General features: G+C 41.5%; 1 protein-coding gene across 1 annotated transcript; it reads left to right on the top strand.

Moving 5' to 3' along the window:
- The first annotated feature begins 52,781 nt into the window (after window positions 1-52,781).
- On the top strand, window positions 52,782-166,367 carry LOC126292083 (disheveled-associated activator of morphogenesis 1-like). The gene is made up of 14 exons (XM_049985892.1): window positions 52,782-52,898; window positions 84,562-84,801; window positions 87,032-87,149; window positions 88,252-88,384; window positions 91,099-91,225; window positions 92,547-92,744; window positions 98,625-98,761; window positions 101,152-101,334; window positions 103,671-103,971; window positions 111,749-111,810; window positions 115,577-115,677; window positions 126,847-126,935; window positions 134,182-134,355; window positions 166,305-166,367. Exons 1-14 carry the CDS (start codon window positions 52,782-52,784, stop codon window positions 166,365-166,367), a joined length of 2,043 nt encoding a protein of 680 aa, XP_049841849.1.
- Window positions 166,368-205,100: the final 38,733 nt, after the last annotated feature.

Below are 205,100 nucleotides of genomic sequence, written 5' to 3'. Positions count from 1 at the left end.
CATTAGTTATGTAGATTTTATTTCAAAAATATGTAGTCACAGTCGGTGCTGTTGTGCTCTGATTGTGGCGCTGTTAACACGCAGTATGAAAATGGCTGAGGCTGCTTCCTGTTCCATAGTGGAACACGCGTGTGGAACGCGGTTAAAAAGTGCCAAGTGGGACCTACACTTGTTAACTCGCTTCTAACTTTCAAATCCGCTACAAAAGCTTAGAACAAGTTTGTCTCTCCAAGACACTAACTCTGCCCACGGGGAACGCCTCACCATTAGGCATGTGCTGCGCTGTTGCATATGCCTCAAAGGAATTGTCGGAGTCATTCAGCTAGTGTACATCTATGATACGGGAGCGGTTACGGTCACAGCATGGAACCTCTCCTGGGAATCCAGTAGCTTGTAACCAATGCACAGAAGCCCGTTTACTGTAACTAACTCTCTCAGCCTCACACTGACGATTGCTTCGCCGACGTCCATCCAAGGCACTAATGCTGCCCTCAGTAGCTGAATATCCATCAGACAGGTGCTGCGCTATTGCATATGCCTCGAGGACATTGTCGGAGCCATTTCACTAGTGTATATCTCCGATACTAGCGCGGCTACGGTCACCCGTGGAATCTCTCGTGAGTGTCCAATAATTTGTAACCGACGCATCATTGTTGGTTTATTGTAACCCTTGCTCCCTCACATAGACGATAGGACACAGAAATTTCCTCGCCATTGCATTCTATGGGATCCCTTCGGACCTCTCTCCAAGACACTAGCTCCACCGTCAGGAACTACCTCGTCATTAGGCGGTTTGCTGGGCTATTGCATAAGACTTGTGGACATTGTCAGACTCCTTCTGCTAATGTAGCTCTATAACGGGCGGCTACGAACACCACATGGAACCTCTCCAGTGACTCCAGTAGCTTGCAGTTTTCAGTAACCCTCACCCCAAAATTGACAAAGTTACACAGAAATTACTATATCATTGCACACTACAGGTTCACTGCCAACGTCTCTCCACGACACTACCGCCGCTCTCAGGAATTGCCTCGCCATTGGCCGGATGCCGTGCTGTTGCATAAGCCTTGAGGACATTGTCAGAGTCATTCTGCCCCGAACATCTATGATAGTGCCGCGGCTACAGTCACCACATGGAACCTCTGCTGAGTGTCCATTAACTTGTAAACTATGCACAGATACCGATTGGCTGTAACCCACACACCCCACATTCACGATGGGACACAGAAATTGCTTCGCTATTGAATACTACAATCTCTCTGCCAATGTCTCTCCAAGACACTATTGCAGCCGTTAGGAATTGCCTCGACATTAGGTAGGTGCTGTGCTGTGACATGAAACCTCTCCTCAATGTCCAGTAACTTGTAATCGAAGCACCATTGCCGATTTATTGTAAAACTCACACACTGACATTGACGATGGGACACAGAAATTACTTCACCGTTGCAAATGACATGCTCTCAGCTGATTTCTCTCCAAGAAACAAATGTCACTCGCAGGGACTGCTTGGAAATTAGACGGGTGCTGGGCTATTGCATATGCCTCGAGGACATTGTTGTAGACAATCTGCTAGTGTACATCTTGCATGATACTGTGGCGGAAGAGTCACTGCATGGAATCTCTCTTGCGATTCCAGTAGCTTGTAATCGATGCATCACTGTCAGTTTTCTCTAATCCCTGTATCCTCTCATTAACGATGGGACACAGAACTGGCTATGTCATTGCATACAACAAACTCTCTGCCGACCTCTGTCCGAGGGACTAAAGTCGCCCTCAGTTATAGCCTTACCATTAAGTAGTTGCTCTCCTAATGCATGTGCCTCAAGGACATTGACAGAATCAGTCTGGTAGTGTACATCTATGATACTGGTGCGGCAATGGTGACCACATGGAACTTCTTCTGAACACCCAGTAAATTGTAACCCATGCACCGTTGCCTGTTTATTGTAACCCTCGAAATCTCACTTTGACGATGGGACACAGAAATTGCTTCGTCATTGCATACTAGAGTACTCTGCCGATGTCCTCCATGGCACTAACGTTGCCCTGAGGATTTGCCTCAATTGGTCGGTTGCTGCGCTATTGCATATGCATTGAGGACATTGTCAGAGCCCTTCTGCTAGTGTATATATTGCATGGGGGCTTAATTAAAGAGACAGGACTAATATTAATGAGTAAATGCAATAATTTTGGGATTAGGAAAGGAAAACACACAAAACACACTCACTCATATTTCATCCACATACTAAGTACTATTGTGTAATTGAATAGTGTTAACTGTGTAAATGCAATTCTGTCAAAATTTGATGTTCATTATGTGTATAAAATAGTAGTGGCAGCAGTGTATAATAGTCAGTGTCATAGTCATCATGTCAGGACGAATGTTGGCCAAACCACTGAAGTTTGCCAAGATACGCAAATACTTCCTCCCCCCTCAAAAGAGGATAGACTGCTTATTGATTTAACAATGTGTGTGTGTAGACAATCTTCCTTCGACTGGAGTGTTCTGGTCTGCCATCTTCATCCTTCTTGTTCTGTATAAACCGACAAAAAAAAAATGCTCCTCACTTACCTTACCTCTTATCCACCAAACCTCCAATAATCATCAGCATCACATAATCTCAATACTTCAATAATACCTCTTCAATATGTCGATACATATAAACCTTATCACCAAAGTCATTTCACTTCCATAACACCTTGTTCATCATAAAATAAAAGAAATGCATATATGACCTCTAAAAGCCTTCAGTTTGAATAACTTTCAGTAAGTAGGTGCGAGTACACAGTGTTAATGATCACATAAGAGAATGAATAAATCGTAATATTTCACAGTGTGTACACCACATCAAGAATCATGGCAAAACAGAAGAAAACATGTGGAGTATTTCTTTGTGTCAAGTGTCACTTATTATTTCAATTGCTCACGAAGAATGCACTGTAATAACTGTCAATGGTCTAAAGCTAGTGCTAGTATTTCATGTCGTCAGCTTCCTTTTTATTATAATGAAATTATACAGCTTCCATAAAACCTCCAGTTCATGTGACTTCAATTAAGTTTCTTGTACCCATGTAGTTCGTAGAATTATAGTAGTTCTTTTCTTATCTGAAAATGTAAAGCACTGAGCGCAATCAAAACATGCAATAGCGAGTAAATATACCACTAGAGCACAGAATGTCAACAAGTGGATGCAGCACAATCCCTACAACAAGGCTCTGCCAAGCGAACAATCTATAATTAATACCATAGTGTAACCTAAACTCTTATGTTCGCACACAGTATATAAGTATTTCTCTATACTAAATTGAAGAGTAGTTATGACAACAAAACAGAAATGTGTAAATACGCAATCCATACCCAAAGCACCAAGTATATATCTTACATAATAAATAAGTCATTAACATCATATCAGCATAAGTAAATAAATGTTCATATGTAATGTTAATAAGTAAACATGAAGGCGCAAGCAGATAAATGACAAAGCATAACTTACATACATAGCCATATCAGCACAACTAATCAGGTGACAAATATAATTTAAATAAATAGGCACAGCAAGCACATAATAAGAAATATGACATCAGTGAAAAAGCATAGCAGCCAAGCGATACATGATATACACAAGTAACAAACCTGTTCATTAATAAAACATTGTCAAAATCAGCAAATATACGCAAGCATGTCGCTTCACAAGTAAATACATAGAGCATAAAATTTAACACAGAGTATAAATCACGTAATCGCGAGCAGCAAATTACGTATAAAGTACATACATAAGTAGAAATATGTTACCTGAAAAATAAACTCAATTAATAGTTATCTTTTAATTTATTACTTTCTTCCTCGAAATTACATTCATCCTGAAATTTTCTCGATAGCAAGTCTTCTTAATGTCGGACACGCACAGAATGTACCTGAAGTTCTTAAATATTTTATACAACTGTATCCTGGAAAAACTGAACGTTCATAACATAACTTATCAAGTCACTATAGCTTTATACTGAATTTAATAGGAGAAATCAGACTGTGTATTTGTCTATGGCTGTCAGTGCATTCGCACTGAGCGCTCGATCAGCTGTAGGTAAGCGTGACGTAGCAAGTAATTGTTTACGGTTAACGGCTACCTTGTGCGCCGCGCGGACTGACTGTCGCTTTGTGTATGTGCTGCCGCTGAACACGGCGCGGTATCCCTGCATTCTCTGCGTGTTTACGTGTAACTGTTAATTTCTCAAAAGTATGTCATTCCACAATAATTTTAACGTTCGATATATGATGTATTCCCCTAGAGCGCCGTGATTTAAGAGTCTCTACTTCGACAGTGTTATCATGAATAATTTTGCGAACCCTATACGGACCGTTATAAAGCAGAAAAAATTTGCGACACAAGCCTTTTCCTTTGTGAGACAAGCGATGAGACTTAACACCTTTTGACCAACTGACGAGGTTTTTAAACGACCAGGACGTTTAGCTGATTTCTCTCTTCTAACAGCCGCAGATGCAATATTTTGTAGGGCCAGGTTGACAACTTCAGAATGCCGCAGTTTCCGTGTAGGCGGAAAAGGAATGATTTCAGAAATACGATTTGACGGTGCTTTATTTTTTAATATCAATATAGGTGGTAAATATGCTGAATCATTAGGGAGTCCATTCAGAATGTTTTGGAAAATATGAAGGTACTGATCTCACGTTCTGTGATTATGACGACAATAAAGACGACACCATTTATTGATTTCCTTCATCCATCTCTCTGACGCGTTAGATTGAGGGAGAAAAATTGAAATGAAAATTGTTTTAATCTTTCGACGCCGTAGAGTACGAAGCCAACTTTTAGAGCGAAAATGTGACCCATTATCTGATATAACTTTAACAACATGACCCACTTCTTTAAGAAAATGTTTGATGAAAGCATTAGATACTGAACGAGCTGTTGCTTTGCGTAAAGGTGTAAAACACACATATTTTGATGTCAATTCCACTACTACCATAATGTACGCAAAACCATTAGTAGAACGAACCACTGGACCGAACAAATCGACTGCAGCCATCTCCTTTAATCTCGCTGGAATGATAGGAAACAACGGTGCTCTGTGAGAAATAGTTGGCGGCTTAGCCTTTTGACATAATTTGCATTTATCAAGAACAAATTGAATATGTTTTTCCATATTACTGAAGTAGCAATTTTCTCGTAATTTATGAAAGTATTTTCTGGAACCAAAGTGTGCATAGCTGAAATGTGTATACCAAATCAATTTATTAACCCACTCATCAGGAATGCAAACTAAGCTACTGGATTCGTAGGACAATCTGGATGTGTTGATTGTAGCGGCGCCATTATCACAGATATCAACAGGCAGAATGACTCAGACAATGGCCTGGAGTTGCATGCAATAGCCCACCACCCCTCTGATGGATATTAAGTTCCTTAGGCCGGATTAGTGTCCCGGAGAGACGTGAGTAAAGAGCCTGTACTACGCAATGGTGATGCGAGTTCTGTGTCCGATCGTCAATGTGAGGGTGCGAGGGGTACGATGTGAGGGTGCAGTAACGTCGCATCGGTTACTAGACACTCGGGACAGGTTCAGTGCGGTGACTGTAGCCGGCCAGTTTCACAGATGTACAGTAGCGGAATGATCCGACAAATTTCTCGAGGCTTAAGGAATAGCCCAGCATCCACCTACTGGCGAGGCAGTTCCGCAGGGCGGCGTTAGTGTCTCTCAGAGCCGACTGCAGAGAGCCTGTAGTAAGCAATGGCGAATCACTTTCTTCTCCCATCCTCAATGTGAGTGTGCTAGGGGTAACAGTGCATCAGGCAGCTGACGTCCATGTGCGTTTCGTAGTAAAGTGTGTTGAGCTTATGCATTAATGTGATTTATGTGCAATGATGTCCGTTGACTACGAAGAACGCACACTGAAAATTATAGATGATTACAGACCATGAGAGATCATACGGAATGCTTTTTTAATGATTATGAAATAGAAACTTGAGGTATGGTGCCATGAGCGTCAAATATTAGACTTAGTCTTCGATCATGTTACTGTAATAAATAAGAAAAGTCTGGAAGTAGAAAATCAGAGAAGAAACAGTCTATAAATCTATGGAAAGTGTGTATGAATACTTTAGACGAATATTAATGTTATGGCGAGACAGTAGCACAATATTTGAAGAATTTGACATCCGAACAAAAGCAAACATGGATTACGTGGAGACCCTCAGCAAGCTACAGTACCTGTACTAGAGATAGAAATCACGGGCATTGATGATGTAAAAAATACAAAACTGGGAAAGACAACCTCCGTTCTAGTGGATTTTGGTGTTTGCAGCGTTGCCGAATTTGTCGAGAGCGACGATATTAACATATATGCAGAGGGATCCAGAAATATATAGATTCTGTTTGACAGTCAACATTATCTGAGCAAAGTGACATACCGTAACAATTCTCTCACAAGGGGGAGGTTATGTTATGTGTTGGAAGCGCCCTCCATTGGCAGCCGAACGTCGTCGACGCCGCTCAACTTCTGACCGAACTGAGGCTGTCGACGGCGCCTGTGTGAGAGCCGCAGAGGACACCTCGATGCTTTCTCGTAGCTGCCGTCTCTCAAGGTCCCCCATAGATAGGTGTCAGGTCCGGAGACTGTGGTGAGTACTCAACAGTTCCTCGTCGACCAATCAATAGTCCGTGTAGATTTTCATCCAAGTAAGCTCTGTGGTACTGAGGTGGAGCGACATTTTTTTTGTAGGTAAAATCTTTCATTTCCGAACACGTCACAGATGGCAGGTAAAATCAATATTAACAGCATATGAACAGACACCTCACCAGTCACGGCACCTGCAGAGAAGAATAGTCCAATCACCCCGTGTAATGACAGACTACATAACACATTTACACCAGTCAGATTAACATGTTTGTCCACGTAAACGTGAGGATCTTCAGAAATCCAGCACACACAGCTGTGGCAACTTACAGTACCGTTCAGTCTGAATTGAGTCTTATCAGACCAGGTAACCATCCCAGTAAACCCTTCCTTCTCGCAGTACTCCATACTTCGATCCGGGTCGTCCTCGTTCATAGCGAGCAGCGAGCAGCCTTCAGAATATGCTCTATCGGCTTCCCCACTTTCACGTGAAACCCTACTTCACACATTTTTTAGGTGACCTAGCGCAATGTTGCAGCACAACAGCGTTGGAAGCTGCACTTGGTGATGTTTTTGGGCTACCAGACCTTTCCTTATGCACATCCTGAACAGCACCGTCGGCTTCGAATTTACCCAAATACCATAAATTGTTGTATGTGTCGGTGGAATCTATATACAGGGTGGTCCATTGATCGTGACTGTGCCAAATATCTCACGAAATAAGCATCAAACGAAAAAACTACAAAGAACGAAACTTCTCTAGCTTGAAGAGGAAACCAGATGGCGCTATAGTTGGCCCGCTAGATGGCGCTGCCATAGGTCGAACGCATATCAGCTGCGTTTTTTTGAAATAGGAACCGACATTTTTTATTACATATTCATGTAGTTTGTAAGGAAATACGAATGTTTTAGTTGGACCACTTTTTTCGCTTTGTGGTAGATGGCGCTGTAATAGTCACAAATATATGGCTCACAATTTTAGACGAACAGTTGGTAACAGGCGGGATTTTTAAATTAAAATACAGAACGTAGGTATGTTTGGACATTTTATTTCGGTTGTTCCAATGTGATACATGTATCTTTGTGAACTTATCATTCCTGAGAACGCATGCGGTTACAGCGTGATTACCTGTAAATACCACATTAATGCCATAAATGCTCACAATGATGCCCGTCAACCTCAATGCATTTGGCAATATGTGTAACGACATTCCTCTCAACAACGAGTAGTTCGCCTTCCGTAATATTCGCACATGCATTGACAATGCGCTGACACATGTAGTCAGGCGTTGTCGGTGGATCACGATAACAAATATCCTTTAACTTTCCCCACAGAAAGAAATGCAGGGACGTCAGCTCCGGTGAACGTGCGGGCCATGGTATGGATCTTCGACGACAAAACCACCCGTCATGAAATATGCTATTCGGTACTGCTTGAACCGCACGCGAGCTTATGCCGGACATCCATCATGTTGGAAGTACATCACCATTTTGTCATGCAGTGAAACATCTTGAAGTAACACCGGTAGAAAATAACATAGAAAATTAGCATACATTGCACCATTTAGATTGCCATCGATAAAATGGGGCAATTATCCTTCCTCCCATAATGCCGCAACATACATTAACCCGCCAAAGTCGCTGACGTTTCGCTTGTCGCAGCCATCGCGGAATTTCCGTTGCCCAATAGTGCATATTATGCCGGTTTACGTTACTGTTGTTGGTGAATGACGCTTCGTTGCTAAATGAAATACGTGCAAAAAAATCTGTCATCGTCCCGCAATTTCTCTCGTGTCCAGTGGCACAACTGTACACGACGTTCAAAGTCGTCGCCATGCAATTCCTGGTGCATAGAAATGTTATTTGGCCCGGTCACTGTCAATGGACCACCCTGTATAGTGTGTAAGACCTACATTACTTAACATACCAAATAAGCCACAACTGCAGGTGAAGCAAAAACCACAGAGACGTGATAATAAAGCGTCGAAAGCAATAAAATTGTTTCGCAGCACATAGGAAACAGTAGGTAGTGTGTAGCGGGCGTGAAATTAAAACGTTAAATAATCACCCGCACTCCCGTCACTTACTGTGAATACTTTTATTTTCGCAGCGTATACACAACGCGTGTAGCATAGAGCACGTACTACAGGGAACTGAACTGGAAAAGATACAGTTGTTCTTTCTGCGATAGTGCAACTAATTCCACAATTATTGTTAAATCTGACCCACGAACGGCAAGAATCTTCTACGTATTCGCTTTTGAAGAAACATAATTAAGTTTACAAAAACACTCGCGTGTAACGAAGTCGAGTCAAGTGCAAGAATGGGCGAATAATTAGACTCCATAAAAAATCTTAGGTGTCAAGGAAAGAGTCTATGATAATAACAACGGACAACAAGAGAAATATATGCCTCTCATGCGTGAAATATGTGTCTATAGACTCTTACTTCCAACGGAATAAGATGCAAAGCAATAGTGCATAGCAGACGGCTTGCACAATGAGGTAACGTCTGGACACGTAAGCCTACATACGTTCTTTCTGGTAATTTTCGCGCGTGCCCTTTTTTGACCGCGCATCAGCGATTGCACGACGAAGGACGCATCGTGTGAACAGACCTTTACGTTGTCAGGTACTTGCTGTTTCACGACGAGTTTTACGTCTGCACTCTAGTGGAGTGCGTAAGATGCGCAATGCGACTCGAAACCAGTGGCGTTAAAAAATAAAATATTCTACAAAAAGCAGCTGTTGCGTGCTTATTTACGTTACATCATACGACTTATAGGCTACCACAGATGTGCATGAACGGCTCTGTAACGAGGCTTTTATGAAACGTTGCTACTTATGTGCGTCATTTCAATCACAAGTGTTCTGTAAGAATCACGAACTGCTTATTTTTCTAGAAATGCGGAACATCTTCAGAATCGTGGCAGTGATACTGTTTCAGCACTTTTCCTGCACCTGTTTTGTTTTACCATTAAACAGAAAAAAGTCAGCTTTCACGTCAAATTTTGTATTTCTTCAAATCTGCATTTCGCAGTTTTGCAATATAACAAGCTGAAGACTGCGAATTAGTTAAGCCCCGAAACTAGTCATTTGCGAGTGGAAGCTAACTTTCTAATAATGCGGAACATCTATTTCTCGCCGCAATCTTTCCCACATCCCTCCACTTCCCACGTATCCAGTGGCTATCAGTCTTAGATAAAGGGACCAGCCAGTCTCTGTAGTTTTTTATTCAGCTGCAGTTGTGGTGGCTTATTTGGAACGTTAGGTAATGTAGGTCTTACACACTATACAGGGTGGTCTATTGAAAGTGACCGGGCCAAATATCTCACGAAATAAGCGTCAAACGAAAAAACTACAAAGAACGAAACTCGTCTAGCTAAAAGGGGGAAACCAGATGGCGCTATAGTTGGCCCGCTAGATGGCGCTGTCATAGGTTCAAATGGTTCAAATGGCTCTGAGCACTATGGGACTCAACTGCTGTGGTCATTAGTCCCCTAGAACTTAGAACTACTTAAACCTAACTAACCTAAGGACATCACACACATCCATGCCCGAAGCAGGATTCGAACCTGCGACCATAGCAGTCGCACGGTTCCGGACTGCGCGAGCGCTGTCATAGGTCAAACGGATATCACCTACGTTTTTTAAAATAGGAATCCCCATTTTTTATTACATATTCGTGTGGTTCGTAAAGAAATATGTACGTTTTAGTTGGACCACTTTTTTCGCTTTGTGATAGGTGGCGCTGTAATTATCACAAATGTATAAGTACGTGGTATGACGTAATATTCCGCCAGTGCGGACGGTATTTGCTTCATGATACATTACCAGTGTTAAAGTGGACCGTTTACCAATTGCGGAAAAAGTCGATATCATGTTAATGTATGGCTATTGATTTGATCTGATTTGATTTTAACAGGAGAGCTAAAACAGCTTAGGTCCAACCCGCCACTGCCCGCACCGAAACTAGATTTATTGTGCGGTATCGCTCCCTGTATATCTAGTAAAGCCAACCAGTGCCCTTAAATAGTGCAACGAGTCCCTCTAGGAGGAGTCCCACGCAGCTTGTACCGCAAATTATTCTGCTAAAGATTTTACATGTGTAATGTGCAGTGAAGGACTTGTCTAACTTGTTAAATCTATAGGCCCCTAACATCAAAGAAAACTTTGCATTTTATTTGAAAACCAATAGTCCTGAACTATGTTAAATTTTGTAAAATTTGATTACAACTTATGTTTAACCTAATTTAATAAGTGCCTTAGCAATATAATTTTTGGAACAAACCTCGTATTGTTTTTTGCCTCTCCAGGTATTACTGCGTAGCAATTCTTCTAACATGCGCATAATTACCCCACCCGATGCGCACGTTTCCCCCATGTTCGTGAAAGCGTGCGCTTAAGTAGTGTCTTGGAATTTTGTTTTTGGTGTGTTTATTTTGGAATATTTTGGGTTATCTTAATATTTTATAGACACTAGAATAGCTGCTCTAAGTTTTAACATAAAATAAACTTTATTTAACGAAGTCAATTTTTTTTAAAAAATAAAGTTCCGCTAAGGTGCTCACGTTTCCCCTACTTTCCCCTAGCAGACAAATTGCGCGAGAATCGGGAATCTCAAAAACGTCGGTGTTGAGAATGCTACATCATCATCGATTGCACCTGTACCATATTTCTATTCACCAGGAAATGCATAGGGACGACTTTGAACGTCTTGTAAAAAAATAAAAAGTAAAAATAAAAAAAATAAAAAAAATGGAAAATGGCTCTGAGCACTATGGGACTTAACTTCCGAGGTCATCACTCCCCTAGAACTTAGAACTACTTAAACCTAACTAACCTAAGGACATCGCACACATCCATGCCCAAGACAGGATTCGAATCTGCGACCGTAGCGGTCGCGTGGTTCCAGACTATAGCGCCTAGAACAGCTCGGCCACTAAGGTCGGCGAACGTCGTGTACAGTTCTGCCACTGGGCACAAGAAAAATTACTGGACGATGACAGATTTTTTGCACGTGTTGTATTTAGCGACGAAGCATCATTCACCAACATCGGTAACGTAAACCGGCATAATATGCACTATTGGGCAACGGAAAATCCACGATGTCTGCGACAAGTGGACTATCAGCGACCTTGGCAGGTTAATGTATGGTGTGGTATTATGGGAGGAAAGATAATTGGCCCCCATTTTATCGATGGCAATCTAAATGGTGCAATGTATGCTGATTTCCTATACTACAATACGTTTCACTGCATGACAGAATGGCGATGTACTTCCAACATGATGGATGTCCGGCACATAGCTCGCGTGCGGTTGAAGCGGTATAGAATAGCATATTTCTACCCTTCAGAACCATGGAACTTGCCGTTGGTGGGGAGGCTTGCGTGCCTCATCGATACAGATAGCCGTACCGTAGGAGCAGCCACAACGGAGGGGTATCTGTTGAGAGGCCAGACAAACGTGTGGTTCCTGAAGAGGGGCAGGAGCCTTTTCAGTAGTTGCAGGGGCAACGGTCTGGATGATTCACGGATCTGGCCTTGTAACACTAACAGAAACGGCCTTGGTGTGCTGGTACTGCGAACAGCTGAAAGCAAGGGGAAACTACAGCCGTAATTTTTCCCGAGGGCATGCAGCTTTACTGTATGGTGAAATGATGATGGCGTCCTCTCGGGTAAAATATTCCGGAGGTACAATAGTCCCCCATTCGGATCTCCGGGCGGGGACTACTCAAGAGGACGTCGTTATCAGGAGAAAGAAAACTGGCGTTTTACGGATCGGAGCGTGGAGTGTCAGATCCGTTAATCTGGCAGGTAGGTTAGAAAATTTAAAAAGGGAAATGGATAGGTTAAAGTTAGATATAGTGAAGTTCGGTGGCAAGAGCAACAAGACTTTTGGTCAGGTGAATACAGGGTTCTAAATGCAAAATCAAATAGGGGTAATGCGGGAGTAGGTTTAATAATGAATAAAAAAATAGGAGTGCGGGTAAGCTCCTATAAACAAGATAGTGGACGCCTTATTGTGGTCAAGACAGACACGAAGCCCACGCCAACTACAGTAGTGCAAGATTATATGCCAACTAGCTCTGCAGATAACGAAGAAATTGAAGAAATGTATGATGAAATAAAAGAAATTATTCAGATAGTGAAGGGAGACGAAAATTTAATAGTCATGGGTGATTCGAATTCGGTAGTAGGAAAAGGGAGAGACGGAAATGTAGTAGGTGAATATGGATTGGGGCTAAGAAATGAAAGAGGATGCCACCTGATAGAATCTTGCACAGAGCATAACTTAATCATAGCTAACACTTGGTTCAAGAATCATAGAAGAAGGTTGTGTACATGGAAGAAACCTGGAGATACTGACATGTTTCAGATATACTATATAATGGTAAGATAGAGATTTAGGAACCAGGTTTTAAATTGTATGACATTTCCAGGGGCAGATGTGGATTCTGACCACAATCTATTGGTTATGAACTGTAAATAAAAACTGAAGAAAGTGCAAAAAGGTGGTAATTTAAGGAGATGGGACCTCGACAACTGACTAAACCAGATGTTGTATAGAGTTTCAGGGAGAGCCTAAGGGAACAACTGACAGGGATGGGGGAAAGAAATACAGTAGATGAAGGATGGATAGCTTTGAGGGATGAAGTAGTGAGGCCAGCAGAAGATGAAGTAGGTAAAAAGACGAGTGCTAGTAGAAATCCTTGGCTAACAGAAGAACTATTGAAATTAATTGATGAAAGGAGAAAATATAATAATGCAGTAAATGAAGCAGGCAAAAAGAAATACAAACGTCTCGAAAATGAGATCAACAGGAAGTGCAAAATGGCTAAGCAGGGATAGATAGAGGTAAGATACCGCCTACAGGAAAATTAAAGGGAGAAAAGAGAACCACTTGTATGAATATAAAGAATTCAGATGGAAACACAGTTCTAAGCAAAGAAGGGAAAGCAGAAAGGTGGAAGGAGTATATAGAAATCTATACAAGGGCGATGTAGTTGATGACAATGTTATGGAAATGGAAGAGGATGTAGATGAAGATGAAATGGGAGATATGATACTGCGGGAAGAGTTTGACAGGGCACTGAAAGATCTGAGTCGAAACAAGGCCCCGGGATTAGACAACATTCCATTAGAACTACTGACGGCCTTGGGAGAGCCATTCCTGACAAAACTCTTCCATGTGGTGAGCAAAATGTATGAGACAGGCGAAATACCCTCAGACTTCAAGAAGAATATAATAATTCCAATGCCAAAGAAAGCAGGTGCTGACAGATTTGAAAATTACCGAACTATCACGGATGCAAAATGCTCAGTCGAATTCTTTACAGACAAATGGAAAAACTGGTAGAAACCAATATCGGGGAAGATCAGTTTGGATTCTGTAGAAATATTGGAATACGTGAGGCAATACTGACCTTACGACTTATCTTAGAAGAAAGATTAAGGAAAGGCAAACCTACGTTTCTAGCATTTGTAGACTTAGAAGAAGCTTTTGACAATGTTGACTTGAATACTCTCTTCCAAATTCTAAAGGTGGCAGGGGTAAAATACAGGGAGCGAAATGCTATTTACAAATTGTACAAAAACCAGATGGCAGTTACAAGAGTCGAGGGACATGAAAGGGAAGTAGTGGTTGGGAAGGGAGGGAGACCGGGTTGTAGCCTCTCCCTGATGTTATTCAATCTGTATATTGAGAAGCAGTAAAGGAAACAAAAGAAAAATTCGGAGTAGGTATTAAAATCTATGGAGAAGAAATTAAAACTTTGAGGTTCGCCGATGACATTGTAATTCTGGCAGAGACAGCAAAGGACTTAGAAGAGCAGTTGAACGGAGTGGATAGTTTCTTGAAAGGAGGATGTAAGATGAACATAAACAAAAGCAAAACGGGGATAATGGAATGTAGTCGAATTAAGTCGGGTGATGCTGAAGGAATTAGATTAGGCAATGAGACACTTAAAGTAGTAAAGGAGTTTTGCTATCTGTGGAACAAGATAAGTGATGATGGTTGAAGTAGAAAAATTGTTAACATCCAGTATAGATTTAAGTGTCAGGAAGTCATTTCTAAAAGTACTTGTATGGAGTGTAGCTATGTATGGAAGTAAAACAAGGGTGATAACTAGTTTGGGAAAGAAGAGAATAGAGGCTTTCGAAATGTGGTGTTACAGAAGAATGCTGAAGATTAGATGGGTGGATCATATAACTAATGAGGAGGTATTGAATAGGATTGGGGAGAAGAGAAGTTTGTGGCACAACTTGACTACAAGAAAGGATCGGTTGGTAGGACATGTTGTTATGCATCAAGGGATCACCAATTTAGTATTGGAGGGCAACGTGGAGGGTAAAAATCGTAGAGGGAGACCAAGAGATGAATACACTAAACAGATACAGAAGGATGTAGGTTGCAGTAGGTACTGGGAGATGAAGAAGCTTGCACAGGGTAGAGTAGCACCGAGAGCTGCATCAAACCAGTCTCAGGACTGAAGACCACGAAAACAACAACATTTCATGACAGGTGGACTGGTCCGCACGTTCGTCGGATCCGACGTCCCCGGACTTATTTCTGTGGGGAAAGTTGAAGGATATTTGCTATCGGGATCACCGACAACGCCTGACAACATGCGTCAGCGCATTGTCAATGCATGTGCGAACATTACGGAAGGCGAACGACTCGCTGTTGAGAGAATGTAGTTACAAGTATTGCCAAATGCATTGAGGTTGACGGACATCTTTTTGAGCATTTATGGCATTAATGTGATATTTACAGGTAATCACGCTGTAACAGCATGCGTTCTCAGAAGTGATACATTCACAAATGTAAATGTCTCACATTGGAACAACCGAAATAAAATGTTCAAACGTACCTACGTTCTGTATTTTAATTTAAAACTCCTACCTGTTAGCACCTGTTCGTCTAAAATTGTGAGCCATATGTTTGTGACTATTACAGCGCCATCTACCACAAAGCGAAAAAAGTGGTCCAACTAAAACAATCATATTTCCTTACATACTACACGAATATGTACTAAAAAATGGGGGTTCCTCTTTAAAAAACGCAGTTGATATCCGTTTGACCTATGGCGGCGCCATCTAGCAGGCCAACCATAGCGCCTTCTCGTTTCCCCCTTCAAGCTAGACAAGTTTCGTTCTTTGTAGTTTTTTCGTTTGACGCTTAATTCGTGAGGTATTTGGCCTGGTCACGATTAATAGCCCACCCTATATATATATATATATATATATATATATATATATATATATATATATATATATATAATTGAAAGTGATAAGTAAAAATTTGTAATTTCTTTTCAGAATTGAGAATAACTGGAAATAGTGTCTCATTTCCAAAAGAAAGACAATTTCGCTCCGTCGGCTGTCACCTTTAGTAGAAAGCACAAAATGGCGCGCATAGCGTAAAGACTGACAGCAATAAGCTTGCTAAATAGCACTGTGAATATTTTAACAACGAAAACAATCAATTTTTGACAAAATAATTTAATTCGATGGATTAACAAATCTTCTCACCAAGCGGTGGCAGAACACACACATAAAAGACTGTTATAATTGGCAAGCTCACGGAGCCAGTGGCTCCTTCGTCGTGCAGGATTGAAGGGGCAGGAAGAAGGGTGAAGGAGAAGGACTGGAGAAAAAGGAAAAGGGGTAGATTTCGGGAAAGTCGCCCAGAATCGCGGGTCAGGGGAGACTTACAGGATGAGGAGAAAAGACTGATTGTTGGGGACTGCATCGGACGAGATTTGAAAACTTGACAGCTGAAAAAGGTGGAAGACAGGGTAATATGCAGACAGAGGCAATTACTTAAACATCATGCAAAAGTTAATAAGGGTGAAAAGCTAATTGCATTGTACCTAACAGAGGTGGGAGGGGGCAATGAAAAATAGACAGGAAAGACAATGAAATACATGAAGCAAAGAGTAGTTACAGTGATGAAACGCTGAGACGGAAGAAATTAACGTACATTAAGGCCAGGAAAAGGGGTAGATTTCGGGAAAGTCGCCCAGAATCGCGGGTCAGGGGAGACTTACAGGATGAGGAGAAAAGACTGATTGTTGGGGACTGCATCGGACGAGATTTGAAAACTTGACAGCTGAAAAAGGTGGAAGACAGGGTAATATGCAGACAGAGGCAATTACTTAAACATCATGCAAAAGTTAATAAGGGTGAAAAGCTAATTGCATTGTACCTAACAGAGGTGGGAGGGGGCAATGAAAAATAGACAGGAAAGACAATGAAATACATGAAGCAAAGAGTAGTTACAGTGATGAAACGCTGAGACGGAAGAAATTAACGTACATTAAGGCCAGGTGGGAGGCGAGAACAAAGGATATGTTGTAACCCTAGTTCCCACCTTTTGAGTTCGGAGAAAGTGGTGTCTGGCGGGAGAATACAGACGGCGCACATGGTAAAACAGGCGCCGAGGTCGCGATTGTCATGTTGTAGAACATGCTCTGTAACAGGATATTGCGAGTTGCTAGTATACACCTTCAGCCTGTGCCCATTCATCGTAATTGATAATTTGGTCGTAGTCAAGACGATGTATATGGCTGAACAGTGTTTACATAGTACCTGGTATATGACATGTGTCCTTTTACAGGTGGTTCACCCTTTGGTAATATACGTTTTGACAGTTAGAGGCTATTACAGGTAGTGTGTAGGGCAAGACTTGCAGCGGGAACGATCACAGTGGTAGGAGCCATAGGGTAGGGAGATGGCTGCAGAAGGAGCATACAGAGATTGGGAGGGCGTCGGAAAGCTATTCTAGGGGTGGTGGGCAAACTTTCCGAAAGAATGGGTCTCACTTCAGGGCATGATTTTAGGAAAATTATGGCCCTGTTGAAGTAGCTGATTAACACATTGAAGATCAGGGTAATACTTAGTCATCAATGGCGTGCTCCTAAGCTGTTTTGTGGCAGGGGCAGCAGTACCAGGATTGGATGTGATGGCCCGGGAAATCTGCTTTTTAACTAAGCTGGTGGGGTAATGACGTGCAGTGAAGAGTGAGGTGAGAATGGTGGTGTATTGCTGTAAAGAGTCTGCATCCGAGCTCTCAAGTTTTCAAATATCGTCCGAAGCAGTTGTAGATTGTAGATTGTATTTTATTGGTCCTGTTGTCTACACAGCAGCTTATGCATAAGACATTGGACAAGTCAAGTTATAAATATACAGGCTGAAAGTAATTTCAAGGCATACATATTTAAGCTTACAATAATACACCAAACACGTAAGTAAGTATTTATATAACACATTTCATAAATTTAAATATTCTTCAATGGAGTAAAAGCAGTGATGCTGTAAATATGACTTTAGAGCTTTTCCAAATGTATTGTCCTCAGTGATAGCTTTTATGTTTTCAGGAAGTTTGTTACAAAGCTTAACTCCCATGTGAAAAGTACCTTTTTGGCACAGTGCTGTGCTGATTTGAGTCATATGTAAGTTTCTGTTTTGTCTGGTAAAGTGCTCATGTATATCACAGTTTTTTTGTAGTCTCTGGTCCTTGCCTATTGTATTTAATTTAAAGTACAAAAGGGTTTCCATAATGTATACACATGGTAATGGGGGAATACCAGATTTCTTAAACAGGGGTTTACAAGATTCTCTAGGCTTGCACCCAAACAAGATTCTAATGGCCCTTTTTTGTAGTTTAAAAGTGCTATTAGCTGTTTTAGAGTTTCCCCAGAAGGTGACCCCATATCTGAGACGAGAATGAAAGTACGCGTGATATGCATTCAATACTGTTTTCTCACTACAGGATAATTTTAATGAACAAAGAAGATAACATGTTTTGCTCAGTTCAGCATTGAGATATTCAATATGCTTATTCCATCTGATGTTACTCTGCAGCCAAAGTCCTAAGAATTGGGTTTCAGTACTGTTACCAACTGGCTTGTCATTGATAGAGACTGATGGGATAAACATGTCCTTGTTAGGAACATTGTGGAATTTTAGAGCAACGGGTTTCTTACTGTTTATTTCAAGCTGATTACTCTGTGCCCAGTTACTAAGTTGTTTCGTGACCGTGTTTACTGTCTGCTGTAACTGTTCATCGTTGCCTCCTTTTATTAGAATCGTGGTGCCATCTGCAAATATGATTGTTTTGTGTGCATCAATATTTAAGCTTAGATCATTTATGTACAGAAGAAACAGAAGGGCTCCCAATACGGATCCTTGGGGTACACCACATTTTATTTGTTTATATTTGTTTGGAGTGTAGCCATGTATGGAAGTGAAACATGGACGATAACTAGTTTGGACAAGAAGAGAATAGAAGCTTTCGAAATGTGGTGCTACAGAAGAATACTGAAGATAAGGTGGATAGATCACGTAACTAATGAGGAGGTATTGAATAAGATTGGGGAGAAGAGAAGTTTGTGGCACAACTTGACTAGAAGAAGGGATCGGTTGGTAGGACATGTTTTGAGGCATCAAGGGATCACAAATTTAGCATTGGAGGGCAGTGTGGAGGGCAAAAATCGTAGAGGGAGACCGAGAGATGGGTACACTAAGCAGATTCAGAAGGATGTAGGTTGCAGTAGGTACTGGGAGATGAAGAAGCTTGCACAGGATAGAGTAGCATGGAGAGCTGCATCAAACCAGTCTCAGGACTGAAGACCACAACAACAACAACAACAGTCAGATAAGTGATTAGATACAGTTTTTAGTTCAATATTTGTGTGCTTGACGCACACTGCCTCCATACGATTTGTCAGGAAGGAACTGATCCACTTGTTGGACAGACTTCGCATACCATATCTTGCTAGCTTTGATAGCAGAATTTTATGGTCCACCATGTCAAAAGCTTTTGACAAGTCAATAAAGACTCCTATGGTTTCCTGTTTTTTGTCCATCAGGTTTAGGATGGAACTGATGCACTCATAGATAGCAGTTGTTGTTGACCTCTTATTTCTGAATCCATGTTGTTCATTACATAGTATGCTGTTTTTATTAATCAATTTCATAAGTTTCTCATACATCACTTTTTCCAGTACTTTAGAGATGCAGGAGGAAATTGTGATGGGTCTGTAGTTATTTACATTGTCTTTATCCCCTTTTTTATATACAGGAATAACTTTTGATGTTTTCAACACATCAGGGAAAGTGCCTGCCTGAAGTGAGCAGTTGCATAAATGTGTGAGTACTTCAATCAAGTTTGATGCGTTCTTCTTTAACACTGTTGCAGGTATACCATCAATACCTGCCGATTTGGAATTTTTTAGTCCTTTTATTGCTTTAGCTACTTCATCTTGTGAAACAGAACTGATGTACATTGATCCTCTACATGCACTTATTTGATATTCATTTGCCTGGGTGTTCTTAAAGTTTGATTGTAACATATTTTGAGCAACACCTGTGAAAAAGTTGTTAAATGTGTTGGCTACTTCTAAGGGGTTTGTTACTTTTTTATTTTTATGTGATAGTGTTATATTTTTCCAAGGTTGTCTGTATTCTCCACATTCTTTTTTTATAACACTCCACATAGCCTTTGATTTATTAGCTGAATTATAAATGATTTCATCATTATGCATTATTTTTGATGCTTTTATTACATTTCTTAATATTTTGGAGTATTTTTTATAGTATGTGCGTACTACAGGTGAGGAATTTTTTGAGTTACATATTTCATGAAGTAGTCTTTTCTTCTGGCATGAAACTCTTATTCCCTTTGTGATCCAGCTGTTTGTTCTAGAGTTTCCCTGTATGGTTAATGTTTTCAGTGGGAACGCAGTTCCCAGCAATCAGTCTTTTCCTCCTCATCCCGTACAGTAAGTCTCCCCTGACCTTTCCCGAAATCTACCACTTTCCTTAGACCTCTCCAGTCCTTTTCCTTCACCCTTCTTCCTTCCCCTTCAACCCTTCTGCCTGAAGAAGGAGCCACTGGCTCCGAAAGCTTGCCAGTTACAACGTCTTTTATGTGTGTGTTAACCGCTGCTTGGTGAGTCGATATTTTATCTATCCAATTAAATAACTGTGATTATTTTGTTTGAAAACAGTTATTGTTCAGTGTACAAAATTGTTGACAAAGGTGAAATGGTACTACCCAATACGTGATTAGTTTTTTTGTCTTTTTTGTCAATAGTATAGAAGTTTTTGCGGCCTTCGGGACATGTAACACGGTCGAAAATGAGTTGGCAATACTGGACGGAACTTTGAGGCTGCTTATTGTTGTGGCAAGGAACGAATGGTATTGTTTGTATTCAGTTACTGAAATATTAACGACAAAAAGAAAATCATTATTATAAAGCATGTAAATTTTTCTCATGTCCACTCGAAAACAGGCTGAATGGCGAAAACCCTCTTTTCTGTTGGTGAATTCTATCGCGTATAAAATCCACCTGGAAAGAACATTTTGAGAATCTGTTAAACGCTGAGGCGCACGTACATGAGGTAACAACAAATAATGGAGAAATTGTGAGAAGCTGGGAAGCAGAATTAGGACAAATTACACGAGAAGAAATGGAAAAAGCTGTGAAGAAGATGAATGAGGGGAAAGCCTCAGGACCTAATAAAGTATCAATGGACGTGATAAGAACAGTAGGTCCAGTGGGAATGCAGTGGCTGTATAGAGAACAATCAAGCGTGTGGAGAAATAGTACAATATCTGACGATTGGAGACCAGGGGACATTGTTCCCATCTTCAAGAAAGGCAATAAAATACTTTGTAAAAACTACAATGGAATAACCCTTATGAGTCATACAGCCAAGATTTTTGAAAGAATTTTACTAAATCGAATAAGCGAAAAGATAGAAAAGGAGCTGAGCGAAGAACAGCATGGGTTTAGGAAAGGAAGAAGCACGATCGACCTGATATTTCTAGCTGTCAAGTCATGGAAAAAAGTTGGGAGTATGACAAAAGGGTGATAATGGTTTTTATAGACATAGAAAAGGCATATGACTCAGTTAACAGGGAAAGACTCTGGGAAGAAATGAAGAAAATAGATATAGAAGATGGATACATTAATGTAATAAAGACAATGTACAGAGGACACAATTGTATAATTAGAATACCATTGGGGAACTTTGAATACTTAGAAATAAGACAAGGACTTAAGCAAGGAAGTATTCTACATCCTGCACTTTTTTATGTTGTGATGGAGGGAATGAATAGGGCAGTTAAAGATATAGTAAAAGAAAAAGACAATAAGATAATTTTTGCAGATGATATGGTAATATGGGGCGATAAAGAGGTAGATGTACAATTACGGCTTGATGCGTGGAAGGAAATAATGGAAAGGTATGGATTGAAAACAAATAAAGGTAAGAGTGAAGTAATGGTCTTTGGACGAGAGAAAGGAATCAACGGAAATATTACCCTGAATGGAGAAACCCTCAAAGTGGTCGAATGTTTAAGTTGTTTAGGGAGTGAAATATCTGGGGATGGAAGAATAACTAACGAAATTAATAGGAGGTTACAGAAGGGAGGCAATTTCTATTAAACAATAAAACACTTGGTTTGCAATAAGGAAGTTTTAGAAAAAGCAAAACTCCTTATGTATAAGAATTATTAGTTATCAGCGCACACTCCGCTGCAGAGTGAAAATCTCATTCTGGAAACTTCCCTATTTGTCACCTATGGTGGAGAAACATGGTCAATGACAGAAAGGGACTGGAGTGGACTGCAAGCAGGGGAAATGAAATTTCTCAGAGCAGTTAAGGGAAAAACAAAAATGGACAGAGTAAGGAATGTAGAGACTAGAAAGGGCCTTAAACAAGAAAGTACAAGAGAAGAATTTGAAAAAAAAAAGAGATTAAGATGGTATGGGCATGTTAAGCGGATGCATGGGCAGAGAGTCGCCAAAATTATGGAAGAACTAAAGATGGATGGGAAAAGACCTAGAGGGCGCCCAAGAACACGGTGGAAAATGGAAGTGAGAATATCTGTAGAAAGGAGAGGTGTGACCTGGCAGCGAGTGGAAGAAGAAAAGTGGTGGGAGGACCGAGCCAAACGGAGAGGAGTCGTCAGCACCCAGACCCGACAGTAGCGGGATCGGGATTCGGATACAGACAGATAGATAAAATCTACCTCTGTAGCTAGGGGTCAGCGTGGCTGCTGCAACCGTTGGAGACCAGTCTCGATTCCCGGCCGGGTTGGAGATTTTCTCCGCTTGGGGACTGAGTATCGTGTTGTCCTCATCATCACTGATAGGCAAGTCGTGTAAACTGCATCACGTAAAAGACTTGCACCCGGCAGTGAGCCGCCACACGACCGAGACGCAACCGCACATAAAATTTAGCAGGGTTCAGTATAGAACGCAGTTCAGGGTGATCCATATAAACTTGATCTACTTCAGTGACTCATAATTTCTCTCCGAAAGCGCGTAGAAATGGGAAAGTTGTTTTAATAATCTCAGTAGTACTAGGAGAATCTGAAGTACCGCTCGCTTTTAGCAAGTGGCTTGTTGTATATGCGCATCAGTACTTTCATCCGGTATAATACCGCGTTTGCTAGGCTCGTCTTAGTTCGTAGCCTCGTAAGTCGCGGTTTGTGAAATCTGTGAGTGTGCTGATCGGGCCATGTGACAACAACGGGCAAATCAGTTTGTTCGTTCGCAGTCTGCAGGCAGAAACATGCAGTGTGCACTTCGAAGGCAGGTTTTGATTGTGAAAACAAATTGGAAGACTGGCAGAAACATACTTTGAGGGTGGGTTTTTGTTGTGAACACATATTGGAAGACAGCTTTATTAGTTAAAACATAACGGTCATTCCGGAGAGAATTTAGTGTGCGCGATGTTACAGCAAAGGCAACAATTTATCGATTGTAAGGAAGCTGGAGACAACTGGCGTACTGAACATAGAACATCACTGATTGCAGAGATTACTAATAATCTTCGAAGACACTACGGAAACTCTCCAAGGAAATTGTTGCGTCAGTTGAGCCAGTGGGTCTCACTTCACCAGTTTTGGGCAAACCTGTTTCATATGGTGTCAGCAGGAGGCAAACGCAACAGGGTAGGGGTCTATAAATCGTAAGCTGTGCAAACGTCGCTGAAAATAGTGGTACCCCTTAGAGAAATGACAGCAAGAAACAGGAAAGGACATCGGGTGCACTCAGTGTGTTGTCTGGGGGCCAGGTTCAGCATGTTGAAGAGGCTATCTCGGCAGCCATTGAGGGAACAGGGAGCAACAAAAACAGATTGTGGCGCACGTTGGATGTCTGTCGTCTACGTTCTGAGGCCATTCTTCGGTCATTCCAGCGACTGGCACAGAACGTTGAAAAGACCAGCCTTGCACGTCGAGTTTCAATGGAGCTCACAATTTGCAACTTCGTCCACAGAACCGATCGTGGCTCTTCGGCTCAGAGTCGAGTGGAAGGACTGAAACAGACTCCAAAGATTCTGTGACAAGCTAGGTTGGGACTAGCGCCATAGTGCTGAGAACTGTAGGGTTCCCCTAAATTGGTCAGGTGAGCATTACACGTCAGAGTCTGCTACTCAGATAGCTGACTATGTGTGGGGTGCACACAGAAATGTTTTAGATTAGGCAATTCTCCATCCTATCCAGATAACTTTAGGAAAGCCAGATGTATTCGTGTAAGATCGAAAGAATGCCTCCCATTTGTGAGAGTATTAAAATCCTAATGGCAAACTGGCGAAACATTCGCAGCAAAGTGCCAGCACTTGCAGCGCACATGAGGAGCATTGAAACTAATATAATACTAGGTACAGAAAGCTGGTTGAAACCTGAAATGAATAGCAGTGAGATTTTTGGGGAAAATTTTAGTGTACATCGAAGAAATAGACAAATGGAATATGGAGATCGTGTATTTGTCGCAGTAGGCAAGAAACTCATTTCCACAGTGGTAGAAACTGAAGCTTCACTTGAGATTCTTTGCGCAAGACTCAACGGTGGGCATAACATGATAACTGTATCCTCCTATCACCCACCAGACTCATCTCCTGATGTAACCGAAAACTTTAGAGAAATCTTGAGTTCACTTGATGGTAAGTTCCACAACTGTAAACATCAGTGGGGACTTTAATCATCCAACAATTAATTGGGACAATTACAGTTTTGTTAGTGGTGGGTGTGATAAGACAACCTGTGAAACTTTACCAAATGCCTTCTCTGAAAACTACCTATAACAGATAGTAAGGAACTCTGCTCATGAAGGAAATATGTTGGATCTAACGGCATCAAACAGACCTGACGTCTTTGAAGATGTCCACATGCAAAATGGTATCAGTGGCCATGACGTGGTTGTGGAAATAACGATCACCAAAATACAAAGGACAAACTAAACAAGCAGAAAGATACATATGTTCAGTAAACTAGATAAAATAATCACTGAGGAACTTGAAAATATCTCAATGGGGAACAAATCAGTAGCAAGTAGCGGAACTCTGGGTCGAGTTTAAAAGAATAGTTGACCAAGCACTGGATAGATACGTTCCCAGTAGAACAGTTCATAATCGGAGAGAAACTCCGTGGTACACAGTCACTGTAAGGAAAGAAACAGATTACTACATAGTGGGTGTAAGACAAATCATAGGTCTACAGATAGAGAGATGCTGAATAAAACGCATTTGGGTGTCAAGAGAGCAATGCGTGATGTCTTCAATGAATACCATAGCAGAATATAGTCAAACGACATTTCACAAAATGCAAATAAATTCTGGTCCTGTGTAAAGGCTGTTAGTGTACCAAAATTAACATCCAGTCCCTAGCGAAAGGGACAGGAACTGAAATTGAGGGTAGCAAAGCAAAAGCTGAAATGTTAACTCCGTTTTCAAGTGTTCCTTTACAAAAGAAAACCGAGAAGAATTGCCCCAGTTTAATACTTCTGCCACTGAAAAGGTAAATGAAAAACGTATTAGCGTCAGTGGTGCTGAGAAACAGCTGAAAACGTTAACATTGAACAAAGCGCCAGGCCCCGATGGAATCCCTGTCAGATTCTATACTGAATTTTCGGCTGAAGTAGCCAACTATAATGTATCGAATCCCTCGAACAAAAAACCTTGCCAAGTTCTTAGAAAAAAGATACAGATCTCTTCTGCCTATAAGAAGGGTAATAGAAGTGATCCACAAAATCATCGTAAAATATTCTTGACTTCGTTTTGTTGTAGAATCTTAGAACATATTCTGAGCTCAAACATAATGAGGTATCTCGAATAAAATGACCACCTCAATGCCAACCAGCACGGATTTCAAAAACACCGATCATGTGAAACCCAGCTCACACTTTTCTCACATGACATACTGCAAGTTTTGTATCAAAGCAAACAGGTAGAGGCAGTGTCTATTGATTTATGAGAAGCATTTGACTCAGCACCGTACCTACGCTGATTGTGAAGAGTACATTACATAGGGGGTATGAAGTGACATTTGTGATTGGATTGAGGACTTTTTGGTAGGGAGGACATAACATGTTATTAGGATGGAGGGTCATCACCAGATGTAGAATTAATTTCAGTTGTGCTTAGGGAAACATGTTGGGGCCATTGCTGTTCAGTTTGCATATTGATGACATTGCAGACAAATAAATAGTAAAATCAGGCTTTTTGCAGGTGATGCAGTAATCTGTAATGAAGTACCAACTGAGAGAAGCTCCATAAATATTCAGTCAGATCTTGAGGATATTTCAGCGAGGTGCAGAGATTGACAACTTGCCCCTAAATGTTCAGAAATGTAAAATTGTATTGAATAGGATTGGGGAGAAGATAAGTTTGTGGCACAACTTGACTAGAAGAAGGGATCGGTTGGTAGGACATGTTTTGAGGCATCAAGAGATCACAAATTTAGCATTGGAGGGCAGCGTGGAGGGTAAAAATCGTAGAGGGAGACCAAGAGATGAATACACTAAGCAGATTCAGGAGGATGTAGGTTGCAGTAGGTACTGGGAGATGAAGAAGCTTGCACAGGATAGAGTAGCATGGAGAGCTGCATCAAACCAGTCTCAGGACTGAAGACAACAACAACAACAACCCCAAATAACCTACTATCCTATGACTATATTACCAATGAGTCACTGTTGGAATCGGCCAACTGATACAAATAACGGTAGGGATGTGAAATGGAATGATCACGTAGGTTCAGTCATGTGTAAAGCAGTTGGTAGACTTAGGTTTATTGGTAGCATAGTGAGATCAGTCTACAAAAGAGACTGCCTCCAAATAGTAGTGGGGCAAGGTTCGTGTCAGGCCACTCTGCATTGTTGCCAAATTTATTCAACATGGAGGCTATGATGTCATCCAAGATGGCGGCATGTAGACTTGGCAACAGTGTATGACGTCATCTAAGATGGCGGCTTTTGGCAGGAAAATAGGCCAATTGTGCTACATCCACTAACCTAACCTCCAGAAGAAATGGTGGGAAGTTTGAATCTGGGTGGGAAAATAGATCAATTGGGCTACGTCCACTAACAACCCTCCAAAAAAATTGGCGCCAAATTCAAATTCGAACAAGATAATTCATGCAAAACCGTACTTGTCTTTATTATTATTCATTATTATTGATTATCATTGATTATCATTGATTATCATTCATTATCATTTATTATTATTGACCTACCTCCACGAGAAAATTCACGCCATATTCACATTCCAAAACAATAATAGCTGCATTATCATCCATCATTTATTATTATTTATTATCATTATTTATTATAATTTATTATTTTTATTGTCATTTATTATTATTGGCCTACCACCACTAACATAGAAAATCGCGCCATGTTCGGATTCATTCTCCATAATCTCTGGAAAACCGTACTTCTATTTATTATTATTATCATTTGCTATTAATTATTAGCATTTATTATGATTTATTATTATTGATTCAAGATGGTCGATTTTTATGGCAAGAAAGACAATTCCCTTATTTCCATAACAAAAAGTCTCTCACAAATTCAAATTCAAACACAATAATCTGTCACACCTACGAAAAAAAAGAGACCAATTGGGCCACCTCATCCTACGAAGTTTGAATTTTTCGCCCTTACTTATGGTTTCACTCCCAAGCTATGAAAATCGCGTCAAATAGTAATAAAGTGCACTTTTACTAACGTAAGTCACCTCCTGTGAATTCGTGGGAAGAGGACTGAAGTCTTTATTTCCGACAGTACCCCCATCACTTGTTCTCCAACAGAGGTATTACACATCTTAGGGATCGCAGTCCAGCCGCCACGAGCTCTCCAGTCCAACTGAATTAGTTCATACGGTCGCCATCGGAGCGCGCGCCACCGGCAAGCGAGCGGGCGGCTCACGTGACGGCCATCTGATTGGTCAGCGCCTGCTGCCGGTCCAGCGGCCGCCCATGTCACAGCCTGCTGCCGCCTCCTCGCGTCACTGGCCCGCGTTAGTCCGGCGATGTAAACATGTTTTCGTGGACAGTGGAGTCCGTCCTCACCGACCAGTTGGCGCCAAAGATGTTCGCTGGACAGGTTGGAACCTACCGACTTCATAACGGTAGGTCAGTTGCTCCAGCACCTGGTTGACAAATAATGCTCTGCGCACGTTTGCCGGCAAAGTTTGCTCGAGAGTAGAATCCTCCGTGACGTCACAATAGGATGTCCAGCACATGTGCTCACCACGACGTCCCTCGCTAAGTTAATTGATCACCCGACTCTCATTATTCAATCCACATTCTGCGCTTACCTAAACCAAGATCGCCGCGAAAATACACGTCCATACGCATGAGCCATCGCGCGCACCTAGCTTAGTACCTCAGCAACTGAATGTAACAAAGTTTGTATGACTACTTAATTAATTTGATCAATTAATTAGCCTCTTTGATGCAGAAAACTGCCACGTCCACCTAGACATTGAATCAATTTTCGCCACTTCCACGCCCACCTGGAATTGAAATGAAATAGTTAAAGTCCCTACCGGCCACCACGTCCCTTTACCGACCCATGTTCGTTGGCTAACATGTACTAATGTGTACTTCCGTTTACTAACGTCTACTAACCCACATTAACTTACATCACATTTTGTCTATACAAATAAGCCAAGGTTGAATTCTGATGGTCAGTTCATGTTTCTCTACTAACACAAGAAAATTGAGGCAAACGAAGCCACTAACCTAAGTCACTTGTGATTACAGAAAATCGTCTGCTTTGCCTATCTCACACAACACAAGGGCGAGACCGCCCCCGTCACAGCTTGGATTTTTAGACTCGCGTCGGACATACCCCTCTGTAAATATTTTAGCTAAACCATGATCCGAATACAGCTGTCCAATCCACATGGTCTAAGACATGGTCAGAGCACACCGCTAGCCCCACCTGTAGTTAACCACTGAGAGACAGAGACATGCTGCAATCACATCCCTCATGCTCTCATAGCTACTTGCCTCGTTGGCCTCGCGGCAGCAGGCTGTGACGTGGGCGGCCGCTGGACCTGCAGCAGGCTCTGACCAATCAGATGGCCGTCACGTGAGCCGCCCGCTCGCTTGCCGGTGGCGCGCGCTCCGCTGGCGACCGTATGAACTAATTCAGTTGGACTGGGGAGCTCGTGGCGGCTGGACTGCGATCCCTAAGACGTGTAATAACTCTGTTGGAGAACAAGTGATGACGGTACTGTCTGAAATAAAGACTTCAGTCCTTTTCCCAAATCCTAATCATGTCAAAATTTTAGAAGTTTCTGTTACTGATTTATGCAAATTCAAAAATATTAGAGTCACAAAATATATTCATACACACATATTATTAATAAAATATATTACTGCAACAGACAATGTGGTTTTTAAGAAATGTTGCATTGATAATTATGTTTTTGTTGTTGTGGTCTTCACTCCTGAGACTGGTTTGATGTAGCTCTCCTTGCTACTCTATCCTGTGCCTTCTTTATCTCCCGGTACTTACTGCAACCTACATCCTTCTAAATCTGCTTAGTGTATTCATTTCTTGGTCTCCCTCTACGATTTTTACCCTCCACACTGCCCCTGCCCTCCAATACTAAATTGGTGATCCCTTGATGCCTCAGAACATGTCCTACCAACCGATCCCTTCTCCTAGTCAAGTTGTGCCACAAGCTCCTCTTCTCCCCTATTCTATTCAATACTTCCTCATTAGTTATGTAATCTACCCATCTAATCTTCAGCATTCTTATGTAGCACCACATTTCGAAAGCTTCTACTCTCTTCTTGTCCCAACCATTTACTGTCCATATTTCACTTCCATACATGGCTACACTCCATAAAAATACTTTCAGAAACGACTTCCTCACACTTAAATCTATACTCGATGTTAACAAATTTCACTTCTTCAGAAAAGCTTTCCTTGCCATTGCCAGTCTACATTTTATATCCTCTCTACTTCAACTATGATCAGTTATTTTCCTCCCCAAATAGCAAAACTTCATTACTATTTTAAGAGTGTCATTTCCTAATCTAATTGTCTTAACATCACCCGACTTAATTCGACTACATTCCATTATCCTCGTGTTGCTTTTGTTGATGTTCATCTTATATCCTCCTTTCAACACACTGTCCATTCCGTTCAACTTCTCTTCCAAGTCCTTTGCTGTCTTTGACAGAATTACAATGTCATCAGCGAACCTCAAAGTTTTTCTTTCTTCCCCATGGATTTCAATACCTACTCCTAACTTTTTTTTTGTTTCCGTTACTGCTTGCTCAATATAGAGATCGAATAACATTGAGGAGAGGGTACAACCCTACCTCACTCCCTTCCCAACCACTGTTTCCCTTTCATGCCCCTCGACTCTTATAACTGCCATCTGGTTTCTGTACAAATTGTAAATAGCATTTCACTCCCTGTATTTTACCCCTGCCACCTTTAGAATTTGAGAGAGAGTATTCCAGTCAACATCGTCAAAAGCTTTCTCTAAGTCTACAAATGCTAGAAAAGTAGGTTTGCCTCTTCTTATCTTTCTTCTAAGGTAAGTCGTAAAGTCAGTATTGCCTCACGTGTTCCAAGATTCCTACGGAATCCAAACTGATCTTCCCCGAGATCGGCTTCTACCAGTTTTTCCATTCTTCTGCAAAGAATTCACGTTTGTATTTTGCAGCTGTGACTTATTAAACTGATAGTTTGATAAAAATACAAACAAATTAAATACCATTGGGCCAGAGATATCGATTACACTAAAATTCACAAAAAAAACCAAAATTGAATGGGGTTCAGTTAAGAGCAATCGAAAATAAGTACACAATTAAAACAATTCGTAGCTCTTCAGTGGCTGATCAATCGTTTTCGTTAGATCAGACATCCCTTGTTTCTGCTTCAATTAAGCCCGACAGTTGTGAATATGTTTTACTGCAGGATATGGTGGAATATACGAAAATAAGGAGAGACAGAGGCGACCGCAGTCCCGAGCGTTAATCGAATATCACTTGCTGGTGTGGCACGAGCTAGCACTAGCGGCGGCAGTGGCTGCTGTCGGCGAGAGCTGTGAACCTGAGAATCTACTGTAAATCTCTCTCAGCTGTTAAACACCAGTCGCATACATTTTCTACGTTTTTGGTGAAGCCAAGACTCTTAGTCATTCCATAGCTAAGTTAATTGGCACGGTACACGCTATTTGGCTAGAACAGCACGTACGACGTTGCTCTCAAATCGCTTGCAAGCATTAACTGTCAGTGCTCCATGCTATTCTCCATACTAGGAGACTGCAGTCTAACTCCTTACGACTTAAGACGAGCCTGTCAACAAGTGTTCACATAATGGCTCTCGCAATCATCTCAGTGCGGCACATGTCGCAAAATAAGAAGCCAGTTACGCTGTCAGCAATTTGCCTATATCAAAGCTGGTGGCCGCACGTTTTCTTTCTGGCCAATCAGGGCGTTCGTACTTATTATATCTCTACCTACTAGAGTTTTGTAGCCTGTCACAGACGTCGTTTCTTTCGTAGCGTAGAGATTAATTCTGCTATATAATACTGAGATAAAGAGCATTTTGTTTCGTGTGAGTTTCAACGGGGGCAACTGAAATGAGTCACCAGTGTTTCAAGTTAGGTTTCTCTAGACATTCGTCTTGCATGTCCCGCTGTGTTCCTGTAGAAAGACTTTTCGAAGGGTCATCGTTAAAAGCAGGAACAAGGGCTGCTTTTACCGCTAGCCTATGCAATGGCATCTCATTGTGTCTGCTAGGAGTCCCATGACGAGGATTTCAACAGCACGGGACCGACTGAATAGTTATCATTATGCCTTTCTGGTATGAGATCAAACGATATGTGCTGCCTATGCACTTTTTTCCGGCACACGTGTACAGTCCCCTAATATTCTTTCCTGAATGTCCTTGTGCATCCCATCACCACAGGATAACGTATTCTTGTCGTTGGATCTCCGGGCATTCAGGAAGTCACATACGTCGTTTGCAAACTGAAAAAAAAAAAAAAATCCGCTTCGTCTTCTTCGAGCATCAGGTATCTTACGGCTTTAGCCGTCGTACTCGAAAAAGTTGCATAGCTACACAAACCCTTGGACGTTCTCTATCCTTGACACTGAGCTGGATTTGCGATGGTTTAGGACACAACTTCATTTCATTCCTATTTAATGCAAGAAGATTTGTTAACAGTTCTTCCACTTGGTAATCTTATTCCATCGTCTTGAAAGTGGTTACTCGTTAATTTAAATAAATGTGGAACTCTGAAAACACCCAGATTCTTTTATTTTCACATTGCGGATTTGGAAAGGAGATATTTGTCTCTGTTACATTAAGAGCTTTCCGAACAGATCAGTTTCTTGTGCTGAGGTCACACATCATTGTAGCCAACAAGATGTATGGAGCAGATGAGTGTGTTCAGCTGATCACCTGTATCGATGTGTCAAAAATCATAGTAGACTGGTTGCTTCTATCCTGAAAATAAATTGCGTACCATTTCAAAAATGGTTCAAGTGGCTCTGAGCACTATGGCTGTCCCCTAGACTTAGAACTACTTAAACGTAACTAACCTAAGGACATCACACACATCCGTGGCCGAGGCAGGATTCGAATCTGCGACCACAGCAGCAGCGCGGTTCCGGACTGAGGCGCCTAGAACCACTACGCTAGTGTGCGGCGCAACAACACGATCTTCAACAGAATCTTATGTAAATTGCTGTTTACATTCATTTCGTCGAACAAGAGCACACGTACAATTGAAGAGTGTGTGCCTAACGCTGTAATGTGCAGTTCTGTTTCACGCCTACCAATATATTTTAGAATGTGACGACTCCCAAGGATTGTGCGTGTTTTAATTCTTTATTTCCTCCGTGGAGTTTGACGATGGTTTTATCCTATCAGGCACGGATCGTCGTGTGCTGCCCGCGCTCGTCTTTTGACAGTTTGAGAGATTTTTTACTGACCATGCACGGTTCGGATCGGATGCCCATCTGGTGGTTCATCCACGATTTTACCGCGGAGTGACATGTTCTCATGCGCACTAGCACCTTGGAAGTCGTCGCACTTCAAGTATTGGTTTAACATGACCTGAAGATGTACCTCCAGGGTATGAAACCGATCGTCATGCAGAGAAAGAAACAATGAACAGCTATTGTAGATTTGGACTTTCACTCAGTTTATAATAGATTATTTTACCATGTTTGATTTTAAACGAAGAGTAACTGCTTTACAGATGTCTTCTCTTTGCCATTTTGCTTGTTTCTTTCCACTCAGAAAGCAGTTTATGTGCGTTATTGAAAACAGTTTGTCTAATATTCCAGTCGCCTTCTTCTGCAGTCGGTTCTCTTGATACTTCGGGTGGTGTTTTCATATTCGCAACGTCAGGCTTCACTTTTAGTTTCAGGCACTTCTCATTATGCCTCAGTTTTGCACATATAGCTGTCTGTTTGTTGTTCCTGTATTGTAATTCTTCTATTCGTTTACGAAGTTCCCTAATTTATTTACTGTCAATATCACATTCATCTGTAGCTGTTGTCTGATCCATTTTTCTTTCTTTTGGGAGACACATCAACCAGATGCTCAAGTGCACTTTGTATTGTCTTCCTTGCCTGCAACCTGCCTGCCCAGGGTGACCAGACGTACTGTAAAACAGTACATGTACACTTTTTCATCTTTTTCTCTATGTGCTCTACACTTTCCCTTTATTTACACATGCTGTACTCATTTTGGAAATCTTGGTCTCGTATAATCTGTTGCGGCCACATGTAGTATTGCTTCATGCAGTGGAGAATGGCAAAACAGAAGCACGCCAGCGGCGCACGCACAGATAGCCTTGCTGACAGCAGCAGTTTACCAACAGACTGACGCAAGGACGCACACAGACCGAGTGCCGAGCGAAGCCTGGAGAGTGCTGAGTAAGGAGAAGTGAGGGCAAAACGCTAAGTTACACAGCAATATACTGCGGGAGTAATATCAAAAGCTACCACCGAGGGTAAAAACCGAGAGTAAGAAACGTCCTCCTGCCGGATATAAATAGTGGAGCGCAGCCAGCAACAGACAGAAGCCATCAGGAAGCAGCGCGGATCTGAGGACGGACGTGGTCCGTGTCCGAATGTTCAATCTTCGTATGTGACGATTCCGGATGTGTGTTCCAGCTCGCAGGCGTCATCCGTTCGCCGCAAGATCTCAACTCCAGCTGTGGAGGTCAGTCCGAGTTCGGTCGGCACCACGGCTGACTAACTAGAGCGGGAACTTCCAGCAGGACTCGCCGCAGCGCGGTCTCGGTCACAGGCGCCGCCGGCGACTGACGCCCGGACTCCACGGCAACCCGGCCCTAAGGCGCGTGGTCCGCCCGTGATGGGACCTCGCGGACATCGCGACTCACGGCTTCGCAGCCGCCGGTGCAGCAGGCGTCGGCAGCTGACCTCACGGCGACGCGGCTCCGTGTGTGTGTGTGTGTGTTTGAGGTTTACGGGCGCTAAACAGCGTGGTCTGCGGCTCCGTGAGCGGCGACGAGTTCATCTCGACCACAGGGCATCATGGCTTCAGGGAAGCACTGGTGGCCTGAGGCTCCCGAGTGTGCGCATTGTCGGAGAATATGCACAGCAGCAAAAAGGCGGAGGGATCCGCAGGGCTGGGCAGCGACGACGAGGGAGAAATTGTAAAGAAAGTTCAATAAACAATTGTAAAACTCCACGCCGTCTCAGTCTTTGGCGCAGCCACTGTTTCTGCTGCTAACAAGTGGTGCAGAAGATGTAACAAGTGCTGTCAGGTGCACCCACGCCACGACTTTGACTAGCACCGTGCACAGCAACCGAGAAACACCGAATAGGGTGGGTCCAGCAACTGCCTTCTCTCTATGTTTTCTGTGTAGCTAGACACGTAGAGGGTAACGATAAGAGATGTGAGTGTCATTTGATAGGCCTAGCTGCCCTGTAGACTTGTCGCAGTTTCGTGGGAATGATAGTCACGTTAACTTAGTACCACTTAAATTTGTACCAAGCACTTATGATCTGTGTGTCTCCTATGGTCCTGAAACGAGGCAACGTGGTAGGTCTAGATGGCTTGCCATTACATGTGCTAGGAATTAACTTGCTTCTGGGTAATACAGTTTTATTTTTGTGAGGTGAGGTATACCACACGGAAAATGCCAGAGACACGTGCAACCAGGACAAGTGGCACCGTAGTCGCATTGACAGAGCAAGTTAAGAGACTGAAGAAAATAAATTGCAAAAGCGTCACATGCAGAGGGTGGAGCAACAATTGTTGCAAAATATTCAATCAGGCTCGGGAAGCGATAGTGTAGAATGCAAGGGTACTGTCTTTTCCCGTGTGGCAGATTGTTCAGCGGCTAATTAAATACCTTCCTTCGTGGGTAAAACATCAGAGGATGTGAATGTTTTAATTGGTAATGTACGTAGTACTGCTAGACTGTGTGGCTAGTCGGATGAAATGTGTTTGTAAATGGCGAGGTTATGGGTAGTAGGTGACGCAAAGACTTATGTGGCACACCATGAAGAGTTAAAGGATGCTACTACGTTCACAGAGTTGGCTGGTTTCTTGCAAAGGTCTAGGAAACAAAACAGTGCCACGTTTTTTAGAGAAAAATTGGGGCTGATGATGAAAAACATGGGCGAAACTGTGGACGAATTTTTAGACAGAATTAGGAGAACGAATGCGGCACACGTATGAGTTAACGGAAGATGCGAATGCAAATGAAGTTCTATTGAAAGAAGCAGAGAAGCTTTAGACGCATTTTTGCTAGGGGTCTCGCCGGATTTTTCACGCCGGATACGGATGGAAAACCCAAGTGACTTAGCAGCAGCATTGCGCGTAGCTAGACATTTGCAGAAACTGGATAGCGCCACTAGAAGTCGCAATGACAAGAAATCTTTTTCGGCTTCCAAAGAGTGTTATCATTGTGGGAAGCAAGGTCATTTTAAGGGACAATGTCAAGAACCGCAGTGTTTCAGTTGTCAGAAAATAGGGCATAAGACACAGCAGTGTAAAGCCAAGAAACGGGTTAATGATACAGCAGGTAAACAACTGTTAAACGTAAAAGGGAGTGTTCCTGCCGTCGGGAGGCATTCCCAGAGAGTGCACGAAGAGGCGGATTGTAGTTTGATGGAGCGCAGGTATCAGTTGTCAGTGTGGACCTCGTGGGCAAGAAATGATTGGAAGCTCCGAGATACACATTGCGCGCAGTAGGTGATAAAAAATTAGATGCACTAGGGACAGCACAGCTCAAGTTTAAAGATAGGGCACGTGTGTTTCCGGGAGCAAATGGAGGTGTTGTCAACTGTGGGACAGGGATTTTCAGTGATACTTGAGTTGGACTTTCTGATTAAACATCACGCAAAAATTGATCTTTCGCAACATTTGCTGGAACTCGATGGGAACTTGTTCTCAATGGGTACAGCCGTCGCAAATGTTTCAGAGTCGCAAGGTGCACGATAGCTGTGGTGTCACCGCCAGACACCACACATGCTAGATGGTAGCCTTTAAATCGGCCGCGGTCCGGTTGTATACGTCGGACCCGCGTGTCGCCACTATCAGTGATTGTAGACCGAGCGCCGCCACACGGTAGGTCTAGAGAGATTTCCTAGTACTCGCCCCAGTTGTACAACCGACTTTGCTAGCGATGGTTCACTCACAAAATACGCTCTCATTTGCCGAGACGATAGTTTAGCATAGCCTTCAGCTACGTTATTTGCTACGACCTAGCAAGACGCCATAATCAGTTACTATTGCTATTGTGAATCATGTACCGTCAAGAGCGACGTTCACCATTAAGGGATTAAAGTTAAGTATTCCACCAGCTACGTCCGTTTTTCTCAGTTCTAATTTCCTTGTCACGTTCCAGACCTCACGCCAGCCTGCGTGAGCTAAAACGCGCGCCTTTCGGCCTCCTCTAGTAAAACGGTGTTGGCTCTCCTGCCAACCACAATAGCTAAGGGGATACCAGCTAAACTGCGTTCAAGTGCATTAAAGGTGATTTCGTGTGACAAAGTACGAACGTATACAGGGAAGTTGATCTGGGTATCGATGGATGTCCATGTGCCACAGCAGGGGTTATTCTTAGTAGAGCCACTACCGAGTAATGAGGTTTTAGACGAAAAGCATTGCTTTATTCGTACGAGTGTAACGGACATAAACGGGCAATTTATGGTGCTGGTGAGTTTAGATAACTTCGGGCGGGATGATGTCGATTTGCCGAAGGGTTTATTAATAGCCACAGTAGAGTTAATGGATGAAGAGGACATCGATAGTTCGAAGCTAGAGTATAATGTAAAGCAAACCGTCAGCATGTCTGCACTTCGTGACAAGTTAAATCATTTGAGAGGAAATGAGCGTTCGGGTATGGAAGCATTATTACTAAAGTATAAACAATTGTTTGAAGCACAGGGTACGTTACCTGCTACACCGATAACACAGCATCGTATTCCGACAGGGAATCACGCTCCGGTGTATCATAAGCCACACAGACTACCGAAACAATTACAACCAGTAGTAGAGCAATTAATAGAGCAACAACTGGAAGATGGGATAATCCAGCACAATAATAGTCCTTGGTCTAGTAGCGTGATCCTAGTTCCGAAAAAGACACAGGATGGGTCAAAAAAATTTCGCTTTTGTTGCGATTATAGACATTTGAATGAACAGACAGTGGCGGACGTATATCCGATTCCGAATATCACAGAAACGTTAGACAACCTAGGGCACTGTAAATTTTTCTCCACTATGGATTTGCGAAACGGTTTATCACCAGATTGAAGTATGTCCGGAGGACAGGCCAAAAACAGCATTTACGACGCACTGTGGTCACTTCGAGTATAAAAGAATGACGTTTGGACTAAAAAACGTTCCAGCAACAGCTCAGAGGTTGTTGGATGGAGTCCTTCGCGGGTTCGAAAAATTGCATGGTGTGTCTGGATGACTTTATAGTTTTTTTCAAGAGATATAGAGCAGCATGTAGAACAGTTAGAGGAGGTGTTTAGAGGCAGCACGGCTAAAATTAAGTTTGGACAAATGCTATTTTGCGCAAGCACAAGTAAATTATCTTGGGCATGCTATCAGTCAGGACGGAGTACGAACAGATCCTCGTCTCACTTCTGCAGTACGAGATTTTCCGGTTCCGCAAACGGTTAAACAACTGCAATCGTATATTCGTCTTGCGAGCTCTTGTAGAAAATTCGTACAGGGATTCGCAGAAATAGCGAGGCCACTTACTAAGTTGCTAAGAAAAGGTGTTACCTTCCAGTGGACGTCAGAGCGCGAGAAAGCATTTCAAGAGTTGAAACGGATACTGACATCAGATCCAGTTTGGAAGTTTCCAGACTTTTCGAAGGAGATTATACTACAATGTGACTCTTGGGGTCGTACTTGGGCAAGAAATTGACGGAAAACAACATCCGATTGCGTTCGCGTCTCGTCAACTTAACAAGGCGGAACAAAATTACTCCACGACGGAGAAGTAATTGTTAGCGGTAATATACGGGATTTCATACGTTCGATGTTATCTGTACGGTAGAAGGTTAAAGGTTGTGACGGATCATTCAGCTCTGAAATGGCTATTAGGTCTGAAAGACCCAGCGAGTAGGCTAGTGAGATCAGCGCTGAAACTCAGTGAGTTCGATTATGAGGTAATACACAAGCCAAGTGTGAAACATGCCAATGCTGACGCATTGAGCAGGAAACTGGCAGTATTACAAGTAACAGGGGTGACTGAAGAAGAGTGGAAAAGGACGCAAGCCGTGGATAGTGATTGTCAATTGTTCAGAAAGCAACCGCAGTTCCTCGTACAGGATGGATTACTTTGCAGGTCGACGAAATGCGGTCTACGCGTCGTCGTAGCAGCAGCATTAAGATCTGAAGTTTTGCAACAGGCGCATGACCATTTTCTTTCAGCACATGGCGAGACAGGTGGATAGCGGAGAAGTTTTGGTGGAGGACACGACGGTAGTAGAGTAACCTATGTGCCAGCGCAATCTGCGTTGGTGCCAAATTTATTCAAGATGGCGGCGATGACGTCATCTAAGATGGTTCCATGTAGACTTGGCAATGGAGCAGGATGTCATCCAAGATGGCGGCTTTTTGTGGCAAAGTAGGCCAATTGGGCTAAGTCCACTGACCTGACCCTCCAGAAGAAATTTGCGCGAGATTCAAATTCCAACAAGATAATGCATGCAAAACCGTACTTGTCTTTATTAATATTCATTATTATTGATTATCATTTATTAACATTCATTATAATTTATTATTATTATTATTATTATTATTATTATTTATTATTGGCCTACCTGCACTAGAAAATTCGCGCCAAATTCAAATTCCAGCTCGATAATGGCTGCAAAACTGTTCTTCTCTTTATTATTATTATTCTTTATCATTCATCATTTATTATTATTTGTTATTTTTATTGACCTATCTCCACTAGAAAATTGCGCCAAATTCAAACACGATAATGTCTCAAAACTGTACTTCTATTTTTTATTATTTATTATAATTTATTATTATTATTATTTAGCCAAGATGTCCGATTTTCCCGGCGAGAAAGCCATTTGCCTTACATCCATAACAAAAATCTATCACAAGTTCAAATACCAGCACCATAATCGATAAAACGTACGAACTTTCGCGGTTACTTATCTTCTTTCACTAGTAACCTATCAAAATCGCGACAAATAATAAAGTGCACTTATAGTAACCTAAGTCACGTCCTTTGATTTTGCAGGGGCAAAGGGACTGAAATCTTTATTTCAAGCAGCATGGTCATCACTTGTTCTCCAACACAACCAGTACACATATTCGAGATCGCAGCAGCGCCCAATGCAGTCGCCACGACGTCTGCGCTCCAACTGAATTAGTTCAAATCGTCGCCACCCCCAGGCGCTGCCAGCCAGCGCGCGGGCTGTGGCCTACAGCGGTGACGTGAGGTGGCGAGTTGGGGCCGGCCCGCGCTAGCCGCTGGACCGGCGATCGCTCCCACGTCGTAAACATGCTTTCGCTGGACACGCTGGAGCTTGCCGAGGTTGACGTCACAACGGTCCCTTGTCCGTTCACCATGTGTATTAGTCGCCTCCGCACGTTTCCCGCCAAAACTGTATGCCTCGGAGCTGAATCACACAACGGTCGGCCGTTCAGCTCAGCACGTGGTTCGACAAAGAACGCCCTGCCACACCTTTGGCGCGAAAGTTGTTTTCCTACGCACTTTCAAACCTGTCGATGTCGACCGTTCGCCACCCACCATGTGTCTTTGTGGGACCGAGAACGCCGTGATACACTTTTGGCGCCAAAATTTGCTCAACAGTTGAATCCGCCATGACTGTACAAGAGCGTACGTTTACTCACCACAAGACCCCTCGCTAAATTAATTCACTCTCTCTCGCGCCGCGCCACCGCCCGCTCACGTCTGATCGCTTACGTCACACACCCTCGATCGCCCCCTCCATACACGCAACGGATACAGTCTTCTGTAAATATGCTAACAACCACATCGCGCATCTAACCTATCAATTACCTAAGTACTTAATTCCATTTCAATTTTAATCATATCAAATAATTCAATTTACAGTTTCATATACGTTTGCAAAGGTGTTCAACTACCTACTTTCAAATACTTTAAGAGGAAGAGATCCCAACCTCTTCCTAGGAACTCTCGCCGAGTTTGAATTCTGTCAGTAAAGAAACGTCACTTGCGCTTTCGCTACCAACCTAAGAAAATTGCGCGTAAAGAAAGGGCACTCGTACTAACCTCAGCCACCCGACCACCACTTCCTCCTACGCCAAGTGCGAAATCAGCCAGTAAACAAAGCTCACTTGCGTCTTGGCTACCAACGTACGAAAATTGCTGAAAACGAAGCGTATCACTACCACCACTTCCTAGGGGCAGGTGGAAAAACAGCTCAGCCCGCACTAGGCTGATGGAAGGAGAAAGGACTGTACTTTATTCATTTGGGAGCAATTTGCTTAGAGATGGAGTATATGTATCACAGAACAGACGCTTTGACATGCCCACACCATCCAGACCCGCAAACCAATCCCACATAACTCATTTATAAGGCTCTAGACACACGCTTGCTAATTATAAGCAGCTAAAAATAACGCATAGCACAGCCTACAGACATGCGAACCGCTCGTAAATAATGCAAAACATTTACATCCAAATAGCCAAACAACTCCTAATTTTCGGAAATAATTTCAGCACAGAACTGCCAACTGCTCCTAAGTAATACAGCACAAAGATGTGTAATCACGCTAAAAATGTAAACTACTCAAATAGCGGATATGAAGGCCTACTGACCCAGTCCCGAAATAATGCAGTCAACGCACGCAAGCACAGTCCACCGAGTACACAGGAGGCAGCGATAAGTGACGCACACCTCAGATGTCAAATCTCGCACAGCCCCTGCTCGGCCTCCGCAAACATGAAGTGGCCGCACCTCCCTCATACGTAACACCTGTGAAATTCCTATCCATATACGTGCTCACCGACACACGCTTGCTGATGTGATCGGGCGGGAGTGCAAGCCCGAGCTTCAGCCGAACGCAGGCCAAAGTTGTGTGCAGACGCCCTTACTGACCGGGCGTTTATTTACACACACAACGCGCACTCCAAGCAGAGCCGCGCGCTTTCGGCCTTCCTCACTCTAACTGCGGTCCGGCGAAGACGCTTCAGAATTCCATTCAACAATAGCAGAACCTGCTATTCTAGCGATTCCAACGGACCATAAGTGACGATTGACTGACGCTTCACAACGAGCGCCACAACCTCCGCGAAGTGAGACAGCCACAGCTCCCACCCGCCAGCCGCCGCCCCCGAACACCGGTGAAAGTTGCATTCCAAGCAGCGCTCACACCAGTCTCGTATTGGAGGCATCTCCAGGTGCCGCTCGTCTCTGCTGTGGAATGCAAAGTGCGTTGACACAAACACACACACGCGCGCGCGCGGTTATCCTCTCTACTCATCCCATAACATAAGCAATACTAACTTTACAATCCAATATATACAAAGCCTACACAATGTAAGCCACAGTAACTTTGACAATACCGACTACATGCCCCAATGCTCTCCATCCCTAAGGAAGCACTGTGAACCTGCTCTTTCTTTCTACACACGCGACACTCAGCGGTAATCAGCCCTTCTACATCAACGGACGGACGTCCCTCTCAGAACTGTTCCTCAAATTCGGCGATCGCTTCCCCTCAACACAAATGCGTTACTGTCTCTTCTTTCTTGCCTGCTCGCTTTTTTCTACAAACATCTCCAGACTCATAGACTACAAGAACACACCAAAATTTGTCGAAGTACAGTATCCTGTAAACCACTGAGTAACTATAAACAAACACAACAAAAAATGATATTCGCACTCGCTAATACCGAAGTCGTTGATGTCATTATACTTACAGTTAAATCTTACGATCGCGGTCTCAATTGATTGGCATTCGACAGTGAGCTAAATATCGGAAATACACTCTCTTGACCCATGTTACTCTGGAAATATCTCTACCATCCTTACGACTTCCTTTCTAATCATCACATAACATAAACAATATTAACTTTACAATGCAATATATACAAACGTTACACAATGTAAACCACATAACTTTACAATACAGTATACACACATTTGACACAAAAAAGTGCACTGGTCTAGTATATCTCTACAGCACGCGAAAAAAATTGTATTCCTACAGTGTCTATATACCGGAATGCTCTCCAATCCTAGGAAAGCACCGTCAACCTGCTCTTTCTCTCTACAGATACGACACTCAGAGCTAATCTTTCCTCTTACATCAGCGAACCTATGTCACCCTCAGAACTCATTTTACAAATTCGTTATTGTCCCCCCTCAGCACAAACGCCTTACTGTCTCTCCTTCCTTGTCTGTTCGCTTTTCTACAAACATCCTCGGACTCATAGACTGCAAGAACACATGTACATTCTCCATAATATTACGCCATTTTAGCTGTACTTCTCAATATCATGCACTAGGCTACACCCTACCGAACACTAGTTCATCATAATTCCCCAGATATAGACTTCAAATTAATTCTCTACAAACGCCGAACTTTATCTATGTGCTGTAAACCACTGACTAACTGGAAACAAACATACACAAAATGATATTTCCACTCTCGAATACCAGTCTCAGTCATGTAACATATTCGAGATCTAGGCTATAATTTACACGTCGTCAACTAAGGTCTAGAGAACAGACAAACATGTATCCAACACACCACAGCTGATCTTCACTCAACTGAATAAAGAAAGCAAATGTGCAGAAGAAGTCAACCAAACAATCTACATCTCATCGAATAACACTCCAAGGCAGATCAATCATCTTCTCAAATTCTCACTTGATCACCAAAGCCGCCCCACACATACTATTAATTCGCTGTTCGGTCGTCTAGAGGACAGATCGACACACTCCAACATGTCTCTGCATTCGGACAGCTGCCGAAGTTATTTATTATTATTTATTATCACTTATGATCATTTATTATAATTTATTATTTATTAGTAGTTATATCATGTGCATGTGTCCGCCACGAGGTCCGGAGTCCAATTGGGTTAGTACACATCGCCACCAGCAGAGAGCCTCATTCAAGATGTCCGATATTGGTAGGGAGATTGAATTTTGGTGGAAGATCATACAATTCGTTTGCCTAACAAAAATGGTACCACGTTCAACTGTGTTTAGCACCTATCACAACCACCAGAGCGCACTTTCATCACATCAGTTGATTACGCAATTACCTTTATTCAAGATGGCTGCACCCAGTGCGAAACGTGTCACCTTTCCCGAACTTACATGCTGCAGTAAAATTCCAACGGCTTTAGTCACACCCTAGACATCGTTGAGCTGATCCCATTTCCACATCTTTGCGCATCTGATATCTGCAATTTAAGTCCGAGAAAGACATATCCATTACCTTCTGCAGCCTGTGTAGAAACAGGACGACCTCAGTTACTGCAACAGGACCTTGTCTTGACCATTCGCCGGAAATGCGAACGCCAGTGGGGGCATGTCAAAGACACATATCTGTCCATCTAGACAGCCGTCCAGTCAGCCCCGAAGTGGGCTCTCTCTATACCTTGTCGTGTCCCGACAGGGAGTGAGAACGACACGACTAAAAATCGTGGGTCTTACCTCGAAGAGCAGAAGTAGGCGTGGGCAGCTTCTGCAGCTCAGTCAGCTAGGAAAAGCAAGGTAGTACTACGGTGCAGGATACGGAACTCGCTTTTGAGTGGTTACTTCTGCAGGGCATAATTCATGAGATTCCTGTCCATTGATAACTGTGAATTCCTACTGGCCCTAATTCTTGTCAGTTGTTACTGGAATCTATCTCCCTGGTCGCTGTGGAGCCGAGGCTAACGGATCGTACTAAGTCCCTTAGCGGATACTGAAGTACTTTCTGCTGACTGACGTCTACCTGACGTCTCGCTGGTGGCCCGCTGATGACTGCCCTGACTCCCTAAAAGGTCCCCTATTTATACTGCATTTGTGCGTCATAAAATCTTCTAGAAGCTTCTACAAATTTGTGTATCTCCGTCTTGGAGGCTGGCCACACGTACTGGTACAATTCCGTCATCACGAGACGTATGTGCCATGCTATGTATCCGGGGTACGGCGGTCAAGTAATCACGATATATATTTGTCTATCGGCGCCGCTGCACCGGCTGGGTTCCTATCGTTGACAAATACTGCCACAACGCTTTTCTTCCCGGAGCATGCACTTCGTTGCTTTTAACTAGCTGAACTAGTCTTTCTACATTTTAATTCATACTCGCTATTAATTTATATTCGCAAAAACCTGCTCTCCAGCTATTATCTAACGACATACACTGCACAAATGGATTCCTGCATTGCACAGATCCTTCAACACACATTTTCACAGAACTTGTGCTACCTATATGCCACCCACCCTGTTATAATAATTTTGTACAAGCATTTACGCCCCCACATACAACCCAGCTCAATAGAACATAATCATTGGTTTTTCCACAGATAGTCATATTCAGTGAACAATTAAACGTACCAAATTACACATACATGTAGTCAAATAAGCTAATACTTTTACCGACATACACACACCTCTCACCGAGGATAGGGCATTTAATATTATATACTTAAACACAGACCAATGACGGCAATTTTCCGATGTGCACCTTGTCCTTGTAATAAAGATACAATTCATTTTCCAATACGGTACAAATTCACCATTTTACGTCAAAGCACCCTCAGACAACCCAAGTCGCTCTCAGAACAGTTCAGCTAATTCGAGAGCATTTTCCCGTTGGCAGAAATGCATCCGTCTTTCTGATCAGAGCCTGCTCCCTTTTCTACAGACATCTCCAGACTCACGTATTAGAAGACCAAAAATATTTTTAATGTAATATTATAAAATTCACCTCGTAAGCACAGTCCTAGTACTTTAGCGTGCCACAGGCCTCTGACTAACTGGAATTCCTGCCCTGCATAGACATTGCACCTTGTAAATCATATTCTTACAGTGGATAGCATAACATTCAATGATTTTAAATAAAGAACAGCCACAACACAAGGAAACTAGAAGAGCCTCGTGGTGTTGTGGCGACTTTCCAAACTACCCCCCAGAATGTGATTGACGGCCTCTACATTTAAACTCATATGTTGCGATGACCTAATAGTTGATAACTCTGCATTCCATATCTAGAGATTGTTCATTTTGCACATAAGTACGGGGTCTCCGTTTTCGGTGCTAGCAACCCTAGAAGTTGCATTCCATCGACCAAAATTTGTTCCCCAACATAAACAAGCATTGTCACTCAATCATTATGTGGTACCCAATGCACGGACGGGATGGGTAAGACACCACCAATCTACTGTAATATTATCCATCACAGCTGATATCGCGAAAAGTTTTACAGTAAGTCCAACACTGGCCAATCATGTGACAGCATGTTTTCCTAATTTCAGTATCATAGCTAAACCATACCTCCTCCACTTTGCAAGTATCATTGCGAGCATTGATAGATGACAGTTCAGTACGTCCATTCACGCTTAATTCTCGAACACATAAAATCAGTCAAAGTATACCAGACAACGATATACATATTTCTAAGACTTCGCGCATATCTCAAGGAATGGTCAAACGAAGATTAACTTTTTTCGACATCTCTACCAAATGGATGGAAATAGACTAACAAAAGAAATACTCCTATATTTCTGGAAGAAGAAATCGACAATAGCATTGATTACAGAAGTAAGAAAAGATCTTGGAAGAAATAACATCAAAGAATGAGAAATAGCAGAAAGAAACCCTTTTAAAAACAAAATACTAAATTTGGAAGGCTTTCAAAGCAGAAGAACTAAAAAATCGGGAACAACATGGACAGAAGAAAGGAAGAGACTTCATGGGGAGAAAATAAGGGAATACTGGAAAAATAGGAAACAACAACAAAGCGAAGAAGAGGAACTGAAGTTTTTAACGTGATCCTAGTTGGTGAATCCGATTGTAAAAAAAAAAAAATAAAAAAAAAAAAAAAAAAGGTAAAGACAATTTTTGAGACATTATCATGTTTCAATTTGGCGCAGTTTTCTAGTGGAGGTAGGCCAATATAACAATCAAATAATAATAAATGATGAATGATAAACAATAATAAAAACAAGTACGGTTTTGCAGCCATTGCCAGCCGCGGTGGTCATGCGGTTCTAGGCGATGCAGTCCGGAACCGCAGGACTGCTACGGTCGCTGGTTCAAATCCTGCCTCGGGCGTGGATGTGTGTGATGTCCTTAGGTTAGTTAGGTTTAAGTAGTTCTAAGTTCTAGGGGACTGATGACCTAAGATGTTAAGTCCCATAGTGCTCAGAGCCATTTGAATCATTTTTTGCAGCCATTATCGTGCTGGAATTTGATTTTGGCACGAATTTTCTAGTGGAGGTAGGCCAATAATAATAAATAATAATAATAATAATAATAATAATAATAACCCCATGGAGGTCCGGGAAAAGAATAGGCCTCCGGTATGTTCTGCCAGTCATAAAAGGCGGCGAAAAGAACAAAATACTACTAATAGGGCTAACCCCTTTTAGTGTGATTAGTTGGTTCAGGACAGAACTAATAAAACCTCGGACAAGTTCTGTCATGGTCGGGAACGACGCTTGAACCCTATGCCCATCCACAATGGTAATGACATTGCTAGCCACATGGAAAATGATTTAAATCCAAATAGAGGTGTTTTGTAGGATATGCTTCCTGCAATCACCCTAGAAGGAAAACAAAGACAGAGGATCAGATGGTCAGATGAAGTTAACTGACACCTCATGTTCTATTATTACCAAGCAACAAACTTAGGAACCAACACAACTGGATACAGATCACAAGTATACACAAAATTTATTACCAGATACCCAGAATTAAAATTTTTAACAGAACAACAACTAGCTGATCAGATCCGTGTAATAATAAAAAATAACAGGATACCGCAGTCAGAATTAGAAAACATCAAACAACAAGTACAACAAATACTAGAACAAAACAATGTGCAATCAGAAGAAGAAGAAAATACAGTAATGGACTCAAACATCCCAGAGCAAACAAACAAAGAACAACATTCATCAGTTAAACAATCAGAGGAAAACGAAATCTTAACACAGCCACCAGAACAAGCACAAATAGTACATGAAGTGATGCACATGTTAGATATAGAAGAAAAATTTTCAGCTGACATCTATAGAATACAAAGACACAAACACAGACATTAGACTATTCTTGCATAGACCACCAAATAACCCACAAGTCGAAACAACAATAACAACTATCAACACAATCATACACAACAAAATAAATGAAAATACAACTATGGAAGAGTTACAACTACTGATTTATATAGGAACACTCACTACACTAAATATACACACTAGGCAGAGATCAGAACAAACCAACACACAGAAGAAACCCACAAAACCAGCATAGCAACACAGGCTGCAGATAAAAATAGAAAAACTGAGAATAGACATCGGACAGCTAACACAATGTATAAGAAATGAAATATCAGACAAAAACAAAAAGGTTAGGTAAAACCTCACAACAAGAAGCGATAGAGCAAAAGAAGCAGGTATTACAAGCATTGGCCAAACGACTTAGAAGATACAAAAAAAAGTGAAAATAGAAGGAAACAAAACCAAACATTCAACACAAACCAAAAGAAATTTTATCAGACAATAGATAACACACATATTGAAATAGACAACCCACCAAACATAACCAACATGGAACACTTCTGGAGCAACATATGGTCAAACCCGGTACAACATAACAGACATGCACGGTGGATACAAGCACAAACAGACACATACAAGATGAGACCACAAATGCCCGAAGTGATAATTTTCCAACATGAAGTCACCCGAGTGATTACTTCTACACACAATTGGAAAGCCCCTGGAAAAGATAAAATAGCAAATTTCTGGCTAAAGAAGTTCACCTCAACACATTCACATCTAACTAAATTATTTAACAGTTACATTGCAGATCCATACACATTCCCTGATACATGGAATAACTTACCTGAAACCTAAAGATCAAGCAGACACAGCAAAACCAGCAAAATATCGCCCCATAACATGTCTACCAACAATGTACAAAATATTAACTTCAGTCGTTACACAGACATTAATGACACATACAACACAGAACAAAATAATGAATGAGGAACAAAAAGGCTGTTGCAAAGGAGCACGAGGATGTAAAGAGCAACTGATAATACATGCAGAGGTGACATATGAAGCTAAAACTAAACAAAGGTCGTTACACTATGCATACAATGATTACCAAAAAGCTTTTGATAGCGTACCCCACTCATAGTTACTACAAATATTGGAAATATACAAAGTAGATCCTAAATTGATACAGTTCCTAAACCTAGTAATGAAAAACTGGAAAACCACACTTAATATCCAAACAAATTCAAATAATATCACATCACAGCCAATACAGATTAAGTGTGGAATATACCAAGTAGACTCATTAAGTCTTTCTGGTTCTGCCTTGCTCTGAACCCACTATCCAACATGCTAAATAATACAAATTATGGATACAGTACTACTGGAACATACCCACACAAAATCACACATTTGCTATACATGGATGATCTAAAACTACTGGCAGCAACAACTCAACCAATTACTGAATATAACAGAAGTATTAAGCAATGATATAAATATGGCTTTTGGAAGAGACAAATGTAAGAAAAATAGCATAGTCAGGGGAAAACACACTAAACAAGAAGATTACATATTGGATAACCACAGCGACTGTGTAGAAGCGATGGAAAAAAAAACAGATGCCTATAAATATCTAGGATACGGACAAAAAATAGGAATAGATAATACAAATATTAAAGAAGAACTAAAAGAAAAATATAGACAAAGACTAACAAAAATACTGAAAACAGAATTGACAGCAAGAACAAGACAAAGCTATAAATACCTATGCTATACCAATATTGACCTACGCATTTGGAGTAGTGAAATGGAGTAACACAGACCTAGAAGCACTCAATAGACTTACAGTATCACAATGCAACAAATATAGAATACATCACATACATTCAGCAACAGAAAGATTCACATTAAGCAGAAAGGGAGGAGGAAGGTGATTTATCGGAATAAAACACCTACATTATGGACAGGTAGACAATTTAAGAAAATTTTTTCTAGAACGAGCAGAAACTTTCAAAAGACACAAATCAATCACTCATATAAATACATCAGCTACACCATTGCAATTTCATAACCACTCCCACAACCCTTTAGGTCACATAACATCAACAGATACGAAGATAGTAAATTGGAAAAAGAAAACACTACATGGCAAGCACCCGTATCATCTAACGCAGCCACACATTGATCAAGACGCATCCAACACATGGCTAAGAAAAGGCAATATATACAGACGGAAGGACTCATGATTGCAATACAGGATCAAACAAGAGACACCATATATTACAGCAAGCATATTATTAAAGATCCCAATACCACAACAGATAAATGCAGACTTTGCAAACAACAAATAGAAACAGTAGATCACCTCACAAGCGGATGTACAATACTAGCAAATACAGAATATCCCAGAAGACATGACAATGTAGCCAAAATAATACATCAACAACTTGCCATATAACATAAACTAATCAAACAACACATTCCCACATACAAGTATGCGCCACAAAATGTACTGGAGAATGATGGATACAAATTATACTGGAACAGAACCATTATAACAGATAAAACTACACCACATAACAAACCTGACATCATACTCAACAATAAAAAGAAGAAATTAACACAACTAATCGAAATATCCATACCCAAGACAACAAATATACAGAAGAAAACAGAAGAAACAGAAGAAAAAATTGAATAATACATCCAACTGGCTGAGGAAGTCAAAGACATAAAGTTGACAGGATAAAGTTGACATCATACCAATTATAGTATCAACTACATGAGTCATACCACACAATATCCACGCAATACAGCTACATCCAAACCTATATACATAACTACAGAAATCTGTAATTATTGATACATGTTCAATTACCTGAAGGTTCCTAAATGCAATGTATCATACACCATATAGTTAAAAGGAAGTCACGCTTGATTAAGGTCCACATGACTTTCCATTGTTAACCAGACATAATGTCTGAGACAGGAAAGAATAATAATAATAAATAATATTAAATGATAATAAATGATAATGAATGTTAATAAATGATAATCAATAATAATGAATAATAATGAAGACAAGTACAGTTTTGCATGCATTATCTTGTTGGAATTTGAATTTGGCACCAATTTCTTCTGGAGGGTCAGGTTAGTGGACTTAGCCTAATTGGCCTGTTTTCCCGCCGTAATTCAAACTTCCTACCATTTTTCTGGAGGGTTAGGTTAGTGGACATAGCACAATTGGTCTATTTCCCACCAAAAGCCGCCATCTCGGATGGCCTCATGCGCTGTTGCCAAGTCTACATGCAGTCATCTTGGATGGTGTCATCGACGCCATCTTGAATAAATTAGGCACCAATGCAGAGTGCGTTGACACATAGGTTTCTCTACTACTCACGACGTCAAGACGTGGATGAGTATGACAGGAATTGTGTGTCATGTGCACAGCTTGCGGGCTTGAGCCATCAAAAAATTCAGCTTGAAAGATTACCAGAGGCAGACAGACCTTTCCAACAAATCAGAATCGATGTATTAGGCCAACTTAATAGGAGTGCAGCATAGAATAAGTATGTGATAACAGTGATTGACCTCTTTTCTAGGTATTTATTCATGGTCCCATTACCAGATCAGAAAGCAAGTATGGTGGCACAAGCTTTAGTTAATAATTAGTTACTCAGGTATGGGATACCACAGTTTTTAATCTCGGATCAAGTTACTAATTTCACATTTGATGTGATGAAGCAACTGCGTAAGTTACTGAAAGTAAAGAAACTACGGACTAGTCCATTCCATCCACAAGCAAACGGACGAACAGAGAGAGTGCATCACACGATAGCTAAGACGTTGAGTCACTATGTAAATAGTCAACACACCGACGGGGATGTGTACTTGCAATTCGTAATCAGTGCATATAATTGTCGCTGTACGAAATGGTGTACGGGCGGAAGATGCCATCACCTTTCGACATGCTTCGTCCAAGGCTGGGAGCATGTAAGGCAATTTGCGAAAACAATTAAGGAAGTATGGCAGAGAGTTAGACGAGCTAACATGAAAGCATTGGAGCGACAAGAACGGTACAACGAGGAAGTTTCCAAAGTACAGAGTAGGCCAATGGGTGCTACTAGCTAATCCGTATGGTCGCAAGGGAGAACCAAGAAGTTCACAAACAAGTTCCAGGGACCATACCAGGTAGTAGAAATGACATCACCTGTCAATGTAAAATTAGAATTGCCTACCAAGACAACTGTGGTTCATGTTAGTTGAGTTAAGCCGTTTTAGGGGGTAGTACATCCGTGTATATGTACATCTCCTTCCGGCAGAAAACGAAAAGAAGCGCCAGAAGCAGACAGTAAACCGGGTATTAAGTTGCGTTCGAGGGATGTGTAGTTAGCAGTAATTCTCATGTGTGTATTATTTTTGTGCACAGACTAGGGTTATTTTATTGGTATTAAGGGGTAGTGATGGGAGTTTTTTTCTTCTCTCTCCATTCTGTAGGTGACACAGGATGGGGTACAAGTGGATAGTATGGGGCATAGTCCTCTGGCAGCTGACACAAGCTGGCCAGGTACAGGATATGCCGTTGCGAAGTGGGGTGTTGTTCGGGAAACAACCGGATGTGGTCCTCACGAGTCACGAGTGGACGCTTCAGCTGGCACTCAATATCCTGCAGGTAAGGAAAAAGATGCGGTAGCTACAGGAGGTGGTATCGAGTGTGGAACATCTAAGAACAGAATTTTACAGGACGTGCAAGAAGGGCACAAGTCTTTGGATAACTGATGTAAGGAAATAAGGGAACAACTGCGCCAAGTCATAAGCATGATTCCAGGGAGGAGAAAAAGAGTAAGGAGGGTTTGGTTGATTGCATGTGGGAAGTTGCTGAAAACAATTTTTGGAACAGCGGATAGAGACGATATTGAGGGTTTGAACAGTTCTTTAACAGTTATTCGCGACAGGGAGGAAAGCATAGGGAAGTTAGTAGATGTACACACAACAGAGATATGGGGATTAGGTACACAGCTGTAGAATGTGACAAGCGTGGTGCATGGGATGGCTACAGGGTTACGAGCATATATAAACAAACCCAGAAATTATTGAATATGGATCTGGAACAGGTACAAGTGCGATTGGGTATAATGGAGAGGAAGTTGGAAATGGCTCAATTGCTGCAGGAACTGGTTAACAGCATTGGTGATGCACGAGTGAGGATGGATGAATGGCAAGAGACAGTACATCACGCATTGCACGGGCAGGTGAGTGTGGCATTGATGTCACCAGAAAAATTCAGACGGTCTGTAGCAGGCAGAGGGAGAGTTTCCAGAGTGGGTAGAGCACGAAGTGCTGATAATTGAAGCGAGTATGTAACTTTTTTTTATCATGTGTCTAGGATTAAGGTAACAACAGATCTATTTAAGATGTACATAGAGATTAGATTTCCAGTAACTAGTGCGGGGAGACAGTATCACTGATACACAGTACATCCTTAGCCGGTCGGATGGGAGCGCATGGGGAAGGGCGTACAGTTCAGGACACAGGCGGTTTTATTAATTTCTAAGGAGGCTTATACTCATGCTGCTATGTCGAGTTTAGAGTTGAGGAGATGTCTAACGGAGCCGGTTTCCATTTGTCCATCACGGGTTAATTTCACGGGCAAGAGGTTGTGTGTGATCCAGTTATTTAGGGCAGAAGCAGAAGCTTCGGAGTGTCGGAGAATAACGGTGAAGCCTACGCCCCATTATCAGCAAGCTGTGAGGCATCGATTGGATTCAGTATTCACTACGGAGAGGATATGAGCCAAGTGTTATGGCAATGGGAATTAGACAGCAACCACGCAAATGGAATTACGGGATAGTGGTTTACTAATCAATGGGACAAATTGTGAAGTAGTAGGGGATCGTTTCAGCTTAGCAGCGACAGTCACAGGAGTCACCAAGGCTAGACATACACATCTGACGTTGTACTGGCCAGGCGCGTCATTCAGCATCGCTCCAGGAGAAAATTTGACGTATATTAACAACACCTTGGATGCTACACTATTGCAAACGGTAGATAAACTAGTAGATTCGGAGAAAGGTCAATTTTCAATGCAGCAATTATTAAGGCATGTGGAGGAGTACGATACCAGGCGGAAATGTAGCGTAGTGACCATTGGTATTTCAGCCAGTACTATTACCTAGTTGATTGTATTTATCGGTGTGGTATATGTCTTATAAAAACAGAGGATTCAGCATGTTAATGCAAGACCGCTCCATGAGATCCCTGTAGAATGGATTACCAGTAGGGCATCAGTCAAGGCAACCTGGATGTATATAGGGTAGAAGAAGAATATAGGATAGAACTAGAGCTAACGTACAGGGTAAATTCGGGGACGAATTTAATTTTTAGGAGGAGGCAGTGCTGCGGCCACATGTAGTAAGCTTTGCTTCACAGAGTGCAGAATGGCTAAACAGAGGCACGCCGGCGACCGAGGCGTTGCGACATAAGCAATCACAGATGGACTTGCTGACTACAGCAGTCTACCAGCAGATTGACGCAAGGATGCACACAGACCGAGCGCCGAGCGAAGTCTGGAGAGTGCTGAGTAAGGAGAAGTGAGGCCAGCACGCTGTTACACTGCAATATACTGCGGGAGTAATAACAAAATGCTCTAACCGAGGGTAAAAAACGTCCTCCTGCCGGATATAAATAGTGGACGGCAGGCAGCAACAGACAGAAGCCATCAGGAAGCAGTTCGGATTTGAGGACGGACGTGGTGCGTGTCCGAATGTTCTATCTTCGTAGGTGACGATTCCGGAAGTCTGTTCCAGCTCGTAGGAGTCATCCGTTCGCCGCCAGATGTCAGCTTCAGCTCTGGGAGTCGACTCGAGTTCGGTCGGCATCATGGCTGACTAACTACAGCGAGAACTTCCAGCAGGACCGGCCACAGCGCGGTCTCGGTCACAGGCGTCGCCGGGGAATGACGCCCGGACTCCACGGCAACCCGGCCCTAAGGCGCGTGGTCCGCCCGTGACGGGACCTCGCGGACATCGCGAGTGACGGCTTCGCAGCCGCCGGTGCAGCAGGCGTCGGCAGCTGACCTCACGGCGACGCGGCTCCGTGGGGGTGCCCGTACTGGGGGCGCCGAGCGGCGATAAGTTCATCTCGACCACAGGGAATCCTGGCTTCAGCGGAGCACTGGTGGCCTGAGGCTCCCGATGGCGATCAGCAGCGCGCGTTGCGCTCATTGTCGGAGAATATGCACAGCAGCAGCCAGGCGGAGGGATCTGCAGGGCTGGGCAGCGACGACGAGGGAGAAATTGCAAAGAAAGTTCAGTAAATAATTGCTTAACTCCACGCCGTCTCAGTCTTTGGGGCAGCCACTGTGTCTGCTGCTAACAAGTGGTGCAGAAGCCGTAACACATTCTACTTCAGAAGTTAGAAGACAGGCAAGTGAATACTTTTATTCCACTTACACTAATGACACTGCCGAACACATTAACGAGAATAGTGTTCTACATAAAACTCAGTTACAGGAAACTGTCAGGATATTTTACTACGAGTGCAACCTATACTTACAAAATTGATCTAATCGATTTATCAAAGATGTGCTTGAACTAAGGAACTTGCTATTAAATTCTATTGTAACAAACGAAGAATCACGCTTTGAACTGTACGAAAATGTAAGAGAATACCATGGTGACGAAAACATTATTTTTGATCCTGTGCCATAAAGCTAGTAACTGAAGAATACCTGTAATCCTGGAGAACCAATAACGTGTGTCTTCAGAAGAAATGGGAGATTGTCCTACAGTGCTATGTGAAGGCTGATTGTGATTGAAATGAAGAATTTCAAATGTTCGTGGAGTTCATTTTTGCTATTCCAGGAGCCGATGCAGACTGTGAAAGAGTTTTCAGTGTTAATCTGAAAAAAATAGGCTTTCAGTAGAGAAAATGGAAAGTGTGATCAAAATAAAAAACCAACTCTGATTACAACTGCTGCAGTTTTGGAATGCCACGAGAAAAGAGACCTCCCATCTCGAATATATTTGAATCTCAGAAAAATATAATAAGAAAGGACCAAGTTGAAGTGCACAATCTTAAGTGTTCATCAGAGAAGGCAAAGTTAAATGTATGTATTTTTAAATGAACAAATGAATATTACATGTTTGGACAATTCAATTGATATACTACGTGGTCAAATGTATCCGGATACCCCACAAAACATACGTTTTTCATATTAAGTGCATTGTGCTGCCACCTGCTGCCAGGTACTCCGTATCAGCGACGTCAGCAGTCATTAGACATCCTGAGAGAGCAGAATGGGGCGCTCCGCGGAACTCACAAACTTCGAATGTGGTCAGGTGGTCGGGTGCCACTTGTGTCATACGTCTGTACGCGAGATTTCCACACTCCTAAACATCCCAAGGTCCACTATCTACTATATGATAGTGAAGCAGAAACCTGAAGGGACACGTACAGCACAAAAGCTTACATGCCGACCTAGTCTGTTAACTCTCAGGGGCAGCCGACAGTTGAAGAGGACCGTAATGTGTAATAGGCAGATACCAGCACACAGGATTTCCAAACTGGATCAGGATCCACTGCAAGTACTATGACAGTTATGCGGGACGTGAGAAAACTTGGATTGGACGGTCGAGCAGCTGCTCATAAGCCACACATCACGCCAGTAAACGCCATTGACGCCTCGCTTGGTGTAAGGTGCGTAAACACTGGACGATTGAGCAGTGGAAAAACGTTGTGTGTAGTGACGAATCACGGTACACAATGTGTCGATCCGATGGCAGGGTGTGGGTATGGCGAATGCCAGCGTGTGTAGTGCCACCAGTAAAATTCGGAGGTCTGTGGTCTAATGGCGTAGTCGTGTTTTTCATGGAGGAGCCTTGCACCCCTTATTGTTTTGCGTGGCACTATTACAGCAAAGGCCTACATTGATGTTTTAAGCACCTTCTTGCTTCGCACTGTTGAAGAACAATTCGGGGATGGCGATTGCATCTAACAACACGATCGATCGCCTGTTCATAATTCACTGTCTGTGGCAGAGTGGCTACACGACAGTAACATCCCTGTAATGGACTGGCCTGCACAGTCCTGACCTGAATCCTATAGAACACCTTTGGGATGTTTTGGAACGCCGATTTCGTGACTGGCCTCACCGACCGACATCGATACTTCTTCTCAGTGCAGCACTCCGTGAAGACTGGGCTGCCATTCCCCGACAAATCTTCCAGCACCTGATTGAACGTATATCTGCGAGAGCGGACGCTGTCATCAAGGCTAAGGGTGGGCCAACACCATATTGAATTCCAGCATTACCGATGGAAGTCATTTACAGCCAAGTGTCCGGATAATTTTGATCACATTGCGTATGACTTCTTTTCCATATGGAAATATATGGTCTGTACTACCTGAAGAAACTGCATCAGCTGCACTTGCATTACCACTCACACTGGGAACGCTTCCTGTTACACTTGTCCTCAGCACTGTGCCTGATTTAAACACTTTCCTAGGTGATACATTACGAAGTCATACACGTGAGTCACAGAATTAACCATCAGGCACGAAATGTAAGTAACACACGTTATTGTAATATCGAAGTGATCTTTCTGGTGGCACTTCGTTATCCAGACTTTCTGCAACTGAATGTCTTTTGGGTACAAACGATAGATTACATCCGAACCTTTTGTTTTCCTGCTGTACGACAGGCAACCTGAAACAGCACAGCGAGGTACTTTAACATACAACGTTTGTCAGGCGTCGCAAAGCACGACAAGCAAAAGCACACGAACAAACTGCCGTGTTCGCCTCGATACACAATGGAGTTGCGCGCTCTCAAGTGCTGCGATGATGACGACACGCGCAAAACGACAAATTTTTCAGCGATCTGCGCATCCAATTTGAACTGCCCCCCGGTTTTCACAACAAAACCTTTGCGTTAATATGAACGTCACATAATTCCTAGCATTCAACGGTCGTTGCCGACATTGGCCCTCTAGGCCGCCGCAGGTGTAATTAGAATTTAGCCGTCCCCAACAACAAGTAAAATCATAGCCGAAGATTAATTAAAAGACAATCGTGTAAATGTTTATAAATCGCCACATTTTCGCTAAGAAAGTGTATTACATAGTGTTTCAACCATAAACTAATTGACGGCCAGCGTCTTTGCAAGAGATCCACGGAGAATGCAACCAACTGTCGTCTAAGCAACACTGCAAACAGCCTCGTGAAAGCGTTCTCATGCGCTGTGACAAGGGGTTTAGGAGCAGATAAATTGCTATTGAAAATCTCGTTATTTCCTTTGTACGAAATAGTGTCACGTAGAGGTACTGCGTGCAGTGAATCATGGAGAAAGAAGACGATAAAATGGACGATATTGGTATGGAAGAGGTTTACTTTTTTCATGTGTAACGCTCATGCTTTGTATAGATGGTTTGATCACTGTGCTCTTGTCTTTCAGTCGGCGATTTCAAGCACCGACCAAGTAGCCACGTCACTCGCTGACACGCCTTTTGGTGCGATATAAAGAGAATACGAAACAGTAAGTTTTCAGCACTATCGTGCACTTAATAATGATAGTTGCAGAAGTTGAACAATGAAAAATCCAGGATGGAGTGTAACAATAATGATGAAAAGGGTAGTTGCTACTCACCATTCAGCCGAAATGTTGGGTAGGAGACAGGCACAACTAAACGACTGCCAGAAAGTAAACTTTCGTCCAACAAGGCCTTCGTCGACAATAGACGACATACACACACACACACATACACACACCCTCACGCAAACGTAATCACACACACATCACACGTGATTTGCGTTTACGTGTGTGTGTGTTTTCGACAAAGGCCTTGTTGGACGAAAGCTGACTTGCTGACAGCCTTGCTGTTGTGCATATCTGCTACTCCACGCCTCTCCGCTTTATGGTGAAATGCAAAAGCTAATTTGATATATCGGCCAGGAAAATATGAATCTCTGCAGTTGTTGTTCATTACATAATGAACGGATTCTATTTATTGAATTCAACAATCAAAGACGAGTAAATAACCGTGGTCATGTCATACTTAATCAAAACTCGAAATTCAATAGTAAATAAAATCAAATACGACAGGAACCGAGAACTAGAGCAAAGATCGCTGAGCTGGACGACCAGCACTCCCCTATTCGATCGTTACCTTCCATCCCATCTTTTTTACCAATCCGATCTATATTTGCCCTTCGCTTAGTATGTGTGTCAGTTGTCTTTAATGTATGTAATGTATTTGACCATGGAAGTTTATTAAAGAAAGGGCAAAACTCTAAAATCGTTCCCTTTGATATAAATGATTCCGCGAATTTGAAAACTTGTAATGCCTCAAGCACTAATTTTGACCAGATATGTACAAAACGCATTGTATTTGAAACGACGGATAATTATCCACTTAAAACTCCTAAGATAGGTTACCTTGGTATCTGAAGAATATACCTATTTCAGTATAATATGCAACTTTTGATTTTATTAATTTACACCCAATAGGAATGCTACTTTTTTCATTTAAAGAACTGAAATTATATTATCGTATGACATCCAGGAGTAATAAAATTACGATTGCTTGGTAACAATCTCACAGTTCTGGAATAAATTCCGTTGTTACGTCCAAGCCGTACCGTACCCTATGAAATCGCAATACGGAAACCATAACATATTCGGAGTAAAACAGCCATATAATTCTCGAAAACAAGAATAGCCATGTCATTGCTTCATTAGTATCGATTTAAGATGTCCTCTTACTTCCCACCCTAATCAAATCTTTGACGAAAATAAAAGCAGCCAATATTTGTGACAACTAAAATTATGTGTGAAGTCATGGCTCTATTTATTTCAATACTGTATGTATATTAATTTTTGTGTGCACGCGACAAAATAGCCATGTTGTCGTTGACGAATAGATGACGCTAAATGTAATTGTCTAACAAGATCACGTGTCCTGCGCTCAGATTGTGTATCAAAAGCACATCGCACACAAAAGCACATCACACAGTGCAATCTCGATTTCATAGTTTCCGTAGATATTGTGCCGTATTTGGTGGATTTCGTATTTAAAATCTCATTATCACGCAAATATGCAGTTTGAATGCTACAACTAACTAAATATCTATCCAAGACACGTCCTTTTTTCTCGATTTGTTGTGCTACTGTGGCAGTAAATTCCATGCCGATGTGTAAAAGATTAACCTAGTCTGAATGCTACTTTTTTTTATCCAGAAAAGTGAAATTATCATACGACATCCAAGAAACAACGAGTTATCGAATATAAAAACATTGAAACATTAAAAAATATATTGTTTTCGAATAATGTTAAGTTCAAAATAGTCTTCACAGGTTTGCCCCCGGATCACGTTGTGCAAACTGCAGCTGTCCGCAGTCTTGAGGTGCGTAGCCACCAGCAAGGAGCGATATGTAGGGGGTTGTAGTATATTGCTAGAGTCATCATTTCAAGCAGGGTCTTGAAACTGTGTTAGTAGACCTTCTGGGGATATTTCACGTTTACCTCCAAGATTTTGCCAGTTGAGCTTCTTCAGTACCTCTTTGGCACACTCCTACGGATTAAAAAGATCCGTGGCCATTCATGCCGCCCTTCTCTGTATACGTTCAATATCCGCTGTTAGTCCTGTCTGGGATGGGTGCCACATACTTGAGCAATATTCTAGAATGGGTAAGTGATTTGTAAGTAAACTTTGTGGAGTGACTGCACTTCCTCGGTATTCTACCAATAAACTGGCCTACCACCTGCTTTGCCCTGCTGAGCCTATGTGATCATTCCACTTCGTGTCCGTACTACGTGTTATACCCAAGTATTTGCATAAGTTTACAAACTTCAGCTGTGACTCACTATCATTGTATTCAGAGGAAACAGTGTCCTTTTTGTGAAGTGCACAATTTTACATTTTGTACACACTTTGAAATCTTATCAAGGTCTGTCTCAATATTGTTACAGCTTCTTTCACATTGTACTTCGTGTGAGATAGCGGCATTATCTGAAAAAAGGCGGAATTTACTATTAATCTTGTCTGCAAGATTATTAACATACAAGTTGAACAGCAAGGGGCTCGTTAGTCATTACACTTCCCTGAACTTCGCCCGAAATTACTTCTACATGTTCCGATGACTCTACAGCCAAGATAACATGCTGTGTCCTCAGTGCCAGGAAATCCTTAATCGAGTCTCAAGTGTCTCTAGATACCCTATATGAACATACTTTTTGACAATAAGCGTAGGTGTGGTACTAATCCAAATGCTTTGCAGAAATCAAGAAATACTGCATCTACGTGACTGCCTTGTTCCTTGGCTTTCAGGATGTCACGTGAGAAAAGCGCGAATTGTGTGAACATGATCTATGTTTGCAAAACCGATGCCTGTTGGCTTTGAGGAGGTTGTTTATTCAAGGCACCTCATTATGTTTGAGCTCAAAATATGTTCTAAGACATTACCAGGAATTGATAAGTTTTGTGAATAACTTCGCCACCCTACTTGTAGGCAGGTGTGCTTTCTTGGAAGTACTGGACCCAATTTTTTGTTCGAGGGACCTTCTGTAGATTATAGTTAACACAGGGGCTACCTCAGTCGCGAATTGCGTATAGAATCTGATGTGGATTGACTTTGATGCTATTTCATTGGCATATGCGAAATACATCCTCTTATATTATTTGTATAAGTATGTATGACACCATTCTGATTCAACAATCGTAAAGTTATATTCTCAGATAATTAAATCCAGCTCTCACATCTACATGACTACTCTGCAATTCACATTTAAGGGCTTGGCAGAGGGTTCATCGAACCAGAATCATACTATCCCTCTACTATTCCACTCCCGAACAGCGCGCGGGAAAAACGAACACGTAAACCTTTCTGTTCGAGCTCTGATTTCTCTTATTTTATTTTGATGATCATTACTACCTGTGTAGGTTGGGGTCAACAAAATATTTTCTCATTCGGAAGAGAAAGTTGGTGACTGAAATTTCGTAAAAAGGTCTCACCGCGACGAAAAACGTCTTTGACTTCCATCCCAACTCGCGTATCATATCTGCCACACTCTCTCCCCTATTACGTGATAATACAAAACGAGCTGCCCTTTTTTGCACCCTTTAGATGTCCTCCGTCAATCCCACCTGGTAAGGATCCCACACCGCGCAGCAATATTCTAACAGAGGACGAACGAGTGTAGTGTAAGCTATCTCTTTAGTGGACTTGTTGCATCTTCTAAGTGTCCTGCCAATGAAACCTTTGGCTTTCCTTCCCCACAATATTATCTATGTGGTCCTTCCAACTGAAGTTGTTCGTAATTTTAACACCCAGGTACTTAGTTGAATTGACAGCCTTGAGAATTGTACTATTTATCGAGTAATCGAATTCCAACGGATTTCTTGTGGAACTCATGTGGATCATCTCACACTTTTCGTTATTTAGCGTCAACTGCCACCCGCCACACCATACAGCAATCTTTTCTAAATCGCTTTGCAACTGATACTGGTCTTCAGATGACCTTACTAGACGGTAAATTACAGCATCATCTGCGAACAACCTAAGATAACTGCTCAGATTGTCACCCAGGTCATTTATATAGATCAGGAACAGCAGAGGTCCCAGGACGCTTCCCTGGAGAACACCTGATATCACTTCAGTTTTACTCGATGATCTGCCGTCTATTACTACGAACTGCGACCTTTCTGACAGGAAATCACGAATCCAGTCGCACAACTGAGACGATACCCCATAGGTCCGCAGCTTGATTAGAAGTCGCTTGTGAGGAACGGTGTCAAAAGCTTTCCGGAAATTTAGAAATACGGAATCAACTTGAGATCGCCTGTCGATAGCGGCCATTACTTCGTGCGAATAAAGAGCTAGCTGCGTTGCACAAGAGCGATGTTTTCTGAAGCCATGCTGATTACGTGTCAATAGATCGTTCTCTTCGAGGTGATTCATAATGTTTGAATACAGTATATGCTCCAAAACCCTACTGCAAACCGACGTCAATGATATAGGTCTGTAGTTAGATGGATTACTCCTACTACCCTTCTTAAACACTGGTGCGACTTGCGCAATTTTTCAATCTGAAGGTACAGATCTATCGGTGAGCGAGCGGTTGTATATGAGTGCTAAGTAGGGAGCTATTGTATCAGCGTAATCTGAAAGGAACCTAATCGGTATACAATCTGGACCTGAAGACTTGCCCGTATCAAGCGATTTGAGTTGCTTCGCAACCCCTAAGGTATCTACTTCTAAGAAACTCATGCTAGCAGATGTTCGTGTTTCAAATTCTTGAATATTCCATTAGTCTTCCCTGGTGAAGGAATTTCGGAAAACTGCGTTCAATAACTCCGCTTTAGCAATACAGTCGTCGTCGGTAACAGTACCATCGGCACTGTGCAGCGAAGGTATTGACTGCATCTTGCCGCTTGTGTACTTCACATACGATCAGAATTTCTTCGGATTTTCTACCAAATTTCGAGACAATGTTTCGTTGTGGAACCTATCAAAGGCATCTCGCATCGAAGTCCGTGCCAAATTTCGCGCGTCTGTAAATTTTAGCTATCTTCGGGATTTCGCGTTCTTCTGAACTTCGCATGCTCTTTCCCTTGCCTCTGCAAAAGCGTTCGGACCTTTTTTGTGTACCACGGGGGATCCGTTCCATCTCTTATCAATTTATGAGGTATGAATCTCTCAATTGCTGTTGCTACTATATCTTTGAATTTGAGCCACATCTCGTCTACATTTGCATAGTCAGTTCAGAAGGAATGGAGATTGTCTTTTAGGAAGGCTTGTAGTGACACTTTATGCGCTTTTTTAAATAAAATTGTTTTGCGTTTGTTTCTGGTGGATTTGGAAGAAACTGTATTGAACCTAGCTACAACGACCTTGTGATCACTAATACCTGTATCAGTCATGATGCTCTCTATCAGCTCTGGATTGTTTGTGGCTAAGAGGTTAAGTGTGTTTTCGCAACCATTTACAATTCGCGTGGGTTCGTGGACTAACTGCCCGAAATAATTTTCGGAGAAAGCATTTAGGACAATCTCGGAAGATGTTTTCTGCCTACCACCGGTTTTGAACAAGTATTGTGCCAACATACCGAGGGAAGGTGGAAATCCCCACCAACTATAACCGTATGACTGGGGTATTTATCTCTTACGAGACTCAAACTTTCTCTGAACTGTTCCGCAACTGTATCATCGGAGTCTGGGGGTCGGTAGAAGGAGCCAATTTTAACTTAATTCGGCTGTTAAGTATAACCTCCACCCATACCAATTCGCACTGAGTATCTACTTCGACTTCACTACAAGATAAACCACTACTGACAGACACAAACACTCCATCAACAATTCTGCCTAATCTATGAAGTATAGCTGGTAAATGGTTCATATGGCTCTGAGCACTATGGGACTTAACATCTGTGGTCATCAGTCCCCTAGAACTTAGAACTACTTAAACCTAACTAACCTAAGGACATCACACACATCCATGCCCGAGGCAGGATTCGAACCTGCGACCGTAGCAATCCCGCGGTGCCGGACTGAGCGCCTGAACCGCTAGACCACCGCGGCCGGCAGCTGGTAAATATTCACAAAAAGTTTGTTGATATTGCAATAATGTTAGGTTAACATAGGTTCCAAATCTCAAATTTAAAAAAAAAAAAACCTGAACGAATGAGAAAATCCTGACCAACAAAAAATGCCACACTAAATAGAAGTGGACTTAAAAGGAATAAATTCTTTCAAATACCTATTCAACTCTGAAAACACTTTGTTTGCATGCAGAACTTCACAGCTGATAATGTTTTAAAATGGATTTATTGCATTAGTTCTGTGATTTTGTTTTAGATGTGTACTGGTGTAATTACATTTGAAACAAAATGCGTTATGTAAGGCTCATTTTCTGGGCCGATTGGAACTCAGGACCAGTATTTGACAGGATGAAAGTGAGAAATCTCCAAAAACCACCTTGAAAATTGGCCAGTAGAATAGACTTTTAACAGTATGGGACTGAACCAGCAACGTCCTTGTCTCTTCAGTTTTTTAAGTTATTGTGCAGCCCTGCTATACGAAGTGCTATGTTGCACCCTGTAGAGTTTGAAAAGCACCCAGTTCTTGGAATGGATATCTTTTCAAACTTTCCTCTTTGTGCAAACAACGGCGTTTTCCTTTTTTAACTGATGTACTTGGCTCCGTAGACTATGTTAACACGGGAGATGATGCCAGGTGGGCACCTGACTGAGGTCTCGGAAACAGAATGGCCGGGAGGGCGTCGGCCTACGGACGGCCTGTGGACCAGGTCGTGCTCTTCAACAGCCCCACTACAGCCACACTGCTGCCCAACACTCATCATATACGTCACAGGTGGGCAGCCCACAATTGGTTTCGATTGAGGGGGGGCGTTAATACACATACACCTGTCTCTCTCTTTCTGCTCCAGAAAATCAAACTAGTTTGCTGTTCTTGTAGTTTGAGATGCTGTGAAAGTGTACCTGCCGACCATGGCTCTCAGGTTTTTCAGTAAAAAGTGAAAACACACGTAAAAGGAATGGAATACAGGGGTACAGCGCCGGCCGTTGTGGCCGAGCGGTTCTAGGCGCTTCAGTCTGGAACCGCGCGACCGCTACGATCGCAGGTTCGATTCCTGCCTGGGGCATTGCTGTGTGTGATGTCCTTAGGTTAGTTAGGTTTAAGTAGTTCTAAGTTCTAGGGGACTGATGACCTCCAGTCCCATAGTGCTCAGAGCCATTTGAGCCAGGAGTACAGCAGCAATTACTCCACAATAACTGCAACAGAATGCTCGGGTTTTGAAATACTGTCTAGCCACGAGGGAGCAGTGCCGGAAGGAAAGTGGCCCAACAAAGTACATTCTAGTCGAATTTTAGTGAATGACAAAAGTTGCCTCTCTGAACTTACGCCACTGAAAACCGCAGCTAAATGGATTTGGGGGGGGGGGGGGGGGGGGGGGAATGAAATGCTCATGTCAACCTTTTCATTCAGAGAATATACATGCATTATTATAATGGATAGTATTTTGTTTTTGTTTTATGTAGTTAATGTGGAGCATAGCCTATGTTACACTTCCCACCTGTTTTCTCTGAACTGAACTGCACCGAATGACCTCCCGTAATTCCCCTATTTGAAAGAAGAGTTCGCTGCTGTCCCGCTATTCCCCTATTTCTATTTGAAACAAGAGTTCGCTGCTGTGCCGCCCAAAGTTGTCAGTGACTTATTTGCAGTTTTCTACAACACATATAAATCCAGTGTTATTGTGTTCAAGATTAATTTATGTCAAAACTTAACTAAAATATGTGGCATGCCAACAAGTCAAAACGCGTGTTGTGGAAAAAAGCTAAGCCGAAGTTCACCGACGAGATTTCTTTTAGTCATCATATGAATCAAGAGAGAGAAAAGCTTCGTAATCATGCTGTCTTTCATCTGAAAAGTAAATAAAGGTTTAGTGACATTTAATGTATATAATATGCCAATAAAACGTAATTTTTGCAGGAATCCGTTAAAATGGTTAAGATTATTTTGGTGTAGCCTTTTTGTCAATCTGCCCTTGTTTGTCTGTCTGAATACTTCTCAGGGTAGGAAAGTTTGAAATAAAGTGTTTTTAATATTGTGTTAAAAACACTGTTTAACACAAACAATGGAAACTCCAGGTTGAAATAACAGGGTATGTTTCTGTTTATGAAGAAGGCTGTGGGTGAAAGCTTATGTGTAAATATCTTACTTATGACTCTATGCTACTTAACTTGTCATCTGTCTTTCCCTACTTTGTTTAATACGCTTTATAAATAAAACATGGTTTTATTAGTGTTCTGCTAACTGTTGAAAAGAAATTAAACAGTTAATTTTTACGCATTGTTACCCAATTGCAGGTAAACCTCACGTGAGTAGAGATGGACAAATTGAAACACATAACTGTTTCGAAACAAATGAAACAGTGCAATGTAATGTTTCGAAACGCTGTATCAAAACAGTGAAACAGTTGGTGTTTTTTAATAGCATAGACCTTCAAATTACATCATCTTGAACTTGTACTCGTCATAAAAACACAAAAGAGGCGCATGAGAGCCAATCACATCGTAGAAAATATGAAACCTTCACTTAGCCGTCTTAACAGTTTCGTATTTCCTGTGACAAATGTGCTGCTTCCGTGTCATATGACTTTCCTATTGCCTGAGAACAGACTTAATGTGTTTGACATTAGAGATTTTCCAAACACGTTTTCCTTTATTCTAGTGCCCAATTTTGATAGATTTTATGAGTCATAATTTGTATGTGCTCTTGAAAAGTCATATCATGAGATATAATTTATTGAGATAGCACTCTGGAAAGCGAGGCCCCGAATTAACTTTTACGAATGTGCCACTCACATTTTTCTTCACAATTAAATTTTCCGTTGTTTGTCACACAGAGCAGCATGCAAAGTAACTGATGCAGATAGATAAAAAAATTACCATAACAGAGTTGGGAATATAGCAAAATGGTCAAGTATGGCAGTTTTTCATCAAACATTCACAAGTTAGCTGGATACAGCTTGATAGAACTACACTTGATAGGACTGGAAAACATGTTAAAATATTTCAAGGTAACTGAAATACAGAAATTTGTGTGTTTCCTTGAATTATAAAATCCAGACTAAAATTTAAAACAATTCATACAGTGTAACGCCTTTATGATACCTGTATCATGACAGATGTGGCTCTACATCACTTACAGTTATTGTTAAAAAAGTTTGTTTGAGGTCCATCGACATCTACATCTAAATTTATACTCCGCAAGCCACCCAACGGTGTGTGGAGGAGGGCAATTTACGTGCCACTGTCATTACCTCACTTTCCTGTTCCAGTCGCCCACCGGAGTGGCCGTGCGGTTCTGGGCGCTACAGTCTGGAACCGAGCGGCCGCTACGGTCGCAGGTTCGAATCCTGCCTTGGGCGTGGATGTGTGTGATGTCCTCAACCTGTTCCAGTCGCGTGTGGTTCGCGGTAAGAACGACTGCCGGAAAGCCTCCGTGCTCGCTCGAATCTCTCTAATTTTACATTTGTGATCTCCTCGGGAGGTATAAGTAGGAAGAAGCAATATATTCGATGCCTCATCCAGAAACGCACCCTCTCGAAACCTGGACAACAAGCTACACCGCGATGTAGAGCGCCTCTCCTACAGCGTTTGCCACTTGAGTTTGCTAAACATCTCCGTAACGCTATCACGGTTACCAAATAACCCTGTGACGAAACGCGCCGCTCTTCTTTGGATCTTCTCTATCTCCTCCGTCAACCCGATATGGTACGGATCCCACACTGATGAGCAATGCTCAAGTATAGGTCGAACGAGTGTTTTGTAAGCCACCTCCTTTGTTGATGGACTACATTTTCTAAGGACTCTCCCAATGAATCTCAGCCTGGCACCCACCTTACCAACAATTAATTTTATATAATCATTCCACTTCAGATCGTTCCGTACGCATACTCCTAGATATTTTACAGAAGTAACTGCTACCAGTGTTTGTTCCGCTACCATATAATCATACAATAAAGGATCCTTCTTTCTATGTATTCTCAATACATTACATTTGTCTATGTTAAGGGTCAGTTGCCACTCCCTGTACCAAGTGCCTAACCGCTGCAGATCTTCCTGCATTTCGCTGCAATTTTCTAATGCTGCAACTTCTCTGCATACTACAGTATCATCAGCGAAAAGCCGCATGGAAATTCCGACACTATCTACTAGGTCATTTATATATATTGTGAAAAGCAATGGTCCCATAACACTCCCCTGTGGCACGCCAGAGGTTACTGTAACGTCTGTAGACGTCTCTCCATTGAGAACAACATGCTGTGTTCTCTTTGCTAAAAACTCTTCAATCCAGCCACACAGCTGGTCTGATATTCCGTAGGCTCTTACTTTGTATATCAGGCGACAGTTCGGAACTGTATCGAACACCTTCCGGAAGCCAAGGAAAATGGCATCTACCTGGGAGACTGTAACTAATATTTTCTGGTTCTCATGAAAAAATAAATCGAGTTGGATCTCACACGATCGCTATTTCCGGAAGCCATGTTGATTACTACAGAGTAGATTCTGGGTTTTCAGAAATGACATGATACGCGGGCAAAAAACATGTTCTAAAATTCCACAACAGACCAATGTCAAAGATATAGGCCTATAGTTTTGCGCACCTGTTCGACCCTTCTTGAAAACTGGAACTATCTGTGCTCTTTTCCAATCATTTGGAACCTTCTGTTCCTCTAGAGACTTGCGGTACGCGGCTGTTAGAAGAGTAGCAAGTTCTTTCGCGTACTCTGTGTAGAATCGAATTGGTATCCCGTGAGGTCCAGTGGACTTTCCTCTGTTGAGTGATTTCAGTTGCTTTTCTATTCCTTGGACACTTATTTCGATGTCAGCCATTTTTTCGTTCGTGCGAGGATTTAGAGAAGGAACTGCAGTGCGGTTTTCCTCTGTGAAACAGCTTTGGAAAAAGGTGTTTAGTATTTCAGCTTTACGCGTGTCGTCCTCTGTTTCAACGCCATTATCATCCCACAGTGTCTGGATATGCTGTTTCAACCACTTATTGATTTAACGTAGGACCAGAACTTCTAGGATTTTCTGTCAAGTCGGTGCATAGAAATTTACTTTCGAATTCACTGAACGCTTCATGCACAGCCCTCCTTACGCTAACTTTGACATTGTTTAGCTTCTGTTTGTCTGAGAGGTTTTTGCTGCGTTAAAAATTTGCAGTGAAGCTCTCTTTGCTTTCGCCATAGTTTCCTAACTTTGTTGTTGAACCATGGTGGGTTTCTCCCGTCCCTCACAGTTTCACTCGGCGCGTACCTGACTAAAACGCATTTTACGATTGCCTCGAACTTTTTCCATAAACACTCAACATTGTCAGTGTCGGAACAGAAATTTTCGTTTTGATCTGTTAGGTAGTCTGAAATCTGCCTCCTATTACTCTTGCTAAACAGATAAACTTTCCTCCCTTTTTTACATTCCTATTTACTTCCATATTCAGGGATGCTGCAACGGCCTTATGGCCACTGATTCCCTGTTCTGCACTTACAGAGTCGAAATGTTCGGGTCTGTTTGTTATCAGTAGGTCCAAGATGTTATCTCCACGAGTCGGTTCTCGGTTTAATTGCTCGAGTGAACTCAGTATAATGTTACTCGATGCTTTGTCCCTACCACCTGTCCTAAACATCTGAGTGTCCCAGTCTATATCTGGTAAATTGAAATCTCCACCTAAGACTATAACATGCTGAGGAAATTTATGTGAAATGTATTCCAGATTTTCTCTCAGTTGTTCTGCCACTAATGCTGCCGAGTCGGCAGGTCGGTAAAAGGAGACAATTATTAACCTAGCTCGGTTGCTGAGTATGACCTCCACCCATAATAATTCACAGGAACTATTTCACTGCTGGATAAAGTACTACTAACAGCGACAAACACGCCACCACCGGTTGCATGCAATCTATCCTTTCTAAACACCGTCTGTGCCTTTGTAAAAATTTCGGCAGAATTTATCTCTGGCTTGAGCCAGCTTTCCGTATCTATAACGATTTCAGCTTCGGTGATTTCTATCAGCGCTTGAAGTTCCGGTACTTTACCAACGCAGCTTCGACAGTTTACAATTACAATACCGATTGTTGCTTGGTTCCTGTATGTCCTGACTTTGCCCCACAGCCTTTGAGGCTGTTGCCCTTTTTGTACTTGCCCGAGGTCATGTAACCTAAAAACCGCCCAGTTCACGCCACACAACCTCTACTACCCTTGTAGTCGCCTGCTGTGTATAGTGGACTCCTGACCTATCCAACGGAATCTGAAACCCCACTACCCTATGGCGCAAGTCGAGCAATCGCAGAACCGTCTCAGCCTCTGATTCAGACCCTCCACTCGGTTCTGCACCAAAGGTCCGCAGTCAGTCCTGTTGACGATGTTGCAGATTGTGAGCTCTGCTTTCATCCCGCTACCGAGACTGGTAGTCTTCACCAAATCGGATAGCCTCTGTAAGCCATAGAGGATTTCCTCCGATCCATAGTGATACATATCATTGGTGCTGAAATGAGCGACCACCTGCAGATGGGTGTACCCTGTCCCCTTCATGGCATCCTGAAAGACCCTTTCCACATCTGGAATGACTCCCCCCCGGTATGCACACGGAGTGACATTGGTTTTCTTCACCTCCCTTGCATCCCCATTTCGCGCCTGACGTTGGAGCTCCTAACTACGAATAAGCCCACCCTCTGCGACCGCCCGGATCTTGCAGACTGAGGGGCAACCTGTGGAACAGGACAAGCAGCCATGTCCGGCCAAAGATCAGTATCAGCCGGAGACAGAGCCTGTAACTGGTTCGTCAGACAAACTGAAGAGGCCTTCCGTTCAGCCCTCTAGAATGTCTTTCGCCCCCTGCCACACCTCGAGACGACCTCCCACTCTACCACAGTTGAGGGATCAGCCTCAATGTGGGCAGTATCCCGGGCAGCCACAGTCGTAGTCCGATCGGGGAATGCATGGGACGATCTGGTCGTCCCCGAAAAAACCCCGTCCAGACCCCCATAGTTATGCCCATTGGCAACAGCCTCAAGCTGTGTTACCGAAGCCAACACTGCCTGAAACTGGGAGCGAAGGGATGCCAACTCAGCCCGCATCCAAACACAGCAGTCGCAGTCCCTATCCATGTTAAATACTGTTGTGCAAAGACAGTCTAAACTAATCGACAGCCGGCCGCCGTGGTCGTGCGGTTGTAGGCGCCACAGTCCAGAACCGCACGACTGCTACGGCCACAGGTTCGAATCCTGCCTCGGGCATGGATGTGTGTGATGTCCTTAGGTTAGTTACGTTTAAGTCGTTCTAAGTTCTAGGGGACTGATGACCTCAGCAGTTAAGTCCCATAGCGCTCAGAACCATTTGAACTAATCTGCAGAGAGCACAAACAATTTGAGACAACATTTAAACAGTTATTAAAATACAAGACTGCCTAGTAAGTGCAATAATGCTGCTACTTGCGCACTTCTGACACATTGCTCGCGGGTAGAAGGCTAACTGTACTGTCAGTATCGTACAAAGACTATTTGAAAGAAATAAACAAATGACAGACGAGTACGTGAGTTTGCACGTCACAAATATTAAAATGCAAATGTGCCCCTGCTAATTACGAAACTACACAATGATTTGACGGATTTAACTAAACAAGTGCGCTAAGAAGAATCAAACAATTTTTCAACTTTATTACGACACTTCTATGAATGCTGAATAAGCCACTTGCTGCTACCTCCACACTGCTACGCGGCAGAAAGTACAGGTATATGGAGTTCCCTCAAGTACTCACAGGAAGCACATATATTGTCATCTTATTATAAACTTCCCCAGGAAATCAGAGATGAAGTTAAGCTGTTGTTGGAATGCAATTTTTGTCACAGTATCTGAACGGAAAAAACAAAAGCATCTAAGTACGATTGTTGATTTGCCTAAGAATTACTTATGTTACACAAGTATTAAGATACCTATAGTGTAATCACCAAACATAGCACATTTACAAAAGTAAACACACAAACATATACATACATAAATCAGATAATCATTCTGAAACACATAAATAAATAACAGACTCAAAAAAATTAAACTCACTGAATGGTGAGCAAAAACGTAAGTGTCTTCTGTGTGCGACAAATTTGAGAAAAATTTTCTTGTACAGTAGCTACATGTAAGACTTAGCGACTAAAAGAAATACAGTCAAATACAAATTCAGCGTACATTGTCCAGAAAAGAACAAACTCAATTCAGATTTTACTATTTCATTTCTGAATAGACCTGCTGTACCTATTTTGAGTTGTAGTTTAGAAATATCATTTTTGGTATTTTTCCGCTTGAAAGCCAGGATCGTCTGTCTGTTATTGTTTGTGCCTGCTTTGAAAATATCCGCTCATTTGGAACAGATGTGGCCAAAATACAAAGACGTTGTTTCATTATTTCAAACAGCGCAGGAAACAGTACAAGATTTTCTTTCCACCACAGCAATGGATCTTGTGATCTGTGTATCAGTGGCATCTTCATGTATTTATCAAGCTCGACTATACTTGCAGCACGTGGATCGTGTGCACTTTGGAGAAAGCCTACTACAGCTTGGTCAAAATCTTGCCAATTGTTGCCACTACTAGAGTTGCATGTGCTCACCGCAACTGTTTTGGCTGGTGGTGGATTGTCTGTAGAACACCGAGCGGGTTTCTGTCGTATTGCACAGCAGTTTTTTGATTATGGCAACTTTTGTTTAACTTAAGCGAGGCCAAGTTTTTGGAAATCCATATTCCCTGTAGCGAGGATCCAATAATGTTGCTTCACTAGCAGTTGCTTTATCTGCAAACTTTTAAACGAGGCAAGTACAGATTCCATCCTCAAGTTTAGCAGTAGCTGTATTAATGGCTTCATTGCTATAGTTTGAGTTTTTCAGTCAGTGACTTTTAAACCTTTGCTTAATAAGACAACTTTTGACAAAGTTACATTTCTTTCGTTGCTAATTTCTGTTGTGACTTGCACAAAAGAGATAGTATTTCACAGGATTTTTCAACAATTGACCAGTCTTCATTAGACAGTATTGTTTGTGAATCCACACTGAGGACGGCGAGGCTGATTAGATTTTCAGAAACCTCTCAGACATTTCATACAGGGAATTCCATCTCATGGTGTACCCTTGTTTCGATGCTAAAATAGGGAAACCCATTTGCTTCTGAATATTGTGTAATTTGTCAAGTGCTTGGGGACTTCTTTTGAAAAATTCCGCTATTGACTTCGCTTTACCCATTGTGTCTGTAATTGTTTCAAGACTTACTTGCATAATGTATGTAAAAAACAAGGTACATACCACCATTTGCACATAATCATTGCCTTCACCGTATTCTGTGCAATGTATATAGCGGAAGCTACAATTTTATTGGTAATACCCCAAGTTGAATCAGATTTTGTAATTCACTGGAAATGTTTTCAGCTGCAGTTTTTAATCAATGAAGTGAGCAGTCACTTCAAAATAATTCTCATTTTTCACAGATGTCCAATCCATCAGTCATATTGCAGATGGATCTGTCAGGTGTCTAGGAACCCGGCAGGAACACACCTTGGTGGAAGAGTGTGTCAGCTGTGCCAACAGAGGAGTCTGATTGTGCAGCGAGGTGCTTGACTGTCATCTGCCGATCACATCGGATGAGAGTGTCCGCACGTTCCACTGTTCCTGTGTGTGGCTGGCCTGCACGCAGAAGACCGGACATGTTTGTGCGACTTTGTTGCGACGGTGACAGAGCCCCGTGCAACGACTCACCGTGCTTCTATTGTTCACTGCTAGGTCTCCGTAGACATTCTACAATCGTCTGTGCGATGCTTTGGTTCTGTAAAAGAAATTCAATGACAGCTATCTAGTTGGTACACTCCTCCATGACAGACGTCATTTTGATGGTACGTAATAGCACCACCACCCAACGGAACTTCGTAAAACTATAGGGGCTGAAGCGAGAATATTCCACGATGTTTCGCAACACGTTCCGCATCTTTTTCTACCAAAAATGGTCAAGGAAAAAATATGTTGCCTTACTGATTGATTGCCCCTCGTACAGCACTGTCAGTGTCCAATACCACGTTTATTTCGAAACGTCACAAATGAGCCGTAAAGTGCAAAGTGCTAAGATGCACTGGTTTGACTTTTATCCTCATTGCAGACACCTAAGAACTGGTGAATAGCTTATTGGTTGTGTGGTTGTGGCTCGCTAAGACACTGTCCTCCTTTGTCCCCCAGTTCCAACCCACAGGATATATATATGTGTGTGTGTGTGTCTGTGTGTGGAGGGGTGGGGGGGGGGGGGGGGGTATTCAGAAATCGGTGCATTCCAGCCCTGTCGACAGTGTAGACGAAATCCGGGAACTCACTGTGGATGGTTGTCAGTGCGTTCAGAACACGGCTGGGATTTTTTTAGCGTGTAAGGGCATCAATGAAGGGAGGTGCTGAAGTCTGCCTCCACATGAACGATGGCTGTGTGAACCACTTGTTGTATTGCGTTTGTACCCGAGTGCATATCTGCAGTTTGGATCCTCGGGGACTCTGTTATGCAGTGTCCACGTACTCACAAAGCGAATGAGCCTATGCGTTGTCACCGATTTCGTGAATATCCCTGGTATATGCGGCGCGTCAGAAACTGACACATGTTGGAGTTCGAGATGGCCAAGCGTTTAGGAAAAAACGGTATTTTTGGTGCTGATCTGAGGAGGCGTTCAGTTTCTAAGCAACGGTTGGCGCATCGGAAAGAGGACAGACTGCTTTACCCGGAGATTGTTAGGCAGCGCCCCTAAGCGGCAACATTTTTTTGTATTATCAATTTTAGATTTACGTACACTACAAATAAACCAAAATAATGTGCAACATATTTTATTTATTGATATTTTCGTAAAAGTTATGAAGACGAAAATTTGGGACTGCAAATAAATTTTCAGAAAGGGGTTGTAGAGCGTATAGCAGAACTTCTTATATAAAATTAGGAAGTTTTATTATTTTACAGTTCATTACTTGCACGTGCTGTGGTGATATTCGTCGCAAAAACAGGAGGAGCAGTAATTGTTTCGGAATGTTGCATACGTTATAAACGTCTCATTTTTACAGTTATAAAATAGTTCTACTAAAAAACAAACGTGTATTACATTCATACATCATTCTCTGTCATTGGACAGTTTTGGAAAAAACCACGCGTTATGAATCCATTACGCGTGTATTATAATTCTTTCTTGGAAATGTATTTGCAGTCCAAAATTAGATGGTTCAAATGGCTCTAAGCACTATGGGACATGACATCTGAGGTCATCAGTCCCCTAAGCTTAGAACTAAGTAAACCTAACTAACCTAAGGACATCACACACATCCATGCCCGAGTCCAAAATCTTCCTTCGCCTTTCTCTTCCGATCATTTTATGAAATTTATTACGAGTTGTTGTTGTTGTGATCTTCAGTCCTTAGACTGGATTGATGCAACTCTCCATGCCACTCTATCCTGTGCAAGCATCTTCATCTCCCAGTACCTACTGCAACCTACATCGTTCTGAATCTGCTTAGTGTATTCATCTCTTGGTCTCCCTCTACGATTTTTACCCTCCACGCTGCCCTCCAGTACTGAATTGGTGATCCCTGGATGCCTCAGAACATGTCCTACCAACCGATCCCCTCTTCTTCTCAAGTTGTGCCACAAACTTCTCTTCTCCCCCCCCCCCCCCCCCATCCTATTCAATACCTCCTCGTTAGTTATGTGATCTACCCATCTAATCTTCAGCATTCTTCTGTAGCACCACATTTCGAAAGCTTCTATTCTCTTCTTGTCCAAACTAATTATTGTCCATGTTTCACTTCCATACATGGCTACACTCCATACGAATACTTTCAGAAATGACTTCCTGACACTTAAGGCTATACTCGATGTTAACAAATTTCTCTTCTTCATAAATGCTTTCCTTGCCATTGTCAGTCTACATTTTATATCCTCTCTACTTCGACCATCATCAGTTATTTTGCTCCCCAAATAGCAAAACTCCTTTACTACTTTAAGTGTCTCATTTCCTAATCTAATTCCCTCAGCATCACCCAACTTAATTTGACTACATTCCATTATCCTCGTTTTGATTTTCTTGATGTTAGCTTATATCCTCCTTTCAAGACACTGTCCATTCCGTTCAACTGCTCTTCCAAGTACTTAGCTGTCTCTGACAGAATTACAATGTCATCGGCGAACCTCAAAGTTTTTATTTCTTCTCCCTGGATTTTAATACCTACTCCGAATTTTTCTTTTCTTTCTTTTACTGCTTGCTCAATATACAGATTGAATAACATGGGGGAGCGACTACAACCCTGTCTCACTCCCTTCCCAACAACTGCTTCCCTTTCATGTCCCTCGACTTTTATGACTGCCATCTGGTTTCTGTACAAATTGTAAATAGCCTTTCGCTCCCTGTATTTTACCACTGCCACCTTTAGAATTTGAAAGAGATTATTCCAGTCAACATTGTCAAAAGCTTTCTTTAAGTCTACAAATGCTAGAAACATAGGTTTGCCTTTCCGTAATCTTTCTTCTAAGATACGTCATAAGGTCAGTATTGCCTCACGTGTTCCAGTATTTCTACGGAATCCAAACTGATCTTCCCCGAGGTCGGCTTCTACTAGTTTTTCCATTCATCTGTAAAGAATTCATGTCAGTAATTTGCTGCTGTGAGTTATTAAACTGATAGTTCAGTAATTTTCACATATGTTGACACCTGCTTTCTTTTGGTATTGGAGTTATTATACTCGTCTTGAAGTCTGAGGGTATTTTGCCTGTCTCATACATCTTGCCAGTTGGATGGTAGAGTTTTGTCAGGACTGGCTCTCCCAAGGCCATCAGTAGTTCCAATGGAATGTTGTCTACTCCGGGGGCCTTGTTTCGACTCAGTCTTTCAATGCTGTGTCAAACTCTTCACGCAGTATCGTATCTCCCATTTCGTCTTCATCTACATCCTCTTCCATTTCCATAATATTGTCCTCAAGTACATCGCCCTTGTATAGACCCTCTATATACTCCTTCCACCTTTCTGCTTTCCGTTCTTTGCTTAGAACTGGGTTTCCATCTGAGCTCTTGATGTTCATACAAGTGGTTCTCTTATCTCTAAAGGTCTCTTTAATTTTCCTGTAGGCAGTATCTATCTTACCCCTAGTGAGATAAGCCTCTATATCCTTACATTTGTCCTCTAGCCATCCCTGCTTAGCCATTTTGCACATCCTGTCGATCTCATTTTTGAGACATTTGTATTCCTTTTTGCCTGCTTCATTTACTACATTTTTATATTTTCTCCTTTCATCAATTAAATTCAATATTTCTTCTGTTACCCAAGGACTTCTACTACCCCTTTTTTTTACCTACTTGAACCTCTGCTGCCTTCACTACTTCATCTGTCAAAGCCACCCATTCTTCTTCTACTGTGTTTCTTTCCCCCATTCCTGTCAAAGGTTCCCCTATGCTCTCCCTGAAACTCTGTACAACCTCTGGTTTGGTCATTTTATCCAGGTCCCATCTCCTTAAATTCCCACCTATTTGCAGTTTCTTTAGTTTTAATCTATAGTTCATAACCAATAGATTGTGGCCAGAGTCCACATCTGCCCCTGGAAATGTCTTACAATTTAAAACCTGGTTCCTAAATCTCTGTCTTACCATTATATAATCTATCTGATACCTTTTAGTATCTCCAGGGTTCTTCCATGTATACAACCTTCTTTCATGATTCTTAAACCAAGTGTTGGCTACGATTAAGTTGTGCTCTGTGCAAAATTCTACCAGGCGGTTTCCTCTTTCATTTCTCTCCCCCAATCCATATTCACCTACTATGTTTCCTTCTCTCCCTTTTCCTACTGCCGAATTCCAGTCACCCATGACTATTAAATTTTCATCACCCTTTACTATCTGAATAATTTCTTTTATTTCATCATACATTTCTTCAATTTCTTCGTCATCTGCAGAGGTAGTTGGCATATAAACTTGTACTACTGTAGTAGGTGTGGGCTTCGTATCTATCTTGGCCACAATAATGCGTTCACTATGCTGTTTGTAGTAGCTTACCCGCATTCCTATTTTCCTGTTCATTATTAAACCTACTCCTGCATTACCCCTATTTGATTTTATGGTTATAACCCTGTAGTCACCTGACCAGAAGTCTTGTTTCTCCTTCCACCGAACATCACTAATTCCCACTATATCTAACTTTAACCTATCCATTTCCCTTTTTAATTTTTCTAACCTGCCTGCCGGATTGAGTGATCTGACATTCCACGCTCCTATCCGTAGAACGCCAGTTTTCTTTCTCCTGATAACGATATCCTCTTGAGTAGTCCCCGCTCGGAGATCCGAATGGGGGACTATCTTACCTCCGGAATATTTTACCCAAGAGGACGCCATCATCATTTAATCACACAGCAAAGCTGCATGCCCTCGGGAAAAATTACGGCCGTAGTTTCCCCTTGCTTTCAGCCGTTCGCAGTACCATCACAGCAAGGCTGTTTTGGTTAGTGTTACAAGGCCAGATCAGTCAGTCATCCAGACTGTTGCCCCTTCAACTACTGAAAAGGCTACTGCTCCTCTTCAGGAACCACACGTTTGTCTGGCCTCTCAACAGATACCCCTCCGTTGTGGTTGCACCTACGGCACGGCTATCTGTATCGCTGAGGCACGCAAGCCTTCCCACCAACGGCAAGATCCGTGGTTCACGGGGGGGTGGGGGTGGGGGGTCATTACGAGTAATAAGTACAATATACTTAGCATTGTTTCAGTTTAGATGCAGTGTAAGTGGCGTATAAACTGAAAATGAAAATAATAAAAGAATGTCGCTTCCTAGACACACTTTTCTTTGGCGATGGAGGATATATATACGTAGGTATATATACTTAAGCGCCAAAGACACAGTTATAGGCACGTTTATTCAAATGCACAGATATGTAAACTGGCAGATTAGGTGCTGCGGGCCGCCAACGCCTATACAAGACAACAAGTGTCTGCTGGCGCACTTGTTAGATCGGTTACTGCTGCTACAACGGCAGGTTATCAAGATTTAAGTGAGTCTGAACGTTGTGTTATAGTCGGCGCACGACCGTTGGGACACACCACCGAGGTAGCGATGAAGGCGGGATTTTCCCTTACGACCATTTGACGAATCTGCCGAGAATATCAAAAATCTGGTAAAACATCAAATCTCCGGCAATACTGCGGCCGGAAAAATATCCTTCAAAAATGGGACAACGATGACTGAAGAGAATCGTTCAACGTGACAGAAATGATACCCTTCCTCAGATTGTCCCAGATTTCAATGATGGGCCATCAGCAGATGTCAGCATGTGAACCATTCGACGAAACATCGATATGGGCTTTTGGAGTCTAAGGCCCATCATGTACCCTTGATGACTGCACGACACAAAGCTTCACGCCCGCCTGCGCCCATCAACACTGACATTGGACTGTTGATGACTGGAAATATGTTGCCTGCTCAGACGAGTCTCATTTCAAATTGTATCCAGCAAATGGACGTGTATGTGTATGGAGACAACCTCACGAATCCGTGGACCCTGCATGTCAGCAGGGGACTGTTCAAGCTGGTGGAGGCTCTGTAACGATGTGAGGCGTGTGCATTTGGAGTGATACGGGACCCCTGATACGCCTAAATACAACTCTGACAGTTGACACGTAGGTATGTATCCTATCCGACCACCTGCATCCATTCATATCCATTGTGCATTCCGACGGACGTGGGAAATTCCAGCAGGATAATGCGGCACCACACACGTCCAGAATGTATACAGAGTGACTCCAGGAAGACTCTTCTGAGTTTCAACATTTCCGCTGGCCACCACTCCCCAGACATGAACATTATTGAGCATATCTGGGATGCCTTGCAAAGTGCTGCTCAGAAGAGATCTCCATCCCCTCGTACTCTTACGGATTTATGGACAGCCATGCAGGGTTCACGGTGTCAGTTCTCTCCAGCACTACTTCAGGCATTAGTCGAGTCCATGGCCAGGTCGTGTTGCGACACTTCTGCGTGCTGACAGGGGCCCGACACGATGTTAGGCAGGTTACCGATTTCTTTGGCTCACGAGGCTGTTCAGGACCTTCGGTCCTTTGTCTTTACTGCGACTGTCATTAATGTACAGTTCCATATGTTCTGTGACTCTCACACTAGTCCGCCAGCAGCCTTAGAATTCACATATAGCCCACCTCACTTCATGTTCAAGCAGCTACTCTGTACATGTTGCACAGCTCTGCCTATTCCTTGGCACACTTCTGTATGCATCACTCATAGCTGTGTGGCCCAACTTTCGGACTCAGAGAACTGCAAACAACTGTACATTAATTACAACTATTGAGGCCTCAGTTCACTGACTTATTCTTAAACTCAGGTCAGAAAAGAGCTAGACGAGTGGTATACCTGCAGCAGGACTGCAGAATCCATTGTGGCCACAATAGTTGTAACTTTACTGACCTATATGATTTGTCAAAAATCTTCTTCTTGTGTCATTGTTTTTTTCAGGAGTGTTAGGTATTTTAAGCAGTTTTTAAATAATTCGATACAACACCATTAAAGCTGAATTTTAGTTTCTGTTTACTACTGTTTCTATTACTGCCGATGTTGATCAGATTGCATATTGGTTTTTTTTTTTTTTTTTTTTTTTTTTTTTTTTTTTTTTATCACAGAGTAAGATGGACTGTACAAACTTTATTGGATATAAGGTCTGCCTGTTATGCAAAAGTCTGGTTTTTCATGTAACCTAACATGTTTCATCACCTCTGTGCTATCATCGGTGGGTTTTCTTTATTCGACTCTTAATTTTAGCTTATATGATTATGTAGGACCATATGTACATTACCTTGTACAGGTAAGTTGTTTCTTTTTTTTTTGCATTCTTTTGAGTGACTGAGAAGCACATCCAGTGATATACATATCTCTCAAAGTTACGTTTATAACAAACACAGAGATGGGACACAATAATAATGATTACACTATATTTTGGTGAAGAGAAAAGGTCCATTACAAACAAAATTCTGCAAAATACATGTATTATTTGTGTGTGGTTCTCAATAACTCATAAAAGCATGAAAGAAAAAGGATCTGCCAAAACAGAACATGACAAGCTACCACTACATTGTAATGTAGAAATGGTCCTGCATAACCATATAATGTAAAATTAATAATTGAATAAAGAAAAGCCACTGACAATGGCACAGAGGTGCCAAAACGTGTTTTGGTTAATAAAAAAAAATGTTTTGCATAATAGGTGGAATTTACAACTAATAATTTTAACTACAATGTGGTAAATTCTACAGCAGTAAGTCCAAATGATGAATATATGAACTTTACTTGACTACTACAGAACATGCACCAACTGAATAGTGAGTGTACAGCAGAAGTTACTCTCAGAGAATTACTCTGACAGCGGATTGTGTGCTGTATTTATGCGAAGTCGGTGGTCACTGACTGTGCCATTATCTGTTCATCATCATCATCATCATCATCACGGGCAGTTTCCAGCTTCTGGCCGGGTCTGTATGGAACATAAGGCCTTTCCATGGTCTTCTGTCTTCCCACCATCTCTCCATCTTCACCTTGGTCCAGTCTTCTCCTTTCCTCCATCTGTCTCTTGGTCTTCCTCTTGGTCTCTTTCCTTCCAGTTTCATCTCATGTATCCTCCTGGGTATTCTCCTCGATTCTCTTAACATGTCCATACCATCTCAGCCTTGATTTCTTTATCTCCTCCTGTAATGGTTCCACCTTCATTAACTCTCTGATCTTTGTCACTCCAATACTGTTTTTCACGAATTATCTCATTAGCTAGTACTTTGCTTTCCTCTCTTCCTTTCATAAATCAGGTTTCTGATGCATATGTCACGATTGGGACACAGTATGACCGATATATAACCTTTTTACTGATTTGGGGTACATTCTTGCTCCATATCAGGCTTCTGACTCTCTTCTGAACTGCTCCTGCTTTTCTCCCCCGCTTGTTTATTTCTCTGTCATTTTTTCCATCATCCTGTATCAGGCTTCCACTCTCCTCACACTTTCCCCACCAATTGTTATTCCACTTGTTCCTCTCTCCTTCTTTCTTGTTGCTATAATCATCTCACTCTTACTTGTACCAAATTTCATCCCATATTCTTGTACTGTTCATTCCCATATGTCCAACTTTTCTTGTACTTTCCCCTCCTTATTTCCCTGAATCATCAGATCATCTTCAAACACCATAGCTTCCATCTTCCTTTCTCCAATTACTTGTGCTACTATACAAGTAATTGGAGAAAGGAAGATAGTTTGTTGTGCCTCTTTAAAGATGTGTGTATTGAGGTTTTTAAAAAAAGTTAAAATTACAAAAAAATTCCATTTTCATTTCCAGTATAAAAGACATAAAAATACATATATATTTGGCAATGAAGTTCTATTTTAACCATCAGCTGCATATTCTTCAAATGATGTAATTATATGATCTGTATTCTATGTTTTGTGAATGAAAATGTGGACATAAAATTTATGTCTAGGTTTTAGCAAGGCCAGCCATGAATTTTCTAGGAACTCAAATAAGTGGATTTTCAGCAGAATTACATTTTAAGATTAGAACATTCTGTTATTCTTAAAATGATAACAATTTTGAATATGGATGTTTTTTAAACTGTGCAGTTTTCAAAAAGATAATTTTTAGAAAGAAGAAAATCAGTGCTCCCAAGTAAGGTATGTCAGTCTTAAATGCCTACATGAATAATACGTGAAATAAAGAAAAGACAAGTGCTCTCCTACAGCTGACTGATGCGTGGTGCATAGAAACATGCAACAGAAACAGTATTTTGGTAGCTTTTGAGCTCGTGGTATTTCTCCGGCAGAAGTGCACACATTCATGCATGTGACCACACAGACACCCTTGGCCGTGAATGTGTGCTTTTAGGTGTGTCTGTATGGTTGCGCACATGAATGTGTACTTCTACTAGAGAAAGAGCTGGAAAAACTAGTGAAGTACTGTTTCTATTGTGTGTTTCTAGGTGCGACACATTAATCAGCAGTAGGTGAGTGGTTAACTTTCCATTATTTTACGTATTAAAACAACATTTTATTGGGGTAGAATTTTCAAGCGCTCGAGGATTTCATGACTCATAAATTTGGAAAACGTCCTTGGATATAATATTTGTATGCAAGTTACTTTCCTATCATCATTAGTATCAAGTAAGTAATATACTGAATAACTGTTGTGCTCTTCCATGCTAAGACTGGTTTGATGCAGCTCTCCACGCTATTCTCTATCGTGTGAGCCTTTGTGTACCTACTGCAATCTACATCCCTTGGAACCAACTTAATGTAGTCAAGCTTTGGTATCCCACACTCTTCCTTCCAGTAGCAAACTGCTGATTTCTTAAAATCTCAGGATCTACCCTATCAACCTATCCATTATTTTATTCACGTTACATAAGATATTATTTGTTCCCCAATTTGATTCAGTACCTGCTTTTCATCTAATCCTCAGCTTTGTCCTATAGCTGCACATTTCAAAAGCTTCTATTCTCTTTTTGTCTGAACCCTTTTGTTCTCCATGTTTTTCTTCTGTACGAGGCTATGATCCGGACAAATATCTTCAGAAAAGTTTTCATATCATTTAAATTTACATTTGACGTTAACAAATTCCACTTTCATTTAAATATATATTTCTTCTCTTGTTATTGGCAGTCTGCACTTTACATCCTGTCTACTTTAGCCACCATCAGTTATTTTGCTGCCCAAACAGCAAACCTCATCTACTTCTTTTATTGTCTCCTAATTTCTTCTGTTATTTAATTTGACTACACTACATTACAGTTGTTTTACTTATGTTGATATTCATCTTATAACGTCTTTTTAAAACAATATTCATCCTGTTCCACTGCTTGTCCGAGTCCTTTGCCATGTCTGAAAGAATTACAGTCGTCGGCAAACCTAAAAGTTTAATTTCTTCTCCCTGAACTTTAATGTCCTTTATACATTTCTTCTCAGTTTCCTGTATTGGTTACTGAGTTTAAACCTGGAAGACAGACTACAACCTTGTCTCTCTCCATTCTCAACTACAGCTTCCCTTACTAACTACTTACACTGTCATTCTTAGCATCATGTAAATAGTACACTGTACTGTAAGGTTCAGAAAGTTGCACATTAAAAAAAAAAAAAAAAAAAAAAAAAATAGGGATTCAGTGCATACTATGCATATGTATTAAGTATACAAAAGACAGAAAACAGGTAAGAAAGTTTTATTTGTATTAAGAGTGGTGTTGTAGCAAGTTGAGCTATTCCATGTTGCTATATTTTATAGTGACACAGCTTGAGCCAATCAGGTGATGAGAGTCTTTCTGGTCCACAGCTTCAATTTCCAACAGTGGACGCAGACGATGAGGTGCGGTCCCGCACGCGGCAGCTGGATGCACTGAAGACAGCGCTGCGCACCCTGCGCACCCAGCCGCACAGCTTTGTACTGCGCTTTGTGGAACTAGATGGTCTGCCCGCACTACTCTCCTTCCTGGGGGGCATGGACTACCAGACAGCACAGAGTTCTGTCCACACCTCACTCATCGGCTGTGTCAAGGCACTCATGAACAACTTGGTACATAGTGGATTTTCACTTAGGCTTGTTTGTTTTGAGGTTGAGTTCGTTGGCCTAATTTTTTTCTTTTTTGTAGACATTCTTGCTTACAACCATTAAGACAATTCTGCTTCATTTATTCCAGGTGACAATAATAATAATAATAATAATAATAATAAAGATTTTATTGTCTTGAGGCCATTACAGCAACTGACAATGTCAAATGAAGTTACAGTTTATAAGACAGTGTGATAAGGTATTGACTACTGAAATATTTTAGCTTATATTACAATAAATGTACAGTGGGTCATCTGTTGGATTACTGCATTTTACAGTTGAAGAATTCATTGATATCATAGAGGCCATTACAGCAACTGACAACGTCAAATGAAGTTACAGTTTATAAGACAGTGTGATAAGGTATTGACTACTACAATATTTTAGCTTATATTACAATAAATGTACAGTGGGTCATCTGTTGGATTACTGCATTTTACAGTTGAAGAATTCATTGATATCATAGAATGGGTGGGCAATAAACCATTAATGCAGTCTTTCTTTGAATGTATTTTGAGGAAGATCCTGTATGGCATGTGGCAGCTTATTAAATAGTTTGTGCCCTGTGACTTCATAGCTATTTATTCATTTAGATAGTCTGTGGTAAGGCGTGTATATGTGTTTGATGCTTCTTGTGTTGTAACAATGTACATCTTCTCTACATTTCACATCTTGTAGGTTCTTCTTCGTGAAGATTAAGACATTGTATATATAGAGGTTTACTACAGTCATAACTTTTTTTTGCTAAATAAGGGTTTGCAGTGAGCCTTATGTGAAGATTTTGTAATTATCCTAATGGCTTGCTTCTGTAGTACTAGGATGTCATGTATATGACTACAGTTACCCCACAAGATAATGCCATAGGATATTATACTTTGGAAAATGCAAAATAAGATGATCTGATGTATGTTTCAGGTACACAATTTCTGAGTTGTCTTAATAAATAAATTACTCTAGATAGCTTACTACTAATATAGTTTACATGTTGGCCCCAGGATAACTTTTCGTCTAAATAAACTCCCAGGAATTTAACAGAACTAGGGTCCTCAGATAGTGGCTTGTCTCAGAGTGAAGATTATCTGCTGAGTTTTATTTTCATATCAACACATTTATATCATCATTAAAGTTGTAGCAGCCATTAACAGTGAACAAACTGGATCTGATGACTTTCAAGTTGTGTAATGCCTATTACTACAAAATTTGTGACTGGTAGTATATTTTGATATTGAGTATAGAATGGACCTGCCTTTCCTCTACAGGAAAAGGCCACTAATTAACAGAGTAAGCTCACATATTAACAGTGATAACATATTCTTAAATAGCTTGAAAGTCAGTAAGAGTGTTTGTTGGTAGTGACTGAAGCAACTGTAGCAAAGAAATAAATATATAAATCTCTCTTTATAATTTAGAATAATAATTTTATTCATTGTAGAACCCAGAAGCATAATAGGAATGACCATGTTTGAATACAAAAAAAAAATAAAATAAAAAGTTGAGTTGCAAAAGACAAATAATTGTTAAAACATCTGCCCAAAGTGTAAGCAAGCATTTAAATTGCAGTTGAGGAGTGATGAGTGATACTAAAAGACATATTTTAGCTGTTAAAAGTAAAAGTAATGATAGTGTGGGAACAATTTTCTCTTCCTGCCTTTGCACCATGTTTTATACATACTTCAGCGATATTGCATATGTGAAAGATACACTATTTCATGGCTGTACATAAAAATTAATAGGAATAATTTAGCAACAAGATATCCTTGACATGAGTGCCCAGTTCTTCTAGAATGTTCCATCTGTGAATTTTTGTCCAAAGCCTTATTCAGAAAAGAAAACACACACAAACATTCACAACAAGCAGGGACACCTAACATGCAAGCAGGAGCTGTCTGTGGCTACAGCGGCCGGAGATTTTTGACAACAGGCTTGATGGCTGAAACCTTATTATGTGACACACTTTTTGCTGTGCCTATCTGCAAATCCTCATCTCTGTTATATAGTGAGTAGCAACTCTCCTTTTCATAATATTGTTGCACTCTATTCTAGATTTTCCATCGTTTTACTGGTAGGACAATGCAGTTTGCTCCTTTTACAGTGTACAATATGGATATTTCAGACTATTTCAGTGCCTGTATGGTAAGAGTACAAATAAGAGGAATCAGTAGTGATAATATTCTGAGTACTTCACTGTTTATAGGAGCACATAGTCACAAAGAGTGTGACAGCAATGTTTGACCTGTTACGTCGCAAGCTGAGCCACAAGGCAGCCTATCCCCATCTCCTGTCATTGCTCCATCTCTGCATTCTACTGTCATGTAAGTACATTTCTGTGATTGTGCATCTTACGTTTCAGTAATTACGGTGAGATACTGGTGGCTGTCAGACCTACAAATGGTAAAGCTTTTCAAATTGTAAGCTTATTATTACTTCATGAATGTATTTTCTCGTTGGTGTTTATGGAACCTCATTTAGATATACACCAGAATCTGTACAAATTTAAATTCAAATTTCTTATCACAATATTGTTGTTGGTGCACTGCTCACAAAACACTTGTGCGTCCAATCTTAAAATATTGCTCAGTTGTGTGGGATCCGTAGCAAGTAAAATTAACAGGAGATGCTCAATTTATACAAAGACGAGAAGCACAAATGGCCACAGGTTCATTTGATTCTCAGGAGAGTGTCACTGAAAACCTGAATTGGTAGATGTTTGAAGACAACCATTAGTTATCCCCAAAAACCTAATTACGTAGGTTTAAGAACCAGTATTAAGTGAAAAATATGGGGATACACTTCAACAGCCTATGAATTACACCCACAAGGCTATGAAGACAAGTTTAGCCTAATTACAGACTTGCATAGATGTAGTCCGTTTATACAAGAGTCTACTGGTATTTGACCGTGTTATGATATAATGAAAGTACTCACATTTTTGTTAATATTGCAAACAGCCTTCATCAGGGAAGGAAAAAATGCTGGGTATCTTGTAGTTGCTTCAGAATGCCAACTAAAATGTTTTTTGATGAGCGCGACTCATACATCTGTGGCTGCTAATTTGTAGTGGATGTGGAATGTGTTAAGTAAAAAACATCATTTAAAGAAATAAAACTAGAAATTACTGTATTTACAACAATCTTGTGTGAATGCGACAACTGCAAAGTAAAATTTTGAACACACATTTGTGTTATTCTTAAAATTGTAGATTTGTTTCATAACAGGGCTAAAGTGAGGTTATGTGGCACAAATGTAGAATACTGCAACAACAACAACAACAATAGCAGTAGTAGTAGAATAAGAAGCAGAAAAGTCAGTGTCTTGGTGAAATAAGCACTGTGTTTCATCTTGAGAGTATCATTACAAAAAAGAATTCTCTGCTAATCAGTGCTATAATTTGCTCATTTTTGCTGCACTTTCCAGTGGACTATGGTTCCCATCCACAACACTGGCTGCTGTTTGAACGGATAGTGCAGCAGCTGGTCCTCCAAGGGGAAAACAGCAACAACCCTGATGTGGCTCCTCTCCAGATCAACGTCAAAGAGCTGGTGCACTTGTAAGTTACATCTGTGTGTTCTCACTCAGTTGTCTGACCAAAAAGTGAAGTTGTTGAGCAACTTGCAGAAAAACAGTAAAAGGAGTAGGAAATAGAGGAAGACTTAATGTAGTTTTATTCATCTGTGGATCACTCCTAAAACAATACAGTAAAAAAAGAAGACATTTACATATTGCAGGTTATTTTGAGAAGTATGTGACAGGATGTTTATAAGTCATCCTAATAATTGCTTAAGTAATCTAGGCAACCCACAGAAAACCTAAATCTTGACAGCCAGACTGACTGGAGTCTGACCAGTCTTTTCAAAATAGAAGAAGCTTATTTGATTTATCCCTAGTGTAAAGAACTGTTTTGCAAGGAAGTTGTTTAATAACATAAGAACCTACTGCTACACTGTTCATTCGCTTCTCAACACCAATTGCTATGCTCACTATCAGCTTCCATCAGGACATTGACAGTAATGTTTTGTTTCCATTATCCTACTGGAACTTCCCATTTTCTTGCCCGAAAAATTGAGTTGGCTTCCCTCTATAAAGAGATAGATACTGGGCGCAGAGAGAGAATAAGGTGCTAGTATTATCAACTGCAGAGATTTGGAGTGATATTTTCCAGAAAGGGAGAAGAAGAAGAAGAAGAAGAAGAAGAAGAAGAAGAAGAAGAAGGAAAGGGGGGGGGGGGGAAATGGCAGAGGTGCGTGTCACATATTTTACCAAACCCCTCCTCTGTGTAATCTAAATGAACTCTGGCTATAATGTTGCAAACAAATTAAACCAACTTCATTTTTTCGTATACTTGCTCCACCTGTTCAACAGTGTATAAGTGGTAAGATGTGTCATTCCACGTTTGGTTTACACTATGACTATAAAACATTTTCTCAGGTTAGCCAAAACAGTATCATTCCTCCACAGTGGCTAAGGAATTCAGCAACAATCTGTGCATATGCAGATAATTTAAAATACTTAGGTTCCAGCTGTGGTAAGTACTGTTGTGTACTATCTTTTACAAAATGGTTGTGTTTTGACAGTGATATCAGAAAAAACAGCCACCTGTCACCTAGTGCGCATGTGCGTGTGCGCACACACACATGCTCTCTCTCTCTCTCTCTCATATCGCTCACTGAATCATTTCTCCCACAGTCAATTCAGGAGATACTGCTGTAAGTGATACTGCAGTGGTATTTCGTAACTGATGAAGGGCCAACACAAATCATGGTTACATGATGCAAAGTCAAATTATTTGCATACACAAGCATATACAACCAGAGATTAGATTGATGTCTCTACAGTAGTGTTGATAAATCTGTTTGAGAGTAAACATCTCAGTATTTTTCTCTGTAGCCTTTCAGCATTTAGTAAACCACCAAGGTCCCTGTCAAGGTATAATTTGGCCTTCGCAGCACCGTTAGCAGCAGAACCCCAGTAGATCAGTGTGTGCTATACTCTTAGTGGTGCATGTAAGTGGTTACAGAGAAATACATTAAATTGTTTACTTTCTGGAAGCATCTATCCATCACAGACAGTGAAACAATTGCTGGTAGCATGTGCTAATTTCTCGACCATCAAATGACATCTCCACAATGTACGTTGACCAAATACTGCATATAGAAGACCACCTTAGACCAGATAAACAGTCAGCTCCTAACACTGATGGCAGCGGAAGTCACCAGTCAGTCAGTACTAAGTTAAAAATTATATCAAACAATCTCATTCATTGTGTGCAGAAAGAATACAAATTTGAAATCTGGGGCCCAGTATTCAACTCTCTGTTGATGTGCCTACTCAGTACTCAACACTTCCTCCATATGCTAACTGGTTTTCTTTGCTTAGCAATTGTTTGCATTTGCCCCAGAACTTCTAATTTGTACTCAAATTGTATTCTACATTTCATTGTAGTTTTTGTATCTAGCATTCATATACAGACCTGCCACACCATTTGCTCTCAAAACAAATTTATGTAACACAGGAACAAAATAACTGTAAATGGTTTTGATGTATTAGACAAATCATATAGGAGTAACTTCTGACATTGCCTATTTCCTCTTGGCAGAGTTTAATTTCCACCAGCTGTCTGTCATGGGCTGCAAGCCCATTCCAAACCTGGACTTCAATTTTGATGCCTTCGTTTTACACCTAGCACTGTAGAGTTTGACTGAACTCACAGTTTTAACTTACTGAGGAGTCATCATGTACTCTACAATGGTGTGAAAGGAACTCCCCTGAAGGAATGGATACATTCTCAGTTTTAGGCAGTGCCTCATGATTGTAACTGAGATGGAACTGTTTTATTACTGCCAGAAAGGCATATTTCTGTGATAGTCTCATCAGGAACACAGTTTTATCTTCTTGGAAATAATTACTCATACCAAACATTGTCATTCATTGTCTGAAGCATATTTTTCTTGCATTTAAGAAATCCAGTTAGATCTTGGCAAAATAAACCGCCTAATACAAAGACTGAAATACAGAGAAATGTAAAGCCGCACTCTTTACAAAATGTAAAAATGTGGTGTCCTTTAACTACTCATTAACAGAGTGACAGATAACTTGACTACTAATTTCTGTCTCTACCATTCTAATTCATTACAAGCAGACATTTAAAACAAATCACATTACTCTCAAAATGTAAAATATCATGTAGTTCAAGCCATCATTGAAATACAAATAATTTTTTTTTACCATTTGATGAAAGTATAGCTTTTATTGCTTTTTATTTAGGCTCGCAAAGGAAGAAGAGTTGGTGGCTGCAAGAAACAGAGCAGATGAACTGGAGAAGGAAAATGCAAATCTCGCCTCATGGTTGGCGAAGAAGGAGCAGGAACTGGATCTCCGACTGCAAGAAAAGGTAAATTATTGACATACACTTGATGACAATTGTAATTGGAGTACTCTTTGTGGAATGGTAGATTCTATATACATCAGTGCTCGAACAAGTAGTGAAACAATGAAATGTCTCACTTCAGAGATAGAGTCAAAATTTATAACAGACATCCCAATTAGCAAAACTTCCTGGCAGATTAAAACTGTGTGCCGGATCGAGACTCGAACTCAGGACCTTTGCCTTTCATGGGCAAGTGCTCTACCAACCACAACTCACACCCCGTCCTCACAGCTTTACTTCTGCCAGTATCTCGTCTTCTACCTTGCACACTTTACAGAAGCTCTCCTGCGAACCATGCAGAACTAGCACTCCTGAAAGAAAGGATAATGCGGAGACATGGCTTAGCCCCAGCCTGGGGGACGTTTCCAGTTTTAATCTGCCAGGAAGTTTCATATCAGTGCACACTCCGCTGCAGAGTGAAAATCTCATTCTGGATCCCAATTAACCTTCATCAAATGTGTGCTAGTAAAGCACCTGATAGTAATCTGTTTCTGACAGCCTTGTAGTGACAAGCTCAGTCATTATATGAACCTTGCTTCATCATCATCTGTATCTGTGAGTGATTAAATGTAGAAGTGCAGTCTAGTGGCAAATGAATTGCAGAATATCTACAGGCAGCTGGTAGATTTTTGTACAGGTGACAGCATTTCTTGGATCATGTGAGTAAAATTCTTTATGGTGTTAGGTTGTGTAATTATGGGATACTTAAAAAATTACAAAACCAATGTTTTAGTGATATTTACAGCAGTCTGCTTCATTGTGAGTAAAATTTTGTTGCTCTGAAGATGACTGCTGCAGATATGGTCAAAGTGTTGATTTTATACCATTTTTTATTTATGCCGTCAAACATCCAAAGAAATTTGATTCAGATTGACACAATTTAAAATACATAATTTTTATTTGCTCACAGATACGGCTATTGTGAACGTGTCATTTTTACATTTTATCATCTTTCAGTTTGTGAGTGACTTAATAATGGTCGTAGGAAATGGAATTATCTGACAGTGTTAGTGGCAAGGATTTTGTCCTTTAACTGATAAGGAAAAAAACTGTGTTTCTCAATAGAACTATGCAACCTGTAATTGCCATCGTAATGAATTATTAAAAAGTAATCTGTATTTTTGATATTCAGTGAAGTAAGCCAACAGAAACTGTAGGTTTGTGATGGGTTGTAACACACTTTGTACCCTGCAGATAAAATGACAGTTACTAGCAGATGGTTTTGAGGATTTCATAATTACTATGAGTTACTTGTGTTTTTACATTGTACAAATTTGTCATACAGGAAGACATGGAGACAAACTTACAAAGAGTCAAGGAGAGGCTTGAGAAGGAGATGGCAGCCCACCTAGAGATGAAGCAGCGCTGCTTGGAGCTGGAAGACCGTGCCTGTGAGCTAGACCGACAGGTGGTCTCAAAGAGGGGGCAGAGGCATCGCCTGGAACAGCTTGTCAGCTTGAGGTCGCTGCCAGATGACGCCAAGGTGACTGAAATAAATTCTTCTTTCTTTTTGCTTATGGATATATTCAGTTGTACATAGCTACTTCTTTTCCACTCTCTGTAAGCTGCCATTATCCTCTCTCTGTATATTCTGCAGAAAGATGCGAGCACTGTAGTGATTCTTCATTTACATTGGGTCGAGCAGCTATTTCAGTGCTGATGGGTTTATTGTCATATCCGTCTTGAAAAGCTTATTTGTGTTAAATACATCTATTAGTTATAGATGAAAAAGCCTTTCAGCAAAGCATTTGCAATCAGTATCAAATAATGGGATAATATGCACCAGTTGCAGGAATTTAATAAAATCAAATTGTAGTTATAAAAGTGTTGAGGCTTTTGTGGTCTCTCCTTCAAGAGTTGCCGGGTAGTGCTTTTCTCAGGTACAGCTGACGGTAGTCCAATGGTTTTTCTGTCATTCTGCCAGGACAAGTGGCCAACATCCTCGAAAATTTGCTCACCAGCCATGGAATAGTGTGAATCTTTGAATATGCTATGCAGCTGTGCTTGTGCAACGTCAGAGAAACCACTAAATGACAGTTGGCAGAAGATCACAACATGAGTGCGAAAAGGCAACATTTTGTAAGGTAAATGATTTTATTTGAAAAATTTTTGTCTATTCTGAAACATGGGTAAATTGATTCCATTTACCATTTACAAAACTTGCTCTTTATGGCTGAAAATTTTTCGCACTGCACTACGATGAAACAGAGAACAAAAATTTGAACAGTGTGTTAATAATTCTCATGGGTGTTAGTCGTTATTTCGAGATATGAAAATTAATAGTTTGCTTCTGGGTATTCTACCTAGTTGTTGTTTACATTTTATGCACAATGTTTCAAAGACTGACTCATCCATCTTCTTCTGTTGCTGTGAGTTTTGCTGTTACATGTACTCGTTGCGTGGACTCCAACCAGACTGTGAACTATTGTTTGTCCACACCAACATTTATAGCAGAGTTCCATCCCCAATGTACACTATGTCCTTTGACACTCTTTTCAGAGCTTGCACCGATATTTTGTGAAACAAAAATTCTCTGTGTCTTCCAACTTTTGTGAATGTGCTGTCTGGCAAGATTTTAATAAATTGAGTGCTGTATCCCAGGTGTTATTTCTATTAAAACTGCTATCTGTTTTTTAGGTTTTCTGACATCTTTACTGTGATGGACTCCTCTATTATGCTGTCCCAGAAACTTTGCATTTGCACTGCCATACTGGTCTCATCGTATTTCATTTCACAGTGATATTCGAGGCAGGGTTTGGTGACGGCTGATTTGTTAGGTTGCTTAAATCGGATATGTACTGACATCCCTGACATTCCTTCTAAGCTGTACTTATAGTCTGCCTCACATAAGACATTGAACATTCACCTGGAATGCAATACACACCTGGCTTTCGGAGACCTAGACATCTTTAATAAGGCTAAGAATATTGTGTATAAAATGGAGGTCCTGGCGGAGGTTCGAGTCCTCCCACGGCATATGTGTGTGTGTGTGTGTGTGTGTGTGTGTGTGTGTGTGTGTGTGTGTGTGTGTGTGTGTTGTCCCTAGGATAATTTAGGTTAAGTAGTGTGTAAGCTTAGGGACTGATGACCTTAGCAGTTAAGTCCCATAAGATTTCACACACATTTTTATAAAATGGAAACAGCACATTGGCAGAACACAAGGAAGCATCCTATTAATCAGTTGTTCTGAGAAAACTTGAGAGATTAAGGTGAACATTGACGAGCAGATTTTTGCTCAGTATGTATTAGTGCATTTACTTTCAGTTGAACAATCCATCACTAGCTGATCCCAGAACACAATGATTTGAATGCATGACATCAGGGTGGATTGATATTTTCTGTTTCTGAATAAACTATCGCTAGTGTTAAAAATATTTGATGTAGGAGTTTATAAAAGTGCAAACAGTGTCGTTGTGGGATTTAAAAAATAAATAAATAATGGAAATCATTTAGTTTGTAGATCATTCGTATCAAGAACTGTTATAGTCTCGAACATCCAATTTAAAATACATATTAAACATGGATTTTAATTACAATAAAAGAAGAAAAGTTATGATTAGTGCTAAAACACATAGTAAGTCATGCTATAAAAAAATATGCACAAAATAAAGGCAGTGAAAGATAGTAAAGATTCGCCTCGGTTTAATGGTACTATTGGTTTAATGGTACCATTGCACTGACAGAGGTTCTCACATTCTGTCTACAAGAGAAAGGGTAGGAATACTGCTATTAATGAACGCAACAGTAATTTAATTACACAGATCTTTGTGAAAGATCTATCAGAAGAGCCTAGCAATTTCTGGGCCTACTGAAAGTCATTGAATGGATTCATACCTTCCATATAATCTCTCATGAGTCAGCCTGGTGTTGAGGCTGAAGACAATGTGTATAAAAACAAAACATTGAATTTTGCATTAAAAAATGCATTCACACTTGAGTGATTTTGAATAAACAGCTCCCAGTATTGAAAATCATTCCAGACTGCTCAAAGTGAAGCTTATGTTTAATGAGAATTTCTTGCAACATATGGTAGAAATTTTTTGTCACTTTATGATTCTAAGTAAATTTCAGAATGAATTGGAGATTTGGTGAAAAGTATAGCAGTTCTCTTTAAATGGGAGTAAATGCATTTAATATCCATAGCAAATATAAAGAAACTGATTGTATCCTATTATCAGATTAGTGATAAAGTTCCAGAGTATATCACATTATTTATTCATCTGTTTTTATATATCATCTGCCCATTTGATCATGTACAGTACAGAACACTTTACAATGTCAGACACCTCAAACCTAAGTGTATACAATATTTACTTGCATCAGCATCCTGTTACGTTGATAGGTTTAAAGAAATTCATGTATACAGTTGTACGATGGACATTCAAAAAGAATCCAACCTTATTTTTTATTGTTGAAACCAACAGTGGAATCAGGCTGCACATATTCTGTGTGTTTGTATGCATACATAGTGTGCATGCCTGATTTTTTTTCACGAGTGCACAAACAACCAGTCACTAGCCACAAGTAAACACACATAAGTGGTAGTCGTCGTTTTTATGTTGTGGGCAAAATGACAGGAGTCCGAACAACATTATTGCATGAAATTTTGTTTCAATCTCAGCAAGTCTCAATTCGAAACAATCTGTGAGATCTGACAAGTGTTTGGGGATGAAGGAATGGGTGCCACACAGGTAGGTGGGGTACAACCATATCTAAGATGGCCACTCACCCGTGAGGAGTGAAGCACATTTAGGTAGGCCCTCAACGTCTGTTAATGAGATCATTATCGGTTACGCGAGGACCCAAGTGGAGCAGAATAGATGAATCACAATCGGGGAAATTCCAAAAAAAAGTCAAAATTAGTATTGGATTCGTTTCTCCCATTTTAACAGAACATTTGGACCTCTGGAAGATCTCTGCAAAATTTGTGCCATAGTTGTTAGACGAAAAGCAACTTCATTTAGAAATCACACAGGACATGCTGTGTACTGTGAACAGTAATCCCAGCTTTGTTAACTTGTGATGAGTCCTGGGTTTGTGGGTACAACACAAAAAATGTTACAGTCACTGCAATAGTCTGTCATCCTCAAGGGGTGGGGAGGCAGGTCTGCAGCAATGTGATGTCATGTTGACAATCTTTTTTTTGACTCTAGTGTTGTGATCCATCACGGGAATACCCTAGAACTTACTAACATAAGTAAAGTGTACTACGAAGAGGTTGTATGTCAACTTTGTGAGGTATTGAGATGCAAATGGAAGGACTTATGAGCATCAGGCAGTTGGCACCTTCACCACAATAATGCACCCACTTGTCTTTCTCAATACAGAGTTGATTTGGGCAAACACAACAAGGCTGTGGTTTGACAGCCTGGCTTTTTCCTATACTGTAACAAGAGTCTGGAAGGGGCCAGGTTTCAGAACAGGGAAGACACTATGCAGAATTGCATGCAGCTGCAGGACACCTGCTCACACTGTAAAACTTCTGTTGTCAGCACTACCATTCCCATCACCCAAAGAAATTGGCATTGGTAGATATGGTATGCTTACAGCTCAAGTAACACATAAATGGAGGCTTCCGCCTAATCCAAATAAAATTGAGGTCACTGTGTTCCATCTAAATAAAAAAAAAGGAGCTACATGTCACTCGTGACGGAACTGAAGTGCCCTATAACTACAACACAATATATTTAGCAATCACTCTGCATTGATCCTTGACATTCATTCAAACTACAGTGCATGAAATTTGGCTGAAGAATGGATCTTCTTTGCAAGATTGCTGGAAGCAGTTGGGGTACAGACATCAAGTCTCTGCTGTCTGCTGCACTTGCTCTTGTGTACTCCGCTGGTGAATACCGTGCTCCTGTGTGGTAAAACAGCACCCACACAACAAATACTGATGCCCAGCTTAATGAAGCTGTGAGAATTGTCGTTGCTACTGTTAGATCCACTCCCATTTAGTCGTTACCTGTGCTAACAAATATTGCTCCAGAAGATCTAATGAAGAACGCAGCTAACGTAATCTTGCTCGAGAAGATGAAATCTCACGTGAACTGTCCCTTGTACGATGCCCTACGAGAACCACCGACAACTCGTCTGAAATCACGCAAACCACCGTGGGCCAATTCGGGATGTATCAGTTCCTGGGTCGATTCGGGATGTATCAGTTCCTGGGTCGATTCGGGAGGTATCAGTTCCTCTGACATGACACCTGTTTAGTGACAACACTTGAACAAACTTTCACCTGACAGCGCTGACACGGTTCAGTATCTGACAGAGAAAGTTGAGCGGTTCCAATGACTGTATCAAACCTATTCAGAAATGAACTGCATTAGGACGGTTCGAGGGAGGTGGGTTACACCTCGAAGAAGTGAGGTTGCCATTCCTTAGCTATCCGCAGCTGAGGAGAGGGGCAGCAAAAAGAATGCTCACTCGAAGCATTTGACCTAAGGGCTCTACGCCAAGTGACTCCGAGTGCTCTGGGCTGGTTGACAAATTTGGACATTTCCATTTGATTGTAGATACTTTTGTATACTCGTAAAACCACTACATGTATAACGCATAATGATCATTCCTTTCAACATAGTATTTAAAAAAGATGCTACTGTCTAGGATTATGATTGATAGCCAAAAGCAAACCCTGTACGGAAATATATGAACAACAATGTTACGGCATGCACAGCTGTCTAAATGAAGCATGAGGATGGTCACCACAAAAGTAATTATTTTATAGGTTCTGTTTTCTCATTAAGGTGACTGTAGTGGAATTGTCAATGCAGAAGAAAACATGTCTCTCGAATGGTTTTGTAGGATATGCAGTACACTAAGAGAGAGAAGGGAAAGATCACTGTCATTCAGACGAAACTAGGAAGTTAAGAAAAAAATCTGGAAAGAGTAAGGGATAAGAATGTAGAACAGATACGGGAAATGGCAGTAGGCATAGGTCTTCCTCAGTTTTGGTGTTTGTGTGGAAAATAGTTTGGTTTGTACTTCATAACTTAATATTGCAATCTTCCACATTTCATAGTACTGAATAATTTTTTTCTCAGCAAATTGTTGTTTAAGAACATGGTGTTACAAGCAATAACTGGACAAAAATAGTCAAGCTAAGTTAACTTTTGATGCTTAAATCAACAATTGCAACAGAAGAAAGTAATGTGGACATTTGAAAGTTTTTATCAGTGCAATCATTCATATGTTTTGTAAATTTGGTTTTACTTATTAATTTTTCTTCATGTTTTACAGTTCAAAGTGCGGTAAAGATGTAACCTGTGCATTCATTTCTGTACTAGTACTTCATCCCAATTCACTAACAGTTGATTTGGAGTTTTCAAGAAAATTTAATTCATCTTTTCCGATCTTCCAGAATGAAGGCTCTGTAGAAGATCTATCAAAGCTGGGCAAGAACTGCACAAAAGTCATCTCAGTAATAGATGGTAGACGTGCCCAGAATTGCACCATCTTACTGTCCAAGCTTAAAATGTCAGACGAAGAAATTTCTAGGTTAGTAGCTATTCTAATTTTCTTTGATCATTAAAGAAAAGAAAAGAAAGAGCTATATTTTGTAATGCCCCAACTGCTTGCTTATCAATTATTTGTGTAGCTGTAGTTTCACAGTAAGCTGCATACTAAATTTAAAGTAACTCAACAACAACTGCAGTTTCCTACTTGTATTTACGGAAACAAAGAAAGTGGCATTCTGTAAGTGGAAAAGTGATATGTGTAGAGGAATGATGAATGGTTAATTTCTGTTAGTTATTTATTCCAGTGATACTACATTATTTCATAATGAAAGTTAAGCATATCATTTAATAGAAGTCTATGCCACATTTAAGATGTGTGGATAAATGCAAAATTCAGTAAGGCAAAGGTCTGTTATTCTATTTACAATCTAGACTCAGAGGCATTTGCTGCTTAGTGGTGATGAGATATAGAGTTACATTGCCACAGTGAAAGGCTATGTGATATTTGCTGGGCTGTCAGTCTTTTTTCTTTCTTTTTTTTCCTCCAAATGCTTTTCACTTTATAGTGGCAGGGTACACTTGGAATACATCATCTGATAGTAAATTCTGTTCTGTATCTTAACAAAAACTCACTTGAGAAAATCAGGAGACGAAATTCTAATATTTGTGGTTACACTCTCATAAAATTAGGAAATGCTTTTGTCACAAGGTTTTTGTACTTGTATGTTCATTTTGTGGTAGTAATTGCAAAACTCTGTTTCACTGTTTGTGACCCACCCGCCAACCAGTCACCGACACCAAAGCAGGAATCGCAAAGCCTTTTTATCACAGTTATTTATCTCCAGTACACCAGTAAACACAGTATCATATTGGTTATGATGTAAAGAATGTTTTAAAGTGCATTCATAATGAGAAAAATGCATTGCAGACTTTTGGGAGAAAATGAGACAAACACTTGCCAAGTTGGAGCATTGAGACGGGCTACAAAGTGTGGAAAGGCAGATATCTGGGTTTGACTTGCGATGTGGCACACTATTTTGTCTTATCACAAATACCAACACAGCTTAAATGTACTCTGACTATGGCAGAAGACTTTCATTTCAGTGTAAACAGTATTAAAAAACTGAGCCATTCAATACTTTGGGTTACTCCTTACTGAGACTGATTTTGTCAGATGTTTAAAGTACTCAGCACAAAATTGCAGACAACCTGACAAAACTAAATATGCTTCTAAGCTCCTCAGCCATACAAATAATTGTGTTCTGTCTGCATTTGTTATCCACTTCCACATTGCTTCTGGCAGTTGAAAATGGAGTGAGCACACACCGATACTGGCATGAATTTCCTCTCTGGTCAATACCAAAAATGGGGGAAAGGGTGAGGAAGGGAAAGAGTGGGGGGGAGTGAGATAAACATTCACATGAACTGCTGAGACCTGTAATATTACAAGATCTGTGAGCTAAATCAATTGTGTTTTATTTCCAGTTCAGTGAGAATAATAGAGTACTTCAGATTTTTCTGTGAGGTATGAGCACTTTCAGTCAGAAGCATCTTTGTTTCAATAACTATTAGTTTTAGATGTAATTGCCCAAACAAATCTAAAGTCTTTAGGTACTTTTTCTTTCACCTGCCATGTTACTGGAGTCTCTTGTTACTGCTCATTCAGATAGTAGTGGGTCAGCTAAATTCTAATTTTGTACCTCATGAAGGGGCTGTTGTTATAAAGAATCACTAAGTGAAATATACATCTAGAATATGATGCGTCTGTTTCTGTCTTTTTAAGATTTAGACCATATCCATGGCCAGGGTTATGGACGTGTGCGGTTGGTTTGATCCTCAGGTGTTGCTAGGAAAAGTGGTGTGTAATTTTAATTTGTGGAATACACCAGTAGCCAGGGCAGCACTATTCCTAGTGTAACATCTGGTTCAGTGTCAGATTTAGCTGGAGAGTGGTTGTTAGTGTTGCTGTTCATAACAGGTGTATAGTGGTGTTTTGCGTTGATTTGTGTACAAATTGTCTCAGGTTGTCAGTTGCCAAAGAGAAATTTCAAAGAAAAAGTTTCTAAATATAATGCTATCATTTATTAATTTATAACTCATAATCTCACAATAACACATGTTTACTTCTCTTATTTTCTTTCTGTGAGTAAACTGCATCAGTCTCATTTCTTTTGTTGTTATTCTAAGGTAAAAATTGCTTTTATTTTCCCACCTACATATGCCCTTTCCATCCAAAATCTGCAAGTTAAGCTTGTTCCTTCCATTTCTCCATTATACCTTTGCTCGTCACCTGTAATCTCAACAATCTTGTTACCAAAGATGCACTCTGTACGTAAAGTTTTTATGCAGGAATATTGCTTTCCTGAAACCGACAAGAGATGTAAGTGACAATGTCAAAGTGACACTATTGCCTCCCACACTGTATTGCAGAGCCATACTAAGCATGGATAGCAGGGACCAGCTCCCAATCGATATGGTGGAGCAGCTGCTTAAGTTCACACCATCAGCAGAAGAGGCTGCTCTGCTGGAAGAGCATGCAGAGGAGATTGACAGCCTGGCACGAGCTGACCGCTTCCTGTACGAAATATCAAAAGTAAGTATAGAAACTAAACCGTTTCGCCCATTTCCCTGCATATGTAGGAGTCCAGACTAGATCACTATACTGATTTACCACCTTCTTTATTACAAGCTTTGTATCTCCAACACTGTTGTTATAGTTGGAAGTACAGCTGTATCAGGAGTCAAATGGCATAGAAATAGTTTCGCGTGAGACATATTATTGAGATCTACTGTATGGTACACTTTTAGTATGCGAAACATAAAACTGTTCCAAGAGCCCGATATCGGCCAGATACAAAAGCACAAGCACCGTTATGTGAAGGCCCAACAGTGCCGTAGAAATTGCATGTAGGTAGTATTAACTTCTGATGCTACTCGTAGGGTAAGATTGTAGTGGTACAGTTATGTTAGCAATGACTAATGAAGAATGCAGATGTCATTTTTATTTTGTAAAATAAATATATGGACATATCCATATGCAAATGTTAAGGAAAAAAGTAAATATACTTCACCATTTCCAAATTAACTCATATCAAAGTTAAGCAACTGGGCCATTCAAGTGATCGGCCAGAAACAGTAAGTGTCAGTTGTTCTCGGAGTGTAGACGGAGTGTAGACTCCAGTGTAGACGACAGTGCACAAGACTGCTCAGCCTTTGACACAGATTCGATCCTTACTACTGTCCCATGTCCAATTTTTGTATCACTCTCACATTCGGTTATTCTTAAATGAAGAACACACTCGGCGACAGCTCAATTGGCTAACTTTGACACTAATTAACACTAAAGTGGTGCAACATCTGAATTTTTTCCTAACAATTACTTTTCAGCACAACCCTTATGAGATTTTCAGACAGTTTTCGACCACCCTGTAAGGCAAGCTTAATAGTGGCCATTATGAAAATCAATTAAAATACACAGGTAAATGGTGGATTACACATCCCTGCGCAATACCAGCATGTAGATCAGCCTGTGCAACATTGTCTCATTGTATAAGGACACCCCTAGCTGCCACTCAGCTCACCCACGGGTAGGAACAGACAGTTAGGCTGACCGTTAGGCACTGCAAACCTCTGCATCAATAGAGAAATACAGTGCAGTGTTGTTGTGGTCGTGTAAATTCCACAAGAAACAGAAAAGAAACAAAACTGTATGGATACAGTTATGAACCAAAGCATTATTACCACAGCTCACCACAAGATGGATTGTTGCCTTGTGGCACTGAGCACACATGACACCCTAAGGAAGCTATTTGAGTAGGGCAAATCCGAATGTGGAATTTTCTGCTGAAAATACAGTTCACAAATGAGGAAATACACTGACACAAGTGACTTTGAAAAAGGGGAAATTGTTACAGACATGTATGGAAAGTGGTCAAAGGACTATGAAACCTCAAATAGGCGATAAGGTATCGGAGGTCCACACCTCAGAGGGTGGAGGCTTGCCCATTCTGTAAAGCAGAATAGGAGCCAGTCTGTTGCAAATCTGATGGCAGAGTGCAATGCCGGTGCAGGTACAAGTGTTTTAGAACCCACTATTCAGTGCACCAGATGACCATTATGTTCCTGTACTCGTGCAACAATATTGTCCATTAAGATTGCAGTGGGCACAGGACCTCACATCAGAGGAAATGTGTCACTAGGAAATGTGTCACTCGATCAGACGAATTATGTTCCCCTTTAGATCTGGCTCACGGTTCTCTGCGGATACACGTCATCCAGCCAAACAGCTGCTCAAAGCGTGCATCTCACTACAGACGTAGGCCAGTGGGGGCAGTACTGAGCTAAACGGACATTGACCGGGGCTCGCACGGGACCTGTGGTAGTAATGTAAAGCACTGAGACAGCTGTGCACTTTGTGAACATTATTGCAGACCACCTGCATCCCTTCATGCTCGGTGTCTTCCTGACAGTGATGGCACCTTCCAGCAGGATAAATGGCCACATCATGAGACCAGAGTTGTGTTACGATGTTTGAGAAGCACGATACTGAACTCGGCTCAACGTCTCAGCCACAAAATCCACCTATGTGAATCCAATAGAACATACCTGAGATGCTACTGGGTGCCATACTTACAGCTACAAATCACCACTCTCTAATTTATGGGAATCGAGCGTCCTGTGTGTACACATCTGGTGCCACATACTTCTAGAAACCTATAGAGGACTTGTCGAATCCTTGCCTTACTGGATCTCTCCTGTATTGAATTTCAAAGGTGAACCAATTTTTATTAGGCAGCTGGTCTTAATGTTTTGGTTCATCAGTGTATATTGAAATAAACTTAATGTAAATACAACAAAATAAATATTTATAAATGTTTACCTGACCTCGGTCACACGGGAAAGACGTCAGTGTTAGTATCAGTATTCGTAACTCTTCAACTTGCCCACAGGATTGGCCACTACGAGCAGCAGCTAAGGAGCCTGCACTACAAGAAGTGCTTCACAACATCAGTGTGCGAGCTGGAACCACGCGTGAGGGCAGTGCTGGAAGCCTCGCGGAAGGTAGTGTGGTCGCGGCGCCTGCGGCGTCTGCTGGATGTGGTGCTGGCATTGGGCAACTACATGAACCGCGGTGCACGTGGCAATGCCCGTGGCTTCCGCCTGGCCTCCCTGAATAGGCTGGACACACGGTCCAGTGCGGCTCGCGGCACTACCCTGCTGCACTACCTCGTGGAGGTGCTTGACAAGAAGGTCAGTTGACAATCAATAGTGGAGATAGTTCATCTGCGTCGGTTTAAAAGGGCGGAAACTTGTCTGGAAAATTGGAAATCCTCAGGAAAATGGAATTTAATGGAAAAGTCAGGGAACTCTGAAGAAGTTCTGTGACAGAGTTTAAGAGGAGTAGAATTGTTTGTTGACAAAGAAATTTTCAGGGTAATTTTGTTACAAATCACTCTGAGTGAGTATTTAAGAAATTGTTAGTTTTTGACTTGTATAAGCAAAGGCCTTGCTGTTCTGGTACTGCGAACGGCTGAAAGCAAGGGAAAACTACAGTCATAATTTTTTCCGAGGGCATGCAGCTTTACTGTATGATTAAATGATGATGGAGTCCTCTCAGATCCCTTAATTGGGCAGGTAGATTAGCAAATTTTAAAAAGGAAATAGATAGGTTAAAGTTAGACATAGTGGGAATTAGTGAAGTTCGGTGGCAGGAGGAACAAGACTTTTTGTCAGGTGAATACAGGGTTATAAATACAAAATCAAACAGGGGCAATGCAGGAGTAGGTTTAATAATAAATAAAAAAACAGGAGTGTGGGTAAGCTACTACAAACAGCACAGTGAACTCATTATTGTGGCCAAGATAGACACGAAGCCCACGCCTACTACAATAGTGCAAGTTTATATGCCAACTAGCTCTGCAGACGACAAAGAAATTGATGAAATGTATGATGAGATAAAAGAAATTATTGAGGTAGTGAAGGGAGATGAAAATTTAATAGTCATGGGTGACTGGAATTCAAGAGTAGGAAAAGGGAGAGAAGGAAACATAGTAGGTGAATAGGATTGGGGCTAAGAAATGAAAGAGGAAGCCGCCTGGTAGAATTTTGCGCAGAGCCTAACTTAATCATAGCTAACACTTGGTTTAAGAATCATGAAAGAAGGTTGTATACATGGAAGAACCGTGGAGATACTAACAGGTTTCAGATAGATAATATAATGGTAAGACAGAGGTTTAGGAACAAGGTTTTAAATTGTAAGACATTTCCAGAGGCACATGTGGACTCTGACCACAACCTATTGGTTATGAACTGTAGACTAAAACTGAAGAAACTGCAAAAAGGAGGGAATTTAAGGAGATGGGACCTGGATAAACTGACTATACCAGAGGTTGTACAGAGTCTCGGGGAGAGCATAAGGGAATAATTGACAGGAATAGGAGAAAAGAAATACAGTAGAAGAAGAATGGGTAGATTTGAGGGATGAAATAGTGAAGGCAGCAGAAGATCAAATAGGTACAAAGACGAGGGCTAGTAGAAACCCTTTGGTAACAGAAGAAATATTGAATTTAATTGATGAAAGGAGAAAATATAAAAATGCAGTAAATGCAGGCAAAAAGGAATACAAACATCTCAAAAATGAGATCGACAGGAAGTGCAAAATGGCTAAGCAGAGATGTCTAGAGGACAAATGTAAGGATGTAGAGACTTATCTCACTAGGGGTAAGATAGATACTGCCTACAGGAAAATTAAAGAGACCTTTGGAGAAAAGAGAACCACTTGTATGAATATCAAGAGCACATATGGAAACCTAGTTCTAAGCAAAGAAGGGAAAGCAGAAAGGTGGAAGGAGTATATAGGGGGACTATACAAGGGTGATGTACTTGAGGACAATATTATGGAAATGGAAGAGGATGTAGATGAAGATGAAATGGGAGATACGATACTGTGTGAAGAGTTTGACAGAGCACTGAAAGATCTGAGTTGAAACAAGGCCCCGGGAGTAGACAATATTCCATTAGAACAACTGATGGCCTTTGGAGAGCGAGTCCTGACAAAACTCTAGCATCTGGTTAGCAAGATGTACGAGACAGGCGAAATACCCAAAGAAAGCAGGTGTTGACAGATGTGAAAATTACCGAACTATCAGTTTAATAAGTCACAGTTGCAAAATACTAACACAAATTCTTTACAGATGAATGGAAAAACTTGTAGAAGCTGACCTCGGGGAAGATCACTTTGGACTCCGTGTGGGAACACATGAGGCAATACTGACCCTACGACTTATCTTAGAAGAAAGATTAAGGAAAGGCAAACCTACGTTTCTAGCATTTGTAGACTTAGAGAAAGCTTTTGACAATATTGACTGGAAAACTCTCTTTCAAATTCTAAAGGTGGCTGGGGAAAATACAGGGCGCAAAAGCTATTTACAATTTGTACAGAAGCCTGATGGCAGTTATAAGAGTCGAGGGGCATGAAAGGGAAGCAGTGGTTGGGAAGGGAGTAAGACAGCATTGTAGCCTCTCCCTGATGTTATTCAGTCTGTATATTGAGCAAGCAGTAAAGGAAATAAAAGAAAAAATTGGAGTAGGTATTAAAATCAATGGAGAAGAAATAAAAACTTGGAGGTTTGCCGATGACATTGTAATTCTATCAGAGACAGCAAAGGACTTGGAAGAGCAGTTGAACAGAGTGGACAGTGTCTTGAGAGGAGGGTATAAGATGAACATCAACAAAAGCAAAACGAGAATAATGGAATGTAGTCAAATTAAGTTGGGTGAAGCTGAGGGAATTAGATTAGGAAATGTGACACTTAAAGTAGTAAAGGAGTTTTGCTATTTGGGGAGCAAAATAACTGATGGTGGTCGAAGTAGAGAGGATATAAAATGTAGACTGGCAATGGCAAGTAAAGCGTTTCTGAAGAAGAGATATTTGTTAACATCGAGTATAGATTTAAGTGTCAAGATGTCATTTCTGAAAGTATTTGTATGGAGTGTAGCCATGTATGGAAGTGAAACATGGACAATAAATAGTTTGGACAAGAATAGAATAGAAGCTTTCGAAATGTGGTGCTACAAAAGAATGCTGAAGATTAGATGGGTAGATCACATCACTAATGAGGAAGTGTTGAACAGGATTGGGGAGAAGAGTAGTTTGCGGCACAACTTGACATGAAGAAGGGATCGGTTGGTAGGACATGTTCTGAGGCATCAAGAGATCACCAATTTAGTATTGGAGGGCAGCGTGGAGGGTAAAAATCGTAGAGGGAGACCAAGAAATGAATACACTAAGCAGATTCAGAAGGATGTAGGCTGCAGTAGGTACTGGGAGATGAAGAAGCTTGCACAGGATAGGGTAGCATGGAGAGCTGCATCAAACCAGTCTCAGGACTGAAGATAACAACAACAACAACAACAACAAACGTTGGGGAAGTGCACTGGGGTGTTGGGTAACAATTGTTGCTTAATAGCAACTACTTACATCGCACTTGTGTATCTTTATTATTGTTCCTGGGTTCTCGGGCTCCAGGTCTGTTTATAATTGCATGAATGTGTGTGCCGTGTGCACGTCATAAACTGTCAAGCGTATGAGAGTTCCAAATTTGTCATTTGGCCAAAATCAAAGGCAGCTTTTTAATTTTATAAAAAAGTATAAAACAAATCAATATATGAGCACTCATGCTTTGCAGATTGGTATTGAATATTCAGGATTTCATTGTTTTTTTTATTTATTTCAATACAAATTATTACCTAGCTGACATTCTTGCAGTGTCATGCTTAAAGGCAACAATGGCGACAGCATGGAGATTGTCTGGTTTGAAACATGATGTGTCATTACTATTATAGCCTGCAATTACATTCTAGTGACAACAGTTGGAAGTGAGTTCTGAGAGGATTTCTCAAAAAAGAGATGTGTAACAACAACAACAACAACAACAATAATAATAATAATAATAATAATAATAATAATAATAATACTGTATGGCTCAGTGGGGTGGTGGAAGTCTTTCAATTGGATGCCACTTCGGCAACTCTTCTGTTCCTAACTTACATCAGTAATCCTACCAGATGGGATAAAAGAAACAGAAACCGGGTGTATCTCGCCAAATAAATATTACTGTTGGATGTATAGCATCAAAATATCGTTTCATTATTTTGACATTGACTTCTGGACTATACTGTACAATAAATTTTGTGCCCGAGAGGTAAAGGTACGTAGGTCTACCTTCTGCAGTTTTAACTTAAGACTATATTTGTAAAAGCCACACACTGCTTTATTTGTGGAGAACAGTGGAGGTCTTTAGACAGCCATTGGCTGATTTTGTGTGTTAAATGGACATGGCCTTTTTAATGCTATCTAAATCACTATGGAATATCAACAATATTTGGAAAAGGATAGACTGCTATTAACTATAAAGATGACATGTTGAGTTTCCGACAGCCACATTCAGCTTCTGGCCTTCTTCAGAAAAGAAAACAAACAAACAAACACACACACACACACACACACACACACACACAGAATTTATCTTTGTCTGAAAGGTGTTATCTCAGGATTTCTGCTCCAACTTTGCTGTAATTACTTTACAATTCAAAATTGCTATCTCTGCTACATTACTTTTTCATAAATAATTTGCCACACTACTTTTGTGTTAACCATTCAAATACCCTCTTCATCGTCAAATATGTGAACTGCATTAAATGACCACCTTCATTGTTCAGTATACAGAGTCACAGTAATGTGTCACAAGTTCATTTTTCATCTCATACATATCCATTCTTTGGATCAGTTCATCTCCCGCACAGGATAGCAATCCACAAAATATTCTTTGCCGCATTTGAGCTGATATCTCCTCTTGCAAAGTTACTGTGATTACCGTCCTACTCCTGTCTCTTAATAGAGCTTGCTACACTCAAAAATAAAAATAAAACCAATGCTCAATATCTATACTTTTAACTTGGTATGTTATTTTATGTTTCTCTTTCCTCATCACATCAATAAGTTTTGGATGCGAGTGTTGTTCATCAGTAAGAAGATGTCAGAATAGGGCTCACTCCTCTTGAGTAATGTGTATCACCACACTGTAAATGTTCCAAAATATTTCTCTCTCCGGCCACCAGACTTTCAACTCAAATGTAATACTCGCAAAAGAAAACTGTAGATTCAGCAACAACAAGAACTGACACAGTCGCACAAGTAGCTATAGCCACGTTCTAGGTCAGAGTACAACACATTGCTACCTCACAGTGCAAGTACAGAAATTGATCAAAGAAAATAACTTTTGTGGTCAGCTGTGACAGCTTGCTGGTAACATAAGTAGCTTTTCTGACAATGAGAAGGAGAGTAAAGTAAGTAGTGCTGACACAAAAGATGATGTTAAACTCGAGAAAGCCAACAATATGTAAATTATAGCAAGAGGGAGATGATGCCGATAGGAATAGAATTTAGCTATCAACACAAAAAGAAAAGAAACACATGCAGTACATATCTCACTGATATACAGATAAATGTGCTATTAGGCAGCAATATATGTGATATTACTAACATTTCAAAGAAGGAACACCAGTGCAAGAGTTTGAGGGTAGCAATAAAACTGAGAAAAACTCTTCTGTTGATGGGATTTGATTTTGAAAGGTGGCAGAATAAACAAGTCTTCAGATGTGAATGACAAAAAAAGTGAAGCTCCCAGGACAGCAGGAAACGAAATAAAACTTTTCAAGTTATGAGGGTACGTGATGTTATTTCAGTAATTGCAGAAGTGAATCGAATTTACAAAGATGTCAGCTGTACGAGCCCTCTTTATCAGTATGACATTCATGCCCTCTGACCGGGACGTGTGCACCAACTTGCTCGCCAAGGGTGTCACAGAGCTGACGCACCGTCTCCCAAGCTGAGCCTACCCGCAACTGGCATCGGGACAGAGTCGACACCCGAGCAGACGCCACACATTCTATTGGGGACAGAGCTGAGGATATCATCGGTCACGGAAGTACCGCATCACACATACAGCCGACAGACACATGCTGTTTATGGACGAGCAGCGTTCTGTCGAAAAATGGCACCACGGCACTGTCGCACAAGAGGTAACGCGTGCACGAGGACGCAGAATGCTTGTGACCGTCGTGGAGTCAGAGTTCTCTCATTCGTCACCAGTCATTACTCAAAATTGTAGCCGATGGCTCCCCACGTCGTGATGCCAGGAGTAGCACAGCTGTGATACTCAGAAACCCTGGAAGGATGGAATTCGTCACCGAACACAATCATGCCATTCATCAGCAATCTGCAATTCCCAGGCATGGCAAAACTGCAAACGCAGCCATTTGTGTTGCTGTATTAATGGCAGCCTACGCATGGGACAGTAATTCTTTAGTCTGGCTGCTGTTAGCCTCTAACCAATGGTGGTGGCTGATACAAAATTTTGCTGGGAGTCCATTACTCGTTGTCAGATGGCAGACAGAGTCATGAAGAGGTTACGATATGCTTGGTGGCCAGTACTCCCTCGAGATGGCCAGACGTGGTCAACAGGATCTCGATGACGAGTATGCTCACCTTCGTGTTCCCGTGCTGTCCGATGGGCCACTGTCGCTGAAACACACAAATCTGTATATCGCACAATTAGACCAGCTGACCACATGGAGACTCACAATAAGGTGCTGATCACTATCTCTCACAAGTATGCAGCTTCTCCGTCTCCTTCACAATGATACTCAACATCTGACACTGTTCCCATCCTGTATATAGCCTACCGATCATGATAACATCACTAGTGCACTCTTGTGACCATTCTACCTGTCAAGGAGAATGGCAACTCTTTAATCATTCACGTATCCACCGAGGGCATGTGCGTGTACAAAGTTACAGTGACATCCGACCATTTCTTCTCGGTGCTTTACTTTTTTGGCGTGCAGTGTTGTTTCAAATACTGCAATCACATTTTATTCGGGAGAAACATTTGTTCGTACACATTACAATGTGAATAAATGTTTTCAGAAAGGGAGTGTGTGAGAAGTTTTGCAAAGAGAAGTGTAGAATGTGACAGCACTTCGATGTAGACTATTGGAGTGTGTGCCATTACTCCCTCCGATCTCTGTTTTCGGGCTCAAACGTGAAGGCGGTACCACCTCGGTCGGGCCTTCAGTTTCAGTTGATTATATAAGTAAAACAAGTTTTATAGTTTGTGTTTCTATTGATAATGGTCTTAATATTTCATTCTCTAGTTGCAGTGAGGTACTTTCTCTTCATAATGCATAATGAATGTAATCATTTAAATTTTACTCTTTAGAAACTCAAAAATCAATTTTCAGCTGTACTGTTTGATGAAAACCCTGCTTGCTCATTGCCAATGTGACACATATAGCAGTTATCCTCACAAGAAGGCAAGGAGTTCTGTGGATGTGGAACTCGGGAGACAACTATGTAGCCATTTAAAAGATTATGTGAGGAAGGTGTTCGGCATTCAGAGGCAACAGAAGTGTGGCTCAGTGAAAATCGTGTAAGTTACTGACAGGATCACGGCAGAAGGCATAGCAAAGATCAGGTTAGAGCATAGTTTGCCTACTTTGCCACTCTGTTGTAGAGATGAAGGAAATGCTAAGTTCGTACACAGATGAGTAGAAATGGTTATGCGTGGAACTTGGGTAAGGGACAAAAAATGAAAGAAGATTGGAGAGAAAAAAACTTAACAACGACAGGAGCTGGATACGAGCTTATGGAACGATGTGGGAAACGACTAGAAAACAATGAAAGAGACTGAGTTGAACTAGGTTCACTGTTTACAGGAAGCGAATATTTCTTTAAGGAGAAGGTTGTTATAAGATTATCAGCAAACATGTGGTTGAAGAAAGGCAAAGTCATATGATTTAGTAAGAGAACTAAACTTCAGTTGCCAGTGTTCTTTCATTTACATATTTATGAAAAACATGTGAATAGTTCATTTGTAAAAATATCTAGTAAACTGACTGTGATGCTCATGTAAGGCTCTATATTTCTTGTGAGTGACAGTAATTTTTCCTTCTAATTCTGTTTCAGTTCAATGAGATTCTGAAACTGGATGAAGACATCCCTCACGTAAGGGAAGCTGCAAAAGTCAGGTAACGTTTTACATGACATATATCTTAGTCCTTAGTTTAAATCATCATCATCATCATCATCATCATTTAAGACTGATTATGCCTTTCAGCGTTCAGTCTGGAGCATAGCCCCCTTATAAAATTCCTCCATGATCCCATAGTCAGTGCTAACATTGGTGCCTCTTCTGATGTTAAACCTATACTTCAAAATCATTCTTAACCGAATCCAGGTACCTTCTCCTTGGTCTGCCCCGACTCCTCCTACCCTCTACTGCTGAACCCATGAGTCTCTTGGGTAACCTTGCTTCTCCCATGCGTGTAACATGACCCAACCATCCAAGCCTGTTCATGCTGAGTGCTACATCTATAGAGTTAATTCCCAGTTTTTCTTTGATTTCCTCATTGTGGACACCCTCCTGATATTGTTCCCAGCTGCTAGTACCTGCAATCATCCTAGCTACTTTCATATCCGTAACCTCAGCCTTGTTGATAAGGTAACCTGAATTCACCAAGCTTACACTCCCATACAACAAAGTTGGTCAAAAGATGGAACGGTGCACAGATAACTTAGTCTTGGTACTGACTTTCTACTTGCAGAAGAGAGTAGATCGTAGCTGACCGCTCACTGCATTAGCTTTGCTACACCTCGCTTCCAGTTCTTTCACTATGTTGCCATCCTGTAAGAATATGCATTCTAAGTACTTGAAACTGTCCACCTGTCCTAACTTTGTTCCTCCTATTTGGCGCTCAATCTGTTTATATTTCTTTCCCACTGACATTACTTTCGTTTTGGAGATGCTAATCTTCAAACCATAGTCCTTACATTTCTGATCTAGCTCTGAAATATTATTTTGAAAACTTTCAATCAAAGCTGCCATCACAACTAAGTCATCCGCATATGCAAGGCTGCTTATTTTGTGTTCACATATCTTGATCTCACCCAGCCAGTCTATTGTTTTCAACATATGATCCATAAATAATACGAACAACAGTGGAGACAGGTTGCAGCCTTGTCTTACCCCTGAAACTTCTCTGAACCATGAACTCAATTTACCATCAACTCTAAAGGCTGCCTGACTATCCATGTAAAGACCTTTAATTGCTTGCAAAAGTTTGCCTCCTATTCCATAATCTCGTAGAACAGACAATAACTTACTCCTAGGGACGTGGTCATATGCCTTCTCTAGATCTATAAAGCATAGATACAGTTCCCTGTTCCACTCATAACACTTCTGCATTATTTGCCATAAACTAAAGATCTGGTCCTGACAAACTCTAAGAGGCCTAAACCCACATTGATTTTCATCCAATTGGTCCTCAACTAATACATGCACTTTCCTTTCAACAATACCTGACAAGATTTTACCCACAACGCTGATTAAAGAGATACCTCTGTAGTTGTTACAATCTTTTCTGTTTCCATGTTTAAAGATTGGTGTTATTACAGCTTTTGTCCAGTCTGATGGAAGCTGTCCTGACTCCCAGGCCATTTCAATTATCCTGTGTAGCCATTTAAGACCTGACGTTCCACTGTATTTGATGAGTTCTGACTTAATTTCATCCACCCCAGCTGCTTTATTGCACTGCAATCTATTGACCATTTTCTCCACTTCCTCAAATGTGATCCTATTTCCATCATCATTCCTATCCCATTCTACCTTGTAATCTGAAACATTGCTGATCGTATTTTAACCTACATTGAGCAACTCTTCAAAATATTCCCACCATCTGCCCAAGGCATCCACAGGATTCACCAGCAGTTTTCCTGACCTGTCCAAAATACTTGTCATTTCCTTCTTACCTCCCTTTCGAACATTGCTAATTACACTCCAGATTGGTTTTCCAGCAGCTTGACCCAGAGTCTCCAACCTGTTTCCAAAGTCTTCCCAAGATTTCTTCTTGGATGCTGCAATTATCTGTTTGGCTTTGTTTCTTTCTTCAACATAGCTTTCTCTGTCTACCTGAGTTCTAGTATGAAGCCATTTTTGATACGCCTTCTTTTTCCTTTTACAGGCTGCACAGACTGTGTCATTCGACCAAGCTGTTTGCTTCATTCTACTTTTACACACTACTGTTCCCAGACATTCTTTAGCCACTTCTAGTACTGTGTCCCTGTACCTTGCCCATTTCTTTTCCAATGACTGTAATTGACCATTCAACTAACTGGTACCTTTCTGAGATTGCTGTTATGTACTTGTGCCTGATTTCCTTATCCTGAAGTTTCTCCGCCCTTATCCTCCTACATATGGACCAGACCTCCTGCACTTTCGGCCTCACAATCCCAATTTCACTGCAGATTAAATAATGATCAGTGTCATCAAAGAATCCCCTGAATACACGTGTGTCCCTCACAGCCTTCCTTAATTCCTGATTTGTTATTATGTAGTCAATGACAGGTCTGGTTCCCCTGCCTTCCCAAGTATATCGGTGAATGTTCTTATGTTTAAAAAAGGAGTTTGTGATTACTAAGCCCATACTGGCACAGAAATCAAAGAGTTGTTTCCTGTTCCTGTTGACCTCCGTATCCTCTCCAAATTTGCCCATAACCTTTTCATACCCTTTTGTTCGATTTCCAATCCTGGCATTAAAATCACCCATGAGCAGAACACTGTCCTTGTCCTTTACTCTAACAACTACATCACTGAGTACCTCATAAAAACTATCCACCTTATCTTGATCTGTCCCTTCACAATGCGAATATACTGACACAATCCTAATTTTCTTGCTAGACACTGTCAAATCTATCCACATCAGTCGTTCGTTTACATACCTTACTGCAACTACGCTGGGTTCCATTTCTTTCCTGATGTAAAGCCCTACACCCCATTGTGCTATTCCTGCTTTGACTCCTGACAGGTAGACCTTGTATTCTCCCACTTCCTCTTCTTTCTCACTAACAGCTAAAACGTCCACCCCCATCTTACTTGCAGCCTCTGCCAGCTCTACCTTCTTCCCAGGGTAGCCCCCACTGATATTAATAGCTCCCCATCTCATTACCATTTGTTTGCCAAGTCGTATCTTAGGAGTCCCTGGTTCGTCAGTTAGAGGTGGGACTCCGTCACCTCCAAAGGTCCAAGGCATTTTGCTCTGATTGTTGCCAGCATCATATTTAAAGTATCGGGGAAGCAGGTTGCTAGCCTTATTTGCCCCGAGTCCCATTGAGTTTTAACCCTAACGGTTGAGAGACTAACCGGTGGATTTGGTAGTCTGTGCCGTATGAGCACAAAGGTGACCATGACTCAGAATATGTCCGAGATGCCCAGCCTTATTCAAAAGTAACTGCTATCCCAACTGTCGGGACCACTTACTTGGCCACTCATACACTGCCCGTGGTTCATGAACTAGGACATGACTACAGGAACCCACACCATGAACCACCTTAGTTTAAATGTGAAGAAAATTGTTGAATAACCACCAACTTTTGGAGATGTGAGTTACACGTTACAATTGACATCAGAGATATCACTTTGCTGATGACACAAAGTTTACAAGATAAACCCATCTGAACAGGAAGTGACTTGTCATAGAAAATCCTTCAACATCTGTTTGTGGTATAACTTGCAGTATGCTAAAAAATGAGCCTCACAATGCAAGAGAGTGATGATCGGTGTCTGCACATTCGAATCTCATCTCAGGCTATAAAAATTTCTACTGAAATGATACAAATGGCTAATGAAAAGTGGACAATGAGTTAATTCACAAACACTCAAATAGTTCTTGGGCTTTTTATGATGCCCAAACTATAATTAATCCATTAAAGGCTCTCAATCACTTGACATTTGCACAGAAATAATCAAGATATTGGAATGATAAATGAAGATGAGAAAAATACCGTGGAAGAAGCGATTGTGACACATTGGTTCTTCCAAACAACTATGACTGAAAAATGTTAGTAGGAGACCAGCCATTTCCCAGGAATAACAAGAACATATGATTAACTGTGATGATGCCTATACACAATTTATGTTTCACTTTGAGTGTAATATCTGCACCCCAGATATAAAGCAGCCACTTTTAGTGGAAATGTTACACTTTCCAGTGAAAAGGCAAAGATTAATTTCTCATGAAATACTCCAATTCACTGAAGCTCAGTGACATCTGACACTGGGTATACATGTTGTTAAGAGACACAACTTTGGCAAATGGGTTTCGGCAACAAAATATGGCCACATGCAGAGTTAGTGAGGAGGATTATACAGGGTTATTCAGAATTCGACTGTGTGAAAACGGCACGATGTAAAGAAAAATGGCACATGTCAGTGGGCAGAACATCTCTCAGAGCTTTAATTTGTAATACATGTTACTGTGTAGTTGCAGAGCACACAACTAGGGGCAAGCATGTCATTACATGGCATATAATAGAACAATGCATGCATTTTGTGTCTTAAATTCTCTAGATTTGATTTAGTTGTAGCAGTTCAGTGACCATTTCATCCAAAATATCAGGTAAACACTCCAACAAATTAAACTACCTACGAGTGGTGCAACACATGAGGCTGGCTGTTTAATTTTGTGAAGTATACAGGCCAGCTGGGATCATAAGCAGTGAAGGCGAAGCATATGCAGCAATCTTTCACCAGCGATATGAGGTAACTGTGAAAACTGCAGATACCGCAGTCAGCTGTCTGGTGCATTCTGGGCAGATTGTAACGTTCCCTCTTTCTGTTTATTTAGGTTTGATTTGTTTGATTGTTATTCTTTATTTCTATTATTCGGAATCTTTTTTTTTTATTAAATTGAGCCTGAAACTTACGTAATAAATACTTCGTGTGAAGTACGATTTGCAGCATAAACAAAAATTAATTTCGGAAATGTAATCCACTGAATATTAAAAGTAAAGCTTTTGAACAACGCGCGTGACTGACTAGATACATTCAGAGGGTACGTACATTCGCGTGCGAGTGGTTGCGGTCTGATGAGAAATTTTCATTGTGAAATAATTTCGTTGTAACACATTCGGAGATTGCGAATGTACATTCAGAGTAGAGGCACGTACGTTCTATCATTCCCCGTGGCCTGGGTAAAAGAATGGCAATTATTTAAATCTAAGAGTATTTCTTTTGCATCGGACTAGTATTTTTATAAGAAAAAGAAGATTGCAGGTTCTGAATGTCTCGGCAAAACGAATCGGAAGTAATTTTAGCGGCCACGAAAGGAAAGTAGAGAGCACAATCATGCACCTCTATTGTTGAGCAGCGCCGTTTTGAAGATCTTCGGTTCCATCTAAAACTCGCCTTCTCTGCTTAACATAAATACTCCATAGGCATGGGGATAAGGCTTGTTGTGCGATGAAAATAATATAAAACACATCTTGCGTCTTTTAACTCTTTCATTTACCACACACACACACTAGTAATTAGACAGTACGACATCCCACCAGCCCATCAGAACAAAAAGTAGTCGTTCATACAAGAAATAAAAAACGAAGGGCGAAATTGTTCCTATGTCTCTCAAAGATAAAAAGTTTACCAGATATTTCTCTGCTGTGTCACTGGAACAATTTTTCAGCACCTCTGCGATTAAATCACAATACTTTCAGTTCCTTTACAAAATGTCTGCAGTTGTCACACGTCCTGAGTACTCTGGATAATGAGCTTCATTATGACTTTTGCAATTACTTGCAGTGGGTACTGGAGAAAGACAGCTTTTCACAGAAGTTGATTTTCAGTGACAAAGCCATATTTCAAGTGTCTGGATAGGTGAATTGTAATGTAGATGTTTGGGGCACAGTACATTCACACAAGATTATGAAACACATTCTCGTTTCATCTAAAGTTAATGTCATTTGTAATGTGTCCTTCATAAGTTTTTGGACCATTTTCTTTGCAGAGAAAACGGTGATTGGTTCTGGTTACATGGTTGTGTTGCAGCAGTGGTGTATGCCACAGTTACAGTAAGAGAGTGGAGACTTCACTTCACAACAAGATGGTGCACCACCACACTTTTTTTTAGGATGTACGCGATTACCTCAATGCTATACTGCCTCAACTACAGGATCGGACATATGTTGCATCGTCACTCTTCTCTTCTTCCCTGTCCCCCATTTTCACCTGACTTCGCTCTGTGTGATATTATCTTATGGAGCTAAGTGAAAGATCATGTGTTCCTGCCTCCAGGGCCACTTGCTTTGGAAGAGCTGCAAGGATAATTAACAGATTCACCGAAATTGAGCATGGCACGTATGGCAAGAGTTTGACTGTTGTATGATATTTGTCATGTCACAAGTGGTGCCCACAATGAGGATCTATAGGTGGGTTAAGAACATGTTGATAGCCTTTATCCATTGAGATGTGTGAGTATTTTCTGTATATGACACATTTTTGCGCTGTCATTTTCTGAGACACCAGAGGAACTTATGCATAACCCTGTAATTGTAGACTATATTTAATTATCGTAGAGATGACACTTCTACAGTGTACAAGGATATTTCTCAATGATTGGTACAAAAGTGCTGTATCAATAGAGAATATCTGAAAGAATCTTTAAAGTACTGTGTAAGTTACTCATGTATTAATAAAGGGTTTTTGAGTAGGAAATGCAGATTGATATTAATTGCTAATAAAAAAGAAAGGGGCCACAATGAGAGTATTACAAATTCCACTACCTGTCAAAGCCAAGTATATCAACTGTTACAGTGTAAAAACTTCTAATACCGCAGCATGAGCCATTATCACATGCGAATACTGTGACGTGGATCGGTACGACTGCTCTTGAGGACGGCATACTGCTTTAGTGGAGAATAGCGCCTTTGAAAAATGGAAATATATTTTGTGGCTCTGCTAATTTGCATTCCCAGACCAGTTTGCCAAATAAAACTGAGGTTATGAAAGAATTCACACAAATCTAGATTAATGTGTAAAAATGCACCTTGTTTCACCATTTGATGGTTCTTTACTCTCACAAGTGCTCTCAAGGTGCTGATACACACTTCTCTTTTCCCCCATCTGTTCAATGTCAAGGAGTGAGGTCCATTACTGGGGACTGGTGCTCCAGGCTTTCTACACTAGGGAAAGGGTGAACATCGATTCCTAGAGTTTCCACAGGGACGCGAGTGCGTTTCTAGACCCCACTTCTGGGGTATCAACTGTATCTAGACCCCACTTCTGGGAGAGACTGATGAAGACTGTGCTGTATCATGGATCCTGTGCACTGATCTTCCAAGGGGACATTGTCTACGCATTGTCACCAGATTTATGGTACATGCAGGACTTGGCCAGAAATGAAAGTAACAGAAGTGGAAGATCCATATGGCAAATTGTTTAGGAAAACTAACATTTTTGGCTCTTGTTGGGAGAGGCACGAGCCATTTACGTTGTTTGTATTATAATTGTCAGACAGGTGGCACAGTGGAAAGGCTACAGATCTGTAATCTAAGGGTCATGGAATTGAGTTCCTACACTTACCTTTCCTTTTTTTAATTTGGTGAAATTGTGTGTTACATGTTGTTTGATATCAAACTGTGGGATAAGCGAGAACATTTATGAATCTGCATCAGGTTTGTTTATCTATAGTAACTTTAAAACAACCATGTAATTGTAGACATGCAGTGTTTGTAACATGTGCAAGACACCGATAAAATTACTACTTTCCCTGTTTTTAAGGTGAGTATCACCCCAGCAGTGTAAATTGTCAACTGTAAAATAATAAAAGTACCTCATTTTATATAGAAAATTCTCGTGAATGCCATAAATCCCTTCCTAGAAATTTATTTGCAAACTCAAATTTTCCTTTGCCTTTTTTCCTGCCTTTTATGGAATTATTAATAAATGAAATATATTGAGCATTAGTTTGGTTTATCTGCAGTGTAAGTTATGTAAAAATTGAAAATAATAATAATAATACGTTTCTGCATAGGAACATGACCCTGAACACTAGGATTACCATTCTGCACTCTTACTGCTGCACCAATTGCTGCCTGGAATTTACATTAACACAAATGGCTCATACCTCTTCCAACACACACCAGAAATGCTAGTTTTTCTAAACTCTTGGCCATAGGGAGCTCCCGCTTCTGTCAGTTTCATTTCTGACCGAGCCCTCCATCTACCATAAATTTAGAAGAAATCAATGATAATGAGTAGGCATGAATCTTTGCCCTGGTGTGGACAGTGTATGGTGTACAAGTGTTTAAAAATCAACTTTGCCATTGCAACAGACCAACAATTGTTGTTGTTGTTGTTGTTGTTGGTGGTGGTGGTTGGTTGGTTGGTTTAAAGGCAGGAGAAGGGACAAAACTATGAGGTCATCGTTCCCTTTTTTCTAATAAAACAATGCCACAAGTATGAGATTAAAACGGACGAAACATATAATACAAAACGAAAAGAAAGGAGAAGCCACAAGAACGAAGGGAAAGTAATGAACACTAAAAGGAACAAAAGAGTACAATAAAACAACAGAGAAGCTAGAAACAGAAAAGAGTGAAACATGAAAGCAGATTACAGTGGCTGGCCAACACATTAAAACTTCCACCCCAAAAGCACTAGGGTGGAAGACAGAGAGGGACAAAGGACATGCACTGAAATCTACATAAATCTACATAGAAGTATGAAACCCACTCTCAAGGATAAAATGTAAAACTGAAGCTGCTATGTTGGCACTGTCACCCAACACTGAAGACAGGGTGCTGGGAAAGTTAAAATTCTGCCACCACAGAGCTGCTAAAAGTGGGCAGTCCAGCAAAAGGTGGACAACTGTCATTTGGGAGCCACAGCGACACTGAGGTGGGTCCTCACGATGGAGTAGGTAACCATGCGTTAGCCACATATGGCCAATGGGGAGCCAGCAGAGGACAACTGATTCCCTATGAGAGGCCTGCGTGCAAGACTTCTACACACTCATAGTCTTCTTAATGACAGTTTGTTGTGTGTGCTGTTATGCCATTCTGCCCCCCAAAGCTGGAAAACCCTGTGGTGTAAGACAGAACACAGGTCAGCTTTGGAGATGCCTATCTCCAGAACCGGTTTCCGAGTCGCCTGTTTGGCCAGCCTCCGTTGCCAGCAATTCCGATGTGTTCTGGGGTCCACACAAACACCACAGAACGACAGGACTCTTCCAAGGCATAGATGGACTCCTGAATGGACACTACATTGGGTGACGAGGGTAGCACTGGCCAACAGCTTGTGGGCTGCTCATTGAGTCAGTACACAGGAGAAATGACTCACCAGGGCATGAGCGGATGTATTCAAGAGCACGAGATATGGCCGCCAGCTCTGCAGTGAAAACACTGCAGCCAACTGGGAAGGAGTACTGCTCAGTATGTCCTCCATGAACATATGTGAAGCCAACATGACCATCAGCCATTGAGCCGCTGGTGTAAACCACTTCAGAGCCCCACAACACGTCACAAATTGAGAGGAAGGAACAGCAGAGAGCGGGGTTAACAGAGTCCTTAGGGCCATGAGCAAGGTCCAGATGAAGCTGCAGCCGAGGCGTACATCATGGAGGTGTACATGAATGGACCACAAGTAGAGCTGGTAAAGGGAAGGACTCCAGTCTGGAGAGAACGGACCGCATGCAAACTGCAATTGCTAGCCCCAATCTGGGCCACCATTGCAGGAGATGGACTGCCGCAGGCAGGAAAAGTAGACGGTAATGGATGCTCAGGGGAACTATGAATGTGTGCTGCATAACTGGCGAGCAGTTGTGCACGTCTCATCTGCAGTTGTGCACGTCTCATCTGCAGAGGAGGGACCACCAGCCTCAACCAGTACGCTGGTCACCAGACTCATCCTAAAAGTTCCTGATGCCAATTGAACCCCATAGTGGTATACAGGAGTGAGTAAATGCAATGCTGAAGGGGCTGCCGAACCATAAATCCCACTTCCATAGTCTATTTGGGATTGGACAAGGGCCCTGTAGAGCTGCAGCAGTGTAGAACAATCTGCACCCCAATTGGTGTTGCTCAAGCAACAGAGGGAATTGAGGTGCTGCCAGCACTTCTGCTAAGATGATGAAGGTGAGGGAGCCAAATCAATCAAGCATCGAAAACTAGTCCTACGAATTGATATGTCTCCACTACAGTGAGTGGATTGTCATTAAAGTAAAGTGCGGTTTCCGGGTGAACGGTATAATGTTGACAGAACTGCACGACACACGACTTTGCAGCTGAAAACTGGAAGCCGAGGGCTAGAGCCCATGACTGTGCCTTGTGGATGGCTCCATGGAGGTGCCGCTCAGTAACAACAGCACTGGAGCAGCAGTACGAAATGCATAAGTCGTCTGCATACAGAGAAGGTGAGACGGAGGGTCCAACTGCTGCTGCTAGACCGTTAATGGCCTCTAAAAATAGACACACACTCAATACAGAGCCCTGCAATACTCCATTCTCCTGGATATGGATGGAATTATGGGGGTCACCAACTTGGACACATGAAGTACAGAGCGACAGGACGTTTTGGATAAAAAATCGGGAGTTGGCCCCAGAGACCCCACTATTACAATGTGGCGAGGATATGATGTCGCCAAGTCATGTCATATGCTTTATGTAAATCAAACTCACAGTTCTAGGCGCGCAGTCTGTAACCGTGCGACTGCTACGGTCACAGGTTCGAATCCTGCCTTGGGCATGGATGTGTGTGATGTCCTTAGGTTAGTTAGGTTTAAGTAGTTCTAAGTTCTAGGGGACTGATGACCACAGCAGTTGAGTCCCATAGTGCTCAGAGTCATTTGAACCATTTTTTTTTGTAAATCAAAGAAAGACGGCAATCAGGTGTTGCCATCTGGAAAAGTCTGTTCGGATGGCACACACAATGGACACCAGATTATTAGTGGTGGAGCGACCCTGGCAGAAGCTGCCCTGTTATGGAGCCAGTAGGCCACGTGACTCCAGAACCCAACCCAACCGCTGACACATTATACATTCCAACAGCTTGCGAAGAACATTGGTGAGGCTGATGGGCCAATAGCTATCCACATCGAGCAGGTTTTTATCGGGGTTGGTGCTCTCCTGCCATTGTGGTGGAAAGACTCCATTGCACCAGAGCTGGTTGAAGATGATGAGAAGATGTCGCTTGTAGTCAGATCTGTAGTCACATCTGGCTGTGGATGTGATCAGGCCCTGGAGCTGTGTCGGGGCAATGTGAAAGTGCACTGAGGAGCTCCCATTCTGTAAATGGGGCATTATAGGATTCACTGCAGTGTGTAGTGACTGGGAGGACATTCCCTTCCAGCAGGCGTTTGAGTGTGTGAAAGGCTAGGGGGTAATTCTCTGATGCATAGGCTCGAGAAAAGTGCTCATCAATCGTGTTTGTGTCGGTACATAACTCGCCATTTTTGGCAACACCTGGGATAGCTGTTGGGGCCTGGTACCCGAAAAGACGTTTGCCCAAATTTGGGAAAGTGACATGTGGCACCCAATGGTCGAGCCGTATGTCTCCCAATACTCCTTCTTCCATTGTTTGATATGGTAGCAAATACAGGCACAGAGCCGTTTAAAGGCTATGAGGTGCTCCAGGGAAGGGTGGCGCTTATGCTGCTGTAGAGCTCACCAACGCTCCTTAATTGCTTAAGCAACTTCTGGCGACCACCAAGGGACGACCTTATGCCTTAGGCACCCTAAAGAGAGAGGGATAGCATTTTCTCCACCAGAAACAACTGTGCTAGTCACTTGCTCAACCATCACATCGATGTTATCGTGTGGGGGAGATTCAGTGGTGACAGCTCCCCAGTCTGCCTCATTCAAAGCTTATCTGGGCAAACGTCCGTGTACCTGATGCTGGGGCAGTGACAGGAAAATGGGGAAGTGGTCACTACCATGCAGGTCGTCATGTGCTCTCCAGTGGATAGTTGGGAGAAGTTCTGGGCTGCAAATTGATAACTCAGTGGCTGAGTAACTACCATGAGCCACACGGAAATGTGTGACGGCCCCAGTATTTAAGAGGCATAAGTGGAATTGCGACTAAAGTTTCAACATCTCTGCCTCGGGCAGTAAGCATGGTACCACCCCACAAGGGGTTATTGGCATTAACATCTCCCAGAAGTAGGAATGGTTCAGGGAGTTGATCAACCAGTGCAGCTAATACATTCAGGGGTACTGCATCACCTGGAGAAAGATATACATTGCAGACAGTTATTTCCTGCGTCATCCTTATTCTGACAAACACAGCTTCAAGAGGAGTTAGAAGAGGCATATGTTCACTACAAACTGAGTTTATGACATAAAAGCAAACTCCACCTGACACTCGATTATAGTCACTACAGTTCCTGTACTATCCCTTACAGCCACAGAGGGCAGGTATCCGCATTTCTGGGAACCAGGTTTCCTGGAGGGCAATACAGATGGCAGGTGTAAAGCTTTACAGTTGCTGTAGCTCAGCCAGGTGGTGGAAAAAACCGCCGCAGTACCACTGGAGGATGACATTGTGAGGCTAGGAATGCATGGAACATTCAGTGAGGCAGTTTACACCTCAGAGTCACCTGCTGCCACTGATTTATTGCCTGAGCAGTCTATGTCCCCTGTGTCTGAGAGTCTGGCGAGATCTATGTCCTCAGCGGACGCCAAAATCTCCACCTCATCTTCAGCCGCAGAGATTGTAGGTAGCGGTGGTGTGGGTGCCACTGCAATTTCCTTGGTCTTAGAGGTTTTCTTTTTGTATTTCTCTGGCTGCTCCTTGGGTTTCCCTGGCAGGGAGGACTTCACTGGCTCAGTCTCTGGGACTGAGGACGAGTGTCAACCCTGTGACCAGCTGCTTCTTGGTGGCGTAAGACGATCTCATACGCACAGGATGCAGGTGTTGAAATTTTGTCTTAGTCTCAGTGTAGACCAGTCTGTCCAGGGTCTTGTACTCCATTATTTTCTTTTCTTTCTGGTGAATCCTGCAGTCTGGCGAGCAAGGCGAATGGTGCTCTCCGCAGTTGACATGGATGGGAGGTGGGGCACATGAAGTATTGGGATGTGATGGGCATCCGCAATCTCAGCATGTGGCGCTGGAAGTACAATGAGAAGACATATGGCCGAACTTCCAGCACTTAAAGCACCGCATCGGGGGAGGGATATAGGGCTCTACATCACACCGGTAGACCATCACCTTGACCTTCTCGGGCAATGTATCACCCTCAAAGGCCAAGATGAAGACACCAGTGTCAACCTGATTATCCTTCTGACCCCGGTGGACACACTGGACAAAATGTGCAACTCCCTGCTCGAAATTGGTGCGCAGCTCATCGTCAGACCGCAAAAGAAGGTCTCTGTGAAATATGATACCCTGGACGGTATTTAAGCTCTTATGGCGCATGATGGTTACAGAAACATCCCCAGCTTGTCAAAAGCGATTAACTCCCATGACTGGTCAGAGGATGCTGTTTTAATCAAGACTGACCCAGATCTCATTTTGGACAAGCCCTCCACCTCCCCAAACTTGTCCTCTAAATGCGCAACAAAAAACTGAGGCTTTATTGTCATGATAGGTTCCCCATCAGCTCTCGAACATACAATGTACTGGGGCGAATAAGATCTGCTGCCATTCTTAGCCTGATGTTCCTCCCATGTTGTGGACAGGGAGGGGAACGATTTGAGGTCGCACTTCTGTGCATTGAATTGAGCTCATGATCACTTAGAGACTGTTGGTGTTTTACCACCAGCAAGAGATGATGGACTGTGCTTCATCGCATGTCATCCACCCTGATGCCAACCACTCTGACCAGGGGCTCTCCCCACGGGTGCCACCCAGCCATAGCAAAGGCCACCTGGCAGAATGGCTATTGCCGGGAGTCTCGATGCCCCAGGGGGATGAGCATTTACCCCTTGGCATACGTGAGGAGTTAATGGTGCAGCCATCAGCAGAGTGATCCCTGTGTGGTCAGGGGGCTACAACCAACAGGGTACATGGCAGCCCCACAACAACAAACTGACTACCTTGCTGGACATCAGGTGCATGGTCATCGTCAAAGAAGAAATCAACACTGCATGGTGCATGGTGAAAAACGCATCCAGGAAGGTGTCCTTGCCCAAGAGATGGAGAATGGGCAGGACTGCAATGCGACGACAAGAAAGTGGGATAAAGATCTCAATGCATGATGCACCTTGTAAGGCACCTTTCCTCAATTGGCTTACTCTTCTGAACAATTTTGAAGAATGGATTTCAAACCTTACAGGAAACCATCACATGAAGGCCTCGTACGGTAGGCAGGAATACCTCGGGGGGCGGGGGTTACACATAGATAGCAACTGACTGAAGTATCAAAAGAATAACATTTTTTGTCATCAATCTAAAGAATGTCAAGAATAATTTCAAAACATCAAATGAAAAATACTTGAGTCTGAAATGGCACCATTTGTTCAATGGAGTTAAGTGCAGTGTGAGGTAGCAATGTGTAATAACAGGCATTTATTTCAGATACTAGAAGAAATCTATCCAGTGACCCTAAAGTTACTGAATATCAGGCAAGAAAAACTTTGAAAGAGCTTGCAAAATAAGAAACACCATTAGGAGATGGACAATTACTGGCCTCCTGTTCTGAAAAATCAGTCATATTTTGTTGTTGATTCATTCCATTGAGGAGGAGGAGGACCCTTAGAGAGGTGGATTGAGTCAAAAATATAATTGAACAAATAGAAGCAACTCTTAGAAATTTAATCTGCACCCTGTGTTAACAATAAACTTATCACTGTTCTCATTAATATTACATGTGCCTATGCAGGTTAAATTTAACTTAGTGTATTAAAAGGAGAATCTCTGCATTGAAAAAGCCACTACTTCCTTTAGATCGTTACTGTTTATCTTCTATCGGTAGCTCAACATTTACATCAGTGTATTGGCATTTTGCTAAGAAAATAATAACCAACGTATGTGACAGTAGAGGCCTATTTACATAGCGCAATTACTCCTCTTACGGCTTTGCAACGATTGCTACTACTTGCCATACAACTAATAGAAAATATCAGTCTTATAATCTAGATATTAATTAATTTGCAGAAGTGGTTAATCAGGGATGTGTTATATTTTCTTGTGTATTTGTGAGGTTTTCTTAGTTTCTTGGTTTGTAATAGAGGGCTGCATGTTGAATTCTTTTATACCAGAGAACATAACTTCACTCTGAATGTTAGACTATGAGGCAAAGTACACGTGCCTGTCATGAGTGAGTTCCTGTCCTCTGCCACCTGCCGCTTCTCAGAACTCGAGGACCTCTTCCAGGATATGAAAACACGGGTTTGTCATTTTCCTCACTGTCCTGTTATTAGTGGCTGATAAATGATAACCAACCAGCACGAAATGTCTGGGGTTCGAGAAGGTGTGCCAGCCCTGGATTGAATCCAATCTGGTCGACTACTGATGAAAGGCCCGTGTGCAGGCCATCCTGGATGTGGTTTTTAGGTGATGTCCCACAACCGACTAAGTTAATAGTAGGCTGGTACTTATGTCCTGCCTCGGTTACAATATCCGTAAACATTTAAAAATGTTTGCACTCTTTCACATCAATAAAACTAGGTGCAGACAGTTGTGATACACAAATTATGTCATTGGGGAAAGGGGAGGGGGTTAAAAGAGATGGCAATAGGAAGGCCATCCAGCCATCCTCCTCTATCATTAACAATGCCAATTCCAATAATTAGCATGCCGACTTCATGTAGACATGGGATAAAAACAAAAGAAAAAGTAGAAGATCCACCTGACAAGTGATAACTTGAAGTTTCTTTCTTTAATTCCAGTCTATAATCACAACCAAACTGTTGTCATACTTTCCAGAATGAGATTTTCATTCTGCAGCGGAGTGTGTGCTGGTGTGAAACTTTCTGGCAGATTAAAACTGTGTCGAGGACTGAGACTTGAACTCGGGACCTTTGCCTTTCGCGGGCAAGTGCTCTACCATCTAAGCTACCCGAGCACGACTCATGCCCCGTCCTCACAGCTCTACAATTGCCAGTACCTCATATCCTACCTTCCAAACTTTACAGAAGCTCTGCTGCGAAACTTGCAGAACTAGCACTCCTGAAAGAAAGGATGTTGCGGAGACATGGCTTAGCCCCAGCCTGGGGGATGTTTCCAGTTTTAATCTGCCAGGAAGTTTCATATCAGCGCACAATCTGCTGCAGAGTGAAAATCTCATTCTGGAAACATCCCCCAGACTGTGGCTCAGTCATGTCTCTGCAGTATCCTTTCTTTCAGGAGTGCTAGTTCTGCAAGGTTCGCAGGAGAGCTTCTGTAGAGTTTGGAGGGTAGGGGACCAGGTACTGATTTATAAAGCATGCTGTGGAAGCGTAACTGTGAAACAGCCTGTTGCTGCTTCTTGTGACACAGTGGGATAGAATGATTGGGGACTTGCCCATTTGCTCTTCAGCTTGCAGATGCGCTAAGGAGGGAAGTGCTTGACCCCATTGCGGTGACTTTCCTTCCATCATGCTTCTATCCCCCAGCCTGTTACCATCCCAGAGTACAATTTACCACTTATGGCTATAATGCACTCAGGGCCGTATTTAGATTGTGTGATGCCCCTATGGAGCAATTTATTTCATGTTCCCCTTACCTAAACTTCACCACTGATATTTGTTTAAGGACTACCAGCACAAAAGCTGCGTAACCATTAACTTCAATTCTAAAATGTACTGAACTATTTAAATATGTAAAACAAAGCACATGTGAAAGTTAAATACTAAAAAATAATAAAATAACCACTACATAAACATCAAACTTGGACACCATATATGGTATAAATACAAAGAAAATCATTATAGCTTAATACCCTCTACCAAAATTATTCAGTTAAATGTGAAATTTAGTCAAGTCCCAAATACATGATATAACACTATGCAATTAACCTTCTCCAAAATATAGCAAATTTAAAGACATGAATTCCTCCTTACTTTTGTACTTGCAAATTCGTTTCATCCTGAAAATGCAGACTGATTGACATGTCTGTGGCTAGTACTCCAAGTCATTCTTGACTTTCTGTCATCTGTAGATAATTCTCAATCAGTGTTAAAACAGAAAAGGACATTTCAGTTGGACATTTTGTTGCTGGAGCACAGTTGTAAATCCTGAGTGTTGTGTACACATTTGGATAGACATCCCCATTTTTTTGTTTTTTAAAGCGGCACTGCACAGAGATATGAAAGACGACAACTCATCACGATTATCTTTCAGACAACAAAAAGCTTCTAAAATGTATACATTCTGCACTGAAGTTGTTCTCTACATCAGAATTACAGATGGCTCTAAGTTTCTGCGGCATCATAAATTTGAATGGCTTCTAGTTCGGTGATACTTGAGAGAAATGAAAATCAGAAGTTACATTCTCTGTAAATATTAACTCTGTTCTGTAACTCATTCTGAAGAATTTATATAAACTTAGAATACGATATTTTCATTTTTCTCCAGATCTCAACCCAGTCTGATCCTGTTTCTTCTTCAGGACATTTGTGTTCCTATTCCGAGTCAGATGGTTCATTAAAGAATTTCTTTCATTTAATTTTCTGTTTTTTTGCATTTTCAGTAGCTGAAGGAAATGGAACTGATACGTATTTCTGATCACAGTAAGTTTCTTTCGAGCTGAATCCTTGAGAATTGAAAAGATGTATGAAGCTCAGCTGTAACATTACAAGTGTCATCTCTACATGTACTAATTTCTACATCCTGAGCTTGCAGTTTTTTCATTGCTTTGCTACACTCTTGCAGCATGCAACAAAACACTGTCACGAGAGCTACCTCAGTACTACTTTCTACGATGACCTTCAGCTTCACATCCAACACTACCACTCTCACTTTCTGAAATTTTTCTTAATGCAGAAAACGTGGCTTTCCAATCTACATTCAAACGTCCTCACAAGCACGCCATCGTGTTGTACAAAAGTGACTTCAGTGTCATACTCGCAGAATCAAAAAATGTTTCCAAAACATTTCATCTGCCAGTAGAATGTACAAAGAAGTTGTGTAAGCCTTGAATTAACTACAAAAACTGCATTGCAGCTGAGCAGCATTGTGCAGCTCATGACCCAGCCAGATTCAGTGAGTGAGCCAAATATGAAATGAAGAAAATTAGATTATTTCGGTCCTTGAATCTTGCTTGCAAGTTTGAAAATGCACCAGACATATTGGCTATGTTATCATATGACTATCCTTTACAGTTATCAAAGTTCAGTCCATGTAGTTCTATAGCATCCAAAACTGCTTCAAAAAGCTTCTCTAGTGTGACCTGCAATTTTTTTTCTTTAAAGAAAAAAAGAAATAAAAAAATATAGGACAGGAATCTTTCAGTTAAGAGCCCATTGTCATTTACCCATCCAAATATTATACCTAACATATGATTTTGGGATATATCAGATGTAGAATCTATAAGACTGCAAAAATTTTACAAGAAATAACATCAGTACATAATTTTTTGGTCCCTGACCTCCCAATTAGACATGTTAAATCTTCATAACTTGTTGGTGAAAAGTATGAAGTAAATTCTGTTCCAGGGTTACCAAATCAGCTATATGGTCAGCCAAAAAAGATTCATGCTTCACATTTAATTCCAGACACACCATGAAATTTCCATTTTTCTCACAGGCAAATGAACACCTCTTTGTCTCCATGAAATGCTACACCTCCTAGAAGTTAGCTTCTCAACTACAGAAACAACTTTTTTTAGTATATTCCTCCAACATGTAACTTCATATTCATGCTGAGTGAGCAACAGTTTGTCAGTTCTATTCATCTAGTTTCCTCACTTTTTTCCAACATTAACAGGTGAGAGGTAGAACTTTCACATTCAGCTATTCATATTCCAACATGGCTTCAGTCACTGAAACCAGATGTTGCAAACTCAGGTGCTCATCAAATATTTCATAACATGCACAGAACAATGATCCGCGCCTAGGAGAATATAGCAGATATTCACGATTAATGATTTCCCCATTCACGAAAACCCTTTTCAACTATATTTTGCTCCAGCATTGCCGAGATCCTTCAGCGTATTGCCACAAGGACATAGAAAAAATGGCATTTTTGTTTTGATTAATACCATTTTTAACCAAATAATCCAATGTCTGGTCATTGTTTTCCCAATTGGTCATTACTTGGCATGGGAAACTTCCTCTGGTTTATAGCATGCAGGCTCTTGACATCCTTCTGGAACTCAGAAACCTTGAACTTCTCCACTCTGTTTACGATTTAGAACTTTTAAGTTTATCTGCACTTACAGACTACACTGTTCATTGTTACTGTTTTGAACCAAAACTTCACCTGAATGTTTAGAGCCACACGGTTCACTTTCACCTTTACCACTAATATATGAGTCCAGTCGCTAAGTTTACTGTTGAAGTTTACAATCCCTCTGTCCTTTTTCTCCAGCTTTCTTTTGATATGCAGCACTTAACCTAAATCATCTATCCATACTACTACTGTGAATTGTAGGAAAAAAACATCAGTGATATAGAGAGCTGGAAACTGAACATACACATGACTGCTGACTATCCAACCAAATGTGGTGGAAGATCAAGCTGGACAACAACAAAACTGGAAAGGCCGGAGTTTTATAAATTGTCTCTTCCGACCCCAGCAGTACTATTAAATACACCTATTTTTCATACTGAATCCCAATTTTATTACCATTTTCTGATTTCAGTTATCACTACAAGTTTTTTTTTCATTTATCACCTATTTCAGATTTTTTAATTACAACACAAAGGACTCAACAAAATAACAGTTTAGCAATACAAGCACTTTGGGTGTCTGCTATGCAGATGAAGAAGTATAATTTTTTTGAAGAGTGGTTCCCATAATATATTTAATATTATGACTCCAGATGTGTTAGAAGAACAAAGACTGCATAAAATATTTTGAAACACCACATACCATTGAAGCCTATGCCCTGGTGAAGTAGAGCACGTACAACAAATTAATCCCCACTTTATTATGGAGAAGTATTATTACGATATTAATGAAGTACATCATATAGCCTAATGCCAGATGGTCATGAGTCATATAGTCGAGAGTCCACTGTACTTTGGTTGTATCAAATACAACACAACCAACTTCACTGCAACACGTTAGTAATCGAATTATATACCTTAATTTTAAGTTGATAACTGTTTGAAATGGATGCAGAACTGTAAAACACACTACCCACACGATTATGTGGACAGTAAGGCAGTGTCACACAGAGAGCAGGCTGCGTGTGTGCTCAGAATACTCTGTTGCCCATTGAGGCCGGTTGTGGTCAAACATTGTGCAGTCAGGTCATAGCGATCCAGTTGTCGGATAGTGCTCATTCTGAATGTGTCAATCTCTTAAAAAGACTATGTCAGATGCATTTTTAAATGACTTCGAGTGGGGAATGTCACACTTCTCTCCTGTTACTGTCTCTGGCATACTGATAATTTGTGACTTCATTTATTTATTTTCGTTTTGGCTTTTTTGCCAGACTAACTGACATTATGGAATCAATATGATTCTTACTCTAGATCCCCATCATCAGGAAATATTTCCTCTGACTCTACAACATTTTATGATGTACGATGTGGTGACATTGTGTCAGGTAGAAACTACAAATGACCTGCCCTTGGCAATTTCTGTCACTTCTTGGATGAATCTTTCACTCCGTTTATGCATTTTAGGTATTCGCTGCAAGTCTCTCATAGATTCTTCCATTTTACTTGAACAGTCTCATCTTTGTCAAGCCTTATGCAAATTCTTTTATTTCATAGGAGGCATTTTGTTGCACATATTTGGTCACTGCTGATTCATACCACATCACCGCTTTTTAATTCCACATTGGAAGGTCAACTGTCTCTAGCTTAGTCAAATACGTGTCAAGAAGTCTACAACGTTTTACAACCACTGTATTTATCTGAATCAGTAGAATAAATCTGGAAGAAAACTGAGACGGGATTGATGGAACTGTGGCAATTTCCTAACAGCACTGGCATATTAGAATGAAAAGTTCTAAAAAAAGAAAAAAAGTAGCTTACAATATTTTTGTTACAAAAACTACTTTCAGTTGTCCTGCTCAGAGTTATTGATCACAATGACAACTCTGTGGTTATCGATGTGGGCAGCTATGACAGACACTGTGATAGCACAAGTTTTCAAAACTCATGCATTTTTCCATAAATTCTTACGAGGAAAAGGCATTCGCTTCCAAAACCATTGCCGGGCACAAACGTGCCCATCCCTCACATTCTGACAATTGATGAAGGGTTTAATTTAGCTATCTGATGACCCCTTTCCCCAAATCAGCAGCTCTGGAAGATGCTTCAAAAGCAGTTTTCAGTAAACAATATGTAGGGGTCACTGTGTGGTGGACACCTTCAGTATACCTGTACAAGAGTGAGCAGTCTTTTTAAGACCTATAGACTTAGAATCGATACTGCAGAAGCTGTTGTCAAAGCGGCAAACTTGTAGCTTAAATTGTGCTACAATGGCACCACTAGTTTGTACAAGCACATTGTTATTTCAACTAAACCATATTGTTCACTCCAATATCCAACTGGTGCTAGATCACTTATTTATAAACAAGGGGAAAAAAAGCAACCTGTTTTATATACACTCACATCAGTTTTCTTTCTTGTTGCCTCCTTTTCCATCACAATTTTATAATCACAGTGTCGTATATTGTGCAAAAGTACATTTGTGTGCACCAACTCAATCAGTCTTGCTGTTTCTGCCAATATCTTGCACACACTTGTCCGCTACGAACTTTATAGAAAATCACAACGTGCCAGCTGCATGCCACAGACTAGGGTCATCTAGCACAGGTGCCTGCCTCCTGTCTGACCAGGACGATGCTGTAGCATGCAGCAAGGGCACCATGGCAGGTGCCCATGCAGGTTGTTTGACAGCCTTAATATGCTCATACATGTAAGACATTATACAGATGGACTAGTAGTAAAATCTGAGTTTATGATGGCTACAAAAATTTGTCACCATATTGCAAATAAATCATTGAATGCCTCAATCCTGATGCAATGAACATTAAAATAATACTTAAAAACTTTTTTAAATTGCAACATTTTGTTGCCCTGTGAAGCTGCACGTGTTGCACCTGCCTAAATATGGCCCGAAGTGCACTTAGTTAAGAACAAATATTAAATGTGCATACTATGTCTGACTTCATTTAACAATAAACATTAATTTTATAACATTAAAACACTATTTCTTTATAATTTGCAATTTCCTCCATCCCCTGCATCATCAAAACTATTAGTCCTAGGAAAAAAACGAATATAACATTTTTGTAGGGAATTTTATGTTGCACTGGGACATTCTCCCCCCCCCCCCCTCCCCCCCCTCCCCCACACACACACAAACAATTTTTTTGTATGTTTTTCATGGCTCTTCCTCCCACCAGTATACAAAAATATGTGAGTGCATCAATTATTTCCCATAATTTCCTTCATGGATGACTCATCAGTACAATAATGTCTGGGGGGGGAGGGAGACATAACGATTGCTTGAGTTTCATCTTGTTGGTTCACAGTTTGACCGGGCTGTCCGGCTATTTGGAGAAGATAATGCTGTGTCAGTACAGCCAGACGAGTTCTTTGGTATCTTTGATGCCTTCCTGAATGCATTCAATGAAGCTCATCAGTACAATAATAATCTCCGAAGACGGAGGGAGGAAGAAGAAAGGAGAGCAATACAGGAAGCAGAAGTAAGTAAAACGCATGGCAATGTATGTATCAAATAAGAAGAAATGTTAAATTTTGTTACTGCTTAGTCTTTAAGGTAACTCTTTTGTAGTAGCCATTATAAGGAAACATTTGGACTTTTGAGAGACATAGTATTTAAATATGTGACACATAAAATGTATCACTTATGATGAGCATCTTCAATTTTGTAATTTTATCTTTAAATGCAGTTAGAAGTCTGTATTCTGTCAATGCAGTTTCTCATTGCCACTTATCGAAACCACTGACATGTTTCACAACATAAGAAATGGTGTTCCAATAAGCAATGACAGAATAAATTTGTCCAAGAACTGGACTTTGCACAATTCTTATGTGAGTGGAACAGGAAGAAATCATAATAACTTTTACAATGGGACGTGCCCTCTGCCACGCACCGTACAGGTGCAGATGTACAATTGCTGTTATATGTTTGTATCACACAATCCCACACCAAAATACATTTTTAGTAAGTCTCTGTTACTTGGTAAATGAAGACAACCATAAAGAAGAAGGGAAAGATACAAATTTGGAACAAGACGAACACAAGATATTCCATTTCATTGACTGTTACAAGCACAGATTTATTTATTTTTTTGTGTCAGAAGCCCACGCCTACTACAGTAGTACAAGCTTATATGCCAACTAGCTCTCCAGATGGAGAAATTCATGAAATGTATGATGAGATAAAAGAAATTATTCAGATAGTGAACGGAGACGAAAATTTAATAATCATGGGTGACTGGAATTCGAGTGTAGGAAAAGGGAGAGAAGGAAACATAGTAGGTGAATATGGATTGGGGCTAAGAAATGAAAGAGGAAGCCGCCTGGTAGAATTTTGCGCAGAGCCTAACTTAATCATAGCTAACACTTGGTTTAAGAATCATGAAAGAAGGTTGTATACATGGAAGAATCTTGGAGATACTGACAGGTTGCAGATAGATTATATAATGGTAAGACAGAGGTTTAGGAACCAGGTTTTATACTGTAAAGACATTTCCAGGGGCAGAAGTGGACTCTGACCACAGTCTATTGGTTATTAACTGTAGACTAAAACTGAAGAAACTGCAAAAAGGTGGGAATTTAAGGAGATGGGACGTGGATAAACTGAAAGAAGCAGAGGTTGTACAGAGTTTCAGGGAGAGCATAAGGGAACAATTGACAGCAGTGGGTGAAAGAAGTAGGGGTGGCTAGGGGACAAATGTAAGGATGTAGAGGCTTATCTCACTAGGGGTAAGATAGAAACTGCCTACAGGAAAATTAAAGAGAACTTTGGAGAAAAGAGAACCACATGTATGAATATCAAGAGCCTACATGGAAACCCAGTTCTAACCAAAGAAGGGAAAGCAGAAAGATGGAAGGAGTATATAGAGGGTCTATACAAGGGCAATGTACTTGACGACAATATTATAGAAATGGAAGAGAATGTAGATGAAGATGAAATGGGAGATACGATACTGCGTTAAGAGTTTGACAGAGCACTGAAAGACCTGAGTCGAAACAAGGCCCCGGGAGTAGGCAACATTCCATTAGAACTACTGATGGCCTTTGGAGAGCCAGTCCTGACAAAACTCTACCATCTGGTGAGGAAGATGTATGAGACAGGCGAAGTACCCCAGACTTCAAGAAAAATATAATAATTCCAATCCCAAAGAAAGCAGGTGTTGACAGATGTGAAAATTACCGAACTATCAGTTTAATAAACCACAGTTGCAAAATACTAACACGAATTCTTTACAGACGAATGGAAAAACTGGTAGAAGCCGACCTCGGGGAAGATCTGTTTGGATTACGTAGAAATGTTGGAACATGTTAGGCCATACTGAACGTATGACTTATCTTAGAAGAAAGATTAAGGAAAGCCAAACCTACGTTTCTAGCATTTGTAGACTTAGAGAAAGCTTTTGACAATGTTCACAGCAATATTCTCTTTCAAATTCTAAAGGTGGCAGGGGTAAAATACATGGAGCGAAAAGCTATTTACAATTTGTACAGAAACCAGATGGCAGTTATAAGAGTTGAGGGACATGAAAGGGAAGCAGTGGTTGGGAAGGGAGTGAGACAGGGTAGTAGCCTCAACCCAATGTTATTCAATCTGTATGTTGAGCCAGCAGTAAAGGAAACAAAAGAAAAATTCGGAGTAGGTATTAAAATCCATGGAGAAGAAATAAAAACTTTGAGGTTCACCGATGACATTGTAATTCTGTCAGAGACAGCAAGGGACTTGGAAGAGCAGTTGAACAGAACAGACATTGTCTTGAAACGTCGATATAAGATGAACATCAACAATGTAGTCGAATTAAGTCAGGCGATGCTGAGAGGTTTAGATTAGGAAATGAGACACTTAAAGTAGTAAATGAGTTTTGCTATTTGGGGATCAAAATAACTGATGATGTTCGAAGTAGAGAAGATATAATATGCCTGGCAATGGCAAGGAAAGCGTTTCTGAAGAAGAGAAATTTGTTAACATAGAGTATCGATTTAAGCGTCAGGAAGTCATTTCTGAAAGTATTTGTATGGAGTGTAGCCATGTATGGAAGTGAAACATGGATGATAAATAGTTTGGACAGGAAGAGAATAGAAGCTTTCGAAATGTGGTGCTACAGAAGAATGCTGAAGATTATATGTGTATATCACATAACTAATGGGGAGGTATTGAATAGAATAGGGGAGAAGAGGAGCTTGTGGCACAACTTGACTAGAAGTAGGGATCGGTTGGTAGGACATGTTCTGAGACATCAAGGGATCACCAATTTAGCATTGGAGGGCAGTGTGGAGGGTAAAAATCGTAGAGGGAGACCAAGAGATGAATACACTAAGCAGATTCAGAAGGATGTAGGTTGCAGTAGGTACTGGGAGATGAAGGAACTTGAACAGGATAGGGTAGCATGGAGAGCTGCATCAAACCAGTCTCAGGACTGAAGACCACAACAACAATGTCTTGTGCTGCATAATAGACCTCAGACGAGGGATGCTAGGGAAGCATAATAAACAGTCCAGCAGTTAAGAAGTTTGTAATGAATTTATGATGGTGAGTGTTATATGCTTGCATTGCCACTTCAACTGCTACAGCCAAAATGAGAAAACTGCTCCTAGAAACTATGCCAAGTGAACTTTTTTTTTTCTTTTTTTTCCTCCCCCCCCCCCCCCCCCCCCCCGAGATAAAATAGAATCCTGTGAATTTTCCCAGTTGGTGTGGTGAACATTAATTAACACTTCGCTATCAATGACCTAACTCATTATCATCCGGTTTCCATTTTTATGCACGTTTGGCAATGTGATTGCTCTCATTCCTCCATGAGTAGCTGACATTTATCACTATGCTTGATAATAATTTCCTGGGAACAGGAAATGGTTGGTCTCATTCCCGCAACAGCATGTCTGCCAGTCTCATTCCAGCCTCGGTCCCATTCCAGTCTGTCTCAGTCTCGGCTGTGGCTTTCTTTTTGTAGTTCCCGGGAATGGGAGACAGTTGGTCTCGTTCCTGCAATGGCATGTAGGTCGGTATTGTTCCAGCCTCGGTCCCATTTCCGTACACGTCTCTGTCTCTTTCTCGATCGGACGGACTCTTCCTTTGCGTTCATCGCAGTTCCACTGTCGACTGCTCATAGTTCAGTATCGAGTTCTTGTTCGTTTTGTTTGCTGCGCACGCCATTCTAGATGTGTTTCAAACCTTTTTTTGAACTCTGAACTTCTGGTTCTTTTCGTATTCTATTCAGCAACCATGACCAGCAATTAAAATGCATTTTATAATTGCGTTTATTACATAAAAATTATGTGGAATATAATACATACATTTTTTCAGGTAAGAAAATGGCATATCAGCTTACTTCACTATTTTGATAAACATCAGAAGAAACACTTGTAAAAATGCAAGATTTTTTTGTTATTAGACATGCAAAGGAAATCGGCGAGGCACACATGAGTGGCCATTTTCTATCTTTTTTTGACCCGAGGTAAAAGACCATGTTCATTGTTATGGAAAGCAGATTGATTTACAACCAAATGAAGCCCGCACTCCATGGTCTATTGTCACATTTTGTAAAGAGAATAAGATACTTTCTACAATATTATTTCAGTGATACAGGGTGGCACACAAAAAATTGGCCTCGAGTACTAAACAGCTCATTGTCGCCCACCAATCGTCATCTATTGTTTCAAAGTTGTTGTTTGCCTTAGCTTATTTGTTATTTCTTCACTGCCTAATTACTACATGTTTGTCTATTCTGCTCATAATGGATAACAAATCATGCGTAATTAACAAGTAGTCTGTACTTGGTGCCAGATGACTGACTGTAATTAATACCTTCAGTGGCTTCAGTATTCAACAGTACAGTGACATCCCTGCAGTATGCTTTTGCATCACACAAAGCTCGCTCAGAAAAATTCCTCTATATTTAAGTTCAGAATTTTCATCACTCTTGTTTGTAATTAGAACACTGTGTCAGGTGACAATGAGAGCATTTTATGTGTTCTCTCTGGTCGCCTAAGAAGTGCACAGTAGTGCTGGAGTTTTGCCAAATATTATTTCATTCTCTTTAAAAATTAAATGACATTCAAAGCTATATTGTTTCTTTGCTCATGTCGTTTTATGTCTGAGCAAGGCTAGTTGGACCTCTGGGTGGCCAGTGCTGTCCAAGTTTAATGTAGTGGTAAAGCTATTGTCCTGCACTTTATTCCTCAGTCTACGTGCATTTAGCACAGCATAAAATGTATCCTTATGATTGTACTTGACTCCACTGGTCACGATGTGGCTTCCGCTCCATGTGAAACGACAATTATATCAAAGTTTTTGTCCTTCTAACAAAATCTGCTAAATTACCGATGTGCTGTTCACACTTTTAGGACATAGTGTTTACCATAATACCACCCACATTGATTTACACTTTGAAGCATTCTGCTGCCACCATCCTTTGCAAACTGTAAGTGTACTTAAAACGTTACTACATAGGTCTATGTATGTCACACTGACAGCCTATAGAATGAACTGGTACACTTGTAGGAAAAATTCCATAAGAATAGGTATAAAATTAATAAGTTAAATCAACCAAAAGAAGGGCAAGAAGAAAGAAATGTAAAATCTATGGCATCTCTAATTTACTTGGGAAATATTTCTTCAAAAACTGCGAGAATAGTGAAAAAGCATAAAAAAGATTCTTCTTTCCTCTGGACAGGACGGCAGCTGTTCTGGGATCTGTGGAGGATGACCTGCATTCACAGAAGGTGGTATATGTGTGATTCCTTCTGAGTGTGGTTTTGTTTACTATCTTCAACTTTTGTACTCCTGTCTTACACAAAACTGAGGAGTATTACGGTATATTGATAATTTTTACTTTAGGGACCGTTTGAGTACAATTGAATGAAACCCAGTTTTCATGCCAGACACATTTTGCCTTTATTTTCTGCAAGGTGTCTTCAGAGACAACTTTATGAGGATACAAAACAAACACAACGCTTTCAGAATACAAGATAACTCACAATCTGCAAACTTACAAACACACTCAACAAACACACATAATGAAAACATAACACAGAAAAGAACCAGATGGTAGACTATCACTTACACACAAATTATCACACGGAGTTCCAAACATCCTTAAGAGACAGGCTTCTGAATAGCATATAAGACTGGGCAAACCCTCCAATCACACCTAAGCCAACCAACTACCAAGAGGGATAAATTTCAACGATCAGGAATGTATCAACTTGAATGTCAAAGTTGTAATGCAGTCTGCATATCAAAGTTGTAATGCAGTTTGCATATCAAAGTTGTAATGCAGTCTGCATATCAAAGTTGTAATGCAGTCTGCATACCAAAGTTGTAGAGCAGTCTGCATATCAAAGTTGTAATGCAGTCTGCATATCAAAGTTGTAATGCAGTCTGCATACGCGGGCGAGTGTATACCTGTCCTTTTTTCTCCCTAAGGTAAGTCTTTCCACTCCTGGGATTGGAATGACTCCTTACCCTCTCCCTTAATACCCACATCCTTTCATCTTTTCCTCTCCTTCCCTCTTTCCTGACGAAGCAACGGTTGGTTGCGGAAGCTTGAAATTTTGTGTCTGTGTGTGTATTTTTTTTTTCTTTTTTTTCTTTTTTTCTATCTGCCAGCACTTTCCCGTTTGGTATATATAAAGAGGGAATAGAAATGTAATATGTAGAAAATCATCCATGCAACCTGTAAGTAGAATTTAAAATATTTCAGCATCATAGCAAAAACCAACCACCAGAACTGTTTATAACCTATAGGTACATTGCCCCAAAATGTAAAACTAAATAGTTTAAACATGTACAAAAGGTGCAAGAAAATACATCTGAGACTTCATAAGATGATACAACACATAAAATTCAACAAAACATGCAAAATAAACGATTTAATTCCAAGTTATATTAATGTAAATGTTAAGAACATTTCTACATTGGCACAGAAGTAAAAAACAATTGCAGAATGATGTTGGTTGCTAAATGAAATTAAGATGCTATAGTCGAAAAAATAGTACCATACCTAAACATGATGCTCTGAGACTCATCTAGAATTGTCACAAAATGTAGGAAATCCCACAGTTCTCATCGCACTAAAAGAAAAAAAACTGAACACAACACATACACAGCAGTGAAACATTTACAAAACAAGCATAAACAGAAAATAATGAAACTACCAATAAAAAAGACAAAAAAAAATATATTTACATTTTAAATGTGAAATCACAAGAGCACCAATACACATACTACTCATGTTTAGTTAATCTATCAGAGACAGAACTACACAAAAAAGAAAAAAATGATCTTGTAAAAAGGGTTGAAACACTGTACCAACAGAAAAGTAAACAACCAATAATAGAAAATCTCAAAGTAGAAGCCGAACACATCCTTGCATGTGAAGAACAACAAAATAATTGCGAAATAAACATAGGAGTGACAAGAGAACTAGTAAAAAAGAAATAAAAGGCATAATAAAATAAACACAGCAAACATACAGTAAGAACAATGAAACAGAAACAGCTACCATGAAAAGGTTAAAACTAAACTTCATAAACAACAACATACTAATAGCAAGAGCAGACAAGGGAAATGTAACAGTACCCATGGGCAAAGAGCAATGCACCACAAAAACCAAGGAACACTTAAATACCAACACCATATAGAAACTGAAGTCAGATCCATCTACATGATTCCAGGCAAACCTGAAACGAACATTGAACACACACTCACAGACAATCAGAAACACTACATAGCATAGAAAAACCCACAAGCACCAACACACTGCAGCCAACAAAAGTTACACAAAGATGGTACACCAAGCCAAGAAAGCCCCAACATACCACATAGTCAAACATCTGCAAAAGTTAATTACAAAACACTATAAAACAGAAAACAACAGAACAGTGATAAACACAGAAAACCTAATAGAACACGCCCAGAATGTACAGATAGCACACACAGAATCACTGATTTCATTCGACAAAAAATTTGTATACCTCCATCCCTACCACAGAAACAATAGAAATCCTAGAACGAAATCTCACATCCTACAGCAACATCACAACAGAAGCAAAAAAAGAAATAACAAATATGCTCACATTTACAACTGAAAAAAACTACTTTCAGTTCGAATGAATATTATCTACAAAGGGATGGACTGCTCATAGGATGCCCAATATCAGGAACATTAGCAAACATTTTCATGTCATTTAGAAAATCTGATATTTGAAAAGATAACCACTAATGAAAGTTTCAAAATCATATATTGGTACAGACTAGTGGATGACATTATTTGTCTGGTAGATGAACCATACTCAGAAATCAACGAAGCACATCAGAATATAAAATTCACATTTGAAAAAGAAAAAAAAAAAACTCTTGACATAACAATAAGAAAAGTAAATGGCAAACATACATGTTTAGAAAACCAACAGCCTCAAAGACAGTAATGCATCTACATCTACATCTACATCTACATCTACATCTACAGCCATACTCTACAAGCCACCTGACGGTATGTGGCGGAGGGTACCCTGTGTACCTCTATCGGTTCTCCCTTCTATTCCAGTCTCGTATTGTACGTGGAAATAAGGATTGTCGGTATGCTTCTGTGTGGGCTCTAATCTCTCTGATTTTATCCTCATGGTCACTTCGCGAGATATACGTAGGAGGGAGCAATATACTGCTTGACTCTTCGGTGAAGGTATGTTCTAGGAAGTTTAACAAAAGCCCGTACTGAGCTACTGAGCGTCTCTCCTGCAGAGTCTTCCACTGGAGTTTATCTATCATCTCCGTAATGCTTTTGTGATTACTAAATGATCCTGTAACAAAGCGCGCTGCTCCCCGTTGGATCTTCTCTATCTCTTCTATCAACCCTATCTGGTGCGGATCCCACACTGCTGAGCAGTATTCAAGCAGTGGGCGAACAAGCGTACTGTAACCTACTTCCTTTGTTGTCGGATTGCATTTCCTTAGGATTCTTCCAATGAATCTCAGTCTGGCATCTGCTTTACCGACGATCAACTTTATATGATCATTCCATTTTAAATCACTCCTAATGCGTACTCCCAGATAATTTATGGAATTAACTGCTTCCAGTTGCTGACCTGCTATTTTGTAGCTAAATGATAAGGGACCTATCTTTCTATGTATTTGCAGCACATTACACTTGTCTACATTGAGATTCAATTGGCATTGCGTGCACCATGCGTCAATTCGCAGCAGATCCTCCTGCATTTCAGTACAATTTTCCATTGTTGCAACCTCTCGATACACCACAGCATCATCTGCAAAAAGCCTCAGTGAACTTCCGATGTCATCCACCACATCTAATCATCCCCACAACCAGAAGCTTGCAGCACTAAGACATATGTTACATAGATTAAACAGGATCCCACTCGACAAGAGAAACTATGAAAAAGAAATGAGCACAATAATACAAATAGTTAGAACAATGGGTACGACACACATGTAGTAGGGTCAATCAAAAAAATAAAAAGACACATACAAAACAAACAAAACGCTTCTAGAATACAAGATAACTCACAACCTACAAACTTACAAACACAATCAACAAACACACATAATGACAACATTACATAGAAAAGAACCAGATGGTACACAATGACTTACAAACAGAAATCAATACACTGAGTTGCAAACCACCTAAAGAGTCAAGGCCTCCAGATAGCATGTAAGATCGGGCAAACCCTCCAATCATATCCAAACCAACCAACTACCAAGAGGAATAAATTCCAATCATCAGGAATATAGAGGGCGATTCTCAAAGATGTATGCAAATATTTTAATATGTAATTCTACAAGTATAACTAAAGAAAGAAGTCCATATAAACATAGGTCCACAAATGTTTAGTTATGGATAATAAAAGATTTTGCATGAAATTTAGCAAGTTCGCTATTATGAAGCCATCGCAAAACTGTACAAGGTTAAAGTAAAGCACAATTTTCATTTATTTTGTTGTTATTGACCTGGTTAATCTAATAAAACACGTCCCAGACGTGTATCTGCAGTAGTTTCCCAGAACATCCAGAGAAGCAAAGACGTGATTTCATAAAATATTTAATTTATTAACTACTTTGCCCAATTTGTTTTTTAAATTCCAAACAATTGCAGAAAGTTTTCAACAGAAGTTGTTGAGAATTTAATTTTGGAAAAAGATGGTAATAACATTAACTGTAATATTGTACCTGCCAATCCACTAGTAACACCAGTCTACATTCAACCAGAATGATATTTCCTATTTGCTTATTTTTGTATCAGATAATCTACTCTTCATCAATACCATAGCACACAAGAATTCATGTTGAACCAGAAAATCAAAGCTCAACGTTAAGGAAATTGTACAGTGAACATACAAATTCACAGTACATTCACAATAAATTTTCATGAACAGATTTTGTTGCTCGTATCAGTTTCACAGGGTTGTTCTTAATTTCATCTATTGCATTCATAATGCGTTCAAGTAACGTCTCACTTGTATTAACTTTGACCTCATAAAATGTCTTTCTTCCATTCCCATACACAAAAATCCATTGGTGTTAAATTGAGCGATCTGGGTGGCCACAGACGTGTAGCACCACGACCAATACATTTCTGGGGGAAATGTTCATTTAAATGTGTAGTAACAGCATTGATGAAATGTGAAGGAGTGCCGTCATGTTGAAAATACATTTGCAATCACATAGCAAGTGGAACATTTTCGAGCAAGTGGGGCATTTCTAACTTCAAGGAACTGTAAGTACATCTTGCCAGTTAGACATCCTGGGAAAATGAATGGTCCAATAAAGTATCTGTTGATCATACTACACCACACATTTACGCTAAATCGCTCTTGGAAATTATGTTACACTGTTGCAAGTAAGTTTGCATCAGACCATACATGCTCGTTATGTAAATTATTTATACCATTTCAAGTAAACTGTGCCTCATCAGTATGGTGAGAATACAGATTATTGTACTTTAGTTTATGCCATATCTTAGTTTGTGAAATGCCTTATCACTGAGAGATACGTTGTGTACTGGTATGTTAAACAGTGCCCATAATATCCTCCTCATTGTCTTCACATACTGAATGCTCATACTGATTATGAACACTAGGTAGAGAACCTGTCTCTTGTAACATTTGAAATACTCCACTAATGATTCACGCATTCGGAATCCTCTGAGTTGGTTGACATACTGAATATTTGTTAATTGCAGCTGTAACATTACCATCACATTTGCCGTAAATGAATACCATGTTGGAGTATTCCTGTCATAAATTTGAAAGGCATCCCTATTTCACAAATAATCTACAAGCTACAACAGTTACTATGTGGTTTCACTTAAATACACCGTTATTGTTGTATTCTTTCACTAAACAATACAGGAAACTAACTAGTCTCAAGGTTAGGAAACAACTGAAACAATTCAGTTACGGTCGTCAACAATAACATAAATGTTTCTACATTCTTAATGGAAAGTAAACAAAAAATACTTGTATAATAATCTTTGGTTCTCTGGGTGTTCTGGGAAACTACAGCACCATGTTGGAGTCTGGGACATGTTTTATTAGATTCAACAGACAAATAACAACAAAATAAATGAAAAATGTATTATACTTTAACCTTATTCAGTTTTGCAATGGCTTAATATTAGTGAAGTTGCTAAATTTCAGGCAAAATCTTGTTTTAGCCATAACTCCATAACTAAACATTTGCGGACCTGCGTTTATATGGGCTTTTTTCTTTTGTTTTAGTTGTACAATAACACATTAAAATATATGCATATCTTTGTGAATCACCCTGAATAAACATGACTGTAAAAGCTGAGATGCAGGAATTTTAAAACATGGTACAAAGAACATAACAGGTGTTGGAAGTACAAAACAAACCATTCCACATTTACAGAACATTTAAAACACAATTACCACCATCCCTAAACATGGAACAAGAAATTAAAATAATGGGAATAATCTTATACAAATGCAAGAAAACTTCCACATTCAGAAAGCCATTGATGAAAACAAACATGATAAATGAGCAAACGTACATCAGTACAGGCTCCCTAGAACACTTAATAAAAGAAATGATGAGATAAAAATTGTCCCTCACAAATAAGAAAAAATTCCCTCTCCCTTTGCCTTCTGGAGACACACACACACACACACACACACACACACACACACACACACACACACACACACACACACGGATACACAATCAGATCACATATACTTCAAAAATCACACTCGAATGTTGGCAAGAACATTCAATCTTCGGCAACAACATTTAAAAGTTGGCAACACAAACCAAAACATTGCTCAAAACAGGTGTTAAATTCCTAGTGCTGTGAAATGTGGAAAAAAGCCACAAGTGGTAATTATAAGAACAGAAATGTAATATGTAGATGATCCTTCACGCAACCTGTAACTAGAATTTAAAATATATCTACATCATAGCATAAACCAACCACCAGAACTGTTTATGACCTATAGGTACATTGCACCAAAATGTAAAACTACATAGTAAAAATATGTACGTATTCCAGGCCACTGAAGATGACTTGCAGAGAATACAGGTGAAATTCGTATGGCATGAAAATTGTGTTTCATTCAGCTGTGGTGAGATGGTCCAAAATGTGAAAATTATCAATTATTCTATACGCTAGGGTCGTATGTGCTCCCGTCACAGCTGTAGAACACGACAAAGAGAGGAATTAAAAACGAATACACATTAATCACAATCTACATTTATATCTATACTCTGCAAGCCACCCAACGGTGTGTGGCGGAGGGCACTTTACGTACCACTGTCATTACCTCCCTTTTCTATTCCAGTCGTGTATGGTTTGCGGGAAAAAAGACTGTCTGAAAGCCTCCGTGCGCACTCGAATCTCTCTAATCCTACATTTGTGATCTCCTCGGGAGGTATAAGTAGGTGGAAGCAATATATTCGATACCTCATCCAGAAACGCACCCTCTTGAAACCTAGCGAGCAAGCTACACAGCGATGCAGAATGCCTCTCTTGCAGAGTCTGCCACTTTAGTTTGTTAAACATCTCCGTAACGCTATCACGGTATATGCCTAAAAACAAGGACAGGGAGAAAGGTATATAAAATATGCCATAAAGAAATTGAGGTCATGAACTAAAAATTAAATGGCCTTCGCAATATTGTTACAATGTATAGAAAGTAAACATGGTCGACAGCCCAAATGTCGTTCGCTAAAATGGCCAATAACAGACGGCAAAGACAAACGAGAATGTAAGCGGTTACAAAAAGGGTATTCCATCAGGAAGTAGTGGACCATCAGAAGCTGAGCGCAGTGAATACAAAGTGGTGTGGGAGCACCACTTAACAAATGGCGATGGCTAAAAAGACAGTGCCTGATACACAACCTAGCGAAAATGAACTCACGGGGATAGGGTCAAGAGGTGGTCATCCAAGCTGCCAGGAGATGCCAAAAAATCCGGAGCTTGTTCCCATGAAAGGAGTACCAGTGGTGATGGCAAAGTGACATCACCTGCTGACAGACGGCAACACAGAGATCATCGGAGGGAATATAAGAATTAGCGGGCTGAGGTACGAGGACTACAGTCCCGGTAGCAGCCTCAGCGCCTTCGTTTCCTGTCAGAGTGACGTGCCAGCTTTCCTAGAGCTGTTGCACTAGGGGGATGGATCGTGTACTGCACACAAAGGCTTTGAAGGGCACTGAGGGAGTCTGAGCAGATGACGCAATTGAAAAGCCTGTCTCTCCGGATGGACTGCGTGGTCTGATACAGGGCGAACAGCTCTGCTGTAAATACTGAGAAATGTTCCAGAAGCTGATACCGTAAAATGTCAGTGCCGTGACGAAGCCACACCTGACACCACCGTCAGAACAAAAACTGTTAGTGTACACAAAGGTACTATTGCAAAGATTGTGAAACTTACAACGATACAGTGAGGCTGGAGTACTGTCCTTAAGAAGCAAATGAAGGCCAGTGTGAACCAGGGCTGCTGCACGAAGGCAAGGTGGTGAAGGGTTTACACCCACCGTGGAAGTTGCAGGTAGTGTGAAGTTAAGCTGCCAGAACAAGAGCCGAAACCGAACTCCACAGGAAGTAACAGAGAAACATAGGATGGGTGGCCACACATGGCATACAAATGGCATAAATGTCTGCTGAGAAGAAGGTCATGGTGGTAGGACAGTTGTAGTTCACCACTTCTGCATACAGACTCTCAACTGGGCTACTGTAAAAGGTGCCACTGGCTTAACAGATGCCATAGTGGTGGATAGTATTGAGATGGCATAAGAGGGGATGGACGCGAAGATGCATACATAAACACCCATAGTCTTGAAACTTCCTAGCAGATTAAAACTGTGTGCCCGACTGAGACTCGAACTTGGAACCTTTGCGTTTTGCGGGCAAGTGCTCTACCAACTGAGCTACTGAAGCACGACTCATGCCCGGTACCCACAGCTTTACTTCTGCCAGTACCTCGTCTCCTACCTTCCAAACTTTACAGAAGCTCTCCTGCGATGAGACAGGTCTTTGGAGACAGGTCTTTGGAGAACTGCAGTAGATGGCAAAATCATCAATGAAAAGGGAGCCGGAGATGCTCTGCAAGAACAGGCCATTGTAGGATTAATGGCAATAGCAAAGACGACGACGCTCATGACGGAACCCTAAAGCACACCGTATTCCTTGATAAAGGTGTCCAACAAGGCAGAACCCACACGTACGTTGAAAAATTCCTGAAGGAAGCAGAGCAGGCGGTCATGAAAGACCCACATGTAGAGAGAACAGGGGATACCAGTACTCCAGCAGATGTCTTAGGCTTTCTCCAAATTGAACAACACAGGTGGAGTCTGAGATTTCCACAGAAAACCATACATGACATGGGTGGACAAAGTGACGAGGTGGGTAACTGCAGAACTGTGTGCTCGAAATCCACACTGTGCAGTGGTTAGTAAGTGGTTAGTAAAGTGTGAGATTAGAGCCATCATATGTTCCATCACCTTGCAAACACAGCTGGTGAGAGAAATGAGGTGGTAGCTAGAAGGAATGTGTGTGTCCTTAATGGGCTTAGGTATGGGTATGACAGTGGCTTCGTGCCTCTGTCTTGGAAATGTGCCCTCTTGCCAGATGCGGTTGTACGTATTAAGTAGAAAATGCTTGCCTGCATGAGAAAGGTGCTGCAACATTGACTGTTAACAGCATCTGGCCCTGGGGCAGAGGATCAGGATAAAGTGAGAGCACGATCTAGCTCCCTCATACTGAAAGCAGCATTGTAGCACTCACGATTCGGAGAAGAAAAGGGTATTGCCCAAGCCTCCTCCACTTGTTTCTGATGGAGGAAGGCAGAGTGACAGTGGGAGGTCTCCGCAAAATGCCAATCTAAGATGCTGGAGTTAGCAATAAGGCCCACAATGATATCGTCTGCTATTGTCAGGTTGGAAATTGAGGAATGGATCTTGGTCCTAGAGACCCTTAGGAAATTGGTCCTCACAACAGAAGAGGGAGTGGAGCAATTTAAAGAACTACTGAATGAAATCCAGCTAGCTCTTTTGCTGTCCCGAAGAACACGACGACACTGTACATGCATCTGTGTATAACGAATACAGTTTCCCATCGTAGGATGACTGTTAAAAACGTGGAGGCCACAGCTCTACAAGTGAAATGTACAGTGGCATGCCTCAGTCCACCACGGGACCGGGACACAACATGGTAAAGTAGAAGTGTGAGGAACGGAACGTTCTGCGGCAGTAAGGATACCATTTGTAAGATATTGCAACTGGGCATCACAACTGGGGAAATGTCGTTTGTCGAAGGTCGCCAGAAAGGAGTAAAGCCTCCAATCTGCCACAGAAAGCTGCCATTTGGGTGTGAGTGTAGTTGGGGTAAGAGTCCCAAACGGATAGCACACGGGAAATAGTCTCTCGAGTTTGTGTCGGAGAGAAGGGACCACTCGAGGTGACGGGCAAGCTGGGCATGCAGAAGGATAGGTCCAAATCAAAATAGGTGTGTGTGGATTCTGAAAGGAAAGTGGGTGCTTCTGCGTCGAGGCAGAGGTCAAGTGAGGAAGGAAAAGGCAAACTGCAACAGCTCGAAGGCACGTCGTCAGGGAGACGGGTCAATTACGAACGTCATCTCGTACGAGCAGCACGACTCCCCCACGAGATAGAATGCCGGCTTCAAAACAGACAGGGAAAAAATGTGAAAGCTCAAAGCAGTCGGGAGGATGCAGTTCTGTTTCCTGAAGGCAGAGAACAAGTGGTCGCTGTGATTCTAAAAGCAGCCTCAAGTCCTCTTTGTCGAATCGAAGGCCACGAACGTTCCATTGAGGGAGGGTCACGGAGAATAAAAAATGAAGGGGTATCACCTCGGCAGCTGCCGAGTGCCAGCTTTCAAAGACTCACTGCTACAGGACACAGAGAGAGAAGGATTCCACTCCACGAGGTTGACGTAAGTGTTAGCATTCTCCTCCTGTCGGCCAGCTTAGTCCGGGACGGAAAAAAGGTGGGTGTCGTGCACCGGTGACACAAATGTCTGCCAGGTGAGGGTATCACGTGGTGACACCGTCAAAGAGGATCTTTGAGTCAGCGAAGGATAATACCGTTTGACTTTATTCAACTTCTGCAAGCCTTTCCGATTGGCAGAGTGAGACTCGGACGTAGGTCGGCCGGAAGGACGTAGGAAGTCTTCACGGGAGTATTCCTTCTGTCCTTTCCAGGCTGTCAGTTGTGTAGCTGATGACTTCACCCTGTGAGGGAAAAGTTTGGTGGCGTTTTCCATAGCCGGAGGAGGAGACAGGGACGCAACCATGAAGCTCTGCGATTTCACAGCAATGGTGCTAAATTTGAGGTTACACGCGTGTGGCCACAACCTCCATGGAGCAAGATGTAGCAAGAACAATACTGTAGGTGTCAAATGGTAGAACACACGGTTTCCCTAGCTGACAACTTGCGAGCAACAAGGTAAGGCACTTTTTCCTTCACCCGGGTCTCTCGGACAGCTCGCTTGTCGAGATACGTGGGACAGTCGCAGGAGGAGGTGGCATGTTTGCCATCGTAGTCGAAGCAGCGGGGAGGCGGAGGCAGATAGTCATCCTCGTGAGCATCCCCGATACAAATTACAGATTTGGCAGGGTGTGGCAGGACTCTCGAGTGTGGTCATAACAGTGACACTAGTAGCAGCACATCGAGTTCGACCTGGCTGTGATATATTCGATGTTTGACGGAAGAACCACTCTAGTAAAAGTGAGAAAGAGAGTGTGTGTGGGCAGTAAGGAGGTATCTACTTTCTTCATCATCCAATGGACGTCAGTGACACCCTGATCGGAGAGGTACGTTCGGTTTTCCGCCTCAGTCAGACGTCGAGCAGCCCAGTGTAAATAACAACACGGGAAGAATTCGGAATTCTACGGGCCTTGGCACGGAGAGGATAGCCATGGAGGATCGAAGTTGCGAGCAATTGTCGTGCTTGAGAATCGGAAGTAATCTTTGAAAGCAAAGTGCCATTGCACAAACCAGTGCAGGTTTTCACAGGACAGCAATTGCATCGACACCTTTCTGAATAATAAACGGATTTATCATAGTAGAGGACTGAGCGTCTTCAGTATGTGAAACTGTGAAGAACCATGGTGCAGCTGCGAGGGTCTCTGAATCATTAGCTCCATTCCGTTTACGTTTCGCAGCCACCGACTGGAGACGATTGGCTCGTTGCGAGAAAATCCCCCGCTATTGCTGGCACCTCCGAAGGTGTGCTCCTTCTGACTGGGGGCACCCTCCAGAAGGGGGTGCACCTTACGTGATTGTTCACACCTCAGGTCAAATTTACCGAACACCTGACAGGGGGACCAATTGGCAATTTGGGAAGGTAGCAGTTCAGGCTATCACCCCTCCCTGAACTGCTAGCCTACCTTACCTGTCAACCTGCGGCTGGGAATTACGGGTGCCACAGTCACCTGTTACGTGTCAGACGTGTGAGCCAGCCTTCAGGAGCGAACAGAAAGGAAGGAGAACCGGAAACGCCAAACCAGAGTACGGATAGGAGAAGGTGAACAAAGAAAGAATAAATGAATGAAAAACAGTGGAGAATGTTTTGATACTGACAACCGAAAATTGAGAATAAATTTCCAAAAAAAAAAAAAAGGGGGGGGGGGAATAGAATAGCAAGATTGTAGAAAGAATAAATGAATGAAAAACAGTGGAGAATGTTTTGATACTGACAACCGAAAATTGAGAATAAATTTCCAAAAAAAAAAAAAAGGGGGGGGGGGGGGGAATAGAATAGCAAGATTGTAGATATGCGGCACAAAAGTTAAACTATGCTGCAATGTCTGGGGCCCAGTGGTAGCCAAGCACGAACCCGCCAAAGTGCAGCAAGTACCCAGGCGTGGTGCGAGTGTGGTTCATATGCATTGTAAAAAAAATATTTCATAGGACACCAGTGATACACTTGTGTTCCACAGCCCAGTAAATCTGCAGTGGCTGTACACTGCATTTCCACTCCTGGCATTCCAAAACAGGCCATCCATAATAATAAACCAGGTACTGCTGACTGCACTTTCTTCTTTTTTTACTCTTTGACGCATAAAGTTTTCTCTTTAACTGATGCTCTCTTTGCCAACAGTGTCGTCTCTGACACATTCGTGATTACTCTACGATACTGTGTAAGTGATTCAAAAATCTTGCAAGTGACTCATCTTAAGAATGGCTGATGGGTTGTCAGCCAAAGTATCTGAATAAGAATTAATAATATCCTGGATGCACTCTTGAAAGACGATGGCATACAGTAGCATAAATTCTGATAGTGCATCAATCAAGTTATTAACTTCATGCTTTTATTCATAAATTGATTTAGTAGTTGCATGGGAGAACTATTGGCTGCCACAAACGTTCCATGTTTTCCTTGACTGTGTACTGGAACAAAGTTAAATGCGTGGTGACAGCTACACTCCACCCCATGGACGTTTAACTTCAGTTGTGTGTAGGGAGCAGATTTACCATCACTGATCTCTACCGTAGGTGGATGCCTGACTAATTAACAAGTTACAGTTCTCTAAATAGGTGTTATAGATAAGTATCAGGAACTTATCTATATCATTTAATAATTTTTTATTGTTCTTACTTTCTGTGGTAGCATCTTATCCAGAGTTACTGTCCTGAAACAAGTCCTGTATACTTAACAGGATTCAGATAAAACTAAAAAAGAAAATATTCAGATATTTCGAATAATTGAGACATACCTGTGCTGTTGTTAGTCCCAAGACTGGTCTGATGCAAGTGTCCACCCTAATCCATCCTGTGCAAGAATCTTCATGTGGCAGTAGCTACTGTAACCTACATCCATTCGAACCTGCTTGCTATAGTCAGGCCTCTACAGTTATTTGCATCCCCCAACCCCCTGCCCGCCCACTTCTCTTCATATCCAAACTATTCCTTGATGCGAAGGATGTGTCCTATCTTTTACTCAACTAGTTACACAAATTTCTATTTTCCCCTTCCCCTAATTCTATTAGTCAATCTCTCCAATCTAACCTTCAGCACTCTTCTGCAGATCCACATTATAAAAGCTTCTTCTCTCTCTTTGTCTGACTGAACATTTTATCATCCATGTTTGCCTTCCTTGCAATGCGACACTCTAGAAACACTTCCTAACACTTACATTTATACTGAGTGTTAATCAATTCTTTTTCAGAAACGCTTTTCTTGCTTTTGCCACTCTGCAGTTTATACCCTCTTTACTTCAGCCATCATCCGTTGTTTTGCTGCACAAATAGCAAAACTCTTCTATTACTTTTACTCTCTAATTTTCTACACAGGATAAAAACAAGAATGTTGTTATGAAATGTAGCACAGTGGATTTCAAAATCTGCAGGTTTATCATTCATATACAATTACAGATGTTAACCTGCATGTTTTCTGAGTAGTTGTTTCCATTTTATGCACAATATTTTGTCGACCAACCTAGCCGTCTTTTTCAGGTGCTGCAAGTTTTGTCATTATGTGTTCTTTCTAGCTGGATTCATGGTCAAAATATTGTGCTTAACATGGAAACAATGACTCAGCAGAATACCATTAATTAATAATGCGGAGAAAACCTGAGAGAACTCATATGTATATTTCTAATTCTGGCAAAAGGTTACAGTAAATGGTTCGACCCACTCTGTATGTGGCTGGCTATTGTCTTTTTCCCTTCACTTCCCCCTTCCCCCACTTTCAAGTTATTGTGCAACAGTTGCTTTTGAACAGGTGTATACTGTGCTCACTGCAACAGCTGTAAGCACTAGTTCAGTACAAGGCCTATATCTTACAATAGTGAAAATGAGCAAGTGCTCATAGCCCTTAAGGTACCCATTTGAGAGCCCATGTTTACTAGACTTTTTTGCTTTGAACGGTACTTCCTGTCATATCCTTGGATACTGACCATTCCACCTGGGACACTCTGTGTTGTTATGCACAGTGCCTGTGAGACATTATATTGTACAGGCAAGAAAGTATTAAAATTCACTATCACCTGCAGGAATTTCACTAACATTACAGATCCTTCAGATTTTTTTTTTTTTTTATTTTTTTTTAACGAACAATGTCAATTCCAAAGAAAACATAGTTGTCCAAAAAGGTAGTGTAGACAAAACTGAACATAAAATGTGACAAAAAAAAAGCTACATTTACACATACTATTGTTGTGTGATGAGTCAACTCCATGAAGAGCCAAAGCAAGATTTGCTACAACATCCCATAGATTGTTTTCCTTGCTACTACTGTACATACATTTCATAAATTATGTTACCTATTAATACCTACCAGTAATTATAAAAATAATAATTTTATTGGAAATGTAGTGAAGAGTCATCGTTTAGTGCTCTGATTTAGCCATTTGTTTTGCATGGCTCTAATGAATATGATCCGCCCAAAACAAAAGTGCTGATTCAAAAAGCCTTGTCACTGCGATTGGTGAATTTTTTAACTCCTTCGCTAAATTAAGGTCAAGATACGGAGTGTCATAAGATCTATATTAATCTATGTTAATGAGTGTACAGTGTGAGAGTGTGTGTGTGTGTGTGTGTGTGTGTGTGTGTGTGTGTGTGTGTGTCTCTCTCTCTCTCTCTCTCTCTCTCTCTCTCTATATATATATATATATATAGCTTGAATAAGTTTTACATGTGATTCTGTGTATTTCTGATTGTAGAATGTATTTAAGCTATTTTCACTTTATGTGACTGAAATAGGTTTGCTGTTTCTTGGAAAGTGTTACCTATTAAAGGAATGTTGGTCACACATTTAATTTTATAATGAAGCAATTTGCATTGACCCAGGCTTTTCCAGCTCGATGATAGACAGAATGCAGAAACATGGAACAAACTAATGATAAAATCAAATGTTCATTTCAATGAAGAGCAAACTGTGTGACACTCAGTCACTTAAATCACATGTAATGAAGAAACTATACATTTTAGCACAGTCAGGGCAATGATTTCTTAATGGAAAGATAGAAACTGAATTGATCAGTTTCTCCCTATAATACATATAGTAAACACAACGATGGAGTAATAACAATATAGATTGGGATAGTTTCCTATTCACTGCACAAAGGAGGCCTTGAGTAGCAGACAGGCACAGACCATTGGATACTGTCAGGCTATTGGACAAAGTTCTTCATCGGGTGTAGAAACACTCTCACTCACCCTGGACACTCATTTGCGAGTAACCAATGAAAAGAAAATATTTTCTGAATTTTACGTGATGTTCAAGTGTTGATGCATAAAATAGTTGTGTAGCGTAATGGATAGAGTATTGGCCTCACATACAGAAGGTTGCAAATTCGATAATTGTCAATTTGATATTTTTATTGAATTAAATGGCTTAAATTTGATTTTTTATTTCTGTTCCTTTATCACATTTTAATTATCATATCATATTTTAATTTGCACACTTTTCTTTGCATAATTCTTTTTCCACTTTACCATTTGGAAACGTTGTTCATGTTATTTCAATTAATTTTATTTTTTAAGTGTAATTAATTTCCTACATTTTATAACCCTATATTTTCATCCATTTGACTGCATTCATTATTTCTATTCCTCGTTTTGATTGAATTTTGTTTTACTTATAACCCCTACCTTCATTTAAATCTTGACCTGCATTATTTTGTCCATAGCGCAATAAGAGTTTATATTTTAAATGTTTGTAAGATGATTACCATAAAAAAGGCAGCAGCTCATCTTGTAATGAAAAATACATTTTTGACACCATTGCACAGTCTCTGAAAAAAATTATTTCAACTAAGAGATCAACATTTTCAACTGTTTAAACATTATGCTAGATAAATAAAAATAATTAGGTTCACATGCACAAAGATTCGAAGTGGAAAAAGAGTGAAAAAAGAGCAATTTATGAAGTTAAAATGATTATTGATTGATTGAGGGGAGTTGTGGAACCAAACAGCAAAAAAATTAATTGCATAAGATACAAGTGTCTGATAAAAGTGGGTGGATCCAGTCAGAGGGGTCACATTATAAAGTGAGAAAGCTAAGAACAAAGACAGTAGTAGGCAAAAAATTGTAGGTCAAATCTAAAAAACTGGAAAAACAGAGGGATGAAAGAGAAGTCTTCACTAGGGAAAGTTGTCATAGGTCCTCGACCCAGAAAACGCGAAAACCACAACCAACCTGCTCCTGGTTCCACGAGTAAAGCAAAACCTTTTAATTGAAAATAAGAATCACTTTCATGTAGAAAACGAAGGACCAGTTCAACCATCCATGAATCGTCTGCTAATATTGAAGACAAGGGATCTGGAAGGCTATACTTAGTACAAAGGACCAATAGCATGGGACATTCCACCAATATATGGGATACCGTCAGTCTGGATCCACTGTCACATTGTGGGGTAGCTCGTTATGCTAGAGAAAACAATGAATGAGCCTAGTATGAAAGATGCGTAGGTTGCTAAAGACATAGACTCCTTCCTAGAGGAGTGGAAGGAGGACTGCTAAATTGCAGTAGTCTCCTTGATTTTGCGGAGTTTATTACTGAGAGCAGTAGCGCACGAGATGTCATTCCACTTTTGGGCAAAGAGAAATTTGATGTGTGTCCACATATCTGCACCTGAAATCAAGAAAGGAAACAGCTCAGGTATCAATAGTGTCATCCCTGTGTTCTCAGGGGCTCAGCCAGATGGGTACATGGCCCCACCATGCAGATTGGTCCAAATGCTGGTGACCTAGAGGGCCGGAGGGGGCCTATGGCAGAGAAGAAAGAGGGGAAGGAAGGAGCCTCTCTAGCCAAATGGTCAGCCAGTTAATTCCCTGGGATGCCGACATGACTTGGGATCCAGAGAGAGACAATTGAGCAGGGGCACAGCCAAGGGCCGAAAGGAGGTCACGGACAGCACAGACCAAAGTGTGACAAGAGTAGCGTCGGACTATGGACTGTAGGCTGCTCATCGAGTCAGTAAATAAGAAAACAATGTGGAGGGAGGCCTGAGTAACAAAATGAAGGGCCTTGTTAATCGGTAGCAGCTCACACTCCATGATATCAGCAGTAATTGATGTTCAATGCCAGTAGGAGATGTAAATTTGTATCCCATCTTGTCTATTGTTTTAGAACAATCACTGTAGAAGATGGTAGCACCATGGAACTCTTGAAGGATGGAACACACAAGATGCCAGAATATCTTAGGGGCCACAGAGTCTTTAGGACCCTGAAATAGGTCAGTCCTAATCCTGGTCAAGGCACCATCCAAGGTGGTATGCGAGAGGAAATACACGGGGCACATCCCATATAGTGGAGATGTAAATCATGACAGGGGGAAAAGAGATGCATTCCAACTGGTAATCCCACATGAGGGTTTCAGGAGGGACACATACATTGTTTGCGAAGAGGATGGTGTACACGGGACAGTCAGGGAACTGACTACATATCAGATGAGGAGTTGTCACTGTCATATTTATAGAGGGGAAATCCCATTTCTGTGAAGAGACTCAACTGGACTAGTGTAAAAGGCACCTACAGTGAGGCGCACCACATAATAATGAACAAGGTCAAATAGTTTCAGAATGGAAGGAGATACCGAGCCATAAACCTGACCACCATTATCTAGTCTGGACAAAACCGTTCTCCTAGATCCAAGGGGTATTAAGTGAAGTGCAAACCCGAACCCAGAAGTGCCGATAGGATACAAATTCGTGGATAAAAATGGGAAGGGACCTGTGAAAACCCCAGTCATGGAGGGTATGTAGGTCAAGTAAGACTGTGATGCTGTTGGCGTTTAGCAAAAGCCTGTAGATGCTGTTTCCAATGTGAGTAAATGGTCAGTTGTAGATTATCTTTCCTGGAAACCACACTATATGGGGACAAAAAGCCCCGAGACTCGAGTACGCAACATAGTTGAAAGCTAACCATCCTCTTGAGCAGTTTACAAAGTCCTGGAAGCTGTCGAGAGACATTGGGTTCTTCCAAGATTTAAGTACAGGGATAATTACGCTGTCTTGCCATTGTGAGGAGAAGACACCTATGAGCCAAATGCAGATGAAGACCCTGTGTAGATATTGCCTCTGGGTAATGTCCAAGTGTTGGATCATCTGGTTGCAGTTGGAATCCAGGCCAGGGGCCAACTCATATGAAGAGGTAAGAGCTTGCAAGAATTTTCATTCAGTGAATGGTTCACTATAGGCTTCAGCTTGGTAGCAGTTCAAACAAACACTCAACTAATTGTTTCTGACACAGGAAGGTGGCAGGATAGGTAGAGGATGCTAATGCTATCACGAAGTGTGTTGGAGGTGTTGTGCAAGGACAAATGGATCAGTACATGGAACACCTTGTAGGATAAGACCCAGGATAGTTGATTGTTGCTGGCGGCCCGAAAGGCTATGGAGCTTGGACCAAACCTAGAATGAAGAGGCATAAGACTCCAGGAAGGAAACATAGTGCTCCCAGCATTCCTTCTTACTCTGCTTAATAAGGTAACGAGCCTCAGCAAGGAGATGATTAAAAGTGATAATGTCAGTCTGTGAAGCATGTTGTTTAAATTGTTGCAGCACCTGTCAGCAGTCATGGACAGCAACTGCTATATTCTTGATCCAGCACGGTCCGTCGACAATTAGGGGAGCCTGTGGTAAAGGGGATAGCAATGCCAGTGACATGAAGACTAGTATCAGAGATGTCTTGCACAACTGCATCAATGCAATCTGAAAGAGAAGAGTCAAAGTGCACAGCAGACGTACATAAAGGTCAATTGGCCCTACAGAATGCCCAAGGCGGGGGCCTGTCTGCCTCGCGGCAGCACAAGAACAACAGTTGCCAGAAAGTGGTCACTGTCATAAAGATCATGATGGGGTAACCACTGTAGTGAAGCCCCGACAGCAGTGGAGGAGATCATGAGACCAACGGCAGAAAAGTACCATTAGCAGCAGTGAAGCTGTAGGACAACAGTCATCAAGGAGAGACAAATCAATGTCTGTAATAAGTTGACCAATTAGAAGACCCCCAGCCCATTGAAGTGGCACTTCTCCCCCAAGGGTGTCATGCACATTGATGTCCCTGAGTAGGAGATACAGGGGCAGAAGTTGCTGTATTAAGGTAAGCAGTACAACATGAGGAAGTGTCCTGCCTGGAGGGAGGTATACATTGCAAATAGTCATTGTTGGCGTCGATTATACTCGTACCACTATTCCTTCCAGTTTAGTATGAAGGGGGATCCAGAAATAATGACATCAGTGTGAACCAAAGTGCAGACCCCTGCAGATGCTATCTCGGCACCGGATGTCTCTGACAGAATGCACAAAAACCAGGAAACAATGGAGAGTGGTCATCACAGAAGTGTGTTTTTTGAAGTGCAAGACAGAATGCAGAATAAGAGGAAACTAGGTGTTGTATTTCTGGTAAGTGACGGAGATTTTCGTTGCAATTACACTGGATTATCCTGTCACAAGAGTCCAGGTTAGACATAAAGAAACTAAGAGGAGGTGTGTGGCCATCACCAGTGAGGATAGGGTAACATCCATAAAAATTGGGTCTGATTTGAAGTGAGAAGAAGGGGTTGAAGATGCCAGGGAAGCCTTGTCCTTGTAAGACAGACAATCCAGGGATGTACACTCTTGGATCATCTTTTCTTTCTTGTAAGCTGGGCAATCTGCCGAGTGTGGAGAGTGGTGATCGTGACAATTTACAAGCACAGGTGGACAAAAATCCATGGCTTTGTGGTGATGAATGTGTCCCTATCTGTCCTAGTTCAAGCCAGGTAGCAATTAAAGTATTTCATCCAATAGCAGCAAATGTGGCTCTCCTCCCAGGGTACAGCCAGGGAAGGGAAGGCTGCAGGGTCATGCGAAGCAACATTAAGTGATTTGGTACTCCTCAAAGAGACGGCCATTTGAGAACAGCCAGACCGTCACAGCTTGATGCGCTTCATGCATCAAGCATGCACCCTGATACGACCCACTCCAATCAGGGACTCTCCCATGGGTGCCAATGAGCCATCTGGCACTGAGGCCATTGCCTGGTGCTGCAAGATGACAAGCAACCACACCTCGGCATACATGGTGAGGCAACAGCTCAGGTATCACTGGTGTCATTCCTGTGTTCTCAGGTGGCTCAGCCAGATGGGTGCACGGCCCCACCATGCAGATTTGCTACACATGCTGCTGACGTAGTGGGGCAGAGGAGGCCTATGGCAGAGAAGAAAGAGGTGTAGGAAGGGGGGCGGGGGATTCACACTGTAGACACTAGGGAGGGAGTTCTTTCCCAAATGACTCACACTAGAGGCAGAGAATTTAGAAGTGGAGGTCACACCCAAAGAGCAAAAAGGATGATAGAGAACAGGCAAGAGGAACAAAACTACAAGGAATATAGGGAACCAGGTGGATAGCCAGGTCAACATAAATAAGAACACCGAGAGGGGGGGAAGGAGAAGCAGTGGGGGAAAATGATGCTGAGGGAGGTGCTTGGGGAAGGATGGAGCAATGGGGAAGGAGCAAGGATGAGGAGAGAGGGGCTCGGGGAAGGAGCAAGGATGAGGAGAGAGGGGCTCGGGGAAGGAGCGAGGAAGAGGAGAGAGGGGGCTTCGGGAAGAAGGGAGCAGTGGGGAAGGAGCGAGCACGAGGGAGAGAGGGGCACGCTGAAGGACAAGCAGCCCGGGAAGGGTCCATGCGTGCCATGCACTCACGAATTAATCATGAGACGCCGTCAATGGGAATTAAAACTTTGATTAAAATGGTATGACAAAGGAATACAAATAAAAAACTGTGTAAACCAATTAACTGAATAAAAATAATGAAGAAAATCATTACAATAAGAAAAATAGAAGGTTAAGCACCGAACGACATTCAAAGCCACAACCTTAGCATACCCATTATGCTACAGCCCTTTTTTAAAGCTAAAGAAAGTCATGCAAAAATTCTGAAATATTTTTTTTCATTGATTGATCGCAAATGAGGATTCACCAGAGTGTGATACCAGCAATCTTAATCTAAATCACTTATACATGGTTTCAGAAAGTCAATCCTACTGCTGGGGGCCTCTAAAGGTCGAACTGCAGTGCACAGTGATCTTAGCTGGGAATGGCTGTGAGTGTACAAAAGGGGATGCTTTGGTGCTTGCTATGGGAAGTGTAAAGATGTGGTGGTAACAGAATGTTGCAGTTATGTTAGGATGGTCTGGGGGAGGGAAGGATTATGCAGGTGCACCATGTGGATGGGAAGTGAGTATGAGGATGGAGTGCAAGCAGCGGACAGGAGAGAGGCAGATGAAGAATAGGGAGTAGCGAAGATTGAGCATAGGATGATTATGGGAAAAGGACATCATGTAGGGAAAGTTCCTACCTGTGCAATTCAGGAAAGCTAATGTTAGTAGGAAGACTCCAGATGGCATGGACAGTTAAGCAGTACTGATGTCAAGCACACTGTTTTGTGCAGCATGTTTGGCAACTCTATGGTTCAGGTGTCTTTGCACCATATTGAAGTGATCATTTGTGCAGACAGAGAGCTTTTTAGGTCATGCCCAAGCAGGGTGCAGCACAGTGGCACAGTGGTTTGAGCTAAATCAGTAGACTAATGGCTGTTTTCACAGGTGGCCCAGATGTTGAAGGGGGAGGAAATGCCTGTCACAGGGCTGAAGTAGGTGCTAGTGGAAGGATGTACGAGATAGGTCTTTTACAGGGATATAAACCCTGCCATGAGGCATTGTGAACAGGAATGAAATAGGGCTGAACAAAGACACCGTGTACGTGCAGAATACCACTGTGGGTGGGGTGTAGAGGATATTTTACATCTTGGGGGATAACAGGAGGCAGCTGAAACACAAACGAGCATGCTTCAGTTATTCCACTCCCGGGTGGTAGTGACCACACTGGGGACATTCCTTTGTTGGTTGCGGAGGATTGTAGGTGACTAGGGGACAAGGTGCAAATCTGTTTCTGTAGAAAGTGAGTGTGAATAGTTCCTCTCCAAATATGGCAAGAAATCACAGAGATTTTCAGACAGACAGAAATTTACCTCCCCACTTCGTCCAGAAACAGATCTGCTGCACCATTTCTCCCAAGTCACCTATCATCTCCTACAAATACACAGTGACTGTCAACAAAGACTGCCACCCACTTGACTCACTACCATCCGGGGGAGACAGTGAATCATGTTCTCTGTCAGAGTTTCAACTGCCATTTTTTGTGTTCTTAAATGAGAAATATTCTCCCCATCCCTAATTCACTGTTACACCACTGTCCACCCACCTTATGTGCCCCCCGCCCCCTGCTCAAAACACCTTGTCTTATGGCTCATATCCCTGCGAAAGACCCAGGTGAAAGATTTGTCTCATACAGCCTCCCAGTACCATCTACTCCAATCTTGTCAGAGGTATTTCCTTTCCAGTCACAGGCAGGAACAATTGTGACCGCAACCATGTGGTCTACTATCTTGGCTGAAGCACTGTGCAGCATTCGATGTAGTTGTGTCCATTAACATTCTGTCTGTCCACATGAAAGGCCAACACCAAACTGTGGTCAAGAGACAGCTGACCACCTAGTTGTTGAACATACTATGTAAAAAGGTGGGCACGACTTGGGTCACAACCAAGTTCCCGTAATCCTCCCTCTATCATCTTCCTTGCTCCCACACCAGCATGACACAGACCACCTATTCCCCCCAGCACCCCTCCTTACCCCCTTCCCCTCCCCACCCACCTGCCTCAACCAGCACAGCTTCCTGATGAATATGGCAGCCTACCATCCTGTCGCGCCATGTCCCTGCACACTCCCACGGGCAGCATCACAGCATCTTCCTGCATACCTATCCTGCTATCTCTCCCCCCCTCCCCTGCTGCTGCCCATTGCCTCTTATGTACACTCTGCACCAGATATCTGAAAGCATGGGTGATGTCACAGCTGGGACTGCTGTGGAGCTCGGAACAAGGGTATGCATGCCAACCCGAGAACATTGGCTATGCTAGGCTATGCTAGGCTGACCAGACGTCTCAGCCTTCACATCATTCTGGACATGTAATTGTCCCAGTTTTAATCGAGAAACAATATGCGTGCAGTAACATTTCTTATTTAATTAAAAATTATGAGAATCAAATTCCCTAGTAGTTGGACGTTAGAGAAATGTATTTCACAGTACTTACCATACTTACCGTATTAATAATAAAATACCTTCTTTCTAATGAGGAACTGCTAAAATCAATCCATTCATTCTTCTCATAAATACTACTAACGTAAATCTTAGGATAAAATATTTACTTTGTGTCTTATTACAGATTAGTAATATTTACATTTACCATCCCAATTCACATATTGAAGACACTTTTTTTGAGTTCTTCAATTGTAGCATCATCATGGGTCTATTATCAACTTCAAAATATCAAGGTACCTGGCATGAAAAATAAGAGTACGACGTAACTGCAGTAATGAAGTAAAGTATAAAATATAAATGAAAGTGTCCTGGTTTTTTCTCTTTGAAATCTGATCAGCTTAGAATGCGAGCATTTACATTCAGTCATCAACAGACAGCACAGCTACTCCTTCCAGTTCTCCATCATCTTCAGAGCTAAAATCACAGTAACCAGTTCCGCTATCATTGTCTGCACCACCTAAATCTATTATTATTTTATCTATTTAAATGTCGATAAGTATTTGTTTCTGGATGTAGTCCCACTCAATTTTTTTAATGTGTTCGAACAACAGAATCCAGTCTTCTTTACACATGTATTTAAATTTCTCCTCACACAAATTTTTCACAGACGTTACATTGCAAATAACGTTCCTAAAAGCTGCCTGACCTTTTACAGTCAACCAAATATTTTCTATTGGATTTAATTCTGGATGGTAAGGAGGAAGGCGTAAAGCAACGTGACCAGCAGTTTCAAGGATTTTATGGATGGAATACATTCCTTTGTTATCCGCTTTCTGATATAGACTTTAGTTGAGTAAGATGTAGCTTTATTTATTTTGCAATGTGATACGGCATATTGTCGAGAAATATTATAGAGTTGGATTTAAATTGGGAATCAGCTTTTCTGTGAACCACTTCTCAAAATTTTGTAGGTTCATTTGATTGTGGTAATCTCGCGTTGCTTGATTTGACTTCCACATAACAAGCGCATTAGAAATAAAGCCATTTTTGTCGCCGAGTTATTATTAGGCATTGTTCCTTTGATACCGGTTTGAGGAGACCGTGAGCAGTATTATCAATCCATGATTTCCCAGTAACATGGTAAGACAAAATAAAAGTTTTATCAACGTAAACAATGTCACTGTTTTCTTCCTTAGTTTTTTTTTTATTTGCTTCAAATATGATATTTTTTCACTAATATTGCTTCTCTCTAACAGTATCAGCCTACTCTATTTTGTTTTCTTCCAGCGGAAACCGAATTTCGTTAGTAGCTGCCTTACACTGGTGTTGCTACCTTGGAAGTCTACTCCTTCTTTCAACTTCTGTTAAATTCTTTCCACTGTAGGCACACTTTTTCAGCCAGATAAAAGTTGTAAACAATTCTCTTAACAACAACCTAATCGAAACTGTCAACATCTGTAATTCTTTTGCGTTTATTTTTTTTTATCTGGAGTTTCAAATTTCCTTTTCCCGTGATATTCCAAAACCTTCCTTCCCTTTTAATTTTCTGGATACTGCTATGCAAAACGCCTGTGGCCACTTCAGCTCTCAGCTGAGCTTACCCCACCAGAATGTTCATCCTGTGAGAGGACTCTGCCTCCATAAACATTAAACATAATCTCCCATGACCGACTATTCAGTTTTCTGCCTTTTAGTTTTGAAGTACTAATAGACGTCATATTCAGTATGAAGTCACTGCGTACTAGTAATACAAATACCGAAAAAGAACACAAAGGTGGAACTTGTACTGTACACACGTGGCACACTGAGGGCAGCCGAATGTATTTGGACTGAGCTGCACACTTGTGCACATGCGCAATGGCTATCCGGCTGTTTCAGAGTAACGGTCACTAAGCTCTCAGATACCTGGCGCGGACTGTACCTCCCATTATGCACCCCAGTCACGCCTCAATGCCACAAGTGACAATGACCATATGTGTGGTTTTTTACATATGATGAAGGACTTTGCCCAACAATTTAATCCTATTCAATAATCTACTTTTAGATGTGCTCTTCTGGTACCCAATGTCTCCTCTATGAGCACAAATCTGACCTAATTAGTATTATTTCTAATAAATCCATAAGCATGGTTAATACTTTGCACATTTTGCAACAAAATAGTATAAAATAGAATCTGAAGTAGAACTGATAAATTGTCATTGTTGTTATTCATAGTACCTAGAAGGAAAGATTTTATGTAACCCACAACAACAAAAAACCTTTTACGTTGTACAAACTCTGTTGGAAGCAGCACTGTTGCATTATCTTTGTACTATGTTTTCATTTAATGTAAAGCAAACAGTACAAGTTCCTGGATAATGAAGGAGGTATATTATCTATTAAGAGGAAACACAAAAGTGCTATTTCCTGATATTAACATCTAAAAGTTACAATATTTATATTTTCCAACCACAAAAACAGAAAACTAACAGCATGGCAAGAGGAGGTAAAAAAACGCATGTTACTAAACTCTCTCAGCACTTATTGCCGCACTGGGTAGCCACTTGGTCTAGGGTGCCTTGCCAAACTTACCACAAATTCCCAAATTTCCACTTTTATTTTCAGTACATTCGTGAAATGCATGTGAAAAAAAATGTTGGTGCAATGTTATTTAAATACGCTCTAGATCTTGTATGATAATATTATTATATAGTTGCTGATAGAATGTGAGTAATTTTGACTGGTTATCATTTCATTATCATTTATTATTCTTAAAATTTTTGTATATTTGACACTTTCAACAATTCAAAGCAACACTAAAATCTATTTGACCAATTAGCTAATTCTTTTTGTATATACTGAAAATTTTTCCAAGTACTAAGGATTTTATTGAAAATAATATTGATATTTTAATGTTCTTTTATAGGACCTACACGGCTGCCCTGTGAAGAGCATACAGTCTCAGGAAAGGAAACTGGGATCAACATAATCCAGCACGTGCCATGGCAATGGTTTTCCTGTCCAGAATACTGTGGTGGAAAATGGATTGCTTCATCTTACACTGTGTAAAGTCTGAATTTTTAAACACATCATTTTTGATTCTGACAAGAATTCAACTGAGACTGAATGCTTTGCATTATAATGTAAATCTGGCCTATCATTTTGAAGAATCATTCTATAATTTTTAAATTCTGGAGCTGAATCACATGAAAATGTTACCAAATGTTCAGCTAATGACTTACTTCCTCGATGGATAACCAAAGATGTGACTTATTCGACGTAGCTAGTTGTCCTTATATTATAATTATGGAAACTGTAATCCTAGTCTCCCTGAATGTCTAGATGCAAACAAAATGTTGTTGCAGTTTTTTGCAATAAAGAAATGATGCTTTTTAGGTAGAGTGTGCGAAGAGTGTTATATTTCAGGCTTGTGGTCAGTTGTAATATTTTATCACAATGTCACGAAGCTTTGGAATCTTTTACACTTTGGTACTGTACATTTTATACAATATTGATTTTGGGGACCAGGAGAAAGTTTCACTGCATTTTGTTTCGTTCGGGCCACTGCTACGACCTGGATGAATGCCTTACATTGTCACACTGCCACTCGGGTCTCTCCAGCGCAGCCTGACCCGTCTCTACCAACCAACTTCACTCATCTTGTGGGATTTCACAGCAGAAACAGGGAAACACTCAAAATTTACAAGAGACTGTGTTTGTAGAAATCAGTATTTTTAATCGTTTTGGTACATACTTGTGATGAAATTTCCGTATACTTTGTATGAATATATATTTCTCAAACTTTAAGACTGCCTTTAGTTTTAAGCCACTCTTGAAAGAATTGTATTGAAATTACAGCCTGTTGTCAGTCAAGGTAAATTTATACACTTGTTAGCAAATCAGATTAATTTATTGTTTCTATAAATATGTAATTTTGGTGTAGAAATATGCCTGTATATATTGCTTACACAAATGAATTATAAAAACACACACACACACACACACACACACACACACACACACAAAACAAAGATTCCAAGACTTACCAAGCGGGAAAGTGCCGGCAGACAGGCACAATGAAAGGCCTCACCTTCAGCCCCACTCCCAGGTTCAACCAAACTGCCCTTGTCAAAGATTTACTATCCTACACTCGTAGTCTCTGCTGGAAATATCACTTTGCCACGAAGAAAAATAATCCTGATCCCATTCCTAATGATCCAACTCCCCAAGACACTGTCCAAATTGAACCCTGCCTGCAACAGTTCCGTCCTCCATCACAGCGGGACCCACCCCCTCTTCCTCAAAATCACCCTCTCCAAACCTTCCAGGAATTTCTCACTTCCAGTCTTGCCTCTCAATCTTTCTTGAAAAACCTTAATCCTACTCCCAACATCACCACAGCCGAAGCCCAGGCTATCCCGTTCATTGTGCCTGTCTGCCGACACTTTCCCGCTTGGTAAGTCTTGGAATCTTTGTTTTTAATATATTTTTCCCAAGTGGAAGTTTCTTTCTATATATATATATAAAGATTCCAAGACCTACCAAGCGGGAAAGCGCCGGCAGACAGGCACATGAACAAAACACACAAACACACACACAGAATTGCTAGCTTTCGCAACCGATGGTTGCTTCTTCAGGAAGGAGAGGGAAAGACGAAAGGATGTGGGTTTTAAGGGAGAGGGTAAGGAGTCATTCCAATCCCGGGAGCGGAAAGACTTCCCTTGGGGGAAAAAAAGGACAGATGTACACTCGCACACACACACACATATCCATCCGCACATACACAGACACAAGCAGACATATATATGAAATATGTCTGTGTATGTGCGGATGGATATGTGTGTGTGTGTGTGCGAGTGTACACCTGTCCTTTTTTCCCCCTAAGGGAAGTCTTTCCGCTCCCGGGATTGGAATGACTCCTTGCCCTCTCCCTTAAAACCCACATCCTTTCGTCTTTCCCTCTCCTTCCTGAAGAAGCAACCATCGGTTGCAAAAGCTAGCAATTCTGTGTGTGTGTTTGTGTGTTTTGTTCATGTGCCTGTCTGCCGGCGCTTTCCCGCTTGGTAAGTCTTGGAATCTTTGTTTTTAATATATTTTTCCCATGTGGAAGTTTCTTTCTATTTTATATATATATATATATATATATATATATATATATATATATATATATATATATATATATATATATATATATATATATATATATATTTCACTATTTTAATCATCATCACCATCATCACCACCACCACCACCACCACCACCACCAACATCCCATGACGGTGGCATTGCTGTTGCTCTCCCTGAGGAATGCCAGTAGGGGCCAGGGTTGAAGCAGCCTGTGACATTTGGTATTCCAGAGCCAGTCAGCCCTAGAGCAGTCCTGGCAAGGCATAGTAGTCTATCGGTGCTTCTGTAACATATGATAAAAATTATCCAAGAGACAGTTTGGCAAACTCTTTTTCTTTTAATCAGCTGTTTGTCTGATACAGAGCAATCACTTTTGATGAAAACATTTTGACCTACTCATTCACATGTCTAATGATATGTGTTTGTGTTGTTCACAGTTTAATATTGTAGTTTGAGGTTTAGTAAATTTATTTATGTATAACTTTTCCTTCTTTGCGAACCAATCACAGTGCTAGTGCATGCATCATTACTTACATTTATTCAAAACAAACAGTTTTTATCATGACATATACAAAACTGAATTACTGAATCTTCAGGCATTCATCAAATCATAAATGAAACAAAAATAAACAACAATATATTAACAATGTAACTAACTGCAGAAAATGTATACAACCTTTATTATGAAATCACTGGAAAATGATACTCCCATTTTAGTAAATGGGAAAATCCTGACCCAGCTGTCGACATGAGTATCCTGACTACTGCATATGTAGACTTACAGGTGAGTGTCTAAGGCTTTATGTAACACATTTTTTCACAAAAAGGGGAGCTTGTTTAATGATGAAAATTAGTGTTGTAAACAAAATTAAACTTACATAAATCACAATGCTACACAGCTCTGTCTTCTGCAGTCTTAAATTTTATTTAAAATATTCCTTTTCCTACCATCTTACAATGGAATTTTTCTTTAGTATACTTGGCTTGTCCATTGTAAATTATGCTAAGGTATGGGTTCATGTTAATACTGTCAGGTAACAGAATACAACACGGACTTTGCGAAACTTGTTTGAAATCCACACATTGCCTAACATCTGCCCTGAAGTATACATAATAATTAGGATCAAAAGCAACCAATTTTCAAATTTTTTATTTTGTTGTACACATGTTCATGATGTATGTTTGCATTTTCAGCTGTTTTGAATTCTTAGTTTATTGTTGACAGTTGAGAAGGCTTCCAAGAGTACAGCGAGTTTTTATGTTCAAAAAAGGTGGATTGAAGAATTTGCATTCAATTTTGCTTCAAAAGTGGAATAAAGTGCTGCACGACATTTTGGCGAATTTGGTACAAGTAAGGCAACACTTGATGGGTGGTATAAATGTTTCAAAGAGGGTCAAGAAATTGTTGAAGATGATGACTGCCATGAACTCCCTAGCACACCAATGCAAAAAAACACTCTCGACATGGACCCAGGACTTCTAAAGAAGATGATCATTCCAAAGGAAACTGCCTGAAAATCAATGGGTGGGTGGGTGGGGGGTGGGGGAGGGGTGGGGGTGAAGGGGGGGAGGGCGTAGAGGAGGGGGGTGGGTACCAAACAGCAAGTTCATTGGTCCCATTATCTAAGGGAACAGAAATCAAGGGATGAACAACACAAACAGCACAGACCAGCCAAGGTGAAGATATAAGGGAAAAGCAAACAGGGTAAAGGGATGACAGGCCATCAGAAAGAGGAAAGAACGGGGAGGGTGGCGGGGGGGGGGGGGGGGGGCAGCAGGAGTACCCCAGAAACGCTATGAGCAGTGGGGCACTAGTACCGCCACCAACCTCTTGTCTGTAACACTGTAAATAACACAAAGACGAGATTATGTTGCTTCTCATTGAACCACATACATTTTAATGACTGTCGGACAGCCACATCAAAGTTGCCAATTCCAGTCAACTAAATAACCCACAAAATTGCATTAATTTCCATAAATTACCAGCCACTCACTCAAAACGAGGAGAAGAGGACACAAGAAAAGGGGATACAAAACTGCACAACAGAATAGACAAAATGGAGGAGTGGGGAGGGGGGGGGGGGAAGAATCTGGTTGGTGTGGGATCAAAATCAAAGCCTCCATAACCAATGCCTACGCTGAGAGATACAATTTCCAGAGGAAAATTCGAAGACTTAAATGCTAGAGGGCAAACCACTTTCACGAAGAAAAACAAGGAGAGAGATAACCATGGGAGGGTCATTTGCTAACACCAGAGACAAAGAAGGTGGGAGGGCATATTTAGTGCAAAGGGCCAAAAGGTGGGAGCAGCCTAGCAAAATGTGGGTCACTGTGAGGGGAGCATAGCAATTACAAGAGGTGGGGAGGAGGGTGGAGGTGCAGAGTAAAAAAGCCATGGGTCAATGTAGTATGGCCAATATGGAAACCAGCAGAGGATTGTAGAATCCCAGTGGCAGAGGCAAGAATGCCACATGGTGGGAGCCTCTGATTGGATGAAGTTTATTAGACGGGGTAGCCTCCAAAGAGTCGGCCCATGATTAAGCAAAAAGGGACGTGATGTAAAGATGCAAATCCGCACCTGGAGGCAGTGGTGTAGAAGGTCTGGGAATTCATAAGTTGGGGCAGATGCCCAAAATTCATAAATGCCCAGGCATTTCAAAGATTAACTAATAAGCAGCACTTATAAAAAAGGTTAAGTTGATATTTTGTATTGGAAAAGCTGTTTTGCAACACTGTTTCTTCAGTGTATGGATAACCAAGTTGAAAAAGTTGCTTGAGAGTTCTTAGGAGAAATAAATGACTGTGAAAATAACTTTTAACAACTTTAATGATGTCAGTGCTTGGGGTAGTATATAGAAAAAGAAAAAGACAATGAGTTTAAAAGAAATTTTTGCGTTTATATTGAATAGCTAGCCTGTAGGTAGTATTTTCACTTCTACTGCAAAACATTTTAAAAGTTGTCCTTGATCACTGTACCTAACACAAGCACTTTTTTCAAATTCAGAGGCCACTTTAAATACTTTTTTATATGAATTTCCATTTTTTTTGCATTCTATAAAACAATATTTACGAGATTCCTTTCTCTTTTAAAATCAGAAAGACCCAAACAGAATCTTTATGCTTGAACACCCTGCATATGTTCAACAACCTCTTGTCTGTAACACTGTAAATAACACAAAGACAAGATTATGTCGCTTCTCATTGAACCACATAGATTTTAATGACTGTCGGACAGCCACATCAAAGTTGCCAATTCCAGTTAACTAAATAACCCACAAAATAGCATTAATTTCCATAAATAACCAGCCACTCACTCAAAATTTCATCACTGCCTATTTACAATAATAACAAAAGCACTAATATTTCTTTAGAAGAAATTAGATTAAAAAAAAGTTCATCCATAATGATTTTATTTATGGATGAGTCGCGTACCAATTCAGATTCCACAATTCCAAGAATTGTGGATTCTCCAGGAATCGACTAGTATCGGAATCTTAACAATTCCAGCATCTCAGCCATTGATTCTTTGTTATTAAATCCTTTTAAGGTTACTGTTCTCATTTTATCTTCACAGTCGTACAAAAGTAGATAAAGATGTGGATTCTCCAGGAATCGACTAGTATCAGAATCTTAACAATTCCAGCATCTCGGCCATTGATTCTTTGTTATTAAATCCTTTTAAGGTTACTGTTCTCATTTTATCTTCACAGTCGTACAAAAGTAGATAAAGAAAGAAGCAGGAAAGAAAACTACAGTCTGTCTCAAATGTCGCTACATCTGACAGTAACATCCACTGAAAACAGTTTAACATTTAACAATATATTTATAATCAAGGAACATGTGCCAGCTGTTTAATACATTCAGTAATAATTTTGTTATCAACAATCATTTTTCAATAACATTCAGTAATTTGACATGGATTATAAATGTGTTACATTATAAAGCGATGACCTAAGAAGTTTGTGTACTATAAGCTGGAATGCTAGTAAAAAAGAAGAAGAATGCATTAAATGCATTTTAGTTTTTAGCTGATAAATTATGTATTTAAAAAGTACCTTTTTTTATAAGTGCGCACATTTTGGCCACTTAAAACTGCTTTGGGCACATGCCCATGTATAATTGTCCTTCCCTCTGGGCATTTTCCCAGCCCACATCATTACCCGGATGGGGATAGAACAGACAGTCGGTGTCCACCCCCAGCCAGTCAGTCAGTAAGTTTATTACCAAGGATATCAACGTGGCCAGGAACCCACAGGAAAACAACTGAACAAGCAGCATTGCCAAGATCAACGAGAAAGTAATGGATGGCAGAGAACAAGGGGTAGCAGAGAAACTCTTAAGTGATAGCCTGAAGGCCACACATTGAGTTGATACATAACAAAACTCAGGTAGGAGAGGACCATTTAATGAAGCAAAGGAACCTATAGATGGCCATCGATTCCGCAGTAAATACCCCACAAGTAGCAGGCAAGAGATGCCAAAGAAGATGTGAAGGCATACCCCACGTGATCAGCAGATTTAGAGTCATCAGTGTAAAATGCAATGGTATCCTGAAACTCTTGTAAGAGCATTCAGAACAGTCAATGAAACACCACTGAAGCGACTGAAGCTTTCGGACCCCGGAAGAGATCCACCCGGATATGGGGCGGAGGAACTAACTGGTGGGATTAGTTGGGAGAGAACATGGTTACGAGTACAGAGAGGGGGGAGATGGAAGTCGTGGCAGAGAGAAGTGAGAAGAATCACAACCGGTAAACCCACTCGAAGGCGGGCAGTGGGTGAGCAATGGCCTAAAGATGTGAAAAGAATATAATAGAAGGGGTGAGCAGTGGGAGAGCGGATAGTGATGGCACAGGAAATCAGGAGCAGGGCGTGCCAAATGAAAGGGGGAAGGATCCCAGCATCCACTGGAAGACTAACAACATGGCTAGTGGAAGGCACCATAGTACAGTGACAGAAATGCAGCACCCTCCACTTAAGGGGAGAGGAATGAAAACCGTGCAAGAGTTTGTGTGGAAGCACAGTGGATGGCACGCTGGAGCTGTCTTTCCACCGAGGTCACTGAGTGGGAGCTAGCCCAACTACAGAAATCATCCATATATAGAGCAGAGGTGACCAATGGTCCAGCAGAGGGCATAAGTCCATTAAGAGTGATGAGAAAAAGTACACTTAAAAGGGATCCGTGTGGAATGCCATCGTCTTGGGTCTGTGGAGAACTGACAACGGTGCCAACACAGCCTCTTTTGAATGACTGGTGGGACAGGAATTGGTGAATAAAAATTGGGAGGGGGACCCCGAAGACCCCACTCGTGCAGTGTAAGGAGGATGTGATGGCACCAAGCTGTGTTGCAGGCCTTAGGAAGATACAAGAAAACTGTGACAAGATGACAGCACTGAGAAAAGGCCTGCTGAACTGTGGTTTCTAATTGAAGCAGACCATCGTTTGAAGACCATTGCTCCCGTAAGCTGCACTGGTAAGGAGATGAAAAGGTCCCAAGATTCGAGTGCCCGATTGAGCACAGGAAGAGCAGTACTGTCTCTCCACTGTGAGGGGAAAATGCCTCAGAGTCAAATACGGCTAAACACATGGATGAGATATTGTCATTGTTGAGAAGTGAGATGTTGAAGTAACTGGTTACGGATGGAATCGGTGCCATGAACTGAATCATGGGAACAAGAGAGAGAGAAGAATATCCCGTACAGTAAAAGGACCATTCTAGGATTCACTTGACAAGGGTTAAAATGTAAGTGTGGAGCTTCAGTCCATTGTTTCTGGAGGAGGAAAGCGAGAACTGATAGATCTGTAAAAAGCAAACCTGGAAGGGCAAGGACTGGCATAGGAGACTGCTGCTGACAACCATTTAGAGTGTGGAGTGTAGCACATACCTGGGATGAAGGGACACAAAAACCAAGAGAGAATACAAAGTGTTCCCAAGACACCCACTTGCTCTATTTGTTTAAGTAACAGGCTTTGGCAAGAAGACGTTCAAAGGTATAAGACCAGCAGAGAACAGGTGCCACGTAAGAAGTTGCAAGGACAATCACAGATACTGGTGGCAATGACTGTGCTGCGCAATGGAACTAGTTGATGGCAAATGGGGCCTGTAAAATGGAAAACGGCAATGCCAGCAGGGGAACCAAACCCTGACTAGATGAAAAAGCATTGCTCCACAAATGGTAATGGGCATAATCATCATCAAGGATGAGGAAGGGAGGAAGAGTTGCCGAAGGAGTGCCTGTAAGGAGTGGGACAGAGATAGCAAACCGTGACTGCAGAGTCCAAGTGAACCCAGGCAGCAACTGTTTCCAATGTGGTTCGAAGTGGGATCCATGTAACACCAATATCCATACAGACCAAAGTGCAAACATGACTGGAAGTCCTCAAAGAGCCAACCTGGTTCCAACAAAGTGGTGGTGACAGAAGAATCAAATTACAGTTCCTTCGAAATAGCACGTGGTGGGTATCCAAATGGGAGGTGAACGTGCTGGAGCCTATCACGCCACCAGGTCACGAACAAGGATGGTGTGACATCCATAAATAAGAGGTCAGACTCAGGTTGTGAGGAGGGGACATGGCATATTCACAGGCATGGGACAGAGTGGGTGGCATGTCGAGGGACTCACATTTCTTTTTCTTCTTCTCTTTCATAGGTTGAAGAGAGCAGGGCACAGAGGGAGAGCAGACTTCCACAAGATCCGGATCCGAAAGAGAGCTGGTGAACTTGGGGCGCAAAGACTGTGCGTCCTGTGGCCCAGTTGTTGTAGCACGCTTCTGGCACTGATGGACGCCAAAGAAGGGGGACATTTCTTCAGTCAGGGAGGGTGTGGGAACCACAAGAGAGGGGCAGAAAGGACATAACAGAGGCAAAAACACATCCACATCTACCTCTACATCTATGCTCTGCAAAACCACTGGTAGGTGCATGACGGACGGTACGTCCCATTGTACCAGTGATTATGGTTTCTTCTTGTTCCATTCATGTATGGAGGGTGAGAAGAAAAATTGTCTGACTACCTCAGTGTGTGCAGTAATTAACCTAATCTTATTCTCATGATCCTCATGTGGATGATACATAGGGGACTGTAGTATATTCTTCAAATCCCCATTTAAAAGTGGCTCTTGAAAGCTTGATGGTAGACTTTCTCAGGATAGTTTACCTCTATCGTCAAGAATCTTCCCATTCACGTGTTAAATATAGTCATCAGCTGTTTAGTAAAGCTGATCCAGTTGCTGTAGAGACCTTTGTAAACCTTATCAATGAACAAGAGTGGCAAGATGTTTATAGCGCTGATACAGTAGACGATAAATATAGTGCTTTTCTCAAGACTTTTCTCATACTCTTTGAAAGTTGCTTTCCATTAGAAAGTTCAAAACTGGGTTCTAGCACAAAAAAGGCAGCCTGGGTGGCTGACTAGAGGGATAAGAATATCCTTTAGGACAAAGTGGCAATTATATCAAAATGTTAGAAACAGTCAAAATCTAAATGCAGCAGCCCATGACAAACAGTATTGTAAGGTGCTTACAAATGTTATTAGGAAGGCAAAAGGTATGTGGTATGCAGCTAAGTCTCAGGATAAAATTAAAACCATATGGTCAGTCATAAAGGAAGTGGCTGTCTGCACAGACAGGTTGAGGGTATAGAATCAGTGCATAGTGGGAATGTCCGTGTTACTGGTAAGTCGCATATATGTACAGTATTTAATAATCACTTTCTGAATATAGCAGGTGAACTAAATAGAAACCTAGTCCCAACAGGGAATCATATAACTCTCTTAGAAAAAAGTGTTCCGAGACTGTTACCTGAAATGCTCCTCCATGATACTGACAAGACGGAGATTGAATTAATTAAATCACTAAAGACCAAGAACTCTCATGGATATGGCAGGGTATCTAGCAGAATACTGAAGTATTGTTCTATGTATGTTAGCCCAGTACTTAGTCATATCTCTAACTTTTCCTTTACGAGTGTTCGGTTCCCTGACCAATTAAAGTACTAGGTAGTGAAGCCACTTTATAAAAAGGGATACTGTTCACAATTATAGACCTATTTCTACGCCATCGGTGTTTGCTAAAGTTATCGAGAAGGTTGTATATACAAGGTTACTGGAGCATTTAAATGCACATAGTATGCTTCCCCCCCCCCCCCCCCCGCCCCCCCCCCCCCCCCCCCCATGAACAGATACAGATGGCCGTACCGTAGGTGCAACCACAACGGAGGGATATCTGTTGACTGTTGAGAGGCTAGACAAACATGTGGTTCCTGAAGAGGGGCAGCAGCCTTTTCAGTAGTTGCAGGGGCAACAGTCTGAGTGATTGACTGATCTGCCCTTGCAACATTAACCAAAACGGCCTTGCTGTGCTGGTACTGCGAACGGCTGAAAGCAAGGGGAAACTACAGCCATAATTTTTCCCGAGGGCATGCAGCTTTACTGTATTATTAAATGATGACTATGTCCTCTTGGGTAAAATATTCCAGAGGTAAAGTAGTTCCCCATTCGGATCTCCGGGCGGGGACTACTCAGGAGGATGTCGTTATCAGGAGAAAGAAAACTGGTGTTCTACGGATCGGAGCGTGGAATGTCAGATCCCTTAATCGGGCAGGTAGGTTAGAAAATTTAAGAAGGGAAATGGATAGCTTAAAGTTTGATATAGCGGGAATTAGTGAAGTTCAGTGGCAGGAGGAACGAGAGGTTTGGTCAGGTGAATACAGCTTTATAAATACAACATCAAATAGGGGTAATGCAGGGTTTAATAATAAATAAAAAACAAGGAGTGTGGGTAAGCTACTACAAGCAGCATAGTGAACGCATTATTGTGGCCAAGAGAGACATGAAGCCCACACCTACTGCAGTAGTACAAGTTTATATGCCAACTAGCTTTGCAGATGATGAAGAAATTGAAGAAATGTATGAGGATATAAAAGAAATCATTCAGATATGAAGGGAGACGAAAATTTAATAGTCATGGATGACTGGAATTAGATAGTAGGAAAAGGAAGATAAGGAAATGTAGTAGGTGAATAAGGATTGGGGGGAAGAAATGAAAGAGGAAGCCACCTGGTAGAATTTTGCACAGCGCTTATCTCAATCATAGTTAACACTTGGTTCAAGAATTTTGAAAGACGGTTGTATACATGGAAGAAGCCTGGAGATACTGACAGGTTTCAGATAGATTATATAATGGTAAGACAGAGATTTACGAACCAGGTTTTAAAAGTGTATGACATTTTCAGGGGCAGATGTGGACTCTGACCACAATCTATTGGTTATTAACTGTAGATTAAAACTGAATAGATGGGACCTGTATAAACTGACTAAACCAGAGGTTGTACAAAGTTTCAGGGAGAGCATAAGGGAACAATTGACAGGAATGGAGGAAAGAAATACTGTAGAAGAAGAATGGGTAGCTTTGAGGGATGAAATAGTGAAGGAAGCAGAGGAGCAAGTAGATAAAAAGACGAGTGCTAGTAGAAATCCTTGGGTAACAATAGAAATATTGAATTTAACTGATGAAAGAAGGAAAAAAATGTAATAAATGAAGCAGGCAAAAAGGAATACTAACGTCTGAAAAAGGAGATCAACAGAAAGTGCAAAATCGCTAAGCAGGTTTTTGCAAAGAGGACAAATATAAGGATGTAGAGGCTCATCTCACTAGGGGGTAAGCTAGATAGTGCCTACAGGAAAATTAAAGAGACCTTTAGAGAACAGAGAACTACTTCTATTAATATCAAGAGCTCAGATGGAAACCCAGTTCTAAGCAAAGAAGGGAAAGGAGGAAGGAGTATATAGAGGGTCTATACAAGGGGGTTGTAATTGAGGGCAGTATTATGGAAATAGAAGAGGATGTAGATGAAAATAAAATGGGAGATATGATACTGCATGAAGAATTGGACAGAGCACTGAAAGACCCGAGTTGAAACAAGGTCCTGGGAGTAGACAACATTCCATTAGAACTGCTGACAGCATTGGGAGAGCCAGTTCTGACAAAAGTCTACCATCTGGCGAGCAAGATGTATGAGGCCGGTGAAATACCATCAGACTTTGAGAAGAATATATTAATTCCAATCCCAAAGAAAGCAGGTGCTGACAGATGTGAAAATTACCGAACTATCAGTTTAATAAGTCACAGCTGCAAAATACTAACATGAATTATTTACAGACGAATGGAAAAACTGGTAGAAACGGACCTCGTCCAAGATCAGTTTGGATTCCGCAGAAATATTGGAACACGTGAGGCAATACTGACCTTACAACCCACCTTAGAAGAAAGATTAAGGAAAGGCAAACCTACGTTTCTATCATTTGTAGACTTAGAGAAAGCTTTTGACAATGTTGATTGGAATACTTTCTTTCAAATTCTGAAGGTGGCAGGGGTAGAATACAGGGAGCGAAAGGCATTTTACAATTTATATAGAAACCAGATGGCAGTTATAAGAGTCGAGGGGCACGAAAGGGAAGCAGTGGTTGAGAAGGGAATGAGACAGGTTTGTAGCCTCTCCCCAATGTTACTCAATCTGTATATTGAGCAAGCAGTGAAGGAAACAAAAGAAAAATTAAGAGTAGATATTAAAATCTATGGAGAAGAAATAAAAACGTTGACAGAATTACAATGTCCTCGGGTAACTTCAGAGAACGCAAAGGACTTGGAAGAGCAGTTGAACACAATGGACAGTGTGATGAAAGGAGGGTATAAGATGAACATCAACAAAAGCAAAACGAGGATAATGGAATGTAGTCGAATTAAGTCGGGTAATGCTGAGGGAATTAGATTAGGAAATGGGACACTTAAAGCACTAAAGGAGTTTTGCTATTTGGGGAGGAAAAAAAACTGATGATGGTCGAATTAGAGAGGATATCAAATGTAGACTGGCAATGACAAGGAAAGTCTTTCGGAAGAAGAGAAATTTGTTAACATCGAGTATTGATTTAAGTGTCAGGAAGTCGTTTCTGAAAGTATTTGTATGGAGTGAAGCCATATACAGAAGTGAAACATGGACAATGAATAGTTTAGACAGGAAGAGAATAGATCTTTTGAAATGTGGTGTTACAGAAGAATGCTGAAGATTAGATGGGTAGATCATATAACTAATGAGGAGGTACTGAACAGGATTGGGGAGAAGTTTGTGGTACAGCTTTACAAGAAGGGATCGGTTGGTAGGACATGTTGTGAGGCATCAAGGGATCACCAATTTAGTATTGGAGGGCAGCGTGGAGGGTAAAAATCATAGAGGGAGACCAAGAGATGAATACACTAAACAGATTCAGAAGGATGTAGGTTGCAGTAGGTACTGGGAGATGAAGAAGCTTGCCCAGTATAGAGTAGCATGGAGAGCTGCATCAAACCAGTCTCAGGACTGAAGACCACAACAACAACACTTGCCATGGAATTTTGCAAGAACAAATACTTTGTTTAGTTTAGTTTAAAAAAATAAATAGTCCTACGGAGATTGGGACTTATCATATTAGCACCTGGCGCTTCAAAAGTAAAGTATATTTGTTTTTGTACTCACCTCAAAGTCACCAACAATGTTTCTTGCGGAGTTATACAAGCTCACATATGAATATCAGTACACATGATAGAATTTCTTATATTTTCAAAAAGGTTGTCGAATGATTGCACTGACATTCCTGTATAATTAAAGAAGCAATCTGTTTCTTTCGAGTCAAAAGTAAGGCAATTATTACATCTTCCACAGCCATCTTGTTCGGCTGATAGATAACGACTGCCAGCTGGCCACCTCAAACTGGCTGCTCAACATTACTGGCTGCCACAGCCAGGCTGCTTAGTGCGTTGCCGCCCTTGAATTTAGGTGGCAATATCGCTGGCTGGTGTGACCGAGCCGTTCTTGGCGCTTCAGTCTGGAACCGCACGACCATTAGGGTCGCAGGTTCGAATCCTGCCTGGGGCATGGATGTGTGTGATGTCCTTATTTTAGTTAGGTTTAAGAAGTTCTAAGTTGTAGGGGATTGAAGACCTCAGATGTGAAGTCCCATAGTGCTCAGAGCCATTTGAACCAAGTTGGCACTAGAGCTGCAAGCTGTCGTCAGGAAGCATATGCATTATTCAGTGTAGTGCATTATAACTTTTTCCCTGCTGCTACTCAGCGCTGGGTAAACAGTTTATCAAAAACACGTTGGTCAGCAAGACAGAAAGCGTGTGCAAGTCTATCTGAAAACTCGGAGGGCATTATCAATGCCCTCACACATACCGGTATTGCCAATAATACTTTTGAAGAACCACTTGGGCAAAATGAGGCTTCAGATTTATTGTATCAACTCAGCAGACTAAAAACAGTGTTCATGATGACAGTTTGGAAGGACATAATCCAGAGATTTAATAGTGTAAATCTGAAATTGCAAAGTGTAGATATTGATACTAAAATAGAGCATGAATTATATGAATCACTTGTAGGATTTATTCCATCTATTTGTGGCATGTTCGACTATTATTGTGACTGATATAGACTATTAATGCACCTATAAATGTTCATGAAATGCAAACTTCATGATGACAAAGAGGCGTACTCAGATTTTCTGACTGGACAGGAAAAATTTACAGTTGAAACATTTCTCCCAGTACTCGACGACTTGTACGCCGACTTTGTGAGGAGGAAGGAAAGCTACAGGACACTGTTGGACTCCTTCACAGTAACCTTAAGAACAGCTCACCTGATAATACTGCTGAACGTGCAGCAAAACCCCCAAGTGTAATATGAGATAGATTTAGAGTCTTCCTTCCCTAGTGAATGTGTACATTTCGCGGAACTTTTGAAATCTTCTGAGATTAGTGAGATACCGGTCAAAATGAGTAAATTCTTAGGAAAAGAGGTTACAGTCCGTGTTTTCGAATATTAACATTGCTCTTGGAATATTTCTATGTAGAGCAGAACGCTCATTTTCAGCTCTTTTGACTGAAATCGTACATACGCTCTATATTGTCTGAGAAGAAATTGATCACCTTGTCCATTCTTCACGCCGTAGCTGACCTCCTAAGTGATAACCGTTTTAACTATGCTCTACATTGTCAGAGAGGAGATTGAACGCCTTCTCCATCTTTCACGTCTGAACTATGAAGATATGATCAACGAGTTTTCTGCCGTCAAAGCCAGACGCAAACTTTTCTGTCTGATGAGTTTGTTTATTTATTCATATTAGTTTTAGAAACTTAAGATTATACTCAGATTTTTATTATAACAGAGCACTTTCATTGGATTCACAAACTACGTATTGTCTGTTCATTTTACAATTGCCGACGGCAGAACATTGAACTAAATCTCGTTTACGTGAAGGCATCCTACAATACTAAACAATTCCCGAATGTCCCATGCCGCTTGGCGCTGTATAGTCAAGTCATGTTGATACTATAGTATATTACAATTGACGCATATTCTTGGCGTCTGCTGAAATGTATAGTTATCGCGGAAATATACGTTATCGGAGAGTATGCTCCGATGAAAAAGTGTTAATAAATAACGTAGTTGAGTTCTGTCTGTAAATGCGTGAAAATTTTGCTAATACCGCTAGAAAGAGCTATGGTGAGAGCAGTAGCTACAGCACAAAACTGTTCGCCCCTTCCATGCATTAAAGGTATTGTGGACTCTTATTATGCAGCATCTAGCTACACAGACCCAAATGCTTTACACATTAACTATTAGATTATACAACAAATTAGATTTTTTCACTCTAGTCTATAAAATTATGTAATAGCAAATCGAGTTCTGTGTTTGTCCGTCCGTATTTATTTATTATTCCATGCACCAAAATCTCTATTTAATTTTCATTTCTTACACATTCCTATAGATTCACGTATTTATACCGAAAGTGTGTGCTTTTTCTTAAAAAAAAAATATCTGCTACACATTCAAGTTATTAGATCGAAAAACAACAGTTTAATTTTAATGTTGAACGCATCTCTGTAAAATTACATATTAATTTCTGATGTATGACACGTTCGCTTCAATTTTTGGATCGTAACACAACGTTTTTATTTTCATTTTCAACAGTTTCAAGTAAAAGAATATATTAAAAGTGATGTATTAAAAAAATCTGTTCGTCTCCTACACGCTCTGCTGAATTTTTAGGCCATAAAAGAAAAGTTATTTTCCTTGTGTTTGTTTCTGTTGTCTTTCAACAGAAGAAAGAATGTGTTAACACAATGCAGTTTTAAGTTGGTTTTATTTGCTGTCGTACACAAAGTACAGTTCAGAAACCATATTACTTTGTAATATACGTAAACTGGAGTGTTGATATATTGTTTTTGTAATACTGTATATACAAATTGTAATTGTAATGTAAAGGTAATTTTGACAGTCCCCAGTACATCAGATCTGCGATCTGACTGTAAGTTAAGGGATAATAAAAATTCTAATTCTGATTCTTGAGCGCAACTAGACCACTGACACATCCTTCAGAACAACGAATAGCAGAGTACGGAAACAGCTCACAGCATTTCCGTCCAAAATGGCAATTGCGAAGTTCTCCGGTAATAGTTATTACTTATTATTTAAGTTTTTTCCTCCCGGGAGGAGGGGCACGTATAATATGGTGTGCCTGAGGGTGCAAAATTTTTTAATTCGCCGCTGGTACAGACTAGGTAGTGGAGAAAATGTTTCACCCAAAGCCAGCAAGCCTGGCTCTCCTCCCAGGGTGTAGCCAGGGAAGGGAAGGCTGCAGGGTCATAATAAGCAGTAGCCAATGATCCATTACGAACTAAAGAGACGGCCATAGAAGAACAACCAGATTTTTGGATCTTTGTGTGTTTCATACACAAAGCATTTGTCCTGATACCACTCACTCCAATCAGGGGCTCTCCCTATGGATGCTACCCAGCCACATCGAGGACCATCTGGTAGAGTGGTTGTTGCTGTTAGTCCCGATGCTCCTGAATGACAAGAAACAGCTCAGATTTTTTCAGAAGTTTGGTCCTTGTGTTGTTGGGGGCTCTGTCAGATGGGTATGTAACTGCCCCACCACATGCTGGTGACCGAGTGGGCCTGATGACAGGTAAGAAGGTGGGAAATGAAAGGGGGGGGGGGGGGGGGAGGAGGAATTAACACCGTAGATGCTAGGAAGGACATTCTTCCACAAACGAATCATACTAAAGACAGAAAATTTACAAATGGAGGTCAAACCCCAAAGGGGGAACAAAACCCCTATAGAAAAGATGAAAAAGAAATGGCAAGGAGAACAAAACCACAAGGGATAAAGCAATTCAGGTGGAAATCCATGTCAACGTAAGTAAGACCAGAGAGAGAGGGAAGGGGGTGGCAGTGGGGAAAAGGAGTGAGGATTGAGAGGGAGGGGCATAAGAAAGGAAAATGCAGCCCGGGGTTGAAGAATGGGCTGCAATGGCTTGGGGCTCTGTGGGCGCCACAAATGAACTCACGAAAGAACCGTAAGCCCTGAGAGACCTGAAGACAGATGACTGGAAAGCTTTTCTCACTGTTTTCTGTTTTATGGTTGTAAGGCCAATATAGAATACTACCTGGAAGTTATTTACTGTTTGTGTGAAACAATCTGAAGAAAACTATCAGAATTGCGACGAACACACACGTGGAAATTTTATTACAATAATGCTCCTACTCGCACCTCAATGTTTGTTTGTGATCGTTCGGCAAGAAACAAATCTTTTATGTCTCCTCAGCCACTGTATACATCGGATGTGACCCCCTGTGACTTCTTCATATTCCAGAGGCTGAAGAGAATAGTGAAAGGGTGTCATTTTGCCACCATCAATGAGATAAAAACAGAATTGCTGAAGGAGCTGAACACCACAGCAAAAAGTGACTTCTGAAAGTGCTTCCAAGATTGGAGAAAGTACTGGAAAAATTGTATTATTTCTGAGGAGGGATTACTCTGAAAGGCAATAAGTTGATGAGTAAATAAAGGTTCTTTATGAAAAACGAAAATACCTATTACTTTCTGATCAAACCTCGTACACAAAAATCAGTATGCCTTGGTGAATGTTTTACTCACAAAGGAAAACCTCCAGAAAATTCTAAATGGTTTTACAAAGCTAGATCACAAACTGGGAATGTATAAAGAACTTTTAACTGTATAAAGAACTTTAACTTTTAATAAGCCACTTAACAACATTTTCAAAATAGTGGCTCCTTTCCATATTTGTGAAACCATCCAATACAAGGGTCAGTATTAGTGTTGAAAGCCATGTGACAAGCATCTGCAACAGATTTACAATGAACAAATATGTTTAAATTCACTCTTGTTGGGATGAGATATGTGGATGACATACAGATGCCACAAAATGACCTATATATTTTACACCTCTTAGACATCTTTGCATAGAAACAATATAATACGTAATCAGCCCCCTAGAGTCAGCATCACTACATATGGGGAATACACTAGTACAGCATCATTTTTGGTGTGGTGGGCACATGTTCCACATTGCGAAAGGTATTTTATGGTAAGATAGTCACCTAGTAGGAGGTCAGAAAATATTCAAGAACAGTATGAAGCTATCAAAAGTAAGTTTAATATCATTACTGACAACTACAAAAATTAGACTTGACAATCCAACAGGGAGAAAAATCTTGTGATACAGTTTATGCTGGAGTTCCAGTACAACACTCGTGGCTGCCGCATCGCGGTCGGGAAGTGGGGCTGAGGCAGCTTCAGTTAAGTTTTTAAAATATGACGACACATGGTGTAGTTGTATTTTTAGTTTGACAATGTCCATAATGGACCAACATTAGTAAGTGTAATTCTGAAGAAGGTTGGGTTATCCCAATTGAAACCTAGGTAAATCTAGGTAACTCCGCAACTGAGGCTGTTAGTTTTGAATTTCATAAGTGATCACTTCAGAGAAAATATGACAAAAGCATTTTAACAATGAGCCCATGATAATAAAAGACTTTGTGAACCGAGATTGTTAAATAGAAACTTCCTACTGACACAGTTCATCTTATAACATAAAAATGAATTAACTTTTCCAAGAAGTATGATAGGTTTTCAAATGTCAATCAAAACCATATGATGAAATTAATAACAAATGCATGATGTCTTTCATTTACGTTTACACAAACATGTAAACTACATAATTACAGGCATGTACTGCCAGAATGTATAACAATAGTTTTGGTGTGTTGGAACTAACTGGCTACATCTTTTCTGCAAAATGTGTTTCAGTTCAACTAATAATGTCAGTCATTGAAAATTAGGTCTTGGGAGTTCAAGTGAGTGATGCACTGGCACGTCAGAATTAAAATTACTTTGAACATCGAAATTTGCCAAAACATCATTCCCATAATAATATGTCATGCCTACCAGGGCACTACAAGACTAACTGTCTATAGACAATGCACGAGACGTCAGTTTTACCAAAACCAGTTATTTACAATAAAGTTTTTTATAGGGATCTTGTCTAAGTATTTCTTCTACTCTTAAGATGCTTGAAACCCATTATACCTCAAAAATCATCCAGAACAAAAAAGGTAAACATAAACTTAAGTGAAGCTACTAAATTTTTTTTATGAAATATTGCTTTATATGGGAAAAAATAATCCTGGGGTGTGATCTGAAATGAAAACTGTTAGCTGATTTAGTTCAAAGTGACAGTTACCTGTGAAATACCTGGTTTCAAACACATTACACACTGACGCACCAAAGCAACTGGTATAGGCATGTGTATTAAAATACAGAGAAATATAAGCAGGTGGACTATGACACTGCGGTCGGCAACACCTCTACAAGATGAAAGTGTTTGGCGCAGTTGTTAGATTATTTACTGCTGTTACAATGGCAGGTTATCAAGATTTAAGAGCATTTGGACGTGGTGTTATAGTTGTCACATGAACGACAGGACACAGCCCCTCCAGGGAATTAATGTAGTCAGGATTTTCCCGTATGACCATTTCACAGGTGTACCATGAATATCATGAAACCGGTAAAACATAAAATCTCCGACATCGCTGTGGCAGGAAAAAGGTCCTGCAAGAACGGACCAATGAGGACTGTTCAACGGTACAGCAGTGCAAATATTCCACAAATTACAGTAGATTTCAATGATGGGCCATCAACAAGTGTCAGCAAACAAACCATTCACACAAACATCATTGATATGGGCTTTTGGAGCCGAAGACGCACCAATGTACCCTTGGTGACTGCACGACAAAAAGCTTTATGCTTTGCCTGGGCCCATGAACACCGACATTGGACTGTTGACTACTGGAAACATGTTGCCTGGTTAGAAGAGACTCATTTCTAACTGTATCGAGTGGATGGATATGTTTTGGTACAGAGATAACTTCATGAATCCATGGACCCCGCGTGTCAGCAGAGGACTGTTCAAGCTGGTGGAGGCTCTGCAATGGTGTGGAGCGTATGGAGTTGGAGTGATATACGGCCCCTGATATGTCTAGATACAAGTGACACATACATAAGCATCCTGTCTGAGCACCTGTATCCATTCATGTCCATCATGCATTCTGATGAACTTCGGCGATTCCAGCAGGCCAATGTGACACCCCACACATCCAGAATCACCGCAGAGTGGCTCCAGGAACATTCTTCTGTGTTTAAACACTTCTGCTGGCCACCAAACTCCCCAGACATGAACTTTATTGAGCATATCTTGGACGCCTTGCAATATGCTGTTCAGAAAAGATCTCCACCCCTCCTACTCTTACAGCCCTGCAGGATTCATGGTGTCAATTCCTTCCAGCACTACTTCAGACATTAGTTCAGTCCATAGCGTGTCGTGTTGCGGCAATAATGCATGCTCACGGAGGCCCTAAGCGACATTAGGCAGGTGTACAAGTTTCTTTGTCTCTTCAGTGTATAAAGGTAAGACATATTTAGAAATATGATTTCAAAGTGCAGAACAATTGTATGAGCATATGTATAATCTAATCATAACATCTTAGTTGTGAACTGCAGATTAAAACTGAAGAAACTGAAGAGAGTGGGATCAACTCTCTGAAACAGCAGAAAGGAAGTTATGAGATATGAAATGGTAAAGTCAGTAGAAAGCAAACCAAAGAAAAACAATATGTCCATAAGGAATGTTTGGATAACAAGATATATTGCATTTCACTGACCAAAGCAAAAAATATATTTCATTTTGCCTGCTTCATTTCCTACATTGATATAACAATGGACAGTCCAAGTTGAAATAACAGGAGCATTAGGGAAAGGATAGATTTTTACTTGCTGTAAAGATTGCCTAGCTGCAGAACAATGAAAAGACTGTTATACATTACAGCTTTAGGCCAACGCCTTCTTCAACGGAGAAAAAAATGCACACATTCACACAAGCAAGCAAGCGCATGCCTGTGTGTGTGTGTGTTTTTCTTTGCTGAAGATGGTTTGCATCTCAATGGGTCATTTTTACAGTCAGTAGCAATGTATCCTTTTCCTAATATTGTCAAAATGAAATATAGACATCTAAAACTGATGACAAAGTATAAAACAGGACTGCCTAGAGAAGAAATATGAAGCTTTAGAAACATACAGTACTCTAGCAAATATAGATGCCATTTTTAGGAAAATTAAGCACATATACAGAGAAATAAGAAGCAGCTGTATGAATGTCAAGATTTCAGAGAAAAAAGCCAGTATTAAGCAGAGAAGGGAAAGCTTAAATGTGGAAGGAAAATACAGTGTTATGAAAAGGGAAGTAGTAGATGAAGATAACTGCGAAGGTTCATTGCACTCTCATTCTCCTCACAATGTGAGACCCAAGTCCAGACAAAGCTCCTGCATTAGGCGACATTCCGTAAGAATTATTGAACTCTGAGACAGCCTTGATGAAACTATAGCTCCTTATATGCAACACATATCAGACAGGCAAAATACTGCCAGACGTCAAGAAGAATGTAATAAATCCAAATACCAAGATAATAAATGCTGATAGGATTGAACAGCACCAAATAATTATGCAAGCTCTGTTTGCAGAATCCATGTTGATATTTATAGATTAGATTTTTGTTCTCCAAAAAGTCATAATTCTTTAGCATAACACATCTCCATAATTCTACGACAAATTGATGTCAATGATGTAGGTCTATAATTATGATCACCTTTCCTATCAGCCCTCTAGAAAACAAGAATGACTTGCACAATTTTCCGGTGACCTAGAATAAACTACTGCTGGAAGGGGAGCAAGTTCTTTCACATAATCCCTGTAGAACCTTGCATGTACCTCATCTGGTCCTGACGATTTTTCACTAATAATCAGCTGTTGTTGCTTTTCTGTTCCAGTATTAGTTATTTCGACATTCGTACGATGACTGAAGGAGGTACCTCCCCTACCATCACCTGCAGTGAAACGATTTCAGAAGAGTGACTTTAGTATTTCTGCCTTCTCTCTGTTATCTTCGATTTCTGCACCTGTTTGGTCATTAAATGACTTTACAGACGATTTAGAACCATTTACTGCTTGCACCTAAGACCCAAACCTCTATTAGTTTTTAGTCACATCAGTAGACAATTTTCAAAGTCACTAATGCTTGTCTCACTGTTCTCCTTATGGTCAATTTTGCTTTTGTTTGTCTATTAGGTTTTCAATTTTCTTCAACCTGTGACAAAGCTCTGTATAGAAGTTTCCTAAATTGGCTATTAAACCGCAGCGGGTCTTCCCCATCCCTTAACACCCTGCTCAGAATGTATTTATCTAAGGCATATTGAATCATGCTTTTGAATTTTTTCCATTTGATCTCCACATCTTCATCTTCAGCATAGAGAACTGATGTTGATTATGAATATTTGATATTGCTCAGATACCCTGCAACTTGAATCTTGTCACTCTTGCTAGACAAAAGTATTTTCCCAGCTTTCTTCACATTCCTTGTAATGCCTGTAGTCACAGCTGCTATCAAAGCATTATGATCAGTGTTACCTTCCTCTATGTTAACTGATTCGATAAGTTCATGTCTGTCTGTTGGGAAGAGGAGAAACAAGTTGGTTCTTTAATTCCCTATTGAAAGTAATTTTCGGACAAGACATTCGTGATCAGCTCATACTTGACAAGGACATGAAGGAAATTGGGTCTTTTCTAAAACGACCATTACTGATTTTGCCGTAATAGATATAGGATAACTATAGAAAACAACACTTTGCATGGTTAGTTGGGTAATTGGGCACAACTGCCTGAATGCTTGACTAGTGCCACTGAAACATGAAACAAGCTTTTCAGTATTTTATGAACACTCCAGAACCGAATCACAACCATACAGACATTGAAAAATACAGGAAAATAGTCACAAGAACAACCACAACACAAATATGATGTGCGTTCTTAAATTTAAATATCTTTTTTCAAATACGGCCACTTTAGATTTAACACTTTTGATGTGTGCCAAGTGACTGTACATCAGCAACCCAAAGACACAGTAATGAGGAGGGCATTCACGTTTCCATTTGTTTGTGCTTCAGTTAACTGAAAATCCTGCCAAGTGTGAAACACATACAATGATTCCTGTTATGTATGGAAAAAGAGTTTAAAGTGGTCAAAATTCCTTCCCAGGTAAACTACGTTCATAGATTGAACAGTGGATTCGTAAGAAAATAGATTAGATCATTAATACTGATTACACTAATTTCACCATCATGATGGTCGAAGTAGAGAGGATATCAAATGTAGACTGGCAATGGCAAGGAAAGCGTTTCTGAAGAAGAAAAAATTGTTAACATCGAGTACAGATTTATGTTGTGGTTGGCAGGAGAGCCAACCTCGTATTGCTAAAGGAGGCCGAAATGCACGCGTTTTAGCTCACGCAGGCTGGCGTAAGGTCTGGAACATGACAAGGGAATTAGAATTGAGAAAAACGGACGTAGCTGGTGGAATACTTAACTTTAATCCATTAATGGAGAACGTCGCTCTTTATGGTACACGATTCACAAATCAATAATAACTGGTAATGGCGCCTTGCTAGGTCGTAGCAAGTAAGGTAGCTGAAGGCTATGCTAACTATCGTCTCGGCAAATGAGAGCGTAGAAGTCAGTAAACCATCGCTAGCAAACTCGGCTGTACAACTGGGGAGAGTGCTAGGAAGTCTCTCTAGATCTGCTGCGTGGCGGCGCTCGGTCTGCAATCACTGACAGTCGCGACACGCGGGTCCGACGTATAGTAACGGACCGCGGCCGATTTAAAGGCTACCACCTAGCAAGTGTGGTGTCTGGCGGTGACACCACATTCCTCCCCTGCAAATCGGCGGACGGTTGTGGCATAAGGCTTCTGCCCGCTGTGGGGAGGACCGCACGTTGACGTATGCGACGAGGTGGGGAGCCTAACAACAGGCGAGGCTGTGCCACCCGCACCCTGCCATTCGGACCGCGGGGAGCTAGGAAACGCATGAAAACCTGCTCCAGGGTGCATGTCAACATGCGGTGTATGCGCCCGTAGAGAGACAGGAGGGGTCGAAGGGTTGACCTCCATCGGGCCGGGGCACCCGACGGGCGAAGACGACATATGGGCCGGAGCGGGCAAGAGTTCCATGTCGGAGGACAACTGGTCACGGGAAGCGACCGGCGGCATGCGATCCAGGGAGGCACCCGGCGGTTGCAGCGACGTGTCCACTGCAGGATAACATTCGGCGGCGGCGCGTCGCCATGGGGCAAAATGGAAGGCAGCGTCGGTAACACCTGGGGCTGAGGCGAACCAGAAGATGGGTCCCCGGGGTGCTGACCGGACGGCACTGTCGCTGAAAGCAGACGGCGAGCGGCAGATCCCGTGCGATGACAGAGGCACAGGTGATTGAGATGCCGATGCACCTCACCAGAGGCCCCCAAAACCAGATACATACCGTGGTCGAGGCAGTGAAGAATGCGCCCTTCGAGCCAACGCTGTGAACCTCGGTAGTGGCGATAGTAGACAACGTCGCCTGGAGCAAAAGCAGGTGTCTGCCGCTGCACAGGAACCTAATGCAGCGGATGTAGGAAAGACATCAAGGTTCGATGATGACGACCGTGGAGCAACTCAGCCGGCGAGCGACCATCTCGGGGCTGAGAGCGATACAAGGACAAAAAGAGCAATAACGCGTCCTCCCGAGAATGCGACTCTTTCAACTTCATCATCTGTGATTTGAAAATCCTGACCAATCGTTCAGCGGCACCATTTGACTGTGGCGAAAACGGCGCGGACGTCAGATGTTGAATACCAGTGGCCTTGCAGAATGACTGAAATTCTGCGGACATGAAATGTGGGCCATTATCGGAAACAATAGTCTGTGGAAGACCTTCAATGCAAAAGATAGTGGATAACGCTTGGATGGTGGCAGATGACGTCGTGGAAGACATCCGGACAACAAAAGGAAAATTACTGTATGAATCTACCACGACCAACCATCGAGCATTCCAGAATGGACCAGCAAAATCAATGTGTAAGCGTTGTCAAGGGGAAGTGGGTTCAGGCCATGCAAAGAATTTCCGCGGTGGTGCTGATTGTTGTTCGGCACACACCATGCAAGAAGAGCACGTATTCTTAATCGCGGCATCGATTCCGAAACAAGTACAGTGCTGAATATTGGTAGGTACACCATACTCTTCCGTGTGGCACACAGATCCTTCTTGGCCATAGACCTTTCCATTTGCATCCCCATCCGTCCACTGGAGTGTCCACAATGACCTGTGTGGTATTGACCACTTCCCGATCTTCCTGTCCCTCCCTCAAGATTGCTCCCCTGGATGCCTGCCACGATGTGCTTTCAATAGTGCTGATTGGGATGCTTTCACTTCTGCTCTTGACCTTGGCTCCCTGCCACATGGAGATATCAATGAGGCAGTCCAGAATACAATTACAGCATTCTTTTGACAGCTGATTTAGTGATACCCTGTCCCTCTGGACTGCCCTGACAGAAGAAAGTACCTTGGTGGTCCTCAGAAGTCATTTGAGATTGTAGGCAGGCTCTCATATGTTATAAGCGGCACATGTGTACAGAGCACCTCATTGCCTTTAAGCAGCTCCGTGCCTGGGTCTGCCACCTAATAAACAAATGGAAGCAAGAATACTGGGAAACGTATGTTTCAACAATCGGACCGCTTACCTCTCCTTCGCAGGTTTGGGCGAAGATCAGATTTCTCTGTGGATATCAGACCCCTGCAGGTGTACCTGATATTACCTAAAATGGCACAATCTGCACTCACACAGACCCCCCCACCCCTATGAGATCCACCTCTCTTTGGCAGATTCGAGCCTTGCTACCATGGGCCCCCAGCCTTTGCAACATCTTTACCCTTCCATACTGCATGTCTATCCTCTTGCTATTCTTTTTCCCCTCCCTTGGGGAACATGTCTGGGGAATGTTCTGCATTGTCTGTCGCTGATATTAGAACAGTCTCACCATTGTTTTTCCTTCCCTTTTCTTTTCTTTGTTTCCCTTCTCCTCTTGTTCCTCTGCTTTGGCATTTGAGATTCCTCTTTTTCTTCTTCCCCCTTGTGCACTTCTGAAGGGTGGCCCACACGTCTGACGTGCAACAGTTGAGTGGGTAACACGCAATTCCCAGCCCCGGGTCGACAGTTAGGGTTCACACATACCCCCTGGTACAGGCCAGTCCCAGGGAGGGGTAATTCCCTTAGCCGCTATCTTCCCAAATTGCCAATTGGCCCCTCTGTCAGGTGTTCGGGGTGTGTGTCCTGAGGTGTGAACAATCACTTAAGGTGGGTGCATCCCGTTGTCAAAGGGGCCCCCAGTTGGAAGCAGCAAACCATCAGAGACGCTGGCAATCACGGGGGATTTTCTCGCAATGAGGCTAATGATTCAAAGACCCTTCCAGCTGCCTCACGTTTCCTTGTAGTCTCACGTACTGAAGACAGTCTGTCCTATGCCACAGTAAATCTGGTTATTATTCAGAAACGTGTTGATGCATTTGCCAGCTCTGTGAAATCCTGCTCTCATTTACAGAATAGCACTTTGCCTGAGTGGTCTGTTCTTTCTAAATCCTACTCGAGCTACCATTTCCCATGTGCTATCCATTTGTTGACTCGTGCACACCTAAATGGTAGCTTATTAAGACTGACGGGTGGCTTTACTCCTCCCTGGCAACCTTTGAAGAACAGTATTTTCCCACTTGCGATGATCAAGTGGAATATCACACAAACGTTATCCTTACTGCTTCAGAATGTTCCATTCCTCTCACTTCCTTTTTACCACACTGTGTCCCAGTCCCTTGGTGGAATGAGGCATGCCACGACGCAATTCGCACATGGAGATGTGCTCTCTGCATTATTATCTGTCATCCTACAATGGCATACTGCATTCATTATAAACAGATGGCGTGCAAATTGTTGTCGCTTTTTTCGGGATAACAAGAAAGATAGCGGGATTTCATTCACTATGTGATGAAGCAAGCTGGGATAATTTTAATTCCTCTCTTGTGCTGCCATCTGCCTCCTTAAATTCGTTTTGTTACTTTTAACTATTTACCATTGACATTTGTGAGTATGACCTGCATTTTCATAATAGAGAGATTGGTCCTCAGTTTTAAAGGATATAACACCAGATCTAATTTTGTGTTTAGTTTTATGTATGTAATTGATTTTCTAATTTATTTTGACTGTTCCTTTCATTATAGGGTGAAATCAGTAATTGTTTCATAACTTAAATTCTATTGTTGACATATAAACAAGTATAAATTCTGTAAAATAGTAAACATTTAGAAGATGAAGTACTAGTAATCTTAAAGTATGTATTTAGCTGCATTCAAAAATAGGTTAGCAATACCAGCACTTCATTAATTCCAAAGTAATTAACAATTTTGTCAAAAGTATTACCCCTTCTGCAAGTCTGGGGGTAAGAATAGGGCCGAGGTATTCCTGCCTGTCATAAGAGGCGACTAAAAGGAGTTTCACACGTTCCGGCCTTTATGTGATGGTCACCTGTAGGGTTTGACCTCCATTCCACAAACTGTTCCCAAAGAGCGAGCAAATTCGGGAAGGGGGCCTTACATGGTGCATAATGTCAGTCACGCATTGAGATCTTTAGCCCATTTTCGCGTTGTCGCATTTCAGTCCCACTCACTCTCCATCTCTCGGGCAAGGACACCTTCCTGAGTGCATTTTCCACCATGCACTGTCACTTTCTGCGTCAACAATGATCATGGACTTCTTTACACTTGATATCCAACACGGTAGCCAGTCCATTGTGGTGGGGCCGCCATATATTCTGTTGGTTGTAGCCCCCTGACCACACAGGGATTGCTCTGCTGATGCCTGCACCATTAATTCCCCATGTATGCCAAGGGGTAGATGCCCATTCCCCAAGGCATCGGGACTCTAGCTATGGCCATCCTGCCAGGTGGCCTTTGCTGTGGCTGGGTGGTGCCCATTGGGAGGGCCCATGGTCGGAGTGGGTGGCATCAGGGCAGATAACATGCGATGAAGCGTAGTCCATCATCTCTTGCTGGTGTTTCACCACCAGCAGTCTCTAAGCACTCATGAGCTCAAATCAACACACAGAGGTACAACCACAAATCGTTCTCCTACCTGGCCACACCATGGGAGGAAAGTCAGGCTAAGGATGGCATCGGATCTTATTCACCCCAGTACCTTGTATATTGGAGAGGTGATGGGGAGGCTTTCACGGCGATGAAGCCTTAGTTCTTTGTTGAGCATTTAGAGGACAAGTTTGGGGAGGTGGAGGTGTCCAAAATGAGATCTGGGTCAATCTTATTCAAAACAGCATCCTCTGCCCAGGCACGGATGCGACTCATTTGTGACAAGCTGGGGGATGTTTCTGTAACCATCACACCCCATAACAGCTTAAATATGGGCCAAAGTATCATATTTCACAGGGACCTTTTTTTGGAGTCTGATGAGCTGTGCACCAATTTAGAGCCGCGAGGTGTACATTTCATCCGGCGTGTCCACCGGGGTCCAAGGGATAATCAGGTTGACACTGGTGCCTTCATCTTGGCCTTCGAGGGTGCTACATTGCCAGAGAAGGTGAAAGTGATGGTCTACCGCTGTGATGTAAAGCCCTATATCCCTAACCCAATGCGGTACTTTAAGTGCTGGAAGTTTGGCCATATGTCTTCTTCCTGTACTTCCAGCATCACATGCTGAGATTGTGGACGTCCTTCGCATCCCAATACTCCATGTGCCCCGCCGCCAAACTGTGTCAACTGCGGAGAGCACCATTTGCCTTGCTCGCCAGACTGCAGGATTCTCCAGAAAGAAACAAAAATCGTGGAGAGCAAGACTCTGGACCAACTGACTTACACTGAGGCTGAGAGAAAATTTGAAAGCTTGCATCCTGTGCGTCTGTCATCGTCAAAACAGTTCCGGCACCATCAGCTCCGACAACCCAAGTCACCTCTCAGAGCCAGAAGACTGCACCTGCCCCCTTGATGGTGGGTGGTATTTCCCTCCCTGTTGCTCCTGCACCACCTACTTCAGGAGTAACACCCCACCAACCGTCTGGGATATCAGTCCCACTTCTGAGTTGGAGAAGCATAAGTCTTCTTCGGCTCCTCTTGGGTCTCTCCCTTCCCAGGTTTCTGCTAGTGGGAAAGATGACACCCACCAGTGCCTGAAGAGCCCAAAAGCAGCTAATTGTAGGGCTCCACGCTCATCCTCAGTCCTGGAGACTGAGCCAGTGGAGTCCTCCCAGCCAGGGAAACCCAAGGAGCAGCGAGAAGAAGACCCCTAATACCAAGGAAAGTGTGATGGCACCCACACCACCGCTGCCTACAAGCTGTGGCTGAGGATGGGATGTAGGTTCTGGCGTCTGCTGAGGTTAGATATTGCCAGACCCTGAGACACAATTGATATAGACTGCCTCAACAAAAATTCGATGGCATTATAAGCTTCCTCATTGAATGTTCCATGCCTTCCCAGCCTCACAATTTTGTTACGTTCAAGGGGAATTGGGGCGGTTTTTTCCACCGCCTGGCTGAGCTACAGCAATTGTTAAGCTTTACGCCTGCTATCTGCATTGCTCTCCAGGAAACCTGGTTCCCAGCAATATGGTCCCCTGCCTTCTGGGATATTACAGTAACCGTAGCGACTATACTCGAGTGTCATGTGGAGTTTGCGTTTATGTCCTAAACTCAGTCTGTAGTGAACAGATGCCCCTTCAAACCCCTCTTGATGCTGTGGCTTCAAAAACCTTCCTTGTAGCTACTGCCCCATCTCTCTCACCAGCTGCATTTGCAAGGTGATGGAATGTATATTTCGTGCCCAGCTAGTATGGTGGCTCGAGTCATGCAATTTACTAACCACTGCACAACGTGGATGTAGAGCACATTGTTCTGAAGTTGACCATCTCGTTACTTTGGCCACCACGTCATGAATAGTTTTTTTTGCTGAAGTCTCAGACTGGGTTTTTCGATTTGGAGAAAGCCTAAGACACCTGCTGGAGGACTGGTATCTTTCATACTCTTTACACAAGGGCCTCCTTTGCCGCCAGCCCTGTTTTCTTCAGGAATTTTTAAAAGATGGAGTGTTCAAGATGCGTATGGGTTCTGCCTTGTCGGACACCTTTGTACAGGAAAACGGTGTGCCTCAGTGTTCTGTCCTGAGTATCCTCCTCTTTGCTATCACCATTAATCCTCTAATGGCCTTTCTTTCGCCGGTGCTTTTGTACTATTTTGCCATCTATTGCTGTGCTCCACAGACTTGTCTCGCTGAGTTGCATCTTTCACAATGTCTTGATTGTCTTTAATCCTGGAGCATCGACAATGGCTTTGATTTTTCAACTGACAAAACCATCTGTATGAATTTCGCGCGGCGCAAATGGATTCTCCCACCATCTTTACATCTTGGGCCCATTGCTTTTCCATTCGTTGACACTGTGGAACTCCTTGGGCTCATGCCTGATAGGAAGCTCTCTTGGTCCTCCCATGTGTCTCACCTGGCAGCCCACTGTACGCGGCCCCTCAATGTCCTTCATGTCCTCAATGGTACTTCCTAGGGTGCCAATCAAACCACCCTCTTCCACTTGTACCAGTCCCTTGTAGACTATGGGTGCTTTGTTTATGCATCTCCACGTCTATTCCTTTTATGCCGTCTCAACACTATCCATCATCGTGGCATCCATTTGCCCACTGACACATTTTACGCTAAACTGGTAGAGTGTCTGTGTGCAGAAGCTGCTGAACTACTACTGTCCTACCGCTGAGACTTTCTCCTCAACAGCTATACGTGCTGTTTGTCTGCTATGCGTGGCCACCCATCCTGTGCCACCTCCTCGGATGATTCCTGTGGTTACCAGTAAGGGGTATATCGCTCTTTTCTGTTACCTCCTGAAGTCTGCTTTCGGTGCTTGATCCGGCAGCTTAACTTCACAGTATCTGCAACTTTCCCGCTGGGTGTGAAATCACCACCACCTTCACTTCGTGAAGTGACCCTTCTTAACCTTGGTCTTCACTCTCTTCCTGAGGACACTACTCAAGCCTCACTCTATCGCCTACAGTTCTATGACCTTCGCATGGAATTTCGCGATAGTATCTTTTTGTACACTGATGGGTCTCAGACTGACTGTGGTGTTGGGTGTACCTTCGTCATTGGCGCCCATGCCTTTTGAGATCGGCGTCCAGCACATGGTTCAGTATTTACAGCCGAGATCTTCATCTTGTGTCAAGCCATGGAGTACATCCGGTGAGACAGACTTTTCTTGTCTGCTCTACTCAGACTCGCTTAGCGTCATTTAAAGTCTATGTGCACTGTACACTGCCCATCCCTTAGTGCAAGGGGTCCAGGAAAACTGTCACTTGCTCACTCTTGGTGGAGCCATTGTAAAGTTTATGTGGGTTCCTGGTCATGTCGCTCTGCCAGGAAACAAAGCTGCTGATGCTGCTGCCAAGGCTTCAGTCCTCGTACCTGAGCCCACTAGTTTCATATTCCCTCCAGTGTCCCTTTGGCATCGCCATTGTTCCTCCCTTCGTGGGAACAAGCTCAGGTTTATTAAGGCTCTCCCAGTGTCTTGGACGACCTTCTCTTGGCCCTCCCGCCGGGAGGAGGTCATTTTAACTAGGTTGCATAGTTATTTGATAAGTGGTGCTCCCCCACCACTTTGTACCCATTGCGCGCAAGTTTTAACTGTGTGCCACTTCGTCTTGGGCTTGCCATCTAAGTTATCGGCCATTTTAGGCAATGACACACGGGCTGTTGACCGCATTTTACTTTTTATCCATCAAAGCGATATGGTGAATGCAAATTAATTTTTAGTTTTGGGCCTCCGTTTCTCTATGGTGTATTTCTCCTTGTCCCTGTTTTTAGCAGTCTTCTCTTATGGTAATTGGGACTGACGTTAAATTGTTTTTTAACTCATCTCTGTTTTCGTGTTCTATAATTTTGACATAGGCGTGTATGACCCGAGTTGTTTTTGCGCCCTAAAACGAAACAAACAAACTGACCCAGACGCTGTTGCCAAACATTTCGCTCTGCGCTATGCTCGAGCGTCAGAGCCTGAGAATTATCAACCTGCCTTTTGTGCGCTGAAACAACGGTTGGAGCAAAACCAATTACCTTTTACTACACCTAGAGCTATATAATGCTTCATTGTGAGAGTGGGAATTTGTCAGTGTCCTCACCCACTGCCCTGATACAGTCCCTGGGCCAGACTGCAACAACAGCCAAATGGTCAAGTGCTTGCCAGTAGATTGTCAGCATCATATCCTTGGCTGGTATCTTCAACCGAATCTGGAGCAAGGGCGAGTTCCCATCCCAATGGCAAGAAATCGTCACTGTCCCAGTACTGAAACCAGATAAGCATCCTCTAGAGATGGACAGTTGTTGCCCAATTACTCCCAACAACGTTATCTGTAAGTTGCTTGGACATATTGTGAGTCTAAAGCTGTGTTGGCTCCTTGAACGTAGGGGTCTTCTATCTCCGTCCCAGGATGGTTCACTAATACCTGGAATCTGCCATCCGAACAGCTTTTCCCCAATGTCAACACCTTAGAGTTGTTATCTTTTACCTACAAAAGGCTCATAACACCACATGGTGACACCAAACCCATGCTACCTTACGTGAGAGGTGTCTCCGGAGTAACCCTAATTTTCATCCAGAACTTCCTTTCACACCATATGTTCGAGTTGGTACTTTCCACAGTATCCCCCATATCCAAGAGAATGGAGTCCAGCAGGACTCTGTACTGAATGTCCCTCTCTTTCTAGTAGCCATCAGTGGTCTAGCAGCAGCTGTGGTGTCCTAAGTATCACCCTCCTTGTATTCTGACAGCTTTCACCTCTACTATTCCTCCTCTATTGTGGGGGTCACTGAATGTTATTGCAAGGCGCCATACAAAAGGTGCATCCGTGGGCCATCAGCCACAGCTTTCGTTTTGCGCCACAAAGACAAACATCATGCACTTCTGTTGACACTGTATCGTTCACCCACAACTGGAACTTTACCTCGGCAACCAACTGCTTAGTGTAGTGGAAACTTATCACTTGAGGACTGGTCTTTGATTCTCGGTTGAATGGATTCCCCATCTTCACCAGCTTAAGTGAAAGTGCTGGCTGCACCTTAATACACTTCACTGCCTGAGTAAGACCAGCTGGAGCACAGATCAGTCCACTCTTCTGCAGTTTTACAAAGCCCTGATACAATCCCGCCTCGATTATGGGTGTTTGGCATACAGTTCGGCATCACCCTCAGCATCGCAGATACGCAACTGCTGGAGTTCAATTTGCAACAGAAGCCTTTCGAACTAGCCCTGTGAACAGATTAGTCATGGATGCTAGAATCCCTCTGTTGCGGATCAGGACCAACAACAGCTTGTCAATTACGCTACTCATATTTGCAGCTTCCCTAAACGTCCAAACTACTATCTCCTCTTTCTGAACACTGTAATCCGTCTCCCACAATGGCAGACGAACACTGACTGTGATTGCAGTCTGCATCCAGTCTGACCTCTCTGAACTCCAGTTGTTTCCTCTTCCACCTCTCCTCTGCACCCACTTCCGTACACCTCCGTGGTGCATCCTTCGACAACAGCTTCATTTTGATATATCACGAGGTCCGAAAGACTCAGTTCGTGCCGAGGTCCTCCGCTGCCAAGTTTTCTCCATCCTTGGCATTTCCCAGGGTTCAGAAGTCATCTACACTGACAGTGCAATGTTTCCTGGTTGTGTAATCTTTGCTTATACTCGTGTGGAACTTACTGAACACCTCCCCTTGCCAGATGGCTTTAGTGTTTTCACTGTGGTGTTGGTCGTGATCTCTCAGCATATCTGGTCCTGCACTTGTGAGTCTTTTCTCATCTGCAGCGACTCCGTGAGCAGTTTGCAAGCTCTCGACCAATGCTACTATCACCACCCATTGGTCATTGATAGCTGGGTCTCTGTGTATGCCCATGAACAGTGTGAGCGTTCAGTGACCTTCATCTGGACACTGGCCACCTTGGAATCACGGTGAATGAACTCGTTGATAGCCTGCCCAAACTGGCTACCAGTAAACAGAGTCTTAAGATTGGTATACCATAAACAGACCTCTGATCAGTATCACGCTGACAACTTTTAGGTGCCTGAAATAAGATGATGCTCCAGTGGCTGAGTCAGTTTTACATTTTATTTGTGAAGCGATCATTTACTATTATACTTAAGAGAGGGCCACTTCACCTTATTGCTACATTGACGTGGTGACCCTCTCAAAAGATCTACTGTCACCTCCACAATTGTTAGTTTCTAATTGAGGATTTCACAGGATGTGAGGCCTTATGTTATCTGTATGTCTGAGTAGGATTAACCACTAATTTGATCGCACAGAGAAGATAAAATAATGAATGCACAGCAACAAATGCTAACGATTTCAAGGGCAGGGAGAAAAAAGTGCCATGGCAAACCCCAAGGGTAAAAAATACCTCTGCGATAGTTTAGATAGGTAGTGGGAGCAGTAGCAGTTTTGTTGCTGTCTGTAACAGATCGTGCAGGGGTTGTTAATTTTGGGTATCGTGCAATGGCCAGTAACACTGTCAGTAACTTAGGTTATTATAAAGAGCGTAAGTCCTATCGAGGAGCGGTACTGCTGGGCTGGGCACCTACAAGTCTCCTGGGCCAGCTACAGCATCTACTTGTAACAAGCTCATAAATCAATCACACTGTGTAAGGGTTTTGTTTGAGCCGCGTTTCGTTAGACTGGAGCTGTATACTTAATCAGTGGTCTAATTAGTGTTGTGTATATGGACCTCAACACCCTTAAATTCATTGTGCTTTGTGTACTGAACATAGTGTAAAGCTGTCTGAGCCTCACGTTAGCTTGGCTGGTCGTGTATTCAGTGTGATCCCACGACCCCCGTGTGTTTCCATTCCAGCCAGACACCGAGGTATCCAACTTCCTTACAGAAACGTGCTGGGCGTGTGTGTAGTGTCATTTGTTTGTAGTTTTGCTATTTGTGTAGAATTTCAGTTGGAGTATGAACAGAACAGCCTCAGACTTGTCAATGTTTACTTTAACACGCCATCCTTTCAGCCAATGCTCGGCAGTTTTGAGGTGGTGGTTAGTGTTTAACGTCCCGTCGACAACGCGGTCATTAGAGACGGAGCGCAATCTCAGGTGAGGGAAGGATTGGGAAGGAAATCGGCCGTGCCCTTTCAAAGGAACCATCCCGGCATTTGCCTGAAATGATTTAGGGAAATCACGGAAAACCTAAATCAGGATGGCCGGAGACGGGATTGAACCGTCGTCCTCCCGAATGCGAGTCCAGTGTGCTAACCACTGCGCCACCTCGCTCGGTGGCAGTTTTGAGTGCTGTCTGTAATTGTGAGTTAATGTTGGACATTTCCCTGTCTTGTGCTAAGATGGCTGTGTCATTTGTGCAGATGGCTGTCGTGACGTTTTGTGTAGCTGGGAAGTCCTGATGTAGACGTTAAGCAAAAGGGTCCTAAGATACTGCCACAGGGTACTCTCGTTTGTATACTGAGTTGTGTTGGCTGTTTGCCCAGAACATCAGTTTAGAAGCATCTGTTGGTGTGATATGAGTGTGTGAGACATAAGAGTCCGTCAGGGAACCCACCAACATTGAGTTTGTGTATGAGGCTGTTGTGGCATAGACGGTCAAATGTCTTTTAGATGTCCAGGAACACTGCCCCTGTAGCTTTGTTAATGTTGTAACTGTCTGTGATATGTTTAATTACTCGAAGGAGTTATTGGATTGTGGAGTGGTGATAAAGTGTGAAAGCTGGGTCAAAAGGAATTAGATTCCGTGTGAATGATGCTGCTAGTGTCATGGCCATCAGTTCAGCCTTCTCTGCAAAGCGTAATGGTCCGTCAGATCCATGTAGAGTTGGTGTGTAGTGTTTCTCCTTTGTGAAGTATAGGCTAGTTACCACACAGAAAACTGCATGGCATCTAGCCTTGTGAATATGTTGTTCACTGTGTGGTTTTAAATGTTTGCATTTTTCCCCATATGGTACCCCGGAATCTGTTAATGTGCTCTTTGTAATGTGGGCACCTAGTGTGCTGCTAATACCTCCTGGAGTGGTTTCTCATTGTACTGTTGCCTCCTCTGCCCAGACCGAGCTGCAGCATCTGGGATTGTTGGTCCAGCCTGCTCTATTACTTTTCTCCCCCCCCCCCCCCCTCCCCTATCCCCCCTTCATGTGGTCTGTTACACTTGTCGTATTTTGTCTCGTTCTTTACTATTCTTGTCCTGTCTGCGTTGCTAGTCTTTCCAAGTTAGTCTCGGAGTAGAATACCTCTGGTAAGTGGCAGGGGTTGGGGGATATGTGTCCTCTCATTGCACTCTGCTTTCAGGGGCCTCCGACTGCTCCCTAGTTGGGGCATCTTGCTTGCCTTTCTCCCTCTGCCTCCCTTTTTATTTTTGTCCCTTACCTCAGCTTCACTGAGATTGGTAGATCTTGGGGTTTTCTTCCCCTGGGTTTTGCATGGTAAGCTCTCTGTTATATGCAGTCTGTTCGAGCACAAAGGGACTTATGACCTAATAATTTTGTCCCTTTAAACATCCATCCAACCAACCATTGTTGGTACAAGAAATACCATTTCACCATTGACTAATGTGATCTGCTGGAGTAGCTATCAGCATGCTTTGGCATTCCTACTCGAGTCACATGTTGCTGAAATCTATCTGCAGAAAGCTTATGATACCACTTTGAAGTGCAACATCCACAGAGATCTTCATCAGTAAGGCTACCAAGACAACTACCCATTTCTATACAGTCCTCAGTCTCGCAGCACTATTTCAGATACTGTATTGGGAAAGACAGTAGTGAAGGCAGCAGACGATCAAGTAGGTAAAAAGACGAGGGCTGGCAGATATCCCTATTCCATCCGCATCTGCTCTGGCCACCTCCGACTGTGGCTGGTATTCCCTTCTTGGTTCATGCCCGCAATGTGCGGATGTCTGAGGCTCGTTGTTGGTGTTGGAAACATATTTTCTCCAGTATTGCTTCAGCAGTTCAAATGCCAGGTTCCATGCAGTGCTTAGCTGGTAACCTGCTTCCCGGTTAATCAGGTTTTGTGCCATCTTTATCTCTATAGATTCAGTGATGACACTATCCCAGAATCTGGGGGTCTGGACCATGATCTTGGTGTTCTCATAATCCATGGAATGTTCCAACTCTAGGCAATGTTCTGCTATTGCTGATTTTGTGGCCTGCCTTAACGTGGTATGTCGTTGGTGTTCCTTACATCTGATTTCCACCATTCTAGTCGTTTGGCCAATGTAGGACATACCGCAGTCAAAAGAAATATTGTAAATGCCAGGCTTCCTTAAGCCCGGGTCATCTTTGACTGTTCCAAGTAAAGCCCTGATTTTGCTAGGTGGGCAGAAGACACTCTTGATGTTATGTTTAATTAGTATTCTGCTGATCTTGGCAGAAACAGGCCCGGCATATGGTAAAAATGCCAGCTTCTTGATTTCTTCTTCTTGCTCGTTCTCCAGTGTATCCTGACGTCTGGTGGGATGTAGAGCTCTGCGGATGTTCCTGGATGAGAATCCGTTGTTAGCGAACACTTTTTGAAGATGTTCAAGTTCCCCTACCAGGCTGTCAGAGTCAGACAGTGTCTTGGCTCGGAATACGAGTGTTCTAAGCACCCTGGTCTTCTGTGCTGGGTGGTGGCAGCTGTCGACCTGTAGGTATAAGTCTGTGTTGGCTTTCGGTACACGCTGTGGCTGAAGGTGCCATCCACCTTCTTCTTCTCCAGGACAACCAGAAGCAGAAGCTGACCATCCTTTTCTAGCTCCATGGTGAATTTAAAATTCGGATGCCTTGAGTTCAGGTGGTCCAGGAAGTCTTCCAGTTTTTCGTAACCTTGGGGCCAAATGACAAATGTGTCATCAACGTATCTCAGGAAGCATGTTGGCTGGTAAGTGGCAGCTGTAAGAGCCTCGTCCTCGAACTTCTCCATAAACAGGTTGGCCACTACTGGTGACAAGGGGCTACCCATCGCCACCCCTTCAGTCTGTTCATAGAATTGACCTCCACGTAGGAAGTAAGTCGATGTTAGAATATGCTTAAACATATCCAGCACAGCTCCATCAAACTTCTCACTGATTAAGTCAAGTGTGTTCTCAAGGGGCACTCTGGTGAACAGGGACACCACGTCAAAACTGACCATTAAATCTGCATATGAGAAACGTAGGATTTTTAAGACGTTTCACAAAGCCCGTGAGTTGCAGATGTGGTGTGCACACTTCCCCACATATGGTGCCAACATTTTCTTGAGATATGTTG

This window comes from Schistocerca gregaria, chromosome 9 (genome assembly GCF_023897955.1).
Source record: "Schistocerca gregaria isolate iqSchGreg1 chromosome 9, iqSchGreg1.2, whole genome shotgun sequence".
Taxonomy (NCBI): domain Eukaryota; kingdom Metazoa; phylum Arthropoda; class Insecta; order Orthoptera; family Acrididae; genus Schistocerca; species Schistocerca gregaria.
The sequence above is the reverse complement of the archived record's forward strand: the minus strand, read 5'-3'. Positions and strand labels throughout refer to the sequence as shown.

What these genes read in the sequence shown, in the direction of transcription:
- LOC126292083 (XM_049985892.1), top strand. Translation starts at nt 52,782, where the DNA reads ATGGAGAGGAAGTTGGAAATGGCTCAATTGCTGCAGGAACTGGTTAAC. An exon ending in TCTCTGCATTCTACTGTCAT is followed by an intron (nt 87,150 to 88,251) that starts GTAAGTACATTT and finishes TGCACTTTCCAG; the next exon opens with TGGACTATGGTTCCCATCCA. An exon ending in GTAAGTATAGAAACTAAACC is followed by an intron (nt 101,335 to 103,670) that starts GTTTCGCCCATT and finishes ACTTGCCCACAG; the next exon opens with GATTGGCCACTACGAGCAGC.